This window comes from Episyrphus balteatus, chromosome 2 (genome assembly GCF_945859705.1).
Source record: "Episyrphus balteatus chromosome 2, idEpiBalt1.1, whole genome shotgun sequence".
Taxonomy (NCBI): domain Eukaryota; kingdom Metazoa; phylum Arthropoda; class Insecta; order Diptera; family Syrphidae; genus Episyrphus; species Episyrphus balteatus.
In genome coordinates, this window is record NC_079135.1 from 18,318,191 (window position 1) to 18,566,361 (window position 248,171).

The 248,171-nt window shown below is 29.0% G+C and overlaps 11 protein-coding genes across 15 annotated transcripts; 5 read left to right on the forward strand and 6 right to left on the reverse strand.

The window, feature by feature from the left end:
- Nucleotides 1-11,660: 11,660 nt before the first annotated feature.
- On the reverse strand, nt 11,661-137,678 carry LOC129912072 (neurobeachin-like protein 1). 2 transcript variants are annotated; one of them, XM_055990176.1, is made up of 35 exons: nt 137,518-137,678; nt 134,008-134,211; nt 133,798-133,947; nt 130,788-130,974; nt 130,637-130,725; nt 130,360-130,443; nt 128,270-128,419; nt 127,592-128,196; nt 127,326-127,533; nt 127,043-127,263; nt 126,726-126,978; nt 126,500-126,664; nt 126,088-126,444; nt 125,121-126,023; nt 123,068-123,659; nt 122,761-123,005; nt 122,570-122,698; nt 122,352-122,510; nt 121,961-122,297; nt 121,715-121,902; nt 93,614-93,763; nt 93,239-93,396; nt 43,798-43,941; nt 43,348-43,732; nt 43,124-43,292; nt 42,938-43,062; nt 42,566-42,873; nt 42,346-42,507; nt 42,172-42,290; nt 39,311-39,662; nt 39,078-39,250; nt 38,752-39,017; nt 38,576-38,690; nt 12,649-12,826; nt 11,661-12,436 (listed from the first exon to the last, which is right to left on the reverse strand). In XM_055990176.1, the coding sequence occupies exons 1-35, from the start codon at nt 137,566-137,568 to the stop codon at nt 12,274-12,276; spliced, it is 8,244 nt and encodes a 2,747-aa protein (XP_055846151.1). In that variant the 5' UTR covers nt 137,569-137,678; the 3' UTR covers nt 11,661-12,273. The 2 variants fall into 2 exon arrangements, with proteins under 2 accessions (XP_055846151.1, XP_055846152.1); XM_055990177.1 differs by lacking the exon at nt 130,360-130,443.
- LOC129912080 (cuticle protein 18.6) lies at nt 47,360-49,387 on the reverse strand. Its single transcript, XM_055990188.1, has 2 exons — nt 48,797-49,387; nt 47,360-48,693 (listed from the first exon to the last, which is right to left on the reverse strand). The coding sequence occupies exons 1-2, from the start codon at nt 48,920-48,922 to the stop codon at nt 48,109-48,111; spliced, it is 711 nt and encodes a 236-aa protein (XP_055846163.1). The 5' UTR covers nt 48,923-49,387; the 3' UTR covers nt 47,360-48,108.
- Nucleotides 59,983-61,816, reverse strand: LOC129912076 (cuticle protein 19.8-like). Its single transcript, XM_055990183.1, has 2 exons — nt 61,310-61,816; nt 59,983-61,215 (listed from the first exon to the last, which is right to left on the reverse strand). The coding sequence occupies exons 1-2, from the start codon at nt 61,322-61,324 to the stop codon at nt 60,109-60,111; spliced, it is 1,122 nt and encodes a 373-aa protein (XP_055846158.1). The 5' UTR covers nt 61,325-61,816; the 3' UTR covers nt 59,983-60,108.
- Nucleotides 73,739-74,907, forward strand: LOC129912082 (larval cuticle protein A2B). The gene is made up of 2 exons (XM_055990190.1): nt 73,739-74,398; nt 74,472-74,907. Exons 1-2 carry the CDS (start codon nt 74,384-74,386, stop codon nt 74,850-74,852), a joined length of 396 nt encoding a protein of 131 aa, XP_055846165.1. The 5' UTR covers nt 73,739-74,383; the 3' UTR covers nt 74,853-74,907.
- Nucleotides 86,555-87,789, forward strand: LOC129912081 (larval cuticle protein A2B-like). Its single transcript, XM_055990189.1, has 3 exons — nt 86,555-86,852; nt 86,972-87,190; nt 87,250-87,789. The coding sequence occupies exons 1-3, from the start codon at nt 86,841-86,843 to the stop codon at nt 87,580-87,582; spliced, it is 564 nt and encodes a 187-aa protein (XP_055846164.1). The 5' UTR covers nt 86,555-86,840; the 3' UTR covers nt 87,583-87,789.
- A 17,848-nt stretch (nt 137,679-155,526) lies between the features above and the next one.
- On the reverse strand, nt 155,527-169,884 carry LOC129912075 (protein tipE). Its single transcript, XM_055990182.1, has 2 exons — nt 166,797-169,884; nt 155,527-155,901 (listed from the first exon to the last, which is right to left on the reverse strand). Exons 1-2 carry the CDS (start codon nt 167,966-167,968, stop codon nt 155,838-155,840), a joined length of 1,236 nt encoding a protein of 411 aa, XP_055846157.1. The 5' UTR covers nt 167,969-169,884; the 3' UTR covers nt 155,527-155,837.
- Nucleotides 169,885-170,361: 477 nt separating this feature from the next.
- LOC129912078 (cilia- and flagella-associated protein 298) lies at nt 170,362-225,542 on the reverse strand. Its single transcript, XM_055990187.1, has 5 exons — nt 225,035-225,542; nt 224,804-224,962; nt 222,512-222,622; nt 222,335-222,451; nt 170,362-170,487 (listed from the first exon to the last, which is right to left on the reverse strand). The coding sequence occupies exons 1-5, from the start codon at nt 225,407-225,409 to the stop codon at nt 170,455-170,457; spliced, it is 795 nt and encodes a 264-aa protein (XP_055846162.1). The 5' UTR covers nt 225,410-225,542; the 3' UTR covers nt 170,362-170,454.
- On the forward strand, nt 182,694-191,111 carry LOC129912074 (uncharacterized). 2 transcript variants are annotated; one of them, XM_055990181.1, is made up of 3 exons: nt 182,694-185,107; nt 185,310-185,346; nt 190,030-191,111. In XM_055990181.1, the coding sequence occupies exon 1, from the start codon at nt 183,748-183,750 to the stop codon at nt 185,095-185,097; it is 1,350 nt and encodes a 449-aa protein (XP_055846156.1). In that variant the 5' UTR covers nt 182,694-183,747; the 3' UTR covers nt 185,098-185,107; nt 185,310-185,346; nt 190,030-191,111. The 2 variants fall into 2 exon arrangements, with proteins under 2 accessions (XP_055846156.1, XP_055846155.1); XM_055990180.1 differs by lacking the exon at nt 185,310-185,346 and having other exon boundaries at nt 182,696-185,107.
- LOC129912077 (protein tipE) lies at nt 191,198-199,174 on the forward strand. Of its 3 annotated transcripts, none has more exons than XM_055990184.1 (5): nt 191,198-191,408; nt 191,477-191,672; nt 194,392-194,565; nt 194,644-194,874; nt 198,958-199,174. In XM_055990184.1, the coding sequence occupies exons 1-5, from the start codon at nt 191,225-191,227 to the stop codon at nt 199,001-199,003; spliced, it is 831 nt and encodes a 276-aa protein (XP_055846159.1). In that variant the 5' UTR covers nt 191,198-191,224; the 3' UTR covers nt 199,004-199,174. The 3 variants fall into 3 exon arrangements, with proteins under 3 accessions (XP_055846159.1, XP_055846160.1, XP_055846161.1); XM_055990185.1 differs by lacking the exon at nt 198,958-199,174 and adding an exon at nt 198,551-198,764; XM_055990186.1 differs by lacking the exon at nt 198,958-199,174 and adding an exon at nt 195,043-195,180.
- On the forward strand, nt 204,368-219,650 carry LOC129912073 (uncharacterized). Its single transcript, XM_055990178.1, has 9 exons — nt 204,368-205,133; nt 205,276-205,486; nt 212,424-212,508; nt 212,710-212,912; nt 215,007-215,170; nt 215,361-215,655; nt 215,738-215,875; nt 215,943-216,077; nt 218,832-219,650. Exons 1-9 carry the CDS (start codon nt 204,988-204,990, stop codon nt 218,982-218,984), a joined length of 1,530 nt encoding a protein of 509 aa, XP_055846153.1. The 5' UTR covers nt 204,368-204,987; the 3' UTR covers nt 218,985-219,650.
- Nucleotides 225,543-226,036: 494 nt separating the features above from the next.
- Nucleotides 226,037-237,341, reverse strand: LOC129910715 (ero1-like protein). The gene is made up of 6 exons (XM_055988204.1): nt 236,772-237,341; nt 236,440-236,697; nt 228,382-229,055; nt 228,171-228,324; nt 227,952-228,106; nt 226,037-226,388 (listed from the first exon to the last, which is right to left on the reverse strand). Exons 1-6 carry the CDS (start codon nt 236,910-236,912, stop codon nt 226,337-226,339), a joined length of 1,434 nt encoding a protein of 477 aa, XP_055844179.1. The 5' UTR covers nt 236,913-237,341; the 3' UTR covers nt 226,037-226,336.
- Nucleotides 237,342-248,171: the final 10,830 nt, after the last annotated feature.

Consider the following 248,171-nt stretch of genomic DNA (forward strand, 5'->3'; position numbering starts at 1 on the left):
TCTTTTAGCTGAAATGCCAAGGTCCAGTATAAAGTGCAACTCTTCAATAATTTTGGTATATTTTATTTGATTTTTTATTTGAGTTTAAAAGTCAAATGATTCAACAGATTTTATAAATATTCTCTCATGTCAAATTCAAAGTCCATTTTTTTTTCTTCTTTTTATTTGTCCTACACAAATAACCATTTATTTTGAAACCAGTCATACGACAGATTAATTGATATTTGAACATGAAAAATAAAATAAAAACACAAAATTTAGAATAAATTAACCCTCAATCGAGTTAAGTAATTTGTGTGGAAAAAAAAGATACAGTGGCGGTCCATAGTCAAAATACAAATTGTAAGACTTGAAGGTACAAGAAATCAATTACCTAGGGTGCTTTCATAATTGCATGGTTGATTTGTTTACATGCGGTCATTTGCGATCAGACTAATGTCAGAAAAACTATTTGCGCATGTATTTTACTTTGAATTTATGATCACTTTTTCTGATTTGCGTCATTTGTCAAATTTTTTAAGTTGTAATTCAGCCTCTTCTCCAAAATAACAATAAATTATCTTAATTCCATCCTTTAAGAAAAAAAACTTTTTTTAAAACATTTCTGTCAATATTTACAGATTTATTATATCCAAGAAATTCGAGGCTATTTTTGTTATTTTGACTTGAACTTAGAATTTTCAATTAATATTTTGACAGAATTGGAAAACAAAGAAAAGCTGTATCATCTTTTACGTCATGTTCCTTCTTTCTTTAAGTTTAAATTCATTGCGAATGAGAATTTTTTCATTTGCACACTTGCGCTGCAAATATTTGCGTTTTACATTTATGAACACCTGACATTTGTCATTTGCATAAACGAAAGCTTTGCATTCTTCAGACTTGCGCAACCATGCATTTATGAAAGCGTACCTACTGTTACGATTTCTACCTAAAATTGTTAAATATTTTGAATTTGTGATTTAAAAAATCCTGAAAAAATGTTAAAAAAATCTTAAAAATTTTGTTGAAAGTTTCTATTTATTTGGGGTTTTTTCCCCAAGTAGAAAAAACTCACTCTACGTCACTGTTCAAAAAGCTGACTCACAAAAATGGGTGATAAGTTAGTCATTTTGAAAAGGCGCTGCAAGGGATTCCTCTGTATAATTATTGCCCCACGTGAAGTTAATTTACATTCATCTGAGGAATCGGAAGAAGACAAGTTAAATTTCCTGAAAAAGAAGTTTTCCTTGAAAAAATAACAATTTATTTAATTATTTTTGTTTTTTTTTAATATCTTTTATTAGTAGATATATATATATTTTTTTGTTATACATTTTGTATTCCACTTATATTAATACTACAACAATAATACAATTTGTTTTTTTTTTTTTAAACAAAATAAATTTATATATATATTAAATCATCAGAAAAATATTCAATAGAGTACAATGTACAAATACAATATACGAATACATTATTAATAAACAACAATTTTTATTTTTTTTTATTTATAATATTTTTTTTTTATTGTTCAATGTTAATATTTTTTGTTTTGTTTTATGTGCACATTATTTGTGTTTGCTAGTTGCATTATTTTTTTTTTTTTGTTGCAACAACTATAATTGATATTTTTTTGGGTTTTCTTGTTTAATATGACTACGAGCGAAACCAATCTTTTTGCTGCTGTATAAAATAGCAATAAACTACTACAATTTTTTGCTTTGGCTACTTTAAGATTTTTAAACGTTTTATTTTTCATCTAAGACTAAGACACATATACACACAGTGCCGGACGATACAGTTTTGGAGGTATTTTTATCAAAAACTAAAAAAAAATTACACTTGTAAAAAAACGATATTACAAGTATCTCAAAACTTGTAAAATACAATTTTTAAAATTTAGCATATTTTTTCTTTAATCTTCTTTAATTTCGTTTAAGGATTTTCATTTAAAAATGGATGCTTCGAAATATATGATTATTATTTTTTTTTTTAATTTTACATCCAAATTCACATTTGATTAAAAATGTATTGAGGACAAAATTAAAATAATCGGGAACCCGTCAAAAGTGTGAAAACAAAAAGTATTCACGACTTTTAGTATTAGGTAGGAAAGTATGAAACAATAAATGTATTCAAGGAAAAAAGTATGCGCGACAAAAGTTCGAAAAATGGAAAACTATTATTTTGACCGGGTTTTGAGCTGGCAACAATTACAAAGAGAAAAGAGAATTTGCGAAAACAAAATTGGCGGTGGACAATTCTGATTGGTCAAGAAGGAAGAAATAGACGAATTTATTGTTAGATAGGGCTGGGGTCTCAGGAAAAAAGAGAGTATACAGAAATATTTATTCATAAGGATAGGAGGTCTAAATTTAATTTTCAGTCTCGCAGGTCGCAGCTGCGATGAGCAAGGCAAGAACAAAAGTGTGAATAAATAGACGAATTTATTGATAGGGCTGGGGTCTCAGAAAAAAAGAGAGTATACCTACAGAAATATTTATTCATAAGGATAGGAGGTCTAAATTTAATTTTCAGTCTCGCAGGTCGCAGCTGCGATGAGCGAGGCAAGAACAAAAGTGTGAATAAATAGACGAATTTATTGTTAGATAGGGCTGGGGTCTCAGAAAAAAAGAGAGTATACCTACAGAAATATTTATTCATAAGGATAGGAGGTCTAAATTTAATTTTCAGTCTCGCAGCTGCGATGAGCGAGGCAAGAACCAAAGTGTGAATAAATAGATGAATTTATTGTTAGATAGGGCTGGGGTCTCAGAAAAAAAGAGAGTATACAGAAATATTTATTCATAAGGATAGGAGGTCTAAATTTAATTTTCAGTCTCGCAGGTCGCAGCTGCGATGAGCGAGGCAAGAACAAAAGTGTGAATAAATAGACGAATTTATTGTTAGATAGGGCTGGGGTCTCAGAAAAAAAGAGAGTATACCTACAGAAATATTTATTCATAAGGATAGGAGGTCTAAATTTAATTTTCAGTCTCGCAGCTGCGATGAGCGAGGCAAGAACCAAAGTGTGAATAAATAGATGAATTTATTGTTAGATAGGGCTGGGGTCTCAGAAAAAAAGAGAGTATACCTACAGAAATATTTATTCATAAGGATAGGAGGTCTAAATTTAATTTTTAGTCTCGCAGCTGCGATGAGCGAGGCAAGAACCAAAGTGTGAATAAATAGATGAATTTATTGTTAGATAGGGCTGGGGTCTCAGAAAAAAAGAGAGTTTACCTACAGAAATATTTATTCATAAGGATAGGAGGTATAAATTTAATTTTCAGTCTCGCAGGTCGCAGCTGCGATGAGCGAGGCAAGAACAAAAGTGTGAAAACAAAAAGTATTCTGGACTTTTATAAGGTAGGAAAGTATGAACAGATAAAAGTATTCAAGGAAAAAAGTATGCGCGACAAAAGTTCGAAAATTGAAAATTATTATTTTGACTGGCAAAAGTTAAAAAGAGAAATGAGAATTTGCGAAAACAAATGTGGCGATGGACAATTCTGATTGGTCAAGAAAGAATAAATAGACGAATTTATTGTTAAATAGGGCTGGGGTCTCAGAAAAAAAGAGAGTATACAAAAATATTTATTCATTTAATTTTCAGTCCCGCAGCTGCGATGAGGGAGGCAAGATTAAGAGTGCGCTCGATTATTTCTTTTTAATTAGGGAGAGTGGAGTTTTTGTATGGAAGGTGGACGTCCCGCGGCCAATATATTGTTATAGGCCAGTCATTATGTCGTACAAAACGGCTTAGAAATGCAAAATGACCGAGAAAGCTAAATTTTGGATATGTTGTAGTGGATGCTTAAAAAAGCTTAACTTGAAGTTTTCGACCAAGATTTCCTATGAGCTTTTTCCGCCACTTTGAAAAAAAGGATAAAATTGGTTTTTTGACAATAACTTGGCTATCCGACGAGATACGAAAATTTTACAATAAGCTTTTTTGTAGCTTTTACCATGTTCTACAATTCATGGATACATATTTTTTGCGTATCATGAACCGTTTTCGAGATATCGATTAAAAAAGTCAAAAATTTGGGACATGCCATTTGTTTTTTTGACATTATCTATTTTTGTGTGATGAATATCGAAAAAATTATTAACATAAAATTTGTAGACCATACTCAGACCTACAATTTTGTATTTTTAGTTTTTTTTTTGGACAAAAATTACGACTTCCAGCTGGCCGCAAGGTCGTTAAGTCCGCGCCCACCGCCAAGAAAGCCGCTCGTTCGGTTGTAAAAAAACAATCATTCATGTTTTTTTTAATGTTTATATTATTATATCATTAACACATGCATACATATGTATGTATTTATTTAATAAATAATGAGAAGAAAATAGTAATGGTTTCTTTTAACCCCAATTTTATTAACCCAAATTTTGTAAGTACATATACCGGCTTTTTGTGTTGAGTGTGCATTTTGTAATTTGTTTCAATCTCTATATTATTTAGTTTATCAAAATTGCAATTAGATCAGTGTCAATAACTTTTGAAAATAAAAAATTATTAGCAGCATATGGCTGGTTGGAAAATTTAGGATAAATGGATAAATGAAAGGGAAAAAATAAATTGCCCACAAACTAGTTGGTAGAAAGGGGTATCTTCGTATCTCGTCAGATAGCCGAGTTATTGTCAAAAAACCAATTTTATCCTTTTTTTCAAAGTGGCGGAAAAAGCTCATAGGAAATCTTGGTCGAAAACTTCAAGTTAAGCTTTTTTAAGCATCCCCTACAACATATCCAAAATTTAGCTTTCTCGGTCATTTTGCATTTATAAGCCGTTTTTTACGACATAATGACTGGCCTATAACAATATATTGGCCGCGGGACGTCCACCTTCCATACAAATACTCCAGTCTCATTAATTAAAAAAAAATAATCGAGCGCACTCTTAATCTTGCCTCCCTCATCGCAGCTGCGGGACTGAAAATTAAATGAATAAATATTTTTGTATACTCTCTTTTTTTCTGAGACCCCAGCCCTATTTAACAATAAATTCGTCTATTTATTCTTTCTTGACCAATCAGAATTGTCCATCGCCACATTTGTTTTCGCAAATTCTCATTTCTCTTTGTAACTTTTGCCAGTCAAAATAATAATTTTCAATTTTCGAACTTTTGTCGCGCATACTTTTTTCCTTGAATACTTTTATCTGTTCATACTTTCCTACCTTATAAAAGTCCAGAATACTTTTTGTTTTCACACTTTTGTTCTTGCCTCGCTCATCGCAGCTGCGACCTGCGAGACTGAAAATTAAATTTATACCTCCTATCCTTATGAATAAATATTTCTGTAGGTATACTCTCTTTTTTTCTGAGACCCCAGCCCTATCTAACAATAAATTCATCTATTTATTCACACTTTGGTTCTTGCCTCGCTCATCGCAGCTGCGAGACTGAAAATTAAATTTAGACCTCCTATCCTTATGAATAAATATTTCTGTAGGTATACTCTCTTTTTTTCTGAGACCCCAGCCCTATCTAACAATAAATTCGTCTATTTATTCACACTTTTGTTCTTGCCTCGCTCATCGCAGCTGCGACCTGCGAGACTGAAAATTAAATTTAGACCTCCTATCCTTATGAATAAATATTTCTGTAGGTATACTCTCTTTTTTTCTGAGACCCCAGCCCTATCAATAAATTCGTCTATTTATTCACACTTTTGTTCTTGCCTTGCTCATCGCAGCTGCGACCTGCGAGACTGAAAATTAAATTTAGACCTCCTATCCTTATGAATAAATATTTCTGTATACTCTCTTTTTTCCTGAGACCCCAGCCCTATCTAACAATAAATTCGTCTATTTCTTCCTTCTTGACCAATCAGAATTGTCCACCGCCAATTTTGTTTTCGCAAATTCTCTTTTCTCTTTGTAATTGTTGCCAGCTCAAAACCCGGTCAAAATAATAGTTTTCCATTTTTCGAACTTTTGTCGCGCATACTTTTTTCCTTGAATACATTTATTGTTTCATACTTTCCTACCTAATACTAAAAGTCGTGAATACTTTTTGTTTTCACACTTTTGTTACGGATTCAAAATAATCCTATGATTTTCTTAATAAGAATTCACAATCAATTTTTATCAAATCATTATTCCTTAAATGGTTTCCAGTGTTAGATACTTTTTTTTTCTATTCTCAGAAAAAATTGTTTTGTTATTTTAAGCATGATGTCGATTGATTCTCTTGAATTTTAAGTGAAAGTATTTTGGTTTGCCATACATTGTATTTAATTACTTTCCGTTCAATAAGTCAAGGCAAAATATAGAAAGAATAGAAACTATGACGAGGAAGAGTGGAATCGGTCAAGGTAATAGTTGACTGTCGCTCTTTTTGATTTACCTTTTTTGGATTTTTTGTTTATATGGTGATCAGTTGACGAATCTTCAAAAATGAATTATTTATTTTTTTATTTTCTTCAAACACTCCTTCAGAACTAAAATTTGATTTATACATAAAAATGGTAATGACGCCAAAAAGCATTATGACGAGAACAGATAAAAAAGAACTATTTGATAACGAGAGCTAAAAATGTGTTATTTGGAAAAAATTAATGATATCAGAATATTCTCTTATTTTATATGACACATGCTTTCAAACGAGTAAAAAATCAACGAATTTAACGATATTGAACAAATAACAGCTCCGAAGGATAGTCGCTGTGGCCAATTACACTGGTTTACAGCCAAAATGGACACTCAATCCCACTATTTTTTTCTTACGTACTTTGACCTCAGGAACTCGGAAATCACTTTAAAAAAAATTACGATGGATACGTTTTCGAGATATAATTTTTCAAAGTTTTGTGTGGTTTTTTTTCCGGCATACCTAGTATTCAGGCTATAACTTGAGTAATAAACAACTAATACGAACAAAAAAACCGGTTTCTGAAAGCTGATTAAATAAGCAACAAACACTGGAATAACTTTTTTGGGTCACTCCAAAATTTAAAGTGCATTGTATCAAAACACTTAAAAAAAATCAACTTTTTAAAGGAAATTTTTGCAAAAAAAAAGTTTGTTACTGGCATAAAAAATCTAAATCTTGTGAATCCTAAAGGAAAATGGCTCAAAGGGACCAAAACCAGTAGATTTTCAAAGTCCATATTTTATTCAATTTTAGCCGTATTCAATTTTTGTGACCATTATGTTTAAAAATAAAGTATTTTCTTTTTTCAGTTACATGTTCAATATCTATAAATGCTTAAGGGATAAAAATAGACTATTTAGTAAAAACACCAAAAATGTCATGTTTTTTTCTTTTTCGAATAGTTTTTCATTAGTTTTTTACAATATTTTAATTTTCAAATTTTTTTTAAGCATACATATGGATAGGAAATTTAATTATCTACGAAAAATTACTTAATAAAAATTTTCATATTCGGCTTCCTTTTCAAGTTATAGACGAAAATACAAAAAATAACAAAAAAAAGTCGAAAATATTGATCGTTACAAAAATGATAATATCTTTATAACTTATCCATAGATTTTGACAAAAATTATATTTTTACCTTTGCCAGAAAATGTACTAAACATAAAAAATATAAAGCTTTGAGGATTCACAAGATTTAGATTTTTTATGCCAGTAAGAAACTTTTTTTTTGCAAAAATTTCCTTTAAAAAGTTGATTTTTTTTAAGTGTTTTGATACAATGCACTTTAACTTTTGGAGTGACCCAAAAAAGTTATTTCAGTGTTTGTTGCTTATTTGATCAGCTTTCAGGAATCGGTTTTTTTGTTCATATTAGTTGTTTATTACTCAAGATATAGCCAGAATACTAAGTATGCTAGAAAAAAAAACTACAAAAAACTTTGAAAAATCATATCTCGAAAACCTATCCATAAATATTTTTTTGGATAAGTTTTTCGAGTTTTTTGGGCTCAAATCTATACGAAAAGTATAACGGCACTTGGTGTCCAAAAAATTTTTATTTTTTTGTAAACTAGTGTTATTATTAACTTGATAATACTTTTAGCCTTTAGCTTTAGCCAATGCAAGTTAAGTACATATTGAATTCAAAACGTTAAATAATTGTTCCTACAAGTTTAAGAAGATGAAGGAAGGTAATCAGAAAATGAGTTTGGGTCAAGACCATGATTTTTGAAAAAGAAAAAACAACTGAAAGAAGCTAGATATTTTCCAATAGCTGTGTACAAGTAATGTTTTTTTTTTTAAATATCTTATTATTCGGTTTTCTGAACAAAATTAAAGTTTTTGAAAAAAATATATATAAAAAAAACAGCGATTTAATAGTTACAGTTACCTACTCATAAAACTTATTTTGTCTACAAGCGCAAAAATATATAACTTTAAGGACTCGTCACACAGAAAATCCATTAAATTGAAGAGAAAACTGATATTTTAAAAGAAACCAAGGATGAACACAGCAAGTTGAAAATTACGATTTAGGTTTTCGTAAAAGATTTTTTTTCGTCAAAAATTTAATTTGCTAAACTGATACTTAATAATTTCAAACATATACCTAATGCATTTGTAGAATTCAGCCAAAGGCTTCATTTGATTTTAATCGACTTCACCAAGTTACGAACAATTTTAAAGTAAAAAATTTTTGCACACCAAAACAAAGTTTAGCCCTTTGCTGAGTTTGGGTATAGATTTGAAACACAGATTTCAACCCTCGAAATAATAATGGAAACTTTTTCAAAAATCAAGTGTTTAAATGTAGTTTATTAACAAAATTGTAACAAGTTTGTGTACATACATTTTTTTACAGCTTTATGAAATAATTTTAGTAATTTAAAGAACTCGCGTTATAAAATTTTTCTTTCAGTCGCGATTATGAAAATATTAACTGACATTTGATTAAAAAAAAATATTTTTTGCGTAATTCGAGCCTAATTGATAATAAAATAATGGGATTTGACATTTTAGTTAAAATTCATCCAAAAAAATGTAATATAATTGTTATTGTTTTCTATTTTTACTTGCGATATAGGTACTATATATCAAGTTATGCATTCGTAAAAAAAAAAAGTTGAGATAACATTTTTCCATGACATTACGATGGTAGACAATGCCAAAAAAGTGGGTCCCGGAAGTCCGTCTGTCTGTCTGTCTGTCAGTCTGTCTGTCTGCCTGTCTGTATAAGGAGCTACAGCCTAAACGGATGGACCGATTAATGTCAAACTTGGTAAGTAGCGTTATTTGGCGACTCTCCAGAGGGATTTTTGCAATTAATTTTTTTGGACCAAAAATAACGGTACTTGTCATATAACGATTTTAGTAAAATTGAAATATCTCGAAAACGGCTCTAACGATTTTGTTTAAAAAATTTAAATGTTAGTTTTAAGCTAAGGTCTATCTTTCAATGAAAATTTTTTTTGTTGAAAATCATTATTAACGGTACCTGCCATAGAACCGTTTTTTTCAAATCCGATTATCTCCGAAACTGCCAATTCGATTTCAACGCAATTTTTTGTGAAGAGGCATTTATATAATTTAAATATACCTAAACCAAAAATAAAATTTCCAAAAAAATAATTTTTGGATTTTTAAACAAAATATGAAAATTTTTTTTTGAAAAATCAAATTTTCGAAAACGGGACATTGAATTTTTTTGAAATTTTGTGTTTAGATGCTGAATAGTGATTTCTAAAAAATGGCTAACCAATTTTATTTTAAAACTTTTTTCCAAAAATTTATTTATAAAAAATTAGTTTTTTTTTAAAAATGCTCTAACGATTTTGAAAAATTTTTTTCTAAAAATGCATGTTAATATATCAATCAAAACTGCATACTTGTTTTGGAGGGCAATTTAATTTTAGATTTTATTTTATTTTTTTAAAAAAACGAATTTAATTTTTTTTTCCAAATTTCTATATAAATAAATAAATAATAAATTTAAGCAACTTTAACTCTAAGAGCAAGTTCGTGCGACCCAGTCGTGCATTTTATTTCTTAGTCGAAGGGAACAAATAATATTTGAGGTTTTAAAGAAATTATTTTTTTTTAATGTAATTTAAAAAAAAATTAATTTTAATACAACGAAAAAAAATTATATTTTAAGGAAATCATATAATTCGAAAACATTCCGTTGTCCGACGGAATATTTGGTATTAGAACTTAATTTTGTAGTAGTAATTAAGATTGCTCCGAAGTAAAATTTTAGTAATAAAATCCCTCGAAATAAAACCCTTTCCACTTAAATGCTTGAATAAACCCTTTCGATTATTGGTTTTCAGCCTGAAAATATATCCTTTCCACGAGTAATATTTAAATGTACTTTTTTGATTCATTATACGTGTGACAAATGAAACAAGAGTGCCAAATTTTATTAGTGTAACGTAACATAATTTTAGACAGTTTATATTTTAGTTGTTGCATTCCAGCATTTATCATGGCCTTAAAAGAATTAAAACCTTTTGCATTGTTGTCATAAAACGATATCTTTATTAGATACTAACCGATCCAACATTTAAAAGTACATATGTACTTTTAAATAATCTGCTGTCTGACCAGATTGCATGAACACACATTTCCTGATATCCTATCACCTCATTGCTGCTAACTACTCTTCTCTAAAAAAAAGTTAAAAAACCCAATAGCGAATTTAACAATTTAACAAAATTAAACTTTTTTTTGTTGCCGAAACAAAAATATACTTTTCTGAAGGTTTTCAGTGCGCTCGAATCCGTCAAAGTAAACAAAAAAAATTAATCAGTTCCCGTTTTTGAAATATTACCGTTAGAAAATGCAGTACTTCGGACCTTATTCTTTTATTAAAGGAACGGTTTTTATAAGAACTATTTTCCCTTTTTAAATCTGTTTAAATGTTTCCGACATCTTTTTTACTGCCCGACATATCCTCAGTTGTTTGGTATTTTTATAAATTTCATAACGTCATTATCGCCTTTATGATATATGAAGCCAAACCCACTTACATCATTTTAAGATATCTCGGGCAATACAAAAGATATTGAAAAGATTTAAAAAGGTTTTGAATGATGGAAAACAGTTAATAAATATGCTGAAACAATTTTTCTTATACAAAAGAATATGGTCCGAAGAACTAAAAAAAGTTTTTTTTTTTGAATTTTCTAACGGTAATATCTCAAAAAAACGGGAGCTGATTAGTTGTTTCGAGTTCAGCACACTGAAAACCTTCAGAAAAGTATATTTTTGTTTCGACAACAAAATCCTTGTAAACCAGTGTAATAATAATTACAGTTTAGGAAATCTCAGTGACATTTACCTACAAAAAAAGCAGTTGAAAAAAAAATAATTTTTTTTTATTAGCATAATAGGTACACATTTATATCATTTGATTTTCGACACAAAAAATAAATTAAAATAAAAAAAATACTTTTTTTTACATAAGACAAAATTTTAACAACAATAATATTTATCTAATACTTTAAATGTTACAAAATTAAGACCCCAACACAGAATAACTTTAAAAGTTGACATAAACTATCACAGGATCAAATTTGTAATGAAGGCTTTTTTGTGCATTACGAATTCTGTGATGTCTTTTTTTTTTCTATAATCTTATTTAAAATTCTGTGTGTGATGTGTTAATAAATGTCTATATACTTTGACCTTATCCAGCACTGTAATAAACTACATTATAAACTGCCTACATAAATATAACACTAAATTAATATAATTATGTCCTTTTTTAATAATTTTTTTTTCTCTTTCAAAAAAAAAAACCTCACACACAAATTTAATTTAATTTGCTCCTCTCCAACAAAATATTTAATTAAAGATACAAAAAAAAATTTTAAAAATCTATTTTTGTATCCTTAAAGCACAATGACACTGTTTTTATTTGCGTGGCAACTATAATAGATTCGAATCCTTTTGTTGATTGATGATAAATTGGCAAAACAAGAAGTGAACATAATTGAAAACAAATAATAATAATAAAAAATATAGTGGAATGGAAATAAAATAGGCAACAAAATGAAATTAAGATTATTTTCGCCCACAAAGTTGTAGCAGAGGCAAATAATAATAATAATAAAAAATTGGAAAAAAAAAATACTCTCATTGGCATACCGCAGTGATGATTCGTGATGGATGCCCCACGCTGTTTGCAACCAACATAATCTAGAGTTGGTCCTTGTGGGGATTCTCTGTTCATTCTTTTTTTTTTTGTTTGGCGTAACAAGTAGCCATTGTCGTTGTCAAAACAAAATAATTTTCTCTCCTATTTCCAAGGACTCTTACTCCTGTTTCCATTTGTTTGTGTGTGTGTGTGTGCAATAGATATACTATAGAATAGTGTTGTTATAAATAGGAGCATGATGATTCTACTACACATTAAGTACGGAATGTTTCTTGTTAGCAACTGGAGTCGATACAGCTATTACCGCCAATCGGCCATCACGTAACGGTGCCAATATATGAGTGTTGCCAGGTGTTACGACAACAGTTTGTATTGGTATGTGCAATGGAATGTCAAATACTGGTTTTAATCTGTCAAAAAAAAAAATTATAAGTGATAAGAATAAATAGATTATAAATGAAATGAGCTAATTAATATAGTCTTATCAATTTATAATTAGAAGGAAGGAAGGTGGAGGCAATATAGCGACCTTGATATCAACTCTATGCCTCGTAACTCAATATAAAATCAAATATTTCAAACAGATTGAATGTAAAACAGAATAACTTTGAACCTTACTCACCCATTTAATCGACTCATCGTTATATCACCTGCATCATCAGCAACAACTAAATAATCGGAGGCGGTAGTTAAACCTGTCACACGTCCCGACACATATTTCGAGCCGAGGCTAGTTCCATTGATGCTATAAACATGCACCGAGTGTGAGGTATCGTCTAGAGCACTAAAAGCGATATGACCTGGAAAAAATAAATAGAACATAAAAAGTCATCTTAACAACTAATCTCAATCATTACAATTTATTGGTTTGCGAGTTGGTTGTATCGAAAAGTATGTTATCAATTTGGAATAATACAGTTTTTTTTTTTTTTTTTTAATTTTTCAATGGCTTCAAGGAAGTATCAGTTAGAGGTCGGCATTGACAGTGTAAGTATTTTAAGTTTGCAAAGCAAAAGCAGTTGCTATGCAGGAGGTATAGAGATATTGAAGGAACGAATTGTGTCATAAAGATATTGAAATAAATACAAGACATGTGCCTAAATAAATTTAGAGAGCGGAACTGTAATAGTAATGCAGATTAGGGTGGGTCAAAAAAATCGAAATTCTTTTTTTTGATTTGGTACTCCGAAAAATTGATTGCTAGACACCTCTAGAATATACACACCAAATATGAGCTCTTTATATTAATGGGAAGGTCCTCCGCTTTTAAATTTTCCATTTTTACATCAAGCTTCTACAAAAAAAAAAAAATAATTTTTTTATTAATTGACTTTTTAGCCAATTTTTTTTACATATTCTTGTAGAAAATTGAACGTGTTAAATACACTTTTTTGAATTATCTAACCGCTTAGTAGATATTTGAGGTCCAAAAATCGAGAAAATCTTTAAAAATTCGTTTTTTGTTCTTAATTTTGTAACAAATTGAAAAATTATAATAATTAAACGCGCATGACATATATTTGTAGGAAACAGATTGCTCCACAAAAAAGTTCTTAATAATTTTTTTCAATAATCTAACCATTCTAAAGATATTCGAGGTCAAAGTTAAAAAAAAATATGAAAACATTTTTTATTTTTCAAAATTTTCTAATTCACTGAAAATTCAATATTTTCAAATTAGCAATATGTTTTCTTGTAGGGACTTAAACGTTCTATAAAAAGTTCCATGGCAGCAAATTGAATACGATTATCTTCTAAACGGTTAAAGCAATTAATTTTGCTGCCAAGGAACTTTTTATAGAACGTTTAAGTCCCTACAAGAAAACATCTTGCTAATTTGAAAATATTGAATTTTCAGTGAATTAGAAAATTTTGAAATTGAAAATTGATTTTTTAATTTTTTTCTCGATTTAAATCGTGAATAACTTCTTCAAAACTCAATTTAAGGAAAATTACTATGAGACCTTTTTTGTAGAGAATTAAATTTCCTATAAGAATCTGTCGAGGTTTTATTTTTCTATTCACTTATTTGCTCATCACAAAATTCCAGAGTGAAACAGGCAAATTGAAAAAACACTTTGATTTAAAAAGCTTAATTACTCGAATACGGCTCGTCTGACGAAAATTTTCAATTAGATCTTTTTTGTAGGAAATTTAATTTTATATAAGAAAAAATGAACAGAAATTTTGTTTACTTTGATCGTCTAGCAGTTCTGTTGTAAAACATCATATCATGTATAAAAATAAAAAACACCGATGATAGACCTCTTAACATTTTTTTTAACTGCTCAAATTTTCACCAAATTTTTTTTTCATCATCCTGAACAAGATTTTCGAAGTAACTTTCAAAAAAAAAAATATTTTATTTTTTTGGCCCAGTCTAATGTATATATAATTTTTTGTTTCCCATAATCTTATATGGTTGAAAAAAAAAAATAAGAATTTACATTCCTCAATTAAAGTTCCTGACTTGATTCTAACCCGTTTTTCCAAGGAACTGAAGTTTCTTATGGGAACAGCATGGGATTTTAGTCCTTGCCTTGAATAGTAAACTTTAAAATCTAGCGAAACTATTGCATACTTTACTATAGCACCTCAAACAAATAGATTATTTCACTTCCACATTAATCCATCAAAAAATTAAAATAAAAAACGTTGAAAAAACGGTCAAAAACTTTGGGGCAGAATAAATATTTTTCCCTTTTATATTTTAGAAATAGAAATTTTTGCACACTAACGTAAATCAATCTCACTCAAAAATACTTTTACAAAAAAGCTGTTTTTCAAAAATTCATATTTAAAAAATCAGGGCCTTAACAAAAATCCGTATGAGAAACTATTATTCATACATTTATACTTACACTTAGTTCAAATTTCGGTGAAAAAAAAATCCTTTAATCTATTTATAATAACCACTTTGTCAAAGGTGTACCCCTTGATTGTTTTTAAAAAACTGTTTTTAACTCAGCATTCAAATTTTTAAGAATTTTTCAATACTTCAGCCATTCTTCCAACAAATTTATCCAACAGATGAACAAAAATCAACGTTCTACGACAAACCGTTTTAAAAAAATAATTTTTTTTCTTACCATGTCATTTTACCCCTATTTACCCTATTTAATGATTGAATTTTTAGAAATCCTTTCTCAGTGTACACTTTCAGGATACAAACTTTCAAATAAACTATATTAAATTTTGTCTTTTGCCGTCATATGAAATAAGATGAAATTCCAATCTATACCACATAGCTAACGGCAAGTGGAACGTGAGGATTTGTCATCCTTTTTCGTATTTGCAGCACGGGTTCATCGATTTATAACATTTTACCACGTCACAAATATATTTCAGCCAATAAAATTTCGCAAATGAATTAATTCCAACTTTTGGGGTATCTTGCCCCATTGTGAAACGACCAAATCGATTTCAACGAACATTTTTGTTCAAAAGCGTTTAAGTAATATTAATTAAAAAACAAAGAAAAAAATGTTTTTAAATAATAATTTTTGGTTATTTTTTTTCTATTGAAAATAAATTTATTTTTTTAAACTGGATTATTGTATTTTCTTGAAACTTTGTTTTAATAAAAACTTTGTTTTAAATTGTGAACATACAAAAAAATTTGAAAAAAAAAAAAAATACCAAACATTTTAAAAACAACATTTTTAATACTCTTTTGCATTTTCATCCATTTCTTTTAAATTAAATAATAAAAATAATACTAAAATCAGGAGCATTTCGAGCGTGATATTCCATTTTGATTGCATTTATGTACATTTGAATAAAAAGGCAATTTGATTTTAAGTGCATATCTGAAATAGTTTCTGCGTTATATCTATCTGAAGAAAAGTTGTTCATCGGTAAATGAGTTAAATGCGTTTATTCGAAAGTAGACTGTACAAATTTCCTGCAGTTATAGCTCACAGACAAATAAATTATCCGATCGATTTTATTATTTTTGCAGCTTTTTTTATGCATATGTTTCTTCAAGCAAATTAAAAAATCATGAAAAATTCGGGGGAAATGTGAAATATTTTTTTTTTTTCAAAATCAGCCATATTGTTAAAATTTAATTTACTTTTTTACAAGACCGCTATCAGTGCAGAATTAAGTGGACTTTTTGCATATTCACAAACATCCTTTTAAAATATAAACATTTCATTCGGCGGTTTTATTTTTAAAAAAATTAACTTTTTTAGGCAGTAACACTAAAACACAGTTTGTACTTAAAAATGAATTATTTATCGAAATAACTTTCGTTAAGTTTTCGGCTTCATATTATTTTTTAACTAAAAGCTGTTGACCGTAAAATTTTTTCTTTCTAACTTCGTTTAATTGAACTCTGGCCACATACTCAGAAATTTATAATAACCTGTAAATGTGGATCCTATTAATTTCTAATTTTGAGAGAGGAATAAATTAAAAGTAAAATAGATCACTCTAAAAAAGCATATATAGTCGCATATTTATATGACACGGACCTAGAAAATCTTATAGATCTATAAAATTAAAGCAATGACTTTATTCAACAATTATTTTATTATTCTGTTAAGTTTCCTCCTTACTAAACATTAAAATAAATCAAAAATATTTTTAAGACCCATTTAAAGGAAATAAGCAAAAAAAAAAAAACCATTTAACACAAAATTTTCTTCAGCACCAGCAAAAGAAAAGAACAAAAAGTTTTAAATTTAATTCATTAAAAGATCACTGCAGTCAGTGATTCAAATTTTTATTTTAGACTAGACTCCAATTGCAATTGAATTCTAATTGTATCGGATGTCTATATAGAAACTGATAAAATTGGAACAAGGCCAAGACGTTGTCGACGGGAAGTCTAATGTCTGCCTGGCAACAAAAAAAAAAAAAAAACTAATATAAAGCAGAGATAGTAATCGTATTTCGAGTTAAAAAAAAAATATATAACAAATCATTGTCTTGCAAACTAAAAATATAAATTGAAAAGTCTTGTTTCCGGAATTTATTTCTTTTTTTATTTAGCAATTATTTGAAACCGAAAACTATTACATTCGGATACAATTAAATATTTTTTATGCTCACCCAAAATAAACACTCTGAGTCAATCGAATACATATTAAGTGGGATTTTTTTTTTAAATATTAAAAATATAAAAATGATGAAAAACTTTTTGATTACAAAGAATTTCTTAGGTGACCTTAAAAATAAAAAAAAAATATTTTAAAATAAAGTATTCCATTTCTTATAAATTATAAAATTATAAATTATATCTATTTAATTGATCTTGGATGTATTTTTTTTTTATTTCAACATAGAGGAATTAAAATTCAAAGATTTATATGGTGACGTACGGGTTATATGATTTATGCAACAAGACCGCATGATCTTCGTATATTTTAAACAATTTTTTTTTTTTTTTTTTCAGTTTCTAAGCTGGGGTTTCCATTGAAATAGCAGCCACCTCATGTTAATATGATATGACTTGCTTTAAATGTTAATTGGCTGTTTGGTGTTCATGTTAACAGCTTTGTTTGGAATTAATTGGCTACTGTCATGCGAGTGTTGTGACTCAGAACAATTAGTTTATGGAAAATAATTTTTAATGAATGATGGAAAATCTAGATCTAATTTTTTCTCAATAAACTTGCATCATATGAAAATATGGGGATTTTTCTTAAAGGCTTAATTGGGATACGATTTAAGGCGGTAAATACATGTGCAATAAATTTGTTGAATTTATTTTAACTTAAAACTGCAATTTGATAAAAATGCTTCGTCATTATTTAAGGTTAAAAATAATTTGAGATAATAGTTTTAAGAGTTGAAGAAGGATAAGTGTTTGATTTAATTTAGTATTCCATACATTTGAGAATAAAGGCTGTTGTAAGCCTAATCTTATATTTATAACTAGATATTGCTTGTTTGACGAAGTTGTTAAGCCAAAAATGCGCTTCATCACACTGTAAATGTTTTTGCCATAAAAAGATCAATTGTCTTTATAGTACAGGTAAAATAGAACAAAAAATCAGCAAATAAAAAAAATTGTTACCCTCATGAAACTTGACAAAAGTTTGCTTTTGGGATAAAAACCAAGGATCAAAAAAAATCTATAAAAAAAAGAAAATTGGGGGGAAGTGTATTTTTTCGCATAAAAAAAGGATCCATAAAACTTCTCAAAAATATTTTTGATGATAGGTTGTTTTTTTGAGGGGTTGAGTTATGTGTGAGAAAGGTACCTTAAAAGCTGACATAAATTTTGTTATTTTTTTAAACTTGGTGAAAAAGTTTCGTTTGTTATAAGAATCTACAAAATTGTGTTGAGTGAAAGGGTGTTTTTTTTTAAAGAAATAATGAAATATTGCCCCAAATTGGTTCATTTATAACAAAAACCAAGAATCTAGGTAGTCTATAAAAATATTTTAGGTGAAAGGGTGTTTTTTTTTTGTGAAATAAGGAAAATTCACGATAAATCCGATAAAATCAATGCCTAGTGTCAACGGCGGATCCAGGGGAGGGGGGGGGGGGTGTTGGGGGCACGTGCATGAATGGTATTCAAAAATAAAATTTAACTGTATATGCAACTCTATTTTTTCAGACGGAGGGGTTGAAGTACCTACACACAAAATTTGCACTTTTTTCGTTGTTTTTTTTTTTTTAACATTCGTGTTTTTAAAATAGCGTAACACGCCACAACATTACATAACCTATATATTATTGAACTGCCGGATATGTAGAACAATCTTGCATTTCAAGAGTTTGCACAAGATTGCACCCCGGAAAATAAAGACCCCTTTAAAAAAAAAGCTCCTCAAACACGACCCTTACTTATAGATTTTTATAAATATTATGTTATTGAGAAAATTTCTCCAGAAATACCTTTAAATATATAAATATATATAATATGTAAAGAAATAGGGTTCCGAATTTCAAAAGAATTGGTGCAGTAGTTTTGAAGTTATGAGGGGCAGCGGCTTTGAAAACATTAGTTGTGGGGAGAACGATTTAAAGTTTTGAACTCTGGACTAAAACGTTCGTAAGCTTAGTATTAAAATACTCATAACTTGGTCAATTTGGCTCCAATAGACCTACTATTTGAACACAATATTCTTGAGATGTAAGAAAATTTTAATGAAAATAATTTTTTTAATTCTTAGGAACTTTATTATTTATTAGAATGAAGTCTTAAGTGTTTCACTAAAAACTACCAGGTCATTGAATAATGGTATAAATATGTCTATAATATTGCAAAATTTTATACAAAAACAATAAAAAAACGAAAATATTTTTTTTCTAAATTTCATCTTTAAAACTTAATTTCTAAAAAAAACTATTTAAATGAATCAGTTTGAGTCAAAAAATAAAATAAAGAATAAATTACTAACTTTACGAAAAGTTATAGTACAGGATTGTACGTACATTTTTTGATTTTTAATATTTTTTTTTCTCCCGTCTTATCGGGAGATAAGTTGGTAAGCACTAAAGTGGCTTTTACTGTGCCAAGAAAATGAAAATTTTTAATTCCGAATAAGTTTTTTGTCATTTGGTACCTATTTGTTGTGGAAAATATGCCCAAATATTTTTGGCCAGGTTTTAGACCAAAATACCACACTGTGCGTCGTCGTTTAATTCGCTGCTTGTCAGTAAGTCGTATGATACTTTGCCTTATTTCGAACTGTTATTGCTGATTTTTTGAAAATCAGTCCCTTGTAGACCAGTGCCAATCCGGTTTTCAGATCAGAATCCGAACAAGGCATTCTATTTTTTTCTGCCCCGTTCGATTTCACTAGTCAAAAAGTTTTTTTTTTATAGAAATCAAAGTATATTTTTCTAATGGTTTTTTGTGCGCTGAGCTCGAATCTGAAGTCAGAAAAATTCTATTACATCACGTTTTTGACATATTACCATGCCAAAAATTAGAAAAATAGTGTTTGGGACGTTCAAAATTCAATATCTTAAAAACTTTGCACGTTAGAGCTATTCTAGTGCTTGATTCAAATTAAAAAAGTCAATGACCATTAGAAAAGTGTAATTTGGTTTCTATGGAAAATTATTTCTAGCCAATATTACTGTCATTTACGGAAAAATCAATCTTAAAAATCGTTTTTTTGTTTTTTTTTTTTCAATTTTTCTCAATATTTTCTAAAACAAAAGTATAGTTTTTCCACACAATCTTCAAAAAACAGTTTTAAGCTAAATAATTGCATTCCAAACTTTTCAAAAATCAAAAATTTTTTCGGTAACTTTTGTTGATTGAAAAATAAGCTATTTTTTCAAATTAAATTCGTCAAAAATCCAAAAATTAACTTTTTGCTCAATAAACATTTTTAATAGATAGAAAACATAACAAAGTAATTTTTAACCAGGTTTTGTTAAAATCCAACTATTTTTGTAAAATATAAAAATAAAAAAATCGTATTTTTGCATTTTTTTTTCAATATTTTTGAGGTTATAGAAAAAAATTGTTTGAGCAAAAGTTGTAGACATTTGTACTACCTACAACTTTTGCATTTGACTTTTTTCGATAGGACGTCTAATTTTGACAGAAATCGTAAAAAACCATGATTTTTGACACCCACCCCAATTTTTCGCCCACCCACCCCCTTTCCCCCAATTTTTTTATGGGCAATTTATTTTTCCCCTTTAAAATACCATTTATCCTAAATTTTCCCACCACCCATATGCTGCTAATAATTTTTTTATTTTCAAAAATTATTGGCACTGGTCTATTGTGAAAACTTTGCAAATAAAAGTGGCACCGTATTGAAATTCAGCAATTTTGTTACTTTTGAGATTGGAAACAAGAATTTAAAGTGTCTATAAGAATATCATGGTTATAAAGGTGTTTTTTGAATGAAAACAAAATTGATGTTCCACCCTAGTGAAATTTGGTTAAAACGTTGCATTTGCGATAGAAAGCAAGAAGCAAGTTTTCAAAAAAAAATTTAGTCAAAGGGTGTTTTTTTCGAAGAAACTGTAAAATTTGTAATTGGTATCAAAAAGTCAATGATTACCGGTAAAAACTTAACTAGCCGGTAAATGTATTTCCACAAAGTTATTCTATTGGGACAAAACAAAGTGGTGCATTTGTTGCTTTTTGCGTCAAAAATCATTTGCTAGAAATTTAGCTAAACTGATGTCAAAAAGGTGTTCGATCTTGGATTTAGGTATTACTGTTCACATTCAATGGAAAAATTACAAAGTATAAAAATTAATAAAACAAACATTTAGAACTTTTATTATGAAGTTTCTTGGATTTTTAAAATGTCACAATTTTTCTATTTTTGTGTTATTGTGTTGCCATAACATATCCATTATAAAGCTGAGCAGTGCTTTTCTACAAGCCAACAAAATTTGATTAAAGTCGAATTTGTCTAAGTTCAATGAAATTCATGTCATTCATTCAAAAATAATTGTGCTATCAATTTTTATTCTACATATTGTTTAATTAGAAATCACATAAATTGAAAAATCACCAAAATAAATAAACAAATGATATGGTGGTACTTACTATTAAAACTGTTTTATTTATATAGATGACTTAATGCAATATTGTTTGCTTTGTTTGCTTTGATTACCAATTTATTATCACTAAAAACATAATTCTTATTGCGCATCATATCTCTGTGTCTCCTTGAACATACAAGTTTCATTCACATTTTATTCTTATCAATTTTTAATTTTTTTTTTTTAATTTTTCAAAATTGATAAGATTTTGAAAAAAAGTGTCGTCTAGTAACCCCTGACTGAACCCTTCATCATCGTGCGCATAATTATTTTATTTAATAGTAATTCCATTGATTCAAATTGATGTGATCACTTCACGAGTAAGGCCCATAATATCTCCCATCTCTGCTAACTGACTGAGACATTGTGAGTGACTGTGTTGGAAATATTTAATTAATTGGCACTGATTGCGATTGAGGATTTTTATTTCCATTTTTTTTTTTTTTTTTGTTAATACGCATCTCGAAAGAATTGATCTATTTAAAAATGTCGAGTGTCGAGATAGTCGTCACGTCATTCGAGATTTTTCTTTTAACTTGCCGTTTTTTAGGTTGATAATCTCGTGCTTCCAACTTCGACGAGTTTAAATTTTATAATTATAATTGCATGAAATATCGTTATCTTCATTGCAACATTGTGTTTTAAATTGAAATGCAATATATTGAAAATCCCTTGTCAGAGAGTATAAAGAAGGCATCATTCGATTATGGAAGACACCAAGTGTGGTCGTTCAGAATTTAGCAACGCAAATATACATAAAACCACATTTTTAATTCAGAGAAAGTAATGTTTTTCTAAAGAACATTATTTCAAAAAAACTCTCATTCAAAAAACCCCTGCTCGGTGTTTCCTGGCTATCGATTATTCACTCTTTTGATCTATGACCTTAAAAGTAATTCCGTTTATTACGTTTTTTCATAAAATAAACAAACTAGATGTGCCTCAGTCTGTTATACAATAAAAAGTTTTTTTTTTTTTTAAATCGTTGATGTATAAAAAAAAAAAACTTTCCTAATAGAACACACGCCACTTCCGTTTTTAACAAAAATCATTCCAAACCAATCAAAAAAAGAATGTCACAAAAATTTGAAATACCTACATTTTCATCAAGAGAATGGACTTATTCAAAAGAACATGACAAAGAATTAGTAAAATGTGATTTATATCATACAGACAAACGGATGGAAGCGTTTTTGTGAACAATTTTATATGACGTTAATATAACATCAGGAGAGGAGATATCTGACGTCAATGATTTGCAGACAAAAAAAAAAAATTATCTAATATTCAAGACTTGTCGTAGACAAGAAAGTAATTCAAAATTTTTTTTAAGAGGGGGTGTGTTAAAATGAGATAAGATTTTGTTGATTTTAAAAGTAGAGAACTTAAAAAAAGAAAATTAAACATATTTCAGAAAGTTTTGCACATTTAGATTTATTTTAATAGGTAAATTCTTTTAAAATACAAAAAAGAATGTATTGGGCACTCAATTCGATGAGAATCAACAAGAACGAATCAAATTTAGTAGGTTTTTGGTCTTTGCTAGTAAATATAATAGCTGTCAATTACAAAATTACACATATTTAACAGATAAAAGGGTATTTCCACTTGTTCCTGGTTTGTAAATTATTCACAAAATATAGTATTTAACAGCTTGGGTACTCAATTCGATGAGAATCAACAAGAACGAACCAAATTCAGAAAGTGATTTATTAAATAAAAGAGTTATTTTGTTGATCTTTGACAACTTTTTCGATAAAAGCGACCAGCTTAGCATTTTTTTTCTCATGCGCAATTGATCAATTAAAAGTCTGTTTTTTTTTTTACTATGTTAACTAAACTAATCATTAATTTTATTTTATATATTTAATGTCTGTCAGAAAACAGGAACAAGTTTCCTGTCTCGCAAAAATAAAGTCTAAATCGTAATAAAAATTATTTACTCAACTTGAAGCTTTTCAAGTGAAAACTGTCTACACTTGAAACATACTGTGTTTGATTTGTTGCTTGCTTGCTTGTTTGTTTTAAGCCTGACTTGCTAAGCAAACAAAAAATTTAATTTTAAGCTGGTTGTTAGGTGTTTTATAAAACTTCATTTAGTCGATAAATTGACTTAAAGTTTTGATAAACATCCAACATTTTTGTCATTCATTAAAGATCCACAGGAAAGCCACTTAGGACCAACTTTTTTTTTTTTTTTTTAAGTACATATTTTATCTACTTTTATTATGTAACGCATATACTTTAGAATTTTAACTGTTTTTTTGAATTAAAACAAAATAAAAATTTGCAAGAATTAATAAACTGAAAAGTTTTATCGTCAATTTAATCTAATTTAAAATTAATTTTATCTCTTCTAATGAAATTGTGTTAAACATGCGCGATGTCGTAGAATTAGCCCACGCGTTTTTGTTTTGATTTATATGTATAAATAAAGAACAGGAGACAAGAGAACACAGACACCTGTTTCAATAAAAAAAATTAAATTGGTGAATGATTCAATTTCACAAGTTCAGTAAAAATAAAATGCACGACTGGGGTCGCACGTACTTGCTCTTATGCTTAAAGTAACTCTAATGTTAAAGCTTTTTATTCAATAAAATTAGGAAAAATTTGATATTTTCAAGAAATTTCATAGGTAGTGTAAAAAATAAAATCTGTTTTTATAATTAATTAAATACCATTTTAAATATGTCTTAAAATGAAAAACAAGTATGCCATTTTATTACTTGTATAAAAAGGTATTTTTAGAAAAAAAAATTCGAAAATCTTAGGAGCCGTTTTTTTTTTAAATAATTTTTTATATATAAAAAATTTCTCACATTTTTCAAAAAAATAGTTGGTATGCCATTTTGAAGAAATAATTAATTTACACATAAAAACTAAATTTCAAAATTTTTAATTGATCCGTTTTCGAAAAATTGATTTTCAAAAAAAAAATTTTGAAATATTTTTTAAAAATCCAAAAATGCGTTTTTTGAAAATTTTCTAAAATTTTAATATTACCTTTACTTAAACACTTTTGTATAAAAATTTTCATTAAAATCGGGTTAATGTTGTACGAGATATTCAGAAACGAAAAAAACCGTTCTATGACAGGTACCGTTAATAACGGTACAAAAAATATTTTTTTTATTAAAAAAGTTGGCTCTTATGTGTAGTACTACACACAAAAATTTTAATCAAAATCGTTAGAGCCGTTTTTGAAAAAAATTAACTTTTCTATTTCCGTTATATGGCAGGTACCGTTAGTTTTGGTCATAAAAAAAAAATTTCAATTTCCCCTCTAGGGAATCACCAAAAACTGCTAACTACCGAGTTTGAAGAAAATCACTTCACTCGTTTAGGCTGCAGCTCCAGATAGAGACAGACAGACAGACAGACAGACAGACAGACAGACAGACAGACAGAATTGCCGGACCCACTTTTTTGGCATTCTCCATCATCGTAATGTCATGTAAAATTGTTATCTCGAGTTCGATTTTTTTTACGAATCCTAAACTTGCCCTATAGTACCTATATCGCAAGTAAAAATGAAAAAAAAAACTATTTAATATCAAACAGTTTTTTTTTTTACTGGGTTGTTTCCGACTTGTTTGATCGTGTTTGTCAAAAAAAAGAGGCAGACTCAAAAATTAAACATGCGTCACAAAAAATGCAGATGTGTTTTGTATTTGAATAAGATTAGAGTTGACATAACAGACCAAAGTCATGATAAGAATTGAATATTTTTTGTTAATTTTTTTTTTTGCCGTTTTATATAGTAAAGCTCATGACTCAGTCTAGGTAACCTGGTCTTATGTTAGAACACTTTTCAGGTTCACTTTCATTATCAATCAATCTTTAAGTCCTTGAACGATTATAAACATGTTTAATTAGAAGAGACTTTAAGATAGAAAGTCATAGAAATAGAAGCGATGTGAACAATAAGCTTGTTAAACTTCTAATAAATTTCACCTAACATCAGTGTTGCCAGAGCCGGCTATTTATCGCCAAACAGGATTCTTGAACTTTTAACCTGCTTCTTAAAATTTTTATTTTCGATTTAGCGGATTTTGGCTCTTTTAATTTGGTGATTTAAGGCTCTTTTAAAATCAAACCATTTTATAGCAATAATCCACTAAAAATTTGAACAAAAAACCAATTTACACACAATTTTCATTTGATTTTCATTTAAAATTTAATTTTATTAGCATGAAAACCTGAATATATCACAAAATGAAAAAACAAAAAAAATAACTTGAAGTTTGATAAGCAAAAGTTATTTGATAGTCTATTGAATAGACCCTTTTGGATGGAACAAATTCGTTCAAGAGTTTTTATTGCTGATTATGATTCCTTGGCATACAAGAATACTCCAGCCAAAAGTGCTACTAAATCCATTGGTGCATTTCTGAGAAAACGGCAACACTGGTCGGTTTTCAGTTTTTTTGATTTAACTCGAAAACCAAGCCTGACTTTGAAATTGTTCAAAGACACTTTTCATAGCAAATTAAATTTTCTGTCAAGTTAAGATGGTTAAAAAATTTTAAAAATTATTTTTGACTAAAATTCTAACCTAAAATCAAAGAAAAAAAAGTTAAAAAATTGACAATTTTATTTTTTTTTACTAAATCAAGGGGCATTTTGTGTATGTAGCCGAGACGTCCAAACTTTGTACTAATGAAATAAAGTAGAGGTAAAATCCTTTGATAATATGCAATTTTTAATTTTTTTTGTCAAGAAACAACTTAAATGTACCTATTCAAAAACTAGCACTTTTTCTAAATTTTTGACTTTTTTAGTGAAAAGCAAGTTTTTAAAACTCGATAAAATCCTATTAATTGGTAACTTTTAGACTTTTAAAGTAAACATACTTCGAGGGATTGATTTAATATAAACTAAATATGACAAACAAAAAAATTTATTTGCATCCTTATGGCCTTTTGTGCAATTTTGTGTATGTGCATTTTTATAAATTCGGGTCGAATGGATGGACGGAGAGCCATTAGCTTTGGTCTATTGCATAGAAGAACATTTAATACCAACTCTTTTACTGTTTTCAATGGCCTGAAAAACAATTCTTGTAAAATCCGCGACCAACGAAAAGTTTCTCTTGAAAAACGAAAAAAATACTGTAATGAGTTTGAAACAAAATAGCTCAGGCAAATTAGTAAATCAAATTGCACTTTTCGCGGGACAAATTTTTTTCATGGAACGTGTTTAGGTGAATGTCCTGAATGAATTTTTTGGGATGATAAGATATCGGGAACAGCCGCCATCTTGGAAAAGAGGTCGGTGCCGTTTTTATTTTATAACTCCATTTTTACTCATTTAAACCAAAAATGTCCGAGGATAAACTTATTATCAATTAAATTATCTAAAAAATGATATACAAATGAATTCCGTGAGTTAGTTAAATTCAATTTTATAGTCGGTCAAAGTCCGGGTTCTTCTCGCTCGGTTAAGACAATATGACATTTTTTCAAATATCTGAAGAACTTTTGATTTGTTTGGGATTTTCTTCAAGAATGAATTATAGCACTTTTAATTATCTATGAAATGAACCCTTTATTGTTTTTGTAACCATCACATTGTAGAAGCAACCAAACGTCGAGGTCATGATATACGATTTTTTAACTGAACTTATTTGGGATTTCAATAGTTCAAATAAACAATCAAAAATTAAACACAATAGTCTCGAAAAGGTAACGGCTTACACACCTCATATCTTGAGTTATACTTATCGTAATGCTGAGATTGAGGTGTTCATGTTTTGGAAAAATGACAGGGCATCAGTTCTTATATTTAGAATCTTAAATAGTGTCACTTTAGCTTATTCACGTTAATTGGAAAATTCACTTCATTTAAAACCTCGAAAACCATATAAAGGTTAACATTAAAGATTTCAAACTTTGAATTCAATATTTAGACGAATATAGTTAAAAAACTGTTTACTTATATTTTGGTTATACCTCCACTTCAAAAATTTGCTCGGTCTAATAGAAGAAAACTTGTTATTTTCTCACTTTTGACTAGTAGAATGTGAACTTCGACGTTAGATGGCTTATACATTATGTTGGTTACAGTTTAGATAAAGGGCTCATTTTATAGATAATCAAAAGTGCTATAATTCATTCTTGAAGAAAATCCCAAACAAATCAAAAGTTCTTCAGATATTTGAAAAAATATCATATTGTCTTAACCTTGCGAGAAGAATTTGGACTTTGACCGACTATAAAATTGAATTTAACTAACTCACGGAATTCATTTGTATATCATTTTTTAGATAATTTAATTGTGAATAAGTCTATCCTCGGACATTTTTGGTTTAAATGAGTAAAAATGGAGTTATAAAATAAAAACGGCACCAACCTCTTTTCCAAGATGGCGGCTGTTCCCGATATCTTATCATCCCAAAAAATTCACTTTTACGATAAGGACATTCACCTAAACACGTTCCATGAAAAAAATTTGTCCCGCGAAAAGTGCAATTTGATTTACTAATTTGCCTGAGCTATTTTGTTTCAAACTCATTACAGTATTTTTTTCGTTTTTCAAGAGAAACTTTTCGTTGGTCGCGGATTTTACAAGAATTGTTTTTCAGGCCATTGAAAACAGTAAATGAGTTGGTATTAAATGTTCTTCTATGCAATAGACCAAAGCTAATGGCTCTCCGTCCATCCATTCGACCCGTATTTATAAAAATGCACATACACAAAATTGCACAAAAGGCCATAAGGATGCAAATAAATTTTTTTGTTTGTCATATTTAGTTTATATTAAATCAATCCCTCGAAGTATGTTTACTTTAAAAGTCTAAAAGTTACCAATTAATAGGATTTTATCGAGTTTTAAAAACTTGCTTTTCACTAAAAAAGTCAAAAATTTAGAAAAAGTGCTAGTTTTTGAATAGGTACATTTAAGTTGTTTCTTGACAAAAAAAATTAAAAATTACGTATTATCAAAGGATTTTACCTCTACTTTATTTCATTAGTACAAAGTTTGGACGTCCCGGCTACAGACACAAAATGCCCCTTGATTTAGTAAAAAAAAATAAAATTGTCAATTTTTTAACTTTTTTTTCTTTGATTTTAGGTTAGAATTTTAGTCAAAAATAATTTTTAAAATTTTTTAACCATCTTAACTTGACAGAAAATTTAATTTGCTATGAAAAGTGTCTTTGAACAATTTCAAAGTCAGGCTTGGTTTTCGAGTTAAATCAAAAAAACTGAAAACCGACCAGTGTTGCCGTTTTCTCAGAAATGCACCAATGGATTTAGTAGCACTTTTGGCTGGAGTATTCTTGTATGCCAAGGAACCATAATCGCCAATAAAAAGTCTTGAACGAATTTGTTCTATTTTTGCTCTGGAGCTCGGGTCTATTAAATAGACTATGAAAATAAAAATAAAAAATCTCAAAAATTTTTTGCATTTTTTGAACCATTTTTGAAAGCAGCTATTTTTGGCTCCAAGATTTTTCAAAATCGGCTCCTTGCCTCGAAAATATTCTGGCAATACTGCCTAACATATCAATAAATTGAAAACCAGAGGAATGATTATTATGTAACAACCTTCGATTTCAAAGGATCCTATAACGAGAATAAAATACATCAAATAAACATGAGAAGTCTATTTTTTACTTGCGATATTGTCGAAAAATATTTTTTTTTATTAATAAAGTCGTACTTTCTAAGCAAAAAAAGTTTGTATCGGTTCAATATTAACGGAACTTGTCTAGAAACTGTTTTTTTTTTTTTTCATTTCTGAATAATTCGTAAACGATTCAACCAATTCAATTTTTTTTTGAAAAACGATTTGGATTTTTTTCTAAAAATATTATGGCGTACTTCGTTTGGAAGTCAAAACCTTTTAAAACGATAATTTGGCGATTTTAAAATCAAATTTAATGTTTGTTTTTTTATTTTTTTTTTGAATATAAATTAAAAATATTCTTTTTTATGAACGTTCACTAAAAAATTAGGTTCAGGTGACTATGAATATTAAGTATAATATTTTCAAAAACTGTTATACAATTTTCCAAAAAATATTGAAGTCTAAAATGAAAATACCCATTTTGGCAGTTAATATGTTTACGGCAAGCACCACAGAAATATCTGTATAATTCAATCAGTTACTGGCAAAAAAAAAATAAATTGGTTTTATTATTAAGTCTACAATTATACTTCTAGGTTTACTGTGGCGTATACGTAACTTTTTTTTTTGAAAATGTTTAACTTTCGAGAAATTAATAAAATTAATGTTTTGTTTTGCTTATTTTTTTATTCAAACAGATTTTGAAACAGGTTTTGGAACTAAAAATAGTTTTTATCAAGCTCGGTTGCTTTGACCGCCATCTCTACATACCTACCTACCATCTTCAAGGATACCTTTAAAAATAATATTATGTCTTCCTGAATTGGTGTAGAAAAGTGGGATTTAATTTGCTTGTGACCTTATTATGAAACGAATTTAAACGATTGAAGTTGCACGTTTTGATGTACCTATCACAGGAAAAATTTTGTTTGTTTTTTTCTGTCTGAATTCAGATTTCGCTGGTAAGGCTTTCAAGTGCTAGCTTAACCTAACACACGCTATTTTTCATAAAAATATTTCATGAAAAAAAGTTTAACGGTAAACAGAGACAACTGTTTCAACATAATATCACGAATACAACATCACAATAATTTATTTCATCAGAAATCACTTCAAATTCGAAAGAAACAATTTTCATCCCACTTAAGTGGGTCAGTGAAGTTCTTGATTTTCAACACCAGACAGTTCTTCCTCTTCCCATTTACCACACAATTTCACAGGTCCTTCAAATCCGCTTTATTTGAAAAAAAAAAAAAACAAATCACTTCAAATAAAACATGCCTCCAATTCTATTACATTTTAATTTGAGATTATCTCTGACGAAAGCTAAAGCCATCGCAATGGACGAATGTATCCGTCGTTGTTTATTAGTAGGTATAGTCATTTAATTTAAAACAAACAAAAAAATTTACATACCTAATCTTCATTTCGCACAACCATCCCTCTTCTATATATATTGAAGGTCATACTCAAGAGAGATTAGCAGAAAAAACACGAAAACAAATAATAAAATCATCCATTGGAATACAAAAAAAAAGGCCAAAATGGGTGTGTTTGGCAATTTAAAAAAATTTCTATTTTCGTATTGGCTAATCCAAGGATTAATCCCATTAAAATAAAAAAAAAAAGTATAACATTTTCAGTACAATCACGATAGCACGTGACGAACAAGTTTTTAAGTTGTAGTACGCGCACACTTTTCATGACGCAAATTATTGTTATTTAGTCTGGCACTAGACCAAATACAAGTGATTATGATCTGATATATTTTGTTTTGAATTTACTTGGTTTTCAAATAATAATAAAAAAAAAAAAACATCAAATAAACGTGCTATTGAATACGCGCGTACGTTAAAACATCTGATAGATAGTTAAACTAATAAAAAACTATTATTAAAAACGTGTTTTCGGAGCAAATAAAAAACAAAATTGTAGTTAGTACATAAAAGTTAGTTGTAGCGGTAATAAATGACGAAAAAATCAGTGTCACTTAAAATAAAAAGTACCTACATAAAGTTTCAGTTTTCGAGAAAACTGCTAAAACTCGAAAATTTTGTATGGAAGGTGCACGATATTAGCAAGCTATGTATTAAAAAAAGCGTACCTTTAAAATTACAAAAAAATATAGTGTCAAATTTCGAACCATCGAACAGAAGAACAGAACGAAACGAACGGTATGAGGAAAAGCACTTTTAAGGACATATTCACCATCGTTATGTTGGATTTAATTAAGACCTCTACCTTTTTTATACACAAAACCAATACTTGCCTAATAGAACAAGTACAAATTTGTGTGTTTTGGCAGATAAGGTTGTGTTTTTTGAAAAACAGAAACATTTTTTGTTTACACTCAAAAAAATACTCGGTTCGACACCTATCATCTTTCATAGGACTTATCGCACTGATAACGAAATATTATGTACCTACAAATTCAGTACACCCCCAAAGTCTGGCATAAGAGGAAAAAAAATTGTCGGCTTCCAGCCATTGCAAAATTTTTTCAATTGTTGACCGATCACAAAAAGTACCTTGTTGAATTTGGAAAAAAATTATTGTAAACAAAAAAATTACAAATAACAAGTTCTAGCCTAGGGCACTTTTGTATAAAATCGATGTCAAAGTAAAAAGATTGAAAAATTAACAATAAAACATGTACAAAAGACGCTAAATTTTTACTTGCGATATAGGTACTATATATCAAGTTATGCATTCGTACAAAAAAAGTTGAGATAACATTTTTCCATGACATTACGATGATAGAGAATGCCAAAAAAGTGGGTCCCGGAAGTCCGTCTGTCTGTCTGTAAACGAAGCTACAGCCTAAACGGATAGACCGATTGATGTCAAACTTGGTATGTAGAGTTATTTGGTGACTCTCCAATGGGGTTTTTGGTATTAATTTTGTTGGACCAAAACTAACGGTACTTTTCATATACCGATTTAAGTAAAGTTGGAATTGCTCAAAAACGGCTCCAACGATTTTGTTTAAAAAATTCAAATGTCAGTTTTAAGGCAAGGTCATCTTCTAATGAAAAATGTTTTTTTTTTTTTGAAAATCATTATTAACGGAACCTGCCATAGAATCGTTTTTTTTTTTCAAATTCGATTATCTTCGAAACGGCTTATTCGATTTCAACGAAACTTTTTGTGAAGAAGCATTTATTTAATTTTAATACCTATAAGCCAAAAATAAAATTTTGAAAAAAAAATAATTTTTGGATTTATAAAAAAAATTTGAAAATTTTTTTTTTGAAAATTCAAATTTTTGAAAACGGGACTTTGAATTTTTTTGAAATTTTATTTTTAGATGTTGATTAGTGATTTCTACAAAATGGCATACCAATTTTATTTAAAACTTTTTTTCCAAAAAATTATTTATATAAAATTAACGATTTTGAAAATTTTTTTTCTAAAAATGCATCTTAATATATAAATCAAAACTGCATACTTGTTTTGTGGGGCAATTTGATTTCAGACTTTGTTTTATTTTCTTAAAAACGAATTTTATGTTTTTTTTTTAGTTATTTTTTTTTTACCTATAGGTATAGTAACTACATTTCCCAAATTTATATGTAAAAAGTCTTGAAAATTTAAGCAACTTGAACTCTAAGAGCAAATTCGTGCGACCCAGTCGTGCATTTTATTTGTAATGGCTGAAGGTTGAAAAAATATTTGTTGAGCATAAAAATTACATTAAACGTATAAGAATACATTCTGGAAGCATAAATTGAAAAAAATATGCAAAGCTTAAAAAACGTTCTACATCCCGATTTAGTATTGTTTTAAGAATTGTTTTTTTTTTGTCACACGGTGTTTTTAACGGTTTCTTTCTTGCTTTCTGAGTAAAGAGTTTATTTAAATATTCCAGATAAAAGGGTGTTTCTTCGATAGAAATGAAAAATTGGTTTTTATAACTTAGTTTATATTTTAAGACAATGGAAGCGCTATGTACATTAAGGTGGGTCGTTTTTGGGTTTTTTTTTCGAATTTCAAATCGACATAGCGCGGAAAAGTTGTGAATGGTGAAGACTAAGAAGGGGTTAAAATATTATCAAAATCAGTTAATATCTTCTGCCCGCGCATCGGCTCTAAAGCTTGAAAAAAATTTTAAAAAATGGTATTTTTACAAAAAAAAAATAATATCTTTTTTTTTTTTTAATAAAAAAGCTTTGGACAACTCTTATATGAGCTGAATATTAAGTAGAAACAAAAATTGTTCCAATTGGGTAAGGACTTCCGGTCGCACAGCGTTTTGAAATTTGTCGAAATATTGCAAAATTCCTATTTTTACGATTTTTTTTAAAATTGTTATAGAATATTTGGTAAATTATTATTTTTAACAAATTTGAAGTAAAAATGAAGTTGACACAATCAGTGAATGCTATAAATTCGTTAAAGATTTAAAAATGTGAACAATTTTTTTTTCTACTTAATATTTATCTCATATAAGAGTAGTCCAAAGCTTTTTTATGAAAAAAAAAAAATATATATTAGGGTGGTTAATTTTTTTTTTGTAAAAATACAATTTTAATTTTTTCAAGCTTTAGAGCCGATGCGCGGGCAAAGGTGTTAAATGATTTTGATAATATTTTAACCTCTTCTTAGTCTTCACCATTCACAAAACTCAAAAACGACCCACCTTAATGTACATGAATAAGTGTCTGAATCTATAAAATCTAATTATAAAAAAATAAAAAGAGATGTTTTTGTATTAAAAATATCCTTTAATCATGTGATGATAATATAATTACTCCAAAATAAAATTTAAGTTATAAAATCTAAATTTTCATTTCTCTCAAAGAAACACCCTTTCACCTTGGGCGTTTGAATAAAATCTTTTAGTTTTTGGTTATTATTTCAACTGCAACACTTTCACCGAATTACATATGTGTTGCATTTTATTTCTGGTGTTGTGGTAATTGTTGTATTAAATTAAATTAATAAACTGATTTTTAATTTTTATGATAAATAAAACTATTGTGCCAAATTCTACTATCGTACTATTATTTTTAACAGTTTTTTTTATTTATATTTGAACTTTTGTACCTACTCAATAAATATTCATCTTTTCATTTTCGTATTTTTAAATTTAGTCCCATAACATCAACTAATAAAACAAATAAATAAATTAAAAAAAAAAAAAACACGTATACGCCACAGTGGATATGGACAACGTGAAAATAATGTGAATTAAAATTTTGCCTTTGGCTCAAGCTCATTTTTTTTTAAAGAAAAAACTTGTCTCTCTTTACCCCTTTTCAATTATTGGTTTTCCTGAAATTTTGTAAAAGTGTCTTATTTTCCGTGATAAAAGAAGTTTAAATGCTATTAATTCATATTTGAATAGAACTAAAAATTTTAAAATTAGTTATAGTTTCGCGAAGATTGCTCCCATTTTAAAACTGCTTTTTATCATTAAAAAGAAGAAAGGTCCTTTTTATTTAATAAATATATCATCGAAGCACTTTAATGAGTGCGCATCACAAAATTATCAATTTAACATTTAATCTTTGCTACGTAGTTTTGATACCCACGCTTATATTGCTTGCAATTCCATCAATATCAATTCCTTTGTCAGTTGAGCAAATTAAATAAAAAAAAAAAAAAAAAAAACTGTATAAAAGTAAAGTTTGTTAAGAGTATAAATCGCTCACGAGCCCATCGTTTTGATTTGATCATTGCACTTGAGTTAAGAAGCACATGATAGCGATAAGAGTCATCTCGTGATCATTATTTGGACTCTGACTTGACTTTTTCTTATCATTTTTTTTTTTTTATTTTATCATAATTTAAAAGTAGGTAGGCACACATTTTTTTTTCATTCATTTTTTTTTCTTTTCTTATTTCAAATCAAATATGGTATAAAAAAAAAGCTAAAAAAGACTAACAGAAAGACACTGCCTTCTTTTATCTTGAAAATGCCAGATAAAATTGCACATAACCAGTTGGGTTTTGGTGAGTTTAAATTTTTTTTTACTTTGACATGTACATAGGTAGGCATGGCACAATAAAGGAACGTTATAAGTACCTATTCTTAAAAAAAATTTAACTAGGTGATTTGATTTTTAAATTTTTTGAATGACAAATTTCCAAAAAACTCATAAAAACTCGAATAAAATTTTCGGTTTTTTAAGTAGTCTATTCTCCATTTCAGAATATCAAAAGAGAAAATCCGAAAAAATGACGAAATTCCGAACAACTTGTCCACGTGGTGTTACTGACCCCATTTTTCTAAAGCTTCCTCAAGGTAATAAGTAAACTCAGGACAGAAGCAAAATTATACAACCTTGTCGGAAACTTTTGTTTGATTAATTCTTCTGATAAAAAAAGCTAAAAAAAATGTTTCCGTTGATTGAAAATGAAAAAAAAAAAAAAAAAAAAAAATAGAACACCATGACTGTACGCGACTCATTATCAATTTCATGGTGGCCTAGCCGCCAAGCCAAGGGGAATAAACTATTTCAGACACCATGAGTTTTAAAATAACGCAGACAAGTTCTAGCAAGACTATTTCATGAGAATTTTTATTTATTTTTTTTTTTTTGGCGAGCTACAACCTCACGTGATTTTAACGTCGCGTCGGCGTTATAAATTCAAATAAAACTGATAAGTTCAAAGATACGTAGATTTTAGATTTTACTATTTGGAAAAATTTATAATTCTTTTGAATTGAATTCATGAAATTCCTCACACTCATATGACTTCCTACGCAGTAGTGAATGAATCAACTTTTTTTTTTGAGGTGGATTTTTTTTTTTGATCAGGTGCGGAAATTTTAATGAATGTCAAATCTAATAAAGTTGTCGTTTGTCTGATATCTAGTTTCCTTTAATGAATGTGAATTATGTAGAAATAAAAAAAAAAGGTAGAAGTGCTGAATCACAATCCATTGGTATTTGAACTTTTGTCGACGTGTCGTTTTATGAGTGATTGAAGAAATGAATTTGATAAGAGAAATTGAAAACGTTTCGATTTATGGATTTTATTAGTCGAAATTATTGGAAAGTTTTATTTTATCACAAATCATGTAGGCTCGTTGAAGATTTTTAAGGTATTTATTGTTGATAAGGCGGGTTTTACCTCCACTGCAGAATAAATTTTGACATGAAGTTTTTTGATTTTTTAAAAATTCTTATCAAAAAATTCTTGGCATCTGTATTTTAGACATTTTTATATCTTTATATCTTATCGTATTATGTTTTAACGTAAGTGTGATATAGAGGAAACCTGGGTTAATTGGCTTCATTGACGTCAATACCAAAAACCGATATTAACATTTTTGCAAGAACAAGTAAATAAATAAATTATGATTTGGAATTTTTCAAATACAAATGAGATTTTATTGTACTTATTATAAGTGTTATAAATTCCAAAAATTGTTTGTAGAATTAATTTAATTTTATTTGATTACACTCAAAATGAAGGAAGGTAAATAAATTTAAAATAAAAAAAATGATTTCTGCACAATAACATTAAGACCATTTTCGGCGTTAGGTTAATTGTTTTAATATAATAAAAAACGTGTATGAAAACTGGTCATTGCTATCTTTCCAATAGTCTAATTTCTTTTGACTTTTACGAAGATTTTTTGGAGCGGGTCAAAATTTTGACTACAAAATTATAGTTTTGAAAATTCTGCTTTTTTGCCTGACATATTTTAAAGTTCTACTTTTTAAAATTTTAGTTTTCAAAGTTCTGCCAGTTTGTTTTTGAAAAAAAAAAAATTTGTATGTATTCGTATTTCAAGTATCCATAATTCAGCTTTTAAAAATTCTGAATAGCAAAATTATTATTATATGATTATAATAGTCGTGTTTTTTCTACAACTCAGTAGCTACTCATTTTTTTATTTTATTCGAAAAACAATAAAAACAAATACTTAGTTGTGTAATTTTTATTATTGTTTTGCGAATAAAATGAAAAATGAGAAGCTACTGAATATTAGAAAAAACACGCCTAATATAAAAAAAATTGTAAACCGAATTTTGGGACGTACAGATCCCAACTCTTAATAAACATCTTCACCCAAAAATTCAATGACGTGTTTTCGAAAAATTCATTTAAAAGAAATTTGTAATAAAAAAAACTTCGTTTTGTTGTACAAACATACATAATATAAAAAGTTTTAAAAAATTTAGTAACTTAATTTTTTAATTTTTTTGTTCTTTCAAATTCATTGAGGATCTATTCAGTTTTTAAAACCAACTTTTAATTTTCTGTGCGATCATTTTTACTATAGGAATCAACTCAGAAGAATTATTTCTAAGTCCAAAGAAAAGAAACAACATTTCGAAAAACGTTGAAACTTTGAAAAATGTTCCTTATTAAATCTTAAAATGAGAGAATTTAAGCTTCAAATTGGTTTTGTAAATTCTCCGATAAGACAGTTTTTTAACAAACATACAGTTATTTAAAAAATCGTAAAAAAAATGTGTGACACATTCAAAGTCAAAATTCAGTATGCTATTTTTGTTAAGTATTTTGAGGTTTTTGTAAGCGTAAAAAAATTTTTTTTCAATTCTGACCAAAATTGGACAAAAAAATAAATTTCTACAACTTTTTTTATTGAATTTTAAATATTCTTATATATTTTGTGTGCATGTCAGAGAGTTATTTTTTTAGCTGATAATATTTGAAAGAACAAATTGTTCTTCCACCCACTTTTTATATTAGGCTTTTTATTTTACTCCTACTCAAGAACCATTTAATAATTTTCGCTGCCTAAGGACTCATCATGTTCATTTTAACTTTTTATATGTCTGGTTTAATGACTCTGGCAATTCTATGAGCTTTGACTTACCACACTTCTCTCAATTAATTTCCTTGAATATGTAAATGAGGATTGAGGACTATTGTTATATACCGAATTTCAGCTTTTCCGCTTATGAACTTTTTTAGTTTTTCAATTTTTTTAACAGGCAGCCCTTTTACATCTAACTACTTTTTATTTATTTATGTACCAACACAAATCAATTTTTCGTTACTTACTGTTTTTATTTTGTTTTATACTTGCTTACATCTGGCAACCCTTTGTCCCACTTTGATTTTTCAAAAAGAAAATTTCTCTAATAAGACTTTGGATTTTCGTCCCTAGCTTCTGCAAATCTTTAATTTAAGAATTATTCAACTCGTTGAAAAAAAAAAATTCGAATTTAAACGAAAATTTTCGGTTGAGGAATAATTGTTTTGAGAAACTAATGTGATTTTACCCTATAATCATAGGTGGGACAACTTAGTAGAGACACAAACCTAAAACATATAATATGCTATTGTGAATGGAGCAGTATAAAATTCACTTTTTGTTGCATATCCTAAGGGAATACAAATTAGTAGTTTATTTTCAAATATGGATTTGAAAATAGAAGGTCAGTTAAGAGTTAAGAAAAGGTTGCTTCACCAAATTTCAAAACTCCCGGGAAACTTTCCAGGTAATTCCAAATGATTGACTACTGTATGTATTTACAAATTTGTCTTTAAAGTTAATTCTAACTTACCTTGATAAGATAACGTTACAAAAGATATCTGAACATAAGATTCTGTACAGCCAATTGGTTTCAATGTTCGCACAAATTGTCCATCTTGAATTGTATACACATTAACTGTGCCATCCTGCAAAGGCAAAGTAAATTAACACCCTTTTTTTCAAGCTCATGCAGAGGTTTGAACTTACCAAAGAACCCGATACAACCATATCCAATTCAGTATAAATAGCCACACTCGATATCGCATCATCATGACCATAAAGTGTGGTCAGTGGTTTGGGCGAGTGGCTATTGTGTGTATTTAATTGAGCGGCACTTGAATGCAATTGACTAGGTGTTGGAGTTGATTGTCCATAGCTATTGGATTGAATACTCCAAATGATGCAGGTACAGTCTTTTGATCCTGTCACAAGATAGGATCCACAATTATCCAATGATACACATGTTATGATATCTGTGGAATGTAAAATGTTGTGGATCAAAAGGACAATTAAAAAACTTCTAATAGACAAACCTAAATGTCGTGTCACTGATGCAATTGTCTTGCCTTTGTGCAAATTAAATACTCTCAATGAATTATCCCAAATTCCACCTGAATACAAATGTTTGCCGTCTGTACTGACTGCAAACATTTGTGAATTAAGGCTGTAGGATGGATGGTATGGTCCAAAGATACGCTTGCGGTTTCTAAAAAAAAAGATTATAAATCAAAAAAAGTCATAAAGTTAATTGGGAGGGATATCTTACTTAAGGTTCGTTGTGGTAGCATCAATTTCTAATAAAAAACCCCGATCCTTATCAAAGGATATCCATGAATTACAACCAAGTATACTTGATTTCGATATGCTCACTAGAACATCGGGACTTAGCTGAAGGAATGACCGCGGCGGGCTTCTCGGTGAGCTAAGGAAGACAATTGGATCTTTCGGTGTCGAAAGTTCACAATACACTTGAATAACTTTATCAAGGAATTGCGTGAGGTCGGGTCGCTTTAATTCGGCACGGACTAGTTTTAATGAGGTTTCATCTTGTGTAAGGCGTCTGGGATGTGGTTCACGCATTAATTGTGATGGAACTTGACCGAAATTATTAATCATTCCTGAAAAGAAGAAAATATAAGATTGTTAAAGATTTGGATGGATTAAAAAATAGAATCTTAATTTTAGTGGAAACAATACTCCCATTTATTAAAATCAATTATAAGCTACAAATATCACTTTAAATAAGTTTTGAACTAAAAAGTCTCATAGCTAAGACTCGAAAGCATTAAAAGAAATATTCTAAGGACTGAGTTTGAGACAAGCACTACTGAGGTTGAAGTTCTGTTTCGGAGCCCTGTTAAAGAGAAACGAAGTAAACGGCAGTGCTTATTGAGATAGGAGAACTTTTGACGACCATTTCGATATAGATTACAGTGAGGAGGAAAAAATAGAATCTTAGCAGCTTCCTTGAGAAACAGGTTAGGTAATTAGAAATCTATTTAGTCACGCGATTTTCAAGTTCAGAACCGAAAGAGGACGGTTTTGAAATTATAATTCGGTTTGAGATTTTTTTAAAAAGCCTTGAAGATCATCAAATCAAAGTCTTAAGACAGAAAATTTTCTGTTCTTGAAGTCTTAGAGTGTGAAGGATACCAACCTAAGCCATTGATTTTAGAACTATGATTCAGAAAAACTATGGGACTTTCTCAAAGATAAGTTAAGCTTATAATATAAGTTTACAAAAAACGTATTCAAAGATTTTAGGAATAAGTGAGAGTTTGGAAAAAGTAGGAACTTCGAAATTGTGGTTGTGTGAAGGCGAAAAGTTAACGAGATCATAGTTCAATCCGTCCGATTCAGAAATTATGATACGTGAGTGAATTTCTTGGGAAGCAGGACAAAAAAGCAATCTATCATTCTGAAGATGGAAAACTTATCCTTATTATGAATAAGAAATAGTCGAATAAATTGACTGATATTGTAGATGAAGCCCCTCCCTTTTCTCTGCAAAGAAAATAAAAACGAATTCAGCTGAAACAGCAAGTCAAAGCTAAAGCCTATGAGAAACGCCCCTAGAATGACGTTAAGAATCTCTATGGAGATTTCAAAGTCGAAGTTAGAAAGAAAAATCTGTTTTGTGTGACAGTTAGTAAACAAAAGTAGCATAACATCACTTCCGAAAACAGACTCAGACTTACTTATTTCGTCTCGAGATTCACAAAGGCACTGTCCTCTGCTAGTTGGTATACCAACCAATTTTACTTTCAGGTCAGCCAACATCTCGTTGGTGCTCAGCTAGAACAGAACAGAATCTTTAACTTTTCTAAAGAGACCACCACAGCTTCGGCGGGAACTAATCTTGGAATTGCAAGATATCCAAGAACTAATGAAATGGACCTAAAAGAGCCAGATTTTCATCTGGACTATGTTGAAGAAGTTCTAGAATTCGTAGAAATACCTCTAAGAAAAGTATGGTTCAAATCCGAATGCTTACAGGCAAATCATGTTAAAATAGAAGCTCATAGATTGACTCTCAAAGAAAAAAAAAGAAAGACGTTCCGACAGCATTTTATCAATCCTTTGTTCCGAAAAAAAAAAATAAAATAGAACTTGAGGTCGAGAAGTTGCTCAGTTGCTTTAACAGAAATCAAATGAGAAATTTCTAGCGAAGAGTGACTAACGAGTCAAAATGGATGATTGTCTAAAGCTCCAAGTTTCTGAACAAAATGACTTTAAAGTAGCCATCAAATCTAAAAAAACAGTGGGTGAGCTTTCCAAGAAAATTTGGAATGGGTCTGAAAAAGGTATTCTGGAACTTATCTGTAAAATATGATAAAAAAAAAATAAAACGGATGAATGGAACCTCAGTACTAAATGGCTGAGTCACAAACAATACGACCGCTGTACTCTGCGCCAACTAGGGAAGCATTGTCCTGTAGTTTTTAAGAGATCGCAGGAAAAACGACTAAAATCTTTCTTGGCGTATTCGACAGGAAGATCCTATGAATTATTTATGATTGGGTTTCTGTCAATAAGGAGAAAAATATGTGTCGAAGAATATACATAGATTAACTATATAGATTTTCAGAATGGCTGGACAGGGACAAGCCAGAGTGAGCCTTATCTTCGATAGAGCGACCAGGTTACGGTCATCTATAACGACTTAAACTACGAGAACAACAAATTTCTCTGGAATCAGAAGTTTTTGAGTTTGACAGAAGAGGGGTATAGAGGGTCTGTTAAATGTTGAGTTAGAGGTTTCGGAGGTTGTAAATGTTTAAAGAGATAGCGAATCAGGTGGCGAATATAAAATTCGATTTTGGAGCGCATTGAAAAAGTAGTTTGGTTGGGTAAGCTCGTGGTTGGTATAATATTGGGCTCCTTATTTTAGATCAAAGTTAGGAAATAAATCTGTAGAAAGTATTTGTATTGGGGATCACACATTAAAGTTTTTGTATATTTTGGAAAAATTGAGTGTTAGAAGGGATTTGGGAAATGTCGAGTTATTTTGGAGAAATTCTGGGAGTTTTTTAAGGGGCTAACATTGTTAAGGATATTTTGAACAATTTATTGCTAAATACTAGTTACCTTGCTACGATTAAACAGTGTGAATGAATAAAATCTTACCTTCAACAGCTTCACGTTCGACGGGATTAGCGATTTTATCCAAATCAACAGCACCTTCATAAGAACAATAATAGAAGACATTTAAGGCTTCTGCGGCTTTGGCACCTTTTTGTTTATAACTGAAAATCAAAATTAGCAAGTTAGTGAGATCTAAGAACACTCAAGACAACTCACCCAAAAATTAAATCAATCCAATGATGTAAATTCTGTGATACATATTCAGATTCCAGAGCACGTCGGTGAATGGCAATAAATTCTTCGGGTGTTGTTGCCCAAGGCGGCAAAATTACATCATCGACTTTTTCTTTTGTCAATTGAAGATGTCCCAAATCCAACCTAGTTAAAAAAAAAAGTTACTATAAGCATTTGAAGTGGATAGAATTTCAATACTCACTTATTCATATTTTTAAGAAATTCAGGAAAATAGAAAAATTCTGGAATCAATTCTTTAACATCATTTGGATTGTCCATTAGGAGTTTCCAAGTTTGTGGAATTGAATGGAATTGACGATCTGCCACATCGAATCGACCACTTTGTAGTTCAATATGAAGTGATGTAAAAGGTTCAACACGCAACAAATAATGCAGCACACCAGCTGAGTTGGAATAATGGGTTCCATAGTGGAATTTTGGTATCATGCCAGAGGGATCCTCAAAACTGTCGTACTTTGTTCGAACTTCAGCTTCGTTTTTAGGATTTATCTGTATTTTTTATTATGTTATTTAAAAAATCAAGTTTTTTGAAATTTGTGAGGAAGATTCTTACCACTCCCACTGGCTTAGATAGATTTCTAAAGGATTTGGGATCGGTGAGATCGAGAATATCACTCGTGTAATCAGCTAATATCCATGGGAATACTGGGTATTGACTAAGATCATTATAGGAACGACCTTAAATAAAAAAAAAAAGTTGATGAAGTTTTTAAAACCTGATTTTGAGTTTCAAACATACCTGCGATGGTATTCAAATACATAAGATATTCAAAGTTTGAAATTTCCCTATTGACCCACTTTTGAGTGAGTCCAGATGATCTTAAAAGTTCGGCAGGAGAGCGACCAGAACCGTAGAGGATATTTGGTGGTTGCAGACTAAGGATTTTCGTAAAAACTTTATTTCGAGTCTGTAAAAGGGAAATTTTTTTTTATATAATTTTTCGAAAATAGTATTCAACTCACTTTCGTTGTGAAATTAAGAAAATAGCTTGTTTGATCAACTAAAAATATTTCCAAAGCACTACGACGCAAATTGTATTTCCTCAAATGAACTTCACGTATTTTATTGATTGAAAATCGAAAATCATTTTTATCACCATCCTCAGTGGGTGGACTTAAATCAATAAATGTAAACACAGCCTGATTGACTTCAATGCGTCCTTTAACTTTGGTCATTAATGTAATTAATTCACATTCCTGAGCGATCACAGCTTTTTCTAATGGAACATCTTGTTGCGATTGAGCTTCAATTGTTATACGGAGTTCTTCTTCCAACATTGAATTGTCATCGTCGAGAAAATCTCGTACTACAGCAGTTTTGATAGTTGAATCGAATTCAGAAAGTTCTCTAAGATAATAAATTGAAATAAAATGTGTTAGATTAAAAGTGATTAAAATATTTGTTTTTTTTACTTTGTATCACATGCATTTGCAGCATTATCTCTGAGGTTAGCAGCATTTTCATGCTTATTTGGATAAAGTTGTGGTTCGAGTTTTAAACGCATGCGTGCCACATTTTCGTGACTAGATAGAGTCCAAAATTCTTCGGCTGGTTTTCTGTAAATAAAAATAATATGAAATAGTGAATAAGATATTTAAATTGAATTAAGATATATTTAACTTTAAAAAATGTCTTTTAATTAAATTTTTTAAAAATATTATCACAATGACTCAACCGGGTACACATTTAGAGGTTGAACCCCTAAATTATACCACAGTGAAAAAATCGGTCCCATTTAGATATAGTACGAGCAATATTCTGAGTAGGCAGTCTTAAAATTCAGTTTAGTGTTCCACAAAGGTTAAACGTCTATGGCTTATGTTCAACAGTATAATATTAATATTAAAGAACGAAACAAAACCTCTATTTAAGAAATATGTAGTTTTTGTATACAAAGAACTGATATATTAATGATACTGAACTTTCTTCGAAATTTACAATATCTTCTAAAGGCTACGGAAGAGTTTTCGGGATTCTGGGTTGACGTTAGGGATTTTTAGTGTTTTATTGGTATGGGGTAAAGAATTCAATATTTTCATCGAAACTTAAAGCAATCATCACAAAATCAATCTAAAGTAAAAAGATGAATTTATTACAAGTTTTTAGTCTATATCAAGTGAAGCTTGAAAATTACATATCAGAAAATCGGCCATATTGAGATTTTCATTTTAACGTAAATTTACAATGAATTCCGATAAAACAATAACAAAATCGTTTGTCGTGAAAATTTTAATGAAATTTTCCATTACGAACGGATTCTGTGATCTTTTTTAGTCAAAAAAAAAACAAAAATCAAAAGATAAATGTTTGAAAAAAGAAATAAATATTGGTTTTGTCTTTAAAAACATATAAAATAGCTTACTAAACCCTATTTTATTTTTTTTATTTTCACAAAAAAGAACTTAACTTTTATTAACATGTATTTTAAGAAAAATGTTAATAAAAGTTAAGTTTGTTTTGGGACTCAAATTCGTTTCAGAAGTGGATTTTCGTTTGAAAAAGGATATTTATGTTTATGTTTTTATTGAGTATTTTTAATTTGGGGTTTTATGATCTTTTGAATTTTTAAAGCAATTAAAAGACTAATGCATTAATTTTCCCCACGCACATAGGAGTATTTTGATCAAAAACCTGGACAAAATTATTTTTTGAAGTAAAACTAATTATTTTTTCTAAAAATTATTATTTATGCAAGGAAATAATTTTTTTCAGCAAAACTTTAAAAACGCTTGTGATAAGAAAAACTTAAAAAAATAGTATGAAATTTAATATACCCAAAATGTGAAAAAATTTAATATCTAAAATATTAGACCTTCTAGAATGGGACCATTGTGATTTTTAGGCTTAGTGAATCCAAATGCATTAATATCAGTAAAAAAATTTCTGGAAAATGTTAACAACCAGTTAAAATTAAACGTAGGGCATATGAGTGATTTTACTAAAAGTAAAAATTTCACTCGCAAATTATTTTGTTAATCGCAAAAAATCGCACCCAATTTTTTGATATTAAATTTAAAGAATAGTCAAAGTTATCATAATATATGTATCGAAGCAGAATAGGAGGGAATACTATAACAAAACCCTTAGACTTTAAAAAAAGCAATAAAAATATCTATATGTGGCAGACTCTTTTCCCACTGTCATTTACTCAAACAAAAAAAAATTTAATATTTCTATAACTACTCTTTAATTATTATTCAATACCTGCAATTGTATTTCTCATATGAAAATTTAATGTTTAAAAGCACACTTGCTCACAATCAATCTCTAACTATAACTTCCAAATCAGCAAAAATTAAAAAAAAAATTCCAGAAAATAAACAGCTGACTTTGAACTTGTTTTGACACACCAAAAACTTTACCACAAAAAAAAAAAGAAGTGCATCATATGATCCCATGTATATTTAGCATCCGCTTTTTAAAAACTTTAATTCAAAATTTTGATTTTTAGAAAATCGACTTTTGTCCAGTTTTCGACCAGAATACTCCTATGTGCCACGTTTCGTTTGGTTTTTTGCCAACATTTTCAGGGGTTTTAGTTTTATTAGACCTTAAATACAATTACAATTTTTTTTAGAACATTTTTTTGTTTTTTTTTTCTCTTAAATTAATAACTTACTTTTGTCGTCAAATTACATTTTTATATATATTTTTATTATTAATTGTCAAAATTTGTTTTTAATTTTAGTTTTTATTTAATAAATAAACATATATATTGCACTATTTAATTGAAAACGGAAAAACTGTTGTAAATAAATTATTTGAAAACAAGACAGAACAGAAACCTAAAACCTATTATCACAGACTAATACTCTTATTTTATCACAGTGTTATAACTTGAGCTTATGCATATACATATGTTGTCTTTATCCTCTTTGAAATTCATTACTCTTCCCAAATTTTTATGTTTATGTTTTTTAATGTTTATATTTTTAATTTACATTTGCCAAATTTTGAAGATGTTTTAAGAATATTTTATTTTTTTTTTTCAATTTACTACCAACGAATTAATAAGAGCTCAAAAAATTGTAATTTTACGTGAAAAACTGGTGTAGTTATTATTGTTTTTATGTGAGGTAATAATTGTCATTGTTTTTTTTTTTAAGAAAAATAAACTCGAAAGATTAGTCAAAAAACAAACTAATAATTTTTCTTCTATTTCGAAAATTGACTATTTTTAAGACGAACTTTTTTTGAATCGAATTTGGCTTTTACACATTTTTTTGCCAAATTTTTGCATTCCATTGAATTTTGTCATTAAAAAAAAAACGTTCTTTTAGTCCAAAATCGCAGGCTAATTTTCAATTTTTTTTTGGAGCAGGAAAATATATCTCCCTCTCGCAACATGTGTTATTATTTATATATTAATATCAGGGAGGTCTCTTTGTTTTTTTTTTTGAAAATCAAACTCGAGTAGTTTCAATAAGATTTGCTAAAATTTAATTACCTATGATGTAATTTAGTACCTATGCTGATCAAAAGTTTGAGTTTGAAAATGGAAAACCATATGAGGCAAGAAAGAAAAAATACGATATTATTTTAAATTTTTTACACTATAAGGATGATTTCACATAAGTTTTGTAATGGGACCATTTGCAGTAGATGTTAATCAATTTTTTACACAATTAATTTTCAAATATCGAACTGAAAATTTGTTAAATTTGTTACATGACTCAGTTTTGCAATGCAAAATAAACGTTTATTCCGAGTTAACTCAACTATTTTCTTCAGATAACTCTGAATCAACTTGAGAAAATGTAACAAAGTTTTAAGGCCTACATTGCCTACTGAAAGTTTGATTATTGAATTGATTGGAGCATAAAAGCGCCCTTGTTGTTATACAAACGAAAAAATTCTCCACATATTTTTGATCTTGGAAAATATCAGTCAAAATTCCACAATTTAGTCTCAAAATAAATAATTTTGAAATGGTCACCACAATAAGAACTTTGGAAAAAAAAAAATAAACAACGAAGATCGTTAATACTGAATCAATGGAAATTTATCAAAAAAAAAAAAAAATCTAAATTCTTAGGAAGTGGTACATTGCCCTCATTTCGTTCCAATTTAAATTCCTCCAGTTTACGACCTAAAAAGTTCCTTACCCCACATTCAAATGCAATTTATTTGATTTGTAAAATTCATTTAAAAAAAAAAACAATTCCACTCTCTCTCGTCAAAAAACTACGCCAAATCATATTAGTATTCTCTGCAACTACCCAAATTTTTTAAGTGGCCATTTTGTGAAGCGCTATTTGAATAAATCGTTTTGAGAAACTCAAAAAGTAAAAACAAAGTGAAATCATCATAATATTTTATTTATTACAAACTCGTTCGAAAAAATCACTTTTGAATGAGAAATCACCTACTGAGAATTCTAATGAGGTTTCGATCATGAATTTCATCCATCATGAAAAACCTTCAACAATCAATACCAATTTAAATAAAAAGAAAATTAGTTTTTTTTAAGAAATATTTGTTTTTATATGTTTCTTCCAATTTTTTTTTTGTTACAATTTTTCAATGAGGACAATAATAAAAAGAAAGAAGTGATGAAAGCAATTTACAACAATGACAATGAAGAGTTTTACTTATTTTTTTTACAATAGATGTCACTCTTAATATTGCACGAACTCCGAATTTGGCGGTTATCAATGAGCTATTTTCAGGGTTGTTTTTCAGGTAATTGGGGTTTTGGGGCGAGATCCGGCACATACAAAAGCTTATGCTACAATAGTCTTGGCAGCAACAACTGGAGCTGGGGCAACAATGGTCTTAGCGGCAACAACTGGGGCAACAGCTGCAACTGGGACATCCTTTTGAACGACAGCGTTGAATCCACTGATATCGTCAGCGTAGTAGGAGACAATACGACGGGAACCATCAGGTTCAATCAAGGAGTAAGATCCACGAACAACATCACCGTCACGGCTTTCCTCTTGGGTCTTTGAGTCACCGGTAAGGGTGTCTTGGACATCGTAGGCGAATCTGTATTGAGGGAAGGAATCGACCTCCTCGGCGGCAACAAGTGGAGCTGGGGCAGCAACAACTGGGGCTGGGGCGGCAACAACTGGAGCAGCTAAGGATCTGGCGGCAACGACTGGAGCTGGGGCGGCAACGATTGGCTGAGCGAAGGCACGGGCAACTGGAGCAGCATAGGCAGCCCTCTGGATCAATGGAGCGGAATAGTATTGAGCGGCGAATGGCGAGGCGTACGCCAGAGGTGCTGGTCCTGCAGCAACCAAAGGAGCAGCTGCTGGGATGAGGCCAGCTTTAGCTGAGATAGCCAAAGTGGAAAGAACTGCAATCTGTGAAGAATGAAGAATTATATTGTAATCCGTTTAGTAATAATCCAATTGGCAGTGGCGTGTGAAATAATTTGGACAGAAAAGAAGAAACCCAAATACTTACAATAAGCGGACTCATTGTGGGCTTAGAAAAGGATTGTTTCTCACTGTCTGATGCTCTAAAGTGAACTGACATACTGCTGAAACGGCAGTGCGTCTTTTTATACCCAAAAAAAAAAATGATATCCATGCTTGAATTTTTGTTAATTTGAATATTTCATATAAACTAAAGGTATACCAAAATAAACGTAAAGAAGATGGGGCGAGCGAACTGATTTTTACCCCCGTCCAATGTATTCATCGTCGTCCGTCGTAAATTCAACGTTTTTCAATTTCCAAATCGTATAGATAATCCGTAGTCAGGGCACGTAAATCGGGTAATATTACCATGGGCAATATGCACGCGGGAATATAATTGTTATTCAATTTTCATACAATTAAATTTTTCAACTCTGTTCGCATATGCAAGTTGTCATATATAAATGTAGGCTGCGGGCGTATAAGAGTTTGAAATAACCAAAAAATATTATAATGTGTGCTGAAGACTTTCAAGCCTTGTGAAGGCCTTTTAGTTAAAAATAAATTATTTCTTTTTTTTTTTGGCAATAGTGTGTCCTCTCACGCATAATCAAATAACAAAAAAAAAAAAAAAAACTATAAAAACCAGATCATTGAATACCAACATGTTCTTCACCTGCTTTTACTATGAAGAAGTATCAGTTGGTATACGTATAGAAAAAAAGGCGAATTTGGGTAAACTATAATAATTGATAAAACAGTTTTTGGGCGAATTAGTTATAAACACCATGGTAATGACGTATGTTGTACGAGTAGACTTATGTTATGGTAGCTTTCCAAATGAATTTTATTTTTATTTGCAAATGATTTATTGAGGTGGTTAAAATTTTAAGTATCTATGACAATGACAGGAGACTTTCAAAATACATATAAAATTTGATTTAGACAATGGGACATTATTGGTGAAGGCATATAACGTCCTTCAAAGTAAGGACAGAAATAAAATATGTCCTTATTTGTATAACAAAAATGAAGATGGAATCCGAAAGTGATGGCTAATAGACATTTTAATTAAACCTAGATGTTTATCAGGAGTTTGTTTGTATACGTTTTATATTTCGCTTGAATTAAATTCGCTTTAATTGTAGCTTCATTACCAATCTTTGAAAAATCAATTCTTTTCAATTTTAAAACTATTGTGTTTTTTTCAGCACTAAGGAACTAGAAACTAGAAAGAAAGAGAGTATTGACTGCATGCATTTAATTTTTTGTAAAATACAACTTATTCTGCAATTTATTTTTTAGGTACCTATATAGTACAGGTAAAATAGGCATTTAAAAAAGAAAAAATTGTTACACTCATGAAACTTGGCAAAAAGTTTGCTTTTGGAATAAGAACCAAGTACAAAAAAAGTCTATAAAAAAAAGTTGGTGGCAAGGGTGTTTTTTCGCGGACAAGACGGAGGGGGTGAAGGTCAAAAATATACTGAAAAAAATTGTTTGTCGAATATCATCATATGACACATGTTTTCAAGGTATTTTTTGATCCTGAACCTAATGACATAAAAATAAAGTCAATACAATTGCTCTAAGAAAAGTTATTGCCGATTAAAAACAAAGGTGCTTGTTTTTTTACTTCAACAAGTAAAATATAACCGAAACCCATGTGAAAAACATGCTACACTATAAAATTCGGGATGAAGGTTTTAGATAAAGCAGGGACAAAGGATTCATAAAGTTCCTAAAATTATTTTTGGTGAAAGGGTGTTTTTTTGATGGGTTAAGGTGTGTGTGAGGAAGGTATCATAACAGCTGATTTAAATTTTATTAATTTTTAAAACTTGGTGTAAATGTTTTGGTTGGTATAAGAATTAAGAATCTATAAAGTGTACAAAATTATCTTGAGTGAAAGGGTGTTTTTTTTTTAAGAAATGATGAAATTCGGAACTACACTTAAGAGCAAAAAAACGGAATCAAAAAAGATAATTTTTATTTAAAAAAAAAATTGCAATGGATAAAATAATGTTTCTTCAAGTTTTATGGTCTCATTTAAAAGCTTGAATTTTTTACTTTTAATTGTTGGTAAAAACTTCAAAATGCATACGATAGTATCATAGCTATCTGTCAATAAATTGCACTTCATTTTTTTCTAAATGTTAAATTTTCTTGATATTCTCTGCTTCAATTTCAGTTTTTTTTTCCTACCGTTACTATTGACGTTATCTGTCAATAAATTGCACTTAATTTTTTTTAAATGTTAAATTTTCCAGATACTCTCTGTTTCAGTTTCAGTCTTTTTTTGCTTACATGCTTCATTTATGTTGATTGGATCCTTATAAAGTGAACGGGTTTTAAAGTTCCTAGTATTGATTTAAAGCCTTTGTTTCAAGCTTTTTAATGGTGCAATTAACATTCATGTATGTCAATTACATCCTGGCCAATTAACGTTTTAAAAAAACGCAAAAGTTTGATTCCATTTTTTTGCTCCTAAGTGTAGTACCACAAAAACTAGGAAAAAATTGTTACACCAATGAAAATTGGTAAAAATGTTTCATTTATAACAGAAACCAAGAACCCGAAAAGTCTATAAAAATATTTTAGGTTAAAGGGTTTTTTTTTGGGAAATAGGGAAAATCCGCGATAAATGTTTGTCCAAAAACGTTTACTTTAATTTTAAAATTAAAAACAGTTTTTAAAAAATCAAATTTGCTATTTTTTGAATATCATGTATTTTTTTTTTAGTTTGTCCCTTGATACTTCTTTTCTAATTACATAATAATACATACATAACTAAATTTCTTATTAAATTAAAAAAAAACTTTTTTTTTCGATTTTTTACCTAAAAAAATTCAAGCAACTTAAATACCATAAGAGCAAGCTTGCGATTTTCACATGAAATTTGAAATTCAAAATGAATTTTTTTTTTTTTGAAGAGTTTTCGAAAACTGGACATAAATTTTGTTTTCAAACCTTTGGTTTCGGATGTAATTTAAAATTGCTACAACTTTTAAAACTATGCATTCTTAAATTAAGAATATATATACAGGGTGTCCCACAGTCAACGCCCCAAATGAAAACCATGGATTCCTGAGGTCATTTTAAGTCGAAAAACTTAAGTGGCAATTTTCTCGTTTTCATCCCGTTTTCGAGTTATGTTGTTTTTAATGATTTTTGCTCTCTTTTCCTTTTACTGGTTTTATCTTTGCGAAACTACGTCTGATTCGAATGATTTTTTTGCATCCAATCAAGAATTTATTACAGTTTAAATTTGTTACAAAACTTTTTTTTCTGCGGATAACCGTTTCTCCGCCATTTTGCATCAAACACAATTTTCTTCGTTTTTTAAGTTGTTTCTTACACTTTCATATCCATTAAGTCAAAAAAACACGTTAATGAGTATTAATTTTTTGCACTTATTATTAAATCCCAGTTTATTTTCTTAAAAAAATAAGTTTTTTTTTCATAAAAAAGACTACTGAAAGTAATTAAAAAATAAACAAACTGAGTGAATTAAAAAAAAAATAATTTTTAAATGCAAAATAAATTTAAATCAATTAAAACTTTTTCTGAGCTTTATTTATATTTGTTCTTTTCTTTTAATTCATTTAAAAAAATTTTTTGTTTCAATAATAATTTTTTTTTCAGTTTTTGGAGTGTTATAAAAAGAGTGTATAACACAAAAAAATCTGGTTAGTGGACAGAACTTTTTTTACATATGTATTATATTTATATGTTCTTTCATAAAAAAATATCATGTGATTAGAATTCCTTCTCGTTTTTTGTAATTTTATATTTTTCCGAAAAATGACAAAAAGTAAACAGTGAGACATTATTAAAAATCAAACAGTGAGACATAGATTTTTAAAAAAGCAAACAGTGAGACATAAGATTTAAGAAAAAATATATTATTTTAGCATGACTTCAATATGATTTCGTAGTGTTTTTTCTTTCGTTTTTTTTTTTGGGGGTTTTTCTTACATTTTTTGAAAAAAATGGGTTAAAGTAACATAAATTAATTAATTATATACTTGTCAATTACCTAATTATTTGACGTTTGCGTTAATTTTTTTTTCACCTAAGAATGTCTCACTGATCGCACCCTTTGCAAACAGTGAGACGTTTTGACTTTTTTTACATTTTAGTCCAATGTGATGCTCTCATTCATTCTTTAGCTACAAGTTTTTTTGCAACATTAAGATAAAATATGTCTTAAACTGACTTCAAAGTTTCGTTAAATTATCTTGAAAAAATTCTAAGATATACCAATTTAAAAAAAGGGTGTCTCACTGTCAGCACCTCTCCCCTACATACATATATTATATGGTTTTCGTTTTTTCTAAAAATGCATCGTAGTTAAAAGATATCAAGTTGCGTACTTATTTTGGAACTCAGATTCATTTATTTTTGAAGAACGAATTTTATTGTATAATTAAATTTTAATTTTAAGTCAATTGGACAAAGGCCTGTTTCTCATCAAGATGTATCAACAGCATTAACTTTATCGATGACACCAAAAACCAATAGTTTGACACAATTGTATCATAGTAAAAATGTATGTGTGTCGAAATAATTCAGGAATGATCAAATTTTAGCATGCAACTGATGAAGCTTGATGAGCAACAGGCCCTGGAAGATGAAGTTGAATTTTGTTAACTGTTTTATTCCAAGCGATTGTATTGTAAAAGTTTTGTTTTTTTCCCAACATTTTGCTAAGAATTGAACAGGTGCAACTTATTTCATAAAAATTAATGTATTTTTTTTATCAACACATTGCCTATAATTTCCTTTTCCTTTTTTTTTAACTTTATGACATTTATTTGTTATATTATAAACTGATTTTTTTCATAGTATTCGACTTAAATTTCTTAGGAAAAAAATTTACCAAACAAGAAACCATGCCAAATTACAATGAATCATGTTTTGCATACTAAAACTAAAAAAAAATATTATAAATATTTTGTCACAATCACACAAAAAAATATTGTTAAAGATTGTTGAGTTAATAAATAACCCAAAAAAGTTGGCAACATCCATAAGTCCATTGTTCACAAGTTTAAAAAGTGTTGAACTCACGCATTTAATTTAAGAATGTGGGCCACATAAATCCTATGCCAAAGTCAATACAACACAATTTAAATCAGAGCTTGAAGTTTAATTTGAGGCAAGGTAATGATGATGTGCTTTTTATTTGGCGTGGTGAATTGAAATTTACCACAATTTAAGCTCGATTAGTTGTGTTATCTGTAATCCATTTAAAGCTGATTTTTCACAGCTATCATTTCATTAACTGGTAGAGTGTAGAAGTTGACAGCTCAACCAACGACGACGCACAACTGTTTCTAGTTTATGTTAAGTCGTTTACTTGCTATAGCAGTTAGATTCAAGTACGTGACTTGCATTGTTATTGTAATTTACTTCAACTGTTGTGACCTTGGGGTTTACCTATATTTATTATAATTTCTTACAATAAATGTCTTAGACTTTATTTGTTACAGCAATGAACGGATAAAAATGAGGTAATAATATTTATAAATTTGGGAGATAAACTTGGAGTTTAAATAGGTCGATAGTACATAATTATATATGAGAGCTTAAAGGAGAAACAAAAATCAGCTAAAAACTGAAGTTAATTTACAATCTCTTTTAAATCAAATTTTTAACAGTATTATTAATTTATTAGAGGAAAATAGTTTTTTTTTACTGGAGAGTAAAAAAACTTAAGAAATAAAAAAAAGTTCGTTGATCAGCTCTTTTGTTTAAACTTGTCTATTCTGCTTGCTTAAAAGTATTGATTAATATTAACATTTGATGTGATACAAATTAATGAAAAAATATCGTCTCTACAATAAAAGAAAACAATATTAATAACGAGATATTCGGGTGGTTCTAGTCCGGGACATGCAGTTGAAAATGCCGCTATCCGGTTGGAAAAGTTGAGAAACAATTTTCCTAATTTTTTTTAGATTTCTATATGACTTCCATTCTTTCACAGATTAAACGTAAAATTTAGATGTCAAACATTTTCTTTTGATTTTTAAAGGTAATTTTATATGGAGTATTCACTAAGACTAAGAAGTTGAAATAAAAATCCGCAAAAAATTAGAGGATTTGTGTTCCACCGTGGAATTTTGGAACAATATATATGTACTGTACATATTGAAAAAAAAGAAGGAAAAATTAAAAAAAAATACAAAAAACTAAACTTAGCAATAAATCCCAAAAGAATCAGAGTTGCCATGTGTTAAGAATTAGAATTTTTTTGTTATGCGTTTTTTATGGAGTTTCAATATAGACAAAATGTACTCACAAAAGTAGGTAATTTTATTTCATAACCATTGACGCATTGTTGCCTTAACAAAGTTAAAACTTGCATAGGGTTTCTGCGATTTAAAAACTTACATACCTAATATTTATCGATATTAAAAAAAAATATTTTTTTTTATAATAATTAATTTAAAATAGCTATATTTGCTGGCAACCCTGTTACGTTTTGCCTACTCTGACCATATATTGTTTATTAAAAAAAAATTGCGCAGCACTTGATCAGAGAAGCTAATTTTTTGGCGATATTTAAGACTGTTATGCTTTTAGATACCTCTCAAAGAGGCTTTCCGATCAGAATTTTCCAAAAAGGTACAATTTCTTGATTAAGACAAGTCGTGGATGCGTTTTTAAAAACTGTGTTGTTATAGTTTTGCACAATGATCGAGGGAAAAAAGGAGAAGGTACTTTGAAGTTCAAGACCCCATCATCTAGTTCTAGTGTATTAGAAGTATTAACGGCATCTAACTGATGAGACCATTCTTCCATTGGACGGAACGCACTTCGGAATAGAGTACTTTATGTATTTGCCATTAAATACTAACATCACGATTTACCAGATTTCAAGGATTTTTTTCATAGCAAAGTGAAACTGCATCAAACCGTGCATTAAAATTGGCAGTTCATGTTTTTGGCAGAGTTGTTTATGATTATGACTCAATGAATATCATAATTTTTCGGAAATGAGTATCGAATGCAACTTTGTCAAAAACGTACTAAATGTAAAAAAAAAAAACAGACTAATTGTTGACATCATATATCACAACCTTGAAGATGATACAATTTTTTGAGTCTAAGACCGTTTACCCCTGGACGTCAAAATAGAATAAACAATAGCAACAATACTTTTTTAAGACACGAATTGTTGAGATTCACAAGAATAAAGTTTTTGCTTTACACAAAAGTTGAGTCATAGTAGGTATACCACGAAAATTTCGAAGATTTTCCTAAATCTCGAAATTTTAGTTCTGTTTCATCATATAATTTGAAATTCTTATTTCAAACTAAAATGACTTGAATTTCAGTAAATACCATTTTGTTTAACTCATTAATGTTTAGCGTTACTTTTAATTAATAAAAAATTGCAAGTAAAATAACTGTACAACTTTATTTTCTATTTCCAACGTTACAATATTTGTGATTTATCAACCAAGAGTTAGGTATTTTAATTGGTTTCTATTTCACTTCAAACTATGATCTGTATAGTTTAAAGACATTCGATGACAAAACTTCAAATACACAAAATATTCGAAGATAAGATCAATTTATTGGAAATGAAATATGTACCTAGCTTGGGAAAATTGTCACTCTCAAAGAAATAACTTTAATAAAACTATGACAGATGTGTTGTATGTCTCAAATAGCGGTATATCAGAGTTAGATGAAATAGTCTATTTGACAGCATTCTTTTGACAGATATCTTACGAATGCACCGCAATGAGCTTACATCATGTAATGCGTCTTAAGATTTACTTCTAAAAATCCCAATATGGTGAAAGTAATTTTTTTTTTTTTTGTTCGTATTTAATTTTAAAATCTATTTCAGATCACATTTTGTGTGTCTGTCTTACATCATTGTGTGTTGCTAAAAAAAAAGAGCAATTAGTAGGCTGCCTTCAACCCTTATTCGGTTGGAACAATTGTCGTCGTGCTCATTAAACGGTTAACTTGAATGGTTTTTTAATTTGTTTCTTTTTTGTAGTGTGTCTTGGTGACAGTATTTGTTGGTACAAAATAAAATACAAAAGCAAAAGAAACAAAACGAAAATTCGCAACATTTTTATAATACAACGATTTATTTGGGTGCACAAAATACACTTTAGAAACTTGATTTTGTCAACTTACGTTTATTTGGAATATTTAATTTAGGCTAGGTACTCGTAGATAGACGCCCAACTGTTTCGTTAGAAGTATGTTTGTTGTACGAGTACATACTAGATTAGTGCCATTCACTTTGCCGGCAAAAGAGTCTTTAAACCAGATTAGCGAGACAACTTAGCAGCCGGCCGGCTCAATGGTGATTTATCAATTCTATAAATGTTTGATGACGCTTGAATTTAGAAGCAACATGTTGCCATAAGTTATTTCTTATTTTACAATTTTTAGTAAATAAATTTAAACACAAAAATTAAAAAATTAAAATGTTTTCGAAATCCTAAAGAAATAAGGATCTAAGTCCTTCTGCTGGTCATATTTTTCATGCAACAATGTATCTAGGGTAAAAAAAAAAAACTACAGTTATATTCATTATTAATTCAACACTCGATTGCATTTAAGACACCTACAAGCCAAAAAAAAAAGGCGTTGTCCATGTCAAAGCCTTTATTCGAAGATTGCTTTGGCTGATTATATTGTGCCAAGCTAACTACTAGAGACATTTAAATTACGTATTCTAATTGAGCTGCTAACACTTCTGTGCCTTGTGCCAAAGATTATTTGATATAAGTTTAGTCATGGTAAAAGAGTAACTGTATTTTAATGAAATTTTTTTTTTGTTTCTTTTGTTTTTATCAATACAACTCCTGTGTACTTATTTGTCACAGCCAAAAATGTTCATGAACTGATCAAAGATATTAAAATGGTACAACTATAAGTTCTGCATAGTTACAAATTTCACAAATGGGTTTGCACGGTGAAGAGCCTATATTAAAAAAAAAATAATAACACAAACATAATAATAGTACATTTGAGACAATTTTCAAAAATGCAACAACTTACTTGCTATTTGGTAAAAGTTGCTCATAGAAAAATTGTTTTAATATTATTTTATAAGAAATTTTAATATAAACGTGAAAAATATAAAACATCTTTTAAAAGAGTTTTGACTCTAAAACAATGCCATTTAGTTTCTTGAATATTATAAAACTAAAAAAAAAAACAATTAAAAAGCATTAGATCTTTTTTTTAAAACATACAGCTTTTTGCTGTTGTATTTCTAAATGAGTATTCATAAACTATTTTGTCCATTTGCATTTATTGCGATATTGAAATTTTATTGTTATTGACTAAACTATTAAAATTTCAGTTAGTTTCTATTAAAAAAAATTTACTCTTAAGGTAATGACTTAAAAATTCCCATTTTATTCACTTATTTAATAAAGTTATAGTTAGCTGTTTTTTTTAAACGAAATTTATTCTTTGTTCGTTTTTTTTTTTTAATAGAAAACTTCTAAAAATATAATATTATAAGTAAGCACAAGGCCTCAGGTAATTTTTTGCAAACAAAAAACTATTCTGAATATCTAATAATTCTACACAGAGAAAAATATGACCCGCTAAAAACTAACAGATTGCCATATTGTTTAACCGTCCATACATTTCATAAGGAAATCTTATTAAAATCAACGATTAATAAGGTTTTTTTAAGGAGATTTCTTATTATTTTTATAGAGAAAATCTTATTAAAATTTGACTGAAAAGTTGATTTTTTTTACAACTTAGCACTTGAACAAAAATCGCGATCAATATTTTCATGGCAGGTTGGTTCAGGTGGTAAGGTGGGCAACTAATGATTTGAAGTCTCCAGTTCGATTCCCAGCCTGGTCATCGTTTTTTTTATTTTTTTGCAGATTTTAAAACAATAAGGAAAACCCGATTGTTTTAATAAGGTTTCCTTCTTGGATGAAAACCATAGAGAAATCTTATTGTTTTTGTTCTATTTTATGTGGTCTATTTTTCTCTGTGTAACATGATGGAATTTAAAAAAAATACATTCCTGTATAGTTAGCGTCTCAAAATCTATCCAAATCAAACATCAAAACAAAAAGAGGCCAACCATTACAGACATGCCTTATTCAACTAAAAAATTTCTATCTTTTGCAAACATAAAAAAAAATCCATATTGTCGGCCTCATAAGGAAACCTCTTAACTCCCAAAATCAAAATTTTACAGGAGAGACTAAAGAGTAGAGAAACAACAGAGTAGTTGGGGAGAAAAGTGCTTTACAAAATTTGAATTGAAGTCTATTTAGAGTTTTCGGAATGACTTCAAATTTTCTGGGTAGCTCCGCTCACATATTTTCTAAAAAAATGGCATTCAAAATTCATTTTCGAAAAAAGGTGGAGTTTCCTTATGAGACCGACCATATGTATTTCCATCTGGTATTCATTTTTTTATCTGGCTCTAACCCCGAAAAGTCCAAAACAACATTTTATTTGTAATATTTCGACTTGACCACCATAGAATGTTAAATAATATAATTTAAATAATCATAATTTTCAAAAAGATCAACTGATTTCCATCTTCGTTCAGCAAAAGAAATAATAAAACAACAAAATAAAAACAAAAAAAGTTACACATACGCCACAGTGACCGTTTACTTTTAAATATTATTTAAAAATTGGTACAACATTTAATCTGGTATAGTAGAAAGTTAAATTTATTATGCTTTGTTGTTTCTTCGCGTCAAAAAATTATAAAGTAGTGACTTTAAAATGAGCTAGTTAAATGGTAACAGATTATCAAGATTTGACTTTCAAAATTGAGATATTGAGATATTTTGATTTAAACTTTTTCATGTTTTTTTTTTTTTGTTTTTTATGATCACTTAACAATTGTCCTTAAGAATGTTTTTAGTAGGTATAACCGAAAATCAAAAGGTTGTATTTATTTTTTTGTATTTGTTTTTTTATTTATTTTTGTACTGAATTTCTTTATTTTCAGTAAATGCAGGATAATTCACTATTAGGTCTTGTTTTGTTTTGCTTTTGTTTTTTTTTTCTTTCTTCTTTTCTTTTGTTTTGTTTTGTTTAACGATTACATACATATAAATATTTTTTTTTAAATAAAAAATAAAAAAAAATTACTTAATTAATTAGTTACATAGAATAAGTAGAATAATAAAATATATAATATATATGTAATATGTATTTGATTATTATTTATATGTATATCATTTTCTATATCGCATGTATTTGTTTTTTTTTTTACAAATATTATAAAAAATGTTATAAATTATTTTTCATTCCATGATTTTTGATGCGCGCGTCGATTTTATCAATTCAGAGGCCAACAACTGTTAATTGCCGCCGCTTCTCTCAATGGTATCCATGTCCTAAGGAGAGTCCATGGCCGTAGGAGATTCCTCCGCCTAATGCAAGTCCACCTAATGAAAGCCCACCGCCACCGATGGCGATTTTCGAGTAGGCTGGAGCTGCAGCTACATACGATGGCGCAGCAGCGGCATAGCTCACACTTGGAGCAGCAACCGAATAAGAGATCTTTGATATGGCTGGAGCCGCTGCTACGTACGACGGGGCTGCTGCGGCATAGGCCACCCTTGGGGCAGCGACAACAGTGGGAGCAGCGGCGGCATAAGTTATTTGTGGTGCTGGTGCAGCAATGGCAATTTGCTGTGGCGCAGCTACAGCAATTGGTGCTGGGGCAGCAACTGCAATTTGCTGAGGTGCTGCTACTGCAATTGGAGCTGGCGCTGCTACTGCGATTGGTGCTGGGGCTGCTACTGCTACTGGAGCTGCTACTTTAACTGCTACTGGTCCGGCATTAATGACTCCGGCAGATTTTTGAACAATAGCGTTGAATCCGTTGATTTTGTCAGCAGTGTAGATGACCTTGCGGATGGAACCATCAGGTTCACTCAATGAATAACTTCCATGGACAACTCCGTCCTTGAGCGACTCTGAAGCTGACTTAGAATCACCGGTATGAGGGTCAGAAACTCCATAGCTGAAACTGTATTGTGGATTGGGATCAACTGGTTCGGCGACAAGAGTCTTGACAACTGGAGCGGCAGCCACAGCAACTGGTGCTGGTGCAGATACAACAACTGGCGCTGGACGAGCTATGCTAATAGCTGGAGCAGCCTTAATAATTGGAGCAGCAGCTGCATACGATACAGCAGGAGCAGCATACGAGATTGATGGAGCAGCATATGAAATAGCTGGAGCAGCAGCGTATGAAATTGATGGAGCAGCAGCGTATGATATCGCAGGAGCAGCAGCGGCGACTAGTTTGGGGGCAGCATAAGACACAGAAACAGCTGGAGCAGCTGCAGCATAAGAAATGGCTGGTGCGGCAGCATAGCTAATACCACCGCCATATCCAAGTCCACCAAGTCCGATTCCATGACCACCGAGCAGATGACCTGCCTGAGCTACGGCAGCCAGGCAGAAGCACAGTAAAACCTGCAAGGAATACAAATATTGCATTTTTGATCGTTAAAATGAGAATCCCAAAAAGCAAAAGGATGCTGGCAAAGACTACAAATGAGAGATTTACCTTTGCGAACATCATTATTTGTGAGTCGATCTACACTTAGAAGATTGTAACTTTGGTTTGAGATACATTTCCTTGGGTAACTTCACTTTTATATAAGTGAAGTCGCCATCGCTCACAAAGAATACCCCAGCAAAGTATAGCCAGCTGCTGGTTGATGTGACGTTTGGATTGATTTCATCACTGAATAATTAGTTCAATTTCAAACTGATGTAGTCTCTCTTTCTTACGCATCCAATCGGTGAGAAGCGGTACGGAGCGGTGAAGAGAGAAATGTGCCATACTTGTATGATGGAGTATTGGATTGGAATTGGACAATCCAAAAAAAAAAAGTTGATTTGTGCTTCTGCAGAAGAATTTTTCTGGGCAGCACGGCAGTGATCGCCTTTTTGATGGGCGCACCATAATTTTTCGAACCGGTCTTAAAGCTTTAGAGACTAGTGACGACCAAGTCTCAGTCAGCACTTTGACTTTTAATGAATCAATTTAATTCGTTTAATGCTTTTCCCCAAAAGAGTAAACGCATTTCTGAACTCATTTATGGAGTACAAAACAAGATGCCAGATATGTCTGCCTCCAGCATGCACTGCGACAGTACAAAGCTGCGATGTTGTGACGAACCGTCTGACAGTTGGAAATCTATAAGGTATAGGTATAGTACGTGACTCGGCGGGATACATTTTGATAGACTCATGAGGTCGTCGACGTTTTGATAGAGAGACAATTTGAACAATTAATTTAATTGTAACAAAAATGAACAAAAGCACGCATCTTATGGGTTAGATTATGATATATAAAAGATGTTTAGGATATACAACAGGTGTTTTAACGGAGGGGAATTGTATGGAATTTTGTTGAATGAAGTCACGCATAGAGTTGGTGTCGTCTGCATAATCTAGGTTTGGGGAAGAATTTTGAACTAACGTTAGAGCATCATCAATGAATCAGTTACTTGTATGTCATCATTACAATGAATGAATAAAGTTATGGTGATTGCAGGTCGATAAAAAGCGAGATTTTTTATCTTGAACTTCACCTAGAAAATTTGACAGTAGTAATGGGAAAAATATTGTTTTACTTTTTACAATTCATTCAAAACCAAACTCTTTTGGAAGTGGAAATACTCATTAGAAGTAGAATTTAAAGTTTCTACAAATATTTGATTTTTTTTTTTTATGTTTTGGTACTGGGCTCGATTTTGGTATAGACCTTTTTTTACGGCGTTGTAATGAAGATGTGAAAAATCGACATTGATATCGCGTCCGCGTTAGAAGTTATAGAGGTCAAAAGATCACGAAAATCAGTTTTTCGCATATATCTCGTGACCTGTTGCTCGGAGGTCAATAGGGGTTGGATTTACAGAAAAATGCATAAGGCAATATTTGTAGATAATTTTATGACAAACAGATTTTCCATAGCAACAGGTCACGAGATATATGCGAAAAACTGATTTTCGTGACCTTTTGACCTCTATAACTTCTAACGCGGACGCGATATCAATGTCGATTTTTCACATCTTCATAACAACCCCGTAACGAAGGTCTATACCAAAATCGAGCCAGTAGGAAAAAAATCTACCTTTATTTTTAATACATCACCTCTATATGACAACGTATAGTAAAATTTTATATCATATGAGAGCTTATTATTTCACCTTTTTTATGATGCTTCAATCATATTTCTAAGATGCCTACAAAAGAAGTAAGAATTTTTTAAAGCCAACCATGTCGAAATATCAAACTGAGATTACTGTACTTCCTACTCCTACACCACTGGTGGCAGGGCAACAGATCTCCACAGGTGTTTTGAGGTATTTTTCAATTTTTTTTCAATTTAAGATTGTGTAACTTATAGAGCACGTACCGTTATGTGTGATACATCAAATAAAAGGTTATGTTATCAGCATGCGTATTAAAGTTAAATCAAATTTGTATGTGCACTAGATCAAAAGATATAACGTGTGTAAAAAAAGAACATCTTTTTACCGTTATCTCAGTATTTTGAATATGAAATTAATTGAAATTTTGTACAATTATAATTTATTTATTTACCTATCTACAGTACAAATTTCATTCATCTATCTATTAAAACAAAAAAGTTATAACAAGTTGAATGTTCGTGTCACGTTTTCGTTTTATCTTGTTTCAAATCACTACGATACTAAAGAAGTTTTCACTTCAAAAAAAAAAAATAACTTTTCTCAAAAACGGCTTAAACGAATTTAGTTAAAACTTTTGTATGTAAATTATACGTTTATAATTTACTCTTAAGCGATTCAATGGATTTCAACGAAAATATTTATGCAAAGGGTTTTAGTATCCGAAAAATTGAAAAATAAGAAGAATTTTCGAAAAAAAAATTTTTTTTGTTCTGAAAAATCATTTTTTTTTTTAAACACTTTCATAAATTTTTTTGGAAGTTTGTTCATTATTTTTTTTTTTATAATGTTAAAAATTTTGTTTGCATAAAAAATATTTTTTTTTTTAAACGGTTTTCAATTTTAATTTTATTTCAAATTTTATTCCAAAAAATCAATCTCATACAAGAAATCAAATGTCGTACCTTATTTTGTCGTTGAAATGATTTGAAATCGTTATTAAGTAACTAAAAAAACAAGTTTAATATAATTTTAAATTTTTTTTAAATTGTCAAAAAAAAACAAACATTTATTAATTATTAATTATAAAAGAACTTCTTTAATCAAGAGCAAAATCGAGCTCCCAGTCGTGCATTTTATTTTAATTTTTAACCTTCTGTCCTCTAACCTTTTTTTTTCTTACACGTTCCTCTTACTGGGGTATGACATACCCCAGTAATAAATTTAAAATACCCCAGTAATAAATATTTAAAAAATAAATTGTTTTTATAAAATTAATTTTCTTATTCATCTTTTATATCAATTTTAAATAATAAACGTATGTATTTCACTGAAAAAAAAAAAAAAAAAAAAAAATACATTTTACACAAAAATATTTGTCATAAACTTTGAAACACTCAACAAGTTGCTTTCTTAGAGCAGTCTTAAAGAAAAAAGATTGATTTTGTAAAAAAAATTTTTCTTTTACTCAAAGTGCGATTGGTACCTACTACATATATGTCAAGTTAGAATCAAGATGTTGATCTTCCTTAATCCCATCATCTTAAGACAATAGGATTTCTTATAAAAATAAATAGAATACGTTTAAATTATGTTAAAATCAATATGATTTTCACTTCATTTTAATAAGAACTTTCTTAAAAAAAAAAATTAAGTGAATCCTCTAAGAATGTAAAGATTTCTCATTAATCTTATGTGTTTGCTTAGGGTTACTGTTTTTTATCGTTAGAAAAGTCAAGCACGTCCTAGTTATCTTTCAATGTATAATAATTTTTGTTGTTGTTTTTTATTCAATTGAAAATAAGTTTCAGTAATTTTTTGAAATCCAAATGTTTGAATGAAAAACATTTAAACGTTATAATATATGTAGAATTTAGAGGTTAGAAACTTGCATGATTTTGAGTTTATAATAGGGCTGATTTTTTTAAATTTGAATAAATACATCCGCTCAAAACATAAAACATCTTAAATGACAGTCTTTGCACAGGATGGCTGTTCGATTTCGTTCGGCGTTACCTATATAAATTGATTTCTTTGACTTTGTTTGAAATATGCCAAAAGCCCAAAGATTTTGCAAACTCATTACTTATTGGATGAAAAGTTAGGAAGATGTTATACCTCCATTGAATTTGTTTCAAAAATATTTTTTTTTATTTTGATTGAAGGATTTCATCAGACTTCTAAGGACCTTCTTTTTACCATACCATATAACAAAACCTTTAACACCACGAAATATGTTGTAATAGTGACCAACATTTTAGTAATTTCTATGGCCATTCAATTAAGTCAATTTTTTAATAAGTCAATGGTCCTTTCCATTCCATGGCATAGGTACACACAGCAAAAAGACAGACATACTATTTTGACCATAACAACATTGAAAATTGGCTAAATCTGGAGCCCGAATGTGGATCAACATCAAAAGTATTTCAAATTCGAATAGGAAAAAAAGCCAGCTATAAACGCAAACCAGCAAACCACCTGTCAGACCTTGTATCCGTTTGGTATGTGCTTCGATGGCATGTCGACTGGCCGCCTTTCGCACAACACAACACAACGATATATATAATTAATTTGCCCGAATTGTCTTAAAAGTGATTTCAATTCTGATGTAAGATTGTGATTTGTGATAATAATTAAAGGCATTGGTTGTTGCACGCACTAAAATGTGCGATCGACAATCGAGACTTATGGAAGGTTTCTTCTGATGTGTTACCAAGCCATCAATATCTTTGCATTAACACAAAGTGCACTAAAATTGCAAAATTCAACAAACCAAACTATACCAATTTTATACAAACGTATATATATGTTACTTTTAATTTGAGCTTGAAGTTTAGTATTTTTTTTTTTTAGTTTTTTCGTTTTTATGGTGCGAAATGGTTGGGTTGGATTTAATTTTTTTTTTTTTCTATAAGGTGTCACTTCTTCAAAAATAGGATTCTTCAAAACATGTTTGACGATGTGACAGTTTGGGCGAAACATTCAATTTTAGTTTAATCGTTGAACCTTTCAGATGTGTAAGATATTATAGTCTTTAGTAGTGAAATAATATAAGAATTGAATAGAAAAGCAAATAAGTTATGTAGAACAGTGAAAGAAAAGGTAAGTTTTTTTTTTTCTTTGTTAACATTGATCGATATAGATCACAGAGAAATTATAATTATCCGTAAACAAAATTTATATTATTATATTTTTTTGAAAACATTTTTGTTTGACGAAAATAATTTTTACCCAACAAAGGACGAAATTTCAAGATTGCAATTTTTAGTGTTAGTATTAAAATTAAGATGATTCAATTTGAAAGTATCAAGAATATTCTTGTATCCCAAATCTTTCGTAAAGCTTTGAAATATGGATTAAAAAAAAGCAATTAATTTAACACTTATGGTAAAATAAGTTTTTAGATCATAACTTTTTAATGAAAACAAATTAAGAAATAAGTATACATACTTTCGTTCTTAAGAAATTTCATAAGAAATGTAAAAAAAAAATAAACTAACTTTTAAAATGATTTTGACCACAATACGAAGTATGCCATTAGATTTCTTGTATAAGAATTTTTAGAAAAAAAATTAGGAAATCGTTAGAGAATATTTTTTAAACATTTTTTTAAGTATAGGTACAAGTTTTTTTTTAACATTTTTCAAAAAAAAAAAAATTGGTATCCTATTTTTAAGAAATTATTATCAAACACTTAAATTTATAAAAAAAAAAATTAATAAAAAAATAAATGATCAATCCATTACCATTTCAAAAAACTGTTTTTTGATTTTTTTTTTCAAATTCAAAAATTATTTTTTTTTAAATTAAATATTACGAGAAATATAAATACAAAATGCTCATTATGGCAAGTAGTATCCTAATTATGTACATATTTTTCTTTTTATCAAAAAAATACCACTATATTACAATATAGCAATATTACACAAAAATAAAATGAGCGATTTATCGCGTGTACTTGCTCTATATATTAACACAGAGTTTCAAGGACATTCAGGCATTCCTTTTGTTAAAAAAAAAAAATATTTTCTATTTATATTAACCCATTAGCACCCAAGTGTAGTAAAAATTAAAAATTATATATTTTTATGATATTTTCTGTTTATTTAGATAAAAGTTAAGATATATAAAAAGAAAAGTTATTTTTAAAAATTGTTGGTAAGGAGTTATGGGGGTGTACTTTTTTTAGTACAATGGGATCATGCATACCATATTAATTTTCATAAATATTAGAATTTTCAAAACACTCTTTCGCAATGCATAGTGCAACACTGCACATTCAACAGTAACATTTTAACCATAAATGACATTTGAGACACTTTAGTCGGTTAGCCAGTTTTTTTTTTTAAGAAACTGTTGTCTATTGGAGTGTTAGTGCTTTTGTAATTTTAAGTCTAACTTTACAGTAGCTCTATTATTTTTATGTTGTCATCATCGATGTCTTCTTCATCTGTCATACGGTCCAATGGTCAAGAAATCAGGGATATAAGGCCCAGGGACATAACATCGCACGTACCACAAATACTATAGTGTGTCCACCATTGTTTACACACCATTATTGCTTACATATTATAAAGTGCTTGCACTCAGTATTAGTGAAATATGTTTAGGAGGGGAAGGAGGGCCTACTGCTTCCCCGCATCCCCCTGCTTGGACATACTATTGGATATGGGTTAGGTGCGAAGTTGGTTGTATGCAAATTTCCTTTGCATTTGAGGAATCTGGATTTAAGGAATCCTTTTGTTGGATACCTTTTGAAAACAAATAGGCTAGGTGGGGTATAAATCCATAAAATTCTGGTATGGACTGATGTCCCAATAAGGTGGGACATAAGTACAAAATCGAATTTTTTATTTAGGACTAATGTCCCACTTGAGTGCGTCATAAGCCCCATAAAAGTGGGCGTAATGTCCCAGAGCCTTATTCCCCTCAGCCAACTATATAAGCGTTGACTACTTCCGCATTGTTATCAACTTGTTCTAGGGCAGCACCAAAATTTTGGAAAAGTTTTCCATACAAATTTATACTTGGGATAGTTATAAAATCCATTCAAAGTACTTGAAAGAAAAATGTATGCATGATCCCACTGTACTTTTTAAAGTACATTTAACTTTAGCTTTGCTTATCTCCGTATTTATGTATAAAAGTATGATAAAATTTATTATTTTCTTAATGTTGGGTTTGTTTCCAATTGATTATTGCAGAAATAAGCAAAACATTTGGTCTATTAAATTTTTTTTTTATATACAAACTTTTTCGACCGAAGCAAAAAGAAAAATAATTTAAAATGCTTTGCGAGAAAAGACAATTGGGTACACCCTAATTCAATTTTTTAAAAATATATGTATTTGGAAAAATCTAAAACACTCAGTTAAATCTAAAAAGCATCTTTAAACGAATATTTTATGTCCCTGACAGATTTTGCATGCACAAAATGTCAATGCATTTCGCTGTACTTTAAAAAGTACAATGGGAGAGAATGGGTTAAGACTAAGAAAACGGTTTGTACAAACATTTTCTTTGAAAATCGTTTATGAGAAGGTCAGAAATTAAGAAAACGGTTCTATTGGAAGTACCGTTAATCACGGTTAAAAAAATTTTTTTAATTTCAAAAGTATTACAGCACAAGTATTTTTTTTTTCAAAGTCTTTAGTGCCGTTTTCGAGGAAAATAGCCTCTTTCATTTTGGTCATATCGCAAGTACCTTTAGTTTTGATCGTGATTTTTGTTTTCATTTTCCCAAAATTTGTAACTACCGTGTTTGAAGAACATCACCTTAGTGGTTTGGCCTGTAGATCGATATAAAGATAGACAGACAGCCAGACAAAAATAATTTAAAAACCCTGAAATATAAGTTTTTTATTTTTTCTGATGAAGGGGTTTAGAAAAAATGAAATATATAAAAATTTACATATAGTCGATACATTTTTTTTTTTTTTTTAATGACATATTTTGAAAAACACGAGATAAACATTTCCACATTTAAAAAAATTAATTTTTATTTCATTTGTCGAGACATGAAAGGCCAAAATATTATTTTGTCGGCTGTGGGCGCTAATTTAAGGGTCATTTTTTTCGCATTTTTCATCATCGTAATATCATTTTTCATCATTATATTGAGTTGGATTTTTTTTATACGAATCCTGCATTTGTTGTATAGTATGTACCTATCCTATACCTATTGGAAGTAAAAACAAAAAAATGTCTTGCGCATGAATATTACTGACGATCATTTAGTAACCCAATTATTCACAAAGTTCTTTTTTTCGGTTTCCGTCAGTGGGTAGCTTTTATTTTTTTTTTCAAGAGTTTTAATTTTACAATGCATTTGAATCGAAACAAGTATTATTTTGTCTTATTTGAATGTTAAAAGTGTAAAAGGTATAAATTTTATCCAACAACATGAAAAAACCACATAACAAACGCCTCATTTTTCCTCGTTACTTGTTACATGGCATTTGCTATAACAAATGTAGGTATTCAAATATTTAAAATACTTTAAACATTGTAAAGAGGGTTTATTTTTTCCCCCCTTTCACTGTTTTCCTGGAGAAATACACTACAAAATTATCGTTTTAAAATTATCGTTTGCTATTAGGTATGTGAATTTTTAATTCCTGCTTAATTCATTTACAAAGTTTAGTTTTGTGATTAAAAACAACTTTTCTGGAAAAAAAAATTACGTATACGCCCAAGTGTACATACGAAATTATAAATTTTTCTACCATTTGGCATAAGTCAATGTTAGTGATATATATTCTGCTAAGTGTAAAACGGGAAATAGCTTAGAGCCTAGACGATTCCTTAAATTAAGTATTAAAATGAATTTTGTTGCCTACTTGTCGATTTAAGGGGGGAAAACCCTCTGGAATTTTTTAATTTTTGCATTATTATTTTTTTCCCTAAAAATTTCATTTATCAACCGAAGAAACAATTTTATTGGTCTAAGCCTTGAATGAAGCCTCAAAAGACCCCACATTGTCCCGAAACCCATGCGTTCCGAGCCTACCACAGTACAAAAACGAAAACTATTAACACATTTTTTTCCGCGCCGTGCAACGTAACTCAAACACTAATGAAGCTATATCGACATGAAATTTGAAGCAAATTACTCCTTGAATCATTGGCCATTGCATGAACCTAAAAGTTGAATTTAATTTGTACAGTAATATTTTTTTAACTACTTCTTTGTAAGAAAAACACCTTTTTTTCGTTTTTTTTTTTATTTCTAATTTTTATTTTTCATTTAAAAAAAATAATTTTAGGTTCATGCAATGCGTATTAATATCATCTAACCCTTTTGATATAAGATGGTTTCCTGGACCTGTGCGTTGCACGGCGCAAACTAGAGGCACCAACTTTGAAGGGCTCTAGAGCCGCCATTTTTTGATTTGAAAAAATTTTTATCAATACTTAATAATGTCAGTAATATCTTGTTCTTTAAAAAATTTTAATAAGTGCTTTCAGTTTTTCATAAAAAAATATTAAAAAAGCTGTTGTCCAGAGGGTTTTTCCCCCTTAATAAAATCAGATTTTTTTTTTTTGAAACTATAAATTGTATTTATTGTATTTTGTGTATATTCGTTTTTCATTGCAAATTACAATCTATTCACTATTTTGACTATTGTCTTACATCAACACTTAAAAATTATTATCACTTTTATTACTAATAAAATCATTTTCAAAGGAATTGGTGCTTAACCCAAAACAGCTGGTCTGGGTGCAACCAATGGTCCTCTCTGTACGATGGCATTGAAACCATTGATTGGATCAGCTGTGTAGATGACAGTACGAATGGTGCCATCAGGTTCAGCTACAGAGTAGGAACCCTTAACAACATCACCTTCCCGGGTCTCTTGTTGACTCTTGCTATCACCAGTCAAAGCATCTTGAACATTATAAGCGAATGTGTATTGTGGATGTGGATCAATTTCAGTGTTGATTGCAGCGACAGGTGCAAGTGGAGCAGCAAATCTTTGACCTTGCAAAAGGACTCCACAGCTTACTGCTGATACTAGGACACAGGCAATTGTAATCTAAGAGATTTATTTTTTTATTAGCCTTAAATCCGTCAAATATGATAATGAATTAAGTTTACCTTAAGTAAAACCATTTTGATGTTTTTTTTTTTTTTTTAATTAACACTTTGTTCAATTATTTTAATACAAATGATGTACTTTCAATGTTTTGAAGCTTCTTTTAAATGAAAAAAACAATTCATGAAAAAATCATCCCCACGCCCAATCACACACCTAAATCACATAAAATGGGCCAAATCATTGGCTTATTATCCATTTAGCTACTAATAGTAGTGGAGTATGTCATCATGAATAATATTGTCGACTTCGACTGAAATCGATGCAACTGCAGATTTGATAATAATCCGAGCCAAAAGTGAAATTATTAAAGAACAATTAGTATTCATGGTGGTAACTCAAGGCCTAGCCACAAGTTATCGCACGTATGTACAATTTTTTTGTTGTTTTTGTTTAGACTTATGTCGCCCAATCCATTGCTGGCGCTTTGGTGAAGTGCGATACAGCTCTTGTCATAAAAAACAAAACAGTGAGGCCAAAAGCTTTTAGTAATATTTTATATCAACAGTTATAAAAATGGTTGTAGACATATTGTTAATTTATTTTTTTTTTCAACGATTTTTTAACATTAAATACATAGTTTAAATGAAATATTCTAATGAATGGAAATAAAAAAAAAACCATACATGGAAGTTGTATTAACAATTAACTTGATTTCTTATCAAAAATTACAAAAAAACGCAAAAGACTAAAACAAAAAAAAACAATGTATGATTATTGGTTTATTATGAGACGTCCATTGACTTGATTTTAACATCAAAATGAAGAAAGAAAAAAATAGTTATTTAGTTAAGAAAGTTATGTAGCTTAAATTTTATATTTAATTTCATTGGTTTCATTGGCTTAGTCTTACATGCATGTTAACAGAGAACAAAACATTTAAACCGAACAAAAATTGCTGAACTTGAAGACAAATTTTATTTGGTGTACATAAACGCTCAGCACAATGTGACTCATGAAGGCGATATTATTGTAAAAATATTTACTATCGATCGGACAAAATTTGTCCCAAATGTATAAAATTGCTTAATTATGTACTTTCAACGTTATGCATTAACGTAAATTTAATTTTGAGTCCAATTTATAGAGTAAATTATGTAAACATTTTTCTTGAAAAAAGTACGTATACACCCCAGTGTAAAACGAAATTTCCTACAGCCATTTTTCCACCATTTGTTTTTATGTCCCATTGGAAGTCTTTGGTCCTTAATGGGCTTGGGAGTTCTGCTGGCTATTTAACAAATGAGGTATCGTTGGAAGCGTTTTGCGTGTCCGCTGATTATAGGCTTTGGACTATATTTTAATGTTTTTTTTTTTTTTAATGTACAGAGAGTATGTAAACAATTTTTTACAAATCTATAATCCCCAAAATTATTTGAATTAAAAAATAAGTTCAAGTAGGTACTAAAACCTTACAACTCTAAAAAGTATGGAACAAGAAAATATATTTTTTTTTTTTTTTAAACAAAATTGGTCTTTTGGGAAAAATTTAGAAATTCCAAAAAAATGGTTTTAAGAGAAGTAGGTACTGTTATTAATGATTTTGGGAAAATATTTTTTCATTAAAAGATACGACTTTTTCAAAAACGACCACCTGAATTTTTTTTAAATAAAATCGTAGGAGCCGTTTTTATGATTTTTTTTGTAAGGTACTGCCTCTTGCAAGGAATTGACAAAGCCTCCAAGAGTATCATTGTCTTGAATAATCATTTTTATCAAAAAAAAAAACGACTTCCATTGATCAAAACTGGTTTTTATGGTTTTTCTCATAGTTACTATAGCCATAACGGTACGAAATTGAAATGGGACCAAAGTCACCAGCTTTGCAATACAAAAAAAATTATCAAAATTGGTTCATTCAGTCCAAAGTTATGAGGTAACAAACATAAAAAAAAAAAAAATAAAAATACAGACGAATTGAATAAAAAGTGGATCTCTGCTTAGTCGTTCGGACTTGGGGTAAAAATGTAGGTGGCTTTGCCTTCCATTCTTGCAAACTGAACGCACACAAGAATGGTTGAGAATTATTAAGAATTATTAGTCGCTAGATCTTGCCATATATCACATGTATGTCGTGCAAAAAAAAAGAAACCGTTTACGAGAGAGTAACTTAAACTTTTCCTTCCAAAAATTAAATGATGTACAAACTTTGTATAAAAGAAAATTGGTTACTGTTTACAGTTTATGATTTTTACGCAAAAAGCGAAAAATAAAATAGTACACTAACCTTGTCGATTTCGTAAAGAAAGACCATGTGTCAAATCCAGCGGAATTAATTTTTGTTAGAGTTGTTTATAATTACGATCCAATAAACATGCTAAGCTTTTGGGTTAGAGTTCCGAATGCAACATTGTCAACATTACATACAAAATCAAAAATACACAAATTGTTCAGTATAATTGATAATTTTAGCTTCTAAAGACAAGTTTATGAAAAACATGATGTACAACTCCCTTAAATTTCCAACAATTTGATCTTAAGACCCTTCTGCAGACTAAATGATTTCTAAAATATTGCTATACAAAAATATCGTGAGTTTTGTCAAAATCGTACAGTTTCTTTCCAAAATTATCTCAAGTATAAATAAAAGAGTGTGGAATAAAAAAATATGTTTTAATTTTAAATAGGCAGTAGTGTAACCATGTTAAAATTATAATTTTTTAACAAAGAGTCAAGTCAAGTTAGTAGTAGCTTGATTTTGTTTAGTAATTTATATAATTCCATTGAATACTGGAATCGCTCAAATTAAATAGGTATTAGTAAAGTATTGATATATTTCATTAAGAAAGCTTGCAAAAGCCTTTCATAAGTTTCGCATTTTATTTTTGTTAATCTGAGCCCCTGAAAGACTACACTGTGCAGACGCGTTTTGCTTCCCTTTTTTGATCACAATTATTCACAATATTTTTTAATACCTGCCATATCATACATTTATAATACTCGCAAGCGTCTGTCGATCTACATAATATCAATTTGAATAAAAAATATCAAAATTTTTAATCACATCACTTCTCTATACTAATAAAAAAAAAAAAACTTTGGGTTTCCCGATGAGTTTGTACACAGACTTTATTTATAAAGACAGTATAGTTTAGTAGGAAAGGGATCCAAATTGGCACGCTTTTTAATGCAACAATACACGATTACATATTCGATTCGATTGAATTCAATTAGGAAATGAATTGGTGACTTATTCCAAACTTTTATACTGTGGGTGGCAGTTTTTTTTATGCAATTTATTATGCGATATGTTAAGTACATACAATTAACTATAGTTGCTTTTTTTCATTTAAAAGCAACGTCAAGGTTTGGTAAGTTATCATTCAACAAAGTTCATCGATAACGAAAATAACTCGAAAGAAATTAATCAAACTAAAAAAAATGGCATTCATCAAGGTAAGTTTTTTGTTTGATTTGATAAGTCATTTAGTTTATTTAATTAATTAACTTTTGTGTTATCTTTTTGTAGTTCGCAATTGTGTGCTGTGTCCTTGTATCAGCAGTCAACTGTGGTGTCCTTTTGCAAGGTCAAAGATTTGCTGCTCCTCTTGCTGCTCCAGTTGCAACAATCAACACAGACTATGATCCTCATCCACAATATACATTCGCTTACAATGTTCAGGATGCTTTGACTGGAGACAGCAAGAGTCAACAGGAGACTAGAGAAGGTGATGTTGTTAAGGGTTCCTATTCTGTAGCTGAACCTGATGGTACCATTCGTACTGTCATCTACACCGCTGATCCAATCAATGGTTTCAATGCTGTTGTTCAGAGAGGACCATTGATCGCTCCAAGACCTGCTGTTCCAGTTGCAGCTCCATTTGGTGCACCAGCACCAATTTTCGGTTAAACGTTCCCATATATTTGTGTTACTAGTTGAATTGTTATAGTTATTTGAAAATAAGTTATTTATGAGTTATGACTTTTAATAAATAAGCTTAGTTTATTTTTTTAAGTGCAATTGATGATTCTTTATTCACTCCATTTTGCTTAGTTTTTCGAAACCTTAAATCTGGTCTGATACAAAGTTCTTTTTGGTAGTGTGGGAGTTATAATTTTATATGTTTGTTGAAACATGATAAGATTAAAACACTGTAAAACCTTTTTATTTCTGCTCAGCAAAATGTAGCTTTCAAAAGTTAAAAATTTTGTTTAGTTGTTTTGCGTAGGTGAAAAATGTCGAAGTCCTAATTAATAAAAAATTAACTTAGTATTATGATGCATCATGCTCAAATGTTCGGGATAGCTATCATGTTTGGGTTCATAAACGACCAGAGAACAAATAAAATGTGTTCTAGAAGTAGTATCAACTTGAATAACCATTTGAAAATCACTTTTGAAGTTATGGAAGTGATCCGGGAACGCTTTTTATGTAGATTAGATGGAATACAATAGAATTGAAAACTTTCGTCCTAAAACGAACAAATTTCTAGTTACATACCAATTAGTTTATTTGAAAATGAGAAAAAAAAATCTTTTATTTAAGTTTTTTTGATTTACAAAAATTCCTGGAACTCAAATGTTCCACCTTCATATTTTGGCTGATATGTGTAAATTGTAAATGTCTTGTAGTTTTTTTTAGATTTTGCAAGATTTTTACGATAAAAAAAAAACATTTTTTTTTCATCAGTCGACTAATTGGCCCTAAATTTTTTAGTCGATCGGGTTGAAATTTTTTGTGTTTCTTAACAATAATATTTTTCCAGCACTTAGGAGTTTTTTGGATGTATTAAAATTGTATGGCCTTTTATTCAACTACTTTTTTTCAAAGGTTTGCGTCATTGTTTTAAATTTTCATATTCGGTTACCTGTTGACATATTAAAAAGAAAATTATGTTCCTTCTTTGTTTGCTGATGAAAATGACACTCAATTTGGAACCTGCAAGGATTTTCTACCACGTAATATTTTTTTTTTAGTTTTAAGACATTTTTTTGTAAAAAAAAAAACTACCATTTCAGCGTAAATTAGGGGAAATAGACTTCTTTTTTTGTTCCATTTTGTGCTCTTATTTGGATGTAACTTTAACATTCTTATCTAGCTTGTTAGTTGTTTAAACAAACTAAGGTCCATGGAACTAACTAAACTGAACTATTTTTTTGAGTAGGTACTGAAACTTTGGACCAGGGTTGTGAAAAATAATTTTATGTATGCTTTTTTTTTGCACTACAAATTATAAAAAAAAAATTATTTTTTGCAAATACGAAACTTTTGCATTAAAAAAAATTTTATTGTAAATGAAAAATATTTGCATTAAAATAAAAGTATTAATGCAAATAAAAAAAAATTTGCATTCAAAAAAGTGTTATATTGCAACTGAAAAATTGTAAGAAATTCGATAAAAAAAAAATATTTAATGAACACATCTTGCATTGAATTTATTTGTTCAGTGCAATGTACTTATTTTTATTTGCAATAAAAATTTTATTTATTTATGCAAATATTTTTCAGTTGCATCAAATTTTCTTTTAATGCAAATTTTTTTTATTGCAATTTTGTATGATGATATTTTTCAGTTGCAATAAGTATTTTTTTTTTTAATTTCAAATGCATTTTTTTAAATAGATATTTTTACAGATGGTTTTATTTTTTTTTTTTTTTCAAAACGGCCGGATTCCGCCATTATAAAAAAATCAGGACTTAAACTTTTCTAATACTTTCCTTGTGAATATTGATTAAATGCACGACTGATTTGCCCGAACTTGTTTTTAGAGTTCAAGTTGTTTTATTTAGGGTTTAGTAAACGTTAAATTAAAAACAAATTGATTTTTCAAAGAAATAGAAACTTCTTAAAATATTTTGAGCCTCGAAAAATGTATGCAGTTTCATGGAATTAAAAAAAAAAAATTGTAGGTACTTATCATTGAAACACTCCGCAAAGTTTTTTTTTTTTATATTTACTGGTAGATTATTTTAAATATTTTAAAAATTATTCTATATTATTAATTTATTTTTATTTTTCTTTCTTCAAACATTCTTGAAATGCTTTAAATTATGATACTTTCATGAATTCAACAAGTGAAGAAAATTTAATTTAAGAACAAATAAGTTGGATAAAATGTTCCCTTAAAAAGTTGCAAATTCGTATGTTGGTCGAAGTTATTCTGCAAAATTTATTGGTATCAGCGATTTATATTAAAACAATTTACCAACTTCAATTTTCAATTTTCTGTCAAACTAAGGAATTTTTCATTGGTTTTAAATAAAATGTGGGGCTTCTAAAAAAGCTCTACATCCTTCACTTCTAGTCTTTTTCAATAAATAACAATTCAACTAGATTCATTAATTCCAATGAAGTCTGTCCTTCAATTTAACTAGAAACAAATTGCTTTGCTAATAATGATATCCATTGGAAAATTTATATACAATACTTAGTAATTTCTATTAAACAAATCGAAGCTATAATTCTTACATAACTGACATCCAATGAATTATTCACGTGAATACACCAAGTCCAAATCGAACAAAAAAAAAAAAAAAAAAAAAAACTGATACCAAAACACTCGTATATGTCGTCTGTTTACGACTTTAAAGTCTATGACAAACAGAAACGATCGTATCGATGGACAATTTACAACCATTCGAGCACACTTTTACAGCCAATATGCCTTCAAAATATTTGCCATCTAGCAGTGCAACACAATCAAAACACAGCATAAACTAAACAGAGTCTAACTCTGGCTATAGAAGAGATTACGTCAAGACTTTTGAGAGAGCGCACATGCAGCACGTTTTAGAATCTGAAATAATCTAGAGCCGGATCGACAATACGCGTCGCTTTTATTCCTAAACAGTATGTCTTGTAGTTACATGAGTTGACATCAATTTAATACACCTTCTATGTTATAAAAAAAAAAGACAAAAACAACAACAATAGCTGAAGGCTTTTTTAGGCTCAAGGCGTGGCATAATTCGGGTTTAAATCTAATTTATAGTTGTTGCGGTGCGTATGGATATGGATATCTTTCTCTTTCTGAGTGTATAATGGTGATATTTATGTAGACAGAGTTGAGTGGAATATATAGAATGTTGAATTTAGGATTAAATTGATTTAAGATGAATATCTTATAGCAATGGAAGTAGAAATATTATATCGAAAGGAAAAGCCGCCTGGGGACTATGGGATAAAAATTATTATTTTAGGCTTTAAGTGCGTTTTTCCTGGCTGTCGAATATTTTAAATGTGATTGGACACTTAATTGAATTAGGTGATATCGATATGCAGTGATATGCAAATTTTAAATTCATTAAATATAAATAAATTTGATATCTATTCTATAAAATTAATTTTTAAACAGACAAGAATGATATTTCATCCGGAAAACTGGTTTGAAAAATAATTACCTACACTCTTTTTATTTAGATATGTATTAGCATTGAGAGAAAATTTTGGATCTTTACAGGGTTTAACTGAATAAGCACAAACATTTACATTTTAGATTTAACGTGGCCCATAATTAAATTTATAAAAAAGGTGGCATTGTTGCATTTTTATCTTAGGTACTTATAAAACATTATAGACAGGTTGACTAAAAAAAATCATTCAATCATTACGATTTCATATTATTTTCTTTCTTATTTACATTTAAAGTTGAATGCAAAACAAAAATTACCCTTAACAAACAAAAAATTTTTTTTCAGAAGCTTAAATTTTGTAGAAAAAACATCTTAGACATCTTACTTAGGATTTTGAAAATTGAAAATCTTAAACCCGTTTGCTCAAGCGAAACTTTAGAATTTAAGTTCTACATAAAACCTTATGTGACAGTTTACGCAGAGCAAAAAGTAGAGAATAAAGATTTATGTTCAACATAAATTATATTTAAGTTTCGTTTCACCAAATGGCCCTTAGCTCCTTAAAAATGTTTTTTTTTTTTTTTATTTTTTTTTAAGTCAATGTAAAGTAAAACCTTAAAAAAAAAACGTTAAACATTTTTATTGCTAAAGATTATTTTTATTAATTAGAGCCAAAATATTTTTTTTTTTTTTCAAAAATTATATCGAATAACAAAGAATTGAATCGAAACTTTTGGTGGCACATTAAACTGTAAAAGTCACAATCAACATTTCTGGTTTCCTCAATATTTACAACTTAGCGCCTGATTATTCAAAAGCCAACAAAAGTTCTATTTTCTTGATTTTTCAAATTAAATCAAAAAATATAAAAAAAAATCATGTGTGCAATTATCACGTGGTAGAAGTGAAACCTTAAAAAATCATTTTTCTTGCAAAAAAAAAAAATAAAATAGAAAAAATCTACCTATTTTTATTCTATCACCTTCAAATCCATGTTTTTTATATGACAACCTATATAAACTTTATATCATCTGAAAGCTTGTTGTCTTAGCTCAAAATATATATACATATATCGATCAGGTCTATGAGACATCTACAAAAAGAGCTAGAATTTTTTGAACTCGATCAATTTTCATAAAAAAAGCGAAAAAACACGTATTTTTATCTTCTCACGCTATTAAATGCATTTTTTACCTAACAACCTATAACATTTTTTACACCATCTGAAAGCTTTATGTCTTAGCTCAAAATATATACATATATATCGATCAAGTCTATGAGACATCTACAAAAAGAGCTAGAATTATTTAAACTCGATGAAATTTCATCCAAAAAACAACAAAAAAACGTTTATTTTTATGTTGTCATGCTAGTAAATCAATTTTTTTTGTTTGACAACCTATACCATGTGAAAGCTTATTGTTTCACCTTGTATAATAATGTATAAATCTTATTTCAAAGATGTCTACAAGAGAAGTTAGAATTTTTCAAAATAAATATTACCTATCTACAGTACAAATTTCATTCATCTATCTATTAAAACAAAAAAGTTATAACAAGTTGAAGTCGTGTCGGGTTTTCGTTTCATCTTGTTTCAAATCACTACGATACTAAAGAAGTTTTCACTTCAAAAAAATCAAAAAACCATAATGCCTGATTTTTTAAGGAAATTTATTAAGGATATTAAAACCCTTATTTTTTCTGTGCAATCAGCGCGCGGTTGCTAATTCAAAGTGCAATATTTCATATCGTTTCCAACTTTAAAAAAAAAGGTAATTCAAGCTGAATGAAAAAGTTATCCGATCCATTGGTTTGGTGGTTAAGTTGACAATTTCTGTCAACATGTTTTTGAAAATTGTTTCCATTGTTAAGTCTAAAAACTAGAAAGTTCGAGCTTTTCATTTTTAAAAAAATTCCTGCACCACGATTTTAAAGGGAAATAACGTCACTAGAAAACCCTCAAAAACTATTTAATTTTTTTTTTGATCCATTAATTTTTGCACCATCTAAAAAAATGATGCCGTGTAATTTCTTCTATGAGGAAGAATTTTAAGATTTTTTTTTGCAAATCGTTATACATGTCTTTTGAAATATTTGTTTTCAGAAACAAATTTTTAAGTACCTATGTTTTTAAAATTTTTAAAACAAATTTTAAAATTTATATTTATTTTATTCTTATAAACTTAATTTAAAATTAATCTTATTTTTTTGCATACAAATCTATAACACTTTTAGCAGCGTAGGCAGTAAGGAAATTTTAGCCTATTGTCTTTGTTCACAAAATTGTAATTAATTGATAAAACTTTAGCTGCTTTTTTTTATTTTTTTAAACAGATTTTGAAGCTAATTTTAAATCTTTGATATGTGTTGTCTTGGTTTTTTTATTTAGAATTGTATTTCAGTATATCAAAATCTTCTAGAACAAATTTAAGAAATATAACTTTGTTGAAATTATAATTTTAAGTAGTTATTTCAAGTCTTAGAACATTAATGGCAATATAGGATCCCGGCATACGTCGACCTTCCCTTAAACTTTAATTTGCAATATGTTTTAAAATATGTCTTCTTATTCTTATTCATATTGATAAACATAAAATATATCAATAAGGATAAGGCGTGGGTTGTGTAGATGGCCTCGAGACAAAAAAAGAAAAAAACATTGTGCCGAAGAGGGGATCTCTTTGTACAGGTAATGATCACATTTGGAAGCTTGTTTGATCGAAATAATTGCTCCAGTAAAAACAGGCTATAAAAGTTTAAAAAATTGATGTGTAGTAAAGTTTTTATAATTGTTGCTATTAAAAAATAGGACAATAAAAACTCTAATGATATCATTTTTTGGAACAGCGCTACATTTTTCATTGACTTTGAAAAATAGCACCCCTCTGCAGTGCTGGAAAAAAACTTTTTGTACAATTTTGTATTAATTTCCAAGTCAGAATTCCTTTTTGTGACAAGAAAAAACAAAAAAAATAAATGGGTGTCAAAAGTATGCCTAAAAACCAACGGCGTATACAAGGGGGGGGTCACGGGGTCATGACCCCCCCCAAGAACTCAGAATTTAAAAAAGAATTTGTTATGTGATACTGAAATCTCTTGAGTAATATTATTTTTAAAATGTTGAAGTTTTAGAACATGAACGAAAATTAAAGGTAAAAAAAATTTTTGGTATTCAAACAAACTATTTTACCATATTTTGGGGATGTGGTCATATTTTTAGCGAACGCTATGCTGGATTAGGATTATTTTGATTCGTTCGATAATATTAGTTGAGCTGTGCTGTAGAGTTTTGTATGGAAACAAAATCCGGATAAGTATTATATTCAAAGCTTTTTAAAAGAAATTGAATCTAGTAGGTACACAAAAATAATATCTTAAGGGCAAGACACTGCTTACCAGCAAATAAAAGAAGCAGCCATATCTTCTATTTTTTTATATGATGAAGTGAATAAAATATGTTTTAAATAGGGAAGCTTTCTGTGGCCTTGCTGTGTGGAGGTCAATTCTGTTGATAAAATTCGTCATCGGCAAAATGTTAAAGAAGGATATCATTTCTCAAATCTTTTTAGTTTTTTGCAATGTTCCAGTTCAATACATTCGTCTGATAAAATTTGGTGAATTTTGTTTGCTTATAGAATATACCAGTATTTTGTACATACTTAATTTGCTAGATCTGTTGCATTTTTTGAAACAACTATCGATTTGTTAATCATCAATGGCCAGCCAATTATAGAAGCAATGTAAGCAACCTTATCTAATGCAATTTAAATATTATTATTAAATATCACTTAGGGCTAATTTTTTGAATATTTAGATAAACCTAAGTTAGAGTTATTCCTACGAATAAAAGTTTTTTTTTATAGTGACCTTTATTCTTCTGATTGAAAAAGCAGGGCTTAATCTAATAAATACAACTGAATGTTTTTTATATTGTAAACCGCTGATTAATACCTGAAAACGGTTGAATTTCAAAATATCGCCAAAATTATTTTTTTTGTCTTTACTATTTTAAGGGGGGAAATCCCTCTGGAATTTTTTATTTTTGCATTATTTTTTTTTTGCGTAATAAATTTATTTATCAACCGAAGAAACTATTTTCAGTGGTCTTAGCCTTAAATGAAGCCTCAAAAGTGCCTAGATAGTCCCACAACCAATGCGCTCCGAACCTACCATAGTACGAAAACGAAATCTTTAAACGCATTTTTTTCGAAACTAGTTTTTTTCCGCGCCGTGCAATGTAACTCAAAAACTAATGAAGCTTTCGACTTCAAATTTGAAGCAAATTACTCCTTAACTTATTGGCCACAACATGAACCTAAAAGTTGAATAAACTTTGTACAGTAAATATTTTTTTTAACTACTTCTTTGTAAAAAAAAACATGGTTTTTTTCGTTTTTTGATTTCTAATTTTTATTTTTCATTTAAAAAAAAATAAATTTAGGTTCATGCAATGCGTACTAATATCATCTAACGGAAAAAAATTTCCTTTTTGATTTAAGATGATTTCCTGGACCTGTGCATTGCACGGCGTAAACTAGAGGCGTCTCCAGAGCCGCCATTTTGTTATTTTTTCATTTCAAAAAATTTTTTTTCAATACTTAATAATGTCAGTAATATCTTGTCTTTTTCCAAATTTCAATAAGTGCTTTCAGTTTTTCATAAAAAAATATTGAAAAAGGTGTCGTCCAGAGGGATTTCCCCCCTTAATAGAGGTATTTTAAATTCCCATACAATTTTAAAACAAAATTTAAAAAAAAATTATATTTTTAATGCAATTTTTTTTACAAAACTTTGCGATTCGTTTGCCTGAGGCTAGGAAGACTTAATTCAAAAGTTAAAACTGTTATTAAGTAAAAACGATTTTTATTTTAACTTTCTGTGCTAGCGGAAAACAATGAACAGTTGTTTTAAGGCAAATTATTCAATCGAAGTACTCGTACAGTACATTTTATTTTTAGGAGAGGATAGCCTCAATTGGTCAAAATTAAAGCCTAGTGCGCTGCTGATAAGAAACGAAAAATCCCATACAAAAATGAAACAACGAAATGGTAAACCAAAAATTTCGTTCAACTTTTCGTTCTGTAGTACGCTGTTCGGCACAACGAAATTGAAAGTCTAAACTTCTTTTTAGCACATAAACAATTGCCGGGGACATTCATTGTGTGTGGAAAAATGACATTTTGAGTCTTTACTTGCTCTATAGGGCAAGTATTGGTTTCGTGTCGAAAAAAAAATTTGAGGTTTTAATCAAAACCAACATTACGATGATGGAGAATTCCAAAAAAGTGGGTCTCGCAATTCCGTCCGTGCTTCTGTACGTCTGTGCGTCTGTGCGTCCATGCGGTTGTGCGTCCATCTGTACACATTTCCACAGCCTAAACGGGTGGACAGTTTTTTTTTCAAATTTGGTACAGATGGTTTTTATGGAATTCTGAAAGTTGGTTTTTTTTTTGTTTTTTTGTATCTCCCTTAGAAAGTGTACCTCCCATACAAATTTTTCAATTCAAACCAAATAACTCGAAAACGGCTCTAACGATTTTGATTAAACTTTGCAGACGTAATATTCGAAGCAATTGCAACAAAACTGCATTTTTAGTTTTTCTCAAAAAAGTCAAAAAATTGTACCTCCCATACAAATTTTTCAATTCAAACCAAATAACTCGAAAACGGCTCTAACGATTTTGATTAAACTTTGCAGACGTAATATTCAAAGCAATTGCAATAGAACTGCATCTCTATTTTTTCTTTTTCAAAAAAGTAAAAAAAAAAACATTTTTTTTTTCATTTAACAAAATTTTGCCCTAAATGTCGGCTCTTCCCCAACATCAACAAAATTTCTTTAATTCTATATAGAGTCAGCTTTTAAAATCTACAAGTAACATAAAAGTGTTTTAAACTGCAAGAGCAAGTACGTGCGACCCCAGTCGTGCATTTTATTTTGTTTGTTTTTGTTGTTCATTTTGTCATTGCATGTCTTTCTGCGATGCGTGTTTGCTTTTTTTTCATTTATGTTTTGCAATTTTTGAGTATTTTTCGGTCCAGATTTCGCAAGCATTTCGTTGTCCTCGTGGAGACCGACGAAAAATTTCGTTTCACATCAGCAGCGTTCTAGGCTTTAAGGTTTAACGCTAAACTTAAACGAATCTCATACCGTTTTTGTTTGGTTATTTTAAGAACTATACATTCGGAACTTTTCGATTCGAAATGCAAGACGCACAAATTTTAATGCTTAATATGTAATTCAAAAAGCCCATTTTCAGGTTTATGCCTGCTATCAAAACTTTTGAAAAAAAAATTGGCATGACCCCCCCCAAGAAGCAAACCTGTATACGCCCCTGCTAAAAACTCTACGGGAAATGCCTTTAAACAACATTTTGAGCTTCATAGTTTTTGATGGAAAAAAAACTATGCAAGGCTATATTTCGAAAAAGTATTAACAAATTTTAATTTTTTCTTGGGCTATAAAAGGGTTGGGTTCGATATCCCGCTTTTTATATTCCCGCTTTTAAAATCCCGTTTTTCATTATCCCGCTTTTTATAAACCCGCTTTTTAAAATCCCGATTTTTATAATCCCGTTTTTTACTATCCCGATTTTGCAAGCAAAACTAGTTGTTTTAAAAAAATCTAGCGATTTTTTAAAATAAAACAACAAATCGTGATAATCTCATAGGTAGATTAATAATAACTTAAAATGATCACAACACCTTAAATTAAGTACACACTACATAATCAAAAGAAATTTCATTTAAATATATTTCAACTTATATTTGGATGCATTTCAACAATTTTGATATTTAAATAAATGAAATTTCTTTCACTTGTGAACTCAATTTAAGGCTTTAATCATTTTATATTTTTATAAAAGAAATACCGTTTTCAGAATGTGTTGAAGGTACATATTGTGTAGGCTTTACAACGCAAAAAATCAGTTTTACTAATTTTTTGTCTATTTTTCATTATTTTTTTATTTATGAATTAAGCATGTATTTTGTAAAAAAAATCGGGATTTTCGGGATTTGACGGGATTTTAGAAAACAGGATTTAAAAAACCGGTATTTTAGTAAACGGGGTTTTGAAACTTTTTTTTCGGGATTTTCGAAAAAACGGGATTTTAAAAAGCGGGATTTCGATACGCTCCCAAATTTGTTTTACTCAAAAAGGTCACGAAAGGAGGAATTAATGAAAAAGTATTAAGCGCACATAGAATTTTGGTTCTTCTCTCTCAATTTCATACTGAGGACACTATTCAAGTTGTAGGTTTTTATAGATCTAGAAAAGTTTCTCTTTTATAACCGCTTTGAAACAATTTTTCAACTGATTTGAAACAAACACACTTCTTGATAATTATGTGACATGAAACTACAAACATTTTTGAGAATGTTTTGTCTTGGCACTTTTCTTATACCAAAATTAACTGAGGTTATAATTTAAGTCTTTATAGTGCAAAATTTTGTTAAATTTAATTTTTGGTTATTTTCATAACCAATCCTACCTTACGTCAGACTTTGCCTTTAATTTTAACAAATTTCCAAATGATTAAGCAAAACGTAACAAACCTTAATGCATCACATTTATCTATCAGAAGCTTAAACATATTTCAATTAACAAATTTAATAGCTTGCATGTTACGAGTATACCGACAATCGATAGGTATCGGTTATTATATGTAATGTAGTTACATATTCTGACACACTGGTTCACATTTAATGATCTCCTTTCAGCTCTTGTCTCGTCTCAAAAGAAAAAAAAAAAAAAGTGTATAACCTTTTTTCCATAGGCACTATACAGCAACACCCTCAGGGCATTCATAAAAAAAAAGGTACCAAACGCACAGTGACAAACACCCGTGAAGTTTATATAGACACTTTAAGATACTTGCCCATTTGACGTGCCTCCGTCACTAACTTTAGCTAACATTACACCGCCAAACTATACCAACTTATTCATCGACTTTGACAACCCCCTCAAAATAACAAAATTTGTGTGCGCTCTCGATCTCGACTTTGAGAACATGCTGCAAGTCTGAATTATTTTTCACGTGTGCAAATTGTCTACGATCGAGCTCTGAGACGATCAAGGGGTGGCAATGACAAGCGCACAGCAGCATGCGGACCAGTTTTCTATTAAGCCTCTGTTATAACGACGAATAGTTAAATAACTTGCGTTATGCGAGTGCGGCAACCAAGCCCGAATGCAAAAAAAAAAAATGCCAAATGTTGATAAGTCACCAAGATGCAGTGAGAAAAATAATGCAAAAAAATAGAAAAAAAAGATAGAACAGCCGCGCCGCCACCGCCTCACTATAATATGAATGGGTTTATACAAAAATGGCATTGAGGAAAATAAAAGGCGCAAAACTATAGGCCTACGGTAGTGCCGCCGAGCCGAGAGTGTATTATAGAGAGTATAGAGTAGGCCTGAAAGTTAAAATTAATTTTTTGAATAAATAAATTTTTTTTTGGCGAACGGGCGTATCAGAGTATAAAAGCTAAGGTTAGACAGCCACAGAATCACAGAGCATTTATTTGTCAAACCTTACAGACATGGTACAAAAGGCAAGGCAAAGTTTTTAATTTACCTTAAATTTATTAAATTCTTAATTTTACTAAAATTTTAGAATATTTAATTTGGAATTTAAATATTTCTATTCTTTTCTATTTTAAAAATGAAACAGTTGATTATCTTGGCCGCCCTTGTGGCAGTGAGCTCAGCCGTCGTCATTGGACCACCAGCTTATTCACCCTATGGACCAGTTCTTCCCAGATTAGCTGCTCCATTAGGCTTACCAGCTTATCCCGCTATCGCTAAAGTTGCCGCTCCAGTAATTGCAAAGGTTGCCGCTCCAGAACCATACGATCCAAACCCACAATACAGTTACAGCTATGATGTCCATGTAAGTTAACAAGCTCAAAGGTTTGAAAACGGTTATAAAATAACTTTTCTCATTTTTAGGATCCCACAACTGGAGATGTTAAGAATCAACAAGAAAGTCGAAGTGGAGATACCGTTCAAGGATCATACTCTTTGATTGAACCTGATGGCACAAGGCGTTTAGTCGAATACACTGCCGATCCAGTCAACGGATTCAATGCCGTCGTTCATCGTGAACCACTTGCTGTTAAAGCTGTAGCACCAGTTGCAAAAATTTTAGCACCAGCACCACTTTTGGCACCAGCACCACTTCTAGCTCATGGACCATTGATCCCTAAGATTGCTTCACCTTATGGTTTGCCATTGGCTGCTGCCCATGCACCACTTGGTTATCCAGGATTGATTCATGGTTGAAGAAAAAAATTGATTGAATGACGACGATGATGTGTATAGTATTTCAAACGAAATCAAAGACTCTTCTATTATAAATATGGAATATCTCTTCTGCTTCAATCCGCCTAATCTGTGTCATATATATTATTGTTGTAAATGTATTTATTATTTTGTAATTTCTTTTTTAATTGTTAAGGCTGTTTGACCGCGATAAAACAAATAAACGTTATGTATGCAAATCAAAAAAAAAAATGTTTGTTCTAATTTCATTCCATCCTAATTCAAGCTTATTCTACTAAAACAAAATAGTTCTATTGAAATTTAAAGAAATTTCAAAATATTTAAATCATCAATTTTTAAATTCTTAAATTGACTATTCCAAAAAAAAATCTAACATTTAATTTTCGGAACAAATTTTTTTTTATTCAAAAATAACTATAACGTCAAAAATTTATTAAAATTTCGTTATAGAGTAAAATTTTCTCAAGTGGGCCACCTAAAACCGACTTTTCGAATTTGATAATTTTTTTGCATATATTGGAAGATTTATATGTTAAAAAATAATATTCCAAAGTGTTTTTGAAAAGTTTCGATTTTGTTAAAAGTTATAAACAAATGAAATTTTTCAGGTCTTTTTGTTAAAATGGCTATATCTCAGTAATGAAATGATAAAAATAAATAAAACTTGGTACACATATTACCAATTATACACACAACAATTTACTTAAAAAAAAATTTCAAAAAAAAATTATTTATAAATATAATTGATTTTGTTATAAACAATTGCATTTTTTACTAACTTCTGGAGTATGTAGGAAAACCATTTTTCTTATATTCGATTTGAAATTTTATAAGCTTTCATTATCTAAAAAAAATTTTAGTACAATTCATCAGAAAAAAAGTTATGCATGTTTCAACTTTGCCGCATATTTATTTTTAATAGCACTGATCAACAAAATTGAACTTTTCTTTTGCCACAAGAACCAAAATATACTTTTCTAGAGGTTTTTGGTGTGCTGAACACGAATCCGAAGTCAGAAAAATTTGATTGGCCTCCGTTTTTGAAATATTACCGTTATAAAAAAGCATAATTTTCGCTGTTTTCGAGGTTATGTTTTTATGTGGGATAATTCATTATGAACAAATTTGTAACGGTGTTTTTTTTTTTAAAATTTTAAATTCATTTTTATTTTTCATCATCTTAAAAGTATCTTAAAGCTAGACAAAAATTTATAAAAACTAGCCTACTTATCAATTACTTACAACTAACTTACTGGCCCTTTACGGGCACTCTAAGTTATTCTTCATTTTTCTTAATACTAATGCCTTTCGTCCTTAAAACTAGTTTAATTCAAATAGTATTTCAAGGTTTTATTTTTTCCAAGAAATAATTTCTAAAAAAACTTGGATTCTGATCATTTGTTTGTTTATTTTAAAACTTAAAAACTAATTAAAACTAACGGTGTAACGGTGTCTATGAGAACATATTTCATTCTTCCAAAAACTGTTTAAATCTTTTCGATATCTCTTTTATTGGCCGGTTTTAGGTGGCCCACTTGAGAAAATTTGACTCTTGTTATTTTTAACAAAAAAATAAAAAATTCGTTAAAACAACTTTGTTTTAAACCTTTGACAGCCCTAAAATTCTTGTATGGCTTTTTCTGCATAATCTACTCTACTTGACAATCTACAATGACTAAAAATGACAAAAAATTTTATAGAAAAAAAAAATTCTTTCGCATCGGCACAATTCTTGAAGGATCGTCATTTTTCGATAGTTGATCATTTCGAGAATGCATAAAAAAACGATCAGTTGCCAGTCATCAAAAACGTCAACTAATTTATGTTTTCGAACCATCGGAACGAACGATTTTCAAAAAGGCCACTTATGACTATGAAGTCATGGAAAAACTGCAAAATTATCGATTAGTTTATACATTGAAGAACGAAAGCTTTTTAACGATTGTCTGAGAACTAAATATAGTAGTGGATGGATTCGGTTTTGAAGTGAAAATATGTATGGCGTTTTTGTATGTGCAAATAGTTTGTTTCATATTATGTGAAAAAAAAACGACAAATTTGTTTCGTTTGTCACAAATTTTCTTTCGTTTTTGAATGGGAACAATCTGCTAAGACCTATACAAAAAAGGGCTCCGTTCTTTGTATTTCAAAGTTCGAGTGTAATTCTATATGTTTCCGTATGTTTTTCTCTCCTAAACACAGTGAGTAAAATGGTATAGTTTTGGTAAAACACTTTTGTAATCAATTTTTATTTACCTAGTCTTAAATTGGTATGTAATTTTTTGCTTCTTTATTTTAAATGAATTCCTTCTTTATTGCATTTTTCTTATGTTTTCATTTTTTTTTTACCACCGACTTGACCCTTTTATCTACTTAATATGAACTTAAATCCTTCTTAAAAAAGAATGTTAAAAGCACTTTAAAAATGTTGACTCTTTTTTTTAGAACTATTTTTATTTTCGGACCTTAACTAACATGTAGTAGGTACCTGTCATTTAACTAAAAGAGAAAAGTATTTTTTTTTTTTCAAAAACGCTCCTGATTAAGATTAAGGTTAACATTTTTGTGTGTTGTGCTACAAATAACAACATTTAAAAACATATTTTTGTCATAGAACCTTTTTTTTTGTTTCTGAATTTCTGGTAAGCTACAAAGCCAATTACAACGAAAACTGTAATTAATAAATTATTTTTTTTTTTTTTTGTAAAATCAATTTCTTGAAAATGGTTGATGAAATGTTTCAATATTTCGGAACCCTGTGAAAACGTAATGCAGTGCGTTAGGTTTGAACCTTTATTTATGTGTTTTTTTTTTTTTATTTTAAATCTCATTTCGATTTCTGTTATAAGATTATTTCAGTTATTTTAACAATTTTAAAAACGAAATATTTTAGTGTAAATTTTACATGAAGTAGGGTTTTTAAATTTAAAAGAAAAGTTGAAAAGTACCTACTAGCTTATTTTTTCGAGAACACAGAATTGGATTAACTGCTACCTTAATTATATTGTAAGTGAAAAGTATAAAAACCGATACAAATCTTACACTTTTTCCAGAAGGTTAATTGAGTAACAAGGTCGTAAAAAAACAGCTTGGAATCAAAATCTATTCATTTTTTAAGTTATTTTATTTATTAAATTACATTCCTGATATACCAACATAACAATTTTTTTTTTTTATATTTTTTGCAAAAAAATTTACTAGCAATACGCATCATAAAATATTGAAATTTATTATATTCAACCACTGATTTTTATAAGATAAAAGCATCTGGTACATAATTAAACCAAACACATCATTATCACAAAATTTCAATCAACAATAAATCACGAATAGTTGAACAATTTTTATTACACAAAATATATGAGCTTATTAAAAGTAATTTGCTCGTAGCGTGTTAGTCATGCATTCAGCAATGTATCATTACCACCCACCCGGACAATGGTAAGCACTTAAGAAGATTTCCTCTTCATCTTTCTTGGATATTAATGCAAACTTGCTTAATTTTTCTTTTATTCAAATTTATAGACTGAAAATGGCATTAACATACTTACCATACGCAACATGCAAAAAAAAAAATACAGTAGGCGTTAAGTTTGTTCAAATTAGCAAAGAACACATTATTCACAAGCACAAATATCCAAATATGTTAATTTTCATTATTTTTTTTTTTATTTCTAACAATTCACTGCTGCTCCTTCTGTATTTTATATGGCTTTTTCACAGTAGGTGGGCCCTTTCTTATACTCTCCTATCGTAAAAGGTATCTATGCCAAAATGAATCAGATGGAATTGATAATTTAAACATAATAATCAAACGGATCTTTTTTTTTTTTCTTTTTTATTTGTTTAAAAAGAATTTTGCATTTCTGACTTGAATCAATACATCATAACACCTGTGAAGAAATACTTACCAATGTCACTTAGAAATCCTCCTACAGTTTCACCTTCATCTTCCAATAAAAAACAGAAGAAGAAAAAATAAAAATAGAAAATGAAAAATTGCATCTACTACGGTTTAGTGCAGATACAAACGAGAAAAGAGATTTTTATCCACACGCGAGACGTAACAACGATGTCACTGAAAGGCATTTATTTTTGTTCGTTTTACCAGTAAACGACTAGTTCCGCAAAAATCTCTTAAACCATTAAAAAAACAAGTCATTAGTGAATAATTCAATGTTTTAGTCAGGCCCGTATTCGTTATTTTCTTCATGAGGGTATTACAGTGAAGTACCTACATACGAAGTAAGGTTGTTTTTTTTCAATGCATTTGTTTTCCATTACAAACTAAAAAAAAAAATACTTATGGCAAATAAAAAAAAAATTGCATTGAAAAAAAATTTTTTATTGCAACTGAAAAATATTTGCATTGAAAAAAATACTTATTGCATATTTGTAAAAAAAAAAATAAATAATTGCATTTAAAAAAATATTTTACATTAAAAAAACTGCATTTGAAATTTAAAAAAATATTTATTGCAAATAAAAAAATTTGCATAAAAAAATATTTATTGCAAATAAAAAAATTTGCATAAAAAAAAAATGATTGCAACTGAAAAATATTTATTGCAACTAAAAATATTTTGCAATAAAAAATGTTATGCAACTGAAAAAAATTTGCATTGAAAATAATTTTTTTATTGCAAATAAAAAAATCAAGGCAAAATTAAATACTTTTTTAATACCTAGTCGTCGTTTTATAGAATTTTGGCTATTTGACCATACATTAGGTTCAATATTATAATACATAGTTGAAATAGCTAATGTTTCGTTAGATCTCCAAAACTACAAAAAATTCGACGAATATTAAATAAAAACATTAAATGCACACATCTTGCATTGAATTTTGTTTTTCAATGCAGAAATTTTTTTTTAATGCAAAACATTTTTATTTGCAATAAAAATTGTATTTTTTACGCAATTTTTTTTAGTTGCAGTAACATTTTTTTTAATGCAGAATATTTTCAGTTGCAATAAATATTTTTTTTTTATTGCAAAATTTTTTCAGTTGCAATAAATATTTTTTTTTATTGCAAAATTTTTTCAGTTGCAATAAATATTTTTTTTTAATGCAAATATTTTTTCAGTTGCAATAATTTTTTCTAATATAATTTTTTTTAGTTGCAATAAATATTTTTTGTTTTTTATGCAAATTTTTTTGTCAATGCAAAGTATTTTTAGTTGCAATAAGTATTTTTTTTAAATGCAAATATTTTTCACTTGCAATACAAATTTTTTTTAATGCAATTTTTTTTTTTTTTATTTGCAATAAATATTTTTTTTTAAATTTCAAATGCAGTTTTTTTTTAATTATTTGCAATAATTTTTTTTTTAATGCAAAATATTTTTAGTTGCAATAAGTATTTTTTGAAATGCAAATTTTAATTTTAATGAACATTTTTTGCAGTTGCTATAAAAATTTTTGTATGCAATTTTTTTTTGTTTGCAATAAATATTTGTTGTATTTTAATTTCTTATGCTTTTTTTTACTTGGAAATTTTAAAGCTTTGATATAGGGACTACACGAATCTATTTATCAGAGAGCAATTTTTTCCTCCTATCTACGGGCCTGGAATTATTTTTTCTTTGTAAATCTTAAGCACCTAAACAAACATTAGGATAAAAGACATTTTTTTCATTATAATTAGTAACTTACCCCGTGTACCAGGGTCCGCGGGGACCATAAAGGAATCTTTTGGCGGTTTTCCATTTCTTCTTAATGTAACTACTTTTGGTCTTTTGGTGAAGTGCTGAGGCGCTAAGTCGCGTCATTTCTTCTACTTGACGTACTTTCCATGGTACTACAATTTTTTGCTTTTTATAAAAAAAGAAATTAAAAAAAAAAAAATAAACAAAACAACAATTAAAATGATTATTTAATAAAAAGACAATGTTAAATTTTAACGCCAATGTTAGCATGTCTAAAATGTTGTGTAATTGATGTTAGCTCCAAAATAATTAAGACTATGATGATGATTATATCATTATTATGTTGCATTTAATTTTTTTTTTTTTGTATATTGTGTCTTACCTGAAAATGACGTCGATTTTCAGCTTGAAATGTACCACGTTTTTTGGATGCAGCTTTACAGGCTTCATAACATTCAGCCCAATAACGATTGATAGGTTCCCATAATGTTGATTCGATTTCACGTTGATAATTGTCAAAAAGTGGTTTTATCTACACAAAAAAAAAAATTCAAGAAAATGAAAAAGAAGAAGATTGCGGAATATTATATTTTCGTATTTGGAAAATTTGTTGACGGATTAAGACCACAGTTATTATATAATTCGAATGATTTCACTAATTATGTTACATTGAAAACTTAAAATGAATCGTGAAATATTGACATTATTTACCTACAAGTAATCCAATAAAAATTATGCATTTTTTAAACTGTTTAATATTCATTGTTGAATATAAAATTGATTGAATGAATTATTAATTTGAAAGAAGTGAAAAGACAATGGTTGTTAAATTATTCAAGTCAAACGTTTAATCTTGTGGTGGAAGAAGTAAACAAAAACTTAAACACGACTTTCAGCAAACAGTCATCACTTTATTAATCAGAGAAGAAAAAAGAATTATGTGACTAGGTATTCAAAATGAAAACAGTCGTCTTGGGATGGGTGGACTTAAAATGGCAATTTTGTCTTTTGTGGATGATACGCTAATTAAGAGAAAGAAATTTACTCCAAACAATAGTTAAACTATTCTAATAGTTTTCTTTTGCGTTTTATTTTTAATCTGGCAACAAATAATCTTCTACCTTAAAATATTTTTTTTTGTTGAATTACACGGTGTTACAAAAATGAGGTTTTAAAATATACGCGGGCGGAGACCTATCAGGTTTTGTAGAGCTAGTCGCACTGAATACGAAACGGTATTTGAAAATCCCCTAACACCCCCAAAATCTGGAGTTACGGGCAAAAAACGGTTTTTTGGACCTTCACCCATTGAAAAAATTCTAGCTTCGACAATTTTTTACCCATTTTCGATTTTTTTACAGTTTCTGATAGAAGATAAATATACCTTTTTAACAATGTATAAAACATGTAACTCGGTTAAACCACTTAGAATTTATAAGATGTCAAAGTTCAAAAATTCAATTTTTTTTGTCATTTGCCCAACTTCGGCATCAATTTAAAGTATATGTTTTCAAAACAACATGCTATTTAAAAAATATATTCTAAAACTATATCTATTTCCCAATTAATCGAGGTATTTTTTTATGAAAATCACTTCAAAATTGGCTTAGAAAAAAAAATTTTTCGATTTCAACCCAGATACAGAAATTCGAACTTTTAGGTATAGGACAAAAATGTTGTTTCGGCACGTAGTAGGATAAGTTGGGCGCCAAGTTTTGATGAAGGGTTTTTGTAGAGGAGCTCAATACAAACATTTTTTTCTTTGAAAGGGGGGTCTATCTCCCCCCATTTAGGTGGGAGGGGCATTTTTCTAAAAAAAAATTATCAAAATAAAAAAAAATTATTAAAAAACAACGGCAACACTTACAGTAATAAATGATACCATTTCCAAAGGGCAAAATTGTGCATTTAATTCTAATTTTTAAATCAATATAATATTACCAATAGTTTTTGAAATAATCGATTTCAAAATTAAAAATAGGGGAAAAAAAAATTTTTAAAACTTATTTTATACTATTTTTGTCCAGACTGTGAATTTTAGTAAAAAAAATTTCTCACACAGAAAACTGCCTCAATTGATTCCTTATCGAACCGTGAAAACTATATGTTTCTATGTCTTCTGGTTTTCGGGAAAATTGAAAAATTATTTTATCAGATTTTTCTTTTTTCAAAATATTTTTTGTTTTTATTTGTTTTTATTTTTCAATTTTCTCAAAAACTAGAAGACATAGAAACATATAGTTTTCACTGTTCGATAAGGAATTAATTGAGGCAGTTTTCTGTCTAAGTAATTTATTTACTAAAATTCACAGCCTGGACAAAAATAGTATAAAATGAGTTTAAAAAAATTTTTTTCCCCTATTTTTAACTTTGAAATCGATTATTTCAAAAACTATTGGTAATATAATATTGATTTAAAAATTAGAATTAAATGCACAATTTTGCCCTTTGGAAATGGTATCATTTTTTACTGTAAGTGTTGCCGTTGTTTTTTAATAATTTTTTTTTATTTTGATAATTTTTTTTAGAAAAATGCCCCTCCCACCTAAATGGGGGGAGATAGACTCCCCTTTCAAAGAAAAAAATGTTTGTATTGAGCTCCTCTACAAAAACCCTTCATCAAAACTTGGCGCCCAACTTATCCTACTACGTGCCGAAACAACATTTTTGTCCTATACCTAAAAGTTCGAATTTCTGTATCTGGGTTGAAATCGAAAAATTTTTTTTTCTAAGCCAATTTTGAAGTGATTTTCATAAAAAAATACCTCGATTAATTGGGAAATAGATATAGTTTTAGAATATATTTTTTAAATAGCATGTTGTTTTGAAAACATATACTTTAAATTGATGCCGAAGTTGGGCAAATGACAAAAAAAATTGAATTTTTGAACTTTGACATCTTATAAATTCTAAGTGGTTTAACCGAGTTACATGTTTTATACATTGTTAAAAAGGTATATTTATCTTCTATCAGAAACTGTAAAAAAATCGAAAATGGGTAAAAAATTGTCGAAGCTAGAATTTTTTCAATGGGTGAAGGTCCAAAAAACCGTTTTTTGCCCGTAACTCCAGATTTTGGGGGTGTTAAGGGATTTTCAAATACCGTTTCGTATTCAGTGCGACTAGCTCTACAAAACCTGACAGGTCTCCGCCCGCGTATATTTTGAGTGTTACACCGTGTTATTTTTCTTAAACAAAAACTTATTTGTGTTACGACCAAATTGAAACAAATTGTTGTTGTTCATTCAAGACCTTCAATATAAGAGTCTATTACATAGGCAGCATCGATGCAAGTTATAAAAAGGCATACGAAAGCACCTTCGAACTAATTTTATTTTTCTCATGTGAGGATATTCAAATCGGTCAGAATCCTGAGATTTAAAATCTCGAAAACCAAAAATCGTAACTGAAAAAAAAAACTTGATTACAAAATTTTTTAACTTTATAGGTTCTGCAGTTATTATTTTCTTTGAATGAGTCGAATTACATTTCATTCGAAAAAGTAAAATGCTAGCAAATAGTAGGCAATTAGTAAAAATAACAAATAATAATTTAAATCCAAAAGATAAATCGATGATAAGAAAAGGCAAATACGAAGGAAAAGAAATCAAATGAAACCTTTAAAAATCAAAAAATATGATTTTAAAGGTCCTTTTTTTTATTTTGAACTGCTTGCGCAGGTATTATTTCATTGTTTTTCATTAAAATAAAACAATTTTACTGCCTTAAGGCCCTTAAAGCTGGAATCTATGGGCGGCGAGCACCCCAAATATAGTAAGAAAAATTCTCAGGTAAGTTTTCAGGTGTTATCAATGAAAAAAATTGATCAATTCAGGGTTAATCCAATACTGTATCACTTTATTGTATCCTTATTTACATAAGTCTGAATGTTTAAAAAATAATTGGCGAATGGTTAATGTTTCATAAATTAATTTATCAACAATTCCAGGGACGTAAAAACAGAAAACAAAGAGGTTTTTTAGAAAAAAGTAGTTTTGGTTTTTTGTTAATTTCTCGATAATGACAAGATATTTTTTAATTTGGTTTTCTGTTTTTGTTTAAAAATAAGAGCATTGAATTTTAAAAACTAAATTAGTACTTAATTACATAAAATTTTTAATTACATAAAAATTAGTTTGAAATTTTTTTCCAATTTTTTTTTCAAAATTTTGATTTTAAACATTAATTTTTCAAAAACTGTGCTAAAAAATGGTTTTGTTTAAAATTTTTGTAAAAGACTAGGGTTTTGGCTTTACAAAAAGGTATAGCACGTTATTGTACATAAGTACAACCGTTGATTTTTAATAATTTTTTTTTTCCAAAATAAGTCAATTTTTTTTTAAATTGCCCCTCCCTGCTAAACGAGGGGGAATAGACCCCCCCTCCGATACGATTTTTTTCTTGTCTTGACCTAAACTACACCCTAGCTTTTTGGCACATTACTCCTGAATCACCCTGTATTATGTATTAATATAATAAGCATTTTCAAATATTTTTAAATAAGTTTAAGGCTAGATACGTGATTTCTGTTTTTTTAAATGCGGACAATCAAGGAAGAAAATAATACAGTTTATGCTCTATACTATTGAAAAGATAAGATTTCTATTTTTTTTATTTTCGCGCGGTTCCATCCCATTATTATTAGCTTACGTTCCATTGACCATACTCGATCTTTAACATTAAAAATAGACAACATTACATAAATAAAAAAAAAATTAATTAGGTATACCAAAAAAAAAAATGTCAAGCCAGAAAATTTAGAGCAGACAATTGCACAACTTTTCTTTAACTTAACAGGGACTGCGATATAGAGGGAGAACAAAATTTAGAATCTAACAATTTTTATTTTATTTATTTTTAGCACATTGTAATCGTTATGTATTAAATCTTAATTCATAAATTTCAATTTAAAAAAAAGAGTTCGTTGCTCAGCTCTTTTGTTTTTAAAAATATTTTGCAGTATTCTAGTAAAAAAAACAAGGTTTTTATACATTTTAATTGCAAACTTTTTCAAGTAAAAATATCTTTGTACAATATATAGATAGAACAAACCTTGATTTAAAAAATCATGTGCGATCCATCTCTTTTATAAAAACCAGAACATTAAAAAAGGTGTTAAGTCATCTTTTTATATTTTAAATTTCTTTTAATAACACTGGTTGGCAACGGATATAGAGCAAGAACCAAACCCTACTTTTTGAGAGGAATTTTGTGTGCTGAGTCCGAATCTGAAGTCAAAATTTCACTAGCACGTCACGTTTTTGAAATAATTCAATATTAATAGGTCAAAAACCCGTTTTTTTTGGGTACATTTGACATCGAATTACATCACCGTTAATTTTTTTTTTTTTGTAAAACTACTTATGCAATCTCAAAACGCCATATTAACACGTCCTAAAGGTATTTATATTTTTTCAAAATTATTTTTTTTCTCAAAGATATTGAAAAAAGAAATTTATGATAGATATTTCAAAATCTTGATTATTTTTTTCAAATTAATGAATGGTTTTTTGAATCAAATTCCATCTTGCGTCTTCTGATTTGGACTTATAAAGAGCAACATATTACGGAAAATATATATTTTTGACTAAACATAAGAAAAAACTCAATTAAAAATTAGTTTCTGAAGCTTTATAGCGAAAATAGTGATGAGTATAGCTCAAAAACTAGACGTGATAGAAAAAAATCTGTAAACAGTTTTGAATTCAGCATACTAAAGTCAATCAAAATCACCTTATAAAGTTCTTGCTCCCGACTTTTTTTAGTTTTTTGCCGACCAGTGTAATGTGAAATTCAAGACATAATCCATTTAAAAATAAGTGCAGTAAGGCTTCAATTTTGGATTCATATAGAAATTGTAAACGAATCACTTTCTAAAAAAACAGATCCTAAATGACTTAAAATTGCAATTTGCACAAAAATTTATTTCAGATCTTTATGTTTTTTAAAAGATTTTTTTACTTAATCTTGAAATAGGAAAATGCTTAAAAGATAACATCCTTTTCCTAATTGTGTTGTTTTATTACAGACAGATGTTATATTGCACATTTTATATTAAACTATCTCCAAATCGTTTAATACATAATAATACCTCATTTGTATTTTTCCATTTCACTCAAAATGTCTACATTATTACGGAAGCATTTAAGCTGTTCTACCAACTGCAAAACTTTTTTTTTACGATGATATAATCATACATCAACTTAAACTTAATGTGATACGCCAAAACACCGCTTGTCAAAACAAATCATTTTCATCAACATGTGTTTGATGTAAAATTTTTTGCAAACAATGTAATCAAAACCATGAAAAGAAAAAAATCGAGAGTGAATCTGTTGGTCCAAAAAAAAAAAACAATATCCAACCAACGACTATACACGACCGTCGCAAAAGATCCAAGAAGATCAACAATTCAACAAGTTCAAGTTCAAAAGTGAGGAAACGAACTGAAAAAAAAAATCTTTTTCTCCACCAAACGAAGCGTGTTGCACGTCTCGTGAAAAGTAAAATTTTGCAGCAAACCAATTCATTCGTTTGGAAGCATGCGGGTTAAGTGAAATGCACATCGAAGCAGAACACTGCACGATCTGTGAGACGATGAAGAAGACGACGACGATGGCAACGACGATTCCGATTCCCACCACGCGGAATCAACCAAGAAAATTACAGGTTCGGTAACTTGGCGTGTTGAGGTAGAGGAAACTTCAACAGCATTTGCAGCCACCTAAGAGATTGCAGTTGAAAACAGCCACAGCGCCAACATTATTTGCCGGCGTCACCGTCACCAACTTGATGATGATGATGATGATTAGGAAAGATTGGAACATCTCCCCAGCAAACAGTGGAGAATATAAGCTCCAAAACATCTGTGTGACAGTCCGTGGAAAAACGAATAAGAGAAAAAATAACGAAGTTTTATGACAACGTTTGGCTGAACCCGTGCAGCCACTTTATTACGGGGATTTAATTTTTTTTTTGTATTTCTTTATTTTTTTTATTTTTTTATGTTTGGAGATATGAATGAAAATAAAAACATAAAAATGGGAAAAAAAACCTATAAACTATGTCTGCGCGTGAAATGGAAAAAATACAAAATAGAAAAAAAGTAGCCAATGTATCTTTCTTTCTTTCTTGTTTTTTGTTGATTTTTAATAAAACAAGATACTTTCCTAGCTCACGATTTAGTTAGCAAAAGAAAGTCTTTAAGCTTTGTGCGATATTAGTTTGATTGTGGATTTCGAAGAAAGTTCACCTTAACGGAAAATTTTTGGAAGATTTTTTTGATTTTTTTGAATTTCTTGGATTACGATTAAAAGAATTTGATAGACAAAAATGCTTTTGGCATTTTTATTGACGGCTGTAAGTTTTTTTTTTTTTTTTTTCACTGTGAAAACATGGACTTTATACGAAAAGGACATTTTGAAGAGTGTTGTATAAGGAGTTAAAAAAATAACCCACAAGTGTTGAAATAAGATGTGAATTTTTTTTTAATTCAACTTTAAATTTTTATTTCCTCTTCTTAGCTTTTCAATTTATTTGTTTTTACTGAAATTGTGTATTTTTTGGTCTGAAAAAAAAGGTGTGTCAACTTGTAGTTTCTTTTCAAACAGGCTCCTGCAATCTGTGTCTTTTAAAACAATTTTTTTGTAAAGCCTGACTTGCAAATTTAAAAAATGCGTTCCAACTTTGGTGGTAACTTAGCAATGTAAATTCCAATAATTTGCAAATTCAAACTTTTTCTAAATATGGTAACAGCTGTGTTCCCGTGTTTTCTTTTTTGTATTTACTTTTTTTTAAACCGTTATTCCTTGGAGTAAAATTGTATTTTGTACCTATTTGGTAATCAAATTGAGTGGTTGTAAATTTATTTAACTCGTTGTGTCAAAAAATAAAAAATCTGCGTAACCCGTTTCAATTGCGTCCTGATCTACCATTTGATAAAGCTATTAGTCGAGTATGTGGCTTCATTTAAAGAAAATTTAATAAAAAAAAACCCGAATTTGACATTCCTTTAATGAAACGGATAATACAAACTAGTTTACTATGACAGGAAATATACCTGAAAATTTTAATTTCCGACATCTTTTTGATAAACAACCGAACGGAAGAAAGTTCATTAATTTGATGGCTTTTTAGATTGTTTACTTTATTTGCTCTAATTTTATAAAATTATGAGCCTATTAAGAGCGCTATGATGTAACTTTATGAACTGAAACCGGCTGTTAACTCGATTAGTGGTTCCGTTTTGGAAAATAGTTCACTGTTAGGAAGTTAAATGCTTTTTTTTTGTTTTGCAATTATTTTTCTTTATAAGCAGTTATACGATTAATTTGTAACAACAATTGCAGGGACCTGCTTTTGTATAAAAAAAAAATTATGGCATATGAATTAGGGCGGTTCTTATTTTTGAAAAAAAAAAAAAAAATGGAATTTGTATGCTCCTAAAGCTAACTACTAGTACTTTTTGGTGCAGTACATTTGTATGGCAGTGAATTTTTAAAAACAAATTTAAATTTAAATCTTAATCAAAATTTTCTTATATTATTTTTTAAACATTTAGAGCTGTATGGAGATACAAGAAAGTGACAAAGTATTGGATTAAGATTTAATCATTCCTTTTTTTTTTGATAACGCCTGAAAACTGACATGTGAATTTTTTGTCTTGGCCTCCCGACTAACAATTTTGCTTCTGTAAAGATTTATACATGCTTCTTTTGCTTCTATAAAGCTTTATAGAAGCTATTTTATTCGTTATGGTAACGCAGTGGAGCAGTAACGCAGTGCAAAATATCTAAGTATATTGTAACTTAATTGAATAACAAACAGCAAAAATGTTGTCACTGTAAAACTTTTAGCATAAAACTTTGTATAAAAATAGCAATAATACAAATTTTGTCTATAAGTGTCTCGGTCTTGAACGGGGTAACCAGCAGTGCTATTTCAACTATAATATTGAAACTATTGTATTGTATAGTTAAAAAGCCGAAATTGTAAGAAATTAGACGAATATTTAAAAAAAAATATTTAATACACACATTATGCATTCGATTTTTTTCAATGCAGAAAATTTTTTATTTGCTATATAAAATTTTTTTAATGCAAAATATTTGTATTTGCATTAAAAATTTTATTTGACATTTTTTTTTAGTGAAAATTATATAGTTTTCTTTTGCAATAAAATTTTTTTTTAATGCAAGTTTTTTTTTCAGTTGCGATAAATCTTTTTTTTTAATGCAAAAATTTTGTATTTGCAACAAATATTTTTTTTTAAATTTGTAATGGAAAACAAATGCATTAAAAAAAAATTTTTTTACAACCCATTTTTACGACCCCCATCAACCAAAGGATTTTAAGGCATCAAATAGCTTTTTGGTCCATGAATCTCAAAAGCATGCAACTTTATTTAAATTACACGCAAAAATTGTAAAATTTGTAATTTCTAAATAGTGTTAAAAACTACAAGTTTGCTTTTCTAAAATTTTGTACATTGGTGACGTTATTAATATTCGTTTAAAAAAGATAAATAAATCTCAGCAAAAAACATTGATAAAAACTTTTTGAAATGCAAGCAATTTTATTGTAAACAAATTTTATTTTATTCAAACTTATCCTCCATTAATAGTTTTACAAAAAAAAATTAAATTGTTTCTTTTGAAAGAAAAATATTTTTTTTTCTATGTTGGGTTACTTGAGTCATTTCGAGTTATACTTTAAATATATCCATGTGCCATTGTGTCATTTCTTTCAAATCCTAAGTGGATTTTAGCTTTCCATGAAAAAAGTTGTAAATATTTAGCAAACCAAAAGTTCAGTCAAAATCGGATTTATTACAAAAAAAAGTAGTACGTATACGCCCTAGTGTACGACTACCATATGCAGGCAAGTTACATTTACAGAAGTTTGTTAGAGACTATATTTGCTCACTTGCTTGTATTAACAATAAAACACACACTCAAATCATGATTTATGTTTACAGTTGTGTCGTTGTTATCTAATACATCTTAAGTCATAAAAACCTCCAGTGTGTCAATTCTTCGTTCAGAAAAAAAAAAGAAAAAATAAAGTTAGTTATTTATGAGTTATTAACTGACCCACCACCTTACTTAACGGTGTCTACCAGCCAAACATGGTCAGTTCATTGCACACCACACATGTTTTTAACTTTCTCACGCTCAATTATATGTGCAGTGAGTGAAAGTGTTTTTTTCTCGAATCGACAAATAAATTGTTTGAATAGCACCACCACCACCGCCTCCGAAAATTTGCGGAACATGAAAATACACTTGGAAAATACATATGGCAAGAGTTAAATTTATCTCCATTCTTCATCTTCACCTCCTTAGCCAACAAACATTTTAAACGGGTCTCTGAAACTGAATTCCAGGACTTAAGTGCTGAGATCATACAATTTACGATGACAGAAACAAACCCGTTTGAAAAATTTAAATGAAATTAAATCGAATGCCGTGCGTTGACGGGACGACTCAAAGTAGAAAAAAAAAAAACAAACAGTTCAACGATTTGTTTTAATGGCAGCCGTTGCAAAATCAAACAAACAACTTAACCGGGCCTTTACCACTACTTTTTGGCTTAAACAAAAAATCAACGCCATTGTCGATTGTGTCTTAGATAAAAATGTGCGAATTGAGAATGTTGCTCTTGTTTTCAATCAATGGGGTACCCGCTGTACGCACTCCTCTGATTTTATTTGAACTTGGAACCGGCTGACAGCCAGTAGCTGCAGCCAGCAGCAGCTTGCATTAACACACCTAACTCTGAAATGTAGCGAACCTTCTTTTTTTTTTGTTGTTGTGTTTTGAGGCCTGCAAAAAAAGAGAGGTCTACAAAAAAGTGCATGTTCGACCTAAATTTCTGATATGGTGCGTAAAAAAAAAAAAAAAACACTGGGAGTGTTAATAGTCTAGGATGGTAAAGTTTTTATAAGATAACGATCATGAATAGTAGCTTTTTCAAAGCATCAATTAAATTTGACTCAGCCAAGCCTATCATCAGCATCAAAATTAGATAAATTTGAATAACTTAATACAACACGCCTTCCTAGGCTATAAAATCTAAAGTGTATCTAATAGCCAAATATAAATTTTTTACCTCAAAGATAAATGTGTCTGCCTTTGGCTTTACAAGTTGATTCATACGCAGCCGTCAGTGGCTATTATGTGGTAATTAATTTGTTGTTAATTGCAGTTTGTTTGGGTCTGGAGGAATTACAAAAAAAATGCAGACCTTGGAGGAATTTCTTTCACCGTTTTAGTGTAACAATTTAGTAATTATCTTACTGCTGGTGCATTATGAATTGAAATGAAATTCGTATTTGACAACATAATCCATTTTTTTTTTTCAAAAAGAAAAGTTTTATTTTTTTGTTTATAGAAAATACTGCCTTTTACAACAAATTAATTGCTACTTTTAGTATTGCTATTTTAGTCAAACAACTTTAATGAAACGGTTGTTTCATCTATGTAACATTCGCTATTAAATTCAGGGAGCGGGTACATTAAACTCTGGGTTGAAAAAAATCGTTCTTTAATTGTTTTATTTACAAATAACAAAAAAATATTTACATTAAAAAATATATTTATTGCAAATAAAAAAAATTTGCATTAAGAAAAATATTATTGCAACTGAAAAATATTTGCATTTAAAATAAAATTGTTATTGCAAGTTAATACATATATTTTGCATTAACAAAATATTTATTTCAAATCAAAAAAGGTTTTTATTAAAAAAAAAACTTTTGTATTGTAGCCAAAATTGTAAGAAATTAGACGAATATTTAAAAAAAAATATTTTTTAATCCACACATATTCCATTGGTTTTTTTTTCATTGTAGAAAATTTTTCATTTGCAATATTTTTTTTAATGCAAATATTTTTTAGTTGCAACAGGTACATTTTTTTTAATGCAAATTTTTTTCAGTTACAATAAATATTTTATTTTTAATGCATTTTTTTTTCCAATTGATATTTTTACAATTCTGATTAAACTTAGATCAAGTAAAGTTAAATTTAGCTAAAAAAAAAAAATTAAAAAGTCAAATTTAGAAAAATTCAACAGTATTACAAAAAATTTAAATTTAGGTAGCTTGCATTCTATTTCAAATTTTAATATATCAAATTTTAATTTTTTTTTTACGCAATCAAAATGCGTAATAGTTTAAAAATATAATATGCGTTAGTCAAGTAAAGAAAACACTTAATAAATTGATACTATACTTGTGCCCTCGTTATGTAAATTATAGGCTGTCTTTCATTTGGGGTCGAAAAACATAATAAATTACAATATTCGCTTAGATTGCAAACAATTTGAACTAAATTTTATGAGCTTAAAAGTAAATAGCAGCCTTAGTAGCCTTCAATATAACAATTTGTAATCGCTCAAGATCTAGTTTATTTAATATAATATACAAATATTTATTATAATATTGTGATTTTACACTTTTAACGACTACGGTGAATCATGATTTTGACCGGTATGTGATTTTGTAGGCGGGGCACAGTGGTACTTTTTAGTTTCAGAAATCATTCGCACGGTGTAATTTCTTGATGAAAAGTCATGAAAATGGTACACTGAAGAATATTAATATGAAGATGAAGAATACGAATAAGCTGTCAACTTTTTATTCTACAAAATGGTGGCTCCAAATGGCGAGAAGAACAATAGTTAAAATAGAATTTTGTTTTCTAAACGAAAAAGTTAGAAATACAGCTTAACACATATACTGAATAGGTGTTCGATTTTGGATTTAGAGTTGTTTATTCAATGAAAAAACTTAAAACATTTTGAAAACAAAGTCCAAAAAGTGCCAAATTAGTAACAAATACTTTAAGACCTTTAATTATGTTTTATCTTTGATTATTCTGAAAACTTTTCTATTTATTTTCAAAAAAAAAAAAATTTTGGCGTCATAATTTTTTTTTAAAGTAAAGATTAAAAATAATGAAAAAATAAAAAAAAAGTCTTTTTCAACAAAACAGAATATTTTTCGTTGAACCAAAACATACTTTTCTAATAGATATTAATATTCTAAATATTTGCACTCGTTCCAAAACAAATTTAAAACGTTTTTTGAAATATACACGTAAAATAATAAACAAAGTGAAAAAAAAATAATGAAAATTATTTTTATTTTTAAGCGGAGTGATTGAATATAATTCAATTAAAAAGTTAATAACTTTTTATTATTAAAAAGTTAAAGTGACCTCAACTCCATATGCGTTTCGTCACTTTAACTTTTTAATAATAAAAAGTTATTAACTTTTTAATTGAATTATATTCAATCACTCCGCTTAAAAATAAAAATAATTTTCATAATTTTTTTTTTTTTTTTCACTTTGTTTACTTATTAGCCTGACCACGGGCAATTGTTTTGAGGTGCAAGAATGTAACCATGTTCCCCTAAAATATTAAAATTCACAGTCTATTCAGGTTGTGATTTTTATAAGTGTCTGTATTCATGGACCAAAATTTGCGTCTTAGTAAGGGTATGACAGCATCTAACTGATGAGCCCACTGTCATACCTGGGCGAAACGCAAATGGAGTTGAGGCCACTTTAACTTTTTAATAATAAAAAGTTATTAACTTTTTAATCGTAAAATAATAGGTAAAACACTTTAAAAAAATCTTCTTAAAATTAAATTTTTTCCTAAAATAAATGGAACTCGCTAAAAATCTGTTAAATTTAAAATGAATTTCATTTTATTTTGATAAGAATTTTCACATGGTAAAAAAAAACGACTAAAAATGAAAAGGTTCTATATTAATTCTATGAGCATTTATATCAATATTGAAAGATTTTTTTAAAAAGGAAATTATTTAAAACTAATGTCAAAATAATCAGTTAATCATAATTAGTGAATTAGCCTGACGGTAAAGCACGCCCCAAAAGTTATTGTAGGATCGATCCCCAGTGGCAGTCAAATTTTGTATCAGTTTTTTTTTTTTTTTTTAATTTAAAATGTCTTCGCATAAAAATAAAAAGGTTTTCTTATTAAATTAAGTAGATTCTTTTATTAGCATATTCAAGAAATTTAAGACAACATTCTTCTTTGCCAAAAAATACAGAATTTTCTTGTTTTTAGCATGTCTTTTTTCCTCCGTTTTGAGAACTTCAAAATGAGTCTAAAATTTGTTTTTTTGTAGATTTTTTAATGGAACACTCGCGCAATATGTTCTAACATTATAAGTGGAGTATAATGGTATTTTTTGCGATTTTAGTATTTAAATTTAGAGCTCGCTACCATTCAGCAGACATGGATAGTAATACTGCATTATGTTAGATAAAAACAAAATTTTGACTCTCAGATATACATAGTATCTCCACAAAACTTGAAAATACACAATTCAGTCCAATGTCAGAAAGCATAAAGTTTCGAAACCTTTTTGCTAATACAACTCAACTAAACGTATGTTAGAGACGATTTTAATATATTTTTTTTTTTTCAGATTCTTGCTGTCGCTGAAATTGCATTATGTACTTCAACCGAAACTACCAATGTAAAATCAGTTATTCAAACCCCAATGTCACTAAATAATTCAACAATGCCTCCAATTCTTGATGCAACTGCATCAAAACTAATTAGATATCGCAGTAAACCACCACCCAATTTTTTCCGTCACAAATCTCAACCAAATAAACGTTCAAGACCTCGAGTTATAAAATCACCAAAAATAAAAAACAATCGACCTGTATATACACAACATTTCGAACAAAACTTACAACCTAGTAATTTTTACAAATTTAAACCAGAAATTCATACAAGTACATTAGCCTACAAACCATCATATACTAGCTATGAAGAAATTCACTATGAAGTTAGACCAGAATCCTATCCTAAAAAAGAATCCATCAATTATGAAACACAATCAATGGATTTAGATTTTTATGGAGAAACTTATCCGAAAAAAAAAGTTGTAACACAGTATGAATATTCAAAACCACAAAAAACTTATTCGAAACCACAAAAAGTTGTACAACAATTTGAATTTTCAAAACCACAAAAAACCTATTCAATCCAACAACAACCACAAAAGACTTATGAAAGTCCAAAGGAACAATCTTTTGATTATAGCTATCCTTCTAAACCAGAAGTTCATTATGAAATATCTTATCACGAAGAGTCCCCAGAACAGGAGTATCACCATCCAGATCCACCACCATCACCACCAAAACAAAAGTACGAAGAATTTTCATCATATGGACCTCCTCCAAAGAAATTCCATCAAACAGAACAAGTGTCTTATCAAATTCCGGACAATAAATATGAAGCACCTGCAAGCTCGTATCATCCTCCAGAACTTCCCTCCAAAGAAGGACCTTATCAAATTTATGATAAAAAGCTTCCTAACAATGGTTACAAATACAACAATGACTTTGCCGAACCACCAACTGATATCCACATCATTCATTCCCCGTCTTATGATATAGAACCGTTGCCAAAACATGTTCCTCAGCAAAATTATGAGAAACCACATGAAACCTACGGACCTCCTCCAAGCGACATCTATGGACCTCCACATAGTGTCTACGGTCCTCCAGAGTATAACAAACAATCTATGGAATCATACCATCCACCAAATAGTGGACAGTTTGCAGAACCTCCTGGATCATATCTTCCTCCACCTCATCTCCCCGATGACTTACCTCTGAATAAGAACCACATGCCCCCAGGTTACGATTACCCAAAGAGCAGCTATGAAGTCCCTCTTTATGACCCCATTCCATTTGAATCCACAACTGCCGAACAGGATTTCTTCCCTCCAAATCACTATGATGGTGCAGCTCAACATGAGCATGTCTCAGAGTCAAATACCCATATTCAGCATATTCCATCAAGTCCCACCATCACCTCGACGACTTCGACCAAACAAAACGATGAACATCAAGTTCAACAGGCAAATACAAAAGTCAATCGATTTAGTCCGACCAACAAGCGTCGATTTAAAAAACCCAATCGTTATCAAACTACTGCAAAAGTTCCCACATCTTCTGAAGAGAATTTCTTGCCAGAAGCCCCATCTTCAGAGTTTATAGATGAGGTGATATCCACCACCAGTTCAAGACCTCGCCGGAAGAGGAAACGCACAAAGGCACCTCCAGTAGCTGAAAAACATAATTTAGATGCTCCAGAGCTGGAAGAAGCTTTTGAAACAGGTCGCGATCATCGCATCGATGAAGAACTAACAGCAGCTTCAGATATAAAAGAAAATATTAAATCCCCCCAAGAGCCTCAGAGTAAAATTAAAAAAATCACTGAATTTTCCTCTACAAATTCATGGAATCCAATGAGAATACGAACAAAACAAACAAATCCTCAGCGAGGACAGCGATTAGCTTCTCCTCCAACAAGTTTGAATGATTTAAAAAATGTCGAAGTGATATCGATACAAAAATCACATTCACATAGTTATTATGCGGGTACGGAAGCACCGACGACAAAACGAACAAGAACAATGACTTCTCGAGCGGATGCAATAAAAATGCCTACAGTTTCGACAACAACGACAAGTCGAACTGAAAATGTTATGAAACCTACTCGAGGTGGATTGGTAATTGATACAACTTATTTTAAAGTGAAAGGACATGATGAAGATCAAGAGTATTATGATGGCACGGGAAAGTTGCCAAAGAATCATAAAATGTTTTAAAAGTTTGGGGGCTAATTAGTGTGTAGGATTAGTGAATAAGCTCATTTGTAATTATTTATTTCATAAGATCTAAGGTGCTCAAAGACTAAATACACAAAAAAAAAATTAATTATATAAAATTGAAGATGTTATAATATTGAACCATTTTGTTTATATTTCGAAGCCTTACGCAGTTTTCTAGCTGACCAAGAGGAATGAGACAATGTGAGTCGGATGATACTTACTACTTTGATTTAGGAATAACTAGGACGAGAACATGATTATTTACAGTGATGTTAATTTCAAGGATAATTTCACAAAAATATTTGTTAAATATAGTTAAGTAATAGTAACCAGTTAGTTAGAGGATTTCGAAAACGCTAAATCTTTGTCGTCAATTTAACATCAAGTGATTTTTTCACATGATTTTTTGATGTTGTGTATAGAGCGGAGAATGCTTTTGCGATAGCTGCTCTCAATCACTCTGGTCTTTCACTGAGCAGAGAACAATTGCGATTGCTCTTTAATATCCCTGGTCACTACTCAGTCCCCAGCATTACAAAAAATCCAACCCACTCGAATTTGCTATTTTCTTTTTTTTTCGTATACAATGATGAACATGTGCTGCTCAGTTGTCATTTTCATTTTATTTATTTTATATTCCATATTTTCAATCATTCTTCAAATTAGAAAGAAATTTAAAGAGTAACTTGCGGCGTTAACTGCTATATAAAGAGTGATTAAATAGCAGCTATTAATAGCTGCTCTTTTTATATGCTGCTCACTGCTAAAAATAGCTTTTTAGCACACCCCTTGTTGTGTATATAAGACAAAATATTAAAATTTTATCCTATTTCACTTTTTTTATTTCGTGCTGTCTAATATGACGGCATTGCAAACAGGTTAGATTTAAAACAGTTTAACACAAAAGCAAAGAGGGAATTAACAAACATTGCATTTAACTGTAATAGCAATGAAGAATTAAACATACAAAAGTTAAAACAAATGTATTGAACTAAAAATAGAAACTAAAAAAGAGGCATTATAAACCCTTATATTAATGACTGTTTTGTTCTTCCCATTGCATCATCACAATTCGATTCTATTGTAAGTTAAGTATTACTGGTATTACGAAGGATTAATGTTTGTGCATTTTGCATAAGGTATTTGTGGAAAACAATATTCTGTAAATTGTATTCATGCTATTAACAGTTAATTCGTCTTTCAATTGAGCATTTTTGTAAGTTAAGTAAAACCTATAGGTGTTTAAAAACCCTGTTAAAGAAATTGATGCCAAACAAATGCAAATTCTATATTAGAAGTAGACATGGTAAATTTAATTAGACTATTATGTTTATCACTTTCTTTCATAGACTCAAGACTGTACCTCTCGACAGCAACAATTTATATGTACGGTACACGGTTGTGCCTTTTATGAACTTTGACCTCGAAAATCATTTCTTTTGCCACTTCTTGACGAAAATACATACATTTTTTTATATTTAAGAAATTCTATTTCCTGACACCTTAATTTCTCCCAAATTTTATTATTTTCAATATCTTCAAAATAATGGCTTTAAAATAGGAATTAAATAGAATAAAATATCAAGAAATTATTAGACTTTCGATTTAGGTGTTACTCTCCATTCAACTCTAAATTAAAGAAAATTTTTCCAATTCCTATTTTTTCGTTGAACTAAATTATAATTTTGTAGGAGATTATTGTTGGAAACTAATAGTTACGTTCAATACATATTACTTTACACTTATTTACTTGTTATTATACTTTAGATTAATTTACTTATTGATTTATAAATCAAGTTTGTTTAGTTATCATTTTCATTCTAAAATTATTTTTCTCTAAATAAAGCTTGTTAAATATTTATTCTTTAAAATAAAGATAATTTTATTTTGGATTGTACCTGCGGTACGGAATTAAGATTTCAATAGATTATGAGACTTAATTGTGCAACCGGAATAATTTAAAGAATATAATATTTAATTTTGAAACTGAGAAAATATTTTTACCAGTCCTAAAATGTCTGATGTCATGAAAAGCAACATTATGAAGCTAAATAATACCAACTATGCTAACTGGAAGTTTAAAATGGAATTACTCTTACGAAAACAAAATTTATGGAAAAGAGTAATTTTGGAATCGAAGCTAAGTCCAATTGTTGCAAATGAAGTAGTTACCAACCAAGAACAAATTGATGTTTGGGAAGCTCTTGATGACGAAGCTAGAGGGACTATTGGTTTAAGCATTGAAGATGATCAACTTGCTCTTATCAGAACAGAGACGACTGCAAAATCAACATGGAATGCTTTGAGAACATACCATGAAAGAAATACTCTAACAAATCAGGTATTTCTAATGAGGTCAATTTGCTCTCTCAAACTAGAAGAAGGTGCTGATGCTAGAGCTCACATTAATAAAATGCAAGACTATTTTACAAAGTTAAGTGATATTGGGGAAGAAAGGCTTTCCGACAAATGGAGTGCTGCAATGTTACTAAGTAGCTTACCTTTAAGTTACGATACTTTTTTTTTTTTTTTTTTTTTTTATTAAATTTCTTAAAATTATTAATACATAGTTAATACCTACATACAATAATAATATTATATAGTAATTGTAACAAGATTAATAATTTTTAGAAGAAGGTATCATTCTGTAGCACTTGTGTGACTAGAGGCGAATGATCCGTCATTTTAAGATTTCATTTTTTTTTTTATTATGTGTTTATGGGGTAATATGTATTATGAATTTACAAAATTACAAAAAAAGAAATTAATTCAAATTGCAAAAGAAAGACAATTTTAAGTATGAAAGCTAGTAGAAAAATAATTTGTTTTGATATCAAACTCAGTTTAAAAATAATTTGACCATAGAACTATCCACAGTGAAAAGCCAATTCCTTACTTTATTTATGAACAAATTTGATTGCTTTTCTATTCGTATTTCAAATGGTAGTTTATTAAAAAACCTAGGTGCCGCCGCAGTGTAAAATTTATAAAAGTGTGTCCTATTAGATAAAGGAATATTTACCATTGCCATGTTATTCACTCTTAATCCATAAATGTTTGAACTTCTCAAGGTAGCACTATAACCGCTTCGTAAAAAAAAACACTTTCAAAACCTTAAAGATATAAAGATGAGCTATTGGAAGCACCCGAAGATTAAGGAAAAGAGGCCAGGTACTTGTTAGCCTGTTGACTCTACATATAAGTCTTATCATATCTTTTTGGGCAACATTTAATTGTTCTATTGTGCAGTTGTATATTCCACCCCAACTAGCAATACCGTACTGTAACTTAGAGTGCGCCAATCCATAGTATATCTGCAGGAGAATTTTAGCTGAGCAGTGGGGTTTCAAAAGATACATTTTGCGTGTCACGGATAACATATATTTTTTTAGTTCATCTACATGCGGTTTCCAGCTCATGTTTTTATCAATTAAAACACCTAAATATTTAAAGCATTCAACATTTTCAACTTTAAAACAATTTGTACACATAAGGTCATCAGAAAAGTTTTTTTTGCCACATGTGTGAGCTGATAAGGCAAATCTTGAACAATTAGTGGAATGGAAATAAACCTCACATTCATCAGGGTAAGGACCCTTTAAGCTACAAATCATCATTTTAGTTTTTTCGCTTATAAGTAATTCATGTTTTGCAAACCATTGCCGCAGGATTTGTAAATCCATATTAAGCTTAACGGTGGAGTCAAACAAATTTTTATCCGAATACGTAAAAGTTACGTCATCAGCAAATGCGGTAACTTGACTTTTGAAGTTTTGTATGAACAGTGAGTTAATATATATTAAAAATAAAAGAGGTCCTAAAACGGATCCTTGAGGAACGCCAATATTTATATTTAATTCATCACTATAATTATTGTCAAGTTTCACACGCTGACTTCTTTCTGAGAGATACGAAGAAAACCATCTATGTATAACTCCTCTCAATCCAGCTTTGTACAATTTGTCTAAAAGTATACCGTGATTGACCATGTCGAAAGCCTTAGTCATATCTATGAAAAGAACTACAGATGTATTTTTTTTATTTAAACTATCGTTTATTTCGCTACAAACTTTAAGAATGGCATCTTCAGTACATCTCCCTTCTCGAAACCCAAATTGTTCATTACTAAAAAAATTATTTTTGTTTAGAAAAGCTACAATGCGTTTTTTTATTAGCTTTTCAAAAATTTTACTGAAAGTTGGGAGAATGGAAATGGGTCTATATTGAGACATTGAAATACGATTGCCTTTTTTGAATAGTGGAATGACTTCGGCAGTTTTTAAAGATGTAGAAAAAGTACCAGAAACCACACTTAAATTAAATAAATGACTTAGTACATCAACAATATAAAATGAAATTTGTTTCAATAGGCAATTATTAATATTGTCAGAGGCACTTGAATTTTTGTTATCCAGAGATAAAATTTCTTTTTGTATTTCCAATGGAGAAAAAGGAGTAAAAACAAAAGTTTTACTTTGGAATGTCTCGTCAACTAAATCTGGAAATAAATCGCAAGAGCAATTATTTTGCAATGGGAGAGGCTTTAAATCAGTTGGGACAGTTATAAAGAATTTATTAAAATGATTAGATATCTTGACAGGATCTGATATTGTTTTACCCTCAAATTCAATTTTTAAAATATTATCCTTATGAGGTTGATTGCCAAGGATGTTGTTGACAACTTTCCACTCTTCTTTAATGTTCCCTTTACAGTTCTTGAGCTTATTAGCATAGTAATTATCTCTGCTCATATTTATAAGTGATTTAACTTCCTCATTTATCTTTTCGTAGTGCTTTTTTAAAATTTTGTTTTGTGGATATCGTAAACATTTTTTCCTAAATTCGTTCTTTGTGTTTATTTTTTTCAACAACCCCTGACTTATCCACGGCTTAAAACGTTTTGATTTAGAGCTATTTGGATTCATTACATCAGTACAATTTTCAATATGATTTCCTAATATATAAATAAATGTTTCGTACGCCAATGAGGGATTATTCTCTGCGTAGACCGGATCCCAGAACTCAAACGTCAAACGTCTTATTAAGGAAATAAAATCTGTTTTCCGAACAATTTTAAAAGGTATAGGTTTATGAATAATATATGGTTGGCATTTATCTACGAGTATATTAAGATTTATCATGCAGTGATCGGTAATTTTATGGTCCAGAACTTGAGCAAGTAATTTGTATTTGAATTGTTTGATTAACCTTATGAACAAATGGTCAATGCATGTTTTTGATGAGTTTGTTATTCGTGTGGGTTCCATTACAAGCGATTCCAAACCATATGAGGACATTAGAAGCATAATATAGTTATCAGTATCTACGTTACTCTTTAATATGTCTATGTTAATATCTCCTAACACCAATAAGTTCCTCATCTTTACATCTCTAAGTAAGTCATTCATATGTTCAATAAAAATGTTTTTGTTTAAATTATTTTCATGCAGACGATAAATGCTAAAAATGGTTAACTTTTCCTTATCAATATTACACTCAATTTTTAAAATATCTGCACTACAGTGACTAATCTTAACAACATTACATTCATAATCTCTTTTTATGTACACTACGACACCACCCGAGCTGTAGGAATTATTGCAGTTTGCATATTGTTCGTAACCAAATATATTATAATTGGATAGTTCATAATCGTACAACCAAACCTCAGTTAAAACAATTATATCAACATTAGGGTTAAAAGTATTTATATGCGCTAAAAATGAATTGAAATTAGCTCTCATACTACGTATGTTTTGATGGATAATATTTAATATAGAATTGATGGGAGTAGCATAATCTTTTTGGTAGTTTGGGTTATTTGTATTCATTGTTAAAAGCAAGTAGACTTAAGTCTATCGAGGTCTTCAAAGCACCTCACTTTAATAACACTTTCTCCCTCTTTCTTCCGCAAAAAGATTATGCTATTCTTCATCCATATAAACTTAAATTTATTTTCTAATTTGATTTTTTTGGTGGCATTGAAGAGCGCTCGCATGTGAGACGTTAAGCTATCGTTGATGTACATTTGAGATCCATCCTGATCGTCACCCAGAAGTTTTGTTGTTAGACTTCTCTTTTTTTCATGTTTCAATCGCATAATTTTCTCTTTGGTTAGACGATGAGTAAAATTAAGAGAAAGAATGTTTAAGTGTGGCTTGGTCGGGTTATTTGGTGTTTTAATTTGTTTCACGAAGCAGTTGTTAATGTCACGTTCATCCAAATCAACACCCACTCCATCGCGGACGATTTTCAGTGCGGTTTCCAATGCAGTCGAAGGTTCTAAGTCTGGCACATTTACGATTTCAATGGAATTGCATAGTTTTGATTGTTCCAAAGAATTAATGCGTTCTTTTAAAACACTCACCGTATTTTTCAATTCTATGTTTTCCGTTTGAAGCTCAGAAATTTTAGATAAACATTCTTTAATATCTTTTTTTAATTCTTTGATTTCATTAAAAAGCATTTCTATTGTTATGATGCTTGGTGTTTTTTTTTTCGATTTCAATTATATTGTCATCTGCACTCGTATGATTTTTAGAATTAGGGAGAGGGCTTTCGGCAGATACTTTAATTACATCACTCGAATCAAGAAAAGAGGAAGATATAACTTTTGCCTTAGTACAACAAAGAGTTATTGCTGAATACGAACGACGTTTTTCTAAAAATGACAATTCAGCTGATGCAGTTTTAAAAATTGTATCTAATGTCGTCGTATGTTATTTCTGTGGGAAGAAAGGCCATTTGAAGAAATCCTGTCTTAAATACAAGGAATGGCTTTCTAAGCAAAATTCAAGAACTGTACATAAAGTTAACACTGTTGAAGAATTCACCGAAACAAAAACCAATAAAGATGATAAAAGTCAAGATTATTTATTCAGTTTGGGTCAAAGTCAAAAATCTGGATGGGTCATAGATTCAGGAGCAACTCGACATGTTGCAAATCACGAAACTTTTTTCACTGAAATAGACAAGACTTACAAGAGTTCAGTGGAACTTGCGAATGGTGATTCTACAGAAGTTCAAGGCATTGGGTCAGGATACTTTACATTTTTGAACAAAGATGGTAAAGTTTGTCAAGTAAGAGCGAAAGAAGTTTTATATGCACCTACTCTGACCGGAAACATGTTGTCTGTTAAGCAGTTGACAAAAGAAGGCTTACGTGTTGAATTTGACGACAAGATATGTGAAATCAAGCATTCAGGTAAACTAATTGGGGTTGCAGATGCAACTGGTTCTTTGTATGTTTTAAGACAACATAATAAAATTTGTGCTGTGCTTGAACACAATGAAAATTGTATTCATCAGTTGCACAGAAGAATGGGTCACAGAAATCATGACGCCATTCGTAAAATGTTTAATAATGGGTCTATTAATGGACTTAGTATTGTTGATTGCAATATAAAAGAAGTATGTGAAGTTTGTTTGAAGGGAAAAATGACTCGTCTTCCATTTCCGAAAGAATCTAAATCCAAGTCGGTAAGATGTTTAGATTTAATTCACACAGACGTTTGTGGTCCAATGCAAACGGCCACTCAAGGTGGAAAGCGATACATGGTCACATTCATTGATGATTATTCAGCTTTCACCATTGTTTGTTTGATTAAATATAAAGATGAGGTTGAAGAAACCATCAAACATTTTATCGAATTTTGCAAAACGAAGTTTTCCCAGAAACCAAAGGTAATAAGATCTGATCGAGGTGGTGAATACACTGGAACAAATCTATCCAAGTATTTGAAGTCAGAAGGTATTCAACAACAGTTCACTGCAGCTTACAGTCCTGAACAAAATGGTAAAGCCGAGAGAAAGAACAGGACACTGGTGGAAATGGCACGTTGTATGTTGATTGATGCTGATTTACCGAATATTTTTTGGGGAGAAGCGATATCAACTGCAAATTTTATTCAAAACAGAGTCATAACAAAAACATCTGATAAGACACCGTTTGAAATATGGAATGGAATTAAACCAGGTATTGATACTTTTCAAATTTTTGGTTCTAAATGCTATGTTCATGTACCAGATGTCAAAAGACGAAAATTAGACAGTAAAAGTACCGAAGCGATATTTTTAGGCTATGATGATAGAACGAAAGCTTATAGATGTTATGATAAGGAAACACAAAAAGTTGTTATAAGTCGAGATTTTAGATTCTGCTCACCCAAATTTAAACCTAACAACAACGAAGTTTTAATCGATCTTGCAAGATTAAATCCAGACAAGTCCATCAATCAAGAAGAAGTTACAATTCAGGAGGAGTTAGATCCTATCGAACAAGACGAACCAGATGAAAATATTGAAACAACAACTAACACTGAAGAAGACAATCAGATTCAAAGACGTATTTCAAGTCGATCAAACAAAGGGGTGAAACCAAAACGTTTAATCGAAGAAATCAACACAACCAAAGAAATTATTGAACCAAGTACTTACACAGAAGCAATAGAATCCGAAGAAAAAGAACAATGGCTTGCTGCAATGCAAGAAGAATTAGAATCTCATGAAGAAAATGGCACTTGGGACTTAGTTGATTTGCCAACTGGTAAAAAGGCAATTGGTGGAAAATGGGTTTTCAAGCTCAAGACAGGACTTGATGGTAAAATTCAAAGATATAAAGCCAGGTATGTTGCACAAGGGTTTTCACAAAAGTATGGCGAAGACTACGATGAAGTTTTTGCACCTGTCGTAATGCATACAACATTTAGAATTTTACTATCGGTCGCAGCCAAACGAAAATTGATTGTTCACCATCTAGATGCCAAAACTGCCTTTCTCAATGGAAGGTTAGAAGAAATAATCTACATGAGACCACCTCCTGGATTTGAAGACGGTTCTAAGGTTTGTTTATTAAGAAGAAGTATATATGGATTAAAACAAGCAGCTAGATCTTGGAATCATACCTTACATAAAGTACTAGAATATGACAAATTTCAACAAAGCTATAATGATCCATGCTTATATATGAAGAAAATTGATGGTCAATTTTGTTATCTAATTGTATATGTTGACGATCTAATTGTAGCATGTGAATCTATAGAACAAATGAAACAAATCGAAGAAAATTTGCAAAAACATTTCAAAATTCAAAATTTGGGGCCTATTAAACATTACCTAGGAATCGAAATTTCAAAACACTCAAGTGGAAATTTTTCATTATGTCAGTCTAATTACATAAAGAAGATAGCTACAGACTTTGGAATGAAAGATGCAAAACCGGCCAGAACACCAATGGATACAAACTATTTCAAAACAGAATTTAATGATACATTTGAAGATAATACTCAATATAGACGTTTAATTGGAAGATTACTATACTTATCAATAAATACCAGACCGGACATATCAGCAAGTATTTGTATTTTGGCACAGAAAGTTTCAAGTCCAACCACTCAAGATTGGAATCAACTCAAGCGTGTAGTAAAATACTTGAAAGCGACAAGTGACATGAAATTACTTGTGAGTAAACTTGATGCAGAAAATCAATCGTTTTATGGTTATGCTGATGCGACTTGGGCAGATGACAAAACTGAAAGAAGCTGCAAAAGAAGCGAAATGGATTAGACAACTATTAGAAGAAATGCATGAACCAATTCAAGAACCTACACTGATTTACGAAGATAATCAAAGTTGTATAGAATTAGTTCGAGACCATAAATTTTCATACAGAACTAAACACATAGACACAAAATACAAAACAGTTCGAGATTTAGTTAGAAATAAAATTATTATTTGTGAATATTGTTCAACAGAAGACATGGTAGCAGATCTTTTAACAAAACCGTTGCCAGTAACTAAACACAATTATTTAAGAAACAAATGTAATATTAATTGAACGAGGAGGAGTGTTGGAAACTAATAGTTACGTTCAATACATATTACTTTACACTTATTTACTTGTTATTATACTTTAGATTAATTTACTTATTGATTTATAAATCAAGTTTGTTTAGTTATCATTTTCATTCTAAAATTATTTTTCTCTAAATAAAGCTTGTTAAATATTTATTCTTTAAAATAAAGATACTTTTATTTTGGATTGTACCTGCGGTACGGAATTAAGATTTCAATAATTATTATATTTTTCTCAGATTTCGAAATCCTCATATCAAAACTCCCTCGAAAAGTTATATGTGGCTATACTTCAACGAAAAGTTAAATATTATTGAACTTCAAAAAATAAAAATATGTATGTTTGACTTAAAAACAAATTCAATTCGAAATGAAGACATTTTTTGTCATAATGTTTTTTCAAAAATCTGACGAGTTAATTGAATTTTTGTAATGCAAAAACTTTTTCATTGCAATATACAAATTTTAATTTTAATGCATTTTTTTTTAATTGGAAATAACATTTTTTAAAGCAGAAAATATTCGGTTTTGCATTAAAAAAAAATGGAGCAAACAGTTTTTATTTGCAATACCTTAATATTTTTTTTTCTTAATTTGTAATGGAATTCAAGTGCATTAAAAAAAATATTTTTGTACAACCCTGCCGATATTTTTAAATGCAACATTTTCAGATGAAATCTTAGGTTGGTCATTATTTTGTTTTCATTTTCAAATGAAAATTTCATGCTTTTATCAGAAATTGGATTGAGCTCACTATTATGCTTTCTACCATGGTTCAGAATTTTAAGAAGTTTAGGGTCAGGAGTGACATATCCCAAGTGTTCTCTTTGTTTTCATCTTGGTTTCCTGGATGACAGTGCTTTTCCTGATTCTTTATTAATTTTCATTTACTCCAGTTAAAGTGGAGGCATCTATTTTCTTAAATTTCTTTTATCATTTTTACTGCCGAATTTTTATGAAGAAGTATATATGTATTTTCAACCCGGGTTAGGTAAACCTGCTAACTGCCACCTACTAACTCCACATTAAAATGATTTTAGAAATTGATAAAAAATACACAAAGCTTTCAAAACTCATCAAATTCTTTTTCATTTAGTAGTGTGGAGTCTGAAAGATAACTTTAAATATTGTTTTGGATTTATTCAAACATTCAGAAATATTTTCTTTTTTAATACATATTTGTGTAAGGAGTGTAAAAGTGGAGTTAGCTGTTTTTCACTCAAAGCCGACGATATGTGTTTCTATTTCGTGCGGTTTTTTGTTGTTAATGTTCTAATCCTCTAAGTACAGCTCATAGGCTAGTATTGGAATATCATAATTGCAAAATTAAATATAATAAAGTTCGTTTGATTTATTTTATTAACCTTAATAAAATTCCCCTACCTTGAAAAGGAAACCTTTTTTCATAAAAAAAACATTAAATAAATAAAAATACAGTACACTCTCGATTAACACAACTCTTGATTCACGCAACTCCTCGATTTTCGTAACACCTCAATTTTCAGCATTGTTGATGCAGTAATCGCAACTTTTCTACAAAAATTGACTCGATAAGTGCAACTTTCAATACGAAAATTCGATGAACTGACCAAAATTATATAAAAAATTAAACATACCTAATTACGTACTTATCTTAATGAATTAACTTCCATTTGTTTTGTTTCATATCAAATATATTTTATTGAAAAAAATTTTGTTGCAATAAATATATTTGTTAGTGTTGGTTATTTTCGCTTTTCATCTCAGATTGAGCTTAAAAAATATTTAATCGGTCATTGCAACTACAATTGTTTTAATTAGTTGCGTTAATCGAGAATGTACTGAGAAGTATAAAAATATGACCGTTTAATGATCAACCCACTTCTTAGTTAAAAGAACTCATATTCGATTGGTTTCGTCCGATGAGGCATTGAAGTGTCTAATCGAATAATATGTTTCATTGTATTTAAATTCATCACTTACCATTTTCTCAATGAAATTCTTCCATTTCCGACTGGTGCTATACATTTGAAAATCATTAAAAAACACTGGACCTGATGATGTTGGTGGTAGATCTGGTAGATTTGTTTCTAAATTAAATACGCCACGACATTTTTCAAGCATTGCCTTCATTACAGGCATTAGGAATGAATATTGTTCTGGATTGCCAACTGCAAATTAATTCAATGTCATTATTTTCTCCTCTTAACACATCTATTTTAAATTTACCTTCAATAGCATCATCTAAAGCTTTGTTTATACTAAACAAAAGATATGCCATTTCAGCTGGATCTTCAGAATTTCGACTTTGTAAAATAGCATGTAATTTTGCAGTAGCCATTGCTACCACACCAGGATTTGGATGATGTGAGCACTTTAATAATAATCCTAGACATAATCTGATCATATCAGACCAATCATCTGAAGTTGATTGTTGGAATACCATGAGAGCATCTAAGAGTGCTAAAACTCCATCTAAAAGTTTTGTCGAGCATTTTTTTGATTCATCTTCATTTGACCCAAGTACGACAAGGTCATAAACCATTCTTAAAATTTGTGATGCATTCTATAAGGAAAGAAATTAAGACTTGACTTAGCTTACAAAGAATTACAAATTTACTTCTTGATTAATCAAAGTTTGATGTCCATGTTCTGCCAGATCAGAGAGTGATGCTTCAACAGCCATTTCTAGAATACGAAGTCGTAGAGATAAATGTGATGCTATGAGTTCATTGTTCAATGCAAGTAAATTAATACATCCAAGGACTTGGCCTCTTTCCTGAATTAAAGTTAAAAGTCGATTAAACAGATGAAAAAGAGTAGGAAAACCAAATTTACCTTCCAGCACTGAGGATTTTCATTACTGACTCCTTTCCAGAAGATTGAGAACAAAATATTCGTGACTAAATAGACTAATTGCTCTTCCATGTCTACATCTGCTTCAGGTGAGAAATCAAATCCTGCCATCTAAGAATACAACACCAATTAATTCGATTTTAGGACTATTGTGAGAGCTTATAAGTACTTACATCAATAGAGTCTTTGTTTTTTGCACTGCTATTCGGTGATTGCGATGAACTTCCTGAACTATTTGACGAAGTACGTTGTCTTGGAAGCATTCCTTCTCTACCATGTCCCTCTACCCCATGTTCTAATGGACCACCCATTGTCAGTGATTCAAATGTGTCGTGAATCTCTGATGTCCTCTGTCTTATAATCGAATAAACACTGGATATATTTTCTGCTACAGCTCCAGATACCGAACCAGCCAATTCTATAATAAAAAACAAGAAAAATGATAAGAAACCATTTCACATTTATTTGTGACTTCTTTACCTTTAATTTCACTCTCGATAACATTAGCAGCTTCAGTGACACTAGCTTGAATTTCATTCAAAATCAAAGCACCATCTTTGCCTTCTCGTTGTAACTCCTCCAAATCTACTGCATGTTCACAGAAACTTATCAAGTCCGATTGATTAAGGAAATCTGCATTTTCTTCAAGCAGTACATCATTGAGATTTATTCCGAAACTTTTACGTTTCTCTTCATCTGGTTTAGCACTTGTTATTGGCTTACGTATCAATAATCTGGCAATAGATTCTTGCCATCCAGGTTGTTTTGCTATTGATTGTGATGAATTTTGTTTAAGGAATGTTGTTTGAAGAAGCCTTTTGGCTATTTCTAATTTTACTGGTAGTTCACATGAAGAAATGTGATGAATTAGAAACACAATTCCTGAATAATCTGTTTCTGAGGATAGAATTTCATCGACCATGTGAAATAGAATTGTTGAACTTAAAGTCATTGGTATCATAAAGGAGAAAAATCCAGGAAAGAGTGAACTTTCTAAAGAAGGATCATGTAGACGGATGATTTGTTTGTATTTTTGATGAACTCGTGATGATGTTAGAAGACAATCTATAAACTAAATGGGAAGAAAAGTTGAAACAGTTTAGATTTTTTTAATTACATAGTTCGAAAATAGTTTGAAATATTTTTAAAAACAATTAAATGGGACCCACGTATTCGCTCTCAAAAGTTACAGATTGTTAAATTTATTATTTATATTGGAAACAAAATCAAAAAGACCTTTTTTATATTTAGGATAAACCAAAAAAAAAAAAAGTTAGGAAACATAAGCTTTTAAAAGAATATTGAAAACAAATATGTACTTTTTGGTTGGTAAAATGATTAGTTTAATAGTTTTTTGTTGGCCTTTTTACATTGTTCCGAATAAAAGTACAGTTGCTTTATGCATCAGACCGTGAATTAATTGAACTCTGCCTCTATGTAGGAAAATATCATTTTCTATAAGAGTCAATATAGCCAAACAACATATAACAAAATTCGAACGAATTCTCATTTTGAAGAACAAAATTTCCCACTTTCCGGACTTGAAAAGTTATTTTCGGCAAAAAGGAATAAGTGATAAGAGAACATTTTATTTCAAGGGCTTGACGCATTGTTTTTAATGTTAAAGTGGGTAGTGGGTCCAAAAATCACAATTTTTTTTGAAGATTTTAAATAAAACCCATTTATTCCATGCTCTAAATTGTGAGAAATTAAAAATGTGTTGCCAACGAAAATGTGATTTTTTAGCTACTGTGCGTAATTCTTGCATAAATTAAAGCTCGTCTAAATTTTGAAAATAATGTAAGGGAGCTAAAATTTAGCTCGATCTGCATAAAGATTTATATAATCAGAATATCAAATTTTAAATACAATTTTGTAAACCTCAAAAGAAAAAAATTACCTGCATGATATCTATACTAAATTTGGGACCATTTATTCTTAACAATAAATTTTTACTTGCGATTTACACTACTTCAATTCATGATTTTGAAAAATATTGAAACTGGAAATACCATTCAATCTTAACATTAAGATGAAACGGTCCAATAATTCTACTGTCTGTCTTTCTTTAGCCATAGGCAACACTAATGGACTCTGAAGAGAGTCTTTTGGAATCTTATTTTCAAAAACAGAAAATCATCCATACGTTCCTCATTTGTTGTTTAAAAACTTTAGTGATTTTATCACAAATAAAATTGTGTACTTATTTTTAAGAAAAGTCTACATTTTGATGTATGGTATTCTCCATAGAATTGTTTTTAAATTTCTCTTTAACAACTACCTAAGACGTTTGTTGAGTTAAAATTTAAAACGAAAATAAAAACAATTTTTTTCGATAACGATTTCTTACCCCATTTGAGTAATAGAATTAAAAATTGAATTATTTAACCCCAATCGCACTTTTAGGATTACTCATTAAATCCTATTATTTTTTATTGTTTTTATTTCTTTCTAAAACAATAACGTGCGACCCAGTCGTTCATACTGAGACAAGTTTATTATAAAAACAAACAACAACAAAAAGAAAACTTACCCGAATAGCAGCTTCCTGCACCTCCACACCATGTATCTTCTCAATAAACAAATTATACAACAAATTCGCCGTCTGTGGTTCATGCAGCAACAAAATCATTTGATCTTTACAATTTTTACTCTTCAAATGAAATATCATCATTTCCAGAAATTCAATCAAAATATGTTCATGCTTAACCGATGCCAAAAATGAAATGATTGTATGAATTTCTTTAACATTAACATCTTTTTGTATATAAAATCGAATTATAGCAAGTAAAGTAGATCTTATAGTTACAGCATCATCAGCTGTAATATTTTCTGGTGTACCATAATATTGTCTTATTATATCCAAAAAGAATTGAACTCCAAATTTCTTACGAAAATATTTTCGATCATTTTTAATCATTGCACTCAAATATTGAACATGTCCAAGAGTAATTTGAAAATGCATTTTTGACCAAATTCCAAAATTAAATGCAATTTCTGTGTAAAGAGCATCAAGAAGATTAACATTAGCTCTAGCTTTTTGATTTTGAATTGATTCAATAAACAGATGAGTTGCCATTAAAGCATTCACATCAAATTGTTTGGCACTACATTTTTGTAACATCATTCCAATTATCGATAAACTTTCACTATTTAGAAGATTCTCTTGGTTATTTTCATGATCATGAGTTATGTAGCGTAAGAAACACATAAAACTCGCTATTGGATGTTGAATCATTTTCCATTCGGTATACGAATTCGATGATAGAACCTCCCAATCAGAAAATTCTTCCATTGTTGGTGTTTTAATAGTTTCAGCAGTTAAATTCTCCGATTCACTGCTATCAGTTGAGAGAGAGAAATCATTTTTTTCTTTGGTAATTCTATGAAGAATAGGTAGAAGAGATTGTATTCCTCCAATACTATTGATTGTATCCTACAAAATATATCAAAATTTATCAAAAAAAATTCTTTGAAATGGTAAATATTTTGAGTTTTACTTGAATTTTAACAATACGACAATGTTGTGCAGATATAGTTCCTGGATATTTTCCACTCGGTATTAAGTCAGGACAATAATCATGACTATAAGCACCACCCGAATAACAGAATACAAATCTAGAAGTTAGATCTAAAAGTTCATTGTCTTGCGAGAAAATCGATGCAAAATTAGCTCCTCCATCGAAGATAGTTTTAAGATTTGTAGTGGGTTCGGCCAACAAAACAGATCCAATTTGTCCATTTAAATGAGTTTGTTCTCCAAAAACGGTATCTTGCATGCCAATTGGAAAGTTTTTCACATTCGGATCGAAAGATGTGGTACTGGTTCGAAGTGGTAGAGTAAAATAGTTTGAAACCTACAAAAATAGATGATGAACAGAACTATTTAACAAGAATTTCATAGGAACTTACATTTGTGGATAAAGTTCGTTCAAGTATGCTTGGCAACATTCCTCTGTAAGACGATGGTGATGAGGTGCTTTCTTGAGATGCTGATCGACTTAGTCTGTCTGCTTGTTGGGGCTCGCTGAGTCTTGATGGCAATTGATTTGATCCAATGGCACAAAAACAAAATGGCTATAAAAATACAGAAATTAAATTCAAAAACTTGTTTTTCAAATTTGTTTGAGAATTTTACCTCATTAACAGCTTGAACTTTCAACGTTGCACTTAATTTTTGAATAAAATCCACAAATATATTAATTTGGCTATAAGAGAATGGTCTTTTCGGAGGGGTTATTGCAACTGTCACATAATGCCATTGACCATCGAGAAGGGTTTTCGACATTACCGACGATGTGAGATATTCTCTGCGAGTTAGAGCAGCCACAACGATGTTACCATTATTTTGAATAAATATTTCAAAACCGGTATTATTGATTGTCCGAAGGCTATTAAAAAAAAATAAAATATGACATCTTATTGTCTTATATAAAAAATTGGTGTAGATCTTACTTAAGTAACATACGGCGAAAGTTTTTTCCAGAATTCTTTTCTGCCGTATCATTTACGTCGTTGAGTTTTAATAAAATATGAAATATAAAACCATATGAACCAGACATTGTCCATGATTTTATATCGGGAACAATGATTCCATCGTTTTCGTTGTTGAGATTAAAATATTGGGAGCATAAGTTTCCGTTGGTTAGACTTTGGAGAGATATAGTCACAAGGGTCTAGAAGAGAGAGTCATTTTAAAATAAAAATTAGAATCTGATTTGGCTGGAATTTTGGGTACCTGTAGTAATTGTTTTGATTGTGGAAACTTTGTTTCGTTTTTCAACAAAGACATAACACGTTTAAGTTCAATTGGAATGATGCTAAGTTTAGATAGTTCCTCTATAAGTTTGATTAGATTTTGAATACATATTTCGGAGAGTTTTTCAAAGTGCTGAAGACACTCACAAGCTGCTTTGATTGTTCGATTTTCACATGCAACTGATTTGCTGTAAAACAAAATCAAATTTATTTAACTATTTTTAGAACTCAAATTTTTAATCAAACCTTGTATAACTACTTGAACAGCCTTTAACAAGTAATCCACTAATGAATATTTGTTCTCTTTCATTTATATCAGGAATCCATTCGATAATCTTAATAATCACTTCTGGCAACATAATTGCTTCACTTTCTTTATTAAATGCCAAACCAAAACATGCTTCGAGTAATTTCTCCTCTGGAGCACCCAGAGTTTTCAATCCACGAAAGAGTTTATCAATTTTATCACTCGATCGGACTATTTCTGCAGCTTTTATTGAAGCATGTGTCACAACCGCAAGAGTTCTAATTGTATTATACGAGATCATAGTGTGGTTTAAATTCCAACTTTTGATTTCATTTGGAATGCCAATAAGTAAGTCTAATAAATTCGTTTCGATTATAGCAATGCAAATATGTTTGGAATTTTTGCAATCCGATAGGAAATTGGCAATATTTGCAATTGTATCGGATAGTGCATTTACATCGACACCTAAATCTTCATTGACATCGTTGTCATCATCTTCTTCGATGGCAATGTCGAAGGTTTCACCTTTGAATTGTTCGGTTTTAAGAAGTTGATTTATTACATCACAATAGAGTTGAATTATTGTAGTGAGTTCAATTTGGCGCTGAAATTTAAATTAGATTTTTAAAGTTTTAGTCGTTATATTATTAAATTTGAATATAAATGTCGTTACTTACTTCTTCAGGACTAGAGCGTTGTAGAACCATTATCATTAGAGCACAACATTTCAAAGAAACATTACGCAGCTTATTTTCAGTTTCCCATTTGGCGAGAAGTTTCATTAAAACTGATATTGTTGCTGGACAAATTGCACGCATTCCATTACGCTATTCGATTTATATTTTTAATTAGTTTTTTTTTATAGGAAAAATGTTGCATGTAACCAAAAATATTGTTTTTAAATATCTGTGGAATTTTGTTTTTTTTTTATTTAATGTGAAAAAAGGCATTGGACAATGTGTATGTGTAAGATCTCATTTTCATTTTAAGTAACATTAGAATCTTATAAGAAAAATTAAGACATACAGTACAAATATCTTAGTTGGGACAAAAAAATAGGAACTGCATATAAATAACATCGACATATGTATTTTAAAACCATTGAAATACCAAAAATTATTTAACAATTAAACAAAATTGCATTCAAAAACAAAAAAAATAAAAAAAAGTGCTGGAGTTGTCCAATTTTTCTGTAGATTTTCATGCTCTTTTCAAAGCGTACATGAACGTCAAACAACCATTTTAGCTATATAAATTTTTTGGAAGAACGCATCTTTCAATTTTGATGAATATTAATAAGGTCTTAGTAATAAGATAATAATCTTTGGTTTAAGAAATCCATTTTTTAACTATCGAATTTTTTATAAGCCGTTTAAAGATTTTTTTTTTAAAGAGATTTTAAGATTTCGTCGTGCAACAATATTACAAGTTGAACAAAATGCGTCCATTTTTTATATTTCGTTTCATGTCTAATTCGAAATCGATTTGGAAGCAATTTTTTTTTTTTCAGTAAATCAGTAAAGATGGATTTTAATTCGATTTTTTTTTAAAGGAATTCGACATCAGTCGAAACGAGTAAAGATGTCCTGTTTGTTCTCACACGCCACCAAACCATCAGATAACTGGTGCAAAACAAATTCGCTTTTCCAAAACAGAGGGATGTTCCAACACGCATTTAAGCAAATCTCAAACTGGTTTCTGATGGTCAGAACGGTCAGAGATTTTTCTCGAACTAAGTATCAGAACTAATAAGTTCTTTGTGTACTTGCGTTTTGGAAATCTTAGAAACATGTGAACATGATTTTGTTATTTTATGTTGCTGTCAATACAACGGGAACAGTCAAATCGTTAACCATCAGAACCATGTTCGAGATTTGGTAAATAATTAGAATCTAGTTAGAAAACCGTTTGTGGTTGCCCGTTGGGACACTTAAGTGTTTTAATATATGCTTTTTCAAAAGTTTAGGACCCAAACTAGCTTTACTATGCTTGCTTTCAGAAAAGAAAAAAATATATTGTCTCACTGTCTCGATGTTAGCATTTCTTCCCTACTTTGTAACAGAAAAATGTTTTCCCAAAAAGTTTCTTTAGTGAAGTATTCAAGTTCAAGTAAATTTTTCGGTTTTATCCAAAATATTGAATTGAAGCAGTGAACAGAGAATTAAGAAGCTCTTTTGGCAATTTTATTCCCACTCCATTAAAAATTTGAAGTCGCCATTTAAAAAAGTATATTTTAAAATTTGTATGCGATTTGAAAGTTTTTTAAGTTTTTAATGGGGAATTTAAATGTATTGGAGACTTAATAAAATGGAACTTAATGGTTTAACTATTCATTAGTTAAAAAAAAAAATAAACAATAAAAAACCACTATATATAAGTTAGTATCGAAAATGGGGTGTGTCATAAACACCTTTGACTTTGGTTTCCATAAATAGGTTTAAGATATCTTTTCAGAATTTATTTACAATAATATTTCATTTTAGTAAAAATTTAAAAAAGCCTTTGCAGTGCAATGTGTAAATTTGAAAAGTTATTTGATAAAAAAAATAAATGACTTAAATTAATTAAAATGCTAAAAATTAAATTGCAATGTACATAGTTAGATTAAAAGAATTAAATTAAAGACAACATCAAACGTTTAGTAAGAAAAGTGTGAGTTGTTAGTATTATTTATGTTGTTAAATTTGCTTGTGCTTGTGTTCCATGCAAACTCATGCATTTGTTCCATGGAATTATAAGATTTAGAAGACAAAACTGTTAAACTCACCGAATGATCACAACTATCTATCCCATCACCAAAAGAAGAGGACATATAAGCTGATTTATTTCTGACAGTAGTTGTTAAGGTTTTCTGCAATTTTTTTTTTGTTTTTATTTTATTTTCAACATTGATTATTTTTAAAGATTTGTTTTCGATTGATCGAAAATAAGTTATACAATAAACATTGACAAATTCAAACATAAAGCTTACTTTTGACAGAGTTTTGTTATATGCGAAAAAGAAGCAAAAAGAGCGATGAAGAAAAAAACATTTAAAACATTACCTGTGATCCAGAAACAACTGCACCAAGAATGTGTATTAATGATCCACCAATTTCAAAAAATCTCAAAATATCATCATTTTGAAAACAATCTAAATAAATCAAATTTATAATTACAAAAAATTCACATTATAAAAAATTAAAAAAAAATTACCATAAATAAAAGGAATAATTTCTACATGAACGGAATGTGGTTTGTATGATAATTGTTGATAATCAGCGATTATTCCTTTTAGAAAACTTCGCCACGTCAGGTATGGATCATACATAACTTCAAGGAAATGTGAAAAGCTTTTGAATACTTGGATAGTAGCTGGTGTTGCTTTTTTGTTTTCTGATGCCTGAAAAGTAAAATATAATTTTATTAAATTATTTGATATTATGTATGTAAAAACATTACACAAAAATCAGAAGGAAATTTGAACCAGTTATTTTTGTTATTTTCACGCTATAATGTATGGTGAAATAGATGGCTCATGGTTCTTGTTTCCAAGCTTATACGAGGTGATCGAATGCCTAATCAATGGAGGGAAAGTTACCTTCTTCCAATATACAAAGGGAAGGGTGATACTCGAAGCTGTGATAATTACCGTTCGATTAAGCTGATGTCACACACCATGAAGATCGTTGAGCGAGTCTTGGGTAGCCGACTGCGGAAAATAATAAGGCTATCTGATGACCAGTGCGGGTTTGTTGCGGGTAAATCAACCACAGATGCAATCCAGAGTATCAGAATCATTATGGAAAAACATCGAGATTCCTTGGAGGATTTGCATGTGGTATTGGTTGATTTTGAAAAAGCATTCGATCGACAACCACGAGATCTGATATGGGTGGCCCTCAGACAACAAGGAGTTCCGGAAACCTATGTGCGGATAATTATGGACATGTATGATGGAGCAGTTACTAAAGTAAGATGTGCAGCTGGAGTCACCGAAGAATTCGAAATCACAGTAGGTGTACACCAGGGAAGCGTCTTGAGTCCTCTGCTCTTTATTACCGTTCTTGATTACCTGCTTGAAGGCAAAGTGACGGACCCAAAAGTGCATCAGTTATTCTTTGCTGACGATGGAGCCTTCATAAGTGAAGACCCGATATCCCTGCAACGAGCACTTGATGTATGGGTGGATGTTCTAGAAGGTAATGGGTACCGCATAAGCGCGAGAAAGACAGAATACCTATGCTGCCCATTTTCTGATCCACACAGGCCTATTCCTGACATTTATTTGGATGGTGTAGTGCTTCCCAAGTGTGAAAAGTTTAAATATCTGGGGTCTATGATAAATAACGAAGGTACTTGTGATGACGATATCAATCATCGCGTAAGCGTAGGGTGGATGAAGTGGCGGGAAAATTCTGCTATCTTCTGTGATCGAAAAATGCCCCCTAAGCTGAAAGGAAGGCTCTACACCGCAGTTGTGCGTCCAGCACTCACATACGGTTCACAATGTTGGACAATGTACAAAAAGTATGAGAGTAAGTTAACGGCAGCTGAGATGAAGATGCTTCGTATGACAGCAGGAGTAACAAAGCTTGATAGAATTAGAAGTACGAAGATCCGAGGAAGCCTTCATGTTAAAAACACCATCTCCCAAAAAATTGAACACGACCGACTCAGTTGGTATTGCCATGTTCAAAGGAGAGATCCTGAGAACCCCGTCAAAAAAGCAATATCATACAACGTTCCAACACGAAATAAAAAGAAAGGTAGGCCTAAAAACTCCTGGTACAAGCAAATGCAAAAACACCAGCATTCAGTTGGCCTTAGAAATGGAACAATACAAAACCGGGAGGCTTGCCGCCGATTTCTGAGGTCAACCCGGCGAACCCCACAAGCGGATCACTAGTGTGAAGCAGTAACGTGGGATAGTTATGATCCCCTCGACATCGAGATCATAACAGCGCCGAGAAAAAGGAAGAAGAAGAATGAATGGTGAAATACTTGTAAAAGCATGTATTAAAATCTGATTTCAATTCTAATATAAGAAAAATATATTAAGTGAGTGAACATAATTAAGATATGGCTCATAAACGCTTTTATCAAACTTAAAGTTATTGCATTGACACCAACAGCGCATCAGACTAAGTAAGTCATTATGATGGTTTTTACTGCGCAAATCGAATCACATACATAAATAAAGGGTGTTTTGAAGATTATAATTCAATTTATTCAATCCTATAAATTACGTGCTTAATAATGTGAAGGCAAGTAGAGTAAAATTGCATCAGTTGATTAAGCAGCATAGAATTTCTTGGTTTTTTTTTTTAATCTGCGCATTTACTAGTTTAAAATTTAAATTTTGAGTAGAACTTTTAAAGGAAACCAAAATTGTTTCGAGTTTTTTTTTAGTTTTTCCCTACAATACAAATACAAAAATCAGTTGAGAAGGTGAGGAATTCTTTTCTCTTCATTCATACAGTTTTTTGCAAAAGTCATTTGAGTAGTCGTTAAGTCGCATGACGTACCTGCCTACTTAATGGCTATGTAAGCTTTAACAAAGGATTTATAAAATTTACTTAAGAATACCAAACGATTAGACGTTACTTTAATCTGTCTCTTTCCATCAAACCCCTTCATCGTGTTTTATAATTACAGTAATATGATCTGAATCATCTTTTAAGATTACTTCTTCTATTTTAAGCAAATCTAGAATTCTTTGGTGCCAATTTGAATTTATTTAAAGTTAAGCTGGAAGGATGTCTTATATCCTACTGATTTGGATGGTTTTTGGGCTGTTGAGTTCCTTTTCTTACTTGTCTCTTTTTTAGGCTAGCATGATTTTAAATTAAGGCATTCTGGAATGTGAATTTGCAGTATCAATTTGAGTTCTATTTAAGCTATAAGCTGGATAATCTTTCTAGTCCAATGCCCAATGTCAAAGGATTAAGAATCCAGGAAAGAGTTTCAAGAGCAGAAAAAAAAAATACTGCTTTTATCTAGGCGAAAGCATTATTATTTGAAAACGCAAAAAAAAAAAATGATTCGGAAACAAACTTCTAAACAGATGACAGAACTGAATCAGTTGGAGAAGTTTTTCTATGATGCATTACTACGATGTACTTCAAGACAAGCTTCATAATATGCATCATAAAGTACATTTTATCTTAAAATATACCTAAGAGTATTTGTCGAATATAGATAAATTCATTAAAACAATACTTACATGTTTAAATACATTTCCCAAAATTGCAATCAAATTGGATTTATATTCATACTTGATGACCGCCAGGATGTTTTCAAAATGTCGACAAATAATGATGAGACAGTCAATTAGAATAGCAATTTCTTTTAATGAATTCTCACTAAGTTCTCCCTGAAAAATACAAAACCAAATTATCCATTTTTCTTTGCAGTAAATACAATTTCAACTTACCTGTTCACTTTGATCACGAGCAATAATAATAAATTTACCAATTGCCGGTAATAGCTCATCGGGCAATCGACCCAAATGCGGACCACTATCTGGTTTAACATCATCCCATCGCTGACAATCGTCCTGATCCAAATCGATGACAATTTGATTCTTCCAAATTGTCACAAAACGTTCAATGAATTCCCGAAAATAGGATTCGTCATTCTGTGAATTAACAAAAACCATAGTCGAACAGGTGAAATGAATTGGCAAAAAGTAAACAAAATTAAGCCAACGAATTGCTGTATTCGGAAGAAACTGGGGCTAGAAAATGCATAGGCAACAGAGAAAGAGAATTCCTGTCCAGATTCCCAGAAGAAAACTTTCATGACTTTCCAACAGATGCCATAGTCACAAACTATAACTTTGTGAAAAACTACAATTGGGTAGGTGAATCTATCAACTAATCATTCAAAGAAAATACCATCAAATGGTATACAGACGGGTCGAGAACAGCGAAAGGTACAGGGGCAGGCGTCTTTGGGCCTAATACCAAACTCTCCGTTCCAATGGGTTAATCCCCAAGTGTCTTTCAAGCCGAGGTAAATTCCATTGTAAAATGTGCAAAAATAAACCTCGAATTAAAAACATTGCCATTATATCTGATAGCACTGGTCGGCAACGAAAATAAAGCTTGAACCGAACCATACTTTTCTAAACGATTTGTGTGTGCTGATTCCGAATCCGAAGTCAAAATTTCACTGGCACGTCACATTTTTTAAGTATTTTAATATTAAGAGGACAAAAACTTTTTTTTTTGGGACTTTTGGCATCGAATTACATCACCGTTAAATTTTTTATTGCAAAACTACTTACAGCCATGGACAGAGAAATAGCACACTATTGAGAAAAATCATGCGAATCGAATTTTAGATATTAGGAATGCTTTTTATAAATTTTTTTCTTCTATTATATTGTCGAAATAAAGTGATGGAGACAAAAATATCTTAAAAGTACCCTTATTTTCTATATTTATTTGCACTAGCAATATAATGCTTTTTTTGTCTCTTTCGCTAGTGGACACAGAAATAGCACACATTTGTTTAACCGTTAAGTTTTTATTCCGCGTTCAAAAGTTGTAGACGAAAATGCATTCATTTTATTGCTACTATTTAATTAACAAGTATTTTTGAAAAAAATAGGCAGAACAAATTATTAAACTGCGAAAAAAGGGAGAGTTACTTTTGATCTTCATCATAGTCAAGGGAAAAATCCTTCTCAATTAGCTTAAACTCTAAATTTTTCGAATAAATGATGGATAAAGCCATTTATTTAGAAAGAGCAAATAGAAATTTGGTCTGGGGCACATTTTCTTGGCATGGTAAAGACCCATTGGTTAGGTGGATGGCAGAATTGATAAATTCTTTTGTCTTAATATTACATTAGAATACCGAGGAAAAATATTTCTCGCCAGTTATTTAGATATTCATACATGACAATGACCCAAACATGCATCAGAAATAGTACAAGATAGGTTTTCGGACGAAAAAATCGATGTTTGCACCTAGCCATCTCAAATTCACGATCTTAACCCCATAGAAAATTTATAAATTGATGTCAAGGTTAAGCGTGGGAAAAGAAAATTCAAACGATCTTTGGGCCAGAATCAAAGAAACGTGGTACCGTACTCCACAAAGTGGATACCAGACGTTAGTTGAAAGTTTACCAAAGAGGTGCGAAGGAACTTTGAAAAACTGTGGTCTACTAACAAGTTACCAACTTAGTAGTACTGAATTTATTGGATATTGTAAGAATTTTAGCTTAGAAATGATTATTTTCATGATTTTCGGAATGTGTGCTATTTCTTTGTCCACAAGAAAAAAGGGTATTCTCTACAAATTATAATTTTTAAAAATTGAATTGAAATAAAATAATTTATAATTATTAATTTTATGTATCCCCATAAGCTAATGCATGCCCTGATATAAAAATTATAATATATAAGTTAAAAGGTCCCAAATAAATCCAATTTTTGTAAGAAAAATCAAAAGTGTGCTATTTCTTTGTCCATAGCTGTATGCAATTTCAAAAAGCTATATATTTTATCGTCTTAAATATGTTTATTCTTTTACAAAATGATTTTTTTCCAAAAGATATTTGAAATATTAATTTATGATACCTCAAAATCTTAGTGGTTAACGTAAGTAATGTTTTTTTGAAGCAGATTAGAAGTGAATTCCAGTTTTCGACTACTGATATGGATAAAAAAAAAAGCAAAATTATACGGAAAAATATATATTTTAGACCAAACAATAAAAAGTATTTAATTTAAAATTAGTTTTTAAGATTTTATAGCGAAAAAAGTGATGAGTAGAGCTCAAAAACTAGACGTGATGAATTTAGCACACTCAAGTTAATTAATATCATCTTACAGAGTTCTTGCTCCCGACTTTTTTTTTGTTTCTTTGCCGACCAGTGTAGTCAAGCTGCACTAAAAGCACTTAAATCCTACGAAATCAACTTCAATATAGTATTGGAGTGTATAGGAAAACCAGGAGAGCAAAAAACTGGACAGAACTACCAAAACTGAGACAAGCGAAAATTCTTCTTGGGAACTACAACCAAGAACGTTACAAATCATATATCAGTCTAAGTAGGAATAACCTCAGATTAATCACTGGTCTTCTCACGGGCCACTGTAAATTAAGAAGGCACCTACATATTTTGATAGATAGATCACATTCTTGGTAGTTGCAATGCACTAATACCCCAAAGATTCAAACACCTGGGTCGCTACCAGGTCGAAGAGAAAAAATTTAACGCTATGAAAATACCCCAAATACTCAATTTCCTGAAAGGATTTAGGAGCTATAAAATAAGGAACTAACTCAGATAGCTGAATAGAAGGCCACAATAGATCTTATAGGTCGCAGTGCATCTTACACCCCAAATAACAATCAATGAATCAATCCCATCGCTGACAATTGTCCTGATCCAAATCGATGACAATTTGATTCTTCTAAATTGTCACAAAACGTTCAATGAATTCTTGAAAATAGAATTCGTCATTCAGTTAATTAAAACAACCATAGTGGAACAGGTGAAACGAATTGGAAAAAAGTAAACAAATAATAAGCTATCGAAGGTGTTAGTTATATAAGCAAGTTAACTGGCCTTAGGGAGGAGAGTTAACATAATAAAAATAAGCTTCATTTGAGAAAAGGGGGTATAATTTTACTTGAATACAACAACGACGAAAACGAGAGTTAACAACGACGACGTCGACGCAACAACAAAAAGCTGCAAAAATTCGCTTGTTTTTTTGCTGATTACGTGGGAAGGAGCTTCGTTTTCCTTTCTTTTTTTTTCTAAATTACTATAAAATACTTTTCCCAAAAGGGACAAGGCGTAGTCCTTTAACTGATAATAAACTTATAATTTCTTAATTAGAAACTTAAAAAAAAAGTAATTGGAATTGTAAGAAAACATGAAAAAATTGAGTGTCTCATTTATCCCCCTTTCCAGACTTACTTTTGTTGTATATTGTACCCATAAATTGTAAATATCCTTTTTATTGTCCATTTTCAGAAGTTAAATAATCTTAACTTCTTTGGGTGGAAAGGACGAACAAATATAATTTAAGAATTAGAGTTTTTTTTTTTTTTGTTGGTGTCGATTGTTGGAAAATGTTTACAAAAAAAAACAAAATTTTTCACTTTACACACATTCTACCTGTCAAAGAATGGAATGTGAGAAAATTGAATAAAAAGAAAGAAGAACCTGAAAGCAAAAAAAAAAGAAGAAGAAAAATGCAAAACACCTGTCAAAATAAATAGAAAAGTTGCTTGCATGCTGGCAGTGCTGTCAAACAGCTGATGAGAAATGTGACAGATGAATGTGTTCAGAGAGAGGTATGAAAATAGGTTTGGGAAGCCTTGGTTGAATGTAGAAGTGGACGTGGTTAGTGCGGTAATATAATATATTTTTTTGGTCATTTTCTTGAAATATTTTGCGGAATTTGAAAAATGATGGTTTTAGTAAAAATACCTTCGTAATTAATATAAGGTGTGTTTTTTTTTGTGTTTATCTATAAAGATTTTGTGTAAAATAACGACATCGGGATATTTGAAGGCTTGGCCACACCAAAGGGTACATGTGGTAGCGGTACGGGTAATTGTATGAAAAAAATTCTAAACTGACACATCAACGTTCAGATGTGGAATTTTTTTCATACAAAAAAACTTCGGTGTGGCCAAGCCTTGAAATCCGTCCAAACATTTGGCACCACTGTACATACACTCCCTTCAAACAATTTTGCTTCTATAAAACTTAGCATCTATAAAGCTTTATAGAAGCAAAATTGTTAGTTAGAACTTTGACAGCTATCTGTCAAAAATGCTGTTTATTTATTTTAAATCCGTAGTAGTATGGCCATGGCATACATGATGGATGCAAACATTTTTTTCACAAAAACCTAAAACCATTTGTATATTATTATTATTATTATTATATACATAGTACTTCGTACATGAATGTACGAACAACTGACACTTATCAGCGCGGCAACTGAGGCCATTTGGCTGAGACAACACCAGACAATGACAAAGAGAAGGACAGATAGACACAAAGAAAGAACATATAACATAGAACTACGTGGCACAGAGGAGGAGACATAGTTGAAAATTGTCTCATATTATCGCACAGGTGGCTTCAGTTAAGCTGGCGATTTAGAAAAAACTTCTGAGCCGACCGTTGGGCTCGAACCCACGATGTCTGGCTCTGAAGTCATCTACTTATTCCTCTGTGCCATGGCCACCTGCCCATTTGTATATTCTTAGCTACATTTTAATAAACTTTTCCCACCAAACCCAAAACGCGGTTTTCGGCATACAAATTTTTAAAACTTGAAATGCGTTCTTACCGGAAATTTTCAGGTTTTCGTTTGACGTATTAATTATTTTAATAATCCTGCAACACCTCATTGCCCTCCAAATTAATGACAAACAAAGTAAAAAAAACATACTCTAAGTAAGAAAAAAGTGAACATTTAAAAGCACATAAACAATAAATTATAAGAAGGCACAGTACACATAATAAGGTAATATATTCCGAACGTTGTCAAAATTTGTTTGTCAAAAATGGGCACCAATATGTCAAATCGGCCTTTGATTTTTATATTTAAATCGCAGTAAACAGGAAATTTGTTTTTGTTTTATTTTATAAAATGTCATTTAAAACAATTATAAATTGAAAAATAACAAATTTTCCTGGTGTTTCTTCGCGGAAAATGGTCGATAATTGTTAAAAAATTAGTGTTGTGCGTGGTTTTTCGGTTTTTGTGCGTTTTTCTTCGGTATTTTAAAACAAATAAGAATTCGATAGCTGACGTTGGTCTCCAAATTGACATGTTTTGACAATTTGGCGACCAATGTCAGTTCGGAATATATTACCTTTTTATGTGTACTGTGATAAGAAGGTACCTAAAATCTTTTGAAATTATTTTTTTTTTGTTAATTTCATGGCCTTTTCTTCCAAACGTCATAGTTCAAGTCATCGAACGATATCTTATTCTTGTGCCGTGTGTTCTTTTACTTTTAAGAAAGAGAATCACAGAGATAGTTTTAGTACACCCAAATTCATTTTTAGCACACCGCAATTTAGAGCTGAATTGTTTCATTTTTCAGGTTTTGAGTGGTTTTATATAAAACTTAACGTGTTTTACGAACAAATCTGCTGGGGGCAAAAATGTATGGTAAAACCCGAGTTTTGGTGGTGGTTTTTGGATTTTTTTTTTTTGCGAAACCCGCGTTTTAGCTCAGTGGGAAAAGGCTAATAAATTTTCAGAGTGGTAAACGAATTCATTCACTGCCTTAAGTCTTAATTGAATTTATTTTTCAGCATAACAATCCCAATATATCGCAAAATAACGACAAAATTGTTATTAAACAAAAATGTTCCATTTTGACTTTACTTTTTATTTGCGACTTAATGAAATGAATGCGTCCAGACCAAAACAAACATTAAAATTGCTAGCCTTTTAGAAGATTTAGAAGATCTTATAGATTTTCTCCATGATTTGTACGAGACTTAGGTAGGTACAATGCATGAGATGATTTATGAAAAGATTTATTTTTACGTTTTGACCGTTCTTTAAAAATCAGATTGGAGAATTTCAATACTTCTGGATGAAAAAAATCCCACTTATTAGGGGTATTCATGCAATGGTGTAAACTCTGGGGTAATTTCGCAAATTAGGCCAGTTCAATTTATTTTTTTTTTTTTTTATACGATTTGACATTCAATATGAGATAATTTGCGTAATTATCTTGTTTGGGCTGTAGTAAAAACAGGCTATAAACCTTGTAAAATGGCAAAAATGTATGGGGAAATCTGGTTGGATTTGATGAAGGTTTATTTTCGTTAATTAATAGCCGTGTTTTATTGGTAACTCCGTAATTAGCTCAGTAAAAATTTGGAGTAAACAACAACAAATGATTGCTTAGGATTAGCCTCACTCCGCCGACTCATTTTGACGTTTATTTATTGCTTTCCCACTTGCACTTCATAGTGAGACAGAAATGTTAATATTTCGAGATATACGCAATGCACTTTTAAGGAGTCTTAAACGAATTCTGATAAGATTGTTGAACGAATATACAGGGTATCCCAAAAGTAATGGATCAAACGAAATATGCTGATAAGTCAACTTTAGAACTCTCAGAATTTGATAACTTGTTCATCCCAAATCCTTACGGTTTTCGATTTAATGCAGTTTTTGTCAAATTTCGAAAAATCTCGACTTTGCAACAGTATTTTGCTACCTCCGCTTATAATTGATTTCTCTTTCACTAAAACATTGTCTAATAATAAGAAACAATTAATTAATCAAAATATTTTTTATTTCTTACGCCATTTTGCTGCAAATTAATTAACAGTTGCATGTTTTATAAAAACTCAATTTCTTACTTTTATTTTAGAGCAACACCCTGAAAAAAATTGTATGGTGTGATATAGGTTTATTTTTTTAAAAACTTGCCGTGTTATTGCAGTTTCCAAAAATGTATTATAGCTTCCAAAGTCGAAATTAAAACCAAAGATAATTCAAATTTAAAAGCAACAAAACAGGGATTTTCAGAGAAAAATAACAAAGAAAAATAGACACATTTTCTCGACTGTTGTTTGTTTATTTCTTTTTGAATAAAAGCCTCGATTTTTGTTTGTTATTTTGCTCTGAAAACATCTGTTTTTTCGCATTCAAATTGTAATATCTTTCGTTATAATTTCAACTTTGGAATTTTTTATACATTTTTGAAAACTGCAACAACACGGCAAGTTTTCAAAATATTAAACCAGTGTCACACCATACAATTTTTTTTCTGGGTGTTGCTCTGAAATAAAAGTAAGAAATTGAGTTTTTATAAAACATGCAACTGTTAATTAATTTGCAGCAAAATGGTAAAAAATATTTTGATTGATTAATTTTGATTATAATGTAAATGCAAAATTACTAAAAAAAAAAACAAAAAGGTGAAATGAGAACCAACCTCAATCCAAAACGGTTCACCTTTCAAACAATCGTCCTACAAAAGATGTTCCCATTCCAACTTGCATCACATTTCTATACAAATACACAATGTCAATCTGAAACGATGACACCGTATTAAATTCAGCCCCGTCAACGCTGGGACACGCCATTGCGACGACACGCAGTCAACGCGTCCCAATGACATTGACAGAGAGAGATTACACGGTCATCGAAAATAGTCAATGCGTTGACTCAAAAATGTGTGTCAACGCGAGTGTCATCGTACTCGTCAACTCAATGACAGCCACAGCTACAGTTTTCGTTGACGATCACACTTGGGACAGATTGGGACGTCATTTTTACGTCAGAGAGTCAACGCGTTGACCGATTTCGTTAACCCTGTAATCATAACTTTATACTTTTTGCGAACTACTCATGATCTTCTGTGCGAGTGCTTTCTATTAAAATTCGTTAGCAAACTACTAGTAGATAGTACTTTATTACTTCCCAAAGGAACAGGGCTATTGTGAAAATCCATGACAAAAATAGAACTAGTACGCTTAAACCACCATAGTTTGTTGCATTAAGAAACATGCTAAAAACCACCTTACATTATGGGGGCGTAGTTTTGACGTTCATCAATATTTAAATGAAACAAAATCCAATTCAAATTTATTTTTATATTAAATAAAACAATAATAATTATTTTTAATTTAAAGCTTTCACAACATGTTTTATTATGTTTAATTTATTTTTCCAGTTAGAATAGATATTTCTTTTCTTTCTTGTTTTGTTTTTTGTTTTTTGTTTTTTTTTTTTTACATAACTTCAATTTCTCTCGAAACATAACATTATTATTTCAACGTTTTTTTTTATTTTTTTTGTGAATTTTTTTTTTGTTATTACTTAATATTTTCTTTTTTTTTTAATTTGCAATGAAAAAGCTCAAAAAGATTATTATAATTATGGGCGTATAGAGATTTTATTTTCGGTCTCATTTTTATTTTTAGTTTATGTTTATGTTCTTCTTGTACAAATAAGAGTTTTAAAATTAAGATTCCATTAAATGGCTGGTTTGATTTTTTGTGTTTATTTATTTTTGTTTTTATTTTTAACAATTTTCACCTAGATATTTTTTATTTACATTATTTGTTGTTATCGTAAAATTTAAATGAACATAAATTAAAACTGCATTTATTTTTGACCATTTTGATAATATTTTTTAATCGATCACTTTTTTGTTATTTTTTTTTTGCATAAATTTAATTTTTTTTTTTTTCAAAAAGAAAATATATTTTTTTTTTCAAGATTACCTACCCTATAGGTAACTTTGTGTGTTTCTTTTGCTGCTGTTGTGCTTTTAATGTTTTTTTTTTTTTATTTCATCCACTTAGAACGTATTAAGCGTAGTTTTTAAAAATAAAATTATTTTAAAATAAATTATTTAAAAAATATATATTTATATTTTTTTTACATTTCAAACTAATAATAATTTTTATTTTTAAATTTAAATTATTTCTATGTAACTATAGAGTGTGTGTTTTTTTATATACTAGTGATTTTTTTTTTGTTCAAACGGCAAAGTTAATTCTAAGAGAATTGGTCTAAGTTTTATCGTTCTTTGTTTTTTTATTTAAATATTTAATTTTAATATTAAATTTAAAATTGATTCGCTTTGCTTACATATTTTTTTTTATTTTTTTATTCTTTATCGGTTTAAATCTTATTTTATTATTATTAAAACTATAATTTAGATTTTAAGATATTTATATATATTTTTATTTTATTTTTAAGGAGATAAAGTTGATTTTAATTTGTTTTTTATATTTTTATTTTGTTTTGTAGTGTATAATTATGATTGTGAGTTTTGAAGAATGTTTCTTTGAAACTATTTATAGATCAAGAATCGAAATCCTTTAAATAAATAAATTTTACAATCTTATGTTGGTATGTATATTTTTTTTTTTATATTTTTGTTTTTCTTTACGATCAACAATTTGTAAATTGTTTAAAGCACTAAGTTAATTTATTAAAGTAATTTTTGTTTTTTTGTGATAGGTAATTGATAAAATATGAAAATAAATTTTGCAATTATTCTCTTCATAAACAAATTGTGGTTACTATATTTATGATCTTTCTTTACACAATTTTATTTGACAAGAGTTATGTTTTCGGCAGACTTCGAAGTTTAAAAATTTACTAAGACCAGTAAAAATGAGATGGGATGATCTGGAACAATTTGAAACTTTTAAACAGTCCGCTTGAAACAAACAGCTTTAAAATCAGCGTTTTCGTAAAAAAATGCTATATTGTTGTTTAGCTGGCACGAAAACACAGCTAAAATGGAAATACACTGAGGCTAGCTAGTTTCTATCATTTTCTATAATTGTTTCCTTGCTATATAATATACAATTCCATATATTTTTTTCATGCCCTATTAATTTACAATAGTGACGCTTTGCTTGCATTTTTTCTATTAAACATTTCTATATTAAAATTAAAAGCTCTTCCATTTTTTTTAACAATGGTAAAGTTATAAAATTAATACGAATGACAAGCTGTCACAATATTAACCACCACCACCCTTACAATTTAGTAGATCTACTAGATCTACTAATAATCTTATCATGAGTAGTTTATCACCTACAAAAGAACACGCCTAACATTGTAGTTAAATCAATTCCAGCCTAATGTCAATTTTTGACAGGAGTGACGCCTTTCAAGTATTTTGAAATTTATTGTTAAGCTATGGGATTAGACAATTAACGCTGATATTCAGTGTTCAGTGCGTTGCGTTGCGTCTATGTCGTAACAATAACGTTAGAATCTATTACAAAGGTGTCATGTTGTATGGCCTGTCAACACAACATGCTGTCAACACACACTGAAAGACACGATGACATATGACGTAATAAACTTTTGAAAAGTTCCACAAAATGAATATTAATAAAATGATCATGAATATTCCTACAATCATAACATGGTAAAAGAAAAGAAGGTAGTATCACGCGAAGAAAGTGTCTGTATCGAGAACTGTCAGATGAAAAAAAAAATTGAAATTGTTATTAACAAATTTGTCTTGGAAATTGTTGTTGCTTTTGACTTTGCCAAATTAAACGTCAAAAACTTATGTACTATACTCCACTTTGTAAAATGGCGACTCTAATGATATAACCTTCTCTTCTTACATCATGCAATCATAAATGCGGTTTGCTATTTCCCTCTTTGTGATCTTCATATAGTCGTGAAGTGATGAGAGAGTGATTGTGGAAAAATACACATTATACAAAGACAGGAAACTTCAAACCGAAAAGAACTGTGTTCAGGTGTTTTTTTTGGCGTTCGGGATCGGATTCCAATTGAAAACGACTATAAGCTTTGACTCACATTTCGATACTTGGAATGTTGACGGTATGAGAACAGAATTAAGACATTAGGGGTATTTATGAAACTGTGTAAAGTCTGGGTAAACTTATGGTAAAATGGTAAATGTGTCAAAATTGTGTATGGACTTGACATTGACAGTTCGTTTACCACATTTACCATTTCATTAGGTTAACCCGGAGCTAACACCGTTGCATGAATACCTTCAGTGTTTTTGATGAAGCCTTCATCACTCGAACTCCTTATTAAAAATTGAAACTATTTTTTCTTTTGCATTCCACCAAAAAATTGAAACAGAATTTTTGGCGGAAATTCTGACAGTTCATTAATTTTTGTTTTCATTTGTAGTAGATTTTGTAATAGATGGAAGAAAAATCTGGAGACTATAGTTGCTAAAAAGGTTAAATTATTTATTGGTATCATTTTGTTAAAGCTTAGGATTTTGTTTTAACCTTCTGGTTAATTATAAATAGTGGATATTTGCGTTTGATTATATTAGTAAGGCCCAATGAAATCTACATTTAAGGAAATAAATACGATTTCCACCATTTTTTCGTGCAGAAAAGAATTATGTAGATAAATTGTAATAAATGAAGTAGATCATCTACTCAAGAGTATAGTCCCCCTTCCGCGGTGATTTTGCTATAGTCAGAATTTAATTTGTATGAGAACGTGACACAAAAATTATATTGGCTTACACCACCCAAGTTTGTCAAGATTGTATAGGGCTTTTAAGCAAGAAGTGCTCAAACGTCAAACTGTCCACTTTGATGAACTTGACATTTTTGTTTTTTTTTTTAATAAAAAAATCAATTTAACAAGAGTCTTTAAAAAGTTTAGCAACAACTTAGCTGATAAATTCATACGAAAATTAATTTATAGCCCGTGTTTTATTAAATTTAGGTAAAACTTGTATCTGTCATGTTCGTCAAAGTGGGGGTTGTCAGATTTGGCTTTGACAGATTCGGTTACATCCCTATTGTTATTATGTGTTGTGTTTTTGTAATTATTTTGTTATTTATTTTAGAACGAATACTAATAACCACAATTTTTTATTTACACAATGCATTATTTTCCTGCGATTTTCAGTTTCTTAAAAGTAAAAAAATCATTCCTTCATACAAATAACATTTTAGCGGTGGTGATTTGAGTATAAAAATTAATTCTTATTAAAAATAAATTTTACAACAAGAAAAATAAACATTCACTTTTGTTATTGCTTATATATGTTTAATATAACGTCAATTTATAATTAAAATTTAAATACGATTAAGGTTTATATATATGTATCACTGTCGTTAAAAGACATTTAAAAAAATATATTTTAGGCATGTTAAGCATTTAAATTAAATTATAATCATACAAAATTGTAATAGAATGTGACATGATTAAAATAATTTAATTCTCTTTTTTATATTTACATTTATTATTTTAAATTAATTTATTATATTTATTAAAACAAAGAAAATAAAATTGAAATATAATATTATATGTTCAACAATTAAGGATTGTCTTTTTTTTTGATATTTGACATTTGAATAAAAATAAATAAAAGACTAACCCCATCTATTGATGCAATTGAGCATCATTAGGAGGCACTTTTAACGTTTTTGACTGATTACACATTTGGCATAATGCCTAACAAAATTTTTCTTCTGCAGTCAAGTACAATTTAAATGCTAGACAACCCGAAACGATAATAAATAATTTTTTTTATTCTATGTATGTACATAGTAGAAAAAACAAGACAAAAATAAAAAAAAACGAAAAAATATCCTTATCCACCCACTCTTTCACTCACTGACAGAATATACCCTTTAGCCGCATTGCCTCCCTTTTCTTCTTCGTCATATTTGAATACAAAAACAAAAACAAAATGCTATAAAAAGGATATTTTTGTTGCCATGTTATGTTATATATATATATTTTTTTGTCATGCTGCCATTTTGTGTGCATCCATCATTTCGTTTCCAATTCGTATGTGATGTATATTCTTGTTGATGTTGGCATAGCCAAATGGGTTACCAATCGTTAAGTGGGTGGATATTATTATAAAAGCAAAAAAAAAAAAACAAAACAAAACAACAACAAAAACAACGCTTTGAAATGTTTTCTGACATTTGACATGACCGCTTGTGTCAATAAAATGAAAATATAAAAAAGGTGAAGACATAAAGGTTACGATAAAATATTAAAAAGAAGCAAAGTATTATTGTGCCAGAATATGGCGAGGTTTTCATTTTGGCAAGCATCAGAATACCAATTCCCTGGTGGATAGAATGTCAGTTTTTTGCTTTTTTAAATTCGATGCCAAAGATATATAGATTTACCTACATCAGGGGAAATTTTAAAGTAATATTACTTTGAAATTAATTTTGACAATTCAGCCATTCATATTCAGGAGACGAACATATGTACATACATATCTACTGTATCTTATACATTGGCAGCACTTGTCCCATGTCATCTTGTCGATTGTCTTAAAAAATCAGCGATATGTACCTAATGTCAAAAAGCAGAACATCTGCCGAACTGAACTCTCAATGTTTTTCCATTGAAGCTATAAAACTAAACTACGATTTATTGTGTAAGATAAATCGTATAGCGTAGTTCGTAAATCGAGTTTTTAGCTTCCAAGCAGAATTTTATATGGAAAATACAATTTAGGATTCTTTCTTACTTCGACTTGTGCAAATTTCTAACTCACGTATACCAACAGATTCAACTCTAGTTTTAACGTGATTTTTCTTATATTATACAATTTTTATGAATCTTAAACCACAGTTGAATCATAGATTTGCCTGCAATTTCGGAGAGTTAAAGTTTCTGAGTTTTACAACAGATTTGGAGTTTACCCTGAATTTTTTACGGATTTAATAATCAAGTTAAATCAACGACCAAACATTTAAAACAAAAAGTTCCACGGAGAAGAATAAAAACATAAGAAACAGTAAACAAATGAAAAAAACATAGACGTCAAACTCGTCGCGCGATGAAGTTGAAAAAAGTTCAACTTTTGAGCGAATCGCCGAGCTACTGCATTCTGTTGCCGATGGGCGCCTTCCATACAAATTTTACATTTTTGACAGCTGTCATTTTAGTCGCCGAGTGACGAGCGACGCATTCTGTTCGGCTCTTTACCATACCAACGCGATTGCATATTTAATAGCCCTGTTCTATTGGAGGTGGTAGTCTACTAATAGTAGATGTTTTGGTTAATCTAGTACTATCATCTACTCATGCTCTTCTTCCCGAGTAGATACGATTTGTATTAAATTCGTGTTCGTTTTGACGTGGTAAACTACTCATGATTACTTTACTTTCAATGAACCGGACATTTAAGGAAATCAATTCATCTACTCACTAAGCAGAGAGCATGTATGCATTTTGTATACCCATATATAATTTGCAGTAATAGAAGTCACAATGACGTTTAGGTGTTTTTATTTCCGTAGTCATACTCAAACTATTATAAACTGTTATAAAATGTTTTGTTTTTTCTTGTTATAGGTACTAAACTTGACAAGGAACCAAATTATAACAGTCTCTAACAATTAAATGTTGACTCAAACCGACAACAACAAATTTTGTTCTCCATTAAATAAGCAACGCCAACGTCCAAAAAAACTTAAAACTGCATTTTAGCATTTATTAAGTAAAAGTTTCTATTAAAAAAAAAAATAAAATAAGAAAAAAATAAATGATATTTATGCTTTTATAAAAATAAATCTATGTACAAAAATTTCGACTTCGAAATGGACTATCTTCGAAAATAACTTTTACTTTCGAACTTATTTTTAAAAAATATAAATATATTTTATTATATATATAAAAAAAAAGAAAGATACTTTTATAAGAAACCAATTGATCTTATTTGTTTAAGCTAATAAATAAATTAATACTTATGAAAGTATGTTACTTAATTATGTTAATTTTAATTATTATATTTATTGCACGATTGAAAATAGATATCTACAATTAAGATGTGTCATTATGTTTTATATTTTATATCTATATATATTTAAATACTTTTTTTTTAATATTATTAAATACATATTTTTGTTGTTTTGTTTTTTTATTAAGAGCCAATGAGTTAGAATATTTTATTCGATCACATTTTTATTTTTTTTTTTTTTGAAATTATTCTTTTTATATAAAATTATTTTATTAATAAATAGTGTCATTTTGTATAATATAGTGATGATATTCGATTTTTATTTATTAATTTTTTTTTTAAGGAAAGGAGAAACAATTATTTTTATGAGTAAAAGAAATATAAAAAAGTGCAGGCTTCTAAATGCACACAGTACATAATGTATGTAATGTATAAGTAGTACTTTTTTTTTTAATTTTTTGTAATTAATTTTTGAGCAGTATGACAAAATATCATCGAAAAAATATGAAATTTTTTTTTATTGTTGTAAGTCTTAGGCAAAAAATATACATAAAAACCGCAAAATAGCCTTAAGTTAAGTGAAGTTAAGTGTCAAAAACAAATATGCTTTTTTTCATGAGAGTTCACAGGTTATAGCTCTTAATATACATACATCGCCTAAGTATGTGACTAGGAAGCACAAGTTGGTTTTTGTCGTTTTCCTAGAATCTTGCTTCCGGGCTTATTTCTCACAACTCCAGCATGTTGTCAGCATTATCATAACGCTGTTTATTCTTTTGAAAGTAGATACAAAAAAGTCCTATTTAAAGACCTTTTTGAATGTTTTACATTCTTTCAGATGTATTTTTATTGTTAAAATCTTTAGAGCAAGAGTCTTTTGTGAGCCTAATAATAAGAATTACCATAAATCTTTGAAAATGCATTTATTGTTTTTAAAAATGCATTCCTTTATGCATAATACACTTTTGTATGCATTGGAACCATTTCAAAATTGCAGATTTTTTTTATTAGGTATAAAATTACTCAGTAAGATACAATATCTTATAAGCTAGAGTAATTACTCTGGTCTGCAAGGAAATCCTCCTTTTAATAAAAACTAAACTTTTCTAAAGCATTTCCGAATCCAAAGTCAGAATTGGTCTAGCACGTCACATTTTATAGATATTCCCGTTGGAAAATCTCAAAAACCCATTTTTTTTTGCTGTTTTCGAAGCAATACTTTGTTTTTTTTTCTTCCAAATTCAGTTTAAATCTTCTCAATATCTCTTTTCTTCTCCGAGATATCTTAATTTATATATATGTTTAAATTAAAATTCATTTTTCTTTCTCACTAGAAAAAAAGTATACATTTCTAATGGTTTTAGTGTGCTGATTTTGAATCCGAATTCAAAAAATTTCGGTCAGCTGTCGTTTTTGAGATATAGTAATTTTTTTTGAGATTTTCTTAAAAAAAAAAATTTGATTTGGTGATTCTTTAATGCGTATATCTCAAAATCCTGAAGTGATAGAATTTTTTTAACTACGGATTCTAACTAGTATACTTTTGTTCCTAATAGAAACAAATTTGAAGCTTTAAAAGGCAGTTTATCGAATGGTTTATCACAAATAAGATATTTTTAATTAGAAAAAAGTATATAAAATTACAAAACATGTACAAATTTTGTTTAATGTATTTTATTACAGTTTTCTTTACATATTTGGCTTTTTAAATACAACAGGGGTTGATATATGACATTTTCCTTAACTAAAAACTGCAGGATTTCAATATATTTGCTGTTTTTGTCAACAAGTATCATAAAATGTGTGTTTTTAAAAATCATTTAAAAAAAATTGGTACGTGCTAGAATTTTTCTGAAATCAGATTTAGATTTAGGAAAAAAATATTTAAAAAAATGTCATATTATTAAAAAGTAAATTTTTTAATGGGTCAATGTGGCGTATACATCTTTTTACTTGCTCTATAGGGCAAGTATTGGTTTCGTGTAGAAAAAAAAAATCAAGGTTTTAATCAAAACCAACATTACGATGATGGAGAAGATCAAAAAAGTGGTTTTCCTCATGCCGTCCGTCGGCCCGTGCGTCTGTGCGTCTATCTGTACATCGAGCTAGGGCCTAAACGGATGGATGGATTTGCTTGAAACTTGGTACAGATGATTTTTACGTAATTCCCTAGACCCTTTTTTTTTTTATTTTTTTAATATCTCCATTTTAACGCATACCTCCCATATAACGTTTTCGAGGTATTGCAAATTTCTCGAAAACGGCTCTAACGATTTCGATCAAATTTGGTGTGCGGAATAATCTGCGTTTTTAGTTTTTCTCAAAAAATGCGGAGACGGAAATATGGCGTTGCCGTTTTTCAAAAATTGACATATTTTTTAAGTTCATATATTTCATCAAAGCATTAGTTATTTTATTTAAAATTTACAGAGATCATTAAGTATAAAATTTAAAAAAAAAATATTTAAAAAAAAAAAAATTTTTTTTAATTTAATTTTTAAACTTTTGATTTTTTTTTTTTGATTTTTTTTTTCTACAAAATCTTAAATTTCCAATAGATATTTAAGGGGTAGTAACACCTTGTAAACCATGAAATCGAGCGTCATATTCATCAGCGTATAAAAAAAGAAGAAATATTATTTTCTTTTGGTGTTTGTTTAGTTTAATTAAGTATATTAATAGGTAACAGAATAGGATAATGTTAAATTTTTTAATGATGTGAAATTTTTTAAATGGCTTAAATGGTTCAGGATGATAGTAAAATCCTGTGCTCCCATTGGGCGACCAGCTAACTCCTACAGTTTTTAACCGATTGGGCTGAAATTTTGTGTGGAGCTTAAAAATACTATTTTCTTTTGAAATATTAGTTTTTAAAGAAATGGCATTAGTTTAAAAAAAAATATTTTATTATTTTTAAGCTCCACACAAAATTTCAGCCCAATCGGTTAAAAACTGTAGGAGTTAGCTGGTCGCCCAATGGGAGCACAGGATTTTACTATCATCCTGAACTACACCGCCATTTAAAAAATTTCACATCATTAAAAAATTTAACATTATCCTATTCTGTTACCTGTTAATATACTTAATTAAACTAAACAAACACCAAAAGAAAATAATATTTCTTCTTTGTTTTATACGGTGATGAAAATGACGCTCGATTTCGTGGTTTACAAGGTGTTATTACCCCTTAAGATAAAGATACTGTGAACTACAAGAGCAAGTACGTGCGACCCAGTCGTGCATTTTATTTTTTTTTTAATTTACCTAGAAATAGGTAAACGTTTAAAAGTGGTAACTCTACGTTTTAATTTTAAATACGAACGTACTGTAGGACATAGAATTAAATAGCCTTTCTTTTAAAACAAATCGATTAATAAATCGATAAATAGATGGATGTACACTATCGACACTTTCTCAAAATTAAACCTGGGTAAACTTTTGCTAAAAACCAGCAACAATAAAATAATAGATAGGAAAGTGCAATCTACTTAAATTATAACAGTTACTACTTGAAGTTAAATTTTGTCTAATATAACGCATTCAGCGTAGAGTTGCTCTTGAGTTCTTGTCGATTTTATTGAAAAAAAGTAATTTACAAAAAAATAAAAAATTTTTGGATACCAACTGCCGTTATATTTTTCGTATAGATTTGAGAAAACTCGAAAATCTTATCCAAACAAATATTAATGTATAGGTTTTCGAGATATGATTTTTCAAAGTTTTTTGTCGTTGTTCTTCCCAACATACTTAGTATTCGGGCTATATCTTGATTAATAAACGACTAATCCGAACAGAGCCATGGCCTGAAAGCTGAGTAAATAAGGAAAACTTTTCTGGGTCATTCCAGATGTTTAAGTGCAATGTATTAAAACATTAAAAAAAAATTTTGCAAAACAAAAACTTTATTATCTACTGAAAGATTAAATCAAAATTTTTCGAATCCTCATAGTTTTAAATTTTTCATGTGTAGTACACTTTTTGGATAATTTTCTTCAAAATATATGAATAAATTATAAAGATACTAGCTGACCCGGCGGACTTCGTTCCGCCATTTCTTGTATTTATTTCTAATGTTCGACTCTTTCAAATGAAAAAGAGGATACAAACTTGAAAAGTTCATAAAATGAGTTTAAAAATATTAACTTTTAAACTTTTAGCAAAAGTGGCTTATGCAAAATACTCATGCATGCGCATGATTAAAACCTATATTTCCTATAAGTTTGAGATTTTTGCAGACTTTTAAAAATTCCAAAAAAATAAAAGACTACTCAAAAATGTCCCTAAAAATTAGTTGTTTTTCAAAAATTTTTATTTCAAAATACAGGGCCTATGAAAAAAATCCGTATTATACCCATAATTTTTTTTTTAAATATCTTTCTAATATTGCAACTCAAATTTCTGTGCAAAATTTTGCGTACCTGTAATTAGTGTTTTGTCGAAGGTCTATGACTGCAAAAAAACCTTCACAACTTGGTTCTGAAATTTTTTTGAATTTTTTCAATACCGTTTTTATCTATTGAATAAATTTGTCTATCATTTAAAAAAAAGTCAACTCATTACGATTTACCGTTTAGAAAATAGCCTCTTTTTTCTATGTCATGTTACCCCTATTTACCCTATAAAATCTTAAATTTTTTTTGCCTTAAACCTTCTCCTCTTATGTCTCTTTGATTTAAAAAAAATTTAAGAAAATAAGTCAGTCGATGTGGCCGTTTAGCGAACGTACACAAAACCAAACTTTAATATATATAATAGATGACCATTTTTGTAACGATCAATATTTTCGACTTTTTATGTCACTTTTTGAGTTTTTGTCTATAACTTGAAAAGCAAGCCGAGTTTGAAAATTTTTATTAAGTAATTTTTTGTATTATAGAAAAATATTTTAAAACTAAAATATTGTAAAAAAACTTAAGAAAAACTATTCAAAAAAGGAAAAAAAAAACAAAATTTTGTATATTTTTACTAAATGGTCTATTTTTATCCTTTGAGCATTTATAGATATTAAAACATGAAAAGGAGAAAAGAAGATACTTTATCTTTCAACATAATGGTCGTAAAAATTGAATACGGCTAAAATTGGAAAAAATATGGACTTTCAAAATCTACTATTTTTGGTCTCATAACACTAGACAAATTTTCAATAAATTCAAAATAGTCGGTCCATGCAAAAATACTTTCCAGTTTAAATGATTAAGAGTTTAAATCACTTTGGATTTATTAATGTGATTACATTCTTGTCAACAAATGTTTAAAACCAATTGTTCAAAACTCCTGTTTTCAGTAATAGTGTTCTTTGTATTTTGAACAAAAATTTTTTTGACACCAAACTTTGAACTTTCTGTTCTATTACCACGAATCAATGTGAACATCAATCTGACAATCTCAAATAAAACTGATACAAAACAGAAAAACATATCTGTCCCAATTTCAGTTGATCTCCTCAATTTTATAAAGATTTAACATTAAGATTGCCACCAAAATTAATTGAAAAATAAAATACTTAATTTTTATATAAGCTTTTAAGTTTTGGCAACAAATAGTTTTTTGAATGAGTTTGAATAACATTTTTGTTCTTATTTAAACCATTGCCCTTTGACACGCAAACCTCTCTTATAGATCGAGTATGATTTTCTAGAAGAAGCCCTGTTAAATTTATATCTTTCTCTCAAGTCTATTGTTACAAGATACTTCATAATATTGATTATTATTGTGTAGTTTTTTGTTTTCGTTTTTGTTATATTGAAAATGCCTTCTTAAGTGGGTGCCTTTTCATATCATAAGCTTTATTAACTTGCTTTAAAGTGGAAAAATTTATAAAATGAAAGTTACTATTATGTATTTTGAAACAAAAGAATTCCCTTGGCTATGCAATTTTATTTTTTTTAATATATAAGTGGATTAATGTAAAGCTTAAAAAGAGTGAATTCTTCGATGGATATTGTGCCAAACTGCGCTAAAATAAATTCATATATATATTTTTTTTTAATTTAATTTTCTTTTTGTATTAAATTTTATTCACAATGCTAACACAATGCAGCAATAATAAAATTATTTAAAGCTTTTATTTTGTTTTTTTTTGTTGTTGAAATTTTTATTTTCGAAATAAATTTTTTTTAAATTTAAATTACAAGTACATTTTATATTTTTTCTATATGAACTTATTTATTTTTTTTTTTTTGTTTATTTTGTACCGATTTTCAAGTTGCAATTCATATATAATTATTTTTATTTTATTTATTTATTTTATGTAGCTAGCTATTTATTATTGCATTTTTGTTTTGTTTGTTTGAATTATTGTTGTACACAGAGAAAAATATGACCCGCTTAAAACTAACAGATTGCCATATTGTTTTACCGTTTATACATTTCATAAGGAAATCTTATTAAAATCAACGATTAATAAGGTTTTTTTAAGGAGATTTCTTATAATTTTTATAGAGAAAATCTTATTAAAACTTGACTGAAAAGTTAATTTTTTTTGCAACTTAGCACAAGAACAAAAATCGCGGTCATCATTTTCATCTCAGGTTGGTTCAGGTGGTAAGGTGGGCGACTAATGATTTGAAGTCTCCAGTTCGATTCCCAGCCTGGTCATCGTTTTTTTTTATTTTTTTGCAGATTTTAAAACAATAAGGAAAACCCGATTGTTTTAATAAGGTTTCCTTCTTGGATGAAAACCATAGAGAAATCTTATTGTTTTTGTTCTATTTTATGTGGTCTATTTTTCTCAGTGTATGTTTTAATTGTATTGAATAATGCGACCGTTTTTTTTGTATATTATGTAAGTATTCTTTGTTTGTATGAGTAAGTTCGAAAAAAATCTATGCAAATGATATAATTTTTTTTTTGTAAATTTTTTTTTTTTTATTTTTATGTGAAGAGTGAAAAAGTTATTTATTATTATTATTCTATTTTTTTTTGTAATAATTAATTGTGGACATTATTTATAAATATCCTTAACTGTCTACATTTTTGTGTGTGTTTTTTTTTTATTTTACTTTCCAAAACGAAATTTAAGATTTTCCAAACCATGTACTTGGCGTTTTAAACTGCCGCTGTCGGCCCAGGGGGAGTTGAAATACTGGTCGTCATCGTCTTGCTCAAGTTTCTGTAAAGGACACAACAAAAAAAGGATATTAATTATCAACCATCACACAGACACACACACACACAGATAGATATAAAAAAAGAGCAATATATCATCATAAAACAAATTATATGAAAGGATTTATTGTGAACAAAGGCAATTAAAATTTTTTTTTCATTTTTTAGTGCATACATAAAAGGGCTTTATGTGATTCTTTTGGGTAAAACAATGAATCCTTTTATATTCTCAAACAAAATAATAAAGCCGCAACAGAGAGGAAGATGAGAAATCCTTGCTGCTTGGCGGTGGTGGTGCAACAAGTTGGATTGGAAATAGAAATATACAATAAGGATATAAAAAAAAAAAAATGGTAGAAAAGGGTTCATGTGGATTGTAAAGGTGGAGCGTGCCGAAGCAGATATACCATACGCAGAAAAAAAAGAAGCACGTTCATGCTACCGTTGCGATATGCAACTGGAATCCTACAACAATTCATATTTTCTATGTGAGTTAAATGGCATTTTATTCACCCGAGGAATTATAAAAGTTGCTTTCTTCATAGACAAAAACCATAACAATGGCATTGCGGAGGAGAATGGAATGTAAATACAAAGAGACGAAGAGTAAAAAAAAAAAAAAAAATTCCAACATAAAGTGATATGAAATTGGAGCTGATCTCAAAAGGATGCGGATTAATGCAAATGAGTGGAGCTTATCTCATGTAGCTATTTGCTTGCTTGCCATGATGGTATATGTGTGTAGGGTGAAAAAGTTTTCTTAACTTTTTTTTATAACAAAAGTTTGTGACAGACTTTATTTAATTTTAAATTGATGTCATGTTTGTGAAAAAAAAAAAAATAAAACTTACTGACATTAACAATGTTGTAGATTTTGATTAACTATATAAAAGTTAATTTTAAACTATTATAGAGAGTAACTTTATGTGACACAAACATGTGTAGGTATGTATTTGTTTTTTTTTTTTTTTCTGGAAACTTTGACAAAATCAATTTTTTTCATTTCATGTCTTCATTGAAAATATTTTACTTCTCAAGAGTATTTGACTTAAAGTAAAGTGACGTTTTAAACAGGGCATTTCCTTGAATCAAATGAAACATTTTGTGTCTATTTTCAATGATCTATACAGTCAAAACTTATGTTTAAGGATAATAAGGCAGTCGATATTTTTACACTTAAAGTGACTTTTAAAATTCCAATAGTGGGTGTTGTGTCTCTTGCTTAAAAATTCGATGCTATTTATGCGGTCGCTTGACCTACAAAAAAAGTAGGCACCAGTCCACTTGTCAATGCTTATGAAATAGTGTGATACTTTAAGGAACCCTGTAATTCTGAATGAAAATTAGATTTTTGGTAACTTTTAAAACATTCAACTTTTAGAAAAGTTTACTGGGCCCATTATTATTTTGAACGCCTCATATATTTCAAGGGGGAAACCGACGAAGTTACGAATACCAGAGTTACGGGCGACAGAGTTACGAGCGTCAAAGTTACGCGAAACCGAAGTTAAGAAAACCTGGGTTACGAATTCTAAAGTTATGTTAAGCTATGACATGTGATTTTTGGGTTGGCAACAATTGCGAGGAACGACATGGAATTATGGAAATACAAACAAGAGATTAACATTTTTCTCATTGGTCAGAACTAAATGAGTAAAGCGAAAATAGGTGTTATTTAATCTTGTAAAATTTTGATTGGATAGGTATAGATATACATAAATGGTCTTGTTTTTGTGAGAAAATCGCAAAAACTTCTAATTTGTCCAACTAATATTGCAAATACCTATTTTTTTTTCTATTACTTAATATAATTATTCATAGCGTATTTTGTAATACCCACTTTGTTATTATTTATATTAAAATAATAACCAAACCACCCCTTTTTTTTACAGACGTTATTTTGGTGTGGTGAACTGTTGTTGCAATTGTTGCCAACCCAAAAATCACATGTCATAGCTTAACATAACTTTAGAATTCGTAACTCTAGTTTTTCGTAACTTCGGTTTCGCGTAACTTTGACGGCCGTAACTTTGCTGCGCGTAACTCTGTTATTCGTAACTCCGTTACCATTTCCTTTTATTCAAAGCAAATTTAAATTTAATTATTGAAACCATTAGTTTTATGATTATGTTTAAATTTCATTAAAAAAAACTCTCTTCTTCAAACCAATTCTCACGCGTCCTCTACAGTTGTCCCACACGTGATATTTATTACTATTTTTCTTATATAAACTTTAAAAAGTTTTGTAAACTAAATGCTTCTTTCACTATCCCAACCATTACAGTAATAAATAGACTGTTTGTGTGTTAAAAATATGTAATCAAATTCTGCTCTGCCCATTTTATTATCAATAAATTTTACTATTGGTATCATGAAAGTCTGCGTAAACTCATTACAAATTATATAAAAATTATTATAATAATTATAATATCGGGTAAAAAATTAATTATACAATTCAGGTTTAAAATTGCGTTAGATTACATATTGAAATTTTAAATAAAAGAATGGAATTTAATTCGAAACGCATTGTTATAGTTATTAAAATTGTCCTTAATCTTCTTAAAGTGATTTCATACATTTATTATTTTACATTTATTACAATTTATTTAGCAATTTTTAGAGTTTAAACATAAACGGTCACTAGGGCGTATGTGTAGCATTTTTTTCTTCACTTAAAAAATATCGAATTTTCATGACTTTTTTTCGAAACTCTGGTAAATAAAAATAATTTAACTTCTCTGCAACTTGCCGAAGTTGCAGTCTTTGTGAAAAAGTAATTCCACGGCAACTCAACACCAAGTGAATTGAATGAAGTGTTTTTCAACACTTGTAATAATTTAAAAAAATTGCAGTTGATAAAGTTTTAACTGTTATTCATTTTCATTCCTTTCCTCCAATTTACCAATATTTTTTAATTAAATGCTCTTAAATTCCAGGAAACTTTTATTAAAAGCAGTGGTCACTGTGGTGTATGTGTAACATTTTCGTATGGTTAAACTTTAAACTTCATAAATCATAACAAATCTTTTTTAAAGAATTTTTTTCAGTAAAAATTACAAAATATATTTTCCAATCCAGAACTTTACAGAACGTTAAATTAGGCGAAAAGATAAAATTAATGGCAATAGACAAGAGACAAAACGCAATTTTCAAGGTTCAACCTAAAGCTACGTAGAAAAAAAAAGAAGAATTTCGCCTATTTTTTAAAACATGATTATCACAAATCCAAAGAGAAGAAAATCAACACACTATGCATAAAAAGTAGTAAAAACTAGCAAAAGAAAATTAATAAGTATAAACTAGTTTTGATATGCACAAAATGTGGATAAAAAAGGTTTATACTTAAAAATATTTCAAGTAAAAGCATTTACTATTCCTTATGTATATCACCCAGTGTAATGTATTTCCACATTTTATTAGTTGTTTAACAAGAACTAAAATATTCCATTAAAATCTTAATGCAAAATTAATAAGGATAAATAAATGCCCCGATGTCCGATAAAGGAAGCAGTTCAATTTTGAAAATCGAACAAAAAATGTTCTTTTCGGGTTGAGTATTAAAAATCAAAAGTCATTTTTTGAATATTCTAGGCTAAAGGGTGATTTTTTAGGGCATTTCAGAGACAATTTTGGCTATAGTTTGTAAAAAAAAAAGTAAATTTTGAATCGTAGGTACCATATACATAAATACTTAGCATTCTCTTTAAAAAAAAATAAAAGAGCTTATTTTTAAGGCATTTTTATCAAATCTTTTGAATCTTTGCTCTTATGCCAAATGGAATATTTTTTTTTTTGACTGATTTCCACAATTTTTAAGATCTTCAATTATACAGGAGATTATGCTTTCAGAGGACAAAATTTTATTATTATTTTATGTTTTAAGATATCAACATATTTTTACATTTTAAACAACCACTTTGACGTAAATTTACGTACATACAAAATAATTAAGGTTTTATATAAATTTGTTTTATTAAAGATTTATTGAAAAAAATCCATTTTATTTTATCTCTCTAAGAAAAATTCAAAGAAAAAAAACCTTTTTTTGTATATGTTGATATACATAGTTATTTATTCTTAAAGACATAAAATATGTTTATCAGATTACGCTTGTCAGAGAAGAAATTTATGAACCATTGAGCTTATGAGATTTTTTTTTTCTTTCAGAAAAAATTCAATGTAAAAAGAGGTAGAAATAAAAACAAAAACTTGTGCATCCTTGTGTCGTTTCCATTGAAATTGAATGTTCAAAAATAAAATAACAAAAACTAAAATATTACAACCATGCCAAACACAAGAAAAAACAAAGGAAAGATTTTCCTTTTTAAGAACAAAAATAAACAAACAAGCAAAAACACCCCTTGCATGTATTTTTTTATTCATCTTGTCACATGAAACTGGAAGAAAAAATAATAATAAATTTCCCTTAACGATGTTTCAAAACAAAAAAAAAAAAAAAAAACAACTACAATGGTTTACACAAAAAAAAAAAAATATACATACAATAACAACAATGGAAAAAGGATATACAAGTGTTGCACTTAATTGGGACAAAACAAGCACCAAGAGGAACCATATACAACAATCCTTATATCTAACCTATTCACGGTGAAAAGGAGAACTCACTCACATTTGACGACAAGCATCTCCACCAGCAAATGGATATCACTTACTTATTCACTTAAGTCTTCCAACGCTACTGATCCCCATATAAATAAATATATATGTATGTAAACATATAAATTCATATGTTTGTATGCACAGGTACTTGTATATTTATATATGGGTGATAACAAAATCAGAAAAGAGGAACTTGAAAGGATCAAAAGTATAGCGAAAGTGGTGTAGATAGAGATACACTTAAGAAACAACATATCTATATACATTATACAATTGTGCACTTCAGGATGAAAGAAAGAAAAGAGGATATGATGGGCCCAAGGTTACCATATCACACATATACGAGTACACCTCTCTACCACCACCTCAAACACCACTACACCACATTGATTGATTGAAAATGAATCCTCTTCAGAAAGCTTAAATGGGTGGCAGAAAATCATTGACAATTTAATTTGTTTTTCAATTTTTTTTCTCTTTCTTCTTTTTTTTTGTAATTAATTTGGTTCCACCAGGGTAGCCAGCAGCCCTCGAAGTGCAGCACTGGCAGCCAGCTGGCTGCAAATGAAATTATATGCACGGTCGACTGGAATTTAATAGGCTTTGAAATAAGTTGCCAGTTAAGATGATGATTCTTATAGTAAAACGTTTTTCGATTTCTCTCAAAAATAGTTTAAGACAGATTGTAAATCTAAATTTATCAAGTAATCTCAAGACAAAACAAGATATAAATTAAGACTTTTTGCTATCCTAATTCAATTTGAGGGGAGAGATCGTCAAGAGAAATAAAAGGATATAATAAATTACCTTAACACAAAATGATTAAATGATACGATTAGATTTTTAATTTAAATTAAAAAACTCTCACTATGAGAAAAGAACGATAAAGTAGATAGAAAATAATAATAATTAGCTATGATGAAGAGGGCAGCAGAGGGCTCTAATGAGATTTCAAATTAAAAAAAAATGTTGATAATGAAGAGGATAATTAAATGAGAGAGTCCAGAAAAGCGTTGATAGATTGTTTATCAAGTTATATTCCTTTACTCAGTACAAGAGTTTTTTGTTTATATGAAAATATACATTATCTAGCACTGTATTAAGTATACTTATTGATTTATTACCTTGACCTGTTTGTTTTGTTTGCATTTACTTTGTAAGCTTTTAGATTGTCAGTGAAGTGAAAAAACCATTTTTCCAACCAAACTTTTAATGACAAACTTATTTATACATAAAAATCCTTTGAAAGAATGCTGTGAAATGATAGACTCGTGTTACTTGAAAAAAAAAAAAAATAGTTCAAGAGATATGGGCTTCTTGTTGGCTTTTTAGCAAAAGAACAATGTTTTTGATTTTTCTCACCTCTCGAAATTTGGCGGTGTTCTTATTTTTTAAGTGGGCAAAAAGTGAAGGATCGACCTAGTTTTTTTTTTTATATTCGTTGTGTTCCCTAGAAATGATAAAATCTGAATTGTAAAGAAATATGGTTCAGTTTAGTAATGTTTTTTTTTTTTCTTTTTTTTTTAAGTCCGGTGTTTTATATTTAGGCTTCAAATTTTTAATATGTATTATCTTCTTCTAAGAAATGATGTATGTAGATTTGAGATAATATCAAACTCAAATGGAAAGTTTATTTTAAAATTTTAAGTCCTTCGAAATATGACAATTAAGCACCTAAGAATAAAAGCTTTTTATTCAAAAATTGAAGGGGATCGGGTCAAAATTCTGGCTTCAAAATTCTGCTTTTTACCTACTTCCAAAAAGGGGGAGGTATTCAATTCGCCTGTATTTTTTTTTTTTTTATGTTTGTTACCTCATAACTTTGGACTGAGTGAACCAATTTTGATAATTCTTTTTGTTTTGGAAAGCTGATGGCTGCAATGTGGTCCCATTTCAATTTCGTTCAGTTATAGCCATAGAAACTATTAGAAAAACCATAAAACCCAGTTTTGATCCATGGAAGTCGGTTTTGTTTTTTGATAAAAAAGATTATTTAACGAAAATTCTATTTTTCAAAATTCTGCTTTTTTTCTATTTTGCTTTTCAAAATTCAGCTTTTCAAAATTCTGCTAGCATTATACTTGAACAAAAAAATTCTGCTAATTCTGTTTTTTTTTTTTTAGAGCAAATACGCTGACTAAAGAAAAATACACCTCATCAATGTAGTTCAACATTGGTATGTACTTTCCTAAATTTTTTTTGTTTAAGTGTCGAAAATATTTTTTAAAATGCATTGAGTGACTTTCTTTCAAATAAAATCGATAACTTATTGGAATCGATGTTGTTTGATACAAAATATTCCTTTTCTTATTCAAATTTTTGAATAAATCATCTTTATTTGATAAATTAAAAAATTTAAATTATTTTCGGAAATGTTTAGTAGGTATTAAAAACCTTTTCTTAATATTTTCAAATTTATTCATTTATAAAACAAAAATTAATATAAATTCAACGAATGACAATTTATGTAGGTAAGTTATCAAATAAGTAGATAATTTTTCAAGAAGATGATTTTACAGAATTTTGCAAAAAATTAAAAAAGGGTTTGGAAAATGTTAAAAAGCGCGCGCTTTTTGGAAAATGTTAAAAAGAGTCCGCTTTTTAACATTTTCCAAAATCTTTTTTAATTTTTTGCAGAATTTTGAAAAACAGAATTTTTAAAAACAGAATTTTGAAAGCAGAATTTTGCAAAGCAGAATTTTGAAAGCAGAATTTTGACCCCGGCAGAATTTTGAATCCAACCCAAATTGAAGATATCTGGTTTTTGCACTGGGTGATTCAGTTTAGTTTTTTTTTGTAAATTTAATTTTTTTTCTGTTAAATTTCATGCATTTTTTTGTAGCTTTTTTCAATCTTAGTTGTAACATCTTAAAGGTATAGCATTAAGATTTTAAACTCCTCTGAAATCGAAATATAGTTTGTAGGTGTTTCGAAAGAAATAATATAATTCATATCTTTATATGTATAGGATTTTTCATACAAAAATATAGTCTCAATTTTTATGTTCATAGCCATAGACACATTTACTGTGTTGTTTTTTCCTAATCCATTAAAGAAAATGGCTTAAAATAAAATTTGATTATTAGTACAAGTAAATAGGCATTAAAAAAGTACATAAAAAGTCTATAAAAAAAGTTGGGTGGAAGGGTGTTTTTTCGCGGACAAGAGGGAGGGGGTGAAGGTCAAAAATATACTGAAAAAAATTGTTTGTCGAATATCATCATATGACACATGTTTTCAAGGTATTTTTTTGATGCTGAATCTAATGACATAAAAATAAAGTCAATACGATTGCTCTAAGAAAAGTTATTGCCGATTAAAAACAAGGGTGCTTGTTTTTTGACTTCAACAAGTAAAATATAACCGAAACCCATGTGAAAAACATGCTACACTGATAAAACTCTGGATGAAGGTTTTAGATAAAGCAGGGACAAAGGATTCATAGAGTTCTTAAATTTATTTTTGGTGAAAGGGTGTTTTTTTGATGGGTAAACTTGTGTGTGAGGAAGGTATCATAACAGCTGACTTAAATTTTATTAATTTTTAAAACTTTGTGTAAATGTTTTGGTTGATATAAGAATTAAGAATCTATAAAAAGTAAAAAATTATCTTGAGTGAAAGGGTGTTTTTTTTTTAAGAAATGATGAAATTCGGAATTAGTACCACAAAAACTAGGAAAAAATTGTTACACCAATGAAAATTGGTAAAATTGTTTCATTTATAACAGAAACCAAGAACCCGAACAGTCTATAAAAAAATTTTAGGTTAAAGGGTGTTTTTTTTTGGGAAATAGGGAAAAATCCGCGATAGGTAAGTCCGATAAAATCAATGGTATAAATGGTACAATTATGAAATTCATTAAATATGTTCTCTTTCCCATGGGAATTACGAACAATGTAAGTCTATAATTTTTTTTTATTTTAAAGGGTGTTTTTTTAGAAGTAAAGAAAAGATGTGTATATTTGAAAAAGTGTGTAATACTAGAGTAATATTAGTGGTACCCTATTGAAATTCAGCAATTATGTTACTTTTAAGATAAGAAACAAGAATCTAAAGTGTCTATAAAAATATCATGGTTTACAGGGTGTTTTTTTGAGTGAAAACAAAAATGATGGGTCACCCTAATGAAATTTGGTAAAACATTGATTTTGGGATAGAAAGCAAGAATAAAGAGTTTTCATAAAAAAAATTTTGGTGAAAGGGTGTTTTTTTCGAAAAGACAGTAAAATTTGTAATTGGTCCCAAAAAGCCAATGATTCGCGTAAAACGTGTAAGAACTTATCTTTAAATGTTTAATTTGTCATCAAAACCATAAATAAAATGAATCCTAATTATAAAAAATTACCATTTTTCATGGAATGCCCCACAAGTTCATATTGAAATATGTCGAAAACTCGAGCTGCTAAATTCGGAGTGACTTCGTATATTAGGAAAAAAAACTGACGAGATAAAGTTTTGTACCAATTTTCAGTGTAATGCGAATTTTATCTAGTAAAAAGACTTATTTGACTGGACAGTTCACCAGTGTAATTTCTATAGGAGTAAAATTCAAATTACTTACTGATTGGGTTGTGTAAAAGATATTTTCTTAAGAAACAGCAAATACGAGCATTTGTACTTAACAATTTTGTAATTCAATTGGTTAGTATTGAAAATATCGATAATTTTTAATTAATTGTATATTGATATACAGTACATTCTCGTTTAACGCAACTAATTAAAACAAGGGCGGTTGCAATGACCGAGGTTGTTGCAATGACCTAGTAAATATTTTTTAGGCTCAATCTGCGGTGGAAATCGAAAAAATCAGAAAACCAACACTCACAAATATATTTAATGCAACAAATTTTTGTTCAATAAAATATAGTTGATATGAAACGAAACAAATGGAAGTTAATTCATTATGATGAGTATAATTTTAATTATTTTATTTCGAAAAATGTGATATATTTCTTTGGATTTTTTAGTTTGTTAGACTTTTAAAATTGACATATCTCGCAGTTTTTGAACAATGAACATTTTTTCAATAAGTGTTCAAATTTGGTCAGTTTATCGAATTTTTGTATTGAAAGTTGCACTTATCGAGTCAATTTTTGTAGAAGAGTTGCAATTACTGCGTCAACAATGATAAAAAATGAGGTGTTGCTAAAATCGGGGAGTTGCGTGAATCGAGAGTTGCTTTAATCGAGAACGTACTGTAGTTCTTTTTTATAATACTTATGTAAATAGGCTTTCTAATGACAAAAAATCTCTTAGGGTGTTACACCATTTCTGACTTCGAACTCGAATCCCCTAACTAACAATCCGAAGATGACGTTTTTTTTTATAATAAATTTCGAAGTTGTATTAACATCGGAAAATGAATTAGATAATAACGAAAGATTGATACCCATCAAATATTTCTTTTTAAAAAGTATATGTAAATATATCAACTCCAGGATTAAAATATGTCGTCACCTGAATACAAGAACCAGCTTACTTCATTTTTTCGTCTTTGAAATGTCTGGGTTTTCATCTTCATTGAATCAATTTGCTTCAACTGCCATAACCATAGGCACTAATTTGTCGATCCTAAATTTGTTATAGTGTTGTTTAACTATTATTTACATAACAAATAAGGAGTCTGACCAACAGTTGAAAAGTTTTTTGAAATTTTTTTTTGAAACAAAATTTAATTAGCTTGGACTCGGGGGACGATATGATCAAACGAACATAATTTTATATGAGACCGTGAGAGTTCTTAAACATTTTTTTTTTTTTTTTCAAGAAACGAAAACTTATGTTTAATGTGAAAATAATCTGTCTTTTGTGAAAAGATTATGTCATCGAATGTGCCTACTGTTTTCTTAACATTTAAAATTAGTCTTGGCCGTTCAAAAAAAAAAGTTATCTCAAAGGGCTCCAGAAAAACATTAAACACAACGCAAAAAAACAAAAACAAAAAAACGTAAAATGATGCCTGTGTTTGGCTGTCGAATTGATTTTATTCATAGCCTGCCTTTTTCTTTGCAAATTAATATAATCATATAATCCAACGCAAATTGTTCACTATTCCGATCTACACATGTTCAAAAGCAATAAATTGATTTTTTACTCTTTGAATGATACATGTAAAAGAAAACACCAATAATATTTTTATTTTATTTCTTGAAAAGAAAATCATCTCCACGTGAAAATATAAAACCTCAATCAAAATGATGAATCTCATAAACTATACCTACCATAGGCATCAAAAACAAAACAAAAACAAAAATTCCATCACTTTTCCCACCCACTTACCCCTGAACTGAATTCGAATTCGATATCACTCCAGCATCCAAACTCTCCCTTGACATATCATCAGCCATTTGTACCTTCAATTGATGACCAAACGAATTTATCTCGGAATTCGGTGTCATTTGTGAAGCTGCCGGCGACAACGAAGTCCCACCATTCGGTATCATAACATCCACACACAAATCATCCGAATCCTCATGTGAATTTATAACCATCTCATCGCCCTCCTCAAAATCAATATCTTCAGCATTCTCATCCAATGGTGCCGCCTCCTCATCCTCATTATAAATCTTAAAATACGCATATGTCAAATAAATCACCGAAATAATAAACGACGGAATCGGTATTGCCATCGAATATACCAAATTTAATGTATTTTGCCAATAATCTAATTCACTTATCACAAGGCTAGGATCCACCTTCGAATAATAACACGGAAACATTGATTTCAGTTTAATATAACGTTTCGTCCATATTGAACAATTTAACATCGGTGGATAGCCACATCCTTTAACATTTGGAAATAATCTCGCTCCAACATAAAAATATTTCGAATTATTACCCATTAGATCTTTATTTAATTCTGATATTTGATCAAATGGTTGACCATCTTCATTATCACTACTATCACCATTATCATCATCATCGTCATCCCCTGACAGACTATGACTCATATCTAGCAAACTATTCTCATCAAAGTTAATGCTCCCTATACCACCCATAGTCCCATCCATACCCACTCCATCTGCATACTCATAGTCCCGAATAGCCCTTTCATATCGGTCTGTTCGTTTGACCTTTGGCATGACTCGTTCCGACCATGCCAAATCTATGTGATATTGAGTGAAATTGAATTCATCCGTATAATTGTACAAGTTGAGTCGATAATTGACACGAATTTGGGTGCATACGTAAATATCCTTGGTGCATCCTTCGCGACACGATGCCCAAGAGCAATTTTTAGCCCCATGGAATGTATCCTGATACATTGTCTCGCATAACGCTGGTACTTCGTCGAATTGCATGAATATGGTGGTGAAGGCTGGTTCGATGACAAACGGCACAAGGAAAAGGAACGCAAACATACTAAACGTTCCAAGCAGAATGAAGAAGGCTGTCGTATAAAAGAGGAGCTTCTCCTTGAATGTACGTTCTTCAGGCGGCTCGTCACCCATTTGGCCTTTTTATTTAATTTTTGTTTGTTTTTTTTTTCTTTCTTTGTTTGTGTTTGTTGTTTGTTTTTTTAGTTGGTTAAGAGGTTACTCTAGGGATTGCGTGTATGTGGATCTTTCTTGTCTCTTTGTTGGGGGACTTTTGTTTAATGTAGGCTAGCCTTTCTATATCACAGAGGCTCCATTATGGCTACTTGAGGTCTGATGAGGACATATAGATTCTAACTAGATTCCATTTATTAGCCAGTAATTGTGGTGTGGCAGCAGCTGTACAACTTCTTCTTACCACAATCATAACGTCTCATTATATCTCTATTTCACACACACACACACACACAAACTCATATAATCATCGCTAGCAATAATTCCGGATGGAAAATCCAGCTATCCTTGTGCTTTAATAGCACTGCGGGGCCTTGTGTGACGTACTATATTCGTCGTACACCCTCTCGCTCTCTCTTTTCCTCTCTCTCTCTCTTCTTCTCTCTATGTCAAATCCACCAAAACGGGGTCGACTTATAAAAACTCTGGTATGTGGATTTTCTAAAAGGATTCTGATGTTTTTATATGGCATAAAACGCAACACAACGACTATATACACGACAATGCTGGGCACCTTTTTATCCTACCACACACACTCCGAAGGATTCAATTATGGTTCATAACATTTTTAATTAAACATGTCGAGCCATAAAGGCGAATCCTTTATTTTCAATTTTCTAATAACAAAAAAAAACTAAAAAAAAAAAAATCACTCATACACCCCCCAAACCCGACCCACGCGACCACCAACCGAACTAATTTTAACACAGTGGACGATGGGTAAATTTGGTGGATTGAAGTTTCTTGCTTAAAAATTTATTAAGAAATTTTCCACACCGAAAGGACATCCACACATATACACAGAGGAGGAATAAAAACGCACCAGTCTCACTAATTTCTTATGTAACATAACAAAAACAAAAGGACACTATATTCACTTCTTTTTTTTTTTTATTTTATTTTATTTTTATATTTTTTTGGGGAGGACTGTAAAAAAGGATAATAAAACAAACTCCCCTCTTATATTTGATTTGGTTCTTATGATTAAGTAACCATTTATTAATGTGTGGTGTATTGTGTATGATTCATGGGATTCGGCGAGGATTTACCGAAGATTTTTTCAAGAATTCATGCGTGATGGACGGACGGAATTGCATAAAAAAAACATATTTCACTAACACGCGACAATGTCGACGACGACGGCGACAACGATGACGACGATAACGGCGACTACGACAGAAAGGACGAATATAATTTTTTTCTTATTTGTACAAGTAAACAATTATTACATTTTTTTTTTTATTTTTTTTTTTCAGTATTCAAGTGTCGCCGTAGTGTATTTCTCCCCTTTTGCTCCTTGTTCCTTTTGTATTAGGGGTGTGGGTCGTCGCGTTTTATGTAACCTTGTTGCAGTGAATATATGATTGTGTGAGTTTTTGATAAATTTGTTTTAACAAAAACGCGTGTTGCAATCCTTTGTGCAATAGTGGCAGCATGGTTTGTCGTCCCTCCTTATTGCATTCATTAGAGAAATTTTTTTAACTTTAAACTATTATAACTCTTTTTGCATTGTGTGTTAGCGCATTACGAAACATTCTATACAACACTAACACACACACATTAACAAAAAAAAAAAAAAAAAAACAACAACAAGAGTAGCAACGGCGACGACGACAACTTGAGAAGGAGGTCCTTTTTTAGTTTGGAGTTTCTTTTGCACCCACCGCTAATACATATCAAACAAATGAATCATAAAAAAAAAGAATATAGCGAATGAGTTTTGCATGGTTAGAATACTCAAGAAATGAACAAATAAAAGGACCGATATCCTTCAAGGATTTATAGAAAATTGATCGCGTTTATGGACCTTAAAGATTTTTTCCCAATTTTTTTTTTTTTTGCTTTTGTATATATTTGATAAAATTTATGACCTGAATAGAGAACAGACCAATTATATATTTATATTATAATTTTTTTTTTACTATAGTGCAAAAAATCGGGTACACTATTCATTATAATAACACCAGAGTAGTGCTTAACTCGCCGAGGAAGGACTGTCACTGATGAGAGAGTTTTGGAGAAAAAAGCTCAATGCCGCGCGTTCTGATGGTGGATAACAAAGGATTGTAAGACATATACTCTCTTTCTTTTTTACTTCTTGTTTATTGTGCGGGAGAAGAAAAAAAAATGTGTGTTTATTAATAGTTCTGCGCTATGCCGCTAGAGAGCGCAAAGAGAGAGAGAGAGGATATTTTTTTTTTTTTTAGCAGTAATATATCAACTTCATCTCAGAGAAAATATATATTTTTATGAGAGAGAAAGTTTATTTTGAGATGAGAGAATTTTTTTAAAAAAAGCTTTCAAATTAGAAATGACATTTAACTAGAAAAATGTTTTTGTGTGGATATGAACTTCTTCTATGGTTCTTGATGTTGTTCTTTTTTTTTCTATTCTACATCTATTTGGGCCATTTGACCAACCTAGTGAAACAACAGAAGAAGAAAAAAAAATAAGTCAAAATGATATAAATCTTCAATAAAATATAAAAAAAAAGGAAAATTGGTTTGGGGTTAAGTCATTAAGTTAAAGCTGACGTTGTTAAGGTTTTTTTTTTTTTGTTCTTTGTATTTTTGATGTGGTATTTCAGAGTAACGACAAAAGATTGTTGTTTTATTTATTTATTTTTTTTTTTTGTGAAATAGATTTTGACATTTTTGTGCGCGCGCAAAAGATTTTTACGAGATAAAGTTATTATTTTAAGAACATACTACAAGTGTGGGTTTAGTTTTTGATGTTTTTTTTTTTTTAGTTTGATAGGGGTTCTTAAAAAAAATAATAGTTCGTGGGATGGGAAGCAGTGGCGTAGGGAATTTTTTTTTATTTTCTCCTTATGTTGTAAATAATAGAAAATTAAGCCAAATAAAATTTAAACTTTTTATAAGGTCATACCGAAAGAATTTGGAAAATTAACGAACATAATTAGATTAAATCGAAGTTTGGATCACTAAATATATTATATACCAAGTAATATAATTTTAAAATCCCGAAAGAAGAAACAAAAAGTTTATTTCTAAGAAAAAATAAAATGATTATTCTAATGTAAAGGTGATTGTTACTATACAGGGTGTCCCAAAAGTCCAATGGTTTAAACGAAATATGTTGAAAGACCAAATTTAAAGGCCCTCAGAATTTTATAACTCTAATGCAATTCTTGTGAGAAAAAAAAAACTAGTTTGAACTAGTACTTTGCTTTATTTGTTGTAAACGAACATTTTAATTAAACATTCGTTTAAAGTTTGGATAAATTAATTGAATAAAACTCGAAATAGTACATCAGGTACAGGTTTTGACTGAAACATTAATAAATTGTGTTTTTTTAGTAGTAATCAGGACCTTATAGGTCTAAACGGATCTAGGATTTGGATTCAACGTTTCGAAATACATAATCCTCGGTGGTTGTAGTTTGTTTTAGAAAACACGTTTTAAAGCAAAATACAAACATCTAATAATTTTAAACAAAATATTTATATGAAATAAAGTAAGTATACGCCGTAGTGACCCATTCACTTTTTTCGCGTTTAGTATTGGTAAAATAGTACATAAAATCAAGAAATAAAAAAAAAAATTGTTCCACTCATGAAACTTGGCAAAAAGTTTGCTTTTGGGATAAGAACCAAGTACAAAAAAAGTCTATAAAAAAAAGTTGGGTGGAAGGGTGTTTTTTCGCGGACAAGAGGGAGGGAGTGAAGTTCAAAAATATACTGAAAAAAATTGTATGACACTTGTTTTCAAGGTATTTTTTGATGCTGAATCTAATGACATAAAAATAAAGTCAATACGATTGCTCTAAGAAAAGTTATTTCCGATTAAAAACCAGGGTGCTTGTTTTTTGAACTCAACAGGTAAAATATAACCGAAACCCATGTGAAAAACATGCTACACTGACAAAATTTGGGATGAAGATTTAAGATAAAACAGGGACAAAGGATTCATAAAGTTTTTAAAAATATTTTGGGTGAAAGGGTGTTTTTTTGATAGGTTAAGTTGTGTGTGAGAAAGGTATCATAACAGCTAACTTATATTTTATTAATTTTTAAAACTTGGTGAAATAGTTTTGGTTGGTATAAGAATTAAGAATCTATAAAAAGTAAAAAATTATTTTGAGTGAAAGGGTGTTTTTTTTTTCAAGAAATGATGAAATTCGGAATTAGTACCACAAAAACTGGCAAAAAATTGTTACACCAATGAAAATTGGTAAAAATGTTTCATTTATAACAGAAAGCAAGAACTCAAAAAGTTTATACAAATATTTTAGGTTAAAGGGTGTTTTTTTGGGAAATAGGGAAAAATCCGCGATAAGTCCGATAAAATCAATGGCATAAATGGTACCCTTACGAAATTCATTAAATATGTTCTCTTTCCCATGGGAACTACGAATAATGTAAGTCTATAAATTTTTTTTTATGTGAAAGGGTGTTTTTTTTTTAGAAGTTAAGAAAATATGGGTTTATTTGAAAAAGTGTGAAATACTAGAGTAATATTAGTGGTACCCTATTGAAATTAAGCAATTATGTTTTTTTTTAAGATTAGAAACAAGAATCTAAAGTGTCTGTCTATAAAAATATCATGGTTAACAGGGTGTTTTTTTGAGTGAAAACAAAAATGATGGGTCACCCTAATGAAATTTGGTAAAAACATTGATTTTGGGATAGAAAGCAGTTGGTCTGGAGTATTTTTTTTTTTGAAGACTGCACAGTGATTTTTTTAAATGTCTTGTAATTGTGACTCGAACATGCCATGCACCAATTTTGGATAGGTATGCTTAGTTTTTTTTTTTAACCCTACTAGAATTATGAAAGGATTTAATAAATTTTGCTCCTCAAGAAAACTTTTGAGTAACATTTTTCGGCTTAAAATTGATAAATCACTTTTTCAAAAACAGTTAAACGATTTTTTTAAATTCTGGTTTCAACTTAAAACGAGTGGTTAATGCACAGAAATCAAAATACAGTCGACTCCCTCTAAGTCGAACTTTCACAGGACTAGAAAATCGGTTCGAGTAAGAGGGAAATTCGAGTTAGAGGGATTAATTTAATATTTTTTCTTCAAAATTGTTCATTAAAAATGATTAAAAAAGAGTTCTACTTAGAGGGAGTCGACTGTAATAGAATAGAATAGATTTAGAAAAAAGATCTAAAGCTAACTTCTTAACTAATTATACTAGATGAATGTAAATAACACCAAAATTTAAGTTGTCATTTGACACCGCTGAAAAAAAATTTTTTTTTAAATCGTCCCCGTAAAGCAAAAATTGTTCTAACTCACTAAACTCAAATTTTACAGGGGACGATTTTTAAGTTTCAAATTGGTTTAAAGCGACAATTTTCTGCTCATTTGCCAATCAAGTTATGTTTTTTATAAAGTTTGTTCTTTTCTCTTCAATAAAATATACAAGTTTACCTCATTAGTAGGTAAATACTATTTTTAAGTATTTTTTAAAACTAAAAAAACCCAAAATTGGACATAGAACAATTCCTATACACGTACGTTCTTTTCCTTAAATAATAAATTGCACGACTGGGGTCGCATGTACTTGCTCTTATGCTTAAAGTAACAATAATGTTAAAGCTTTTTATTCAAGAAATTTAAAATTTCATAAGTAGTATAAAAAAATTAAATCTGTTTTTATAATTAATTAAACTCCGTTTTAAATTATCTTAAAAAAAAAAAAAATTATGCCATTTTATTTCTTGTATAAAAACGTATTTTTAGAAAAAAATTTTCGAAAATTGTAGGAGCCGTTTTTAAAAAAAAAATTTTTTATATATAAAAATTTTTTAACATTTTTAAAAAAAAAAGTTGGTATGCCATTTTGAAGAAATAATTAATTTACACATAAAAACTAAATTTCAAAATTTTTCATTGATACGTTTTCAAAAAATTTTTGGTCATAAAAAAAAATTTAAATTTTCCCTCTAGGGAATCACCAAAAACTGCTAACTACCAAGTTTGAAGAAAATCACTTCACTCGTTTAGGCTGCAGCTCCAGATAGAGACAGACACACAGACAGACAGACAGACAGAATTGCCGGACCCACTTTTTTGGCATTCTCCATCATCGTAATGTCATGTAAAATTGTTATCTCGAGTTCGATTTTTTTTACGAATCCTAAACTTGCCCTATAGTACCTATATCGCAAGTAAAAAAAGGACTTAGAACAAAATATGATGGGACTTTGAACAATCAAGAATACTCGGGCTCATTTTCAAAAGGCTACTTCCCTGTTTTTATCTATGTCCCATTAAATTATATTATCTGCGGAATGAAATTTTTTTTTGACAAAAACGGTTTTCAAATTCGGAAAGAGCACCATAAAATTAGTAAAACTGCATCATTAACTCATTTTAGGTAAAAAAGTGAATTTAGAACAATTTTGCTTTACGCCGCCGACGAAATATCACTTGACCCCTTCTTCTTCTCAACGATTCAAGTGTAATTAGTGAATTATTTTACTTTATTATTATCTTATATTTTTGGGCTATACTTCACTTTCAGTAAGAATATTACATTCTATTTTCAATATTTGCATTTGCATATAAAAAAAGTAAGTATACGCCACAGTGACCCAATAATCTTGTTTTGGTATTAAATCTTAACATATCATAATTATGGCAATAAAAATGTATTAAAACATTTAACAAACATGTACTTAAATGATTCTGACGGCTAAAATAAACTTTGGTATAAAAAGAAGAACTTATCCCGAAAAGGTACAATTGCTTTTGAAAACTTTGCAAATTACTTATTATTATGTATTAGCAAACGTATTTCTTTATTATATTTATTTTAGTAAATCTAACTCATTTTATCTAATGCAAAAAACATTTAGACACCTTTCCCAAGAATTCAATTCAAAATCATATTTTTCTTTTTATTAAACAAGTTACAATATTTTGGACATTGTATAAACTCAAAACCCTTTAAATTGCCCAAGAGATTTAAATGTCCAACAACATTATAGATATTGAAGTACCACCTTCTTCAAATAAGGACTTTCCTTTCTAAAAATTTTGAAAGCCTTCCTTCGATATGTCAACACCACTACTTGATCTCCTTTTCTGTGTCTCAAATCGCAATCCTCTTATTTACTCATCTTGCTAATGTTTTTTCTCTATCTCAATCTTGTTTTTTTTTATTTATATGTAAGAACATAAGTTTTCCCGATGACTCACCTACAACACTATACTCTCTCTATAAGAAGAAGAAAAAATATCAATAAAACTTAAAGGCTAATACCTGCTTCCCCAAAAACCAAAATGCAATTTTCTGCACGTGCTATTATAGGTCTATCTATCTATATATCTACCACTCTGATAAATACAAACAGTTTTTAAAGGAAAGTAATAACAAACCACGGCCAAAACTAACATCAAAAATAGCAATACTATCAGGTAGAATATAAGAAAAAGAAGAAGAAAAAACCACTCCTCTTTCCCTCTTGCTCCTTTTGAAGAACCCTATATTCTATAACCCAAAACCTGCTATGACGACAAAACACACCACATTTCAATTAACCTATAAACCATTCCCTTACCATCAATGTTTCATGTTATCTATCTTTCACCATCCGTATAAGCTGAAGCTCTCCCAGAGATAAAAAAAAAAGTCAGGCAGTCCCACACACAGGACATGCGCATAAAGGCTTCTCTGGAAAACTCACCAAAAACCAACAAAACCAATACAACACTAAAAACCGAAACGAAGCTAACACAAAAAAAAAAAAAAAAAGAAAACTCGTCCTCCTCACACAAAAGTGTCAAAAAAAGAATTTTCCAGTTTTCAGTTTTGGTGGACGTTGTTTACAAATGACGTGAGAATAAAACTACACGAACCGAAAATATCCTTCTTCTCCAGTACTTTCTTTGGAACTACTTACAATTATTTAAAGTGCGGATAAAAATACATATATGTAGATTGTTTTTTTTTTTTTCTCTCTCCCAATGTGAAAATAACTAAAATTAGAAGAAGAAAATTTCAAAAAATTCTTTGTGAAAAACCAATAAAAATAAATTGCTCAAAGGATCTCTGCTGGTAGAGAGTCCTGCTTCGGAACGTAATATAATAACCAACCAGCTCAAGTGCACTCTGCTTCGCTGTGGTGCGCTATACAAACATTATTTTCGTGTGATATAACTAAAACTAAACTATTCTATACTCCACCTTGGCAAAAGGACTTTTAAAAATATATATAAAAATAAAATAAATTAAAATGGTGTGTTGTTGAAAGGTTTTTTTGAATAATATTTCTATTTAAAAATATTTCAAGAATTTCATATCGGTGTGTGTTGGGAAATCAATGAAATAATTGTCTAGGAGAATAAGACAATCGGACAACAAAAAAAAAAAATTACAAAAAACGGACTCCATTTGCAGGGAATTTTTTTACTCCTTAAAAGGATATACACACACACATAAACACGTTGACGTATAACACATATAATATTGTCATTTTGCACTGGCGAGTGATATAATTATTATATTGCAGGTGAGTTGTGTTTAATAATTTCTCACCCAGTGCGGTCATTACGTATGGCATACAAAACAATTATGTCTTCCTTTTTTTCGTCTTTCTACCTACATGCACATATAGCGCCATCTAATTTTTTTTTGCATTAATAATATAGAGAAAGTAAACCATTAACGTTATTTGTATAATCATCAATGTGTTTGTGATATACATATACAAATTTGATACAAAAAAAAAAAAATAAGAACAGTGAAAGTGCCAAGAATTTGTATGATACAATGTGTGTATTTGGAGGAAAAATTGGCTGCGGTAGCTTTTCGTTGTAGGTCTTTAGGTTAAGAGTGAGTTTTGCTACTTTACTTTGTGATATGTTTGTGTGTGGTGAAAAATATAAACCAGGCAAAAGGAATTAAAACAAGAAAAAAGAAAACAATACATTTTATTGCATGCAGATTATGTCCTTACTCAATGATGGTGTTGATGTTTCGTTAAAGAGGCACACGCGGACTAACTCAATATGTGTACTATAATTGTACAGAAGCTTTATAAAAGGTTTTGATTCAGAATGATTAGCATAGGTTATGATTTGGAGTTGTTAAAGAAACATGACATAGGTATTATTTATTTTTAATCTTTCTTCATGTCAACATGCATAAAATCTACAAAAGTTACTTGGACGTGAATTTATACATATTAGGTACACATCAAATGTCAAAAATCATCTCTTAAAAAAAAAACATATCCATTGATATGGACATTCATGCTTGAAAATGTTTTCAAACAAACTTATTTGTAACAATTAATTCTAGTTTTATCTTTTGAGAAATTTGTTCATAAATCAGTTAGATCACTATGGAGCTAACATTCTTAAGGATCAATTTTACAACTATAATCATACCGTAAACTTTTTTATGATTACTTATTCTAGTATTCTAATACTTAAGAGTCATGTAACCCAGAAATATTAGAAAAGACCTTTCTTTTTCTAAAATACCAGTTTATTTCATGTTATTTTAAGGGTAGTTTTTGTGTTTTGAGGGTTTCTTATTAAAAAAAAAATATTTTTTAAGTTGGTCATAAGGCAAACGTTTTACTCTTTTCTTCAAAACAAACGGCAACAAAGAATATTAAAGGAAGTATAATATTTGAACACTTATTATTATAGTCATCTTTATACGTAGGGATAAGAAATTATTCACGATTTAAAAATTGATTTTTTAATTTTTTTATCGATTTAAATCGTGAATAACTTCTTCAGAACTCAATTTAGGGACAATTACTTTAAAACCTTTTTTGTAGAGAATTAAATTTCCTATAAGATTCTGTCGTGGTTTTATTTTTCTATTCACTTATTTGCTCATCACAAAATTCCAAAGTGAAACAGTCAAATTGAAAAAACACTTTGATTTAAAAAGCTTAATTACTCGAATACGGCTCGTCTGACGAAAATTTTCAATCAGATCTTTTTTGTAGGAAATTTAATTTTATATAAGAAAAAATGAACAGAAATTTTTTTTACTTTGATCGTCTAGCAGTTCTGTTGTATCACATCATATCATGTATAAAAATAAAAAACACCGATGATAGACCTCTTAAAATTATTTTTAACGGATCAAATTTTCACCAAATTATTTTTTCATCATCCTGAACAAGATTTTCGAAGTAACTTTCAAAAAAAAAAATATTTTATTTTTTTGGCCCAGTCTAAGGGATATGTTACAAATTCTTGAGTTTCTTTTTTCAATCAAATGTATGTAATGAGACGATCAGAATATTTTTATTATGTATGTATCGGTTTTCCATTTCAATGCAAATATATTTTTAAATATGTCGGATGTTAGCACATCATACATACCATAACCCAATTTTGAGGAATTTTTGGTGCGATGCCAATATAATCGTTGTTAGTTTATAAGTCCGATGAACAACAATGTCCTTTGGGAAGCTACCCATAGAAAAGGTGTGAAAACTAATAAATTTGATAGTCGTTGTGTTTATGTTACTTCCAACAAGGAATTATTTCTTATGATACATATTTTCTAATTAACTCTGGCTTAACAAAAGGAAGCGTGATATACAAATTATAGTTTTGTTTAAGTGAAGTCTATTTTTTTTTACTATCTAAAGATATATATTTCTTGGGCATCTGTTTTGGACTGCTACTTTTGAAATAACGAGAATGTTCCAGAGTCCACCTTCACATACGAGAACCATGAATAACGAAGTACATAATTCTCATTTTCGGCTCATTGGCTTATTTTCGGTTAGTTCGATTTATGTTTTTTTGTGTTGTTTTTTTTTTTAGATAGCTCTATATTCCAAATTGAATTTCATTAAAAAATGTTTGTTTTATTCGAACAAAAATTTTTTTGGGCTTAACTTAATTTTTTTGTTTTTTTGTTTAAAATAGAAATATTAATATTTTGTAATATTTATTATAAATGGGTGTTTCATTTATCAGAAGAGAAATAAATGCTACTCATGACGCATTTTTCTTAATAAAATCTTTGATAAAAAAAGTTCGGGGAAAATTATTATTAACTCTACTTGTTCAAATACATTAAATTTCCAAAATTAATTCATATTTGGAAAAAAATAAAGAGAAAGCAACACCAAAAACATGGGTCAAAAAAATCGAATTTTTTTTTTTTTGTTGTACTCTGAAAAATCGATTGTTAGACACCTCTAGAACATAATCACCAAATATAAGCTCTCTATATTAATGGGAAGGTCTTCCGCTTCGCAATTTTAAATTTTTATATCAAGCTTCTATTTAAAAAAAAAATCATTTTTTTATAAATCGACTTTGTAGCCAATTTCTTTACATATTCTTATAGGAAATTGAACGCTCTACAAAAAAGGCCATATACACTTTTTCCATTTAACTAACCGTTTAATAGATATTTGTGGTCCAAAAATCGAGAATATCTTTAAAAATACGTTTTTTATTGTAACAAATTAAAAAAAAAAAAATTGAAAAATTATTATAATCAATTTCAATTTATTCTTGTAGGAAATAGATTGTTCCACAAAAAAGGTTTCAGTAACTTTTTTTCATTAACCTAACGATTCTAAATATATTCGATATTCAAAGTTAAAAAAAAAAATAAAAAAATTTTTTACTTTTCAAAATTTTCTAATTTCCTGAAAATTTATTAGTATCAGGTTAGCAAGATGTATTCTTATAGGGGTTTAAACGTTCTACAAAGAAGTCCTTGGCATCAAATTAATTGCTTTAACCGTTTAGAAGATATTCGTATCCAAACCAATGTCCACTGATGTCAATATTTTTCTTATGAATCGTATGCATTGCGATTTGGATACGATTATCTTCTAAACGGTCCCATTTCAATTTCGTTCAGTTCTGGCTATAGAAACTGTGAAAAAAAACTATAAAACCCAGTTTTTATCCATGGAAGTCGGTTTTTGTTTTTTTGATAAAAATGATTATTAAAGATTTTCTCGATTTTTGGACCTCAAATATCTATTAAACGGTTAGTTAGATGGAAAAAGTGTATGAAGCTTGAAGCCTTTTTTGTAGAGCGTTCAATTTCTTATAAGAATATGTAAAGAAATTTGCTAAAAAGTCGATCGATAAAAAAATGATTTTTTTTTAGTAGAAGCTTGATGTAAAAATGGAAAATAGCGAAGTGGAGGAGATTCCCATTAATATAAAGAACTCATTTTTGGTGTGTATATTCTAGAGGTGTCTAGCAATCGATTTTTCGGAGTACAAAATCAAAAAAAAAAAAAAAAGAATTTCGATTTTTTCGACCCACCTTAATGAAAACCCTATAATGACTTGACAACGAAGCGAAAACTAGAAAATTACATCATAAGTTTTTCAACTTATAGAATTGCCTCAGGAACCCATGGTGTTCATTTGAAGCAATATTTCTTCTAGAAGCAATATTTGCCCTTATTCGGTCCAACATACTTTGAATGCATTTTATACACATATTTTTGACGTTCTATAATTTAATTCTTATTTGTAATTTCAATTTTCCGAATGTCTTTGTTCACTAACTCCCAAAGGATTTATATCGAGCTAATTTCTGGGAAATTTTTTGGCTATTCCTTTTCTCACACCACTGTTTTCTGTATTCTTGCAAGAATACAATCACTTTTCTCGCATTGGTAAAAGGTGATGATTGATTCCTGAGCCCTGAACATGTGATCGTCAAGAAGAAACAATCACGTTAGTTTTACTTTACCATTACTGGTACGATGATTACAAACTTCAAACATTTTTTATATGAAAACTGAAATGATAAATTTTTTATCATTTAAGAGTTTCACAGATCGGGAATTGACCCCCAGGTCCTTGAGATGATAATGATTAAGTTTATTTCTGAAAATATAACCAATTAGGATGAAAAAAAAAACAATCCAAACAAAAATTTTGGGTCGAAGGGTATTTTTATTTATATAAGTTGAATTAATCGTTTGTGTGAGGAAAGTATCATCACAGTTGACATAAATTTCGTATTCTAAAACAAAATTGGCGAAAACATTTCCTTTGTCAAAAGAACTAATAATCTAAATAAAGAGTCTACAAATTTATGTTGAGTGAAAGGGAGTTTTTTTTTAATGATGTAATTCAAAATTAGTACCTAAAAACAATGACAAATATGAATAATATAGGTATGCATTAAAAAAAATATTTATTACAATAAACAAAAATTTTTCATTAATAAAAAATGTAAGTTATTGCCAATGAAAAGAAATTGCATTGAAAATAATAAAGGAATTCAATGCTAAACGTGTGCATTAAGTATACCTATTTTAAATATTTCATATTACATTACCTTCAATATCATAGTTGAAGGAGCTTAAGGTAAGGTCAAATAGTCAAAATTGTAAAAAAATTCGACGAATAAAAATCAAAATATTTAATGCACACATTTTGCATTAATTTTTTTTTTTTTTTCAATTTAGAAAAATTTTTATTTGCAATAACATTTTTTTCTGTACAAAATATTTTATTTGAAATAAAAATGTTATTTTCAATGCAAATATTTTTCAGTAGCAATGAATATTTTTTTTAGTGCAAATTTCAATTTCATAAGAAAGGAGAATTCATAAAAAATTTATGGAAGCAAAACCCAATATCTACTAAAATTAGACCTGTGTGACTTGAAAGGTCAGCAATTCAAGATAACGATTATTATTTTTTTTTATCTCAAAAAAAAAACATTCCCGAAACTTGCGATGACGATTCTTAATTTATTATTTTAATTTGCTTGGTAGAAACAGAAACATTCCAGTATCATACGTATACGCGAAAGTGAAAAATATAAACCTATATATTTTTGGTGTCGAATTAAAATTCTAAAAGTGCTATCAAATCCATATAACACAACAAAATATTTCATGTAACACACCTAAAACAGTTGTTATTTTGTGTTGTCTTACAAGAAATATATTATATTACTTTATTATAGTCTCCTTTGCGTGAGCTCATGATTTGAATATTAATACAAATAAAATTATAGAAGAATATTTGATATAAAGAAAAATTCATTAAATGCATGTGTGAGAAATATAAAACCTTCATTTTATTTGTTTCTCAAACAAACAAAAAAAAAAAAGTATAATAAATCGACAAACAAATCCTACCACAATCTTTTTAGTACATATATTCGTGTAAATATTAACCAACCAACCTCATCAATCAATTTTTCCTTCATTTCAAGTGCTTAGGTCAACCTTTCTACAATAAAACAATAAAAAAAAAATGTCAAAACAGCATGTCGTTCAATAAAAAAAAATATACAGGACAAAAAATTGAATAGTCTCAATCCTTCCCTACAAAAAAAAACGCTGTTGCAGATTTATATTTTTCCTTTTACAGAACAAATATTATAGTTTGACAGAAATTACCATCCAAAATATTGTTTCTAGGCTTTCACATAAAATGGAAGGGAAACCTTTTCAGTACACTTGTCCTTATAGTTTTTCCTTTTAACTGTTTTTTTGCACCAAAACACAAGAAAAAAAAACATTAGCATAAATGGGAACGGCAGGCGGTACACAAAGGTAAAAAACAGAAAAATAAAAAAAAAAAATCAAGTAAAAAGAAAATAAAGGAAATTATATGGCACAAACCACACACACATCCCTTCTGTCCCTCCCTTCCCCTTCAACAACAACAAAAAAGAAAAAAGTCCAAAAAGAGAGCGAAACTTTTATTGATTCAATGCGCGCGCACTGCTTTGATTTTCTGCAGGGATATCATTTTTAATTCTCGGGGATACTATTTGAAAAGTTAGAAATCTTTTAGCATACCGCATCAGAGCAATAGAGTGTCCTTAAATATTTTGTTTGCCCAATACAAGAATTTATTCGCAAAACTAAAAAAAAACTAAAGTTAAACAAAATAATAAACAAAAATATTTAATTTTATTTAAAAACAAAAATAATGGAAAAGAATATAATTTTAATTCAAACTTAACTCCATTATAATGTGTGTGGTTTTGCAAATTTTAATTTGAACAGAAAAAAAAAGGATAACACATCCTTTTTGAAAGGATTCTTCCTCCTTCCGCATATAATTTTTTTTTTTTACCTATTTAAAACGTTTTCGCGAACAAAGATTGTGATTTCCATATCGATTGTGTGCTGAGAAAAAATTTCAATGTAGTCCTTGATTTATAATAATATCCTTTTATCAGAATCCTGTATTCTTAATTTTTGCAAATGCATATAAAAACCATTGTGTCTTTAATTTAACAAAAAACTTAAAAACTCAATAAGAATGGAAAATAATAATTTTTATAAATTAAAGTGATTGATTCAGCAAATTGTGATACATATACATCCCCACACACACATACACACTCACATATAAATTACATACAACACTATTCGTTGCATAACCTAGAAAAAAAAATAAAATTTACATGAATCATAAAGCGTAGTATACATTGTTACAAAAAAAAAAAAAAACAGAAGAAAAAATGTTTCTCCACCGGAAAGATTCCTAAAAAATAAACCACGGCCGTCCTATAGTGAATTTTTGTAAAATTAGAAGAAAAAAAAATTCAAACCAAAAAAACTTTTTTTTTTAATCAATTCAGCACATTGTAAGCAGTTATTCAGCAGCTTTCAAACTCACACCATTTAACAACAACAAACTGAAGAATTGATTTCGAAGGACAACGAGTGTGTGCCTGGTGCGTGTGTGTGTGTGTGTGTGTAGGCTAAGCGGATATGGGTAAGAAAAAGGTACCCAGCGAGGATCTAATTGTCCCACCGCAGGACAATCGCATATGTGGCACAATATGCATTTGCCAAATGACTTTGGTCCTAAGCTCTGTCGCATTGGTCTATTTGACTGTTGCCATTTATATGCCATCGACAAGAGCTTTCAAGAGCGGAATTGACACCACCCCGGTCATGTGCACAACAACACGTGCTGTCAACAAGGACAACTGTGAATGGGGCTCGTGCGGAGAATGGTGTTTGAGTAAAACATCTGGCGCCTGCATTCAGATTTATGTCAATTTGCGAAACAATGGCACCAATTTAACATTTCAAAATTGCACCAATTCAGCAAATAAAACTTGCTATGGCATCGATCAGGAGCGTGCTGACAAGGCGCGTTGCATTAATGATGAATGTAAAAATTTGACTGGAACATTCAATTGTACAGCTGGACAGTGCCTCAATATAACTGATGCCTTTGAATGTGTGTTCAAGAATAGTGACCAACCGTTGAAGTGTTCAGGACGTAGGGGCAAAATCAATTGCATGGATATAAGTGGATTGTTTTCGTGTATTCGTGGGACATGTCGGAAAATACGGACCCCGTACAATTGTGATCGGAGGTGTGTTGATATTCCAACTAGAAACAAAAATGTGGTGATATTAAGTGGAGATAAGGTGTACCTGTCGCAGTGTCAGAATGCGATAAATTCCGAAACGGAAGAGGAAGTGTGGAACGAATCGGCGGATAACGTAGTAATGGCATCGTGTTACTTTATCAAAAACACCTCGGACAAAGTTGAAGCGGTGGATTGTATAAATGGCTCGGTGCTAGAGAATAATATGCTGACGGATTTGACGAATTTCACATATCTCAGCTATTTGCATGTGGCTGTGTCGTCGCCGATTGCTGAGATTGCCCCACCCGACGTTGATTTGACTATATCGAACGAGTCTCGTTTGATGATTAATTTGGAGGGCTGTGTGAATACCCTACAGGATGAATGCCGTGATTTCTTGAAGGATTTCGGTCGTGATGGTAGCGATCATAATGCTCGAGCCCGTTTCCCATGCTTTTATGCCCCAACCAAGAAGGAAATCGTTGTGGCACGTTTCGATTTGGAAGTGACGTATCAACAGTTTGTCATTGCCTCGACTGTACCCACCGTATTATTTGTGGTTTCGTGCATTATTTTGATTCTATGTCAAAAAACTGTCTATGTTGGGGATGATGCGAAAATGCGGTTCAAAGGATGTGTCGATACGGATACGATTTTGGCCAAGAATAATATGGGTTCGCAAAGCAATTTGGGTGATACTGGCGGAGGAGGAGGCGATGAGGTTATGGCACTATGAGATCCGTCACGTAAGGGTTAAATTTATTTTTTTTCTCATTTTTTTTTGTATTGTTTTCATTTAGTAAGCTAAAATTAATTAATTTTACACAAAAAAAAAAAATAAGATAAACATTTGCTATAGAGGTGCTAATATATGTTTTGTTTCATAAAAAAAAAAAAATAATTTATTCTCAAAAAAAAGTCTATCTATCTTATTCTATCTGCTTTCAGTTGGAGCGGAATTTCATTGAAAAAAAAGTTGTATTGAGTTGAGTGTGTCATCGGGATAAACCTAACATAATCATGTGCTTTGTATCTAAAAAAAATAATCGAAATCGAGAGAAAAAAAAATAATAAAAATATAATATAAAAACATGTATCTATTACTCGTAATTCTATTTTTAAAGTAGAAAAAAAAAAATGTCAGTAGGACAATGGGAATTTTTTCTATCTGTGTGTGTGTGTGTGTGTTTTAGATACAAATACATATAAATAATGTAATTATTTTTTGTAAAATTTATATTGTAGTCTGCCATTCATTTGTGATATTAGAATTTGATTTCTCTTTTGGGAATTTTTTTTTTTATAAGGATCTCTATAGAGTTCATAAGATTATAACCAAGTTTTGTTGTTAGTCATAAATTCAGTTAAATATAGGTTATGAAGAAAGTATTGACACATTGTTTTTTTTTTTTTGTCGTGTGTTGGTAGTATTTTTTTTTCATAGCGTGACTGCGGTGAATTCATGCGGATAAAAAAAAATATAATGTATACCAATGGTATACAAAAATGATGGAGATATCACAAGTTGGTGGGTAATGGTGGATTTATGGATTACTTTAATGTTTAGTTGTTTTTTTTTTTTTTTTATTTTATTTGTTGGGTATGGCAAAAGTGGCAGAGAGTTCATAGATTTTTTTTCTGTAGGTAGGTACATTAAAAAAGTACATTGAGGGAAGTTGCATGACAGAGAACTTTCAAAGTAGCAATACTGATTTGTATATAGTCGTTGAATTAAACATTTAAATGTCAGCCAATGAAGTATTGTTGGCCTTTTGGAAAAAGTTTTGCTTTAAAGGTTGTATGGGAAAGGAAATATGATTTATTAAATCGTACGGCAAGGATACTAAATTTATGTTTACTTATCTTGAGACGTTGGTACCTACTAATGAAAAATTGTGGACATGAAAGTTTTTCGAAGTGTCTCAAGGAATCCGCATTAAACCTGGCGTACTTAAAGATTTAGTCAGGAGAGCTAATGGTTCAATGTACCCAACCTTGATTTGGTTGTTAAAATCTCATTTCAAGCTGTAAATATTAATTGAGAATTTTTAATGGAGAAAGAATAAAATCGACAAAATCCTTATTTTGAACAGTTTTGGCCCTTAGCAAAGTACTGTTTTTTAAATATATTTCAAAGCTGAAGTTTTTATAGTTTGATTGTAGCCAGTTTCTTATTACTAACTATAAACAACGATTTTGCTAGAATACAAGTACATATTGTACTTAAAGAATATTTTTTAGTTACATTATTTGTTGGCATTACATTTTCTAAACCGAAAGTTGCATGAACGATGAACTTGTTCAATTGTAATAGGTATTGTAAAAGGTTAAATTTCAAAAAGGATGTTTTCTTATAACATTATCATAGAGTTAAAGAGATGTGCATTATCAAAATTTTTAAAGGTTAAGTTCAGTCCAACAAATTTCTATCGTGCAAAGATGATAATGAAAATCGATTTTATAGTTAACAAACAGAATTTAAGATTCGAAAAAAATTGATAAATTAAAAGAAAAAAAAAATAGGTAGATATGTAGGTATAGGTACTTTGAAAACTTTTTAATTCTTTAGTGAGAATTATGCAAAGTAAAGCCAATTTTTGTCACGAAAACGCTGCACATAGGAGTATTCTGGTCGAAAAGCTGGACAAAAGTCGATTTTCTAAAAATCAAAATTCTGAATTAAATTTTTTACAAAGCGGATGGTAAATATACATAGGCTCATATGATGCACTTCTTTTTTTTTTGCGGTAAAGTGTGTGGTGTGACAAAACAAGTTCAAAGTCAGCTGTTTATTTTCTGGATTTATTTTTTAATTTGTGGTGATTTGGTGAGTGTTGTTAGGAGATTGATTGTGAGCGAGTGTGCTTTCAAACATAAAATTTTCAAATCAAAAATACAATTGCAGGTATTAAAAAATAATTAAAGAGTAGTTGTGGAAATATTAAATGTTTTTTGTTCAATTAAATGACAGTAGGAAAAGAGTCTGCCACATATAGATATTTTTATTCCTTTTTTTTAAAGTCTAATTGTTTTGTTATAGTATACCCTACTATTCTCCTTCGATACATAGATTTATGATAACTTTGACTATTCTTTTAATTTAATATCAAAAATTTGGGTGCGAATTTTTGCGATTAACAAAATAATTTGCGAATGAAATTTTCACTTTTAGTAAAAATCACTCATACGCCCTACGTGTTTTTCTTCCTGGTTGTTGACATTTTCCAGAAATTTTTTTATTGAACTTAGTGCATTTGGATTCACTTAGCCTAAAAATCACAATGGTTCCTTTCTAGAAGCTCTATTATTTTAGATATTAATATTTTTCACATTTTGGGTGTATGAAATTTCATACTATTTTTTTTTTTAGTTTTTCTTATCACAAGCGTTTTTAAATTTTTCAAATTTATTTACATAAAACCGCCTTTCCTTGCATAAATAATAGTTTCTAGCAATAATAAATGGTTTGACTTAAAAAAATAATTTTGTCCAGGTTTTTGATCGAAATACTCCTATGTGCGCTGTAATCCGATTTTTAAGCTCTTTTTGAATCGATGTTTACAGTTTCAAATCGTTCTAAAGAATTTATCGCAACTCATTTTTACTGGAAGAAAAAATTTGAAGTAAGTTTGTATTGTTGAACTGGTGTCAAATTTTAGTTCTATAGACTTCAAAGTCTCATAAACAAATTGGAAAAAATAAGAAGAGGAGAAAAGCTTCAAACACCATAATTTGAAACATTTTTTTTACTCTTGTTTGTTTCTTTTTTTTCTCAAATAGTTTTTGTTACCAAAAATTGTTGGAAATTTTTCAAATTATTTATTGTGATAGAAAATTTGATTCTTCTGAAAAGTAACCTATTTTTCTTTGAGGGCTTTTAAAATAATATCGTTAAATAAATAAACTTCAACTTGTTCTTGAAGAAAATTAACAAACCATAATTTTTTTACTAAGAGTCGTATAATTTATGTAAGTTGAGGCCTTTGTATTGACGTTGTTTGTACGTTTTATGTATAAGGTTTTAATAGAAATACTATGTGAATATAGTAATCAATAGTGAAGACCGCAGGCCACACAAGCCCCATCAAAAAAATACCCTTAATTGGATTAATTTTGTATGGTATGAGAGTAAGTAGGTAGATATTTTTATAAAACTCATACAGAAAATAATTGCAGGGTCTATACAAAGTAGCGATAACAGAGCCAGTCTTGGAAAACATTTGAAATTTGTGCATTATTACACAACTTTAAGAAGCTATTTTTTAAAAAATTAAATGCATTTTGAAAAAAATATTTTACAGCTTACAGCTTTTGTTTCCTGAATTTATTTTTAACCATTTTATTTAAGAAATAAATAAACAATGAATTTATAAGGCAAAAAAAATCTAACTTGAAGAGAATTGGGCTTGACCCAGTATTATTCTGAACACCTCATATATTACAAAATACAAAAAAAAAATTTTTGAATAGTTAACTTTTGTATAAACAAAATAATAATATTTGTTTAATAAATCCATCAATTATAATTGATCTATGGAAAACTATAAAATACTTAAGAACACTAAGTGGTAAAGGGCTGAGTTTTATAATCTCGTGATCTCCTGTTTTTGTTTGGTAATTTTTACCAATATCTAAAAATACTACTATCCAACAAGAATAAATGTTAAATAGTTATTTATATTTAAATCCCAAAACTGCTATTTCTCTTGCTTTTGCAAACAAACAAAATAAATTTTTTGAAAATGTTGTTTTAATTTTAGCCACCCCGTATTTTTGTTGAAATTTTTAAAAATTGTTTGTTTTATTTTTAAGTAAGCGTTTTTATAGAAAATTTAATTTTCTACTTAAAAAGTTAAGTTCGATCTTAGAATTATGTTTTTGAAATTACTTTATAACTTGTTTATAGAATTTTATTAAGAGTAACCCTTTTCAGAATACAAAAGAGTTTTTTTTATATTTCGATTCATTTCCTTGAAGTTTCTAAACAAATTTAGTAAAGATAAAATAGTGTTTTTTATCGATAGTTTACACCAATATTCCGTTTTTGATATTTGTACCTATAAATTCTGTATGGAGGAATTTTTAGCTTGAATAATATTAGATTTTCAATTCTACGTCATTCATAATAATCATCCCAAATTTACCGCCAAAAAAATAAACTACATATTCAGAATATCTTTATGAAAATGAGCGTACAAAATGGTGAAAAATTGGGTTGAATATTTATATAATATTTTAAAAACATAAAATTCTTGGTGAAAAAATAAATAATTCGAAATTAAAAACACTTTAAAAAGCTCAATCAATGCATTGATATTATTATAAACATAGTGTTATTTCCCCATATTAATATTTAATTGCTAGCTCCATTAATTCATCTTGCTTATCATATAACTATATTAAAATGAAAGCCTCGATACCTCATTTATTGTCAAGTTTACAGTCATTACAACAATATACTCTCCATAAACATTAAATTTGTCAACATTATGCTAGAACTTAACATACTTGTGATCACATTACATTTTTAGCAAAATTTCGTTTAAAAAAATGTCCTAGAAAGGTTTTCTCTTATAGAAACAAATAGTTTTTATAATATAATTCGTTTTTGTTTTTATCATCATAAACAATTTAATTAGTTATTATTATTTTTCTTTCTTTCTTACAGGCATTCCTCTACTTCAAGAAGATAGCCCTGTTCACCAGCCTGGAGTTTTTGCATTACAGTAAACAAATTACTTAATTAATTTGTGCTTAGAAAAAAAAATCTCTTTATGAAAAAAATCTTTTAAATTTTTTTAAATTTAGTTTTAATTTCTCTCACACACACTTTATTCTGTTTGTAAACTCTACACCACCTTTCTGTGTTTTCGTTTTTTTTTTCAAAATACTTTTGTTCTTAATTTCAATACAAAAGTGTAAATAATTGCATATATATATTTCAAAGACAATATTAGTAATAATATTTTTTCTAGTTACAAAAACCAAACAAAAAAAAAATTAATTTCTTAGGTAAAAAAATAAATTTCAATTAAGCCATCAAAACACTTAAGTAAAAGAAAACAAAAAAAGTTATATAACACAAAAAACACTTAAAGCTAAAAACATTTTAAATATTTATTATTAAATTCTTCCAAAAAGTTCATTAAATTAAATATTTTGTTTTTACTCTCAAAGTGTTCATTTTTTAATTCATTAGTTTAGTTTTATTTTTAAAAGAACAATGTAAAAGGCCAATCGTTTTGGAGGGATGCGTGATAAAAATTAACTAAAAAAAAAAATTAAAATAAATAAAAAAAAAAAAAAATTAAAATTTAGAAAATTGTACGATATACGAAATCATAAAATACATATATATGCAGTTCAAACAAAAAACATTGTAAAAAGAAAAGATAAAGCAAAAAAAAAATACAAAAAAAATTTTAAATATTTATCTAATATTTCGGAAAAAAAAATAAAAATAAAACAAAATTATAAAATATAAAAAAAAATATATTATATTTATCAAGCATATTTCGCATAAAATATGACAAAACTATAACAAAAAAAAAATACAGCAGAAGAAAGTAGAAAAAAAAATAATTTTTCTGATAATTTTCAAGTCAATTTAATTTTTAATTAAGTTTTATTTTTATTTTGTAATTATTATTTAATTTTTGTCGGAAACGAAATTCATATCGAAAATATTATATCGCAAAATTGAAATCGCATGTACTAAAGCAAAAAAAAAAAAAAAAAACACAACTAAAATAAAGTAATAGAAAATAAGTATTTTTTGAAGAATAAATTTATTATAAACAAAAATACTATATAAAATAATAATCGTCAATCGAGAAAAATAAAAATTGAAAATTGGAAAAAAAATGAGAAGTATGAGGAGCTCAAGCGGATCAATATCAATACACAGCCCAACGGCATCAACAAACAGTTTGGCTGGCAGTAAAGTCAGTCTCAATAGCAGTCGAACAAAATCAATGCACAATGAAGACGAACAGGAAATTGAAACCTTTTTAGAAAAGGCAAAATTTTACACATCTTTGTGCCTAGGTTTGTATTAGCAATTTTTGGGTATTTGATTTTGATAAAATCGATTTTTTTTTTAAATTTGATTACAGGAACGACAGCAATATTATCGGTTTTTGCATTTTTGTTTTTAATCCCTTTTGTTGTGGACCCAGCAATATCAACAATTATTGCAGATTATGACCCAGTACCTGTAACGTGCATTGTTATCGATCACATTTATGCAGAAGGCATCAAAAATTGCACATGGAGCTCATGTAGGGAAGGATGCACCTCATCAATGATTAAGTAAGCTTTAATATTTTACTATAACTATTACACTAAGAATTGAATTTATTGGAGAGTTTTTTGTTTGTCTTTTTGCTTGCTTTTAAATCAAGAGTAATACCATCTGAATTGCATAAAAATAAAAAAAATTGTTAACTTGGCCTACGACTATTTTTCCTTTTTTTTTGAAAAATTTTGTGACTAACTTAAAAGCGTAAAATTTATGGCCCTTAGTAATAGACCCAAATTTAGCAAAACTCGATTTTAAGAAAAAAATTAATGGTAATAAAACCATACATTAGGGTGCTTCTTATATGGTCGAAAAAATCTTTTTTTTCGATTTTTTAATGGGACACCTCTGCATTATTTTCTACCATATAAGCATAGTATATATTATTTTTTTCCGATTTTAATATTAAAATTTAAGGGTCGCTACCATTCACAAAAGATTTATGTAAGTAAAAAAAAAGATTAATTTCAACAAAATTTTTTTTGTTACAATACAAAGTACGCTTAAGACCTGATTTTTCAGTCTTCTAATAAACAGTCAGTTAACTATCTGTCAGATAAAATCATTGAATTTTTCAATTAAGAAAGATCCCTCAGTTAGCTATTCTACAGAATAACACAAAAAAATGTCAAATTCAAAAATATTCAAAATATTCAAAATTAAGCTTAATTTTTATTCGGCTGCATTTTTATCAAAATTTCTTTCAGAACAGTTAAAGATTTAATATAAAGTACTTAATTCTGATTACAAATTTTCTGAGAAAAAAAAACTTGAGTTGTTTCCGAGAAACTTGTAAGCTAATGAACTTGTAAACTTAATCAAGAACTAAGTTAAGAAATATTTTTCGATGGAAATGTAACTTATTAAAAAATATGGTTCCTAAAAATTTTCATAAACTACAATTCCGTCAGTTTTACATGGCAGTTTAACAGATAGTTAGAATTTTTCTGAGAAGCTCCCAAGTGAGATTTTTTGGAATAAAACAAATCAAATTTCAATTTAATTTGTTTTGGCGAAGTGAAAAATTGCCAAAAAAAATTCCCCGAATAGATCCCAAAGCCAAAAAATTCATTCGCAGTTTCTTTTTCTTTATATTATAAAAAATTTAAAAATAATATAACATTGTTTAAAAATTGTTTTTTGTTATATATAAAAATAAATGTACAAAACAATGTTTTCTAATAATTATGGTTTTTACTTATTAAAGTAGGTTCAACAAAAAAACTCATATTCTATAATCTATATTTTTTGGTTATTTTTTATTGTATTGAAAATTAGGGAATTTTTTTTTTTATAAAAATCGCAATATTTTGCTTGAGAAGTCAAAATGTACCTACAAAAAGTTTCATCTAATACGAATCATTTTTGTCGAAGGTTAAAAAAAAAAATTATGTTTGGCATTTTTTAAACTTAATTTTTTTTAAATTTTGAAAATTGAATTTTTTGTAAATGGTTTTATATTTCTTAAGAGTTGCATACAAATCTATGTTTTACAAGAAATTTAATGGTATAATTACTTTTATTTTCAATATTAGGTAGGTTCTATTGGTCAAGTTTTGAATTCGTAAAAAAAATGAACTCTAGATAACAATTAGACATTACGATGTTAAAGATAGCGAAAAAAGTGAGTCCCTCAGTTCTGTCTGTCTCTATCTTGAGCTACAGCCCAAACCACTACGAATATGAAAAAAAGTTTATTTTTCTCACAAATAGTTGTAGCTATGTTTGTCGTGGATAAATGTTTATATTTTTTTAATTTTTTTTTTTGACATTCAATGTGTAAAGAACGGCTTTTTAAAAAAGTCTGAAAAAATGGTTTTATTTATCGAGCTGCATCTTCGAAATAATAACAGTTAAAAATCTCAAAAAAATCCGAATGATGGCTATAAATATAAGGTTAAAGTCTGTAAGGTTTCGAGTTTTTGGAATAAATAGTTTGGCTGGAATTTAAAACTGATCGGACAAGGTCCCAGATCCCTTGTTATTTCCATAAGAAAGTTCAACCGCTTCGAGGCATGGGTTAGAATTATGCTAGAGGCTTCAAACTTTGGGAATATTTTTATGTATTTATTTCCAACCATATAAGCCATTGTAAGCAAACAATTTTAATTTTTTTTTCAAATAACGACGAAATATACGAAATAAAAGTCATAATTTCATATATTTTGAACTTTAAGTTTGAATAACTTCGGTGGGGTGCACTCCATGAAAAAATGTATTGATATATTTTTGTAGAGCGCTCAATTTACTATTAGAATTATATTTCAGCTAGTTTTTACAAAAATAAGAAAAAAACAATTTCCCATGTTATTTATATGGAAAATAGAAAATCAGAAAAAGACACCTCTAAATATTAATATTAAGAGCTCATCTTTTGAGGGACTTTTTTCTTCATATTTTCGAAAATGTTTAGCTTGTTTTTTATTTGAAAAAGAAAAGTTTTCTCAAAATGACACAGCCTAATATCAAACTGTATTAGGGAATATTCTGATTGACCAGGATATAACAGATTCTTAAAATTGAATTTATTTTGAATAGTCCCCAACAGCAAAAACAATCCTTGTTTTTTTTTATGTTTTCATCTTCTTCTTAGCAAAGAGAGTTCTTTATTTTTAATTTATTATTAGTTTGTAAAGTGTGTTTTGAATCAATGAAAAAGATTATAGGTATTTCTTAATTTTTTTACAACAAAAAAAATTTGAAATAACTTTTCTCCTTTTTACATTTCAGGTGCCATCAATTATACGTGAATTACACACGAATTCCATTTGATGAATGGCAAAAGAATCCCAGAGACTTGGATACAGTTGTTTGGGATGTAAGCTATACAAAGTTTTTAATAAATTCCGAAGGCTGTGGTTACCCCCCAATGACAAATTGTAGTATTTTTGCCAAGCAATATGGGTAATTGTAACAATTTTTTTTTAATTTTCATTTTTAATATATTAAATTTGAACTTTTTTTCCCAAAAATTTGGATTAGTCCTGTGGGAAGACCGTTTGCTTGTTACTACAGCAGAGCCTATCCAGAAGTCGTTATAGGTCGATATTCATGGGAAGATAATCTCAAACATTTGGTTTTATCTCTAATAATACCAAATGTATTATTTGCAATATCAATTGGTGTCTTGAGTTATTGGTATTGTCCGTGTTGTGACAAGGCGTGTAATAAATCATCTAGAGTGTATGCTGAAAAGTTTCCAACTAAAGAAGAGTGAGTTTTAAATTGTTATTGAATTTTTTTTTTTTCAATTTAATTATTATTATTATTATTCTTATATAGAGTTAAATGTTTTTAAACTTACAAGAAAAAAAAAAAGAAAAAATATCTTTAAATCTATATTTTAAAACTTGTTATATATATATTTCTTTAATATGCAAGCTCGTAAAATACCAATGTTATGCCTGATATAACTATGTCGTCACTCTTGTTAAATCCAATGCGCGAGGATCGCAAGATTAATTTTTTCAATAAAAAATAAATCCGTCCAAATAATAAAACAAAAATAAAAAAGAAAAAAATGCATGTTAATTGGTTTTAATTATTTTACAAAATGATTTGTTTTTAATTTTGGAAGTCTATTTTTGTGTGTTTTGAGAAGTAATAGTCATAGATATATTGAAATTAGCAGTTTTTTGGTTGCAAGTATAGCTTCAGCAAGCGGAATTGATAATTATTTGCCTGTCTGATAAATTATTCTTATTGCATGGTTTGAATTTTTGTATTATTCCTTTTATTTTTAACGAAAATAGGTAGTATAAGATCATTTATGTGAGCAATTTTATTGGCAAACATTAAAAAAAAAAAAAAACACATTTAAACAAAATAATATGTCAAAACAGTTGCAAGGTAAAAAGTTTTTGAAACATCAACCTGAAATTAAGTAATATATGTAATTTCTAGTTGAGAAAGGTTTTTAGTTGTGAACCTTTTTTTGAAAATAGGGATTTTTAATAGTTGTCAAGTTCCACTAATCAAAATTGTTCTAAGAAAATTTGTTCTCAACCCCTTTTTCTATGAAAAAAGAGGTTGTCTGTAAAGCTGGTTTACGGACGATGATTTTACGTGATAACGTCGTAAGAAAACAGGTTGTGTGCTTTTAAAATGAGCCATTTGAAGGGTTTATTTATTTCAAACAATCATAATTTATGTTCTCACGCTATTAAATCCATTTTTTTTTAAACAATTTTATACCATCTGAAAGCTTATTGTCTTAGCTAAAAATATATATATATAGATCAAGTCTATGAGACATCTACAAAAAGAGCTAAAATTTTTTAAACTCGATGAAATTGCATCAAAAAAAGCAAAAAAATTATTTTTTTTATGTTCTCATGCTATTAAATGAATTTTTTCCCTAACAACCTATAAAAAATTTTATACCATGTGAAAGCTTATTGTTTCACCTTTCAAATGACGTATCAATCTTATTTTAAAGATGCCTACAAGAGAAGTTAGAATTTTTTAAAGTCAACCATGTGGAATTTGCAGACTGAGATTACGGTACTTCCCACAATGGTGGCTGTTCATGGCGCAACAGATCTCCACTGGTGGTATGATGTTTTTCGCAAGTTTCTTGATTTAACATTGTGTGGCTTTTAGTTAGTCTAGCGTTATGTGTGATATACCAATTGAAAGGTAATTGTATCAGTTGTTTAATCAAATTTCTATCTGCTCTTGGTAAAAAGTTATAACCTGTTGAATTCTAAAATTCTATTTTACCGTTATCTCAAAATTGTGTTTACGAAAATGATTGAAATTTCGCACACATATAGTCGTAGTCATGGTCTATCATTACTCCATATATAATATTCCTCTATCTATTAAAGAAAAAAAGGTAAAAATAAAAAACGATGAAAATCGGTTAAAAACGGCAAAAAAAAAACTGTTTTTTAAAAACTTATTTTTCTCCGTATTCAGTCAAAACTCTTTTAACGATTCCAATTTTTTGCACATGTATGCGCATTTATCAGCCCTACATGTACCATATAACTTGGGATTTTTTAAACGCTCCAAAAAAAAAGCTAATAATCAAAAACTACCAAAAAATACCCCTAAAAAAGTAGGTATTTTTCAAAAATTCATAATTTCGAAAAGCAGAGTGTTGGAAAAAAATCCGTATCAGACGCTTAATTTTTTTTTCCTTCATCTTTCACCTGGCACCTTTAGAATTGTCAAAAAAATTTCCCCTACCCATAATCAACATTTTGGCATACCCACAACACCTGATCAACGTTCAAACAAAACGTTATAGCGGAGTTCCAGAATTTTTTAGAATTTTTTCTTAAATGCAGTTATCCTTAAATCAGTCTCCTCTATCTATAACAAAAAGAACCAACTCTCTATGACCACGCGTTTAGATTTTAGCCCAAATTTCATCTTTCCGTTTTACCCCTGTTTACCCTATTAAATGACGGAATTTTTAAAAATCCTTCATTTGGATTAGGCTTTATATTATTATCTTTCAAATAAGCTTTAGGAGATTTTTGTATCTCTAATAGTTTATTTTTAATTTTGAATTTAATTTTTTTGCCGCACTGCGAAAGTGCGAGAGTGTAACGCTAGAAAATGGCGTCACTTTTTTGTGGTGGCTGCCATGGTTCATCGATTTATAAGACGTTATCACGTCAAAAAAGATTGCGTAAATCTCTGTAAATTTTTTTTTTATTGTTGGAATCTGTGTTAGATTTTTGTTAAATCAACTGCGATTAGAGCTATAAATGTTTCTTAAATACATATGTGTACATCAGAAAACAAGATATTATGTTATTTTTTAATCGATTTTTTTGTTTATAAAATGGCGAATCCATCTATCATCCGATACTAGTTTAACTCTCGTGTAATTAGATCTAATAGTTAGATAAGACCTATTCACACTAACTACCTCAAAAAGTGTGAACACATGTTAAAAAAAAAGAGTAAACTTTTTCATTTCGGGAAATGGGCCAACAGATTTAGTGAAAATGTGCTTAGAATTCGATATTCACTCTAGTAAAACGATTTGTTCTTAAGTGGATCAATAAAATAAAAATATTTAATGAGAATAAAAAAAATCATCTATATTTCCCAGTCAAAATAGAGATTTGAGATCATTATCGTGTGAATTTTTTGCAATAAAGAATACAGAATGGGCCAAAGGACCCCGCACATTTTGTATGGGAAGTGGCCCTCGGTGAAATTGTCTGAAATTTTAGTATGTTGTTCTCTTGAAGCTCCTGATCAACAGCCGATGTGGGCAGAAAGTCGAAAAATGGAAAGTTTTGAAGATAACTGTATTTTTTCCGATGACTATCTCAAACCTTTTATAAGGGATAGTAACGTTCTATTTTGTGTTTTGCGCTAGGTTTTTAGGATCACTGAAACCTAATCCGAGGTCCATTTTGCCCCATTACGTCAGGTTTTCAAGATAACCTTAAAAAATGTCACATGTAGGTATAGACATTTTAGGTTAAAACTCGATCATTGAAATTAAAACTAGCAGATGAAAACAGAAATTTCTGGAAATCGAACAATTTCTATGAAACAATTTGTGTTTAAAGTTTGGAAACGAAAAGTTTTAGCTTCATTTTGATACTAATAGGTTCTGCCTGCGCCACTATTCTAAAATCCCAATAAAAAATTTTATATGGTGCCTACATTTCAATGATAGCTGACGTCTTATAAAAAAAAATAATTATGGAAGTGTAAAATGTAGGTATACATGATATTTCGACGTGAGTTTGATATTTTTTTTTTCTTTTGTTAGTAAAAATGGTTTGAATAAAAAAAAAAAAATAGAAACTACAGGTAGTTTTTTCTCCAAGCCTAACAACTATTTGCCTTGCAACTACAAAATTTAATATAGACTAGTGTATCAATTATTTAAAAAAATTCATTTCATTACTTTCAGCATACCAAAATCAATCAAATTTAGCTAAAAACAATAAATTAGTTACAACAAATTGGTTCACAAAAAATATATATAAAACACCAAACTGGTTTCACAAACGCAACAACAACACCACCATCCACAGTTTATATACACAAAATAACAAAATATGGTCCAAAAATACAAAACAAACAAAAAAAAAAAGAATCATGCTCCCAACTGAATCAAAAAAATATACCCAAATTTCCTTTTATTAGAATTGTTTTTTATTCGTAGATGTGAAGTGCATGACTAGACAAAAGTAAAAAAAAAAAAACAAAGTATTGTTGCATAAATTAGTCTATCAATTAAAAAATCAAAAAAAATCACAGATTTTTTACTCAATGCGACAAAAAAAGAAAATACCATAAATTTCACAATCATTTTAGAAAACTTCTGTGTCGCAGCGATGACGAAGATGATCTGGAGTACTAAAAAAAAATCTAATTTAGAAAAAAATTAATACAAAAAAATAAATTATACAAAACAAAAAAAATATTCTCCATGTGTACCGATTGTAGATAGATTATACAAACATAACAAAAAAAATGATAACAAAAATGCGTTTGCCAAAAAATAAACTGAAGGACAATTTTAAATACTCACTTAATAATTTTAGTTTTTTTGATTTTGTTTTTTGTTACCTACTTTTTTTGTTTTTTTTAATTTTTTTAACAATTTTTGTATTTTGCACATTGTTAAAGTATTGTTATTATCTTCCTACCTTTTTCTAATTCTCAAAAAATGAAATCAATAATTAAAACATAAAACAAAAAAATTAGGCTGAAATGTAATACGTATAAGGATTTATAATAATGGAATATTTTATACCAAATCATTAATTAGTATAAAATTAGTAAAAAAAAATAAAAATTGAAAAAAATTAAACAAAAAAAAAAAAAAAATAAATTAAAATTGGCTTCGATCGTTTTTTCATGTTTATAAAATTTTACATTTGCTTATTTTATTAAAATTATTTACAGTGTGGTGTAAAAGTAAAAAAATAAATTAAAAAATAATTTCAAAATTTTGAAATCGATTGCAAATCAGTTTCAAGTCGGTTGCAAATTGGTTTTAAATCAGCTGCTAGCTGAAATTAACCAATTAAATTGTAGTTTTTACCGACTTCCAAAAAGGAGGAGGTACTCAATTCGTCTGTATTTTTTGTTTTTTTTTTTATGTTTGTTACCTCATAACTTTGGACTGAGTGAACCAATTTTGATAATTCTTTTTGTAATGGAAAGCTGGTGGCTGCAATCGTTCAGTTATATCCATACTATTATGAACTATTAGAAAAATCATAAAACCCAGTTTTGACCCATGGAAGTCGGTTTTGTTTTTAGATAAAAATGATTATTTATGTTAAAAATTTTAAAATCTCTAAAAAATTTAGTTTAATTTGGATTGTAAATTAGTTGCAAATTAGCTACACTGTCAGGTTCGGAACTTTTATTTAAAAGTTTCAAATCATTTTTGTTTGAAAAAAAATATTAAAGAGTTTCATCATAAAACACAAAATCTGCCAACAAAACACATGTTCCGTTACTTTTGAAGCTGAATTACTGATAAAGTTACACTTTCGCCTTGACAATCTTCTTTAGAATTGATTCAAGCCTAACTTGTTTTTATCTGTCATCATAATAGTTATTTAAAGTTTTTTAGTTTTGAAAAAAATTTATTTATACACAAAATCTAAAACTTGTAGTTTAATTTTTCACCACACTGTAATATTAATTTTTTAATATGCTTTGGCTTAAATTTTATTTTTACTTTAAACTATTTATTTATTTTTTCAATAAATACCTTCCCGAAAGTAAAGAAAATAAAAAAAAATATAGAACTATCTATGAATTTTATGTTGTTCCTACCTATTTATCTATTTAAAACCAAATCAACTATTTTCTTAAACCTTTTATCAAAGTGTTATTAAATTTCAATTATAACTTTAAACAAAAAAATAAATGCTAGAAAAAATATTTATCGAAATTAAAAATAAAATAAAAAAAAAGATGTGATAATAGAAATAAATTTCGAGAAAAAAAACAAAGATTTATTAAAAGAGAATCTGTCTAAAAAAATTAACAAAAAAAAAAAAAAAAACAACTTTAGATAAAGTTATATTTACAATTTATTATTATTAATTCTTAGTTAAAAATTAATTAAATGATGGCCTAGAATTTAAATTTCTAGAAAAAAATAAATAAAAAATGTGTTTTTATCTACAACACATGTTTTGTAAATATTATTATAATAAAATCTATGCGGATTTTTGTTTGTTTTCTTGTTTTAAGTTAAAATATAATAGTTTAAATAGTAGTTTTAATTAAAACAAAATTAAATGCAAATAAAATTTTAATAAAATAAACAAGCGTAAACAAAAATTTTGTACTTTTGAATAAGAACCAAACAAAAAAATGGAATCTTACTTTAAGCTTTTGTGTGCAAAAAGAAAATATTAAACAAAATTAATAAGCAAAAATATACACAAAAAAGCAATTATTTTGTCTTTTTAATTAAGAAAAAAAAAAAAAAATAAAATCATTCCAGGAAATTTTCTAAAAAAAAAATAGCTTAATATATTATATTTTTGCACCGCTTGAAATAACAAAAAGAACAAAAAAATAATACAAAATAAAAAAATAAATTTTAGAAATCTCAATCTTAATCATAATAAAACACGATTTCAATCTAAGTTTTTATTGAAAAAAAAAAATCTTGATGATAAAATAACAAGATAATATTTATTATAACAATCAACAATAAATTGTATTTGAATTAAACAAGAAATAAAAAAAATTGTTAATCTTATCTTTGAAACAAAAATAAAATAAAAAATCAATAAATAACTCGAAATAAACCGCAAAAAAAAAATGTGTTTCATTTTGGAAATAGATATTTTTATTTACGAAATAATGTTGAAATTAACCTTTAATGGTGTATTCAACGGTCACGTAGAGACGCATTAATGTTCATATTTTAAGACTGTTTCGTTTGAAATAATTTCTCTAGGTTCACTATTCAGAACTCATGTCACACTTATGGAACATTTTGTGAATTTTCCGAATTTTTTTCAAGTTTGGTGAATTTAGCTCACAATACACAAGGAATATAGGTTTTTGATCAAAACAAAATCAGAGCTTACAGAATTTTCTATAATTATTTAAAGTCTCAATCATCGTTAAAATGTTAACAAAAAATTAAATAACCATAATAATCATTTTTATCAAAACAATAAACCGACTTTTATGGATCGAGACTTGGGTTTATTGGATTCTAATTTCAGTACTGGTTAAAAATTGAAATGGGACCACACCGAGGATCCAGATTTCGAATACAAAAAGAATTATCAAAATTGGTTCACCCAGTCCAAAGTTATGACGTTATGATGTAACAAACATAATAAAAAAAAAAATGTTATCTGAAGTCAAATAAGGTGAAAAAAGGGGTAAACCTCGGAATAAATGCTAATAGACATTTTTTTTGCTTAGCAAAAATAGACGATGGTATTATATACATCAAATATGATACATGATTTCAAGGTATATTTTAATGCTGACTCCAAAAAATCTAAAATAAAGTAATATTTGTTTTTTATCTGTCAACCCATATTATTATAACAATTGCAATCTTATTACCGAAAAACCCTTAAAAGTTATGGTAGAGGAACCAAATTTTGAATGAAGGTTTTCATATCCATTATCATTAAGAATCAAAACAATGTTCAAAGTTCTACCATCGTCTATTTGTGCTAATTTTGAAAGTCTTCATTTCGCGCTTTGACCTTCAAAATCGCTACTTGCGGACATGAGATTTTTGAGGTATGTTATAGAATGCCAAAACGAAGGTATTGCCACATGCAACTTGCCACATCCAACTTGCCACATGCTACTTGATACACGCAACTTGCCACATACAACTTGCCACATTTTGCATACCGAATGCCACATGCCTCGTGCTACTTGCCACATGCCACATGCACTTGCACCTTAATCCATGTCAAATGGTACTTGCCACATGACACATGCAACTTGCCATGTGTTGTGTGTTATTTTTTTACCGTACTGCGGCGTACTGCATTTTTAAATACTAAAGTACTACCAACTCTAAAGGTGAAACGACAGCCCTGCTGCTAAATTGTCTCGGAGATGGCGATCGCGTCATAATCCCTTTGACATTCTTGTCAAAAAAAAAACAAATTTTTATACCCACCGTCCCATAAGAAGTATAACTTCAAAAATTTAAATTTTGGTTTTTGGATATTAGTAATGATTGTGAGATTACGCGTTTTTTATCACTATACGATAATTTTCCCTGAGATATACAGCCTATCGAAAATCACGAATTTCGTTTGTTCTTTTAATTTTTTTTGGGCTAGTGTACTTTGAATTTCGTTATTTTTACAATATTTTCGTTCTCAGTAAACAATTTAATAATAGATTATTTTAAAGATAGATACAAACAATATAGAAAAAAATTATGATTTTGTAGGCATTAAATGTTAAGCTGAAAATTTTATATGGTCAGGTCCGTTTCCTTAAAGTCACTAACAAAAAAGATACTGTTCAGCAAATCCATGCATCGACAAAAACTGACTTCAATCGGCATTTCATAAAATCAGAGAAAATTAGTAATACATATTAAAGATTTTTCAGTGAAGAATCCGAAGACAACAAATCAAACTTCTCCCACACAGTTCGACTTTCAAAATCCGTATCCGCAGCTAACGTTAACATCCATTACAAAAACAACACGCCGCTGCCGATATGAACAGAAGCTAAACAAAGCAACGGATGTAATTTGAGGAAGTGTATAAGTTAACGTCTTCCTTTCCTTGATCTTTCTTTACAAAAAACAGATCCAGTTTTAAAAAGAGAAAATTAATGAAAGATTTAAATCAACCATTTTTTTACGATTTCCGCTCAGACATCATTTCTTATTAAAAAAAATAAAAAAAATATTCATTAAGAGTGAGAGTCATAAATCGTAGAGAAAATAAATTGTTGTTACATTTCTCTTCTTTAATTCTAAAAAATCCTTTTGTTTTGTTCCATTTCATTTCTATTATGTGATTTTAACTAATCTTTAATATATTCAAATAAACTCAATTTTACCTTAATATCCGTCAAAAATACAACAAAATTAATCTATAACAACTGTTTTAATAACCACCTGTTCAACGAATCATAATAACCTACTTTATCGTTCTTGTTATGGTTACAAAAACAAATGAAAACAAATACCTTATGTAGGTACTTCAACCTCTGACAGTATACGAACAATAGTACCTACACAAAAAAAAAAAAAACATACGAGAACCATTGTCAAAAGTTGACCGCGCTCTCATGAATAACAAATTTTTTTTTCATAACCTTTCGTTAACCTAAAAGTTTTAATCATTTAACAGCTGTTAAGCTTTTTGATAAATATTTCTTCCAGTAACATGCGCACTATGAATGTTTAGAATTACAGGGATGACAATGAGTGTTCTATCCTGAGAAAAGTCTTTGAAATATTTTGAATTATCTCTAAACTTCCATTCAATTGTTAATATATTAAAACGTTTGCTTTTTCAAACCCTATTGTTTTCAATTTTCTTTTTTTAATATTTGAGTCAAAAGTTGGAAGAAATGAAAAAAGTTCATTTAAAAGCTTGCTTATAAGTTCCCTTTATCAGCGAGTAAACTACCCCACTGTATTCGACTGGAATGCTTTTTATTTTGGTTAGATATAGATATCCTTTTATCATCCCTTTATAGAAACATGTTTCGAAAAAAATTCTCAGTTTAGATTGAAATTCCATCGTTGCAAGTTGTTTCAAGCTCCAAAAAGACTTAACGTTTCGCGTTGCGAGCTCACCTCATCATATATATTTTTTTTCTTTTCCCTTTTTTTTATGCATTTCCATGGTGGTTAAGATATAGTTTCTCCAAAAACCTTATATTCACCCAAGTTAAATCACGTTTTTTGTAGTGAAATTGTTAAAGAATCCTTTTGTAAATATATGTCACAAAGATAAAAAAAAAAAAACGACATCAAAGCCCCTCCCAACCCCCCCTTCCACTACTGGCCATACAAAATTCCTCTTTTTTTAATGTCGTTTTATTGATATGAAAATCCAAGTGTGTGAGTTTTTGTGGCTTTTTAACACAAATAAAACAAAATTTTGCTAACCAAAAGTTTAACCTTAATTTACAAGGCAAAATTTCCAAAACAATAAACTTCTTTGCGGAGTGTGTTTGTGCATGTGTGTGTGTAAATGTGGGTCCTTGCACCCTTCAATTAAGTAATTGTGTGCAGGCGTAGACAATAAAAACCATCTCGAAAAAAAAAACAGAAACAGACGCCAGCGGTGTTGAGGTCAACCGCAATAGGACATCCCTTCAACAAAACACCAACACCAACAAAAAGCAACAACAAAAATGGGTAGACGAAAAAACAAACCAAGACTTATACCCGAACAGGATAAACGAATCTGTGGATCAATATGCTTCTGCCAGTTGACCATGGTGCTGTCATGTGTTTCCATTGTTTACCTTAGCGTTGCAGTTTACTCACCTTCCTTTCAGTAAGTGTGTTATTGTGTCTATTTTACCCCCCACCATCAAAAAAAATCTACCCCCTTTTTTTGCTCCACCATTATTATTGTGAATGACCCAGATTTTGTATGGGGATGATGTGATGATGATAACACAATTTGCCTTTTGCAGAGCCTTCAAATCAGGATTCGAACTTGATCCGGTAATGTGCCAAACGGTCGATATACAAATGCCAAATAATTGTCCATGGGCCTCCTGTGGGGAATGGTGTCTGACCAAGACGAGCGGCTTTTGTCCACAAATTCATTCGGTGGTGCGACGTAATGGCACCGATATTCAGCTCAACAATTGCACAAGGATAACAACAACTTCATGTCCGATGGTAAGAAAGAATATTTTTGTTTGGCCTTGTTTTATGACTCATCATAAAAAAAAAGACAAATCTAAAGGTGGAAAGGGAAAAGAAAGATATTCCCTAAGCTTGTACAAGAGGGAGTAAAAGAGATCTTTTATTTTTATTTTTATTTTGTTTTGTTTTGCTTTGTTTTTTTTTTTTTTTTTTGTTTTATTCACTAAAAGTCAATGAAGCTCTTATATACCTAGTAGGGGTGACACTTCTTCCTCTAGAGGGGGGTAGAGCTCTCTTTGTTAATGGGTCGCCTCGTGGGAGTTCTTTTCTGTACTACGATAGAGTAGGAATGAGCAAAATTATAATAGCAAAGAGGAATGTTATTTTTTGATGTTTAAAATTCAAGAAGGAGATAGTCATCATCATCATTCTTTATCTTCATTCTTCAAATATTGTATTTTGTCTCGGCAGGATAGTAGAGATAATTAAATCTTCTTTAAAGAATAATGTTTATTATTTGCTCTAATATGCCTTTGTGGCTTGGGGGATTTCTTAATTTGGGTGATTTATTAATTTTTATAAAATGATAGTTTTGGCCTTGGGTAAAAAAAAAAAACAATGATATATAACAACAAGTAGCGACTTTGAGTCTTTATATATTCTAGGAAGTGCATTTGAAACTATGACGAGATTGTTGTGCATGCTGTAAAGTGCTTTCGAAGCCTTAGAAATATATCCCTTATTTGTTAATCACGTTTTTCACGTTTTTTGTTGGCGTAATGGTAGAATGAAATAAATCAGAACACTTTTTTTCTACCTTTAGGAAAGAGAAAAAAAAAGGTTTTTATCAAGGGTTTTTTTTTTTTATTTAAATGTTTATTTTTTTTTTCATTCAAATTTAAGGGAAACTATTCGTCATGGACAACCCATCAGGAACTAGAACTACACCGAAAAAAAAATTGATAATAACAGCTATCAAATTAACATTTTTCAGTGACAAAAGTCGTCCAACAATTAAATTATCAATTTTGATATTTTATCATATCATTTTGACATTTTTTTTTAATTTTAGGTGGATAATGAAAATTTCACTTTGACAATTAAAATATCAATGTTGACTAGATTTTACGTTTTAGTTTATTATAATGAAACCTATTTCTTTCTTTTTTCTTTTTTATTATTTTTATTACATAATTTAAGTATTTTCTTTCTTTTTTCAAAACCTTACTGAAAGTGAATATTCTTTACAAAATAGTGGTGATATTATTTTTTTTATTATAGGTGATATAATTGTTTTGTTATTTTCTCCCAAACTATGTGAAGTAAAATCTTATTGCCGATCAAATTTTCTCAGTAAATCATACATTTTACTTACTTCGAAAAAACACAAAGCGCCTTTAAATTAGTACACATGAAGAATTTTTTATTTAATATTTTTCAATAATTTGGAATGAGAAATTGATATGAAAAAATGATAATAAAATATCAAAAAAAAATTTCCAAAATGTGACATTTAAATATCATCCTGATTATAAAAATATTGTTTTAATATTTTAAATATCATAAAACACATTTTATAGAGCATTTTTGGCTGATATTTGAAAAATGTTAATTTGATATTTAAAAAATGTTAAATTGATATTGTTTTTTTTTTTTTCGGTGTACTTAAAATGTTGATTGAGTTGACCACCCATTAAAGCAATTATTATGTGAAAAACAAAGTTGGTATTTTACTCGTAAAAAAAAGCATATCGAAAGCCCTAGCTATCTTTTATTTGTTTTGTATGACAAATTACGTCATGAATGTATGACAGACTTCAAAGAAGTAATTTGTTTTGTTAGTTAATAGCTAAATACTGATTTTTTCTAATGAGTTTAACTCCACAGCTATAATTTTGCGAATTTAATCTATTTTTTTTTTTTTTTTTTTGGGTTTTAATGAAAATGAAAAATTCTATTCGTTTTACAATTTCCATAGAAACACGCAGTCATTATTTTAATACTTTAATTTTTGTTTCAATTTTGTATACTTATTTTAAGAGTTTAAATTTTTTTAATAGTTTATTCTCAAACGGTCACTGTAGCGTATGTGTAACATTTTTTTTTTACAATTTTTTTTTTTTTGTTAAGATTTTTTTCCTTCTAAACCAGTTGACCTTCTGGGCTTTTCAGGGTAAGGGGTTATTGATAGTTGACTTTGAAGTAAGCGCGGTTATATTTACTTTGGTCTGATTGTATGGCATTAAAACCTTTTTGTAGGTTTGCGTATGGTTTCCATAAATTATGCTGTATAGTTTTCATCCGGATAAAAAAGTCTACATGTCTGAATCTGTTTTCAAAAGTATAGTTTCTGTAATTTTACCAAAAACGCCGAGGACAAATACCTACTCGTTTTTAAAATTTTAATAATTTTTGTTTAGGTACTACCTTTCCTTTTCAATTTATCATTATCAATCAATGAATTCATGAAAATGAAGGTGTATTTAGATTTTTTTTTGTTTATTTATTTAATTATCGGATTATTTTGACAAAATGGACGGTTTTTGATCTGATAAGAATAATCTGTAACGGTCAAAGAGGCAAGTAAACTGTCATTTAATAGGTTTGTTTTGATGAGCCTTATGATGGTCAAAGTCAGTCATGTGGTGCTATTTTTGTATAAGCAGTGCAAATTTCTGAGTGGAAAGAGTGTTTTGACAAACGTTGTTTTTCAATGTTGGTAAGATTATGGTAATGCATTTTACATTTTTCAAGCATGTATCAAACTGTTAAACTTGTTTAGTCTTCGGTTCGTTAAAAAGTGCGCAAAACGACAGTAATAAACACTAAAATTAATGCATCTTTTGTTGGGTGTGTCTGTTAAACAAATCTGTGACAAAACTGAATTTATCGTACCAAACTATTAAATATCAAATAAGAAAACACAAACCAATCTTTTTTTCACGAATAGACAAAAAACCAAAAAAAAAATGCACTAAAAGAAAACATTCACAATTTGAGGATTTCACTTAAAATCCCAGATTGAACCATAAAAGCCTGAAAATGGAAATATAATTCTTTTACCAAAAACTTAATTAGCCAAAGAACAATTAACGAGAAGGTCGGGAAGCACTATTTTGTTATCTTTACCGGGAGATACTACCGTTTTTACCTCATAGAAACAACTTGAAAAAAAAAATTCTCAAGGGAACATGTTGGTGTGCTTCTTTGCATCAAATTCAATTTTTAACAAATTTAAACAGAGCGATAAAAGTTCTTTTGCAATTTAGGGATCACCGAGAAAGAAATTTGTTCAATTGCGGTCCATCAAAACTTTGTTTCAGAAGTTTTTTATTCTGTTCGAGGACTTATAGTTTGATAAATTCAACATAATTTTAAATTTAAATTTAAAATCGTAAATGTCCATATTTTACAGTAGCCTTGAGATAAAACTGATATTAAATCATTCAAAGTAAAATTTAATATTTTTGGTGAGTTTTCAAAAAAAAATTAAAGGTCAAAAGTCAAAAAAGTTGCAGAATTGAGTGTTTGTTAAAATAATGTGAAATTGATCAATTTTTAAGTTTTTTTTGTTAGTACATACATATTTATCTAATTGTCAAACATTAATTAATAAGAAAATTATGACAATTATTGATTAAATGTAGTTCCATAAATAGCATAAAGCTAATCAGTGCTTTAACATTTTAAAGCCTCAAATTATTATTAATCGTCAATTACTTTTAATTCTAATTTTTTTTTTGTTATATGAATTTTAGCTTGCAATCGACCAGCCTTTTTGAATTGTAGATATGATATGTAATGTACAAAGAAAAAAAAGTTTGTTAAATTTCCGCCATTTTCTTTTTTATTTTTTTATGTTTTATTAATGCTTGCAATGTAGGTAGGTAAGGTACTCAGAGCCCCGATAGGCTGTGAATAATAAATAAAGTCAATCGAATTTATTATTTATTTGGTCATTTGTGAGGGTCACTATGGCGTATGTGTAACTTTTTGGATTGGACATGATAAGATGTTCTATTACTTATGTAAAAAAAATATAAAATATTCTTAACTGTTTGATTAAATCCGAAACAATATAAAGTTATTTGACTCTCATACTAAAACTGTGTAGGTATTTCCCGCTACATAGGGAGTCAAAGGTCACAAAAACTTTTAATGAATCTATAAAACCATAAGTTATTTTTTTTTCAATATGTTCCACAAACTTGTAGCTGAGCTTATTTTACTTAAAATTGCCCTTTAAAGTTTTCTTATATCAATCACCGCTTAGGAAATTATAAATAAAAACATTCGATTTCAAAATATAATATATCACAAAAGAATGCAATTTTGTTAAAAAAAATAACATGAACAATTTTAATATACCATCCTGTAGGTATACCAACAAAATCTATTTTTACTGGGATATATTTGCACAATCACAAATAACTCCGCCAAAAATCAGAAAAATATTACTTATAATTACTTTAAAATGAAATACCAAGATTTTTACTTGCTCAATAGGTCAAAAAATGTCGAAAAAAAAAATTTGAGGTTTTAATTAAAACCAACATTACGATGATGGAGAGTTCCAAAAAAGTGGGTCTCGCAATTCCGTCCGTGCGTCTGTGCGTCTGTACGTCCATCTGTACACATTTCCACAGCCTAAACGCGTGGATGGATTTTCTTCAAATTTGGTACAGATGATTTTTATGGAATTCTGAAAGTTGGTTTTTTTTTGTTTTTTTATATCTCTATTAGGAAGTGTACCCCCCATACAATTTTTTTAATTTTAACCAAATATCTCGAAAACGGCTCTAACGATTTTGCAGACGTAATATTCAAAGCTGTTGCAATAAAAATGCATTTTTATTTTTTCCAAAAAAAGTCAAATAAAAAAATTTGTTTTTTTTTTCATAAAAAAAATTTGTCCTAAATGTCGGCTCTTCCCCAACCTCAACAAAATTTCTTTAAAATTTATATGGACGCAGCTCGTTTAATCTACAAGTACGCAAACATAAAAGTGCTTTAAACTGCAAGAGCAAGTACGTGCGACCCCAGTCGTGCATTTTATTTAATATTACTTTAATTTAATTTTTTTTAACAGGATTACTTTTTTTCGAAAAAAAAAATCTTTATTGTAAAAGAAATAAATGGATTTCTTTTTTAAAGTTCTAATCAATTTCAGAATTATTTAGTTTATTCATTAGGAAAAAAAAAACAATTTTTTAAAAATTTAACTAAATATAGAGTTTTACTGATTAATATAAGTCAAACAAGTTTTTAGATAAATGTAGTAAAACCAAGTATCGGTTTTTAATACCATTTGTAATATTGAATTCAATTTATTTATTTATTATCATATTCATTTTCAAGTCACATGTTAAGCCTAAACATAGCTAGAGGCATGAACCTGAACGAACACACATAGAATTTTTAAATATTTATTTCCATTGGGAAATCTGTAGGTACCAAGCAAATAAAGAGGTAGAGGAACTATGTAGTATATCGTACTGACTGGGCGATAAGTCACGTTTTATACTTTATTACTCTATAGGGACTTCCATACGAAAATATTTAATGTAAAATACATCCATATCATAACAGTCATAAACAGAACTTTTTTTTTTTACACCGAAAAAAAAATTTGATAATAACAGCTATCAAATTAACATTTTTCAGTTACAAAAGTCGTCCAACAATTAAAATATCAATTTTGATATTTTATCATATCATTTTGACATTTTTTAATTTCAGGTGGGATAGTGAAAATTTCACTTTGACAATTAAAATATCATTTTAACATTTTTTTAAGTTAAAGTGGATAGTGAAAATTTCACTTTTACAATTAAAATATCAATGTTGACTAGATTTTACGTTTTAGTTTATTATAATGAAACCTATTTCTTTCCTTTTCATTTGTATTATTTTTATTATTTTAAGAATTTTCTTTCTTTTTTCAAAACATTACTGAAAGGGAATATTCTTTACAAAATAATGGTGATATTATTTTTCCTATTATAGGTACGGTGACCATCCGTCCCGGTTTACCCGGGACTGTCCCGTATTTCTATAGCTTGTCCCGGATTTGTATTCAAGAAACCCGGGACGTATAAGTGTCCCGTATTTTGTAATTTGTCCCGTGATTGTCCCGTATTTTCACATTCACTGGCTTTGTATTCAAAATTTTAAATACTTTGTACGGGAAAACAGTGGTTGGAAAATAATTTTTTTCTAATTTTTCGAATAAAAGCATTAGTTTTTAAAAAAATTCTTCAATTATTAAAAAGTTTTTTTCGAGGAAAGAACCCAGCAAAATTTCAAAACTTTTAAAAATTGAAAAATAAAATTAAAATGCTAAAAAAACAGTTCTCACAATTTTGATTAAAAAAATATTTTTTTATAAGTTATTAACAGTACCTATTATAAAACAGTTTTCTTGATTTCTGACTCAAGCAAACTCATTTCATTATAATTTTTTTTTTTTTTTTGAAAAAAATAATGTGTTCAAAACGATCCATCAAAATTTCTATTCGTCCCGGGTTTTTCTCCTAGAAATATGGTCACCGTAATTATAGGTGATATAATTGTTTTGTTATTTCTCCCAAACTATGTGAAGTAAAATTTTAGTGCCGATCAAATTTTCTCAGTAAATCATATATTTTACTTCGAAAAAACACAAAGCGCCTTTAAATTAGTACACATTAAAAATTTTTTATTTATTTTTTTTCAATAATTTGGAATGAGAAATTGATATGAAAAAATGATAATAAAATATCAAAAAAAATTTCCAAAATGTGACATTTAAATATCATCCTGATAATAAAAATGTTGTTTTAACATTTTAAATATCATAAAACACATTTTATAGAGCATTTTTGGCTGATATTTAAAAAATGTTAATTTGATATTTAAAAAATGTTAAATTGATATTGGTTTTTTTTTTCGGTGTAGCTATTTTTAACCTAAACGTATATACAATTTTTAGATCGACTTACAAAATTTAAAGAAATTCAACTGTAATAATGGCACAGCATGCAACAACCTACGCGGTGTATTCAACTGTTCAAATGGTAAGTCTATTATTATCCACACATACATACGTAATTTCCATCCTACATGTCCTCTGATCCCTTCAATCACTCTATAACCTACCAATCAATTAGTTTAACTGTGCGCAAATGGCATAACATCCTGTCTATAACATTTTATCCCACCCACCTTCTATAACAAACTAACTACGTATATAAACTATATCCATTCTATCCCATTAGGACACTGCAAGAATATGTCAGAATTTTTTCTATGCCATCACAAAGCTGACGGGCCCACACTAAATTCCGAAAAGGACAACACAAAGCTAAACGGTTTCTTTGAATGCCGAGGTATTCAATGTACAAAAATAAAGAAGCCCTTCCTATGTGACCGCTATTGTTCCAAGATAACTACAACAAAAATTAATGTCCTGTTGATGCAAGTGCGTATATACATACATATAATGTTTTTGGCACTTTGACCTTTTCTATACATATAGTCGAGACCAGGGTTGTAAAAATATAAATTAAAAAAAAAAATGGATTTGAAATTGAAAAAAATATGTGTTGCATATGAAAACAATATTTGTTGCAAATGAAAAATATTAATAATATTTATTGCAGCTAAAAATATTTTGCAATAAAAAAATGGCATTGCAAATGAAAAAAATTTGCATTGAAAATAAAATTTTGATTGCAAAGAAAAACATTTTGCATTGAAAATAAAAAATATTAATTGCAAATAAAAAATATTTGCATTGAGAAAAAATTATTTATTGCAACTGAAAAATATTTGCATTGAAAAAAAAAAAAATAATATTTATTGCAGCTAAAAATATTTTGAATTAAAAAAAATGATATTGCAAATGAAAAAAATTTGCATTGAAAATAAAATTTTTATTGCAAAGAAAAACATTTTGCATTGAAAAAAAAAATATTTATTGCAAATAAAAAATATTTGCATTGAGAAAAAATTATTTATTGCAACTGAAAAATATTTGCATTAAAAAAAATACATAGGTAATATTTATTGCAACTAAAAATATTTTGCATTAAAAAAAATGCAAATGAAAAAAATTTGCATTGAAAATAAAATTTTTATTGCAAAGAAAAATATTTTGCAATGAAAAAAAAAATTATAGCAAATAAAAAATTTGTAGCAAATAATGTGTGTATTGAATATTTTTTTTAATACGATTTCCTTACAAATTTGACCTTATATAATTGCATAAAAAAAAATTATTGCAACTTAAAATATTTTGTATTAAAAAAAAAAAAAAAAATGAAAAAAATTTGCATTGAAAATAAAATTTTTATTGCAAAAAAAAATGTTACTGCCAATAAAAAATGTTCTGCATTAAAAAAAAAAAAAAATCATGCAAAATGTGTGCAATAAATATTATTTTTTAATACTTGTCGAATTTCTTACAATATTGGCTATTAAACTATAGGCGTGTTTTGTATAATACTCAGTAGCTACTCATTTTTCATTTTGTTCGCATAACAATAATACAAATTACAAAAGTAAGTATTTGTTTTTATTGTTTTTCGAATAAAATAATATAATATTGAAGATTATTTTTCAGTTGCAATAAATATTTTCTTTCAATGCAATTTTCTTATTTAAATATATACATATATTTTAATGGAGAGTAAATGCATTAAAAATTAAATGAATAAATGATACAAGGGAGTGGGTCGAAATTCTGGCTTCAAAATTATGTTTTTCGAAATTCTGATCTTTTTACGAAAATTCTATTTTTCAAAATTCTGATTTTTTCTGTTCTGTCTTTCAAAATGCTGCTTTTTAAAATTCTGCTTTTCAAAATTATGCCAGCATATTTTTGAACCAAAAAATTCTACTAATTCTGTTTTTTTTTTATAGCATATGCGCTAACATCTCATTAATCCATAAATGTAATTCAACTTTACTACTTTCCAAACTTTTTTTTGTGTAACTATCGCAAATATTCTTTATAATGCAGTGACTGATTTTCTTATAATTCACATCTATAAACCGTTGAAAACTATTAGAAACTAAAAACAAAGATACAAAATATTAGTTTCTTAATCAATTTTTCGAACATTCTCTTTTTTATTGGATAAATTGATTAATTTTTAATTATTTTTCGAAATTACTTAACATTAAAAACCTTGTCTTAAAAAAAATTTTTTTGATTTATGAAACAAACAATGAACATAAAAAAATTGATAAAGTGAGTATAAGTAATCAAATATGCAGCGAGGAGGTGATTTTACAAAACTCTGTAAAAAATTGAAAAATTGTTTGAAAAATGTTTTCATAATGCTGTTTTACAAAATTCTGTAAAAAAAAATTAAAATAATGTGTCGGAAAATGTTTAAAAGCTGAATTTTGTAAAACAGAATTTTGAAAGCAGAATTTTGAAAAAAGAATTTTGACCCCGGCAGAATTTTGACCCCAACCCTGTTTACAACCATGGTCGAGACACAACACAAAGAGAAAAACAAATAAAAATATGAAAACTTATCTAAATATTAAAAATTCTATTTGCCAGGACAATAATCTAGTGACGGCGGAATGTGAGCACGGAGTGGCATTTAATGAGGCCCGAGGCCCCAACAAGGGAGTCCGTATTCCACCCACCGATTTCTGGAAAGAAGATGATGGCGATTTGTTGGCAAATTGTATGACTGTTGCAAAGGAGGGCGATAAAATTGTGTAAGTGTATATATTTTATGGAGAATATTCCTTGTAAAACGATATAACCTAGCAACGCCCAGTCTTCAGCAGTCCTCCTGCCCTGACATATTGCAATGATAAAAATGAAACGGATATTAATTTCGTTTTTTTTTTTTTCGTTTTTCATTTTCATTTTGTATATCAAACAACATTCCATTCCTTTTTATAGAGCTACTGACTGCCTTAATGGAACTCTATTGGACCACGACATTTTTCCACATCCCTTTATGAATTTCACCCAATTCTGGGAAATTTACGACAAAAGCAACAATATTTTAGATCCAGACCAGAGATTTCTACCGAAGCAAGACAATCTAACAATTTATAGTTGGAAGAAATTGTTCATTAACTTGGAAGGATGCGTGAATACTTTGCGGGGAGAATGCAAGGATTTTGTAGCACGTTATGGCAGTGATGGTGATAATGATACAGCACAATCAAGATATCAATGTTTTTATAACAAGGTAAAACTGATACCTTCTTCTTCTTTGTTTAGAATGAATTTTGTGGTTTAAAATTATTATATTTTATTATGAATTTTCACAGGAAGAATCAGTTCCTTTTGTAGTTGCACGATTTGATTTGGATAAAACTTATAAGGAACTTTTGATAGCATTAATACTTCCGATTGTCTTGTTTGTTCTTTCATCAATTTCATTATGCATTATTACGAATACAGTTAAGGTGAGGGTTTATATTTACCACAAATCTGTGGGGACTGTTTCGACTTTTATGAAGTTTTGTTTTACAGGTTGGTGATGATGCAAAGATGAGATGTGTTTGTTCAGCTGATGATTCAGATGGGGAAGGAGCTATTGGTATGGGACTGAGGAACAATGATCGATATCAAGATGAAGATTGTCCAATGGGACTTGCAGATTTGCCAGTAAGTATAGTAAACTGATTCAATATGAAAAAATTCTATCAATATTAGGGTATTCCTACAGTTTTTCATCAATAGAACATTACTTTTAACATTCGTTTTACTTTAATAAGAAAATAAACTGACCTTTTAAGTGAATTTTTTGCAAATATAAGCTTGTTAGCTCATACCTTAACCCCTTGTAACCCAAGATCTTTAATTTTAAAATTAATATTAGACTTGCCTATAATAAAACACGTATTTTTTAAAAATACAATATCTTCATTATTATGATCCTGAACTTTGCAGACAATTTGTCTGCTGAGGTTTGGACAGCCACCAAAGTCGCAAAACTCGTCTGATAAAAAATTAAACGGCAATCGCTTCGTTAAATCAAAATCTAGGGGCGATATTTTTTAAGTTTTTTTTTCTATTTATCTTAACAAAAAAGTTTTGGCCAAAAAACACCAAAAAATTAATTTAAAAATTTTTGGACGATCACGACATTTTTTTTTTTATTTGTCCTAAAAAAAAGTTATAGCCAAAAAACGCAAAAAACACCAAAAATCTATTCAAACAATTTTGGACTTTCGTCACAACTGTAATAATGGACCCATTTTCAAAAAATAAATGGTAATCGCTTTGTTTTATCAAAATCTAGGGGTGATATTTTTCTAGGGGATATAACTTTTTTGATGTTTTTTGCGTTTTTTTGCCATAACTTTTTTTAAGACAAACAAATTTATTATTATTAAAAAAAAAATATTTTTTTAACTTCTGTAGAATATCAGACAAATTTTAAAGCAATTTTTGATGGCAAATGCAAAAAACTTCGAGTATCATTTTGAAATTATTAATAAAATAAAAAAATATTAAAATAAATTATAAGAAAGAAACGTGAACTCGGATTTATAATTGAGGAGTGACTTTGAATTTTGTTTTAACTATTTTTGAAGCTTAGTATGAAAAAAAAAAAAATTGTTCCATAAATCGGGTACCGAAAATCAGAAAAGTGAAAATCGTATAAAAAAGCACAATTTTGTTCTAAGTTTTTTTTTCAATTTTGAAATTGAAAAAAAAATGCTTTAATCCGCTTTGGAAAAGTCACTCCTCTATTTTTTGTTATTTAGTTTAAGTTTTTAATATTTGATATATAATGTAGGTAGGTATAGACAATTAATGATTTACTTAAAAAAAAAAAATTTTTTTCGTGCACACAAATAAATTGGCATGGTTGGTCACTCGCATATGATTGAAAATTTTCACAAGTGATATCCAAGAATATTCACAAATAGGTACCTATCCAAAATGTCGCAAACTTAAAAACGTCGCCAACTAAAATCGTTAGGGTTGTTTTAACCTTATTAAAACTCTTTTACTACACCTACACCGAAAAAAAAATTTGATAATAACAGCTATCAAATTAACATTTTTCAGTTACAAAAGTCGTCCAACAATTAAAATATCAATTTTGATATTTTATCATATCATTTTGACATTTTTTAATTTCAGGTGGGATAGTGAAAATTTCACTTTGACAATTAAAATATCATTTTAACATTTTTTTAAGTTAAAGTGGATAGTGAAAATTTCACTTTTACAATTAAAATATCAATGTTGACTAGATTTTACGTTTTAGTTTATTATAATGAAACCTATTTCTTTCCTTTTCATTTGTATTATTTTTATTATTTTAAGAATTTTCTTTCTTTTTTCAAAACATTACTGAAAGGGAATATTCTTTACAAAATAATGGTGATATTATTTTTCCTATTATAGGTACGGTGACCATCCGTCCCGGTTTACCCGGGACTGTCCCGTATTTCTATAGCTTGTCCCGGATTTGTATTCAAGAAACCCGGGACGTATAAGTGTCCCGTATTTTGTAATTTGTCCCGTGATTGTCCCGTATTTTCACATTCACTGGCTTTGTATTCAAAATTTTAAATACTTTGTACGGGAAAACAGTGGTTGGAAAATAATTTTTTTCTAATTTTTCGAATAAAAGCATTAGTTTTTAAAAAAATTCTTCAATTATTAAAAAGTTTTTTTCGAGGAAAGAACCCAGCAAAATTTCAAAACTTTTAAAAATTGAAAAATAAAATTAAAATGCTAAAAAAACAGTTCTCACAATTTTGATTAAAAAAATATTTTTTTATAAGTTATTAACAGTACCTATTATAAAACAGTTTTCTTGATTTCTGACTCAAGCAAACTCATTTCATTATAATTTTTTTTTTTTTTTTGAAAAAAATAATGTGTTCAAAACGATCCATCAAAATTTCTATTCGTCCCGGGTTTTTCTCCTAGAAATATGGTCACCGTAATTATAGGTGATATAATTGTTTTGTTATTTCTCCCAAACTATGTGAAGTAAAATTTTAGTGCCGATCAAATTTTCTCAGTAAATCATATATTTTACTTCGAAAAAACACAAAGCGCCTTTAAATTAGTACACATTAAAAATTTTTTATTTATTTTTTTTCAATAATTTGGAATGAGAAATTGATATGAAAAAATGATAATAAAATATCAAAAAAAATTTCCAAAATGTGACATTTAAATATCATCCTGATAATAAAAATGTTGTTTTAACATTTTAAATATCATAAAACACATTTTATAGAGCATTTTTGGCTGATATTTAAAAAATGTTAATTTGATATTTAAAAAATGTTAAATTGATATTGGTTTTTTTTTTCGGTGTACATGTTTTTTACTCCTCAAATCCATTAAAGATTTTTAATTTGATTTTTTTTTTTTCCTTTTCTAAATAAGGAGGACCAACCCACCGATACTCATGAAATGATCGGAAGTACAAAATCATTAATTCCAATAAGTCCGTGCGAGGAAACAGCCGATAATGCCTTCCATCATGACGAAAAGGCATCAAAGTGTGATGCTCCGGAAAAACCATTAGTGGTCATTTAATGAAATTAAAAATGCAATTTACTATGCATTACACACACACACATACAAACACACTTCTGTTAAAACCTATTCCTCTTACTAAAAATATCTTTTTGATTATATACAACATACATGTTTTCTAAACTCTACATACATTAACACTCAAGCTAGCTGGACTTAAAATATACTACCTTAAAGGAAAAAAAAAAATAAGAAGAAAGTTTCAACAAAATTCAAAAACACTCGTTTACTGCCGCATAACATGGGTACAACAACAAATTTTGAAAAAAAATAAGCAACAACCAACACGAAAAGAAAACATACAAAATTGCATTACTTTATGAAGTAAAAGCTTATAGCTTCAAGGGATGTAATTAAAAGAGGTTATATACAGAGAATGGGTTGTAAAATATATGTAGCAAAGTCCGTGAGGAATTAGGAATGTAAAATGGATTACCTACGGACGGTTGTTTTCACAGTAGCCATCATCTATACCTACTCCATGAGGAGACTTAAGCTTTTTTAATTTCTTGTGGGGCAATTCAATTTTTTGTTTAAATAATTTTTTAATAACATTTTAAAACAACTTGAGGGGTTAAGTAAAATGCATTTATCTTTAAAGAGATTGAAACTTATACAAAGAGAAAAAAAAAAACAATTGTTTTGTAGTCAAAAGTATTATTTTAGGATTAAAGGATTAAGAGAAAAGTTTATTTTTTGAATTAGTTTGTTCTTCAGTGATTATATTTGTTGGTATTTTTTTATCACTTTTTTTCCAGGGTTGTAAAAAATATTTTGTTTTTTAATACATTTGTTTTCCATTACAAGTTAATAAAAAAATATTTATTGCAAATGAAAAAAATTGCATTAAAAAAATTTTTGTCTCAACTGAAAAATATTTGCATTGAAAATAAAATTTGTATTGCAAATACAAATATTTTACCTACATTTCTGCATTGAAAAAAAAATATTTTTAAATATTTTTTTTTTTAATATACAATACCTAATCAAAATTGTAAGAAATTCGACGAATATTAAAACAAGAATTTGATGCACACATTTTGCAAAATTTTTTTTTAATGGAAAATATTTTTATTTGCAATACAAATTTTATTTTCAAAGCAAATATTTTTTAGTTGCAATGACTTTTTTTTAATGCAAAATTATTTGCATTAAATATTTTTTCAGTTGCAAAAAAAAGGTTGTTAATGCATTTTAATTTTCAGTTGCAATAAATATTTTTTTGAATGCAAAAGTTTTTTATTTGCAATTTTTTTTTTATGTAAAATATTTTTATTTGCAATAAAAATTTTATTTTCAATGCAAATATTTTTTAGTTGCAATGACAATTTTTTTTAATGCAAAATTATTTTCAATATTTTTTTTTTATGCAAATATTTTTCAGTTGCAAAATAAAATTTTCGTTAATGCATTTTGTTTTTCAGTTGCAATAAATATTTTTTTTTTAATGCAAACATTTATTATGTGCAGTAAATATTTCTTTTTATTTGAAATGGAAAGCAAATGTATTAAAAAAATGATATTTTAACAACTCTGGTTTGTTTTTTGTTAGTCATTTTGTTTGTATTTTCTTATCATTTCAGACAAGAAAACTTACTAAAATCATTAAGTCTAAAGGAGTCCTATTTTCTCTTATTTTCTTATCATAAATGTTGCATGTTCCTCAAAAATAAACACCCAAACAAAAAAGTATCACACATTTGTGTATATTTACACGTGTTGCTTTTTGTAACCATTTTTAAAGGATTAAATTAAATATTAATAACTTCATGTTATGTTTTCAGTCCCAACACAATAAAAACAAACACTCTAAATGAAATTGTTTATTCCACCGCACACCTGCCGGCCGGCCGGTTCCATGATTATTGGTCACTTAATATACAAAAGCTGTTCCCTAAACACCTGTCCAATTTATTTCGAAAATTTTATTTTTAGTTTTTTAATCAGTTTTATGAACCAAAAACATGAACCAAACAGAATGAAATCTTTGTGTGTTTTGAGTTGATTAATTTTCTTTCTTCTTTTTTTTTTTATTTCAATTCATTTAGAAGTTTGCACTTATTTATTGGTTTCAGTAGATAAAAAGCATCCTTTTAAGGAGAGACTTTTAAAACTAAAATTATACTAAAAATACTGAAATTAAAATTTTTCACAAGGGAATTGATGTTTTAAATAATTTTTTAAGTCCAGAGATTTAAGCATTTAAACAAAAACAAACAAAAAAAAACTATTAATAACCTATCGTGTAATTTATTTTAAATAAAATTATATGTATAATACTCTCCCACCGGATGTAGGAGTATTTAGAGATATTTTATTTAAATTTTACCACATTTATTGGATTTACAACAATTAAAAAAAAAAAAACACCAGAAAATTCATCCCTTTTTATCATACCATATACGAGAATTTATTAGGGAAAATAATTGCCTATATACAAACATACGATATGTGCATGAATTTGTTGCTATATCGTTTCTTACATGTAACAAAAATTAAATAAACAAAACAAAATTATATATATTATATTGAGTTATTGTACACATTTTTTTTACTTTTAGAAAAAAAAATGTGCCTTTTTACATAAATAAACAACAAAAAATAAATAAAATATATTTATAAATAACCCCGATGCACTCATTGGCCAGTTATGTTATTTAAAAATAAAAACAATATATAATATGTGTATAATAAAGTAGATGTTTTCTAGATAAAAAAAAAATATTATATATCTCTAAAAAAAAAAACAGAAATAATAGGGCCCACATTAAAATGAACTGCACAAAATGAAGAATTTTTTATATAGTATTATATTCTATTTCTATTAGTAAAATTGAAAAAAAAAATTACCTATGTATGTTTATCCAACACATTTGAAAAAAAAAATATATATATTTATAAGTCTTATCGATGTTTCTACAACTACATAAATATTATATTATATAGTAAATTTATTGTAAAAAAGAATTTTATGAAAAGCTACAAGGTTTAAAAAGTGTATTTACTTTAATAAAAAAAAAATTTATAAAGATTTATGTCATTAGACATTTAGATGTATAAAATATAAATTTTAGAAAAATTAAAATTGAATTTTTTTTTTGTAAAAAAAACGTGGTAAGTAGTTATTTTAATTCTAAAGGAATTGAAAGTTATTCAAAAAATTAAATTGAAAAAGAGAATGTTTTGATAACTAATGTTATTACAAATGTTTGCAATAAGAACAAAGTTTAAATTATCTTCCATTTTAATAATGAGAATAACCATGAAAAGTTTTAAAACATTATTTTTTTTTAAACCATCGTTCACAATAAATATCTCGTTAATATCCGATATTTTTAATCTACTCTTACCTTTAATTCTTCTTGACGACGATATGCATCGGCCATCATTCGTTTTCTTATATCTTCAGTGATAACAGCTTCTCGTCCTGGGGGTCCTTCACCCAATTTAGTAAGTTTGATTACAACCTTAATATAGATAACAATAAGCTATTTTTTGTTAATTTTTGTATTCAAAACAATACAAACCTTAGTTTTATCATTCGTTCCAAGGTTATCAGATAACTTTTTTCCTGGTATCAATTGATGCCCAGCAAACCATAGTTGAGCTTTGCATGGTTCAATTACTTCCTTGGAAGCCTTGAGAATACAAAAAAAATGTATTTCATAAAAGTAGATATTTTATTTATAATTTAAGATTTGTTTCGAGTCTAACAAAAGGTAGTAAAGGCATACCAATTTAAGAATTTTCTTAAAGCGTCTCATCATTATGTAAAATTTTAATAAACGAATTATTATTATCATTACATTATTTGAAAAAAAAAAAGAAATAAGTCACAAATTAATACAAAAGTTTAAGTTTTCTCTATATAATAAATGTTACGTATACACCACAGTGTACATACAATTAGTCTATTTGTGGGCTGGTTAAGCAACACAATTGTGCACTTTGAGATGCAATTTAGAAATGTTCATCGTTACAACATTATGGAAGGGTAGATATTAGAGTTTTTCTGTATTGCATATTATATTGCTGCATTTGAAATTATAAGTTATACAAAATTCTTTCTTACTCATTTGATTTGAAAAGCATAATTCTACATAATTCCATACATATTTTATTCTATGTACAGATTTAGGACAGGATTTAAATGGTGTTTCCATGAAATTATTTAAAAGAAGATTTACTTTAACAGCTCTATAAAAAAAAAACTTTAGACTGGATAGAAAAACAATCTTACTAGTTCTTAATTCTTAGTTGTAAATTAAAATTGAGAAAAAATTGAAATCTAGTAATGTTTTTTATTCATTTTGGTTACTTTGCTTTTTGTTCAGCGTGCAGTCCAAAACAAATAGTAAAATCAATTTTTCAAAAACCAATGCAGTTTTCCCAAGTTTTGTTTTAAGCCGTTAGAAAATAATTACTAAAATTTTTTTTCGATTTATATTTCTTTTCTTTTTTTTCTTTTTTTTCAAACGATTTGAAATAAATAATATTAAAAGTGCTAAAATCAAAAATGGATTTCTTACTTTAAAAAGTTTGTTTTTTAAATGAAAAAAAAAAAAAAGTCTTCAAAATTGTTAAATTTTGGGGATGCATCATATTTCTTTTGGAGCTCAAATTTAGTTGAAATGCATTTTTTCCTTTGAAGAATTTCTGTATACATTTTTAAAATGTGTACCTACGTATGTATATTAAAGTTTAAAAACCAAAGTCAAGCGTAATTGAGTAAGTTGAAAGATGGGCGAACCTTCAAATCAAATGCGTGCTGTTGTCATTTATGTTCTTTTCTATTATTTGTTCTTTTTCTACTTTGTCTTTCTGTGTTGAATTAATTTCTTGCATTGTATCATTCAAAAGGCCAAGGTTTCAGTATTACAGTATTTCTAATCCGTAAGATTTATCTTCGGAGTTCGAATATTTTATCACATATTTTACCCCAAGTTAGGTTTTTGAAGAAAATTTCTGTAAACTTATAATTCAAAAAGTTTTTTTTCTATATTTTCTTCAGCATTTTATTTCGGTTTCAGAATTACTTACTACTCAGAATTACTTACTACTCAGGGTTTATCGGAATATTTTGATGTCAAATTTATGTTAAGTACTTTAAATACCATATAAAAAGAATAGGCAAATACGTTTGAAATTTCAAATTACCAACTTGACATGTTTGAATTATATTCCAACAAAGCAAGAAATGCTCAATATTCTTTGACGTCAATTACCCATTAAAAACACAACATTATCACGGCTGTTCTGGGGCCTGATTCCGCAAGAATTAATTCCTCTGTGTACACGAAAAAACGTGTAAATTGCCTTAAAAACAAGGCAGCGCAAAACTCACACAGAAAAACTCACTCTTGCGGAATTGGCCCCTGATTTTTGTTCGAATTCTATTTTCTCCGGTTTTCAAATTTAAGCTGATCCGAATTCTGTATTCGAACACATTTTGCAAATTCATAGGTGTTTCGAAAAACGAAAGGACCTACAATCCGACAAATTTTTGCCGTTTTCAATCTGGGTAGTATTTCGCTACCGGAACACAATATTCTCCAACAAAAAAGTCGAATGGAAATCAGAACAACCGTTTTCAATCCGTACGTTTTTAAATTCGAACGATTAGAACAGGGGTGTATATTTTTAAGGATTTTTGATCAAGTTATAATAAGTTATTTATTCTCATTCTCATTCATTTGGTATCAATAACATACATTTAGATTTTAGAGCAACTCACTTCTATAGAAACGGATCAATGCTCAAAAATGTAATTATAACTTATGTCTGTGCACTCATCGCACAACTTAATAATTCCATCTTACCTGAGTTCCAGCTAAATCTTCCATATTCGTAAACTCCATGCGAATAACATCATGCGGTGGAAGTTGCATTGGATAAACAATAGTTACAGCACCTCTTAAAAGGTCAATAGCCTCTTCAACAATCTTCAGTGTCATTGGATTGTTTGTTAAAACTAATTTCTATACAACAAAAAATCAATAAAATATAATATTTCCCTCCTAGAGAGCTTTATTGTAACCAAAACAACCCACCTTATCGATTGCATTTCTAGCATCATCAATTGCCTTAAATAAAACACTTCTCATATTTTCCTTAGGTTGATGTCCATTACGTCTACCCATTTTATCACGATTAAATTCAAATCCTCCCGATGGAATACATTTATCAGCCCAAGTGTCGACAAGTTTTAATTCTTCAATTTGCTCATCAGTAAGTCCAATCATTTCTGGTGGCAACATTGTTCCATGATTAGCCAAATCTTCAATATCATAACACAAACGATAGATTTTTAATCGGCCATTGTAAATAGCAGTTATTTCTTGAAGAACTGAAGAAACTTCCTCAGAAACTTGAGTGTCGAAGAGAAATTGACTTTCATCACCACGTTTAACATGTAAACGAACCATTTTTTGAAATAAAAGACTTTTTGATTGTAAAATGAAGAAGTTTCAACTTGAAGATTGGAGAAAAGAATGAAAAACAAAGAAACTTCTAGTTGTTTGTTTGACGGCTGTTTTTGTTTTATTGACAAATTATAAACAATGAAAGACTGAAAAGTCGTTGCTAAGTGATGTTTGAAATTAAAGGGGGAAATTTTTTAAGTGAAAAAAGGGAATAAAGGGTGATTTTGAATCCTTTTTGGATCAAAAATAAATAAAACAACAAATTTGTTTACACTTAAAAGTAAAAATTCACCATCTTCTTTCTTTAATTTTCTTAAAAATAAATTGCAGATCATAATAAATGGTACACATACAAACTTTCTTTTGTATACAAATAAATTACTTAAAAACTAACTAAAAAATATACAAAGTATAATTAATAATTATAAATTTTTATAACAATTTTTTCTTATAAAATAAATTTTGTTATATGTGATGTAAATTCAATAATATACAATTCTATATCTCTGTTTTTTTTATATCTTTTCAATATACACTGAAAGAAAAAAAAATTAAAATAATTTTCTTTTAGGTAAATATTTTTAAGTAATTTTCTAAATTTTTTAAAAAATTTTCTTTTTTAAATTTAAAAACTTAAATTTTTATACATAACTGGCTAAGAGCACACTTACACACATTAAAATTGACAAAAGTTACATATTTTTTTTTTTAATTTATGGAAAAGAACCACCAAAGGATCTCACAAAATGGGAAAACTTTGAATTTTATAAAGGGTTCTACAAACATCTAAATGAATTGAATGATATCGGGGGTACATTGATCCCTGAATTTTGTATAATATCTTAACTTCGTTTGTTTTTTTTTGGAAGATGTTACATTTTGTTGTCCAAATTAACTGCCATACTAAAATACGTTGAGTGGCATCTACAGTTACCTTAAAAGTTTACGGAAGTTTTCTAGCTCGTAAATACTGTTTGAGAGTCTGAAATTTAAAAATAAAAGGAATATTAGTCTGAGTTTTGAGATTTTTTAATTGTAAAAAAAAAAATTTTTTTTAACAAAAATGGTACCCCTATGAAAATTGATAAAAATGTTAAATCGACCACAGGCGCCAAGAATCTAAGCAGTCTATAAATTGTTTACGTGGAAGTGGAAGCTTATTTTTTGTCAAATAAGTAAAATCTGCGATAAGTCCGTTACAATCAATGTTATAAAAGGAACCCTTACGAAATCTATTAAAAATGTTGTATTTGCAATGGGAATTGCGAATCAAATCAAACTATCGATTATAAGAGTTATAAAATATTCATTCATTCGATAGTTTTAAACTATTCATTCATTTAGTTACTATTTTCATTCGAATAGTTTTTTCATTCGATAGTTTTTTCATTCGAATAGTTTTTTTTTTATTCGATAGTTTATCATGCAAATAATTTTTTTAATCGATAGTTTTTTCATTCCAATAGTTTTCTTAAACGATACTTTTTTCATTTAAATAGTTTTGTTAAACGATAGTTTTTCATTCGAATAGTTTTTTTTATTCGATAGTTTATTCACTCGAATAATTTTCTTAAACGATAGTTTTTCATTCGAATAGTTTTTTTTATTCGATAGTTTATTCATTCGAATAGTTTTCTTAAACGATAGTTTTTCATTCGAATAGTTTTTTTTATTCGATAGTTTTCTCATTCGAATAGTTTTCTTAAACGATAGTTTTTTCATTCGAATAGTTTTTTATTTTATTCGATAGTTTTTATCCGAAAGTTAATTCGCTAGTTTTTATTCGATAGTTTTTATTCGATAGTTTTATTCGATAGTTTTTATTCGAATGAATTAATGAATGAATGAACTATTCGATAGTTCAAATCATTCAGTTACTAACTATCGATAGTTCAAATCATTCGATAGTTTCCATCACTAAATTCTGTTATAAGCCCCAAAAAGCCACTGATTTGATTTGGAATTTTGTGATGGACGTTGAATTTGTAAGGAGAACAAATAATAAAATTATTTTTTCAGTGACATGGTGATTTTAGGAGAAAAGGAAACAAAAATACATTCCAATAAAATTTCCGTCCAAAATCTTTAATTTTTCCTTGCTCGAAAAATACTTTACTTCTATCGTATTATTACATTATTATGGATTTTCTTCCGGTACTACTTTTAAAAATGATGATTTTGATGATTCCTTTCACACAAAAAAACACCCTTTCAATCTATAATTCATTTTATTTTGGGTTCCGATGACGAACTGAAAGTTTAAACTTAAGTTCTTAGACGTTATATACGAAGCATTGGCATATTTAGCCTCCCGTTCCATTGGAGGTGGTAGTTTACTCATGTGTAGATGATCTAGTACATTTAGTACTAGAACTACTCTATTGAAAGTGCGTTTTATTGGATATCGCTAGAAAACTAAGGAACAGGACTCTTATAGCAAATGGAAACTTTTTTGCCAAATTTCAGGATGGTCACAATTTTTTTGTATTGATTGATTTTGTGTACTATTTTACCTGTACTATATATAAATCAAAAAGTCACATACCTTCCAAATGCATTAAAAAGAGCAACAATTTCGGATCTTGTCAAGCGAAATATTGCATCTGGCGAGGTAAAATGATTGTCCCATAGACCATGTTCGGTGGCGATTTCTAATTTTTCTGAGTAAAGTACTTTTAATGCTGTTCCAAGTCCCTGAGTCTGAAAGAAGAAATAAATAGTTATCCATTTTTAGCTCAAACCAAAAAAAGTTCATCAAACTTACTTGTAACTTTCCCCAAAGTCGACATTTGTCACAGCCAACACAATCCATTATTTTAGAAATATTTCTAAATTTCTCTTTGTAGTCGTGTTTGAGTTTAATTGATCCAAAACCATTGGAAAACAGAAGGTGTTCATCAAAGTGTGATGGAAATGCTCTGAAAAAGATATAATGATTACTATTTGTGTGGATTGTAATATTCCTGACAACTTACTCAACAACATTCAACAAATCATTAATAGCCAATTTGACTTCTTCATCTTCATCTGCGATTCCAGTATAATATTCTTCTCTTCTTAAATATGGTGCAGCTTTAGCAAGAGCCCGAAGTTCCACCAAATATATAAAATACAAATTCTTAAGCCAGTGTGGTCCTTCACCCATCGTAGTACTGGCACCGAATCGTCTTTTAAATTCTTCTAAATTATGACCCCATACACCTTTTGGATGTATAAAATCACTTGAATCTGAGAGTAAATACTTTGATGACAAATGAATATTGATACTCGTATGGAGACCAGAGATCAATCGATAGAAAGCTTTTTGTTCCAAACAAACATCTCGTAGTTCCAATTGTGGAATAAACGATGATAGTGATTTGGTTCGATTGTTAGCTGTGAAGCAATTCTCCAAGTAGATACTTTTCCATATTCGATGAGCAGAATCGCCCTTGTAGCCAGTGTAACGTTCAGGATTGAGTAAGAGATCGACATATTGGGCTCCATTTTGCATGTCATCGAGAATGCAAAAGTCTTCTTCGGCTTCGTCGTGAACTGCCCATTTGGCGAATTCTTTATGAACATGATCACTTATACTGGTGTCAAGAAAACCGAGCTCAGTATTGAAGTCGTCATCCTCACAACCAAGCATTTGACCTTCTTTGCTGTACTGGAATGATAAAAATAAAGAAAAGGATTAAAATATTGATAACTTCATTTTTATACGGTGTATAATCTTGCGAGAAGAGTGAAAAACCGAACGATCCAAGGGAAAAATTCCGAGATAAATTTTGACTTCAATAGGTAAAGAGTATCACGATCTGAAGTTTTATACCACATTCGAGGCAAATTTGTCATGACTTTCAACAAGAAAATAAAAGAAATATTAAGAGATTTTTGAAGTATACCGATCTATCTCCATTAAGGTCGCCAAACTAGTTGCATATGACGACGGTATTGATATAATCAGAGGAACATAGTGTGAAAATTGTGATAACTAGCATCGCGTTTAAATACATTTACAAATTGACTGATTATAATTTTGCGTTAGGTCATGATTCTATATTTACTTGCGAAAGTACCTATACTTTATGTCAATTTATGCATTCGTAAAAAAAAAGTTGAGATAACAATATTCCATGATTATTACGATAATAGAGAATGCGAAAAAAGTGGGTCTCGAAAGTAGGTATGTCATTCTATTAGGATGTCTGTCTGTCTGTATAAGGAGCTACAGCCTTAACGGATAGGCCGATCTACTGCAAACTTGGTATGTAGCAATTTTTCCTGTACAGAGGGATTTTTGGAATTAATTTTTTTTACCAAAAATAATAGTATTTGTCATATACAAATTTTGGAAAAGTTAAATTTTCTCAAAAAGGGCTCTTACGATTTTTATCAAAAAAAAAAACCAATTAAAAGTTTTGAAATAAGGTCTATCTTCTAATGAAAAATGTTTTTTTTTTTTTCAAAAATCCTTATTAACGGTTCCTCCAATAGGACCGTTTTTTAATTTTCAAATTATCTTCCAAATTACTAGTTCAATTTTAACGATTTTTTTATGCAAAAACATTTATATTGCCTTAATATAAATCAAAAACAAAATTTTGAAAAAAAAATTTTGGATTTAAAAAAAAAATTCGAAAATGTGTTGATTTAAAGTTTCTACAAATGGCATACCAAATTTATTTTTAATTTTATTTTTTCCAAAAAATTATTTATAAAAAATTACTTTTTTAAAAAACGACTCTAACGATTTTGAAAATCTAAAAATGTATCTTTATAAAAGAAACTGCATACTTATTTTTGGAGCTCAATTTCAAGAAAGAATTTTAAGTTTTTTTTATGCATTTACCAAATTTTTATATCAAAAGTTGTTAGTTCTAAGAGCAAGTTCGTGCGATGCAGCCGTGCATTTTATTTTTTTAGATTTTAGATTATGTGATTTTTGTTTTGTTTGACTACGAAAAGTGTTCTTATTTGCTAATTAATTAATTAATTATGTTTGCGTTTCATTTAAGATTATTTGGCATAAGATTAATCTTGTTTGATAAGTGAAATTATGTAAATAGATAAGTAGTGTGGGAAAATGTGGCTATTCTTTTTCTCTTATTTGGCGCAGTTATGATTTTGATGTCTAAAAGATCATAATTCCATTGATTGGTAGAATGCATTTTTTTAAATTTAAATTCATGTTTGCTAAAAAAATACAAAAGAGAAAGTACTTAGCTCCTGACACTGAGTATTAAAAAATATTCGCTAGTATTATCACTTGTGTAAATACTAGTAACTTAAAAAAAAAGTGAAACTAATACCTGCATTAATTGCCCTATAGCATTGATAACAAATAATATAATTTTGTTGTAATTACTCAAGTATCTACATATTATGTAGATAATAACATGCGAACAAAATTATAATACAATGTAATCAGCAGATGAGTAGAGTGCTAATTACTTTTACAGGCATGTATAAATACGAATATACTTACATACATACATTACTATACTTAATTTCGTAAACGTAAGCATTTTTTTTTTTTTTTCATTCATCGAATGATAGTAAACATGGAGACGTGATTGCTAGCAAGTAATAAACTTGCTTATGATTAACAAATTTATTGCTAGAAATGATTGCAAACTTATTCTTTTTTTATCAGTACAACGTACAAGAAAGAAAAAAACTATCTATACAGGTGGAGTATCGGCAATATGAGTAAGTCACTTCATTATCAAAAACAGAAGCTCATATTGAGTAACGTTATGGGAAAACTTATTTTTGTTTGTTCTAAATATGATTGCAAAAAAAAATATACGTAGCTACATATCTATATAGTTTTGTATTGATAAATTAAGATGACAAAATGTTCGCGTTATTATTAAAAAAAAAGTACACACTGAGGAGTAAATGCAAGTAAATGAAGAGAAATTTTTTAATTGCATTTATCTAAGGTTGCCCGATAGTCCTAAAACGAACAATAGTGATATGGTCATAGGTTTTTCAAGGTCAAATTTGGATAGAATTATGTATGTATTTTTTTTTGCCAGATTCAAATGGAGGTGGAGTTTGAATTTAAAAAAAAATAATAATTTTGGGCATTTTTTAGTTCCCTACACAAAATTTTGTTTTAGTAATCCCTAAATGGAGATTAGAAAAGCAATTGATATTGGTTTTAAACGTCTAAATTTATAATTTATAAGTCTAAATTTGAGCGTATTAGACGATTTTTCATTTTTCAGAATTTTCATAAAAAAAATCATGGACGAAACATCTACCAACAAATTGAATCATTTATTTGCAAAACATGATAAGTCCACTTTTTTTCAAAATTCGTTTTTTTGACTAAATTTGTACTCCAGGGATAACCACGTCTGTCTTTAAAATATCAACTATCTACTCCATCTATATCCGATTTTACAGCTACGCGAAATATTTTTTTAGCATCAAAAACAGAATAAGTCCCGGACTTATCATCTTTTGAAAATAAACAACAGCTTCTTTTTATGTAAATGGTATATTAGATTAATGGCTGAAAATCTTAAGTTTAAAGCTACTTTAAAGTTAAATTAGCAGTCCGGACATTGTATTTTATTCTCAAATACAATTGTTTGATAGACTGGGGCTAAAAGCAAAATTGCATATCCATTTAAAAACTAATTTCACATCCGTTTATTTTCAAAGTATGATAAGTCCAAAAGCGTTTTTATTTTTTATCTTTTGAGCTATCGCTCCAAAAATTAAAAACGAAACGGTATTTTGTAGCTAGGCAAGAGTTCTACAGAATATATTTTTTATAAATTTTTCTACGCATATCAAAAGAAAATAGAACGTTTTTTTCTTCTCCTGAAAAATTTAAAATCATGGACTTATCATGTTTTGCAAATAAATGATTCAATTAGACTAATTTGCTTCAAAAAATTTTAGATCACAGTTCTGGTTTTACAAAACTGACTTTTTTATGTCGTTTTCTTTCACTCTTTTAAGGAGTAGGTACTCTAAGTTTTTACTCCTTTTTCTCGAGTGAAAGAACATAATGAGAGTAATTTTTTTTAATGTAATTGTGTGTGTGACAAGGCAAAAATGGATAATTTCCTTGAAAAAAAATAGTGATAACAGGGCTAGGGAAAACATTTTATGAATTGAAAAGAAAAATTAATATTAATAACATATGAAGCATAATACACGAAGACCGAAGGCTCAGAAATCATCTTCCAATTTCCTTTTGATTTTCGTTTCGGTGCGTCACGCAGGTAGTGATTGTGATTTGTCAATCACAGGTTAAAAATCACAGGTCGTGATTTTTTGCTCATCTCTACGTCACGCGCTTCTACACGTATTATTTTTTTGAAGACGAAAATTTGACAGTTTTTTTCTTTGGTTTTATTTTGTTCTTGTTTTCGTATGATGACTTCTACAGGAAGACGTAGACGCACGAGATGCACATAAGAACAAGAGAGAGAGAAAGATCTATTTCTCCTTTGCTCTTATGTGCATCTTGTGCGTCTACGTCTTCGTGTAGAAGCAGATTATGTACAAAAAAACACCAAAATATACAAAAAAAAAAAAAAAAACAACTCCCGTGCGGGGTCTATGTGCAACGAAAACTTTTGAATAAATTAAAAAAGTTACTATACACGCAAATAATACACAACCGACAAAGCAGATTCCGCAACTGACGAAATAAAATAAAGCAGAACAGCAAAAAAAAAAGAACAAGATCAAAGAAAAACGTCAAAAAGAGTCACAAAATTTTTTACCAGAGACTCACGGTAGAAAATCTTCCTTCCCTTTTTTTCGAACTTTATTTCTCCTTTGCTCTTATGTTCGTCTCGCGCTTTGCGTCTTCGTGCAGAAGCTTATTTTTAATTATGCTTCTGATCGGTTTTTTCAGCCTAATTGACACACACTCTTAGTTTGATTTTATAATTGTAAAATAAAAATATCCCATCAACGCAGAAAAAAATGGGATTTTTTTTTGTTATATGGCACAGGATTTTTTTTATTGATAAAGAACACTGGCGGAATTTTTTTTTATTCGGTTTTCAATTTCATTTTGGAAAAAGTGAAGAATTAATGAAAAAATGGAAGAAATATATCTGGCGGAATATAATACAGTAGAAAATATATTCATAATGGTTGTTTTCTGTTAACTACAAAAGAGTTTGAAAGAAAAACTTTTCGCATTCTTCAATTTTCAAACAAAATTTTAAAATGTCAAACTCCAAATTTATAGGTCCGTTCCACACTCAGTTTGCAACTGCCGAATTTAGTAATATTTGGTTATTTTTGGTCAGAGTCTGTTCCCAACTTCAAAAATTGTGTAGAAGAGAGCGCTCACGAGAGAGTAAAAAATTTCCCCACCCTGACAAATTTAGCCCAAAGAATTTCTTCCGGCAGAAATATGAGTTCTGCCAAATGAAAAGTTGACGTATGTCAAACAAATAAAAAAAAGAAGAAAACAAATCAAATTGTAGTGATTTTTTTAAATTGAATCGCGTTTACGTGTTTTTTGCATTAAAAAAGTGTTAATGTTTATCGAATAAAGCATAAAATATGAAATTGTGTTGTATAATGGTGTTCAACTTGTTCCAGACTTTTTGGCAGTCTTTCGTAGTTGTATTTCCTTCTGAGAGAATTCTCTCCCAACTCTCATTAATTTGACAGACTCCCTAATTTAGTGCACAAAAAGTCTGGAACAGACCTCATAAGTGTGTGTGCAAGTGCGTGTGCAAATCGGTGTAAATCTGACTAAAAATGTGGAGTAAATCCGGGGTACTCCGTAGTACTAAAATTACTCCGGAGTAATTTTTTTTTTACACTTTTGTGGCGTCAAAGAACACAAAACCTTCAAAAGTGCAAAAGTAAGTACTAAAAGGGTACTCTCATTGGAGTGGAAGAAAACGACATTAGTAAAAGAGGGGTAAATCTGCCAAAAAATCCAGATCTGGAAAACTGATCTAAAATCAAAAAATAAATCAATTTTTTTGGCCAAACGAAGGCAAAAATTGAAAAAAATCAATTTTCTGATAGATCTAAATACAAAAATTAATTGATTTTTGTACCAAACGAAAACCCCATAACAAACTAAAATTGTCAACAAATGAATAATTTATTACTTTGAAGAGTAAAATCACCAAAAATATTGTCAATAGGGGGGTTCACATTGACCAACTTACCGGACAGACCCGTTGTCATTTGGCCTGATGGCCGAATTATATTTTTCGTTCACACTCATCAGACAATTTTCATCAAAACCCACTTTTCAGCTTATTTTTAATAAGGGTATTCACGTAACGAGATAATTTTCTACTTTGCAGAAAAATAGAAAATTACGCAAAAGGTTTAAATGAACACCCCAGCAGAAAATAATTGCGTAAACAAGGGAAACAAACAGCTGTTTGTTAAATGTCAAATTGAACTTATAAAATTTGTTTAATTAAAAAAATTAAGTTAAGCTAATTTTGCAAATACTATGCAACAATAAAAAAATTTAATTTGCTCAAATAAAATAATATATTCTTTTCAATATTAACATATTTTATTTGTGGTTATCTGAATAATAAGACATAAATCGCGTTCAAAAAGATATTCCAGATACGGGGATCCCAGATAGCCTATCCGATAGGTGATTGAACACACCCAAAGTTTATCAGATTATATTTTCTACGGTTTCTGCTTCAAATTTGTGAGATAAAATTCTATGATTTGCGGAATATTTTTCCCATACAAATTTTGACAGCTCATTTCTACCGATAGAAAATTCTACGGTTTCTACGGTTTCTATGGGTTTTCCGCGTTTACGTGAATACCCCTAATATATCTTTACCCTATTCTGCTCTCAAATTAGAGACAATGGATTATCACTGTCTGCCGGACAGACATGTCGTTTAATTGACTAACATGTTCGTCCGACCACCAAAAAATCAAAATTTTTTGAAAACCATCCGGCAAACCGGACAGGCTGTCGGATGGGTGTTCACACTATCAAAACAGCATCAGATCAGACCAAATGGCGGCTGGTCTGTCCGGTAAGTTAGTCAATGTGAACCCCCCTAATCACAATTCTGATCTTCGTATTTTCTTCATTGCGTAGGCGTTTGTACTGAGGTGAATGTACCTTATTTTTTTTTACGATCAAACTTTGTGGGAGTTTACAATCAACTATCTAAATTCTAAATAATTTGTGTTTGGCAAACAAAAAAAAAAATGTCAACAAAGTATAGTGTTTACCTATTTTATATTTTTAAAAGTGTGGAGATCTTCGGAAATCTCGAACTTTGAACGAAGTTTTTTAACAATACATAGGTACTTCTCACTCACTTACTATCAAAATATTGAGACTTTCATTTTTTTTAATTCGTTTATTCAGTTGTTTCTCATCTTAAGTAGTTAATTCGATTTAAAGAAAGAAAGAAATACAGAAAAAGAAATCTCTATAATAAGTCTGATTTATGCTAGGTTTAATAAGTTTTCTCAACCGATTCTATTATTACTTTTCCCTCTTTCGCTGACTGTCTCTTAATTACGCTCGACTACCTTTCGACACTACTCATTCCAAGTAATTAAAACTAAATTTCATAAAACCCAGAACTGACTAACTATCTTTTCAAAATTAAATCCAAACCATTAAACAATTTACAAACAGAATCTATATAGTTTACACTCAATTCTAACCTTGAGAAAATGACGTAGTACAAAATACAAATCATACATATGTTAGCCAACTCGTCAGTCAGCTTCGTTATCATTTAACCGAAAAAATTCTTATGAAATACTCGATTTATTGCCATTTGCCATTTTATCTATGCCAATGGGTCGGCCGAATGATGATAATTCCGTGACTTAATTCAAAGTGAATATCATCATCAAAACCCGTTCGTCCGACGACGTCGTTAAAAATGAATGAAAACAAACAAAAAAAAGGCAAATAACAAAAAATCGAAATAAATATTATCTAATTCTCAAAAAAAACTTAAAATTTTAAAATTATGCAGAGGAATTCCGCGACTTGACTTTCATTTTTTTATAATTTTGTAATTCTTAATTTGACTCACTTTAAAAGCTGGCATCTCATCGCTCGTCTCCTTAATTCCAGCTGGGATATTCTTCTCCTCGCAATGTTCCACATGACAAAATTTCATAGCACATTTGCTATCATCTGGCCAAAATGGACAATCCTGTTGCAGATTAACTTTGTAAAATCGAAAATAATTCTTCACAAGGAGACTTTTTAAACGGGGATAGATTTTAACATTGTTAAAATGATCGACAGTGTCCACGTTGCAACTGCAATCGTTTATTGAACCTTTGAGCTGTAAATGAGACACGTATTTTAATAACAACCTCCTCAAGAAAAAAGACTCTTCCCTCGTAACAAAATACTTACCTCACAGAAACAACTTTTGTCATCATTCGAATTCGACGATGACGACGAGGGTGAAGAGAAATAACCAAATGCTGTACAGACCAAAAAACCAAGTAGAACATAAACAAACGAATAATTGCGGACCTGCCTTGACACTGACATTGTGTGAATGTGGAGTGGGGTCGTGGTCTTGGCCAGAAAAAGCCTTTAACTTTGTTTCTTTTGTTATTTTCGATTGAACTATACAAGAATTTGATGTTTAAATCGAATTAGGTCGACTTGGCGGATGGAAAGCGGATTGTACATTGATTTGAAAGTTTTTTTTGGGATTTCTTTAACAGAAATTGAATTTGGTTTATGTTTTGTATTCCGCCCCTTTTGAATACTCCCACACGACGATTATTTTGTGACTGTCACTTCTCAACTATACAAAATATTGAATGTCGATTGTGAAATAAAAAACTAAACAATTTTATCAAACCAAAAAATTGATAAATAAAGGTGAGAAGATACAAGACTTTGACGAAATAACAAAATGATGATTAGAAGCCGAGAGGGACACGTACTCTTTTTAGATTTTTTTTTCTGTGTAAAATTTTTATTCGTGGAATTCGTGTATTGTAGTTGCCTGCGTTCGTTTTGTTTTGCGGGAGAAAGTTGGATGGAGGATGATACACTGACAGCAACGCAACAACAACAATGCGCATACCAAAAAAAGTTGACGTTTTGTGATGTCAAAAACATATGGTTGGAATAATGGTTTGAGTATTGGGTTAAATATTGAGATTGTGAATAAAATTGATTTGTGTTTTGAATATGGTTGGGTCACAATGGAATATGTTAATGAAACAATGCTGCCAAAGCTCCAATATTTTTTTTGTGGGTTGTTGATTTTTATTGGTAGTTTTAGATTTTTTAATTGAAATTGATTTTTTTTTTAATAGAATGCATTTGAAGTTAAAAGCCAATTTTATGTATTTTTTTTAGTTAGTTTTATGGATTTGAGGATATACATATATCTGGCTGAAAATTATAGGGTTGTATATGTCAACTCACCTTAGATTTGAGAAAATCGATCTCAAAATTTTTAAGGCTGGTTTTTTGGATAAAATACCATACTAACAATTTTGCTTCCATAATGCTTTACAGAAGCAACAATTGCATCTGTAAAGCTTTATAGAACCAAAATTGTTTGTCGGGTAGTTACATAGCAATGTATTGATTTTTAATAACAGAAAAAATACCACAAATCACGTAGTTGCATTTATACAAAACAAAAATTCCTGCTTTTGTTGAATTATAGGTACACGGAATTATTATATTAATCAATTATTATATTATTATTATATTAATCAATTTGTGTAAAACCATGGAAGTTTTTTTTACCAGTATCGTCGAAATAAATTTGTTTAAAAAAAAATTTTTTTTTAATTTATCCTGGAAGTCGTTGAAATTACGAAAATTTTGGTGTAGGTATAAAACTCATTATTTGTATTTTGTATGAAATACAACCTTAAATTCTCAGCCAGCGAATTATTGTCATCTGTTCAAAGAATTTTTTTTTTTTTCACTGTTCGACGAATAAAGTTATTAGGCTCATAAACAGTCAGATAAAAACATTGAATTTTTCAATCAAGAATAATTTATTCTACAGAATAACAAAAAAAAAATTGTCAAATTCAAAAATATTTAAAATTAAACGTCATTTTTATTCATGATTGTTTTTGTTTTCTTGTGTTCCACTGTATTTTTTTTTTTTAATTCTTTCAAAACAGCTTTGACAACTGACACAATATTTTTGTTGAGATTATTCCTTAGAATAATTTTTATTCGTCTCCGAAAGAAGCAGATAGTTTTATTCTTAGGAATAAGCTATATCTGCTTGTTGAAAAATTGATTTTTTCTTTATCCTTAGGAATAAGTACTAACTGACTGTTTAACTGACTATTGAAAAATTGGCCCTAAGTGAAAGATAATTCAAAGGAAAAATTTTTAGCTTCTATTTGTAAATTGACCACTTAAGCCTGGTACGCTGCTCGCGCTAAATTTTAGCTCCCATACAAATTATCGAAAATTTTTAGCCGAGATAAAATGGATCCCATACAAGTTATCGATAACTTGTATGGGAATTTTATCTCGGCTAAAATTTAGCGCGAGCAGCGTACCAGGCTTTAGCAAAGAAGCTATGAAATAATAAGGGAAAAAAGAATAATCAGTTTTTTATACAACATAATTATTTTAACAAAAAAAAAAAAAAATAAAATAAAAATAAAAATAAAAATAAAAATAAAAACAAAAACAAAAACAAAAACAAAAACAAAAACAAAAACAAAAACAAAAACAAAAACAAAAACAAAAACAAAAACAAAAACAAAAACAAAAACAAAAACAAAAACAAAAACAAAAACAAAAACAAAAACAAAAACAAAAACAAAAACAAAAACAAAAACAAAACCAAAAACAAAAGCAAACGTTATCATCATGGTTTATCTGTTTCAAAAATTTTTTAAATAAAGTAAGTTCATGACAGACATTTGGAAGAATTATGTCGTTTTCGATTGGTTTCACTCAAGGATTCACTCATTCTGAAATCCAATAAAACAGTTTGAATCGCTGTCACTCAAATCTGAAATTTTATATCTGTATTTGTTAATAATCAAATAAAATTGTGAACTTTCAAGCGTCAAATATTAAATAATTTTTTTTCCTTCAAACGAAATATTATAAATTAATATTCAAAAACGGTAATATTCAACAAATTATTGGGATAGATGGTTGGTAAAATATTTTAAGTAAGTATAATAATGCGTTTATTTGTTTGAAAGTAAATTAAAAAAATAATTTAAAAAAAAAAAAAACAAAAAAAAAACTGATTGAGTGATTATTTTGACTTTTGAATATTGATGTATTAGTGCTTCTTGACTGGATTCTGATTTTGAATCGAGAAGAGAATTTCTCTTCTGAGAAGCGTTTTTTCTGTCATTTTCGTGCGAATAAAACAGTTTTAGAAGGCTTCTGAATGATTCCGGACGCTTCCGAAGAGCCAATCGAAAACGACATTAATCATCATATCAAATATAAAAAAAATCGATACTAAATTTTTTTTTTTAATTTAACGTTGAATAACTTGAATATATTATTTATTTTTATTCAATTTTTAATAATGTTATTAATTTATACATAGTCAAAATCTGAAAACCAAATGTTTTGAGAACAAATATCTACTTTTGAAGATATAAGTAAATATAAAAAAGAAACTTCGGTTTGAAGAGAGACTCACTTACCTATTATTCAATAGCATTTATTAAATTGTTCGATGTTAAAAACTTAATACTTTTAGATTTCGTCATAAAATTATCTTTGACTTGAGATCTTAATTTTTTTTTTATTTATTTATTTATAATTTTATTGATCCATAAGTAAATTGCACCATCAATAAATCAAAATAAAGCTCTATCTACCAAGGTTTTGAGCTAAGATCTTAAAATATTTTTGTTTTTTTCGTGTTTCCCAACGAAGTACCTAATTGAAAACAAAAAAAAATTCTTTTAGAAAAATCAATTTTTTAAACGCTAAGTCGTAGAGAATTGATTTTTTTTATCGACAGACAATTTTGATACAAGAATTACGTAAGTAATGAAAAAAATCTAAACAAATTCAAAAGAAGTTCGTTTTTTAAAACGGAAAATTAAAAAAAACTTTGTCAAAGTGGTTATTTTTTTCGACAATATGGCTTATTCTAAAGGAAAGTTAATAAAAAAAAGGTATTAAAATGTCTTATACGGGTATTTTTTTCTAAGGCGCTAGTTCTCAAAATATGATTTTTTGAAAAACACCTATTTTTTAAAAGAATTTTTAACGTATATTCTGAATCTGAAAATTACAGAACTATTAGATTTATTGTTGGATTTTTTTAATAATATTTATACAGTAGATATATGATAAAAACTATCTTTGTAAAAATTTTCAAACAATTTTATGTTCGAAGTTCAAAGATGATGATTAATAAACGTTAAAACTGAAGTTTGGAATAACATAAAGTTTTTAACTAGTTTCGTTATCATACAATTTTTTTATCTCTTTGTGTCGGCTTATTTCGGAATACGAAAAATAGACATTTTTTAGTATTGCTTGAAAAAATTAAAGTCATTCACGATAGTAAAACAAAATTCTAAAAATATTATAAGAAAACTAAAAAAAAATAATTTTAAATTTAGGTTAAAGTTATAATAAATGAGTAGTGACTTTATGTCATTTCTCAGAAAATCAAAAAAAAAAAAACTATAAATAATGTTATGATTTTTCATACGATTTTCAGCTTTTGTAGGGTCAATTTATTGTTTTTAATAATATACTCGTAGAATGGTTTAATTGAGCGTTGGAATGTGGTTGGAATAATAAGTTTGAAAAAAGTGAAAAATGATATAATTTTGAAAAGACACTCCTCAATTATGATATCCCAAAAATATTTCCAAAGTAGCTATTTAAAATCCAGCAAATGAGATAATTTTTCTATTTCTTAATTTTTTCAGAAAAACAATTTGGTAGAAGATACCTACTTCCCTCTGAAGTAAACAAAAAAAAAAAATCTCTTATCGAAATATACTCGTAATTGATACTCATATATTCATCATGAACTAAGTGCCTCATTATCTCTGTCTCCTCCTCTTAATTGCTGTAGGCATCTATCTTTTTGTCTTTTTCACAACAAACGTCGATACAAGTTTTAATACAATTCCCATGGACCTTGCACAAAATGCAGATTTACAACACCTGTATCCATAGAAGCTGTACAGGTAGGTAAATAAATCCCAAAACTTTGCCGACAGGTATAATGTATTATCTTGTATCTTCGTTTTGTTGTGCTTAACTTCTACGATCTTTTGAATTGGTACTATTTTTATACTATTTTTACCTTTTCATCCTCTTGCTACCGCTCCCAACCTTCGTGTCGGTCACCAATCATTGATGATGGCAATGGTAATAATGACTGTTCTTTTACTTGTTCTTCTCGCTTTCTTCTCTGCGCACACACAAACAAACACACCTTTTCGTGTGTTGTTTGATTTTGGTCATATATGTTGTTGTAATTCTTCTCGTTTCTTCTTCTTGAATCCCAAGTCCAAGTCCGATCCCAACAAGTCTTTCACTGTGGGTTCTTCTTCATGCCACGAGCACGACTTAAACCACACAGCTGTGAGACCTTCTTCAGGAATCCAATGGCCAAGAAGACTTTAGTATGTCTTAAACTCTCGAGCTGTTCGCTAACGTTCTAAAACCGTGGTAACCTATCCTCTCTATGGTATCTTATTCTCTCTCTTCACTGTCGGATTGAAGATATCCTATAGATAGTTTTTTGTATCTATATAAAATTGATACACTAATTAATTTATTTAGTCAAGAAGAACTAACGGAGTGACAAAAAAGAAGATACGAAGCAGAATAAAAAAAAAAACCGAAGAGAAAAAAGACTCTTCTTCTACACTTTTTCGAATGAAGACTACGTGTTTTTTTTTAGTATGTTATCTTCAGCAGTTTTTTTGAAGTGAAAAAAAAGTAGAAATTACCGTTAGAGTTAGTATCTTCTATCGAATGCGGTATTTATCCTAATTAATATATATCTTCAGCGAGTATATTTTTATACGTGGAATTGAAGACAAAAGAAGACTACGTGTTAAAATCCGTTCGAGAGTGCGGGTGGAATTCTTAAAAAACGATCGCTATTGTTTTTTAGTTTTGTTCCCGTTTTTTTTCTTCGATCTTCAGTTAGTGTAGGTATTTTTTTCATTCTTCTATATTGTTCCTATAAAATGCATTAAACTGTGACACACTTTTTCGAAATTGGTTTTGGTTCTTCTTTCGATGTAGAAGAGTCTCAGAAGGGAAGGTCTGATGTAGTGTTGAGACTAAAAAAAAAAAAAAATTGAAAGAAATTGATGACCCGCAAGTATCACAAGTCAATTATTATTTAATTGAGAACTTCCGAAGATGAAGATAGTGAAATTATTATTTTTTGTTGTTCTTTTTTTTTCATTCTTCATAAATAAATGTGACGTTGGTTGTGGTTAGTCTTGGTTGGTAATAAAAAAAAAAGGTTAAATCAAGATGCAAGAACCTCACTTTTAGTAGGTATATAAATAAAGAAGAAGAACGTATAATAAAAAATGGACTTTCGCTGAAAATTGTTTGCACATAAAACAATTTAATATGTACTATTGTACTTACCTTATGTTTGATGGTTTTTTGAGATTTTTGAAAATTAATTTTGCTTTCAACTGTTTGGATGATTATAAATACAAAGTATTATCGCAGAGGCAAGTTGAAGGCAGATATTTGACCTAATTATGGTTCGCGAGGTTGTGTAACCGGTTATTGTTCTACTTTTTTTTTTGTAATGTTTTTAAAATTTTTATTTTGGATTAGGTGATGTTTATTCTAAAGGAGTTGGATAAAGTTAGTTTTATTTAAATCCATTATTAAACATACTTGAAAACATAGTTTAATTTATTTTAATTTTGTGTTTGATTACAAAGAATATTTTCTAGAAATCTTAAAACTTGTTTTAAACTTTGTTTGTTTAACTTTGTTTTAAATAATTGAAATATCATTATCTTATGTATATACCTACTTGCAACCGAATATAGTCCAATATAGCCTTTTCTAGCAGACCGTGCGTCAGATTCAGTTATTGTGGTTTTTTTGTTGGGTTTTTGATGATATTGGTCGATTGGTTAAGTTTTCGAGTTTGAGATTGAAATGAAACAATGACAAGAATGTCATGAACTCCAAAAACCTTCTCAAGTGTAATTCTTTAACATTGGTATTAAAATGGAAAAAATTGTATGTTTGGGCTTTTGAGTAGATAAGACAAGAGCTACCTTTTTCCTTTTTCGATTTCTTTCCAAAACTTTAAGATTAATTGACAACTTTTTTGTGACAAATGGAAGCATCGAACAGAGCTCATCAAAATATATAAATAAATACATAACTTTTGGCCAGTTTTTACACAAAAGGACTATAAGAAGAATTTAATAATATGGCAGCATTTATAAAACAAACTTTTTCATAAACGTTATAAGAGCTTTACAAAAGTTATCGTACTTAAGATGACAACGGTTTAAAATTGAAATACATCGATCTCAACATTTGAAGAAGGAAAAGTTGGGAAGCATATTTTTTTATATTTTTTTATGCTTTAGACCTCAAAAGTTCAGAAGATGAAAAATTAAGAAGCACTACTGGGTTGAACACACTTGCTCTTATGTTACAAGTTGTTTGGAATATTAAAGCTTTTAAAAAATCATAAAAGCATTTTTGTAAAACAAACTTTTAAAATAATATAAAATTTGATTTAAAGTCTCTTTTAATGGTTTTGACCTTTTTTGTTTTGCCATTTAGTTAGATAAAAGTGGTTTGAAAATCGTTATGTTTTTTTATATAAAATAAAAAAAAAATTAGTATTCCATTAAAAGGAAATATTAATCGACACATAAAAACAAAGTTTCAATAAAATTCATTGGTTCGTTTTCAAAAAAATTATTTTTCAAAAAAAAAACCTGAAACTTTTTATTTAAACCCAAAAATGATTATTTCAAAAAATTTTCTAAATTTAAACATTAGAGCTACTAAAACGTTTTTGTACAAAAATTTACATTGAAATTGATTGTGCTCCGAGAATATACCAAATTTGGAGAGCCTTTAACTTAACAACATATTTCGTTAAAACCATTTCTTTCGGATCTCCTGTATAGCAAGTAACTTGCTATGCACAGAGAGGTTTTTGGAGGAACTTATTTTTAACGGCCTAAAATAAAGGTACTACCATAGGTACCTATATCTATTATCTACCAATTTTTAAAAAATACGATGATATTTAAAAAAGCTCCTCGATTTTGTTAAAAAAAATCCAATGTTTGATTCTTATAGATATCTTTAAATAAAAAAAAGTTTTTTTTTCGAAAATCGTTATTAATAACACCGGCACACAAAAAAAAAAAAAAAGTGTCATGAACCAGAAACCAGACCTATCTTTCTATATGTTTTTGGACCCGCTGAATCCCAATTTCAAGTCCGTTTGGCCCTGTCACCCTCCAGTTTTGAGTAATATGCAAAAAACTCAAAAAAAGGTAGTTTTTGGGGTCTTTTTTACACTTTTCTCAAAACTGGAGGGTGACCGGGCAAAACGGACTTGAAATTCAGATTCAGCGGTCCCAAAAACATATAGAAAGATAGGTCTGGTTTCTGGTTCATACAACTTTTTTTTTGTGTGCTAGCACTGTTGCGACATGTCGCTGTCATACCCGGCACACAAAAAAAAAGTTTCATGTATCAGGAAGCAGACCTATCTTTCTATATGTTTTTGGGACCGCTGAATCCGATTTTCAAGTCCGTTTTGCCCGGTCACCCTTCAGTTTTGAGAAAAATGCAAAAAACTCCAAAAAAGTCATAAAAATTCAAATAAAATGCACTCACAGCTCAAAACTGGAGGGTGATGGGGCCAAACGGACTTCAAATTCGGATTCAGCGTGCCCAAAAACATATAGAAAGATAGGTCTGGTTTCTGGTTCATGACACTTTTTTTTTTGTGTGCCGGTGTAATTAAAAAAAAAAAAATCAACGTTTTACAAAAAAAGCATTTTTACAGCTTAAATATAAATAAAAATTAAACATACGAAAAAGTAAAGTTTTGGATTTAAAAAATTTGATGATTTTTTATCAAATTTTCGTAAACGGAACTTCTATTTTCTTTTTTGAAGTTTTGAAGTAAGGTGTTGATTAATGTTAATTATAAAATGGCATACCAACTTTGTTTGAAAATTTGTTTTACCAAAAAAAAAAAAAAATGTATAAAAAAATAGTTTTTTTGAAACGGCTTAAACCATTTTTTTCTCTAAAAATGCAAATTAATAAATCAAATTGCATAATTTTTTTAAGAGCTCAAATTCATATAAGATATTGTTTTTTTTATTTATTTTTCATATATATGTATAAACATTAATCAAATTTGTATATTGTTACATATTGAAATGCTCCCTTTACTTATAGATGCTCCCTTCACTTATAAATGTTCCCTTTACTTATAGATGTTCCCTTAACTAATAAGTCTCCACCCATTAAGTAGGAGGTCACTAATTACACTTCTTATCGTATGCAAAACATACATTAAGAGTGCATTATCATCTGAGACATTCTCTTTCCAACATTATCTCCTATAGAAGATAATGCTGGAGAGATAATTAGTAATATCGTTATATCGTATTTAAGTATTATTTAGATCGTAGATTAAGTTTGTAAGTTAGTCTCTAAGTCTTTTTATTCAGTCGACTATTTTTCGTTCTTAATGTGAACTCGTTCGTTCTAAATGTTTTGTTAAATAAAGTTTGATACAAAATTAAAATAAAAGTGGTTTCATTTGGGATTTATGAAACACCTAACTATATAAAGAGTTTAAAAATTTAAACAACTTGGGTTCTAGGAGCAAGTTTGTGCGATCCAGTAGTGCATTTTATTTTCAATTCAAGGGTACTGCCTCTTGCGAGCAATTGACAAAGTCTCTAAAAGGAGAGGTATCATTATCATGAAAAAGTGCATTCCTGAATAACCGTTCAGACTCTATGTAAGTTTTTTTTTTTTTTTCATTTGTATTCTTGAAAACTAACCAGATGCACATAAGAATGGTTAAGACTTCACTAGGTCTTTCTCCTTCTTATTATTTAATTAATGTTTTAAAAATATTTTCCATAAAATTGAATTTATAGGAAAAGTTGTTAAGGTTGTTGCCAAAAAAAAAAAAAAAAACTATAAATAGCATAACAATACCTTTAAAAGTGTGTTTTACCTATTTGACACATTTCATGCCAGATTGAACTTGGTTTTATATTTTTTTGATTTATTATGAACCAAATCCAAGATCGGACATATTTGTTTATATTGATTTTCCAAAGTCTCATCCTAAATATGTATAATTTTTCAAAGCAGAAAATTCTGTTTAAAAGCTTATTTTATCCATCAGTTCAAATTTTATTTCTTACAAACTGATCAATTGGGCTTTTTACGAGACAAAAAGGAATAAGGAAACAGATCAAAATGTTTTATACAACCTTAAAACGACAGCAGCACAAGTTTGTTAATACTGTCAGAACAAGAAAGAACAGAAAAGTTCAGCTTCGTTTTTAATAAGATTGACAGTTGTCTATATCAGTTGCAACAATTTTAATTCAAAATCATTTTTTTTTTAATGATTTAATGCTAAAATAAATGACTTATTAGCACTTTTATTTTCCCGTAATTTTTTTTTTTTGTTATTTATCAAAAACTCTTAAGAAATTCACTTTTTAAAATTTTCTTTTTTTTTTCACAATCAAACAAACAGCTATCAATTTAACTTTTCACTCACTTGCTCTACCCCAAAAGTAGGAGCAGAAAATCTTGAACTTTTCTGTTCTGAAAAAATCATGAAACATAAAATGACAGATTTTAGAACAAGTTATGGAGAGTTTTTTTTTTCATAAAACACAAAAATTTGTACTTTTCGGATCTTTTCTGTGCGGATTAGATTCATTAAACTATAAATAATAGTATAAATAAAAGATACTACTGAGCCAATTTTGTGGAAAAATTAATCCCAACAGTCCCTTATAAATCACAGTAAATGTTTGAAATTACTTAAAAATCATTTGTCCCATATTTCAAGCAACCGTTTAGTACTAACATATTTCTCTGTTAGATGTATGTATATGTATATTTTTTTTCAAATCCGATGATCAATAAACCAATAACAACACTTACAGAAAAAATGTACACTACGGCGTATGCGTACTTATTTTGCAAAAAACTTATTGAAATAATTTTTTTATTAAAAAGCAACTCTGACAAAAAAAACCAATTCACTAATCCGCTAAATGTATAATTTTTATCAAAATAACCTGCATAGATTTTAACACACTCGCTCGTCTAAGAAACAAACCAGCTTACTCCGATTTTTAACTTTTTCAGAGTTTCCACAGAGTACAATGAACTTTGAACTTAAATTAATTCATTAAACATTCATGTATCAACAACACAATTCCAACACCTCTGATGCAGATGTACCTACAATTTATATAAAATTTCTTCTCTTCTCTTCCACTCTGTGTCTTATTTATTAATTCAAAAAATGTGAGACCATTTAGCCACGATAACTATAATAAAAATTATTATAGAATCAAAACACCCATGTAACCGTAGGCAAAACTTTATTTTTTTTGTTGTAGATGATGGCATTCCTTTTATCACTCTATAGCGAGGCTCAGTAAAAAAACTGGTATTTTATGACTTATTTTTGTCTTCTATTCTACATGCATAACGGTTACATTAGCATTGTATTGGTAAATGACATAACATATGCAGCATAATAACAAGACACATTCGACTGACAGGCCA

Coding starts and splice junctions, on each gene's coding strand:
- LOC129912080 (XM_055990188.1), bottom strand. CDS start 48,922: ATGGATATCATTTTTTTTTTTGGGTATAAAAAGACGCACTGCCGTTTC. Junction 48,694..48,796: donor CCACAATGAGTCCGCTTATT/GTAAGTATTTGG, acceptor CATTCTTCACAG/ATTGCAGTTCTTTCCACTTT.
- LOC129912073 (XM_055990178.1), top strand. CDS start 204,988: ATGGGTAGACGAAAAAACAAACCAAGACTTATACCCGAACAGGATAAA. Junction 205,134..205,275: donor GTTTACTCACCTTCCTTTCA/GTAAGTGTGTTA, acceptor TGCCTTTTGCAG/AGCCTTCAAATCAGGATTCG. Junction 212,913..215,006: donor TTAATGTCCTGTTGATGCAA/GTGCGTATATAC, acceptor TCTATTTGCCAG/GACAATAATCTAGTGACGGC.
- LOC129912072 (XM_055990176.1), bottom strand. CDS start 137,568: ATGGACAATAAAAAGGATATTTACAATTTATGGGTACAATATACAACA. Junction 127,264..127,325: donor AATCAAAACAATTACTACAG/GTACCCAAAATT, acceptor TCTCTCTTCTAG/ACCCTTGTGACTATATCTCT. Junction 42,291..42,345: donor TGGATTGATTTAATTTTTGG/GTGAGTTGTCTT, acceptor TTTGATTTTCAG/TTATAAACAAAAAGGTGCCA.
- LOC129912081 (XM_055990189.1), top strand. Junction 87,191..87,249: donor GTTACAGCTATGATGTCCAT/GTAAGTTAACAA, acceptor TCTCATTTTTAG/GATCCCACAACTGGAGATGT.
- LOC129912078 (XM_055990187.1), bottom strand. CDS start 225,409: ATGGTTCGTTTACATGTTAAACGTGGTGATGAAAGTCAATTTCTCTTC. Junction 222,452..222,511: donor GAACGAATGATAAAACTAAG/GTTTGTATTGTT, acceptor ATCTATATTAAG/GTTGTAATCAAACTTACTAA. Junction 170,488..222,334: donor GTCGTCAAGAAGAATTAAAG/GTAAGAGTAGAT, acceptor TTGTTTCACTAG/GTTGGTCAAATGGCCCAAAT.
- LOC129912074 (XM_055990181.1), top strand. CDS start 183,748: ATGGGTAAGAAAAAGGTACCCAGCGAGGATCTAATTGTCCCACCGCAG.
- LOC129910715 (XM_055988204.1), bottom strand. CDS start 236,912: ATGTCAGTGTCAAGGCAGGTCCGCAATTATTCGTTTGTTTATGTTCTA. Junction 236,698..236,771: donor ACAAAAGTTGTTTCTGTGAG/GTAAGTATTTTG, acceptor TCTCATTTACAG/CTCAAAGGTTCAATAAACGA. Junction 226,389..227,951: donor CTTTTTAATGCATTTGGAAG/GTATGTGACTTT, acceptor TTTAAATTTCAG/ACTCTCAAACAGTATTTACG.
- LOC129912077 (XM_055990184.1), top strand. CDS start 191,225: ATGAGAAGTATGAGGAGCTCAAGCGGATCAATATCAATACACAGCCCA. Junction 194,566..194,643: donor ATTTTTGCCAAGCAATATGG/GTAATTGTAACA, acceptor AATTTGGATTAG/TCCTGTGGGAAGACCGTTTG. Junction 194,875..198,957: donor AAGTTTCCAACTAAAGAAGA/GTGAGTTTTAAA, acceptor CAATCATTTTAG/AAAACTTCTGTGTCGCAGCG.
- LOC129912075 (XM_055990182.1), bottom strand. CDS start 167,968: ATGGGTGACGAGCCGCCTGAAGAACGTACATTCAAGGAGAAGCTCCTC. Junction 155,902..166,796: donor AATTCGAATTCAGTTCAGGG/GTAAGTGGGTGG, acceptor TGTCCTTTACAG/AAACTTGAGCAAGACGATGA.